This window comes from Euleptes europaea, chromosome 2 (genome assembly GCF_029931775.1).
Source record: "Euleptes europaea isolate rEulEur1 chromosome 2, rEulEur1.hap1, whole genome shotgun sequence".
NCBI lineage: Eukaryota > Metazoa > Chordata > Lepidosauria > Squamata > Sphaerodactylidae > Euleptes > Euleptes europaea.
The window spans coordinates 69,364,242-69,605,930 of record NC_079313.1 but is presented as its reverse complement, the minus strand read 5'-3'; the positions used below and the strand labels follow the sequence as shown (position 1 = coordinate 69,605,930).

The 241,689-nt window shown below is 43.2% G+C and overlaps 2 protein-coding genes across 3 annotated transcripts; one reads left to right on the top strand and one right to left on the bottom strand.

Moving 5' to 3' along the window:
- Positions 1-3,040: 3,040 nt before the first annotated feature.
- MRPL37 (mitochondrial ribosomal protein L37) lies at positions 3,041-198,371 on the top strand. Its single transcript, XM_056844770.1, is given in 8 exon segments — positions 3,041-3,644; positions 4,828-5,011; positions 5,786-5,901; positions 8,453-8,638; positions 8,856-9,007; positions 10,004-10,207; positions 10,828-10,963; positions 198,361-198,371. Coding segments are annotated over 7 exon segments (1,524 nt in total). The 3' UTR covers positions 10,906-10,963; positions 198,361-198,371.
- SSBP3 (single stranded DNA binding protein 3) lies at positions 17,673-217,831 on the bottom strand. 2 transcript variants are annotated; one of them, XM_056845567.1, is made up of 18 exons: positions 217,737-217,831; positions 216,861-216,933; positions 216,543-216,604; positions 214,577-214,661; positions 75,349-75,438; positions 43,835-43,915; positions 42,225-42,284; positions 36,066-36,132; positions 35,880-35,956; positions 29,600-29,688; positions 29,429-29,477; positions 28,960-28,995; positions 27,079-27,133; positions 25,423-25,493; positions 23,527-23,605; positions 22,269-22,297; positions 21,837-21,938; positions 17,673-19,583 (listed from the first exon to the last, which is right to left on the bottom strand). In XM_056845567.1, exons 1-18 carry the CDS (start codon positions 217,790-217,792, stop codon positions 19,554-19,556), a joined length of 1,191 nt encoding a protein of 396 aa, XP_056701545.1. In that variant the 5' UTR covers positions 217,793-217,831; the 3' UTR covers positions 17,673-19,553. The 2 variants fall into 2 exon arrangements, with proteins under 2 accessions (XP_056701545.1, XP_056701546.1); XM_056845568.1 differs by having other exon boundaries at positions 29,600-29,664; positions 217,737-217,809.
- Positions 217,832-241,689: the final 23,858 nt, after the last annotated feature.

Below are 241,689 nucleotides of genomic sequence, written 5' to 3'. Positions count from 1 at the left end.
CAAGTTTAGAACAGCCCTGGCTCAATAGACCAAAGGCAGTACGACACAAGGCGGTAATAGGTATACGCGTAGTGCGGGAGACACCAGAATGGTGGCCTGGACCACACATGCAGGACAACAGGGCCTGGGGTGGTAAAATGGAATGCCCCACATCGGACTGCTTTCGTTTGTGTTAAAAACCCCAGGCAAACGAAAAGGAGCACAGCAGGATCTATTGACATGCTTGGATTGCTGTGCTGGTTAATTTTTTTTAACCTAGGGCTGCATTCCAAAACGTGTATACCTACCTGCAGTCTGAAGTGATACACATCACTACAACCTCATTCTCCTCCTTGTGTGCCCCAATTTATGGCAATAGAGCATCCAAAACAACTTCCAGTCATATTTTGCTACATGGAATCAATTTCTGTTAGAGCCTACCCATCAAGAATTGCCAAAGGCAGGGATTTTTCAGGCCAACGTAAAGTAAATCCTACTTGCTTAATGTAAGGTACACATTACATAAGTGCCATGACATGAGGAAACAATTCTTCTGAGATGAAATTACTAATTTTGACCATCACAGTTGTACATGTTTAAAAGGTTATTACCATGCCCTGAATCCTCCTGTTCTTCACCCCCATCTCCTTTTATAGGAAATATTGAACCAGGTGAAGCGATGACTGTCACAGCCCAAAGAATCTCGGCACGAGTTAAGAGGTATTTTTTCCTTGGGTCCTGGCAGTTGTATGTTTGTGACTGAACGTGCAACAGTGGGATAAAAATCCTGCTGGTAGGTAAATATGTTGTGTGTGTTGTTTATTTTCAATGGTCAGCACAACAAAACAAGCCCGTTCATCTGAATATGAAACCAGTGTAGAAACACAATGATGGTCTGTTTTTCATGGAGTGTCTCACAAAAATTTCCTTGCTGTCAGAATATGCTTTCAATAGAAAATCTTGTATTGCAGATACAAAATGACAAAAACCACTCTATGTGGCAAGAAAGGAACAGATTTCCCCAAATGCTTTTTGTCTGGATTATTTTGTGCTTTACATGATTCTCCACTTATGCTGTCTCAAGTTGGGAGCAGAACTGCAAATACAGCAAATGGACTGTTTTTGCAACAAAATTGGAGAAGCATAATGTACAGCTGGGCATGTGCTCAGGAATATTACTTGGGGATTGCACAAAAGGCCAGGATACCTGAAATCCTTTTTCCTAGATGAATGGTGTCACAGCCAAAAGGCACTCTCCACATGCTCAGAGGCAGTTTCTTGGTCCAAAAATGAGGGAAGAGAGTTTAAATCACTATTTTGTTATACTGTTGTTGGTCATGTTAAAAAAAGTTGTCTTATCACACCCTGAACCACCCCTTTTTGTATTTAATATTTAGCCAGATGAAGTTAGTGCTGCTACAGCCAAAAGACAACCAGTAGTTTCATTTACACGTTGACAGCCAGTATGGGCATCTAAAGCCCTGACCTGGATAGCCCCAGGCTAGCCTGATCTCGCCAGATCTCAGAAGCTAAGCAGGGTCAGCCCTGGTTAGTATTTGGATGGGCAACCTTCAAGGAATACCAGGGTCCTGATGTGGAGGCAGGCAATGGCAAATGTCTCTTGCCTTGAAAACCCTACAGGGTCGCCATAAGTCAGCTATGACTTGACGACAAAAATAATTGAGCACCTAAGAGCAGTGGCTACAATGACAGAGACTGAGCATGCTCTATTCTCCCTAGTTCTGCAGGAATTTTACAGTAGTGCAGATTTTCCCAAAGAACTGTACTCTCCCCATGAACAGGTTTTGGCCTGTAAGAACTTTCCCCCCTAATTTAGACTTATTTTGGCCACATTCTCTGTGGTGTAGATAAATGTTGTAGCAATTGCAGAAAACAGAAGGGCAAAAGGCTTCAGTAGCTGCTACAGAACATGCTCTAGTGTACTTGAGATAGATTTCAGAAACGAAATACTTCCCTGGACAACACTGCATGCACCCAGAATCTCATTCAAACTGTCTTCAGCCACTACGCATGAAGTGTCAGCACAAAAGAAATCTGTAGCACGAGCTGGCACTGCACTATGCATGGCACACATAATAGTGGAAAGCCCCACTTAAACAAGCGGTTGAGTGCTTGCGCAGTCTCCCACAAATAAAGTTCTTGACCACCAATATTGTGTTTGAAGTGGACCTCAAACCAGGCCTCATACTTTTGTAGTGAAGAGGAAAGAGCACAGCCATCTTGGGTTAAAGGTTAAATTAGCACAACCTCAGCACTTTCTGTCTTTGTTCCTTGCTTGCTGGGAAAATATGTTGGCTGGCATGCTTATCTAAAATTGAGCAAGTTTAGAGAAAAACGCAGTGTGCTAGGACTGAGTTGGCTGAGGGGGGCAATAACACACAGTACATGGAAGAAGTTACAATTTACAATTGCTTATTGTTAGACCAAAATCATCCGGACAACGTACGATCACTGCCCAAATATGGACGTAAGGATGTGTGTGTGTGTGTGCTTATAATTAAATAACCAAATATGGCTAAAAGAAGGTAGACTTAGTAAAACATTAGTAGAAAAGGGCAAGAGTCCAGTAGCACCTTAAAGACTTAACAAAAATATTTTCTGGCAGGGTTTGAGCTTCCGTGAGCCACAGCTCCCTTCTTCAGATACAGCTCGAATGTGAATCCATCGGTCTTTGAGGAGAGTGAATGCAGACAAGCATGAGTATGTCAATGTTAACAGTATGTCAATGTGAATAGCAGGCGTGATGGGATGAGGTGTGGTCTGCAGAAGAGTCTGTGATGGCCAGGGGAGAGATGGGGGTGGAGAAATCAGCCTGGGTCATGAGCTCTGAGTGCAAGGTCTTTATTCAGCCCAGGTAAATGCATTGACTTTAGTTTGAATATCAACTGTAATTCAGCAGTTTCTCTTTCCAGTCTCCATGTTAGTAAAACATGTGATCCTTTTGTGAATGTTGTTTAGAAGACTTGAGAGGGTGTGCCCTGTCCCCGCCCCTCTTTTCAAACCTGTCTTCTGGGTGAGGGCCAGGCGCCTATCACCCAGAATGCAGCAGGGCCCTCGACGCCCCAGGGAAGGCCGGGGGGAATTTGCACCCGGCCCCTCATTTCGACGCGCGAAGGGAGAGGCGGCGCCAACCGCGCGGAGTCCGTCCCAAGCGCAGCACCGCCTCCCTACCCGGCATGCCTTTCGCGGGGGGGGGAGAAGGAAACATGGCCGCCGCCTTTAGCCGGCGGTGAGGCGGCTGCGGCGTGAAGGGGCGGCCGCGATGCTGCTGTGCCGCGAGTGGGCCCGGCGGGTGGCGCGCTGGGCCCCCTGCGGGCAACGCCGCACCAAGACGGGCTACGGGCCTCGGCGGCCCAAGGGCCCGCTGCCCCGCACCCCCTGGACGGTTCGCGGGCCGCCGCCCGGCGCGAAGCTGCCCTGGTACTTACGGAAGGTGCCGCCGGTGCGGGAGCAGGTGCCCGAGCTCGACGTGGTGACGTACGCGGGCAAGATGTACCGCGTGCCCTGGCTGGCCAAGCCCCGCCACGAGAAGTGGGAGCGGGGCTGGCACGACCGCCGCCACGACGGGCCCTGCCCGGACGCCCTGCCCGCCTACAAAGAGCGGCCTTGCTACGTCTGCCAGCAGCTGACGCGCATGCTGGAAGGTACCGACGGCCGGGGGGGAGGGAGGGGGAGCTGCCCCGGTGGGCGGGGCCCGCTCTGGCGGGCGGGGCCAGGTCTCTGCCCCAGCGCCGTCAAAGCTCGCAACTAGGGTTGCCAACCTCCAGGTGCTAGCTGGAGAGCTCCTGCTATTGCAACTGATCTCCAGCCGATAGAGATCAGCTCACCTGGAGAAAATGGCTGCTTTGCAATTGGACTCTGTGGCATTGAAGCCCCTCCCCAAACCCCGCCCTCCTCAGCCTCCACCCCAAAAACCTCCCGCCAGTGGCAAAGAGGGACCTGGCAACCCTACTCATAACCATTGTTTGTTTGTTTTTAAAAGGGTCTGGGGGTGAACTATCGCCATTTAAAACCCGCCTTTCCTTCAGGGAGCCCAAGGCAGTGTACATGACCCTGCCCTTCTCAATTTGATCCTTACAACAACACTGTGAGGTAGGCAGTGCTGGGTGAGAGCGCGTGAATGACTGGCTCGAGGTCACCCTGGCAGCTTCGTGACTGAGTGGGGATCGGCATCCTGGTCTCCCCGCCCTGACAGTGCAGTCCTACGTAGAGCTGAAATCAGTGGAGTTAGGCAAGATGGGAGTCGCTCAAGATTGCACTGTGGGTCTGACGTGCTTGACCGTAATATCACACTGACACATTGTAGTTATACCACCAAAATGATACTTGTTGGGGTTAAATCGACACTTGTGAAATTATATTAATCCAGTCAGACATATATTTGCTCCTGGCAAGAATTTTCAGCAGGCTAAATTTTTGTTGAGTTCTTTATGCATGGAAAATAATATTCTTGTGACAATGGTAACAGTATGAAAAAGACAAAACTCACATTAGTACCACTGTGTTTGCTAATGTGTGGTTGCCTAAGCTAATTCTATACAATTGGCCATGTGGCATCAATTTTATCCATACTTGTCCAGATAGTGAAAGTCAGTTGACGAAGATGGAAATTTCAGTTATTCCATGAAACAGACGGGCAGTTCTGTTTCGTTGTAATTTCTATGGCTCTTTAAGAGGCTTATTTACCTTTTTAAAACAAACTTTGCCTCTCTCCTCTTTAAAAATAGAGAATACATCATTAGTTATAGAACATTACTGTATAGCAAATGAAAGTATAAAATGCAATATGGAAAATATTTAACAGTGAAATATGCCTTTGATTCCAAGGAGTAAAGCAAGCATCATGGCTAACGAAGACAAAGGTGATAGATGGTTTACCTCAGCAAATACATACCATAATGACTGACACAGCTAATGAACTGGAGAATCAGGATGAAAGAGTCCAAAATGCAATCTCTCATGCACGCTTCTGGGTTAGCAGTGAGGAGGAGATCATGGAAGAAACTTATTGGTAAGTTTCTGACTTGTTTCCTTTTTTGTTGTTGTTTCAGCACTGCTGTTGGGACAGACGTCATCTTTTCTCAAAACAAATTGTGTTTTATGACAGCTGAGTAGGAAATTTTTCTGTATTGAATGCTGAGACACGTCAGTATACTGTAAGAAATAATGCCTGCTTTGAGTCCTAAGAGGCTGCCTGCTGTACCTCTGTATGGTTTACAACTCTGCTTTCCTTCTGGTCAGCAAGCAGTTGTGCTTCATCTTTATATGACTGGAGTATTACATAATCCTGCTCTGTATCAGGAGTTATTTGCCCTTGGACATTGCCAGTTGTCTCTGTCCAAGTTCCTTTGACTTTTTTTACTTGCTCCCTTCAAACAGGACAAAACAAATGATTTATACAGAATCGGGGGGTTGAGAATTCATAGACATACACATATTAAAAATAAGGTTTTGTAGGTATAGTTATGCCTTTGATTTTAATTTAGAAGAAAAGTGTCTCATCTATTGGATGATTTGGCAACACTTTACTGGATGATTGACCTATACCTAGCTGCTGTGTAGCACTAGCCACTATGTTTGTATTAAGGTAGGAGGCTGGGAATTTGGTTTTACAGCTTCCTTTTAGATGAGAAGTAGCAGACGGGCTTAAAGACAGGTTTGGTAAATCAGTGCAAAAAAAGTGTACATAACTAATGTTGTAGTTGATACAAACTGTCTCAAAAATCCTACTATACTGCAAGTTTTGATTTGGACCTATAGACCTAACTAACTTCTGTTTTTAAAGCCCCGTACTTCTGGAAGACTTGCTTAACTTGTGCAGGGCTATGGCTACCAAACATCCCTTGCTGGCCAAACGAATGGTGACTCAAGACTATAGAGTGTCAGCAACGTGGGAAAGAGGTGAGTTAAAGTCCCGAACGCTACTGGGTCATGCTCATTTGGTATGAGTATGGGAACCAGTTGCTCAGAAAGACCAGGTTTAAAGTGAGGTGAGACTCAGCTGCTGAGTTCTTTGGATTGGATGGGAAATCCTCCTCCTCCTCTCCCACTCCACCCTGGTTTATTTTCATTGTCAATGTGGATGTTAGGTGGTGGCATGAGACAGCTGAGAGAAGGGGGAAAGGCGTGCAACCACTGGGTCCATTTATCCCCTCTTTCCGTTTCCCCCCTGATTTCCAAAAGGTGTGGTTCCCAGATTGCCTGACATTACACTGCAATTTCCGGAAAGCAGTGTTTTCTCTTTCATCTGTGTCATCTCACTATCCCATTGTTCCTCACCAACAAGGCAGATAAGTTGGGGTAGAAGAAGAAGGGGTAATTTGGAGGGGACCTAGAAGTCCTGATGAAGTTTTGTGTACTGTGCTGATATTAACTCTAATAAAATTAGTGTTTTTGATTTAATCTTAAAAAACTGTGTGGAGAGAGTGGTGGTGCTGGGGTGTCGATCTTTCCAGTTGCGTAGATCTCTTGACCCCTGTAGAATTGCCGTAGTGGGATTGTTGCCTTCGAATAAAGAAGGTCGGAGCAGAACCAACAGGTTAAAATTAAATCAAAAGAGTTTCCATCTAGACATTAGGAAGAATTTTCTAAAGAGTGGTTCCACAGTGGAACAGGCTTCCTCAGGAGGTGGTAAGTTCTCCTTCCCTGGAGGTTTTTAAGCAGAGGCTAGATGGCCGTCTGTCTGCAATGCTGATTCTATGACCTTAGGCAGTTCATGAGAGGGAGGGCATCTTGGCCATCTTCTGGGCATGGAGTAGGGGTCGCTGGGTGTGTGTGGGGGAGGTAGTTGTGAAATTCCTGCATTGTACAGGGGGTTGGACTAGATGACCCTGGTGGTCTCTTCTAACGCTATGATTCTACATGACAACAAAGTCAGTCTGTGGCATGAAACAGAGGGCTTTATTCTCTGGAGGGTCCAAAAATTGGTAGACAAAAAGATAAAGGAAATCCCATAGATCAAAATAGGTAGAAAGTTCACTTTTCTCCTGAAAAACTATTGTGAACTATCGATAATGGTTATTCCGCTATTGTAACATTGCTAGGATTGTCCTTCACTGGCATGAATAAAACAAAAACTTGCATGCTTCATCTATTTACATATTTGGCAAACCATTAATATATGCATCAATAGTATACTTTCTGAAACATTCTGTGTATCTATGTATTGAAACTGACCTGGATAGCCCAATCTCATCAGATCTTGGAAGCTAAGCGGGGTCAGCACTGGTTAGTATTTGGATGTGAGACCACCAAGGAAATTCAGCACTGCTACCCAGAGGCAGGCAATGGCAAACCGCCTCTGAACGTCTTTTGACTTGAAAACCCTACAGGATCACCATAAGTCAGCTGTGACTTGACAATAAATATATTAAAACTCATTATTAAACCTTACTAAAAATAGTAGGTTCAGATGCTGCTCAGTTTTAATGATGTTCCTATGAGTGAGAAGTAAAGTACCTAGTGCAGCCAAAATTTGAGAAGTGCAGTTGCCCTGTTTTGGTTCATAATTTTGCCATTTTAACCATTTTAATAGCAAATCCATTTTGTTGTTGTGATGTGGGGTGTCAAGTGAGAAAACTTCATTAAAGACTGATTTCACTGGGCTTTTTTTGTTGAAGAGGAATGGGGACTAAGAGCAAATAAAGAACTGAGCCTAAGAGCAAATTGATTGAATGGAAATCATTTGTGCAGTAGCCTTCAAAGTAGTCATAGTGAGTCAGTTCAGTCTTCTCTCTGGATTTCTGTTGCAGAAATAGCCTTACGTCTAAGCATGCCTTTCAAGCTAGCCATGGCAATAATTTGATGACACTGGGCACCCTACTCCTACCTATTCTTCTACTAACTTGTCTCTTATTCTGTAAATAGCTCGAGATAAGACATGCAAGAATAAATTTGGGATAGTATTGTTTGGTCATGGAGATTGAGGCCAACAAAATGGAAGCTAAAGAATAATGGCGGGATATAAAGGAAAAACTAATAGTGCAGATGTTTTCACCTGTAGTTAGTTATGAAGCTGGGTGTTTAGAGACTTGTTGGAACACAGGTGAACATCTGCAGTAATTTGTCCTAGGCTAACCCCCCCTTTCAATCCAAGGACATACTCATGGGTTTTCTAGGAATTTGTGATGATGCCCCAAACCTACTGTTGCAATTCTGAAACTAAGAGTATGGGGGTGAATTGAGCAACACCATAATTGGGGGTCCTTTAATACATTCTGCCAAGCAATGTGTGTGTGGAAAATGGTGACAACTTCCTTCTACATAGGGAAGAGAGAAAGCCTGCTTAGAAGAATGCCAGCAGCTGATCTCTTGCCAAAGGAGATTGCCCCTGGTATTAGATCCAAGATCAGCCACCTGAACATGGTGTTTCACTGATCCACTAAGAGCTACAGTACAGTTTTAACTAAAATGGTGCCTAATTTATATTTGGCCCAATATTCTCCTTTTTCAGAATCACTTCTTCTTCAGGTTCGTGGTATCAACGGGAAACTTTTGAATGCTGTGAATCCTTTGGAACCTGTAGCATCTAAGGATGAAATATTAGCCACTGAAAATGATGTTTTAGAACCCTTATATCCTATTGCACCCACAATAGACCTTCAAGAAGTTAATAAATATGAAACAAGAAATGATACAGGTAAAATTTGTGCCTGATCAAATTTATTTTATTTTGGGTGAATGTTATTCTACCAGCTGACATCTGTGAAAAGAATAGGGGCTGATGTCTAGAGTGGTGAATTAATGCATAACCTTAAGCACTGATCTTCTTAAATGCAGTTCAGAAAAGCCCTGGTGATCTTCAGGGATGAGCTATGAAACGGCACTAAACCTTAACCTGATTATTTGTACCATAGGTTTCCAAGCGGGTTACCCTTATCCTCATCCTCACACTGTATATTTTGCTCATGGTGACAAATACCATAGAATGCGACCAGCACAGCTTCGGGCTAAAATGTTGATGTTTGCTTTTGGGAACGCTCTGGCTAAGGCTAGGACACTATATGGGGTAAGTGGCAATAAGATGCTGATTAAATAACTTGGCTTTTGTCGCTTCTTCCTCAAAATCTCTGCTGTTTATTTCTCTGTATTTTCTATGGGCATGTCCACATAGAAACTTCCTGTACCTCTGGATTTAGCACAAGAAGAAAGAGAAGGATGAAAAACAAGACCTAGAAAAAGTACTGTCATGGTGCATGAGTTGTTTTTATTTATTTATTGACTTATAGCCCACCCTCTATCCCGAAGCCAGGCTCAGGGTGGCTAACAACAGTTAAAATATCATAGAATACAATAACATTCAAAATTCAATCCAGTATTAATTAACCAACCAACAATTCTAACCTAAAAACAAATGGCACTCAATCTGGGCACACGGGACCACAGCCGCCCTGGGGAGGGGCTTAAGAGATCGGAGTCCCTGAGTTCCACTGGTACAGTCGTGTCCTCTCCCTTCCCCTGAGCCTCTCTTGGAGGGTGCCAGCTTCTGGCAAAGCTCTCCATTGGGTGTGCTTCTATTAAGATCAGATCAGAGTTGCACTCACAAAGCAATGACCAGCACCTTGTCTTGGGCTGAATGCAAGCAAGTGGCAGGGCCAGCAACTGTCAGTTCTGTGAACTGCCTTGCCTAGGAAGTTTTCCAGCTTGGTTATATACATGTACTAATGCTGGACCACCCCTGCCCCATTTTTTAAAATATGGATAGTGATATTTTTCTGTCTTGACTTGATGTGTACACATCCCGAGAAGTGAAAAAATGATCTGGCAAGTATGACAAAGCTCATTTGGGGCAACCATATAATTGAGCTACAGGGATATGGAGACATTTGTTTTCCATCTGTATTCTAGTCTCCAAATGGGGAAAATCATCTAATCTAGTTGAGCTCGCTGTTTTATCATGCTTAAAATGTGGTGGTCTGCATCTTGATATCAGGCTCGGGGGAAGTAACTGTGAATTAAGCTTGTCTCCTTTTTAATACTTGCTTCTTCCCTCGCTTGCTTTTAGGATGAACCCAGAGTCTTGGAGAAACCCATTGTTGTCCAAAGTGTTGGCACAGATGGCCAAGCGTTCCACTTCCTGGTGTTCCAGTTAAACACCACTGATTTAGATCCTAGCCATGGTGTTAAAAACTTGGCCTGGATAGATGCAGACCAACTTCTGTATGAAGATGCCAGGTATCAACCAGAAATCAAGAAGAAAGTGGTCACGGTACGTTGATCAACATAAAGTGATTTCTTGCCCAAGTTACTGCAAGTAGAACTGGAGCAATGGCTTTATAGTTAGGTCAAAAGCTGTTAGTTCTGGGATCCTTAAGGGCGAGCCTGAATTTTTAGCGGGTAGCTTCATTTTATTCACTTATGAGGAAGAGAGGATCTTTCAGAGTCACTGAGTTAGATTCCAGTACTTCCTATTCAGGGCTCAGAGATTCGTTCATAAAACTTTGGCTATAATACAGAACATGATACGCCACCAGAGTGCTCATAACACATACTCGTATTCCTTAAGGAAGAACACCAGGCTCTGTAATGCAGGTGTAGTGCAAGAACCTCTGATTACGTGATTCTTTAAAATAATCTTGTACTACATCCAGATATGAGACGAATGTGCTGGTAGTGTACTATCCTCAATAAGTAAATGGAGCGCCTATTACTTTAAATAGGCAGCTTTGTTTGCACTGATGGGAAATTTTATTTACATTCACAAGCCCCATTAATGTCTGTGGGACAATGGGGTGTTTTAAAATCTACTGTTACGATCATATTTGTGCATATGTTGCTCTGTATTAAACTGTATGCCAGACATTGAAGATCCAGATGTTCTCTCTACAGATTCCTGCTGGAATACATGGCTATCAGCCAGCTACATTCAAGAAGTTCCTGGCATTCTACTTGCACGGTGTTGTGTGAGGCTTCTCAAAAGTCTTTAAATAAACCTGCCTCTGTCGTGTTTCCTTTGATGTTGGGCGAGAGGCTATTTAATTTTTGCAAATAAAGTTTTTTTTAAAAAATGAGCGTGTAAATGATACTTCATCCTTGTACCTCAAATATGTATGTGTTACATGAGCTATTTTTGCTGATGAGAGGGACTTGAGATTTGCCTTTGTTACTAAAAAAGCAGAGTTAGCCTAACTGGAGTCCTATATTTCAGCCATATAGCACTAGGTCAAGTTCTGTGTTCATTGGGGCTTACTCCATGGTGGGTGTGATAGGATTACAGCTGTAAGAAGGTAAACTCTTCCTTTTCTTACCCCACCATCTGAACTACTAAGTCTAGCAGGGGAGTGGATAGTTATCAAGGAATACTATTTATAAATGCTCTTCCGTTGCATATGACCCATCTCTTACTCCTGGAATTTCAGGTAATGTTAAGTCTTGGCCTCAAGGCAGCTACATTTGGCAGCAGGGCACCAAGTTTCTTTTTTGGGGTATTAGTAACAACAGGAACTAACTACTGCTGGATCTTCTGGTAGCATATTGCCATTGATCAAGCAAAAGGAAAAACGAGCTACCAAAAACAATTCTCATAAAACTCAAAGGGACACATTTTTCCATTTGAAATACATGATGGACATCATCATCATAATTGCTTGAGGATGGATATAGGTTTTGCTGAGTTCTGTATAAAATGCACACCCTCACCTTTAGGTATCTCCTTCCATAAGGCCCTGTGCACCACCTATGGTGGTTGGGTGGCCTGTCGGGCATCGACCAGAGCCTGGGGCCTTTTCCATCGCGGCCCCGGCTCTGTGGAATGGGGTTCCTGAAGAGGCGAAGTGAGGAGGGCTGTCTCCTTGAAGATCTTCAGGAGGCACTGCTAGGCCTCCCTGATTGCCAAGGCCCTCGAGGGGCTTTAGACAGCAGGCATCTTTTAAACTGAAAATGTTTTTAACTATCATTGTAAGCCACCTTGAACCATGAGGAAACATGGGATATAAATGTTTTAGTAAATAAGTACTAGTTCTGACTAGGGCTACTAGTCTAACAAGGAGGCACTACGTGAGGCCACCACATCGCTTTAGTGTACCAAAGAGGCGTGTGGCCCAAAGGAACTGAGCGGATTTTGACGCACAGAAATGGCTTGAGAGACTGAGCTTGCATGTTGATAATGCTTTTGCCATCTCAACAGCCACAGCCAGAAAGCCAACAGACGATAGCAACACAAGTCCTGTGGCTATACAGGGGGACCTGGCTGAGCTGTTTGTGTCTTCCAGGAATGACAAGAGAATGCATCAACAAAACCACCAGGAACAATCTGTATTCTCAACATGCCTTTCCAGCCTCTCGTTTCCCTGTTTTGAGCACAGACAAATACTCTCCTACAGTTTCTATACTATGGTGACAATTCTAAGGCTGGGCCCCAGGGACCTGCCACAGTGTTTGTGATAGGCTTTTGAAGCTGCTCCCACTCATTGATCTCTTTGTCTGAACTGTTTCAACAGGTAAAACACATGGCATGATGAAGCCTGTATGCTGTTCAAGGGGAGAATTGTTTTTTAAACAGCATGTTCCCTTGATGTGAGCCTGGTAGGAAATCAAACTCTACAGGCTGTGCTAATAGCGCTGCCAGGGGTTTGCATGTGCCTACAGACAACTCAATCTTAGCCTCCAGTTGCACACATTTTTGCATTCAGTTTGAGAAAAAGGAAAATGAGAAACAATTACTCTAGATATTTACACATTATGACATTGGTTTTTTGTTACCATTTGATGCAAGACTGGCTTAGATCATGTAATTTAACACCTAGCATTTTTGTGCAGTTTAGGGCCAAAGTAGATAAAAGGATACTAATTTTCCAGGATAGCCTGGAATAAATTAGCATATGCCAACAGACCTCTATGAAAGGTAAGTAAATTACTTGGATTGACCAAATTTGCTGTTCAGGGCTGATTTTGTACAATGTTTAAACCTTGTCCCCATCTGAGAATCAATTTTTAATAGCAGTGAAGGAAGCTACAGCCACTATTGCAAGACAGTTGAGACTGGTTCTCTTTTGTATTCTAAAATGAACATAAGAGCAGCTTTAAAAAAATAGCAGCCTCCCATGGTTAAGTATTAACATCTTAATTCTAAAAGCATTTTTGATTTTGACTATTGATTTCTTATTTGGCATTTAAGGAATTCACAAATGTATCATACTTTCTAGGAAAAGTAGAATGAGATGAAAGCCATTCCCTCTTTGCTCATTAATATTCAGTGCTGGTAGAACAAAACCACTTTACTCAAAAATAATACAGAAGAAGGATGCAGAAGCTAGGAGTGAAGGATGCGTGCAAGCAGGATCAGCCACAGGGACTTTGCTGAACAGCTGGCCAGTGGAATTCCAACAGCTGTATGCTGGCTGGCATACAGGAGTTGTGTGCTGGTTTGCTTGTTCTGTGCGAGGAGAGTGCACTGCAGAACCAATGGCTCCAATGAGTGGCTCCCATAGGACTACTAAACTGGTGGTCTAGGATTAAAGGATTATGGGAAAGGAATCTGAGCGCTTCCTTGGGGGTTCAGAGAAAACACCTGCAACTGCATGCAGCCTCTACATGGTGACCAAGAACTGAGGTGGTGTTTAGGGGTTGTCAATAGCTTTAAGAATAAAAAATCCCTGTGAGTAGCAGCATTTCATGTCATTTATGCTGCTGCTGACTGGTTTGTTGCTGAATTTGATAGATGCCCAAATGAACTATTGTTGGGAAAATGTGGCACTTCAAAGCATAGGATATCAAGATTGGCTATTATATCCAGTACTAACTGCACAATAGCAGTTACTACCATAACTCATCTTTTGCAGGGGGTGGGGAGAATAATTGAAGTGTGGACCATTGTGGGTCAGTTGGAGAGAGAGTAAAATTGCATTATTAATAAAGAAATAATTGGAGCCTTTTACAGCAGATCAAGAAATATCCAGTGCATAGCCTATTCTGGATCACTCCCCTCTCTCCCATTACAAGCTCAACATACATTATTTGAACTCTCAGATATTGGAATGGGAACGATCTTCCTACAGAAGGTAGACCTTAGATTGTACTGTCACAAACACCAGAGTAATTCTCACCTTGTAAATGTATTTATCCTGTCCCCTTTGAAAACATACAATGTACATGTGTCTTTTAAAATAACAAAAAAATATGGCTTGCCCTCCTCAAGCAAAGCTGAGCACTCAAAGTGATGGTATGTTCATCTAGTCATGCAAATTCCAGAGTAGTAGCCAGGTTGGTCTGTTGGTGACATGAAGAGACAATGTAATACAGCATAAAAACCTGTTTTGAATAGAAACATCATACATCATCTCTCTTGCATTTCATTGTCTTCCAACCTGTTGACTACGTTTTTCTCTACACAATTAGGTATCCACTAAGACAATACTTTATGCACCCAATGAAGTGGCCTCTACTCTGCAAAAGCATCTCCCATAATAGACCCTTTAAGGTGCTACAAGGCTCTCTTTTGTGGACATACAAATTGTGAAGAGAGAGCAAGCTGGACTCAAAACAGCTAAAGAAGAGGCCACAGTGCCTTTCTCTTTTTCTTACCCTGGGATGGCCAACTGTGTGTCACTTTCACTGGCTGGCATCTCTGTAGCTAGCCTAGAAACACAATTTGAAAATAAAACCCATTTTGCCTCTCCACACAACACCAGCGGTGTGAATGTGTCCTCTCGCATTAAAGAATTGGGTTCTTAAGTCCGTTGATGGGCATGTGGGGAAGGTGGGTTTACAATCTCGTTTCAACTTTCCTGGGTTAGTTCTGTGTCACTTATGAACAGATGTGTTCAGTGAAGCATGCTTTTAGTTCCACATTCACACACGCTTCAACATTTCCAAAACCTTAACTTGTCCATTTCACCAGGCTTTTCTTATTTCACTATATTGGTACCTTTTCTTCCCAACTAGGGCCCAAAGCAGCTTACAGCATTGATCTCCATACCTCCATTTTATCGTCACAACCACCACCCTGTTTCTACCCCCGCCCTATGAAAGTAATGCGGCTTCACCCATGCCCGGAAAGCTTCATTCACCCATCCTTTTTCCTTGCCACCAATCTGCCACCACCACTACCACTGCAAGAAGTAGTCCTTCAAAAGGGCTGATGCATATATGTGATTTTACTTAAAAATTAATAAAATAGACAAAATGTCACTAAAACTCCTTATTCTGAGAATCCTTATACTGGAGAACCAAGGATCATATACCCCTATGAGAGTACCAGTTTGCCTAGAACAAGTAGCATGGCCATGCTTTGAGCATTAACTGGTATTGGCAGCCTCAAATACATTCTTAGGGACACTGATTGGTTTTCTATTATATGCATTTGGCAGCTTTCCCAATGACTCAGACCTATATTAGAAATGGAGATACCAACTACTACAATTAAAGTAAAATTACACGGTTGCATTTTTTTCCTCATAACAACCCTTCCTCGACTCACCCCCCCCCCTCCACCATTTGGAGCAGGTGCGTGGATCAACACAAACTCTCCGTTCACAACTGCACAGCTTGTGATGTGTGTGTACCTTCATACTCATGAAATCTTCTTACCTTGTGGTACCAAGAAGACTTGCTGCTGGGGGGAGGGGAAGACTACTCCATCACACAACCAACTTCATCATGGTAAAGATTTCTGCTGCATCATGAGGAAACAAGGCCATACTACAGGGGAATTGGCTAAAGCTGCTGTGGAGAAGCCATTGCTGTGGCAGCTCTTCAACACTGGATAAGCTGGATAATGTCCCCGAGGAGAAGCTATCGGCAGAGGTCTCCAGCCTATACAAAAGGGCTGGAAGGGATCTTCTCAAACATCAAGTATGCCACACACAGATGGTCATCTATGGCAGTGGTTCCCAAATTTTTGGTATGGTGACACAGAAGTCCAAATTTACTTTATATGGTGATCCATCCAGGACTGACTCCAGATTTGTTTTGGTGCCCTAGGCAAAATTTAACCTCGGTACCCATCTACTCCAGCATTCCATTTCCTATAGTGCCTAACCAGATGTTTTAGAGAACCCAACAAAACTCACACAAAGGGTATCTCTGCGTCCCTCCCAAATGAACCCCAAGCAAGTGGGAGTTCATCTCCCCCTCCGCCAGCTGGGGCAAAGCCAGAGTTTGAAGAGGTGCAGTTGGGGGTGCTGGGCTGAGGAGATATGTAAAGATGGCAGTGAAGAGGTTGGCAGCAAGGGGTTTGGTGTAGTACATCTCCCACAGTAGGCAGAGGTCAGTGAGGCACTGCATGGGTATGCGCAAGAGGTCGAGCTGCCAAAGCACCAAGACAGAGCCCATGAACACACACGGCTCTTTCTGCCCTCTGGTTTTCCCAAGGCATGCGGAACAGCTCCCACTTACTCTCCAATCCTTCCTTCCCTTCTTCCAGATATGGTGAAGTTACTAGTTTTCAGAAGGCTCCCCCTACCCCGAATACTGACACAAAGAGGGAGGGGGAAGATGAGTACGTGAGAAGTTGGTGAGGAGGAAAGAATGACAAGGATGCAAAGGGCAGAAGCTGCCATTAGAGAGGGCTGGCCTGTGACCCACTTTTGGGTCCCAACCCACAGGCTGGGAAGCACTGACCTATGCCACAATCACCTCCAACTGAGCAGAAAAGCAAGAAACTTTTGCAGTTTGGAATCTAATTTGTTCTTTCTCACACACAGACACACACCCCAGCTGTCCATAGGCCACAAGGAACCCAAGTTGGTGTGAGCCAGGCTCCAGGGAGCTACTCTAGGCAACTCACAGGGATATTCGACTCCCCCTCACCTTAAAAAAACAATCAAACCTATAGGCCATCCCAAGCCATCTCACAAACTACTTTTGAAGTTTTATGAGTGGGTTACCTTATGAGAAGAGGGGCATGCCATTCAAGAACAGAAGTCTCAAAGTACCCTTGTGGATGTAGAATTAGTTGTGTGGTTCTTTGAATCTTGGACCCCAGTTGACACAATTTGAAATACTTGAGGTCAGGGAATTACGGTACCCATGGCAGGAGCTTTCACAAGTATTAAGATGCCACCTTGATAATAAAACACATTAGAGCAATGTTGCTGTGAAGACAGCCAATGTGCAGATCCTTCTCAGGCAAGTTGTGTTAAACTTTACAGCACTGTGAGATTGATTTCTATTACTTTCAGCTTTGGAAAAAAGAGAGCTAAAAGGAAGGGCGCTGATCATTTTATGGCTTTTTTTAGTGGGTGTTCTGTCTGAAGATGCATGATGTAGTAATGTATGAATTATAACTCACTCTGAGAGACAATCTTAGGGGTGCTGTGGCAATCTTTCCCTACATAGACCCCCCATTGTTAAACATTGCATAATGCTCAAGTTGTTGTTTTTTTACACATCTTCAGACTTGATGGGGATTAGTTGCCTCAGCATTAACTGCTGTCTTTTAAAAAAGGAATGTGAAACCAGGCCCTAAAATCCAGCACACCTACAAACAGGTGGATCTTTGCACTAGGCAGTAGCTGAACTTTCAGAAGGCGAATACCGCCATTGATCAGATGCTACCCACACCGATGCTTCTGGAATCACCACACCCAGGTAAGGCAGAAAACAGGTGTTACGGCAAATCACCAGTAACCAACAGCAAGGGACTGAAATCAAATGTTTATATTTATTACAGCATGGGGAGAGAAGGGGGGAAGGGGTCTTGCTTCATCTTTTAAAAACCACCTTGAACCAGTGAAGACAATAATTTAGCTATCACTTTAATACAATGAAACCCGTCAGTTTTCAATTAAAAAAATTAGAAAGGGTGCATTTAGCAATGTGACAAATCTTGATTTGATGGTTTAAATTTTTCTTTAAATATTATCCTGACTGTGAGACAGACCATTTACCCACCCCTATCATCTTTCTACAAAGAAAACACAATTAAGATGCCCAAGAAAAAGGCAAACATTTAAAAAAATTCATATCGTAGTACTAAAAAAAGTTTTTATCAATCACATGGTTTGTGAAGTTTTGTTTTTTCTTTTGCTGTTTGCAGTCAGAATAATAAAAACAAGCCAATGGTTCCCCCCCCCAAAAAAATCATTTCATTAAGGGGTGCGGAAAAGACATCCCTTTAATAAAACATTATCAACAAATATCGTACACAAACTACAATGTATAATAATTACTTTTCCTTTCCCCTCGCTTAATTTTAGAACCAGACTACAAGGTAAGAAAAAACACTGAAACAAGATACAATGTTCTCAAGAATCCGCACAAAGATAGGTAAATCCAGGGGAAGATAATATTTTACATAATATGAAATACATAGATCAGAAGTGAAGTTTTTTTTTTCATTTTATATAAAACAAAGACCAGCTACAAGGGAGTGTAATGTACAGAGATCCCAAGACTTGCGAGTTTCACTATACATGGTATGCTTTTCTGTAGTCACCTCCACCTTGAGAAGGTAAGGTTTCTTTTTGTTTGTTTGTTTTTAATTACAGAGAGAAAGGGAGAGGGGGAGAGAGAAAGAGAGAGCCTACAGAATAGCAAGTATACATTTTAACAACAATAATTACTTAAAAATATCTCCATCCAGTTCCAGAGCATATACAGTGAAACCCTAATAAGATCACATCATTTCATTAAAAAACAAATCAAAAAGAAAAACAAACAAACAAAACAAAACATGTTAAGAAGTTTGCGCTCACAGTTTTCGAGTCCCAGGTCAAGTTTTAAACCCCGTTTCCTTTTCTTTCTGGCAGACCAATCCCTCCCCAACATAACATTTTTTAAAATCCCCAGTACCCTAACCCTCCACACCCCATCCCCAGGGATTTTGACACTTTTAAAGTTTCATAAAGGGGCAATTCATAACATTTCTGTGTAACTTGGGGGGGGAGGAGGGGGGGCTAATACAGTGCATGCCACAGTCACAGATATCAAGATCACAATTAAATTTTTGGAGGATGTGATCCTACGAGGGGATCAGCTGCATTAGAATGAGGTGGAGGAAATCCTTCCCACACAGATCTCTTCTTGCTGGAGAAGAAGGTGTTGTGCTGCAAAACACCAAACAGAAAAACAAAACAAAAAAGAAGGGGGGAGGGGGGAGAGAGTGGGCAGTGGGGAAAGGCCCTCTGAACAAAACCCACCAATTTATTTAAAAAAACTGTCCAGTTTTATTAATTTTTTTCCAATGGCTACAGAGACAACATGAGATTTCATACCTAGACTAGCTTCCTTGCGTAGCACAGCACAAACATACAACAGGTTTAAAAGAATAATCAAGCAAAGGGGGTTGAATTGGGTGCTAGAGGGTTTCGTTTGTTTCCAAAAAAAATCAACAACAAAAAAAGTGTCATGTACATAGAATAAATCCTTCTGCAGAAGAAGGATCTTGTCATGTCTTGAAATATTTTAAGATTTGTCCTTCATTGTTTTATGGAATAAAAAGTTCAGCCTTTTTATTGCATGAAACTAAAAATCAGGGGTGGGTCCCCAGCTCTGCATGTCTCCCTGCCAAACACACCTAGCTTCTCTTCTTGCATAATTTCTTGAGAATCCTCCAAACGGCAGCTGACTTTTTCTTTATCTTGGAGAAGAGGATGCGGGGTGAGGGAGGAGGAAAATCACACACTCATCGTCATGCTGGGAGAATACTGGGGAAGGGAAGACAAAGAGAGAGAGAGAGAAAGAGAATGAATATCACACAACCAGGCAAAAACAAGAGCCAAATGCGAAATGCTGCAGAAGCAGTGGACGTGGCATATGAAAGACATGAGGGCTTATGAAAACTATAAAGCAACATAATTGGCTCCAATAAATCAAAGAGATAGAGAATACGTTAGGAGCTAATTTACAGGCACATAATCCATTCCCATTCCATAACCACCTTTGGAGAGGGGTGCCCAACCAGTATGTGATAGAATGGACGTTTTAAAAAATTTAAAATTCACACGCGTAAGTAATGATGAAAAAAACTGGTGCACAGAATCCTCTAGCCTCATATATGTAAATACAAGTCTTTGTTAAGAAATACACCATGCTGATCTTCAAGCAGAGATATGTGCAACCAAGTATCACTTGAACATGTACATTCCTACTGGAAAAGATTCAAAGTTAAGACTCTCCATAGTACACCCCCAAAGGAAATAAGGTCTTCTGGTATAGAATTTTTTGAAAAAAGTTGCTATGTTGTCTTCCTTCCCACTCTGTCCTGCCTGCATCTAAAATTAGATGTATACACTCCTTAGGGGACAGACCTATCTTCTGCTCTGGAACATACCATTTATACCAATGGTACAATTGGTTATGGTTTTCCTATTAGGGATGTACGTGTGTGGGAACAGCATGGAAAAAAATCACATGTGGATTATCAGGCACAACAATATTACCTACACTCCAACTCCTTAGTTCGTTGTGTGTGCTTTGAAACCAAACATGCTTCTTTGCTGCATGCCTTCTGGTATAGTTCAACGTAGGAACCATATTTCATGGATTTCTTTTCTCTATTTCCATCATGTACAATCCTTAATTGGGAGGCCCTTGCTACCATCTTATCTTTAAAAAACAACAACGCTAAACCACATTTACTTGCTCTATGCTTTCCAGTTCTAGGAACTCCTTATAATAACATCCTAGTTAGAGCATAAAACAGCAATGTTATTTATTACAACTAGTTCATTGGTTCTTAGGTACAGCAATTTACAGTGCAGAGTTTAATCTTTAAGCTCTAAATCACTGGTTCCCAAACTTTTCGGGCCACCGCCCCCTTGGTTCCACAAACTCAACCCCAGCACCCCCTACCCTACCCTATAAAAAGCATTATTCAAAATAGGGGTTTGCATGACTCACTAAAGAAGATAATAACAATAAAATTTCAAATCAGTAACTATTAGTTACACATCTATTCAAAATCAAATTAAAAATTTTAGTTGAAATTTGTTCAACAAAACTGATGAACTTGATCCAGTGGTACCAGCTCTTCAAAGTCTGGAAAAAAATCTGATAGTTTCCACTAAATTTGCCAGCATGGTGCCATAGTTTGATCTATTGTAAATTAGTGAACAACACAGTTGAAGGGGTCCACCTCTAGCGTCCCCCAGCTGTTCTCTTGCCTCTTAGTGCCCCCCTAGGTAATCCCACCACTCCCCAGGGGGTGGTACTGCCCACTTTGGGAACCATTGCTCTAAATGGTTTGGACCGAGCATTACTTGAAGGACCACCTAATTCCAATATGAGCCTTTACTGCATCTTTCGATTCTCCTTGGAGGCCCTGATCGGAGTGTTCTGTTGTACAGTGGAGTGGCTAATTGGACAGGGCCCTTTTTTTGTGATGGCACCAAAAATGTGGAACATGTCCATAGGCAGGTGAACCCTGCTCCTGTTCTGGTTTTTAGGTGGTGGGCCAAAGTAGTTCTCTATTGGAGAACAGTTAGGGTGCTTTCAATGCACTTTAATGATATTTTGCAAGTGGATTTTGCCAATTCACACAGTAAAATCCATCTGCAAAGTGCATTGGAAGAGGGTTGAAAGTACATTATTTGGCATGTTTGAAAAGTGGCTTAGGGTGCCCTGACAAACTCTGCACTTGGGCACTGCTGCTCTGAGTTAAGTTTATTGCTGATTGGCTTTTACCGTTTTATTAGCTTTGTTGCTGCAGCTTTATTTTGAAGTGGTTTTAATTTGAATTTTGCTTTGCAGCTGACTTTTTAAATCAACTTGTCCTGAATAGTAGTTATCAAAAGGCAGGATGCAAATATTTCAATAAATGTATAAACAAACGCCCCGCCTCTCTTCCACATCACCACCATTCACCTCGACATTTCAACAATGCTTTGCCAGGAATAGATTAAACATGGCCTCTGAGATTAAACCCTTTAATACGAAGAGGCGGCATAAGAGTGACTTACGTTGTCATTTTGGAAGGAATGGAGGAAGTTGCCTCCCAGTTCGCCATCATCTCGTGGAGTGCCTGGAGGATTGCTAATGCCACTTATGTTGTTTGGAGAATTCTACGGTTGGAAAACACACAGACACACACACAAATGATGTGAGAAGGGGGTCCTTCTAGCATGCTATATGGTGCACCTGCAACAAAAAAACTATAACCCTGCAAGAAAATGGACAGCTGAATATGAGACTTGAGGATAGGAGAAAATGTCTGCATGTTATGTACAAAAGGTTTCCCAATAAAACCCTGACAACTTATATAGACGGCAGTAGTCTGCATGCTCCTCCCCGGTCCTGCCCAGTCTTGGATTATCACTGATATTCTGCCCATCAAAGCAACAACAAGAACAAATCACTGGAGGTTTCCTTTGGCTAGCAAAACGCACACTTACTTTTGGAAGTCCATCTATGTCTCCCGACCCTTGTGAAAAAAAAGAGAGAGAAATCGGTTGTCAGTTGGAAGAGTTAAACATTCATGCTCTGAACTGGTGCCTCTCAAGTAGCTGCTCCATTTTGTACAGAAATGGTTGTCCCTGCGCCATTATCCCAAAAGAAGATGCTGCTGCAGGAAGCGATTCCCGGGCCTTCCAGGAAGCAGCTGGCAGTACATTAGTGAGCTGCAGGTCACAGCTGGGCTAATGCAAACCTCTTAACATTTGCCTCCAGAAAGGGACATGCTGGGGGAAGCCTCAGCTGCCATTCCTTTGCACGCCGAACTCCCGGGAGCAGAGCCCGGCTCACCTTCCTGCACGGCGCTAGAGTAATAGCCTAATCGAGTTGCTACGGCCTCGGCTCCCTCCCGCATGCTCCGTGACACTGATCAAGATGGAGTACAGCACCTCTACTTCAGCAAGATGTATAAGGCAAGCAAAGGAGGTTAATGGGTCTTTCTGCTGCTTTAATTAAAACACACACACCATGATGAGGTCCACACTGCTTCTCCCCCCCCCCCCGCCCGCCCTTTATCCATCAACAGGAGTCTGGCAAGCCCGCAACTAGCAGTCCCCACTTCCCTGCTTACTCTTTCTGTGCTCTGATGGCCTGAAATGGAAAGGTCATCTCAAGGCTGGGAATCTGTAGATTATGGACCCAGAACAAACCCTCTGGAAGCAAACAGGGTCCAGACCACGAAAAACAAAACTACATGCTAATAGGTAAGACCTTGCAGATAAGGAGATCCAAGAGCATCTCTACAAAAATTTGCAACACGTCTGGTGCTGCCGCTAGTGCAAATGCCCAATAATTATCTCTGACCTCTGCAAATGTAACTACTAAGATCTGCAATCACATCATCTCTCCTCCACCTTGGCAGCATCACCCCCTTTCCAAGAGGCTATTAATTTTTCACCCAAAGAAAGCTCCTTGCGTGTAACTTATCTTCAACCCCCCAACCACTGCGCTGTGTGGATGGTTTCTACACTCAGAAATTCTTCATTCTACACCAGTGTAAAGCAACGGCTTCTGCAGAATCAGGCATTCGAAAACGTAAATTGGAACACCTATATTACTGCACACTATATGCAATAAAATCAGATACTGTGCAACTAGAATTCTTTTTTGTGCTCTGAAGGATTTAGGATCTTGTTGGTGTTCTATTACATATTATCACCTTCCCTGGATTTTATCTTACATGTTTTCTGTAAGCCTTACCTAATGAGCCATTCATGTGATGGGGCTCCATCCCGCCCATGCCTCCCATTGGACCATCTGATCCAGGCCCCATTGGGAACTAAGAAGAGAAGGGAAAATAACACCATCAGTTATGATGCATTGCTCAGGTTATACAATAACAACATTCATTATATTTGCTGGTACCCTGGCAGCTGCAGCTTCAGAAGTCTGACGGCAGGATCGCTCTGAAAACCACATTCTACTGCATGCAGATAGCGGAGTTCTATTTTTGGTGGGAGGAATTATTCATTCATTACATTTCTATCCTGCCCTTCCTACAATAAGCTCAGAACTTATGTTTCAAGATCCTTCCACCATCAGGAAGAAACCCAAGTCAGTAGTGAGGATCTACGACTGCTGTCCGAGCTGGTGTCCCTTAATCAAAAGTAGCTTGAAAAGTGAAAGGGGTATTGCAGCTTTAACCCTGATGAGAATGGCCAGAAACTCTGGTCTTCTGAGGAGGAGAAGAACAAGGAAGAGTAAAAAGGGTCACCCAAACGGAGCATCTCTTGACCAGTGTGAATGGTAGTACCTTTGCTTTCGACACTGTTAGAGGGCATATGGCAGGCCTGTATCCAGCCAGGATTACTTCTTATCCAAACATATTTCTCAGTTGTATTAATGGCTGCAACTTCAACCCCTTGGGTGCAACCTGCTGATCCCTACTGCCATCAATGGCTCCCACAAATACATTTAGGGCATATCCAGCTTGCTCAATGCTAACAGAAGAGTTGAAGTTCCAATAGCATTACAACAACAAGCCTACAAAATCCAATTTGTCAGAATGTTTCAATAACCAGTCAAGGTATCTTTATAGACCTTACTTCACTGAGTTATTACATCCCTGCCCTTCCTCCACAAACCTCACAGCAGTGTCCACTGGGATCCTAGGTAGGGTCTTTTATCCAAGTACTGGCCAGGTCCAGATTTATTTAGATCCCACAAGTGCCTTCAGATCCGTTTCTGGGCCCAAGTTATTATTCCCTGCAGTCATCTCCCTGCTACTCCTAACTTCCCCTGCACTGGCAACCTTTGAGGCTTCAGGGCTTTGCTACTAATCCACCCACTATGTGATCCAGTGTCTTTGGATGATGCCCTCTGAGAAATGGACAGAGCACTTTGTGGTAATCATTCAGCTTGTGGAGTTTACAATGGGTTCCAGTCTGACAATGCAGGTCTGACCAAATTATCATTGCTCAGGCTCCATATCAGATAGGGTTGCCAGGTCCCTCTTTGCCACTGGAGGGTTTTTTTGGGGGGAGCCTGAGGAGGGCGGAGTTTGGGGAGGGGAGGGACTTCAATGCCATAGAGTCCATTTGCCAAAGCGGCCATTTTCTCCAGGTGACCTGATCTCTATCAGCTGGAGATCAGTTGTAATAGCGGGAGATCTCCAGGCATCACCTGGAGGTTGGCAACCCTAATACTAGAGCATGTCAGAGACATTCAGCCATGTACAACGAGGACTTTCATGGCAAAGCAGCTGGAATTGTGCAGGTACCTCTGACAAACATATGCACAAGAATACACAGCAAACGCTTTGGCTTCTCCCATTTCCAAAATAACCGAGGAAGGCACCTTAGAGCCAGTTTCAATTAAAGGCATGAGAAGCACCAGGGTCTGTGTGTGTTCCCACTAAATACAATCACTAACCAGCAGTGCGCATGACAGTCTTGACCAGGGACTCGTGAATGCAGTTTTAATAAGCGTAAAAAATTAACAAAGTCGCTGAAGAGTTAATCACTTTTTGATGGTTTGTTTTATTTCTGTTTTGTAACAAATGGCTGAAATCAATTAAACTGCTTTACCCTCAACTGATGAAGTTAATTATGATTTGTTATGGTATCTGATATGTAAATTATTAGAAAGCAGACTTACATTCGACCGACTGCCTCCAGGCGGTACGGGATTAATCATTGTGTAGATGTTGTCACTTGAATTTGTCGAATCTGTAGAACAGTGAAACCCACTAAGTCAGGGTGATTAATTCATTTCTTAATTAAAACAAACTCATGCCACTTGAACTCATTCTTTTGTGTTTTATCACCTAAAACTCCCTCTAAGTACCACCATTTTCTGGCTAATTTGTATTTAATGAAGATTCACAAAGTTTTTAATCACAGAAATTCAACTGTGAAAAGAATTCTGCTAGTAACCAAGGGTATTGGGGATTGCTTGGCAGAAGAGGTGTAGAAAGATAATTTGCTGCCATGTGTCACTTAACACCTCAAAATTAGCCAGTGCAATTATCTTACTACAGTGCCATATTTTTTTTAAAAGAAGAAATTACACAGATATTTAGCCATTTATTTTAAGAGCAGAGACCTAGTTTTTTCTTCTTCTAATCACTACATCAGTAACAGACAGGCAGCATTTAATCAAGCTGCAGAATACACACACACACACACACACAAATTACAAGCAGGCCAGGGTGACAGAATTAAAAAAAAAGGCAAGTGCTGTGCCTACATTAACATATGGATTGTTTTATTATGACCTAGTCTGAAATGTAGGTCAGAGTTCTCATAAAAATGCAGGAGAAGGAAGGCCGTGGTAATATTCCATGGTAGCTCCACCCCTGCAGCTGTGGTATACCACAGTGACAGGCAGTATGGCTACTTCCCCAGAGCCTACCCCCTCCACCTCTGCTTTCTTCCTACCAGTGACACATACAATGTGTAGTAAATCACCCTTGCTGGCTTGTCAGGAATATTCGCCAGCCCAGACACAGCCTCTCTCTCTCGCTCTTTTTCCTCCTTTACTATGAAGGAAATAGGAGGGGGATTTTACTCAGCCGCTCGGCAGAGGTGCATAGACAGGAAAAGTGCTCACTTCAGTGAGCTTTTTAAACTAATTGGTATTCAGAAAACACTCTGCACATTCATTTTATTATTAAGCTGTCCCAGACAAGAGAGGTTTCTGTAATAGGGGCAAGAGTGGAACAGCCTTAAGTAGGTTGGATTTAGGGGAGAGGGCAGATGGGTTAAGAGATGCTTTTAAAATCTTATCATAATTTCTTTCAGGTACAGAGAGATGCAGGTTGGTTTCTACATATCCCTGCAAAAAGAAAAAAAAGGAATTTTCCTTGTCGACCTACGTAGAGTACCCCCTGTCCCAATATGTTGTTGCATAAGGATTATTCATTGACCGAAGAGCCAGCTCAATCATTAAACAGGATTCAAATTGCCTTCTGCCAATACAGAAAATGCTGATAGCATGGATGAGTCTTCCTCATGTGCTCCTGTTAGGAAGTTCTCCACATTTTAAGCCTTGTTAGAACTCAAGCCATCAGCCCATGACAGGGAGTGAGGGAAGAGCCTGAAGACAAAATTGCTTCCTTTCCAAAAATGTTATCTGATTATCGATCATGCACAGTAGGCTTTAAAAGCAAATCGTGACGGCTGCGTGAAAATTGTACCTTGCTGCCTTGTTTCAAACCCCACAAGAAAAGAAGCCAACTACCCCAATTTGGCAACTTATTATTTTTTTTACATGGGGGAAAATTAGTGTTGCTTCCCCACCCACCTCCCTTACCTGCAGGGCTAGGCATGATGGGTGTTCCAGGAGGACCTCCGCCACCAGGGGGCCCCTGTTGACAAGATTAAACACACATCAGGAACCACTGTGATAACACAGCCTGCAATAGGTCAGTCAGATCCTGCTGCTGTCAGCAACAATGTCTCACCTTGGTGTTCAGCCAAGCATTAATCTCCTGCTAAAACCTCTGATGCACTCCTGTGTAGCCAGAGTGCAATTTCTTTGTTTAAGCCTCGGGGAAAATAAAGGTTTTACTGAGTAGTGCCTATGTGTGTTTGTGGGGGGGGGGGCATGCATCTGTGTAAGATGCACAGGCCAAATTTATTTGCCAGCATAGTAACATAGGGCATTCTTTCTATAACCTCTCCATCTGCAGAAGATGCAGACAGAAATGGAAAATTCAGAGCCTTTAGGATGCTGCTTAGATTTGCTAATGAGGTTATGATCTCACTCCTGACCAATTACAAATGTACACCACCCCTAATTCTTTGCAGCCAATCCCTCATGTGAGTTAAAATTGCCACTCCAAAAGAATAGTTAAGTGAACAATGAACTGTCATTCACACAGCTGGAGCAGCTAAAGCATTTCTTTCTATCCTTCCAGTGCAATCTTGTGTCAATACAAATCTTCGCTTACGCTTTAAACAAACTTTGTTCACCCTATCGGATGGAGCAAAAAAAAAAAAAAGTACTTCTTTGGTCAAGTCAGATATTTTAGAAGTTTGGCATCACCCACAACTGCATACCCAGAACATGGGATAACGCTGCTTCATCTTTGGACCTCTGCACTAACTGTAGAGTCAAGAAAGGACTTCAGTTGGTCACTCCGTTTTTATGGATAATCCAGATGATGTCACTGTCAGCCCACTGCACTCCCGCATGTTCTGTGCTGTATTTCGGTTTCTTAAAAGACTGGATTTGTGGGTTGCTGGTTTTTTTTTTTTTTACTTTAAACACAATTACAACACCAGTTGTCTATGGCCATTTATGCACGGGAGGTTTTGCCTTGGTTCTGCCATTCTCTAGATGCACATTTCCCCCATCAAAATTCTCAGAACTGAAAAATAAGCCCCCATGCAGAGTTTTGAGAATTTGGATGGGGAAAATGGGCATCGAGAGAGCGGCAAACCCAAGGCAAAACCTCCCGTTCATAAGTGGCCCTTGCACAGATTGGCCCTTTACATTTTCTTCTCATTTTAAAGCAGCTTCCATTTCCCAGCCCAATTGCTTACCTCCTATAAGCTACCACATTCCTGAATGGATTCATAATCAGTGCTTGTTTAGCAGGGGATTTGTTTTCAGATTTCTCTCTTTGCAGCAAGAGAGACACAATTATCAAATTATGACTAAGAAAAATAAAATAGAGTTAGGATACTATCCACTTTGACCTGCAAAGGGGGAAAACACTAATTAAAGCTTCCTTGTCCCCCCCAGGAAATCAACTGCATCGAAAAAGGAATTGATTATGGATCCATTTAGGAATGCCATGGCCACCGAGTTAACAGGAAGTATTAATTAAATTGGAGGAGCACAAATGCTCATAACCCTGTAACAAGAGAGGAAAGAAAATTTAAAAGGGGTAGTTGTAGGAAGAAGCAGGACCTACACTGAACAGAACTTTTTTCCAATTAACATTCAGTAGAATTGGGATGGACACTGCTGGACTTTTGTAGAGTGTTCTTTTAAGTGCAGCATGGAACCCCAGTTGCAGTACCACTCACATCCTTCAATGACACAAAAAGGTCAATACATGGAAGCAACTTATGTGGAAGTGTACCCCAAGTCTAATCCAGGATGCATATTTGTATGTCATAATGCTGACATATCAAATCATTCCCTATATAGGCACATTATGAAAATAAAGAAACATGAACTTACCACATATGTACCAGGTGATGAAGAAGAATATGGAATCTGTAAATAGATTAGAATACAGCCATTATTTTTTGGGAAGACATATATTCATGAACACCCCCTCCCCCTCTGGTACAGGTTAAAACATTCTGTCCCAGAATTCATCAAACTAAATTCCAAATTACAATAATGAAAATAACAGTTATTTCTATCTGGTACAGCTATGAACATAATTCTTCATATTTAATTTACAGAACCTTCAAAGCAGCAGAAAAGGAGAACAGAGGGGCAATGGGACATATCCCAGCATGCCTTCTGCCTAGGGTGAGATCAACTAGGTAGGGAGCAGAGAGGAAGCAACTTGCTTAAGGGGAGACAGTTTGAGAAATTAAGTATGAGAGGAAATGCAGACATGAAGGTCAAGTGAAAGAAATCAAGCCATTCAAAATATTTCTGTAACTCTTTCCTACAAATATAGAAAATCAAAACTTACTGAGTTAGCGCTGTTGGGATTGGGCCATGGTCTACCAGCTCCTGGACCCCTAGAGTTTGAGAGAAGATAACCCTTCAGTGCTGGGACTGGACAGAAGTTAATATAATTGATTACACGTCTAGAATCAGCGAGAGCATCAATGAAAAGCCAACAGCGTGGTAGATGCCTTACATGTTAATCCCAGGCATGCCAGGCCCTAGAGAGTTGGGTGGAGGTCTCATTCCGCCGCCATAGTTCTGCAATGATAACCAAGGATCAGTCTACCATAACGAGAAGGGAAACCGGAGAAGAAAAGAGAAAGAAAAAAAACAAACAAAAACGAGAGGGTTAGTTTGTGAAAATGAACTTTGATTAAAAAAAAAGATGATGATAATGAACATACAGGCAAAAAATTAGCAACTTTAAAAAAGTAAAACAGGGTGGTGGCATCTCTCAATTTTCTCTCTGCCAGTAGGCATTTGTTTGTTTTTAAGTTTTAAGAAGCCACTAAGTTCCCATCTCGTGGTAGAAATATACTAGGGACACTCTAGTTGGCAAGGCTTCTGGCGGTGGCCAAGGCAGGTCCATAAGGGAGTAGTTGCACCTGGAGAGTATGCGGGGTGGTTATTATGAAGAAGAATATGAACAAACGAGCAAACAAAAAGGAGTTTTCTTCCTTGGTACATGAAGCCAAAATAGTGGTTGAAATGAAATAATGAGATTGCTTGTTTCAGGGTGGGAAAGAGTACAGGAAGAAGCAGGAGGGGAAATCTGGCAGGCAAGAAAAGCGAGAAAGAAATGTTTTGCTTGAAGGAATGCAAGCCTATGAGCAAGCGATTGGGTGCACGGAAGAGGGATGCTGACAGCGCGAAGGTTCATAACAGCTTCCTATAGGAAGAACATTTGTTTAATCCTCACAGAAATCTATCTTCAACAAAATAATACTAGTCAGAAAACTGCATAAATTTTATATTTTTAAAAAACAGACAGGAAAGAGGTAAACTGTTCAAGGCAGAAAAAAAACATTGCTCCCCCATTACCCTGGCTACCCAAAAACCATCCTTTTCTCAATGCAAAATTAGTAAAGCCGTATTCACTTCCATGTATTCAAACCTCTTTATCCAACTCCATCTTGGGTCCCCCTTCCCAATGATCCAATATAATTGACATATAGCACCAAGGCTCATTTGTCTACATAGAGGTTTTGCAAAGGTAGATTTAGAATGAAGTAAACTTCAGAAAGGGAGCCAGTCCTTTATATTTTATACATGTGAAGTCTACGTTAGATGGTCAAACAGTGAAAAAGGAGTTTACAGTGAAGGATTAAATGTGTGAGCGCTTATTGAGACAACTATGAAAGCTTTATTCCTTCTTCCAAGGCAGCAAATCTAGATCCACTGGCTACTGGCAGTTCCTGAAAAGACAACTGGGCCTTGGCTGGCTTGTGGGTGCTAAGTCAAACATGGCTGTGTTCTAAAGTCTGATTTAGATGGCACAAAGCAATGTTTCTATCCCAACCATTAATGCAACGCCAGCCCCTCTTTGAAAACAGTTTAGAATGACAGCAACTAGTTTAATGACTGTTTATAAAGGGTGGCCTGGATCCAATGACTGGCTCTTGCAGAACACAACTTTCCTGCTCCCCCTTCTTCTTCTGCAGCCCTGTGTAACCCCCCCTCCTCCAAAGCACCACTTAAAAGTTGGGGGACTCTCAGAAATGGCCTCAGAATAAAAGCAGGAAACCAGCAAAAGCGTACTGTTTGCACAAGGACAGGTTTGTATACAAACCAATCTGTTGGCTATTGGTGGCGGGAAGTGCTGTCAAGTCGCAGCCAGCTTATGGTGACCCTTGTTGAGTTTTCAAGGCAAGACAGCTAACAAAGGTGGTTTGCCACTGCCTGCCTCAGAGAGGCAACCCTGGATTTCCTTGGTGGTTTCCCATCCAAGTACTAACCAGCGCGTACCCTGCTTAGCTTCTGAGATCGGATGAGATTGGACTAGCCAGGGCCATCCAGGTCAGGGCTGTTGACTATTACGGAATATCTTTTCCCACTCTATACTGAAGAGAACTGAAGTGTGGCTTTGTTGTAAGGTTTCTTGGGAACCCTAACTATTGAATGGGATGCTTCTTCCCCTTGTTTTCCTGATTTAGAGCAGCAGGCACCAAATATGCTGACAATTAAGAAATAAGTAGAGCCCACTATCCTGACAAGCAAACACCCTCCTTTTGCTGAATGCTAGACATCCTAGATGGCCACAGCCTCAGTTAAAAGCAAGACCAGTCACAGATAGACTGTAGGTTAAGCCAACTGGATAGAAGTGCAGGGTAGATGACCCCTTGCTTGCCTCAGCCTTCCACGACCATGAGTTCACCCTGTGTCTTACTGGTGGGGAGTAGGGACCTACCCTGCTGGGAACGAGAAGCAACAATCCTCTCTCACAAATCCTTCCCTAAAACAAACCGGACAAGATTTGTTTTGTTGGAAAGCATACTGCATAGGGAAGGCTTGTCTTTATACAACTTTCAGAGGGCTTTATAAAGCAACCCATTCCGATCAGCATGTTCCTTGCTGTCTACAGCTCAAGCACTCTGAAATCCAACAGTAGATTTCTGCATATTAGCAGATTTTTAGGATGACAGGCACCTGGTTTGTCTAAGACTTAGAGAACAGTCAAAACTTCTGCAGTGTTCTTTGTTTGGCTGATGCCACCATAACAGATGCAAGCTGTTGTAATCATACATAAGGGACTGTTAAGAGCGTTGTGCCTATCACTAACAGTGCCAGCCCATTAAAGCAGATAACAAAGCTACTGGAATATAAACTTGCCTGGAACAATTATAAGGCAGGACAATTTTCTCTTTCCTAGAGGTGCGCAGCTTCAATAGTGCTTCCAGTGGCCAAGTTTTCCCACTTTGCACCAGTATCAAAAAGTTCAGTTAACTTTTTTTTTTCTTCACAGTAACTCACCAAGCTAGTCTCAAATGTTATACTATGATCATTAGGATTTACTTGTTTAAATATAATGCTGAACACTAATTTGAGTCCATGGTACACTTGTGCTAAACCTTTTCCTCCAGTTAACAATGAATTCTTAGCTTGGGAGTAAAATCAGTTGCAAACTTACTATTGACCTGGCCAGTTCCTTCTCTAGGTCTAGCCTGACTCTTGTAGCTTCCTAGACCTCCTGCCAGTTCTCTGTGCTGCCTGCCATCCCGCCAGCTGCTGCCCAGCCACCACTAGTCCATCGTCAAAACAGGGTCTGCCTGAGCCCCTGAGCCCCAAACTTGTTCACTCAGAGGTTTATTCCATAGTGGCAGCAGAGGTACAGGAGTAAAGCTGACAGTATCACAAGCAGCTATCCATTGATGTTCCTTGTAATGAGCAGCAGCAAGAAACTCCACAATTTTATTTGATGCAAAAAACAAAAAAACAAAACCAACCCCAGAGAGGCCTTTTACTGGGGCACTCACAGGATTTCAGAAGGAGTATGATTTTATGTTTGCAGGAATGGGCAATCTGAAGGCTAGGAAAGTGCAAAGGAAAAAAAACACAGCAAATGCCTTATCAGAAGCTTATTTCCCATGTTAATTCTTCACTCAATATGCTGACATATTCTGCCTTGCTTTGAGCAGTATAAAGAATGTTGGGGGGCATGCAGATCCCATGAATTTTTTAAAATATATGCATTCAAATCTGTCATTGGCTTTTTCACAGTGTTACTTCAAATCCTGAAGAAAGATCCAGGCAAGGTGAGCCACGGTGTGGTACTTTCTGAAGGGACCTCAGGCATTTCCTCCCTTCCTGGTTTGAAGCAAACCATGTCCTGCTACTACGTCCAGACTGGCAAACTATAGTTTAGGTTTGCCCTACAAACCAGAATTGAAAACTACAACCCAATTGTGGTTTGCAATTCTGGTTCAATGACCAGAGCAAACCATAGCTTGCCAGTTCATATGTAATGGCAAACTATGGTCTACTACACACCAGGGAGGGAAGGAGAGGACCTCAGCATGTGAGGGAAGTAAATGAATCAGAGGTCATGCATGCCCAGGTCTTATTCCAAGGTTTTTGTGTGCCATCAAGTCACAGCTGACTCATGGTGACCCCGTAGGTTTTTCAAGGCAAGAGATGTTTGGAGGTGGTTTGCCACATCACGACACTGGTGTTCCTTGGAGGTTGCCCATTCAAATACTAGCCAAGGCCAATTCTGCTTCGCTTCTGAGATCTGACAAGATCAGGCTAGACTGGCCTATCCAGGTCAGGGCAAGGTCCTTTACATAGTGCCAAAAGATGGCTTGGTGTTACAGCTGAACCAAGCCGTTGTCTTGTTCGTTTCCTGCTCATTCATTCATTTCCTTCTCCATTTCTGGCTTGCTCTAACCGGTTTTCCATGACATTCAGATTAAGTAAATTAGGTTTAACTCGAACCTTCACATTATGGTTTGAAAACCAACTTCAAACCACAGATCCAAACCATAGTTTGAAGATTAATGCTAAATGTAGTTTGCCCGTTTGAGATATTAGGGTAAGCTCTCATAAGATGCAATTTGAAACACAGAAGGGAATTGTCATGCGAATGGGAGAGGTGGGTGTGCCCACCCATGGCAAATCATGGTTTGGAATATCCTCTGAAGTGAGCCATTGCATAAAAAGCTGAACCCACAAGAAGAGGTACTGAAAGTTTGTCCAGGTGATTCTCACTAATGGTAGCCACAGAAGACCAATTGAAGCCCACAGATTTTTGCTGCAGCAGACATGTCATATGGGAAATCGGCTGTCTTTAGCACCCAGCCAAATGGTGAAGAGATTTCACCATGCTTCTTTTACTGGCTGGAAATGTCAGGGTTGTGGAATAATTTTTCCCATCACATAGTCGGATCAGCATTGCCATGTGCCTGAATGCTGCAGGTGACCAGCTTCCCATGTAGTTATGAAAGACTGTTACTCCCTACTACTGGTATTAGTTTTATGGGAACACTGTCTTATATTTTATATGTGGTCAGGATTTTAATGTTAGCCTATATGCTGCATGTGTGTGTAAAGTGCCTTCAAGTCGCAGCCGACTTATGGCCACCCAGTAGGGTTTTCAAGGCAAGAGACTAACAGAGGTGGTTTTCCAGTGCCTTCCTCTGCACAGCAACCTTGGTATTCCTTGGTGGTCTCCCCTCCAAATACTAACCAGGGCTGACCCTGCTTAGCTTCTGAGATCTGACGAGATCAGGCTAGCCTGGGCCATCCAGGTCAGGGCATACGTTGCAGAGGGTGTTAGTTTTAACCGTATATTTCAAATGTTGTTAGCTACCCTGAGCCGGACTTTGGTCAGGAAAAGTCGGGATAAAAATCAAATAAAAACACACACACACACACACTGCAGTTAAGTGCACACCACAGATAATAGCTGTAACTGCTCCCAGATAAGAAAAACCTTTCTGTGCCCCCCTAAAGTTTTAACATGATGAAAGAAGGGGTGGACTTTCAGCTGGCAGGTTTCTGGATGAAGCAAGCTCACAGAACAAGGACAGCGACAGATTGCAAGGGAAGGTCCACACAGAAGCAGCAAGCCTGCAAAAGAAGAGGGGTGCAATCCACTGCGCCTCAGCACCACGAATCAACACTGCAACCAAAACAGGTGGCCCTTAGGAACCTCTCCAGGAAGACTCCCAGGTCCATATTATCAGACAACTAGACATTGACTGTTAGGAGCTCTTAGGCATCTTACAAAGCTGTCCAGACTTTTGAGGTTTAAACACAGAATCACGTAAAACGGATACAGGCAATGACTGGCCAACAGAACAGATCTGGAAATATCTTAAGTATAACTTCAGTCCTCCTTTCTCCCCCTGTAGCATGTAAAAGACACTGGATAGAAATCAGATACGTTCCTCGGGGCAGGCTAGGGGGAAAAGCCTTGATGGGCCACTCAACAACTCTGTAGCCTACATGTCATCTGCCACTGGTATAAAGAATGAAGCAAACAGAAGCCAAATACATCATAACTAATTGAAATATTAAAAACTGGTCACAGAAACACAAACAATGCTCTACCTGCTATTTCCCCCCCTTAAGAGTTAGCAGTTTTAAATGGATGGCTCTTTCATGACATAACAATATCCCAGTTAAACAGGTCACTGTTCATTTAGACTAAAAAGCAAAAGGTGGAAGAGTGTGTGCATGGTGGGGAGTTGGTGGGTAGGTAAAGCACATGAAGTACGTGACATGAAGATATTTAGCTTTGAAACCATAGCTAGATATTGGAAGGTGGGATTTTTCCAGACACATATAAACACACTAATGTAAAATGCATTACCGCTAATGGTGGGGAGAAAAAGGTTTGGGTGGAATGGAAGTGCTCCCAGCTCTTCAAGCCCCTGGAGGCTGCTTTTATTATGTTTTGCTCACTAACTTTCATAAAGTAGAAAAGATGTTATTTGGCACTGGACAGGGTAGGAAATGCTCTGCCCAGTTTTTACCTGTGGACCTGGACCCATGGGTCCCATTCCTCGTGGAGGATTCATCCTTTGCATTGGCCCTCCCATGTTGGGATGCCCTAGTGGGAGAAGAGATGAGAAGGCATTATTATAAAAGAGTAATGCATGTGGGAACAGCAAAAGCCAAATGACGGGAACTGGCCACAGATAACCCCCCGGAGTATTTACCTTGTTGTCGTGTGGGGTCCATTGAGTTGGGCAGCAAGGGCTGTGTACCAGGAACACCACCTGGAGGCTGGAGGAAAGAGGAAATTAATGGTGTGTGTGTGTGAATGAAATACTTAAAAATGCACAAGTAAGACTATCATGATTGCTTTGTTATATCCATTACAGCAATTATTAGAGAACCCAAATGGGCAGAAAAGCTCTGTGTATACAGCCATTATATTCACATTCAAAATGTTAACATTCAAGACATGGAACATATTTCTGAAGGATGGACAAACACAGGATGCCAAATTCAGTGTTCATCCCATAATGCAAATGTGGGAACAACGATGAACTTGCAGGGGAGAACTGGTGGGCCACCCCCTTCTATGTCTATTTATCCCTCCCTGCAAATGCCCACAAAGCCATTCTTGGCCTGTTTTCTTTCCAAAGTCAGGATCTTTCAGGCAGATATTCAGGGGTGGGTGGAGTGGGCTACGGTATAATAAAAAATGGTGGAACGTTAATGGTGACGCTCTACAGATATCACATTACCAGTGGAATACCTATGATTTCCAATGAGCACCATTAGAAAGTTACATTAACTTCCAGGTGAAAGGCTTTATGGTTTGTCTCTACTAATTCATAACTCTCAACAGCTTTTAAAAAGATCATGAGAAACTGTCCAATGAAACCTTATTTTGTTGTTTATTGATAGCATGTCCACTTTACACCAAACGTACTGTTAAAAACTAGTTTAATGTTTTTAAAAGAGGCAGGCTATATAGAAGAAGTCTTTGCTCTTATTACATATGGAAAATACATTGTCTCGTTTAAGCAGATGTTCACTGTGAGATTAATAAATCTTAAAGGGACACAGAAAAGGATCATCTCATTGCTCATGTGAAAAGTGACACTCTGGGGCTTTGGGGGGAGAACTAAAGGTAGTATAACACTGCTATAAGGGACACACGTTTGTTTTTCTGTCCCGCCACGTCTTTAATAAAACAGGTTTTTCAGGTTATTAAACTACTCCAAAACTTGTTTGATCAGAGATGCACAGAGGGTCAGGAGAAACCAAACACATCTCTGATAACAGCTCTATCAACCTTCCTCTCTGAAAAAGTTAACATCTGTACATAGCCTGAGTCTCAAAATGTAGTTCCTTTAATGAAGCGCTACTGATGCCAGTGTTATTTTGAGGCACTCACTTGGCAAATATGCTATGTAAATATATTAAAGTTATTTATTTGGCACTGGAGAAGACATTTCATCAAAAAGGATTACAGGGTCTCCCCTTCATTTCTTACTGAACAGACATGAATAGATTATGAGGATGTGCTTGCAAGTATTAGGAACACATTCACTCATTTTGTAGAATCCACAGCACTGCATTTCTTTTCTTGCAAAGGCATGCTCTGCTTAGACAACAAATCTATTTCAAGTTTACAAGATGCCTTCCATGTACTGATAAAGCAGGAAGGAGAATATAGATACCATCACTCTCAAGGCAGCAAACCACTAGCAAGCTTTGCAATAGAGGTTAGTAGCCAACAAGATTTGCTTGTGGAGTGGACCGCATGGAGTGTGACGTTCCTGCTTCTCTCACCTACTGCCATTCACTAAGCTCCCTGGCCCTCAGGAACAACACAGAGAGCAAAGTCAAGGTCTGGAATGGGAGGGAGGAAATAGCCACCTCCCCTTCTGAAATTACTTTCAGTCTTTGGAATTGTGTGGTTGGATACAAGCCAAGACTGCTTTCTTAAAAATATGGGCAAAAAATGCTCAAGATAGAAGTTTGGAAGTTTTTTGTTTTTGCAGCCTGGACACTGACTAATAGTACACAAGCCAGACATTTGAGCCATTTTAAAAAAATATCAAATATTGTATGTGGTCATTTACCCTGGCTCATCACCATGTCACATTTTCACTTTGAATGTTATAGTGAAAGTTCAAGATCTCTCAACAAATTCTGCTACAAAGTTGCCTATACTTTCGTGAGCAATTCCTGTGCTTCCTGCCCCTCTTTTAAACACAGGTTTGTGTGTGGATATTTACAAAATGGAATGACAAGTTTTGTGGAATGGCAGTGTCTCCATTCATAAGACTGGCACAGTCTTACAATTTAAACCCAAACGAAAAATAATTATTTAAAATTAGTGCTTAAAACTATGTGATACTACAATGTTTCACCTAACATATATGGCAATGTAGCATCCATAAGAGGCATCCACATTTCCAAGAAGTCTTGAATGCCTTCCCAGGAGAGGACTGCCTGGACCCATGCTACATGCTGAAGGTAAACCTCTTTGAGAGGGCCTTTAGTTTGCAAGTACTGCTATTATGGCTAATGGTACTGGAATCTGAATGGTACTGGAATCATTGAATTTTAGCTGTTTTTCTTAATATATTTTTGGGTTTTGCATCATGAGTTGGATCCCGCTAGCTGCAATCCTTGTATGAGCAGATCTTCCACCACTTCCTCCCCCCACCCCAGTCCCTTCTAACCCCAGGAAAGTTGATTCCCAGGGTCATTGGACCTATGTGTTATAATAGCCAAAGGGTTGGAGAGGAGCGGAAGGGTGTGAAATTTGCCCTCTCCTCTTGCCTTTTGTCAGTGTAGTTCTACTGGCAGAACACGCAGAGACAATTTTACCCTGTTCCTCCTTCTCACTGTTAACTCACCAACCCACATGGCTTTTATGTGGGCTCTAGGACCCAGGGAATCAATTTTTGTGTGGTTAGAAGGGCCTGCTAAGGAAGATGAGGAAGATTGGCAACTGTCAGTGCCTCCCCACAGATGGATTTCTAGATCCAACCCTATTCTGTATATTTTAATGGATGTGTATTCTAATGTTTTAAATGAATGAGGATAGATGGAAGGGCAGGACCACATGCTTTTAATAAATAAATAAATGATAGGGTCATTCTGCATGTAAAAATTTTAAGAAGTGAATAAAACTACCCCCAATAATCTCTTTTTGTGTGTTTGTGCATGGTTTTATCAGACTTCGGCCTCAATTATTTGGCTGCGTGGTTTCTCTCTCAGTAACCTTACAGTTTAACGCTTAACTGGAAATTTCACTTGGACTGTCCATCCAGCATTGTAGATTAATGTTTCAAATAATAAAATTAGCAAATAATATGTATATGGTTAGTGATACTTTGAATGTCATTCAGGTACTTTATGCCATGGGCTTGCAGGCAGAGCAAAGAATCTAGCTTAGCTGTATGCATGCACACATTAAGAAAGACAAATGTCAGTCAGCTACTTTCAACCTAAAGGTGAGAGAGCCTATGCAGGGTGTCGGAAGCCACTTATCCAATTGTCCGTCTCTTCAAATCTGCTAAGCGACTTGACAGCTGCACGATCTGCATTCACTTCCAGAACGCTACGCTCTAGGTAAGCAACCGACGGTGTGATCATACTTGGACCCAAAACAATTTAGACAGTTCTGAAACATTACAAAGGATGGGCCTAACAAGCCTCCTGTTTTCTGAAAAGTGTCCACAATTCCCCTCGAAACAAGCAATCTCTAACCAGAGTTTGGCAGGCTGACTTGGCTTGAAATTTAGGAATGTGTGAAACTGGGGAATGGAACTTAGTCAAGTGCAATAGAGTGAGCCTGCTGACATACTTTCCAGCTTTCTGTTGTCCCCTGGCATAGGACCTTTCAAGACAATCGCTATATAGTGCAATAAATACAGTTATGATGCTCAGGACTTTCTTCAGCTTCCACTTGTGCTATGGCACATGCCCTAGTTTTCTCACATCAGTCTGACATGTTCAATTTCTTGGAAAATTAGCCTCACCTTTCCTCTACCAAACTAGGGTGCCCGTTTGTATAGTGAGTACAGTATGCAGGGTGGTTGTTAGAGTATCAGTTTCCTTTCGACAATGCTCCCCCCATTCCTGCATAATTTGATGGAAAAAAGTACTAAGAAGCACCACACTGTATAATTATACATCACCCATTGACGAAAATCTTTGAGACGGTGATATCAACAGAAATTATGATTATTAGAATACGTGCATTCAAGTGTGTTAAGCACATATTCAAAAAGCGTCCATCATACATAAGACAAGCATCCGCTATATTGTCCCGTTTCAAAATATATCACAAGAATGCAGCATGGAAAACCATCAAATGGATTTTCAAGCAGTAACTTTCCATTCCCAGACAAGAAGCAAAACAACTTTAAGAAGGTCAGGCTCTCTCCCATATTACCAAAGCCTAAATATTAAAGAGGATCTTCATTTTCCTTAACATTACTAAGTAACAAGAATTTTCTTCAACGGGTGACATATCCTGTCCAGTACAATTATACAGTGTGGTGTTTCTTAGTACTTTTTCATCCAGCTCTACACACTTTGTTCCTCTTCGCTTGTTGTATAATTCTGTGAACTTCAATTTATTTTTAGATGCTGAGCATTCCCTTGCTGTTATCATGCAAACACAGGAATGTTTGTGTAGCCCTTTAATTTTTTTTTTGAAGCAGTGAACACCAGTTAAGTTAACTCCTTACCATAAGCTGCAAAAATATTAAATATTAAAACTATTGTTCAGTTTGCTCTTTTCAGGCTGTGTGCTCCACTATAATTCCTCTTACATTGAGCACAATTTGTGTCCCACAGCAAGGTTAGTCTGTCTCTATTCCAAAGCGCCCTCCCCTCAGCAACAAAACTACCTGCCATATATTACATGATGATGGGTGGAATGAATGTAATGATAAAATGTGTGGGGGGAGAGATAATATCTGGAAAGAACCTGAGTCACAAAGAGGTTCACATATCTTGTCTACCCAGAATTCTTAATTAAGCAGCAGGCAAACATTGCGCTTTAATTTTCAGAGATTTGAATAAGGCAGAACCATCAGCATGTAAGCTTCAATAAATTCCACATCAGCAGATCAGTAAGCTAAAGCTTTAGCTGATTTAACTGGCTACAGATGGAATTTTTTTTATCATCATGGAAGCTGAGAGGTTATTGGTTATTCTTGGAAGCCATTTTGGTTTTGGTGCCTACTATGACAGGGAATTAAAAATAATTTGAGATGGCATATGGGCACATTGCATGTTTTTGTTTATTAAACTCTTGTGTTTCTTCAGCGACTTAAAAAAGTGCCTACATTAAGATTTTGGCAGCATGCAAAGTTGTTCAAATATAATAAACTGATCAATCAAAACCTTTTAACAATCAACTACCTTTTCTAATGAGTTGATGGCTCTGTATCAGGGTGCATTTGAAACTACCCTTTCAAAACTGTAGTAATTTGCTCCAGCAGTAAGTTCAGGAGTCAAGTACTTCATGTCGGTAGGTGCAGAGACACTGACGTGAACAGGGGTAGCTTTCGCCCCACTGAGTTAGCAGGAAGACAGTACAGAAGCGAGGTACCGTACTGCAAGAGTAGATTAAAGCTGTCTTCGCGAGTTGAGTGTAAACACAACTTCAGATGCACTTATCTGAAGCAGCAATCATGCTCAACTCCAAGATCCTTCACGAAGAAACATTCTTAGCCCTGCCTTCATTTTAACGGTTCTATTTATAAAGCCACAAATAGGATAATGGCATTAAACAAAACATACTATACATTTGTACTGGAGGAAACTAGCCACATACACATTGCAAACATAACACAGACTTTACATACACACACAAAGGAATAATAATAATATTCAAGGTTGTACAATTATTTAAAAGTTATGGCCGAGACAAAGACCAAGCATTAATGTTCTTTAAAAAGTGAATGAGGTTAGTTTCCTACAATAATAATATCGCAGATTCTATTATCCAGGGCCCTAACATATTCCTCCTAAAAAAGGCCGGCATGGCATGAAACACAATGGGGTTGGAAAGCTTTTGATTCAATATATCCTCTGTGCATTTCCAAAACCCAAACTTGCATGAATTTTACCTACATGCCAGAAGATTGTAGGTGGCAATATATTTTCTGCCCCTGAGCTCCTACTATTTGCAATGTTTGTGCAATCACATTCCTTCCTGTTAGCAAAAGGCTACCAGAGATAAAGAATGCTTAAACACACCTTGAGGAAAGAAAGTGAAAGTTGTGTCAAAAGTTATTACAACCTCAGTGTTAAAAAGTTTGTTTTGTTCATTCATATGCATCAATTGTGCTTCAGAAAACATCTCAGCACAAAGACGTGAGGAAATACAATACCTGGTTTCCCATTCTGATGGGAGGCCGGGGACCTCCTGCGTATCTTGGTGACATAAAAGGCTGTAAGCATATAAAATCAGTTCAGTGGCAGTGTACACAAAAGTAGAAGTAAACAATAGAGCTTCTTCCCAGAGCCACGCCTCAAATGACCTATCTGACCCTGCCTTGTTTCTTCCCCACTCAAATCCAAATCTGATTAGCAGAACCCTTTTGAGGTGCACTCCAGGCCAACCGAATGGAAGATTTGATGTACTGTGTTCCATACAACTTGTAAATTAGACTAGACACATTTACACAGAAGCAATTCTTTTCCCAAAAAACACAACACTGTTAGTAAACAAGAAACATTTAGACTTGTAAATCCCTGGTGTTTGTCACATTTCTTATTTTGTATTGTTAAGAAGGCTTAATATACTTTGACACAACTAGACACAGTGGCTAAAATTAGCACCAGAAGAATACTGACTTAACATTAAATACTTTTTCACAGATTAGTCAACAAAAATCAGGTTTGGGGAAGGGATTTAAAATATTCCAGTAACTAGTGAAAACAAGCACTTAAACCATATAAATGAATATCTAACATAGTTCAGAAAAAATAATCCACTCAAACAAACAAAAATTAATTAATTATATGTCAATGAGCAAGTTTGAAACTGAAAGCTAGATTCTAATTCAATGTCAGTGGAATAAACACACCCAAGAGAGAAAAGTTCCAAGTGGGATAACATGAAGTAAAATCAACATCAGAGACCCGCAAGTGGGGACCCACAAGAAACTTGCAGAGAGGGTTCATCCCTTCCTCCCACCCTTGAAGCTCTCCCCAATGACTGCCTACCCTCCAAGCTCTTCCCAACAACCCCGTCACCCTCAAGGCTCTCCTCATCCACCAATGACTGCTGGATTCCTCCTTCAGAGCAGCCACCTCCTCTCACCGTCCCAACTGGGGCCAGGGGTGTGCAGCCACCGCACTGCCAAGGGACAGAGGCAGCTGCTGTGGGCCCGGTTGGGCCAGCAGGGGACAGAGGCAGCACACCCAGGCTTGGAGTAGCTGCCTCTGTCCCCTGCCGGTGAACACGGGCCCACAGCAGCTGCCTCCATCCCTCATCACCTGGCTGGGCCTGGGAACAGAGGCAGCTGCTGTGGGCCCAGTGGGGGTGGAGGTGGAGCGCCCATGCCTGGAGTGGCCGTCTCTGTCCCCTGCCAGCACGCCCTGGCCCAGAGCAGTTGCCTCTGTCCCCTGCTGGCATGGTGGCATATGGCAGCTGCACATGCGCAGACAACACTTTTTTTTTAAGGGGAGAATTTTACCTCCCTCCCATTTTAAATAAGTGTTCAAGTTTTTCCACAGACCTAGGGGGTCCTCCAAGTCTGAAGAAACATGTTGGGGGTGAATGTGTCCCCCTATATGTGGATTTAAGAATCCACAGGCAGGGGACACATGTGGGAATCAGGCATATCGGTACCTTGAGGCTATGTAGGCCTGCCACACTTCAACCACATGGGAGCCACACATAGCTAAGTCAGCTGAAGAGTGTGGGCCCCACACGCTTAAAGAGATAAATAACACAGACCACAAATACCATACCAGTGCCCTGTAATGTCTTTACCTGACTGTGGGGTCCCATCATGCTGTTGGGGTTATGAGGTGGAGGCTGTGCGTGTGGCGAGGGCTGAGAGCCAGGCGGTCCCTGTAAGGTCAGACAACAGAATGTGGTCATTTGTCAGGCACATGAATATGCAAGAGCAGAGCTAACTTAAACAACATTTTGGTGAATCTTTGAAAAAAAACAACGTTGAATTTCAGTACATTGCTAACTTTAAAATGAGGAAAAAATACCTCTCAAAGAACAACAAACAGTTACTGTAAAGCAAGAAAGGAGAGGCTTGGCAATGTGTCTGGGGTACCTGGCCTGTTAAAATTCTCTGGAGTCTTCATCCTCCCAAATTTCTAGTTCCTATGCCTGCACAGTTAATTTTCAAAATGCTACAACTGTTCCTCCAGAAACATTGAAACCATGTAATATTTAGTATTCGGTCTCCCTCCCCCTAATTTTCAAACCCAAATTGGAATTCTGAATAGTGGACACGCCAGGGCATTCTGGTATCTGTGACCCACGGGCTTGAGATCACTAACTATCCCACCACTGCCAGACTTGAAAGTTGACTCAAAGCTAGATCCTCCACAGCTCTGTGGACAAACTAGAATAGGGGCAACGTGCGGCAGCGCATAATCTGTGAGCAAATGTTTTCATTGCTGAACCTTAATAAATGCAAACTGTGATCTCAATTAACATAATCATCTCCAAAATATCTGAAAAAAATGCCTCATCCAGTCTCACACTGGAAATTGCACACATGGCATCTCAGAAATGCAACATGTCCACCAACTGTGCCCTGGCATCTGCCTGCAGTAATGCACGTTTTATTCAAATCATGCTAATTAGGGATTTGGGGTAAAAAAAAATTGTTTTGTTTTGGCTGCATGGATCGTGATGGGGTTTGGCCACCACAGTGCCTGTATAAGCTAACAAAACAATACATTACAACCAGAGGAATTTTTCATATTCTGCAAGTCTGCATCATCTAATGAATTTGGATAAATGTATGAAGAACACATGCAAAACTTACTCCCGCACAACACATCCCTATTAATTAGCAAGATTTCGTGCAGTTTTCCCACTTGCCTTTTGGGTCAACAGTTTGGTACAAGAGAGAACTAACAGGACGTTTTATAAGATTAAATGCACATTTCTCTGCTTGGACTGGGGACCAGGAGATTCACCATAACAGAAAACAGATTGTCCCCATTTTAAAAATCTTTGTAAGTGAGACTACAGTATTATTTCCAGATCACTAGTATCATCCCTCACTAGGTTGACCTAATGAGGTAAATAAAGGTGCTTTTTGGAAAAAGAAACTAGATTCTACACGTGCCTGCCATGAAAAGACTGATTTACATTAGTGGTTCACAAACTTTCAGGATCCAGTTGCAGAATAACTTCACATTACTGGCCTCCTTCCCAACATAAAATGCAGGAATCTCACAGTTAATATTGTACAAAAGCGATCATTTATTTTTCATACTGTTTCCAAATATATAGCACAACTAAGCAACAGGCTACATTTCATCTGACCGTTTTGCATATTATGCGGAGTCAAACCCAAATTTGCCATTGAGCCTCCCAGATCCTCCTCTCCCAATTAATTCTTCCTCCTCCTCCCTGGCCTCCTGACCCACCTGCAAAAGAATCACAACCCTCTTTGCAGTCCTGGTACACAATTTGAGAAGCAACTGCTTATGTGTACTTTTAACCCTAAAAATGCAGCAATTCTATAATTATTGGATCAGACACTTGTTTAATTTCCTCCATTTCCAAAAGAGAAAGTTTATTTCAAAAAAGCAAGCCCCAGAATATGAATACCCCAATGCACCGTTTTATGTACATATGTCGTACACGGAATTTTTTTTCTCCTGAAAACAAAACCCAAACAAATTGTAATTGGCCTGGAAAGCAAACAAGACTTGTAAGTACATTATGAGAAGCAGCTCCACACTTCAGGAAAAGCAGATGAACAGATGTTCTATACCTGCCATGTTAGTAATTTCAACAAGTGTTCGCCTTCTAGCTGCTGCCAGCAATGGCACGGTTTGTTACCATGAGCAATTTTCTTAATTAACAGACATTAATTAGCCATTTAGCAATTTTGCAAGCATTTGTTTAGCAGCTTTCCTAAACATGAATACCACTGTGATAATGGTACTGATTAGAGGATCCCCTAATTAACAGTACAGGGAAGGAAAATTGAAATCACATAAATTTAAAAGGGGAGGGGAAGTTAATGAAGGCAGGACATATTTGCACCTGCAAATCTTTTGTACTAGCGAAACTTGAGTGCAATATAAATAGAAGAGAAAAAAATTGTTAAGAGTTAACACAGAAAGATGCAAACCCAACTCTACACAGGAACAGACACTCTGCTGATACTCCAGGTTATGTTTACATGATTGTAGAAACTGATTTTCCATTGCATTAGTAAGACCCATTGTATGCAAGGTGCTAATGTTCATTTGTTAATTTCCTTTAAATTGAGGATTAAGGGCTGCTTCTCGCAAAGTATTTCTGCTCTAGTACAGATACATACCCAAGTACAAAGCGCACGAGCATAAATGTTGCGTGCGAAGGGCACAAGAGCTTTTCAAACGTAACTTTTCCCATTTGACACACTTGCAAGATGCAGCTGAATAAGAATTACAGCGCTCTTGATGGACATGGGTGTCCTTCAAACCCAATACAGTGCACACATATTTCATAGTTTGGTGTCGATATTCATTCAAGGTATGTTGAGAAGCAACATGCATACACTAAGCAGACCTTACTCTTCCAAGGTTTATTATGTAATCTATTTCTGACAAAACTGGAAGACTGGCCTCTTCTCTAATTCCGGGAAAACACATACATGTTTTTAATAATACACAACAGAAAATGAGGTTGTTAGAAGGTTGTAGTCAGTAAAAAAAATCATCCTCTGGAAATGATTTTGCGGGTAATAAACTGATAGAACTGAGATAAAATTTAGAAATAAATTACACTGTAAAATAACAGGTTGGTATGGATGGCGCTGTGATGTTCTGAACAATTTGGCTAATAAAGCTTTCATTCAGAATGTGATTTTCATTTGAATATGCCCTCTTTTGAACTAAACAAGAGAGTCCAACTCTAAGCAAAACTTCTGATTCGTGGTTTCCTGTGCAGGCTGGCAGTGCCGCCCGACCTAACAGCCCCATGGAGTCACAATACAATGGATGTGGCTGCCAAGAAGCCCCAGTGTGGGCTGCAGCTGCTCCTACGGCTGCTCATGCTATTGACTCTGCTTTCAACCACGGAGGCTGCCTAAGCCTGCCTGGGCCATCTATTGGCAGCAACTGCAGACAAAACCCAAAGATTAACATTCCAGGGGGGTTACCACACTTTGTATTCCCAGCGATGTATTAACAGTTTGAAAATGTTGTAAAAAAAAACATCGCTTTTGGATACTACGGCTTATAAATGGTTGGAAGATGTCTTCACAGCTAAAGGGGCCAAACAAAGTGCGAACATAATTTTTTACAACGTTTTCAAACTCTTAATACATCGGTGGGAATACAAGTGCGGTAACAGCCCAGGTCTACTTGCAAATCAGAGTGCCCGGGTCTCTGTAGCTGCGGAATCCTTACCATCTATGCACGTGATTCCTCCCCCCCCCCCCCCGCCAATATAGTAGGACAGGACATCCTGTGATTCAAATATGACATCACAGGCAAGATGTAAACACACAGTACTGGTAGGTATGAACAACTATTCCAACATGACGAATGCTGGCTCAGCTTCAAAGTTGAGATAAAAAAAACCCAACCACATCCAGACACATTTCGCAAATGCTCCTCATGTAAGATATGATACTGTTATTTCTTTGCTTCTGCGACACACTGCTTTCAAACACAGCAACACTGAATTTGGCAGTGCTACCAAATGAGCCAATTCCAAAACAAATGTACAGTCTCTGAACAACGGAGCATGCATGGTGTGTGATGTCATCATTATTGGCAAGTTATTATATCTGGGCTTGCTTCGATCTCTTCACTGACATTACTAAAGCTTTGTGTAATAACAATAACAATAATAAATATTTGTATCCTGCCCTCCCCTGGCGAACCGGGCTCAGGGCAGCTAACAGCATATAAAATAGAACATAATCACGATTATATAAAAATGTAATACAATACAGCATAGCCAATTTAAAATTCAACCCCACCCCAACGGCACCTAGAAACTCCACATTTAAGGAGGATGTTATCTAGAGGTGGTTGTACCTCCATGTCCTTCTCTGACATCTTTCAATCCTGAGCGGGGGGAGGGGGGGGTCTGGAGATGGAAAAACCATAACAAGAAAGAATATCCCACAGGGAAGGGAAGGAACAATAAAGGGAAAAAATTAAGAGGAAAGGACCCAGGAAAAGGACCCACATTAATCGTTCCACAAAGTAGAAAAACTACTCCTGTGAAAATGTCAGAATAAGAAATACTTTCTACAAAAGAAAGGTAAAGAACTGGGTCATTACTGACCCATGGGGTGACGTCAATCACATGACGACGTTTACTAAGCGAACTATGTTTACTGGGTGGTTTGCCATTGCCTTCCCCAGTCGGCTACACTTTACCCCCAGCAAGCTGGGTACTCACTTTACCGACCTCGGAAGGATAGAAGGTTTAAATCAACCTTGAGCCGGCTACCTGAATCCGACTTCCATTGGGATCGAACTCAGGTTGTGAGCAGAGCTTTTGACTGCAGTACTGTAGCTTACCACTCTGCGCCACGGGGCTCCTACATTCAATGAAAGGCACAGACAAAAAGATTATATTACTTTGCTTCATTCATCACCCCAAGTGATAACTTCTCCAGTTTTCTGAGGCACACTGTAGTTTTCAGGCAGAAATAATCTGCTGTTAATTGAAAAGGGTAGTGAAAAGAAAATGACAAAACCATTATCTTTCCCAACTGCATCATTAGCTAACTACTACAGGAAACCCAGCAGTTCCAAACACGAACAGCTTTTGGAAAGCTCAAAGCAGCTATTGCACTATTCAGCTCCTTCTCATATATTCATTTGTGGAAACAATCAAATAAATCGATTCTAAAGATGAAACGTTCATAGAACTGAGAACTTAATAGACTACAACATCTCAATTCCAATAATAGTATTTAAGCTCATTTCCTACTACAAAGAAAAAAACAGTGGCCCACAAGCCTGACCCTCTCCTGCATGTGCAACGAAATAACAGATTCCAGCCACAACTTAGTCAAGAATTACTTAGAGCAGCAGGACACAGATGGGTGTGCTCTATCTATGCCAAAGCAGCGCATAGGAGGAGCAGAGGAGCATGCCTATTATTCTGGGTGCGGCCGAACACAGGCAGGACAATGCTGCTGCAGTCGTTTGTGGCTTCCTAGAGGCACCTGGTTGGCCACTGTGTGAACAGACTGCTGGACTTGATGGGCCTTGGTCTGATCCAGCAGGGCCTTTCTTATGTTCTTATATACAATGGAAGCACTCTCTCAACCGTGGTTAAGAGTACATCCAGGGCTACAGGACTGTATTCTCTAATCTGGAGAACCAGGTTTGATTCCCCATTCCTCCACATGAGCAGCAGACACTGTCCACCCCTTCGGCTTTTGGATGAGCATACCTTGATAGGAACCTCGTGGTCTGGTGATTGTGGTTCGAGGCAAACAGATCCATCACTGGCTGCCCGAACCCTGCTGCTATCTGTAGAAAGGTTTCTCACTTCAGAGACCACTCTCCCTCGTTCGCCTGTTGACTGCTGAGCCAGTCTGCCTAAGAGTTTAGAGTGCCCTAGACGTGCTGTGCCCTGACCTGGATGGCCCAGGTTAGCCTGATCTCGTCAGATCTCAGAAGCTAAGCAGGGTCAGCCCTGGTTAGTATTTGGATGGGAGACCACCAAGAAATACCAGGGTTGCTGTGCAGAGGAAGGCACTGGCAAACCACCTCTGTTAGTCTCTTGCCATGAAAACCCCAAAAGGGGTTGCCATAAGTCGGCTGCGACTTGACGACAGTTCACACACACAGATGTGCTCTGCTCTTAGGGATGCCAAGTACTTTTCTGCCCCGCTCAGGATGATCTTGACCTCTGCGTGGAGGCAGGAGGAACGAGACCCGCCTTGTATGTTTATATGTGCCTTTGCTGAGATGTAATCTGTTCTCAGTAAGACATGGTGGTTCTTGATCTTTGGCTTGAATACCAGGAGGGCTCTCCGGATGGCCCGCAATTCCAGAAGATTTATGTGTAGGCGTCGTTTCTGCGGACTCCACCGACCCTGTGTGATATATTGGTTCAGGGTTGCTCTCCAGCCGTCCAGACTGGCGTCGGTAAAGATCTGTGTTGAGGAGCACTGCAGGCAAATCTGACCCTAGGCAAAGTTGAGGAGTCTGGTCCACCACCGGATTCTGTCCCTCACCCGGGAAGGACGGCTTAGACGTGGATTCCTCTTTTGGATTATCTGAAGTTGATACGGTTTTAGGAACCACTGGAAGTCCCACGTGGGAAAATGCATCCAAGGAACCGTCCCTATACACGACACCATCAACCCCTGAAGTCCGACCAGGGTGGACAGTCCTGATGACTTGTATAGCATCGTAGACTGCGCCAGCCTTGAGGTGGTTGCAATCTTGTCTGGGGGAAGAAAAGTCATGCGCTGTACTGAAAGCCTTCCGAGGGGGCACTCACCGAGATATTGTCTAGGTAGGGGAAAATGTGGATCCCCCTCTTCCCTGAGGAGAGCTACTAGGGACACCAGAAACCTCGTAAAGACCCTCGGAGCTGAAGACAGGCCTATGGAGGTCAGGAACGAGTAAGGCCAGAGGGCTTTGACAATAGACCGCAGAGCCTCCATCCTGAAATGTCTGAGGCGTATAAAGTTGTTTACATGTCTCAGGTTCAAGATGGCCTGCCAATCCCCGTTCCTCTTTGGAACGGTAAAGAAGACAGAGTATACCACGGCGCACTGCTCTGTGTAGGGTACAGGCTCTATAGCTCTGATCTCCAAAAGGGGGTCTATGGCTGCCTGGGCGCGTGCCACAAGTCTTCCCCCCAGTGGACTGGACCTGCAGTCATTGCTTTCCAGACCTTTCGTTGAATCTGCTGGATTTGTCTGCGTTCTGCTGAAACTGAGATACCCTGTGGAATCTGGATCCTTTTCGGAAGGGGCCCCGGCTGGGTTCCAGCTATTATGCCTGCCATCAGATCTGGATTGGGCCAGGGCATGAGATGTACGAAAGGAACAAAAGGAAGAAGAGTAAGCTGCCTTACCTTCCTACCTGAAGAATTTTGGTAGAGCCTTTTTCTTACCCTTTGTCTCAATGAGGATGTTGTCCAGCTTAGACCCAAACAGACGTCCTCCTTCGAAGGGATAGCCCAGCAAAATGATCCCCACTGGGGCCGACATTACAGGAGTCTGATTCACCCTCGTAACCCGTGAGGGCCGAACGGGGGTGGTGGTGTTGCGGTGGCCATTTTGTTTTGGCAGGCTCTTTTCGCGCCATCCAGATCGCTTGCCAGCTGCAAGCTTTGCTTGAGAGTGGCAGCTTCTGAATCCGGCTGCTTGGGCTGTTTCTCCCCTTTGCGGCTTCGCTGTGCCGCCTGCATTGTTTGTCGGGAGGACAGAAGACCGTCCACTCGCTCCTCGTCCCCTGAAAGGAGCTCTTCAGAAGCTCTCTCTCCTTCTTCAGACATGTTCCCTCCGGACGGGGGGGGGGGGGGGAAGAACAGGACGGGGCAACAGGGGAGACTTGTGGAGCACAAAGAAAGGGGTAGGGCACCACAAAAGGCACAGTAATAGATTAGAATTCACAAAGAATGAACCAAGGAAAAGTAAAAGTGAAAGTAAAAAGGGAACCAGAGAAGTAGCTATGGAGCTAATTCCTAAACCTGCTTCTCCCATGGAGGCAGGAGGAGAACTGGAGATCAGAGGGCGGTCCTAGCCCAGGGGACAGGAAGTAAAGTTTTAGATCCTGCCTCTCCCTGAGCATAGGCAGGTAAACACCACTGAAGATGTCCTCCGAGCTCAGTGGGAGAATACATATTTATCCAAACTTCTGTTTAGCCTTGTGTTGTCCGGCACAGGATTCTGAGAGGCTTTTTAAAAGAATTAGTCCAGTTCTGCAGAGATTTTGTCCATGAATGGCTGTTAACCATAGTAATTTAGAACAGACCTCTATATTCAAAGCAACACATCTTTTTCTTCCAGGTTAAGCACATAGGGAAAAACAAGGATGGCCAACTGTACCATGCCAAGCTTGTGAATTTTCAGAAAAACCTGGCTGGCCTTGGTAGACTATCTGATACAGCCAGGTCATTCAAGATTTTTAAATATTTGACACCATGGCATTGGTTAACCATAACATTTGTTAACACAGGCACCTCTCAACTCATCTTTTGCCTATCCTGGTGAAGTGCTCTATAAAAATTACCTGAGAAAAAAGCAAAATAGAGATGGTGAATCTCCCTTCTGCGTTTTGACAGGTAAACAGGAGTTCTGGAAGAGGGATGTCCCCTTCTTCAGGCACTAAAAGAAGGAAGGCAAAAAAATCCTGACCCATGCAGAATGGAATTTAGTCATTTACTTAGAGCATTTGTATGCCATCTTTTTGCCTTGATAGCAGGCTTCCAAGGTGGCTCACAAAAAGAAACGACTAGGTTACAATAAACATAGGATTTCGGGCAGAGGGAGCAGGAGTGACTGTTATGGAATCCTCCTGCTCTGACTGCTGATCTTCAAAAGCTCCACAAGGGTCATGGCCCCAGCTACCTGCGCCACCTGGAATCAGGGCCAGATAGCACCAGATGTTTTTGTCCAGAGAGGGTGATGTTCACCCCAGTTTTTAGCTGTTACTGTTGTTTTCTTCTCTAACAGCTGCTCTCAGACATGCAAAGGCCTGGCGCTCTGCTCTTAAATTCTTGTTCTAACAGTGCAGAAGAATAATAAATCTTTCTAGAAATGGCTGACTGGATGGAATTAGATGAGGTGGGACAGAAAGGAACCTTGAACACTTACCAAGAAGGTCCTTTCCGCTCTGAGGTAGATGGGCACCTTGAAAGCTCAGGTGATTCTCGTCCATTGCTAGGGGAGGCAGCAACTAAATATTTGCACTTCCTGTCTCCTGACGTGAATCTCCTGCAGCTTCCAGTTTAACTTTAGACAAACTAACTAGAGACAGGAAAGCTAGGAAAAACCTAATAACATCAACATACAAACTATGAAACTCAACGCTAAGAAGATGAACCTTAATTTAGGAAGAACAGGCATAGAAGGATAATGCTTATATAGCAGTCAGAGTTAGAAGGGATTAAAAAAAAAACCTAACTGTGTGGAATTGAAGAACGATGACTAGGCTCTTAGGGAGGGCAAGATGCTCATCTACCTCAGAGCGGGAAGGACCTTCTCGGCAAGTGTTCAAGGTTCCATTCCCTCTTTGAGGAAGGGCATCTTGAAAGCTCGGGATGTCCAAAAGCCCTACTGAAGGGTGGGAATTAGCCCTCATCGTCCATCACCACCTGCTTTGGTCTGACCAAAACCTGGGCAGCGTGTGTGAGGATCAAAAGGAGTTAAAGGATTGAAGGTACCTGTGTCCCTTCTGTTGCTCCTGGGCATAGTCCTTTTCTTGTCCTTGGACTCTGTCAGCAAATGATCCAGCCTCTCCCCGAAGAGCTTGTCTCCGAGACAGGGGTAACCTAATAGAACCGACTTGGATCGGAAACTAGCCTGCCAGGATCTTAGCCACAGCACCCTCTGGACGATGGTGTTTGCAGAGAGAGCTGAACGGTTAAGGCATCTAAACAAGCATCAGCTAAAAAGGAAGAAGCTTTCAGAATTCTGGATAGATCCTCTGTCACCCTCTTGTCTGGGTTAGGAATTAATTGGGCTAGTTTCTTAATCCAAACTTTGGAAGCTCTGGCTATGATAGCAGAGGTAGCATTTGCCTGAATAGCAAGGGCAGAGACTTCATGTACTTTACATGATTGAAACTCTGCCTTCTTATCAAGTTGTTCACAGATGGAACCTACACCGTCCTCAGAAACCAGCTCATTGGATTGCAGACCAGCCACGGGGGCGTCTACCACTGGCAGCTTTAGCAACTCCATAGCATAAGGAGCCATCTCATACAGTTTCCTGGTAGGATTAGAAAACTGTCTATTAGAAGAGGGGTTATCCCACTCAGCTCTAATAACCCTCTCAAAGTGTTTAGGAGGAGGAATCCTCAGATTTTGGGGGTCGTATTGAAGGAAATATTCCTTCTTCCCTTTCCTATTGGACATAGGTTTGGAATTGCTAGGTTGGTCAGGATCATCTGAGAGATCCAGGGCAAAAAGAGCTTTAGCTAGAAGGGCCTGGAAATCATCAGGAAAAGACAGCCATGGGTGCTGCTCCTCCACAATGGGGGTCTCTTCATTAGAGATGAATTCCCCTTCTTCCCTATCCTCCTCACCAGACTCGTGGTTAAGAGAGGCACATTCAACAACACTCTGAACATCTGGCGCAATAAAGGTAGACTTCACTGCGGCTTTGGTGAGCCATGGTCTCCTCTCCTTGTGAGTAGGCGCCTTTTTACTCATGTTTTTTTCTGCGCGGGGAGAAACCTTGTCCTGAGGTGCCTTTTTAACTGAGCTGGCAAAGGAACGCTCCCCTATGGTCAGCTGAGCGGCACGGGAGCTGCCAGGGACTGAAGCACTTTTCTTAACATTCCGCTTTGGTTTCCAGCCTTTTTTGCCAGGCGCAGAGAGCCGTGGCTTTTTAGGCTCCTTTTCTCCCGATTCCTGCCGTTCCAGCTCCATCTGATTGCTGGAGCGGCCATCTGAAGGCTCTCCCTCATTATTTTGAGGGCAGGATCGTGATCACCATCAGAGAGGAAGCCAGTGTCTGCTCCCTTGGGAGTATTTGTGGCAGCCATTTTAGAATCATCTTTCCTCAAGGACAGCAAGATGGATCAGAGCAATCAGAAGAGGAGGAATTCGAAGAATGGGACAGTCAAGTATAAGTCAGAAGAATAGCAATAGAGATAGTGTAGATTAGTATAGAAAAATAGAAGAAATGAAAGAGAAAGTAATTTTGCAGCAGCTAGGCTACTAAGGTGCTCTCTCCAGCAAGGCAAGGAGGAAAACTGGAAGCTGCAGGAGATTCACGTCAGGAGACAGGAAGTGCAAATGTTTAGTTCCTGACTCCCCAGCAACGGACGAGAATCACCCGAGCTATCAAGATGCCCTCTCCTCAGAGTGGGAACTGCCCATCCGCCTGACTCTTACAGTAAGGGCATCACTTGTGGAATGCCACTTCCTAGCCTTAAGCACAAACCTACTGTGCTCCTTCCCTGCTCCTTGGGAAACAGTACAGGCCCGTGTTCCCAGGATTCCAGAAGTACTCTAGTTGAGGTCAGAATGCAGATCTAGCACAGAAGGCTGCAGACGCAAGGCAGAAATGAGGCGGCTGCCTCTGTGATAGAAGAAAGCTTCACTTCTATCCACTGAGTGCTTCCACAGGCAGAAGCTTCTCTGCCTACAGAGGGCAATCTCTTTCACCTCCCCTATCCCACTGCATCCCAAAATTCAGTACAGGATCCCCCATGCAGGGAGTAACAGGCGAGTGCCCACATTCACCCTTACTACTATCCTGCATGCCATGAACTAGTGAAGGAACTATTGCAATGGCTTATGCAGCTACTAGGGCACAGAGGAATTATGGAGGAAATATACATACTACTGTAGAAATTCTCCTGCACCAGAGAAGGAAGGGGAAAATGCTCTTCTCCCTGAGCTGGTGTCTTGGTGAATCAATTTAATAATAAAACTCATGCAAAGAAGGGAGAAGAAGAAGAGGCAGAGATCTTACCTTAGCATTTTTTTTATTGGGGAGCACTAAACACCAATGGAACAGACTAGGAGAATGGACTCCCCTTACTAAGGGTAAACTTACTTTCTACTTCTTGCCTCAAGTGTCCACTTCTGGAATGTTCCTCTGCCCATTTCCAGAGAATTATAGAAGAGATTTAATAAACATTTTACACCTAAGTATATCATCTCAAGTGTGGGGACCCTTTTCTTGTGGTCACAAAATGTTTTACAATCCCTCATGGAGAGACATTAAGAGTGATTCTACTCAAATTACAAGTTTTAATTAAAAAGGGGTAAAAAATCAATTTCTGCTTTTAAACTAAACTGATTAGAAAGTAGGTTATTGCAATTCACAGCAGCAGAGCATTTCCTAATTCCTTAAACGAAAGAGACGGGTGTTGGAAGAACATTCATCTAAGCATCAAGACACCCGTGGTCCTTTATACAACAAATGCCTGTTTTAACCACACAATTCTCCCCACTGGACATCAAAAGTAATGGTTTGGGGAGGAAACACCAGTGGTCAATTCAATCCACTTCCCAAATGCAGTTTGTGTGTATGAGAGGAGAGGGGAGAGCTGGAAGAATACACCAGTGCATGCTGCAAAAATGCGAGAAATTATAACACACTCCCAGGAAATTCAAGACTCTGTGAAGCATTTTGTTGGCAAGCGACACACAGCAGTAAATCGAATCCTCATGGTCACATTAGCTTGCAAGAGTAATGCTCATGGCAAGTACCTCTGGATATTATAGCTGCAGATGCACGGCAAAGGCACACTTCTCAGCAAAAGTGCTGCATGCTCTTTCTTTCAACTTGCTATGCAGCAGTGGGAGGAGCTGGTGGCTTCGGGTTGGGTGAGAAACGGCAACCAGGATCTTAAAACATTTGCTGCTTCCTGTCTGCTACCCTGGGGCCACTAAAACTGCCATGCCTAGATATAAAAAACGACAGTCCTCCTCCAGTCCACCCTCTTTTGGTGCCCCACAACCAAACTGCCCCCTTTCTAGCTTTTACTGCTCAGCTCAAGACTCGTTTTCTACCTTATCTTAAAAACAAAAGCAGGGAGAGAGAAAGAGAGAGAGACAGAGAGTACAAGAGCCAGACCTCTGGATATTGTTATCTCTGTAAATATTTGCAGATGTTGTACGACCAGGGAGAACTGCAATTCAGCAGAGTGAATGTGCGCACTCTCTCTCTCTCACACACACACACAACACACACACACAGTTATAAATCAAGCACCAACTGAACTGCCTGCTTATGTTGGTTTAAAGATATAAAAGACAAGCAGCCCATGGGGTTGTTTATCTATGGAAACCAAACCAAAACCTTTGTTGGAAACTTACACCCGGGGTCTATCCTCACTCAGATTATTACAAAATGAAATGTGAATAAGTTTGTTCTGCACAGCCTGCATTATATTCTTCACAACTGAACTCTATCTGCAGGGATGTTGCACATTCCTATCATTTAAGCCATAATTATTTTGTCCCTGGGAAAATGCAATTGCTCCTAAATGCATTTAATAACACTGATGGCGGACGCAAACCTATTGTTGCACAGTCCTCTACATACAACTCCAGCAAAGAAAGGCACATTTTTAAAAGCAGTGACTTTGGGCACAGCAAAATGATTCCTTTCTGCACCAGTACCGTCCATCTATTGAAAACCTCTAATTTAATTCATTTTTATATTTAACGCTGTACATGCTAGATCAGGGCAAGAGAAGTACACAAGGAATGAAGAGGAGAGTGGGAGAGGATAATACACCACAATACAGTATCATATAATGGCCAAGATGCGATTGAGACACATTTTAACCAACACGTAGAAAGATTTGCTCCACTGTACTGGGTAGGATTCAAACCTTGGATAAATAAAAAAATATTCTGCATGAATTCCAAATTTTCCACAGGGATTGGGGTAGACTGTTGTGTTACCCTAAGTAGGCAGTCTCCACTTTGTTTGGGGGAATTAGCTGGAGACGGAGAGCGACATGGGTAACTGAGATCTATAACCTATGTATACCAGGATAGTCCTGGGTGAAAACTTTCAAATGAGCAAATTAAAATTGGTTTTATTAAAGAATAAAAATAGTAAAACAAGAAATATATTTTAAGCAATGAACATATGCACACAAAGCATAAAAGAGCTGACTAAGAAAAGGGAGGAAGTTGGATAGGGTTTCAGGGATGGGTGATAGTTACCAGTCTTGAAGGAACGTCCAGGGAAAGCAGCACTGAGGAGGAAAATGACCAGTGTTTCCAGGAGCAATGGAAAGAGCTCACATGCCAAGTGGGGGTATGCGCACAGATCCAGAATGAACACACTATAAATGGCCAAAGGACCAATATTTATACTCCAAAATGGGTCCTGAGCCAGTATGAGGTAAGCTGGCAGGAAAGCTAGAGACAAAGAATTGATCGCTTTTCTGGGGTTCGAACAAAAAGATAGGAGAGGTTTGATGAGTCATCAGGACCCAAGAGAATGCCTGGACTATTCTCTTGAATACTGACTGATTGCTGGGATGGGAGCATTGATTAAATCACCTTAGGGTGACACAATGGGGATTAGCTGGCCCTACTGTCCAGCCAGACACATCTTAGGGCCATGGGAAAAGTTCAGCATACAACTGCCTTCCTGCCCAGGCTTGACACACAAGATGAATCCCTAAACTCTCTGAGAGATCCATTTTTGTGAGGAGCAGTGTCTTGCTCTTATGCCAGTCTTTGTCCCCCTGCCTTCATGGCACCCCTTAGTGGGAGGAGGGGTCCGACTGCTTACAGCTGTAAAGAAAGTTCCTGTACACAAAGTAATTCTTCCTTGACCCCCTCAATTCATTAGGAATAATATTGGATAGTAGCCCCAGGGTGCCTGCTGGACTCACAAACCGTACCACGTAAAAGCTTAAAATAAAGGGGCCCGCGATTAAAGCCAGCCTTGTTAGTGTATCTCAGAGACTACTCTGCATGGGATGGGGCAAAAACTTCCAACAGAAAATTATGAGTTCTCAGAAGCAAAATCAGAGGGTTTCCTGCGATACAACACAGTCATAGGAATACTGGATTTTTGTTCACAGCTGAGAAGCTGAACAATCATAACAGGGCAGAAGTAATTACTTTGAAACAACTTCATGCCTTAATTGTTCTCCTAATGTTCACTAAACTTTATTAAAAAGTAAAGCACTACATGAGAATGAAATGTAGCTTCCCTCGCCAAGGCGCTGCTACCTATTTCTAGACTTGTAAATCTTGTCAATCCCACATGATCAGATGTCAAGGGCATAGGGGTGTCCCAGTTTTTTAAACCATTGTTGCAACATAGTTAGCAAGGTTTTTTTTTGCTGACTTTGGGCTTAAAAAACAAATTTACAGTTCATTTCTGAAAAAGGAGGTATTTTATACGTAGTTACTGATGCTGGAACAGAATGTTGTGGCACTGCATGGATTAGAGAACTTCAGAATACCACTAAACTATGAAACCTTTATTATGCAGCTTCTAAAAACAAACTCCAGTTTGGAACAGCTTGGATCCAAACCTCATTTTCTACCAAAAAAAAGGGGGAACAAGGGTGATTTTGGCTTATTTCCCCCTCCCACTGTAAGCCCTCCATTCTACCCATGTGCTTCAGCATGAGGGCTAACTCCTCAGGTAGCACTGCAAGTAACGCAGTGGGCTACAGCAGGTAAGGGGTCCTAGGAATGTTCTGTTCCTCTCTCTGAATTCCTCCCCATGTTGTTTTGAAGCCAAGGCCAGGTCTTTTGTTGCATCTCATGAACTAGGAGTCAATACTTTAAAAAGAAACAGCTGGACTGCAGCGAGAGTTGAGAACCTGAGCTTCCTGCATGCATGCATGCATGCATGCATGCTGATCGAAGATCTTCAGAAGAAGTTCTGTTGAAGATACCATGGCAGCAGAGATGCAACAAACTGCAGCCAATAGCAAAGCCTTCTTGGTGGTTGCACCAACACTTTCGAATCCCCTGCCTATGGAGGCTTATCTTACTAGATCAGATGTTTAACTAGCGCAGTTATTGTAATAATATTTGTGACGTGCTTAAAAATTAAACAAAATACATAAAGAAAGCCTCTGCCCAGAGGTCTTACAATAAAACTTGATCACTTCTACAACTCCCTAAATGTAAAAACATACACTGATGGAAGAAAAAGGACAAGAACAATTGGATAAATGCATCTTGAGATTTTTTCTTATTAAAGAGGAAGATAATCAAATTACTACTGATGGGTAAGGAATCCCCAAAACTGGGAACAATAAGAAAAAAGCATGAAGATGTGAAATGGAGGGACTAACAATAATAATGAACCAGAAGAATGTGAAGGCCAAGAGGTAGTAGAGAAATCTGAGTATAAATTGTGAGGGAATGTGAAAAAGGAAAGATCATCAGTGAAAAGCAACCTAAAGTGGGGAACTATCATCATTTGCCTGCAGAAATAAGACTATGGCAGCAGCATTCAACACAGAAGCAAGAGGCACAAGGAAGACTGACTAAAGTAGCATTACAGTAATGCAATCAAAGTAAAGTCAGAAAAAGAATCAAAATATAGGAAGAAACAGCAGAAAGACAAAATAGAATATGTGCAATATTTGAAGACTGAAACTGGCAGTGCTAATATCTGAGAAGAAAGAGAAGGATAAAAAATCCCACCAAAATCTCCAGTTCAAGGAGGGACAGACACAGCAGAAAAAATAGAAAGTAGAGTCCAAAGGGGGAAAAAAAGTTTTGCATTCGATTTAGCTTCAGCAAATGAGCGGGCAGCCAAAATAGCAAGATGACAAAGATGAAAAATTAACAAAAGAAGAGAAGATGATGAAAAATCAGAAATAGAAAAGAACTGAATATCAACAGCAAAGATAGGATAATTAATACTGAAAGACTGAATAAGAGGGCCATGGCCAACTCTGGAGAAACCCACATCCTCCAGGTGATTCAAAGGAGGATCTGGGATATTGAACAACAAATAATAATTGCTGGAGCAAACAAGACCTGTTCACCATGTGCGTTTGGCATCACTTACACACAGATAGTCATGGCCCAGTATTTTTCAAATTTAGTTCTCCTCCAGCAGCGTAGGGCCTTCATATTGGCCAGTCTGAATATATTTCCTTCAGCTATGGTCAGTGGCAGATATAAGAAAGTACCATGCGAGAAAAGGTTTTGTAGTTGTCATCTTAAAGAACCTGACTCTGTCCATCATATCCTCTTGCGTTGTCCATTTTTTTCTCAACAGCGTTTACAATTAATTAACCCTCACCTCCAAGTTCCAAAAAATTCAGCAGACAAGAATATCAAATTGTTACTGATGGATAAATCCCCGGAAGTTACCGAGCATGTAACTGAATTTCTTGCAATTGTCATAAAGACAGAGACAGACAGACAGACAGACAGACAGACAGACAGACAGAGAGAGAGAGAGAGAGAGAGAGAGAGAGAGAGAGAGAGAGAGGGAGGGAGGGAGGGAGGGAGGGAGGGAGGGAGGGGGGGAGAGAGGGGGAGAGAGGGGGGAGAGGGAGAGGGAGAGAGAGAGAATATGAGAATGATGGTTTAGGACAAGAATGATGACCATAGAAATGTGGTAGTGCATTTGTTATTAATGGGTCCATATTAATGTGTTTTTTAGCTTGAAATATGAGATCTTTTTAAAATGTTAGTTATATACTGATTTTAACTGTCATTTTACGATGGAACATTTTTTCTTTTTCTTTTAAGGACCCTGTATAAATGCATCTGCCAGTATGGTTATTATGCCAATAAAGGTTCATGTATGTGTGTGACTGAATAAGAGAAACTGAAAATACAGAATAAAAACTAAAGGGCCCAACAGAACCTTCAGAAACCCTGACAGAATGAGGGGAATGCATGGCTATTGCTCACAGGTAGACATATGCTGGAGGTGGTATGGTTCAGCAGCAGAGGGCCTGCTTTGAATATGGAAGGTCCCAGGTTCAATCTGAGGCACCTCATGTTAAAAGATCTCAGGCAGCTTGAGTTGGGAAGGATTTTTCTCTGCCTGAGACCATGGAGAACAGCTGCGGGTTAGAATAGTCCATTCAACAGAAAAAGAAACATGAATGGAAACACTGTAAGTACCCTTGAAGCATGTTCAGAAGTTGCAGCTAGTGCAGAATGCGGTGACTAGACTGCTGGTTGGGACCAGCTACCAGGACCATGCGACCTAGGTATTACAGCAATTACACTGGCTACTGATCTACTCCCAAGTCCCAATACAAGGTGCTGGCTGTGTCCTTTAAAGCCCTACATGGCTTGGGCCCAGGGTGTCTGAAGGACAATCTTCTTCCATACATTCCTGCTTGGGAATTAAATTACAGGGAGAGGTCCTCCTGACTGTCGCACCAAAGAAGCTCATCTGCTGGGTTCATGAGAGAGGGCCTTTTCAGTGGCAGTCCCATGATTATGGAACAACCCCCGCCCAGGGAGGTGTGCCTCACCCACTCCAGCTGAAGACAGTTTTATTTAACACTGCATTTGACTACTTTAGTTTTTATTTGTTGGCAGTCCAAATTGAGATTTTAAATTGGGGCCTTTTAGGGGTTATTTTTTATGTATATAATTGTTGCTTTATTTACATTGTACACCATCTTGACTTCCGTAAGGCAGAAAGGTGACTAATAAATGTTTTAAACAAATAAATAAATAAGTACAGCAAGAAAAATAACAGGGAAACTGGAAGAAAAACAGAACAATGTAATCCAATATCACCATAAGGGAGAAAGAGAATGACCAGAAGTATTGATGGTGGTGGTAGCAGTAAAGGCAGGAGAAAGAAGATGGTTGTTCTGTTAAACAGTAGTTAAGGAAAGTAAAACAATTTGTTGAATAGTAAGCAGAGAACCCAGACTGCTAAGAAACAACCAAACAACAATAGAGGGTGAAAAATCCAAACACAGAAAGAAAAATTATGCTCAAGCAATTTACCAACCAAAGACAGACAAGATATGGATGAGATTTCGCCAACCCAAAGCATTTTTTGAAATTTGGAGAAACTAGTAAAGGGCCCTTTTCTTCTGTGTAGGTTGTTCTGGAGTTGAATATGTTTACTGATTTTATTATCTTCTGCTTATTTACATTAAGGTTTTATTGTTGTGATGGTTTTTATTAATTGTATTTTTGTTTGGGTTTTTAAAAAACATGCTTTAGGGGTGATTCTGAAAAATCAAGAAGAGAAATTCTAAACTTAAAACAGCAAGAGGAATATAATTTAAAACTTCAGTTTCAAACATTATGGAGATTATATTGACCTATCTTACTACTTTTTTTACTTTTAGTAACCAGTTTACAAATAAGCTGATTTATGCAAAAAAATTGATTTTTTTTCCAGATGTGTTGTCAAACTCAATTAGATTGTTTCAAGGTGTGAAGCCCAGATGCACTACTTGTGCAAAAGCAACAGTCACAGATCTTGGTGAGCATTTCATAGTGTCTACGTAACTAATAAGGTCAGCAACCAAGGCAACTATACCCTACTTTTGTGGTGTTTTTATTGGGTACGTTTACAATGGAACGCTTTACTTCTCCCCTAGGGTTGCCAGCTCTGGGCTGGGAAATACCTAGAGATTTTGAGGGTGGAGCCTGAGGAGGGTAAGGCTTAGGGAGAGGAGGTATAATGCCATAATATTCACCTTCCAAACCAGCCATTTTCTCCAGATGAACTGAGCTCTGTTATCTGGAGACCAGTTGTAATCCCAGGAGATCTCCAGCAACCATCTGGAGGCTGGCAACCCTATTCTCCCCCTAATATTTGTATGGGTTTAATCTGATATGGTAGAGTCCCTGCTTAGTTAGTACTAGACTGCATGAACACCCTCATTCTAAAACCAGTTACTCCCATCCTTGTATCTCCTTAATACATGGCTGTTGTTTTGAGCACAGCCATCTCTGCTGTATGAACCTAAGAGCAAGAACCTGAGTGACTACACTAATCCTGACCTATAAGCAAAATGGAATGCTACCATCATATCCTATTTAAGTTATTTGACTCCTTTGCCAAATATGAGAACAGTGATTTGAACTCTGGACAAGGATAAGTAAGCTATAAAAGCTAACTGCCATAATGTTAATATGTTTGTATTCCAGAGTGTTAGTTTCCAAATGTTTGTTTGTAATCATAGCAAAACCAAACAAAATTTCCAGTTAAATAATCTGGATTCCAGTCCTATCCTGCATCTTGTATGTAGTCCTGCAATAGTCAAAAAGCCAAGGAAGGCAACAATAGCAATATATTTTTCTCAAGAGATAATTCTGCAATAGGAATTTGAGAAGGATCTAGCAATGAATATGTCTAGTGCCACTAGTGCTAATATGTAAACCATGTTCCACTATTGGCATGGCCACCAACGGGATTGTTTTCAACTACATTTGGTTTTAAAACTACTAACAGTGTTATTAGGTCATATATCATTTGCTTACCAATATCTGTTCCTAGACTTTTTCTTTCAGCATGGCTGATTTCAGCAACCTTAATTAGAGGGAATATATATATATATAAAATTGCTCTTAACAAAAACCACAGACCTGCCTATTATTTGTTATTGTCACTTAACTAAATTAAAGTTTATCTTCTGTCATGCAGTTCAGCCTCTCAAAGCTATTGAAAAATATTCACCATTGGGGGGACACAAAAAAGAAGACACACAGGTCACAATCACGCCTGTGGCAAAATGTATGCGTTTCAGATGCAATTTTACCAAAGCAGAGCACGTTTTAGAGGCAATGGTGGGGTTTTCATAAAAATTTCAAGCATTACTGGGGAAGACTGAGAGAACAATAAAATGCAGCATAAAAAAACTCCCCAACAGGTAATGTATTGGACCCAAGGAGGTATCAGCAACATATACTTAGTGAGAGGAATGCATTCCACATTTTCATTTGTTACACATACCAGCCAGAGGGGGGAAAAGTAATTTGCTATGATTAAAACTGTCTGAAATTGCAGAACACTTCCCCTCTCTCTTTTAAAAAATGATATAATTTTAAGATGCTAACAGGGAAAATTATATCACCAATAAATTCTTTATTAGAGGAATTCTAGAATCCTTCATAAAAGAGCACAGGGCTGTACTGAAGAGACTTCTGTCATTGAGCAGCAAACACAGCCAAGATCCAAGAGGCATTTTCTGTAGCAGTAGATAGCATCGTCTCCCCCCTACTTAAGAACTCCACAGTTAATCATGACAACATTAGCAGTAGGTGAGATGCATATTAAAAGGCATCAGGCCCTGCCTGGCTTTCCAAAGGATTAATGTTCAACTTTTCACTCTCAAACCACACGCGCCAACACTCAGGAATGCAAGCACATTTTACAGTCCTAATGACAGGAAACTTCTGTCATGTCTTGCTTCTCAGGTTTAGGATATGAAGAGCAGAAATAAGCAGAAAACATAAGAAATGTGTAGGATTCAGCATATCGTACGTTAGTTGTTAGGCAACTTGTGTAACAGGTGCACAACAGACAAAAGAATGGGGAGAGCCCAATATGCTGACCACAGTCCAAGGGGCCCAGTGGAGGATTACAGACAGGTTGTTAGTTATTTGTGTGTGTGAAGTGCCATCAAGTCGCAGCTGACTTCTGGCAACCCCTATTGGGATTTTCATGGCAAGAGACTGACAGAGGTGGTTTGCCAGTGCCTTCTTCTGCACAGCAACCCTGGTATTCCTTGGTGGTCTCCCATCCAAATACTAACCAGGGCTGACCCTGCTTAACTTCTGAGATCTAATGAGATCAGGCTAGCCTGGGCCATCCAGGTCAGGGCTGTTAGTTATTTACAGGAATTGAATTCTTAAGGACTCAAATGTTTAATTACAAAGTTTCTTTGTGTATGTCAGGTAGCCGCAGCTTCTGAGATCTGACCAGATCAGGCTAGATCTCAGAATGAGGTCAGATCTCAGAAGCTAAGCAGGGTTGGCCCTGTTTAGAATTTGGATGGGGCCCCTTTCCAAGAACTACCGGGGTTGTGACACGGAGACAGGCAATGGCAAACCACCTCCCAACAACTCTTGCCTTGAAAACCCTACAGGATCACTGTAAGTCAACTGTGACTTGACGGCACACAGACACACAACTTTTGTTTGAATTAATGTTCAAGGTTAGCTGCCACGTCCACAAGAGAATAAGAAAGACTTAATTTTAGGTCATGGAGTTGGACTGACTGAATTCTATTGAACAATGATTCAATTCCAATGGTTAGTTCACTAAAAACAAACAAAAAGCTTGGGGGAATAGCCAGATTTGTTGTTATATGAGATTTTCCAACAGGTAAACTCTTCACAACAAGACTGAATCATTATTTTTTCTCATTAGGGATTTGTGACTTTTTTCTCCTTGTTCCAATGGAAGTAATTTTTCAGCCCCCTACTGCCCTGCTGAAGATTCCTAAGGGCAGCTCAGTTATTTTGCCTAGAACTGCTCCCTTTAAGACTCCAGGTGATGCAAAACTGGGTCTGTACAGCCTTGCTGAAAAGGTCTTTCAGAGCTAGCAGACAAACTCTAATTTAATGACAAACTTTCAAAAATCACACAGGACTAAAGCTATGAAACAAGGGGCCTCAGCATGACGTCCTTGTTATCTTTGAATGAATATGTCAGCAAGTTCTCCTACTTCATACTCTTACCTTCTAAAATGTTAAGTGGCAGATTGGAAATAATCTTGTCTAGAGAATAGTTTGAATTTATATATAATACCTTTCCTGTTTCTCTAAAGTAACTGCTGATGGTTTTGCTCAGTTTTCTTCCACAAGTGGCCCAAAGATCAAGGGGAATGTATACTGGCTCTGCCCCAGTATAATATCTTAAGATATATCAAATATACAAACACACAAAGTCTATGCGAGGTTATCTGACACACTGTCCAATAAATTCTTCTTTAAAGCAGTATACTCTAAGCATTAGCAAGAAATCTTAGTAGTTGCACAAATTAACAAATAATAATCACTGAGACAGACAACTGAGGAAGAACAGTCCTCCTTAGACAAGTCTCCCATTCAGCATAACGATATAACTTATACACACAGTTTCAGTAAAACATACACCATAAACACATAACTATAATCAGAGCAATAAATACAGTAAAGAGCTGTTGTAAAGTTAATGACTGTATATGATACTTTTTAAATACTTCTAAATCTGCTGCACTTCTAAGCATTTTCCTTTTACAATTATTATGCTTAAACAGTTTGATTTAAAAACAAACGTACAGCTATACAAGCAACAGGTAATATTGACAAACAGAGATCCAAGCCAGATTTTTGCATGGGAAAAAAAACTGTGCTAGCACATTATTTGATGGAAGTAACACGTGCAAATCCCAGATTTGCTGCTAGTACAGAACTTGAGACCACACCTGAGGGCTGACTGCAAAAGTCAGAGCTAACCCCAAACAACATGAATACTGCAGTGTGACAATAGAGAGGGTTATACATTCACATTTTTCTTGTAAGCAAGGATTGGGTTGAAGAGAAAAATATTTCTGCAGTTTATGAAACAGAAATTTGAATGTTCTGCAATGTAAGTCCTTTCTACTTTTTAAAAAGTCAACTAAGTTTAAAATGCAAAATTTAAAATTAATCTTTTATATTCTAATAACCATATAAATACATATGGAGAGTATTTCTTGCAATCCAAATATATTAAATTCAGTTACATTAATTTAACAATAACTTTTCTAACATCAGTGACAAAAAACAATTGCCAGCTTACATAATGATAAATTGAACTTTTTTGTTGCGTCATAAAGGCCTCAGGAACAACTGAAGTATCTGATTTGCTCAAAAATGTCAGGAACTAGGGGAACACTATGTTGTTTCTGATACACTAATCTATACTAGACTGGTTTATGATTAGATCTTTTCAACATGGTAGGTATTTCATGTCAGCTAGCTGGGTTCACTCAGGGGTTGCTAACTATGTAACTCTGTAGTTCATTTAAAGGTAAAAGTAAAGGTCCCCTGTGCAAGCACCGGGTCATTCCTGACCCATGGGGTGACGGGACATCCCGACATTTTCTAGGCAGACTTTGTTTATGGGGCAGTTTGCCAGTGCCTTCCCCAGTCATCTTCCCTTTACCCCCAGCAAGCTGGGTACTCATTTTACCGACCTCAGGAGGATGGAAGGCTGAGTTGACCTTGAGCTGGCTACCTGAAACCAACTTCAGTTGGGATCGAACTCAGGTCGTGAGCAGAACTTGGACTGCAGTACTGCAGCTTACCACTCTGAGCCTCGGGGCTCCTGTAGTTCATTTAGAGAAACAGAAATGGCTCCATGCCTTTTCCTTTTGAGTTTGCATCCACTGACAACCCATTCAAAATATCCCTTGAACAACGAAGGACTCAGAACGCAGAATTTCAAAACCCAATCAGCACAGAAGCTGGTGTTCAAGTCACAGCGATTTCAAAGAGGAATTTGTACTCTTATGCCAAAGGGCTAGTTCCCCAAACTACAATGTCCCTAGCAGCTCCTGTGCATGTCTCTGGTTGAGCTCTAATTCAACATTAATCACCAGCAGCAACCAGTGTAAGTCTGGGCTCATTAGCATTTTACATTAAGATATACCATTTTGTGTTAACATCCACGCAGCTGTAATTTCCCCTTGGTTCATCTCATTTGCCCAGAGAGCCATGTAGTACCTGCCAGGAACATGCATCTATAGACCAGGCAGTACTTCTCATACCAATACAGGGACTGACCCTGCTCCCAGCACTCCATTCCCAGTATTATAAGCAGTTTTGCATAAGCCAACAGGCCTGCAAGAACGTTCTCTGCAATCTTGCTGCATGCTTTTGGAAGTTCATTGCAGGGCTGCAGCAGCCACCTAACATCTGAGAAATGATCAATGTGTGACAATACAGCAAGGTCTGAAAGTCCCCAAAGACTAAATGGAAATAAATTGTTCTGGATGGTAAATTTAGAAAAAATATACTAGCATTTGGAAAATGTCTTTTCCCTAAACCAGCACTGGTAACTGCAGATTAATATGGGGCCACTCTGCTAAGAGAGAAAACAGAGTCACATGGGTACAGAAAGATCTGCCTGTCAAGCAGCACTGGCCCTGTCAACACACATCGTTTTCATTGGTTCTGCCCCTGAACTTCTTTGTATTTTTTTATTTCCTGCATGTGTTTCGTTACCTGTAGGGGTCGCTTTGGTTTTCACCACTTTTTTTCTGGGTTTTTTTGGGGGAGCACTTTTATGTCACTGTTTTTTCCAACCCAATTCTGAGTTGGTTTTAGTTCACTTGTGTAATGCTCCATTAACAAGTTGTGAGCAACTGAGGTTTATACGGAGAAGACTGGAAACAAACATCTAACATGCCACCACAGCAGTATGTCTTCATTCTTAAAAGCAGGCTGGTGTTTCCTTTCTCATGTTCTCCCCTCTTCCCTCCTCCGGCTGTACTCTCCAGTCCTTCATCCCACCTCCCCGAAGGTAGTACAACGAATTGCCAGATGTTAGTTAAATAGCTAGCGCTGGCATTTTATGTTTTATTACAGCGCGACCAGTGCGATACAGTCTCTCTGTGTGTGTAAGGACAAAATCTTACAGCTCCAAAACAAATTATTCTTTTCATATTGTATCCTTAATAAGCCACAATCAGTCATCACCATAACACTACATGCAAGAAACAATTTATAAAATCAAGGCTTTGGAAACATTAAGACACATAAACTTGTATCTACAGCCAAAAGGAACGTTTCAAGCAAGATTTCCAACGTAAATATCACTCTTATGTAAGAAACTGTGCCAAGATCATCAGGTATGACATACTTATAAATGTCCACTTTGCTGCATATACAACATGTGGCAAGTTTGAGGCAGGTACCATGTTGCAATCAGCATTTGTGCACTCATCGAATGCACTGGCTTGCAGATCTGTGTATATACAATTTCCTGCACGGAAGTGACGGCCACCTCTTGTGTGATTCCGCCCACAGTCTTTCCTCACAATTTAGTATTTGCTTAACCACAGGATTGGAAACTAGATACATATGCAGCTTGTTAGCTAGGAAAAAATGCAAGGAGCATAGTTTAAAAACAACAACAAAAACAAATGAAAACCAGTCGAGATCACAATAATCATTTGGCTTCACAGGTCTCAATGCATTAGGGGGCAGTGTAGGAACACAAACTTGCTAGTGCTTTGTTATGGTGCATCCCTCACTAACTGCTGATGCATAGCTAACACAGCAACAGACATTGATTTATGTTCAACTTTCCATTTCATCAGGGAGATTCTCAAAATGCTACTCACAGAGTTCAAAATTCAGTAGGAAAATGCATAACTACCAAATGTGTCTGGCAATTACTATACACACAGCATACAGACAAATGTACGCAGAAAGAGTCTATCACAGCTTATAGGATTACAGAACATTACAGTGTGATTCAGGCAGCAATCCTGAGCACACTTACTAGAGAGTAAGCACCATTGAGGTCAGTGGGTCTTACTGGTGAGCAAATATGTCTAGGATTGCCCTGCACAACACAAGGAATCTCTTAGTCTGAATTCCCTTCCCTCTCCCCTTCATCTCAACCCATACATAATACAAAAGACAGCATTTGTTCACATGAAATGAGGATATTTAGGAAACATAACTGCTAACTGACTAGGGTTGCCAGGTCCCTCTTCGCCACCGGTGGGAGGTTTTTGGGGCGGAGCCTAAGGAGGGCGGAGTTTGGGGGAGGAGAGGGACTTCAATGCCATAGAGTCCAACTGTCAAAGCGGCAATTTTCTCCAGGTGAACTGATCTCTATCGGCTGGAGATCAGTTGAAATAGCAGGATATCTCCAGCCATCACCTGGAGGTTGGTAACCCTATAACTGACTTATGTGACGGATCAGGGAGATGAAGGCATGAACTGGGGAAAGTGAAGAGCTTGGGAGCCCCCAGTGGGCATCAGAATCAAGGTGGACAAAATTTAACCAACATGTGGAATTCACTGCTGCAGGTTGTACTGATGGCCACTAGCCAAGATGGTAAAACAATTCATGGAGGATAGATTCCTCACACACCTACCTTCTCCTTATGGAAGAAAAAAAAGAGAGGAGAGGCCAGGTGAACAAATGCCAACCATAACTCACCACCAAACCACCGACTTGCTCTTCCCCTTTGGCAGGGGAGGAGGAGATACCACCACTACCACCAAGTGGAAGACCATCTTAGGGTGCTTTGTCTTTGGCCCCCCAGAAGCTACACTGCCACTCCCCGTTTGCCGTTTTGGGACTCTGGACAAGAAGGTGAAAAGCCAGCAAATTCACTTCCCCTGCATTCTATGCTTCTGTGTCCCTAGCTTGCTGGTATTTTGATTGATAATGCAGGAAGCCAATGGAACAGCTCTGGACTTTTCGTAATGTTTTTCACTTCCTTGTGGTTTCACCCTCAGCGACTGCAAAGAGAACCACAGACCAATATAGCTGTGTTCTCAGTCACTTGTCCGGAGACCTGCATGACCCAGGCCCCAAGACAAAAGCAGGCACTGCCAGATGAGCAATCAGTCTTGCCTTCCTTAGTTACTATAAGAGAACAAAAGTTTTTGTTTAAAAAAAAGAGATCCTGGAAAGGACCACATTGACAAACTGAGAAAGTTTGAGGTCCTCTTTTCTGCAGGATTATCGAATGCTGTAGGGGATGTAATCAAGTAGGCTGACATCCATCAAACTGGTAAATAGAGAATATTGAGATTTCAGCCATCATCATTTCTTCCTAGTAGTTCTCAAAGTAACCATAAAAGTGTGAAAGGGAGTGTCTAAAATGTTTATTGTGCTTGTCCCTCTCTACCTTTGTCTGGATATATCCTTTCTCCTGACTGTCATCTTTCCTACTCTACCACCCCGAGCAATGCAAATGTTTGCTGATGCCTTCAATGACTCTACCTACTCTCTCCTACTGTCCTTTATGCCTAAAATTCCATGATGTGACATCACCAGTCTATCTTCCTTCAAATCCTCCCATGACTGTCTTCCATGATTGTTTTCATCTTTGATCCTCTTCCCTACTGCAATTAAACCCAAGTTCATGTAACTGTTTATGTACAGCCCCTGTCATCTTTCGTCTTCTTCATTTTATCCTCATTCTGGCTTCTGAGGAGAAAGAAGAGAATGATGTAAAATGCTTTGTGTGTCCCCCTTCCGATTGGTGAGAAAGGTAGGGGTTAAATGAAGTAAAATAAAACAAAAATAATGTAGACAGTAAGCTCCTTGGGGGAAGTGACCTGCCTTTTGGCTTATGCTCCTTTGTGAAGCACCATGCACATTGAGTTCTGAATGCAGGAGGGTCACCTGGCATTTCCAGGGAAGGGGCCATAAAGTCTATCATCTACAGAACTTTCTCCATTACTAACTGTCCAGGGTCACTTTCTTGACTCCGTTGCACATGTACTGCTACCCAATTAACCTTTCAGTACCATCACATTTTGCAATCAGCATAAAGAAATTGTAACAATTGTTGATAGTTTATTCTGGTCACAAAGTCTAACTCCCCAGTTGCAAATCAAACACTACCTGCAATCTCTCTTCCAAGATCAGAGCTAAGAGTATTGTCTTGTGACTGTTGAGACATGGTGAAGTGTTCTCTAAGGTGGAGAAGAATTGCTGTATTCTATCTTTGTACGACCAAATAGGATACTCCTCCATAGTACATCCCCCGTTATTCACAGACCTGTCCGTGTGATCATTTCATTGAACAACAAATGTAAATGGTTATTCCTCAGTTAAAGAGAAACCAAACAGATGCTTCAAGATGCTACTGCTTTTGTAGGGATGTAACATTATCCTAGCACCCTAACAGCTGATATACAGGACTGGGTTTTTGGGGTGCACATGTTAGCCTCCTATGAAGAAAGGGTCTTTGACAAGCAGGAAGGATCCGAGTCATTTGAATATTGTAGAAGAAGAAGAGTTGGTTTTTATACATTGCTTTTCTCTACCTTTTAGGAGTCTCAAAGCGGCTTACAAATGCCTTCCCTTCCCCTCCCCACGTCAGACACCTTGTGAGGTAGGGGAGACTGAGTTTGGTGAGAACAGTGACTAGCCCAAGGTCACCCAGCAGGCTTCATGTGGAGGAGTGGGGAAACAAACCTGGTTCAGCAGATTAGAGCCCGTAGGTCATGTGGAGGAGTGGGGAATCAAACCCAGTTCTCCAGATTAGAGTCCTCCGTTCTTAATCACTATACCACTCTGGCTCTCATAGTCATTTATGGAATATTTTCTAAGTACTCAGCTCATCCCCCATTGATTGCCATTTCTCCTTGGGAATTATGATAACCATTGAATGTAGAGTGATAAAACAAGCAGCAGAAATGCTACAGAAATATGTTACCATTTTGACTACTTGTAGAAATGTATTAACATAGAGTCCCCCAAATAATTCTTAATAAAATGCAATATTTTGCCATGGAGAAAAAAAGCAATTTGCTAGTGCCCACTGCAATCTGGGGGTGCAGAGCACACACTGGGCACAAGTGTCCTAGGCACCTACCAGTCAGTGCCCCTGGCATCACTTGTGACAACCGACAGTTACCCCAACTTTGGAGAACTTCTAAAAAGATTTTTAAGTTCCTTATTTTCACAGCATTTATGGGCTAAGGGCTCCCCACTGTGTCAATGCAGTGCACTATTGCTCATGTAGGGTACAACAGATTTATTAGCCAACCATGACGGTATCTTCTCCGATGGCGAGAAGCTCCTCTTATAAAGAATTTCCCTAGTCTGCGGAGTATTTGAGGTGACACACTCCAATGCAAATCCAAGCAAGCATGTCTACTGCACCCAAGTGCAGAAGATTGCCCCTTATGGGCAGACCATAGTAGGCTGCAGTGGCATAACGCCAGACCTCTTTGCCTCTCAGTTGACAGAGAAAGAGGTTTTGGAAGACCACAGGGATGACATATTGGGTGAAAGTAGATGCGTGTGTGATGCTATTTGGACTGAAATCTGTTGGGAGTCCCTGTGCTAACTGGCTTGTGCTACAGCCAAAAGGTTTAACATACTTTCTGTTTAAACTGATTATTTAACTTCAGGAACTTTACTTAGATTTGTTAAAGATTCTGAAGTGTTCAAAGTTTGGAACCCATGCCTATTAAAAAATACATCTCAAAGAACACTGGCAAATGGAACTACTCCCTGTCAAAACAGAACTAAATTAATATCCTGGCAACACATATGTTGTACCCAAGGCATACAAAACTTGGTTTGCTGGCAGATGTTACAATCTCATATCACCATCCATTTATTTTTCTCAATATCAAAAATGCTCACTTAGCCTGTTTTTACTACCTCAAATCAATAGTTTCTTGTTTCCAAGCGCACACATGGCCTAGAAAAAGATTCTTCGTTTTCAAAGCACTATTCCTGCCAGATAACGAGACTTCCACAGAATAAGTAGTTTGAAGAATGCAGGCTGCATAAAGTTGGCCAAGCCAAGCTATCTCTTGTTTCATACATCCCAAAAACTTAAATAGACAAACTAAAGTAAGTGCAAGTTATTACTTATGAGAGTGAGTTCATACTGTGAAATAATTTTGTAAAAACAGTTGCCATGACTCCCAACAACCTAGCACTCCCCATGACAACTAACCTATAGTTTAATAGCCCCTTGTCCCCACCAACTACCATTTATATCCAACAACCGCTTGCTGGGCTGTTTGGTTTCCCAAGTTTCAAAGGAGGGACTCTGTCTCTCACGATCACACAGGCAAGTCCAAAGAAACATTCTGATGTGTGCCAGATTATGAAAAAGAAAATGGGAAGAGGCGAACCAAACTGTTTCTCAAATGTTACAATTTCTAAATCCACAGCTTTTTTTAAAAGTAGCTTTACATTACACACAGTGGAAGGTAGGAATTCTGGAATAAGGTTATATGGAAGCATCACACATCTGCATATAGTTGCAAGTTCTTTAGAACATGGACATTAATAGCATTCTTCCAAGCACATACTAGAGCAGAGTTGGGGGTTTCACCCCACACACACAGAAGCCAAGACAGGCGTTTAAGCAAGACCAAACACACTTCCCAGCACCTGGGGTCAACTGGAGTTTTCTTTACATTCGATTTTGCTTACAGTTCTATTACCAGGAATCCTCCAAGGCTTATGACAAACGTTCATGAGAAGTACAGGGGGAAATCAGCAAAAAGAAAGATCCACACTTCTGTGTATGTGTCTTCCTCATTGCCAATATGCCGCAGTTTTGGCTCAGGCAAGATGTGCGTCTGCTTGTGGCTAAGCTTAAACTGCTTTTGTTAAAAGATTTCAGTGATGGCAGTTGGAAAAAATTAAGTGGTTAACCAAAAGGGGAAAAGAAGAGCCCAAATCTTGAGCATTTTGAATTATATACAAGTCTGTCTTGGCTAATACTTATCTTTTTCTAGAGGACATTAGGAAAACTTTTTATGATAATAGTAGTAACAGCAACAACAGCAGTAGTAACAATAATAATCGCAGCAGAAATAGTAACTCTTGTATTCCAGACATGGGATCAAACAAATACCCAGCAGAATACTACAACTGTTTACAACTAATTGGATACTTCTGGCTGTTTTATTTTAAAAGTGTCTTCAAGACTATGATCCCTTGGTGAGCTGTTTAAGAATTCATTCACATGCATACCCATGCAGCAGACAACAAAGTCAAGAGATTCAACTCTTACCTGAAAGAAACCTGGAGGAATGGGTCCCCCTGGCATTCCATCATTTGGAGGAATGTTTCCAAGTACCGGACTTGGAGCTGCAGCTGCGCTCTGCACAAAACACAAAGATACAGATGAAATTGCACCAGATTCAGGGCAGCAGAAAAAGAAGCCAACCCACCACACAGCTCCTTCCATCAGCGAAGGGCCAATACCATCATCATCAGGGCAATCTAAAGAGAGCAGACTTTTACACTTGGGACTGTAGCAATCCCCTATTCAGACGTGTGGGATGCCAATGAAGCCACTTAGATCGATGTGCAACTGGGGGAGGAGGGTGGCCAGGAAGGCCCTTCGTTCTGCCATCCATTACATTTATGCAACTGCCCACTTTAAAAAAGACTGGTTGAGAAATCAGCACATATACAAAAGATTTTAAAACTAAGCTAGCATAACATAACTCCAAAGATGTACTCAATAGCAAGTTTGTTTTGTTTTTTTTAGCAGAAGTCTAGTGGGGAGCATGCAAAAGCACACTCTAATGTTTAATCTGTTAGTCTGGTCTCCAGCTCAGGATAACCATGACTTTCACATACCAGCTCTCCAGAGAGACAGCAAAGCTTCAACCGTCTCCTCCTCCTTTTTTAAAAAAAAAATAAACAGAGCAACCTACCATACTATGATGTCAGTAACTGATACTTAAATTTGTATGTCAAGAACATCAATTACACCTGAAAAACTGTACCAAGTTTCTAGCAGCTCTGATCAAGAAGCATAGTAGCATCTCAATCTGAAATGTCATCTAACACTCAGCCCCTAAGTGGTTAACCAATCGCCCTTCATCAGAATTTTGTGCTGCATCCAGCTCAAGGACTCTATATCTTCACTGCTTTCCCCTCCCCACAGCAGGCATTTCCACCCCTAAGAAAGTTTATTCCTTGGGCTGAAACCCCACTGTGGAATAAGAGCCCTGTGGGCTGGGAAGCTGCAGAGGGGAGGGGGCAGGCAGAATCACTCTCTTCTTCCTCTTGCATCAGTGGAAATAGGCTCACAGAAGAGGCAGGAGGGAGCCATTTCACCCTCTTCCTACTCCCCACTGCAGCCTCCCAACTCACGTGCCTATCATTCTACACAGGTTCTAACAATCTTAGAAATCAACTCTCCAGGGGCTGGAAATGCCTCCTGGGGGCAGGAAGGAAAGAGGAAAGATCCATGACTGTCAGTGTCTTCCACTGTCAGACCGCTGGATCCAACCCTATATCTGAACATTAAATGTTACACAAAGGGAAGTGTTTCTTACTTGTAAACAATGGATCATTCCTTTCCTCCAAAATGAGCACAGAACAGTCTTTTAGTTTCACAATGGGGGTTACCGCACTTTGTATTCCCAGCGATGTATTAAGAGTTTGAAAATGTTATAAAAAAACATCGCTTTAAAAGGGTTTTTGGATACCACGGCTTATAAATGGTTGGAAGACGTCTTCACAGCTAAAGGGGCCAAACAAAGTGTGAACAGTATTTTTTATAACGTTTTCAAACTCTTAATACATCGCTGGGAATACAAGTATGGTAACCCCCTATGACAATGTGAAACAGTCCCAAAACCACCCCGTTGAGTGTCACAGCGGAGTAGGGATACAAATTTAGGTTTCCTGTATCCAATGCCAAAGCATTTCCTTATCATCCCACAAAATCTGACCTTTTATCCAATTCCCTAGATTTTTAAAGTGATCAAATAGATCCAAAGCCTTTAGTTGTTGCGCTTGTTTGATGGTTGGAACTACTGTAGGAGGCTTATATGGGATTTGGGGGGAAGGGGCTTACTCATATATAGGCTTCAGTTTAATTGGTTCATCATGCCTGGAATAAGAAGTTAGCAAGAGACTAGGATGGTGTCTGAAGCCCCTACACTTTTGGCTCAAAGTAGGAACAGCAACTTAGAAAGCCCCCCTTCAAAATAAGGTAAGCCTCACAGCTGCTGAAGTCTTCTTCAGCTTGGACGGTAAAGCCAAGCCAGAGCATTATCCCTTCTCTCATTTCTACCCCACGCAACCAACTTATCTGTCCTCCTGATGGGAAATGATGTGGTGGTGGCCAAGAGTCAGATGAGGGGAGGGGGAAATCTTGCTCCCTCCCTCCTTCCTTCTTCTACCTCAGTGCAGAAGCAGAGCATTCATGGTTTCTAACACATGCTGCAAATTACACTTCCCAGAATGCACCGTGTGGCAGTGATTCAGAGTTCCCGGAATGCATCCTGGGCACCTTGTACTTTTTGGAGAAGTGTACTTCTCCACACGTCCGAGTAACCTGAGGAAGGGATTGGGAGGGAAGGCAAAGGGGGAGGGAAGGGGGAAGCAAGAATTTATCCTACTCTCAGTTGCCTGCAGCAGTCACCATATCACACTCTCGACCAGCAGGTCAGATATGCTGAAGTGAGGAGACGGGCACCTAGAACTCCATGGCATTCCGGGTGACATTATCAGCAGTGCCTGGATGTTCTGATCCCTCCGAGCACTCACAATCAAGTTCATGATAAAAAATATTCACTGATTTATCTGCAAATAGGTTGATTCTGAGGACAGCGAGGTGGAGGTTTACTCCTCTCTAGGCACAACACTAACAAAACCAGTGAAAGGTTTTCATTAAACTGTATCTTCTGACCAGCAATGTCTCTAGTTCGACATCTATCATGACAAATCTCTCTTTCTGGTTAACTTAGTTTTGCCTAAACAACAAGTTGGTATTTTCCACTTTCGCCAAACCTATCAAGTCCACACCCAAAAGAGTACAGATCATCCGTCACTACCATCAGGTTGTTCCTACTCCACAGAATGGTTAGCGTTTCACTTCTTTTTCTATTTGTCTAAATAACAGGGCAACATCTAGGGCATGAAGGAGAGGAATGAAACAAAAGCTGTAGTTGAAGAGGAAGAAAAAGTCATTTCTACAACTGCATCAGGAAGCACATAGTTCAACAGCAGCAAGACTAAGGAAATAAAAATCTCATTTCCATATCTACGCCACCACTTCACTTTGGCCTTTCACCTATGGAAATAAACAAGGTTTTTAAATTAAAAACTGCCATATTCTGCCTCTTTTGAGCATAGAGCTGTACACCCTTAACCAGCTCACAACTCACTGTGTTTGCCAGTTTTTGCTCAGAAAAGAGAAAACATTATATAAGCTAGCCAGCAGCAGGAAGACAAAGAATTATTTCCTTAAGATGCACCACTGTAGACAAAATATTCTTTGCAGTCAAGACAAGCAAGTTGTACTCCAATGGTTATATGGTAGACCAAGCAGAAGTATGCCTTAATGCTTCCAAGCTTCTTACTATCTATTTTAATGAGTCAAAGGCACAGCTGTGATGAAAATTATTCCAGGTGTACCCTAGCCTTACAGGAGGACAAGTCCCCATTATCTTTGTGTGGCTGTTTTACAGTTACAGAGAAGTTCTTCCTAAAATATTTTACCAGAAAGACTGCACCAATGGAACTGTCCCTCTTCCAACAGTTGATCTGGAGGTGATCTTCTACAAAGTCCAAGGCATGAGTGCCAACAGAGAAACAACTACAGGGATGAAGCAAGCAAGCCTTTTTATTAAGGAGCTTCTCCAAGGGGGCCTCTCCAACTGATTTGTCTTAAAAATGACTCCAAAAGTTAGCTAAACCATTGTGAAACCAATTGATTCTGTTGCATTCCATTTTGTGATGAATCCCTCCAGGGATTATACTCTGTATCTATATATCTAATTTCCAACTGTGTCCCCTATCCGCGGATACTTAAATCCACAGATAAGGGGCACACTTACCCAAACAGATGTTTCTTCAAACTTGGGGTTCCTCCCCAAGTTTGCAGAAAAATCTGAAAACTAAAAAATAAAAATAAATGGGGGTTTAGATTCCCCCCAAATAAAAAAGTGTTCTCTGCACACGCACAGATAACACACCTACCTTTCGCGCCTGCCTCTGTCCCCTGCTGGCCTGGCTGGGCATGGAGTGCCTGCCTCCATCCCCAACCGGCGACGGGGAGTACTTGGGTAGGGGAGGCAGAAAGAGAGAGAAAAAGAACTGGAGTAGGGTGGCACAAAGAGAGAGCTGGGGTAGGGGAGCAGAAAGTGACAGCAAAGGAAGAAAAAGGGTGCCAGGATGGAGAAAGAGTGAGAGGCAAAGAAGCAGGAGGGGAAGAAACAAATGCCTCCCCCCACAAGTTTCTTGTTGGTCCCCACTTGTTATCTATAAACTGCAAACTTAAATAATTAAGTTCTTGCATCTACTTCTCTCAGACAGGCTCCCTCACAAGGCTATCTACATCAGTGGGCTCCAACATACCACATTTCAAAACCAATACGACCACTATAAGAAACGGGTTTATATCAGCCCTGGATCAGGACTGTCAGGTGGGTCATGAAGCCTCTCTTGCTAGGTCATGAACCCTATGGAGCTGCCTTTTTTGCTGCCGTTCAGAAAGACCTGCAGCATAGAGAGCAAGGGTACCATGCCGCCTGCCTCTCTTTGCATGCATGCTGAGAAGAGCAGCAGGATGGCAAGGTGAGGCCACACACTGTGACAGCGAGGATTCCTTCCAAGTCTCTGACCCTTGGCGTCTTCTTCACTACATAACAACTCCTGATGCTTGGATGCCTTTTGGTCTGCTACTCTTAGCCCTGGCCTTGACACTGGGAGGTTATAACTCTGGCTGCTCCTCTTCCTTGTCATGTGACATTGACGTCATTTGCTTGCACCACAGCAGGCCTTGAATCTGGAAAGGTTGAAGATAGCTTGTTGAAGATCAATTATATAGGGGGAAATGCCAGTATAATGTGATATTTTGCTATATTGCTTCCATGACTGTTTTTACAGACATACCCTGATACTGAAATTTAAATACAGCCATGTGAAATTAACCAAATCAAACTTTCTATGTGGACACATCCCATATGATGTGAGGGGAGAGCGTTCTATAGGAATACATAACCACAACCATGGAAATATTTATTGTTGTTGTTATTATTATTATTATTATTATTTCAATTAGGAACAGATGACCTAGAGTCTCACATGTGTTGGAAGCCTGACCTTCCACAGATACATCAGAAGAGATTTCTGTCTACCAAGTAAGTACCTTCATCTTTGCATCAAATGCTGCCTTTCAGCAGATTAGTAGCTTTACTTTTATTAATGAACATATTTCCATTCCTAATCGCTGGGAAGGAAAAGCTTGAAACAAAGTTATATCCAAGACAGAAAACATATAATCTGCCTTGGTTTGGCAGAACTGCCATGAAAATGACTCTTCTCTCTGTTTTAGATTCTCCCCCGGTTTATAAATGAATGAACAGATTCAGAACTAGCAGGCACATGCACACCCATCCCTACATACAAATGGCACCATGGTTGGCTTATGAGTTTGAATTTTAATCCTCTATTAGGAAAGTTATCAACTTTGCTATATTGTCCAGACTTCTGACTGTAGTTGAGCATAAATGGAAAGTCTGGATGTAAAACAATTCCAACAAATATTATCTTCTTTCTGCCCATGGTCCTTTAAAATATTACCAAACCAGTGATCCTTATAAACTAGCACACTATGTAAGAAGAGATATCATTTATTTACCCATCCTGAGGTTCAGTGTAAAGATAAAGAGGCTAATTTCTTCCTTGGAAAAGTGTCTTCTACTTTGTAAATACAATTAATTTAGGTCACTGCCTTGCTCTTGAACAACTAGTGATTAAACTACATGTGAGTTAAAATGGATTGTTACAGGTCCAATCTTTTGTCAATAAAAACAATATTTTAATATCTTACTCATTTACTGGTTCTGGATAACTGGTTGTGTTAGCCTTCACGATAGAGACCTCCTGAGTACATGGGGATTGACATTGGTCATGCAACAGGAAAAAATCCATCTGCATGAAAGCTTTATAGTGGCCCTATGAAATCTGTTGGCACCAGCAAACATGTACCTTTGGCATATAATTGCCTAACCAGGTGGCATCTGACCCATACTACAATGGAAAAACATACAAAAATTGAGATCTCACAAACAGTGTTGAACATGAAACCTTCAGTGCCTAAGTAATGGTCATTTTCATGTGCTTGTGATATCTGGATACAGGGATTTAGAATTTAAATCCCATCCCAGGACAATTTCTTTAAAGGTATCCCAATGTATAATTACTGAGCATCTTCGTGGAGGAGCAATCAGAAGCATTGCATGAAACATTTCTCACATTTTGAAAGCTACAATACTGGAAACAGCTTTTACACTAGAAAGATCAATCCCAATCTAACGTTAAATCTTGCAGCAGAAGGATATGGGACAATCTCACTATGGAGAAACTGACCTGCCAAATGCAAGCTTCTAAAGAACCCAGCTAAATCAGACCATTTTTGCCACCTGAGATGCATCTGTGGAACATGCAGATGAATCACTTTCAGATACAGTTTTGCTCAATAAACACCAAATAATTTTGGCATATTGATTCTTCATAATCTGCTTTATACTATAATTGCATTTATTAACTGTGTTTTGGTTGTTCAAGCTGGTTTCTCGTATTATGTGCTTAGTGAATTGTCCTTCTATTTTTCCATTGTTCAGCATAGTTTTTAACACACTATTACTAAAGTCAGATTTTAAGCTTTCTCTTTCTTTCTTTCTTTCTTTCTTTCTTTCTTTCTTTCTTTCTTTCTTTCTTTCTTTCTTTCTTTCTTTCTTTCTTTCTTTCTTTCTTTCTTTCTTTCTTTCTTTCTTTCTTTTAATTGGCAGTTTCTGGCTCCTCTTCTCCTCCCACCAGGGTAGAACAGCAACAGAGAACCAACATGTGCCAAAGTGTCAAAGAAGTGTTCTCTCTTTCCATTCTTTCTACTATCAATTCACAGTAAAAAAAACAACAACTGGGATAAGGAGTAATGTCTCACTACTCACAACAGGACTTCAATACGTTTATTATAACAGTTACAGTCCAATTCAACATTTCATAGGTTAGTGAAACTCAGCAGCTACTATGCACCGTTACCATAAGCGTACACACCTATATGCCAATAAAGATATTGAATTGAAGTGTACACACAACTCATCCCTATAAACTATTATACACTGAAATATGCAAGTGGGAAAAATGACACCCTTTCCCCAGGTGTTATTTTTTACCTCTCTAGCCATTTGCAGCCACTTTAACAGTCTCCAGCACTGTGACATTCTTTGCAACTGGTTCCAAAGGAACAGGAAAGATTCATACAACCGTTGCAGCTTCCCAAGAAACAACCAGTCTCAAAATTCAGCATCATTCAAAGCTGCTGGCAGGTCCTATAAAGATGACTCTCTGAAACCTGGTTTTAACATAGACTGACAAACTGGGGATACGTTTGTCTCATGCCCTTCCAAGTCTCTACCAGGCATAACAAAACTTGGGGCAGGAGGGGAGAGGAGAATAAGCCTTCTGATTTTTAGAGCAATGTTATAAATTCAGGTTTTGCTTGCATGGAATATAGTGGATGGCAAGGAATATCATAAGAAACGAATCATGGATTATGAAGGGAAGGCTTTTAAAAAAAAATCAAGGTTGTTTGTAATCCTGTGTCTCAATATCCATTGAGTCACATGTGGCAGAAATGACACTCTTGGGCAGATGAGAAAGAGAAGCATGCACATAACCCCTACATTAAATTAAAGAAACTCTGAACAAATGTGAGCAAAAAATGTTGAAAAGGAAAAGCAGGGCAATTTTTAAGGCTATAAAATGACTGGGGGAAATAAATTAATAAAACAATTTCTGGCTCTTTTTATACATCATAAAGAAGAAAAACAGCAAAACAAGCACAATTTCTCTCTCCATTGCAGACATTTTACAGAGCAAGTGGGAATTTTAATCTAAGCCCATTAAACACATGGGCTGTGGAGCAGCATTCTGCTCATGGGATGGGGCCTTCCTTTCTATTGCAGCTCACCTAAGCTGTTACTGAGAGAAAGGGGGCATTGTGGAGGGGTGTGGGAAATGGCAAAGGGAAGGCCCTGCAGAATCCTCAAAAATCTTGGCCACTGCTCCCCAGTGAGAGTGGAAGTGTCTTCCACTCCCATAAGATGCCCTTTGGACCCCAGCCATCAGAACTTCTCTGCAAAGTAAATTAGCATCCTTAATGAAAGCACGAATAGGATCGAGCTACACACTGCAGTGCACCCAATTCAATTTTTTTTAAAAAAATTAAGCATTCTATCACACAAAGTGCTGCTCCTTCAAAGACAGCAGGCAGAGCGATAAAACTGCCAGCCGACAGTTTATTGTTTCAAGCGATCTCCAGCATACTATAATCCCTTACTAGTGAGCCTCCCAGAGTTCAACAGATCTCCAAAACAGCTTAGAATAAGCCAAATCAGATACTCTGGAGTTGCCCAGCAGATCTGCACACCAGAAAAAAATAATAACCGGGGTGTATTACAGTTAACAGTGTCTGTTTACATTGCAGAAGTTTATCAGCACAAGCTTGCAGAAAATGCAGTACTTTAACATACTTGTGGGTTTTTTTAAAAAAGAGCCAAGGGTAATGATGAATGTATATAGGTTTGCAGTCATTCATTCATATCGGCACGAAACTCACCATGGATGTACAGCCAAAGCTATGGCAAAGAACCGGCAGGTATCATGGTCCCTTTGTGCGGTGTGTACAATCTCTCAGCTTGGACATATTGCAGACGCAGCAAGGCATCTGTTACATTTCCTGGCTGGCCTGGAATGCCCTGCACAGCTGCCAGTTGGAATGCAGGGCACAATGCAAACCTCTTCTAGCACAGGCACACTTCCCATCAAGTCGTGGAGTTATTTTTCGCAGATACGCACATGTCAATTCAAAGCACACATCGTGACACTTGGGTGGAACTTTAATTATTAAGTGCCCACCAGTGCCCTGAACAGAATGCAAAGCAAGAATCGCATCTACCAGGCTTGATGAATAATTTAGAAGGCTGCAGCGTGGCACCGTCTCTCTCTTCGAGACCTCCTTGCTTCATCACCCAATGGCAGCTGAACAACGACAGAAAGAGCAAAGCCCCAAGCCCATGGGCTGTGGGAACTCTCGGCAGGACCAAAAGTGGCACACAAGGGAGTGACTAATCCCATAGTGTGCAACAACGGGACATCTTATACTTTGCATGGTGAAAAATCGGTCCATTACAAAAAAAATTCAGTTTTTTCTTCTATGTTACCACATGGAATCATCAGTTTATTGTTTCCTACATCACTTTTACACACACAGCTAAAGGCATAAACCAGTGATTCACAGACTTTTCGGGCCACCACTCCCTTGGTTCCACAAACTCAACTCCAGGGCCCCCTACCCTATCCTATAAAAAACATTATTCAAAATAGGGATTTGCATGTCTCACTAAAGAAGATAATAATAAAATTTCAAAACAGTAACAATTAATTGCACATGTATACACAATCAAATTAAAACTTCTAAGTTGAAATTTATTCAACAAAACTGATGAACTTGATCCAGCGGTACCAGCTCTTCAAGGTCTGGGAAAAAATTTCACCAAATTTGCCAGCATGGTGCCATAGCTTGATCGACTGTAAATTAGTGAACAACACAGTTGAAGAGGCCCACCTCTAGTGCCCCCTACTGCCCTCTTGCCTCTTAGTGCCCCCCTAGGTAATCCCACTGCCCTCCAGGGGGAGCACTGTCCACTTTGGGAACCATTGGAGTAAACGCACCAAGAGACCGATCCTTTCTACAAAGCAGGGCACTAGAACTTGGTTCCAGTTCCCAAACGGTATGCTCAACTCACCAATCAGACAGAGGGCACTCAAGGCTTTCTTCCTCCCTCTTGCCTTCTCACATAGGGAATTTTCTCTTCCTGTTGTTTGTACAAGAACCAGAGTGCCAAGACTGCCAGTGTATGTGGGGGCCCACTAGGTCTTAAAGGCCTTCCTAGTAAGGTTCAGAAGGTGGACGAGGTGATGCGTGGCCAGGCAGGTGCTTAGCCACCAAGTACAGGCAACCCAAAGCTGCAAGTCATTAGCTAGATGATCTAGAGCAGGGGTGTCAAACATACAGACCAGGGGCTGGATCTGGTCCCTGGAAAGCTCTTATCCGGCCTTAGAGCCAGCCAAGGGAGCCACACAGTCCCGATCTGGGGTGGCGAGGCATGGCCTAGCCCGACAAAGTGACATTTATGTCATATCCAGCTCTCATAATAAACTAGTTTGACACCCAGGATCTAAAGTAACAAAAGTCAGGAAGCAGCATAATGAGTGTCTCCTTCTGTAATTCTGCAAAACAAAGTTCACAAAAACTACGGCAACAATGGTGAGAAACAGCAAGCATGTAACACAGACTTTTTAAAAAAAAGAATGAACAGGATGAAGAGACAGCTGGATCACATTGAGAAAAAGCGGATTCAAAATGAGGATATCGCAATACTGAGTTTGGAAGAGGTATGAAGAATGCATTTGATGAGGTTAACAAAATGGCATCGTTTCCTACATTTTTTCCTTATAATAATTTATTCAATAGACATGAGACTCCAGACACGCCTCTCTATGGCATATTATATGCAAGACACAGATTGTTATGGGGTGCAACAGGTAAACAGCCAACCCACTCAGCAAGACTTCTGTGCTGCTTCAGTCATCGTAAGATTACAAACACATGCTGTTTTCACTCATCTAGTTACTTTGGAAGCTGTTTGCTAACTTTCTCAATCAACATGCAGCAAGCAGGAAATAATTTCCACACTTGGCTGGCTGAAAAGGGATTACCTGCATCTAGAACTCCCTTCAACATTTCTGCAGCACAATTTCCCCCCACCAGTGAAACGGGGGATATCCAAACAAACCTGGCCCCAAAAGACATTATGAAGATAGGTACACTTTGCATATCCCTTGAGGAAAGTCCTTTGCCAAGCCTCTACAGCAGACACAAAGGTCTAAGAGTGGCATTAAGCGTTACAGACCCCAGGGGAAAGCTGGTGGAAAACAAGATCTGGCAAGTTGGCTATCCATGATGCGAACTTAAAGCTCTTACTGCTTGAATTGGCCCAATCACACGCAGTCTCCAAGCTGTATATCCCTGTTGGCTGGTGCAGAGATGCTGCATGCAACTGAACAGATGAACCCAATGAACGATTTTAAAACATTATGGAAGCCACATGGCCCACTACCACACAGAAGGGCTTTCAAACAGCCTCCGTGTGAAGTCCTATCATTTAAATTGGGACATAGAGCAAGATCTCCCATTGTAAACATGTTAAGAGAGTTACTTAAGTTTTCAATCAAGTAAGAGGCTGCCGATCCCAAGAACATTAAACAAAATGCTGAAATCAGCTTCTGAGATTAAGATGTGGTTTATCTTCCACAGTCCTATGTTCAGTTAAGGCCCCAATCATCATTTTACTTCAAGTGAATCTTGGTGGCACACAAACCCTGACAAAAGTGAAGATGGGGGAGCTACACGTCAAGATTTATATGTTACGTTGCTCACAGAAAAAGTTTATACAAAAAGGGCTCAATAGGCCCAAATAAACAGACTCAAATCATTAACACTGTATTGTCGAAGGCTTTCATGGTCAGAGTTCATCGGTTCTTGTAGGTTATCCGGGCTGTGTGACCGTGGTCTTGGCATTTTCTTTCCTGACTTTTTGCCAGCAGCTGCCTCCACAGCTGCTGGCGAAACGTCAGGAAAGAAAATACCAAGACCATGGTCACACAGCCCGGATAACCTACAAGAACCCATTAACACTGTGTTTCTAAGAAATGCTCCACAATGGTTGCAATTGCTGGAGAAGCCACTCGATCCACAGGGGAGTCTTGTAACACTTCAGGGAAATACTGTTAGCTTGGGACAAGGCTTAACACCTGCACATGTGGAAGGTATGCAGAACAGAAAACACGGTTCAGAACTTTTACTTTGCTGCAAACGTATCATAAATTACTGGGCAGTTTCTGATGCCCATTAATTATACTTAAAAACCAAAGCAACACAGAAGACAATGAAAATCTGGATGGATGAGTTCTGCTTCCAAACTTAGACATTCAGTCAACACACCGGCTTGGTACACTCCAGCAGATGCCATCTAAGCCTTTAAATCGCACACTAATTGTGCTAATTGAGCTAACAGTCGCTGTTTCGTCTCCCAGCCCTGAGTCAACCAGCGTCTTCTGGTACTGCTACAGAGATCCAAGCTGTTGGCTTTAGTGTTATTTTGTCAGCCATTAAATGATTCATCAGAGTCATTAATTGATTTATTACTGCTGCCTGCAAGTATAGCTTTGCAAATAAAGAATGATGTAGGTCAGAATGCAAAAGAAATTGAACAAAACAACATAGCCAGAAACTGGATGCTTAGATTATCCGTAGGAGCCCAACACTGAGATTAAAGGGGGGGGAGCAAACGGAGAATAAAGGAAAATAGATATTATTTAACTGTATAAAAACTCCAACTTAGTGGAAGTAGCCCTGGTTCTAAACCACAACCATCTTGCAACAGAAAGCATTCCACCATAATCCTCACCATTTACCGTATATACTCGAGTATAAGCCAGCCCGAATATAAGCCGAGGCACCTAATTTTACCACAAAAAACTGGGAAAACTTATTGTCTCGAGTATAAACCTAGGGTGGGAAATGCAGCAGCTACTGGTAAATTTCAAAATAAAAAGATACCAATAAAATTACATTAATTGAGGCATCAGTAGGTTAAAAGAAGTGCTAACGCAACACATGCAGTAACACAGTGCGTACACAACACAGCGTGTATATTATGAGCCCTAACACGCGCTCCTCCGCCCCTAGCCACGCCCCCTCATCCTACGCCGTGCGCGCACTCCCCCTCGGCGTCGGGCGCCTCCATTCTCCCCCCTCCTCCTCTTCCATCCTCGCCGCTCTGTCTTTTTTTCCCCTCAGCGGCGGCGGCCGCAGGAACTCTCTGAGGAGGAGGAGGAGGGGTTCGGAGGCGCCCCTCCCCCCACACTGCTTTCCCGCCTCATAACTGCCGAAGCCCCTCCTCCCAGCCGCCCTCACTGAGGGGGGCCGCCAGTCCGCCCTCCTTCCCCCCGAGGGACCCTTCCGTGCCCCCTCGCTTCCCCCCCACCCGTGAGGCGGGCGCGCGGCGCATGCGCGAAAGATATCAGCAGTCATCGGACCACCTACAGAGGCTGCAGGCGCCCGCAGGTGAGCAGGAGAGACTGGAGAACACCCGCACTGCACCGGAGAACAGGTAAGTGGGACCCTCACTCAAGTATAAGCCGAGGAGGGCTTTTTCAGCATAAAAAATGTGCTGGAAAACTCTGCTTATACATGAGTATATACGGTACTTCCCCAACTGAGGGCTGAGCTGGAAACGATGAAGAGGATGCCACAACAGCTGAAAAATGCTTGATGGGATGGGGTAGGGGATTCAGCCACGGATGCAAATACAGATATTAACTAATAAAAACAAACCATAAATGCCCTATTTATTAATATTATAATAAACAGGAAATCGGCAATGGATGCACTGGGGAGAGGGAATCGCACAATTCCTACTCACCACATTGGATCCTGCTTCCTTCCTCCCAATGCCTTTTCTTCTCCCCCTAGCACCCCCATTGGTCCTCCTCCCCCATTGGTACCACCAGCTTCCCCCTAACCCTCCTGATGCCATTTTCTCCCCCTCCCCTTGGCTGCTCCCTAATTTTTGAAAATGCCCTGTTGTATAGTGTTTCCAGACAACCCCGTAACAACAGTGATCTTACATGACCTCAGTCAGCATTTTTCTTTTGGAATACATGAAATGTACTCAGACATGATCTCTATGTTTTGGGGGATTTTAAGCCCCATTTTTTAAAATTGTGGTTTTTCTGTAAACCTGAGGGTTCCCCCAAGTTTGCAGAAACATCTCCACTTTCTGTAGCCCAGCCCATCATATGGATTTTTTTTAAAAAATGACTCACATTCTGGGGCCAACTTGACAATGAGATATATGATAAGTGGGGGACCCACAACGACTTGCAGAGGGCATCTCCTTTCCTCTGTATCCCTTCCCCCATTACTTCTTTTTGTCCTTCCCTGGCAGCTCCCACGGTGGTGGAAAATGCTGTCATAGGTTTTCAAGGCAAGAGATGTTCAGAGGTGGCTTGCCATTGCCTGTCTCTACGTCACAACCCTGGTATTCCTTGGAGGTCTCCCATCCAATTATTAGCCAGAGCTGACCTTGCTTAGCTTCCGAGATCTGATGAGATTGGGCTAGCCTGGGCTATCCAGGTCAGGTCAGTAGCCCTCATAACCTCTCCTCTTTTCCTGCTGTCTCTTCTTCTTCCCACCCACTCACTGGCTATCCTTCCTTTATCCCTCCCTCCCCCAGTCTTGAGCTTTCCCTCCTTCCCTACCCCTGGCAACCTCTCCCCAGGAAAGTCCAGCTGAGCAGCATGGTGGCTTCCAGCATCTGGGCAGGCCCCCATTATGTGGCAGCTGCCAGCACCAGTTACTGTTCAGAAGCCGCTGCTAGCACTGGGCCAGCACAGGCCCAGTAGCCCCCATTGCTTAGGCTCGCTTCCTTCTCTGCTTCCCAGTGTGGTGTAGTGGTTAAAAGCAGTGGACTCTAATCTGGAGAACCAGGTTTGATCCCCCACTCCTTCACATGAGCAACAGACTTTAATCTGGTGAACAGGGTTGGCTTCCCCACTCCTACAGCCTGCTGGGTGACCTTGGGCCAGTCACAGTTCTCTCCAAACTCTCTCAGCCCCACCTTCATCACAAGGTGTCTGTTGTGGGGAGAGGAAGGCAAGGCAAGTGTAATCCGGGTTGAGACTCTTTAGAAGTAGAGAAAAACGGGGAATAAAAAACCAACTCTTCTTCTTCTACTACTAGACAACCTATCTTTATCTGCCTGTCCAACTTTCTCTTCTTTGCTGTTGCTGGGCCAGGCCAAGTTGTGTGGTCAGTGAGTTCCTGGTAGTCACCGCTAGGCCTGTCCACAATGAGTCCTCCTCCACCAGGGACATCACAGTGGGGGGAGGGGCTTTTCCAGGGCTGTTTGGACTTCTCCCCCCCCATGGCTTTGCTTTATAGAAACCAAGGTTGTGGTTGCTTAGCAACCCCAGGGTTCAAGGGGCATTCTTAAAGTTACAATAATTGTTTCTGTTATGTTTGGGAGTTTTAATCCTCCAGTGTGTGTGGGTGCATTTTAAGATTTTAGATTTTTCTGCCACCCTGGGACTTCCTTCAGAGGTTTGTAAAGAAATCCCACTAGTCTGTCCCTAGCTCCATTTTGCGGTTCTATCAATCATGTCCTGTATGGTCTGGTCTGAAAATAAACTGATAAATCTAAAATTAAAAATGGGAGTTAGTAATACTCTGGCACTTGATCAACTGGGAAATTAACTAATCAAAACATACAAAAATCACCTTCTTTGTTAATATCTGTCTGGGATCATCAGGGGGAAGAGTGAAGGAAAAGTGACTTCTTAAACATGTAGCTGTCAAGGGCATTTTCCAGTCAACAATGCTGCACAAAGATCTTGCCAATGAAAAAAAAAGTGTGCTGGCAGACCAACCTTCCCAAAGTGTTTAGCTTACACCAACACACTGTGGGGGGTTCTATATAAGCAATCATTCCTGATTTTCCTGCTATTATTTTGTTTCTGGTACCACATATGCTGGGCACAAGGGCAAATGTTTGGCTTGTGTACATTGGTAAATGGGCATGCAGCAACTGTAGTCTGGGGGGAAGGAACAGAGCTAAGCATTCCACTTGACACCCCATCCAGGCACCGTCTGCCATCTTTTTTAAATAAGATGTGTGCTTTGAAATCACAAATGCAGATAGACTGGAGGCCAAACTAGACAAGACCAAGAAAGCAGTGATAAGAATCGGAGATAATTAAAAGCAGCTGTAAGGGCCTTGATTGGGGCAGGGCTACAATGCTGGGTGCAGGTAGACAACTCTTCCCCCATGTCATTTCCCAATAAAAATGCCCCACGCCTAGTTAGTACGGGGAAGGACGGACAGGCAAGCGTTTTAATTCATTAATTAAACTAAGCGCAAATTAGACATAATGGTGCAGAAAAAGATTTGCACAAATCTGCCCATTCAGATGAAAATAAAAAATAAAATAAAACAAGGTGGGGGAGGTCTTTTAAGAGTGTGCAAAGAAAGCAAACATGTGCCTCTTCCTGAACCTTTGCTGCCTCCACTGCTTTTAGCATTATTTCCCTAGTACCAAGCATAGTAAGATAAAGCATGGGAAAGGAAAAGGATTTAACTTTCTTGGTGTTCCTTTTTTTGTTAAAATGTAGACTGTTCTACTCCATGAACAGACAGATCCTGGTATAAATACATGAGCATAGTGGACACTGTCCTTCAGTGTTACTCCTCTGAAGATGCCTGCCACAGCTGCTGGCGAAACGTCAGGAAACCAACCTGGTTCACCAGATTAGAGTCCCCTGCTGATGTGGAGGAGTGGGGAATCAAACCCGGTTCTCCAGATTAGAGTCCACCGCTCCAAACCACTGTTCTTAACCACTATACCACGCTGGCTCTATTATGAATAGGGACAAGAGCTTCTGCTAATCTTATTAAGGCCTGGTCCTCTCAAGTGCCTGCCTGCCTCTCCAAGTTCTACAAAGAGCTCTAGCTTAGACAAAGCTGGAAGAGTGTGTAGAGTTTCCCAACTAAGAATATTTTGAAAATTATTTAAAGGTATGTCATGCCGAATATTACACCAACTCCCCCGCACACACACTCCATTTATAGTAACTCTACTGAAAACTAATGATTTTAAACTTGTTAGTAAACAATTTATACAATATGTACATATACCTAAATATAGTGGCTGGATCACAGACTGAATTAAGTTTGGCCTTATTTGGGGGGGGGGAACCAACCACCACTCCCTCCCTTTTATCTCCTACTGTGAGCTCTTTGTAAAAGAGCATTAACAAATCCAGACCCCTCCCCAACACAGCGTAATGCGGTATGATCCACTCAACTGTTTCAACACCCTACGACCTGATTCCATTGCATGTATAGATCAGGCCTCAAAAGGCAACACAAGCGTGAGATAGAGGGGCATGAACAGGACTGAGCAGTTGGTATAAGCTTCACACTCTGGTTTGAATGATATATGTTAACAGAACAAAACTGGGAGGGAGAGGAAGCAGGAGGAGGTTCCACGCTGCTAAGCCTTTCTCTCAAAGACTTCCGGAAGGCCTCAATATAACACAACCATCCTCACCCAGCCCCGACAATGTTTTGGTAAAGTATCTGGAGTGTGTCATTCCACCAGAAGGTAGTGATGTAATCGCCACAGGAATAGTTATTCTGCTCTTTTATCTCACACCTCACTACTAGTGTGATTTACACATAGGCAGACTGGGGCCTGCTACATGGAAGACAAACAGCAGTTCACTCTCCAACTCCAGATTAGCTATGAAAACAATTTGCCTCTGCATACACAGAAGCCCCACTCACTGGAAACCAGCCAGGCGGAGGGGTGGTGGTGAAGCAAAGGCCCCTCTAAACTTGCCTCTAAACTGTGCTCTGTACTTCGACTGCAATGAACCATTCTTTAATGCAAATCAGACAGGAAAAATGCAGAACCTGATGACGAGTCCTCTGAGAAACAAAACAGTCAACTGAGTAAATAACATGGTTGCCCCTCTTGGACGAATCAAGGATCACCCAAAAACCAAATGCTGCCTCTAAAATGTTGCACCTCCAAGGTATTTATAATTCTGACAGCGCTTTTCAGAGAATGTGCTTTATGACACTAATTTCATTTAATCCTGGTAATCACTTCATGAAATAGTTTAAGCACAGAAATAGTGACTTGCCTAAAAGTCAGCAGGTGAGCTTTTTATGGCTGCACAGCCAGCTTCCTACAGAGATGTGAAGGCTTTCCCCCCCACCCACCGTAAAAAAAAAAACCTAGAAAAATAGGGAGGGGTGATTACAAGGACTTCTGTTCCTCTACTTTTCCAATTGAAAATTTTGAAAATTTCCCTCTGGTACAGACTTCAGACTCCTCCCCATGCAGCTGCTGAGGATCCGCTGTCCAGCCAGGAGCAGCGTGTTGGGGCTATTTTGGGCAGCAGCAGACAGGGGGAGGGCAAGGAAGTCACACTCAGGACAGAAATCCCTTCCATTTGCATAAATTACTGGTGGCCCCAAGCCCACTTCTGTTCAAATAATAAATTCTCTTTTGTTTACTACAAAAGGTGTAGTTCTCTGTTTTCAAGTTTTCCCTCTGCCTCTCATGGCAAAAACTAAAGATACAGGAGTTAAAGAAGGCTATGGTACAGCAGTTTGCAGCTATCTCTCAAGCAGTGGGTATATTCGCAGTTTTGATTGTAGAAAATTAGAGATATTTATACTTCTAAATTTCATAAATATGCCAAATAATACAATTTGTATGTTAAGTTATAAATTATTAATTTATGTTGTTAAAATAGTCAATAAGTTTAGATTTGATAAGCACTGTGAACTTTTCAGTTTCCCTACAATTTCCCCCTGAAAAAAAATGGAAATACATTTCTCTCCAATAGCCTCAACATTTCCAGAAACGTTCTCTCTACCTATCCACACACACAACCGAAACTTTCCACTCCACAGCTGACCCCCATACCATGTTTTCTGTGCCACTATCTAGATCCAACTATTGATAAAGGCCTATGCTTCCTTCAACACCTCTGTGGCAGGAAGAGCTTCCATATTAAGCAGAGGGATTTTTGAGGCTTTTCTTCCTGGCACTATACAATTGCAATCAATTTGCTCTCTTCTACTCTAGAAGTGTGAAGGATAAGTACTCAGACCAAGTTCCTTAGAAGATGCACAGCACGCATTGATACATATGTTAGGTCCTTCTGCTTGGTGTGGACTTAGGGTATACAGACTAGTAACCACAACGGATCTCAACTGCAGCATTCCCCAGGTATTCCACAGACACATACAGGACCACAACGACCCTACAATTTGTGCAAGACAGGAAATTGAACCGACAAACAAGGGGAAAAGAAGTTCTGTATTCTTCCATAAGCCTCCTAACAGAACACAGCATTAAAACATAGATCTGGAAGAAAACTATAACATGGTCTCCTGAATCCCCCCCTTATATAGAGGAGCACTGCAGCTGAAAGGACTGAAAATTTAGTGAATGGGTGGTAAAGTTGGTACTAACAAGATTACCACTTACTTGCATCTTTCACACATTATCTGGAAAAACATGACAATGCCTTCTCTTCAAAACTACGGCTGTTACCGCACTAGGTATTCCCAGCAATGTATTAAGAGTTTGAAAATGTTATAAAAAAACATCACTTTAAAAGGGTTTTTGGATGCCACATCTGTTGGAAGACGTCTTCACAGCTAAAGGGGCCAAACAAAGTGCGAACAGTATTTTTTATAACAGTTTCAAACTCTTAATACATCGCTGGGAATACCTAGTGCGGTAACAGCCTACAAGTGTCTTTTAATGACAGCCTCTTAACTATGGCTGTTACCACACTTGTATTTCCAGTGATGTATTAAGAGTTTGAAAACGTTATAAAAAATACTGTTCGCACTTTGTTTGGCCCCTTTAGCTGTGAAGACGTCTTCCAACCATTTATAAGCTGTGGTATCCAAAAACCCTTTTAAAGCGATGTTTTTTACAACATTTTCAAACTCTTAATACATCGCTGGGAATACAAAGTGCGGTAACCCCCTATATCAAGTACAAGTTTGGCTGAAACAGCACAGGACCCAACAACACTATGCTACCCTAGTGTATAAAACTTTAAACCTGACCCAAGGAACCAATCTGTACTTTGGTATCATGCTTTTCACATATCTGACATTATTGTGTGTCCCCTCAGAGGTCAACATTAGTAATGAAGACATACCAGGAAGAGAGACCTTTGCAAGGAGGGAGATCAGTGCTGGAATACCAGTGGCTTCTTTGTGAAACATGCTCAGTTTACAGGTTGAAAGAGAGTTTATCTCCCAGCCACCTGCTTTGCTCAACCTGAGATCAGATCCAATTCATGTGTCTTCTCATGTATCACCTCCAAGAATAAAAGGTTGTTCAAGCCACACTCTGGTCTTGGCTACACATATGGAACCACACTGGTGCCTTCAATTATGCTAACCTCGTTCAATGACTGGAGTCAGTGATACACAGGAAAGCAGGAAGATGCCCAGCAGTTATCTAAGCAGTGTTTCCTGTTCCAGGTATGAGTAGAAATGCAGCAGCATTTGATTTTTGCGACTTGCAAAGTCACAAGAAGGACCAAGGAAACATTCCTTGAGAGATGTGGTCAAGATACTTAGATGACAGACAATTAGGCTGACCTCAGACATCATGACAAGTCTGTTAGTCCACGACAGGTACTAACACATCTTATCGTCTGCCTGCATGCTCCTCTCCCGCTTCCCCTTACCTGCATGCAGAGCACATCTGAAAGCTTCTTCATTCGGGAAACTTTGAATGGAGCACTAATTTTCCACAACATGTGAATGCAGGAGCCTCAGAAAACTGGCGCTTGCATCCTTCCTGCAAACCAGTACTCTAAGTGGGGGTTAAAAAAAGGCTTAGAATGGAGGACGGGTTCAATCACACTTTGCGCATGAAGGGGGGCATGTGTCAGCACAAGAACAAGCTGTGTTCATTCCAGGCAATGACAAACAGAGGTTATTGTTATGTCTGAATGCGATCTTAGTTGAACTTCAGTAAGATGCCTGCCTCAAAGCCAACAAGCACAAAGAACACCAGAAACAATACATAAGAATTAAATCCAAGGATCAGAGCAGTGCAAAGACAGAAATATGCTCCTTGTTGGCAACATGAACTGATCTACACCACACCACTTAAAACAACAAGCTAACAATCCCAGAGAAAGTTTCAAAAACAGAAGGCATTATTCATGCTATTCAGCAATGAACTTCTGTAGCATCCATCCAGGAAGGAGACGGGAATAGATGCACGTTGCTAAAAGAATATTGCAATTCCATTTCTGGTTGTGCAATGTACTACGTAACCTTTGTCTTGTCACTTATTCACCTGTAAAATGGAGTTCACTACTGTGCTACTCCCCCAACACGCAGAAGGAAGTTTAATTCAGTTTCTAGCAGCACTATAACTAAATTTTCACATGTCTTTCTGCGTATGATCTGGCCGTTGTCTATCACCTTTGCCATAATGAAAAATAGCCAGATATTTGGATCTAAAATACTAATTGTAATCCAAGCTAACTCAAAGTAGTAAGACACGATCTATACTACAATTCTGAGTTGCTTTAATAACTCAGTGATTGGTTTGACAAAAACTATTTCAGATATATTTACAGGATTAAAGACTTCCAACTCCTGATTAACTGCCCCTCTATTTAAAACAGAGACACTGAAAGACATCTGCTTGCTATTTTGACAATATACTGAATTCATAAGTATCTGTCGTAAAGCTCACTGGATGACCTTGGGCCATCCATTGTTTCTCAACCTCTCCTACAGCACAGAGGGTCAAATGGAGGAGGGGAGACAGACGTACGCAGCTCTGAACTGCCTGTCGGAAGAGCGGGATAAAAAAGTTTGTCTCTTGAGGAGCCAACAAGGAGGATTCCCACCCTTAAATGCAGAAGTGCTGGCAAGAACTGCATGGGTGGGGGAGGTCGATTAAATTTATAGTACAATTTATTTACCCTTCATCTGATTACCATCTTACCTTGTGTTCACTGATTACACACAAATGAAAAGACAGGGCTGGCTGCATGACCCAGTCTTGTGGGACAAGACAGAAGAAAGGAATGGTCTTTTTCAGTCATTACAATCACACATACTGGAAGCCTGGCAACCGCGCACGTGGGGAGAGCATGCTACACTCTATCCTCGCAAAAAGTATGATCAAATGTAGCACTCTCTCCCCATACGTACAGTAAAATGTAATGACTGAAAAGCGCTATGGTGTTGCGCCTTCCTCCTATGAGGCCGAAGCGCATCTCCGGGTGCCAAGCATTGAGGAGGTCCAAACTGACCTCACTGACCAATTTTAGGATCAGTACCAGTAGAGTTGCCAACATCCAGGTGGGGCCTGGAGTTCTCCTGGAAATACAACTTACCTCCAAACTACATAAATCAGTTCCTCTGGAGAAAATGGCAGCTTTGGAGGGAGGCCTGTATGGCACTGGGATGCTGCTGCACTCCCTCGTCTCCCAAAACTCTGCCCTCCACAAACTCCACCCCCTAAATCTGCAGGAATTTCCCATGCTGGAGTTGGCAACCCTAAGCCACAGTTTCTTGCCGTTTCTGAGATTCGTGATGCTTGGAATTGCTTGCTCTCTCATGACAATGGCACAGTCCCTTGACTATCCCCACACTTAAAGCGAGTGACTTTTTTCGTGTTGTCTAGCCTTCCCACAGTTGTATGCTTTAAACAAGAACTGAGCTCTGTTTGTGACAACTGTATGGCAATCTAACCACATTAGTTGTGTCAGGTATGAGATGAGTGCTGACTGGATACTTTTTTCAATGAAACCTCGTGCTACTGATGGTGGTAGTAGAAAGTGCTGTCAAGTCGCAGTCAACTTATGGCGACTCTATAGGGTTTTCAAGACGAGATGTCCACAGGTGGTTTTCTATTGCCTGCCTGCATAGCAACCTTGGACTTCCTTTGTAGTTTCCCATCCAAGTACTAACCAGGACCGATCCTGCTTAGCGTCAGGCTAGCCTGGGCCATCTATGTCAGGGTTGCACTACTACCAGGTCAGAATTAATTCTGGGGTCATGCTTGCATCACTGAGAACCCATTGTCCTTGTCTGTCTAACATTATGCACTTGCAAAAGAATGCAACAAACCAGCTCTAAAAACCAAAACCCCTTAATCAATCAACAGATTATTCACACGTCTCAAGCAGCAATATGAGATTTCTTCTGCGGCACATCACCTCTGTTCTGGGAGGAGTACTGGGGGGGGGGGGGCGGGAGTAGTTCACTCTCTATGCTCCTTAACCCATGACCCTCCACAGCTGGGGTTGTTTGCTAGTGGTGGCAATGTTTGTGAGTGACAGGTACGCCTTAAATACCTCACGTACCAACTCAAACTCATAAAGCAGCCCATTTAAAACTGCTTCAGGAAGACAACCCACAGCTGAAGTCTTTAACTGGAGCCTCAGACCTTTCTCTGGACTTTCTCTCTTCCCATTTCCTTCTGTCAACACAGAACATTTCTTTTAAAAAATACTTTATTAAAACAAACCAAATACAAACAGAGGTCTAGAACACAAACCACTAAATACATCAACATCAAAATATATAAACTTAACTAATTGCACATTCTACACAAAAATACATTCAATTTTTCAAACTTTTCGGACTTTTGGCCATGTAAAAGACAAGTTAGCTTACTTGAAAAACCATTTCTTCTCACCTGACAGTTCCAAAAGAATTTCCACAGCTATGTCACATGCACAATTTAAACTTTGTTGCAAAATAGATGGCAAGGGAAAGCACAGCGCATGAGGAGCCCAATCCACCCATTTAAGGAATCAGAATCACTTAACATGGGAAGCCACCTGGTCTGCAAAGCTGCAGCAAAGACATTTGCACAGCTACAATACCAAACACTTCCTAACACAGATATTAATCTCTATGGAAAGAAAAAGAAACAATCATTCACTGCCCTTAGATACATCACTATGTCCACACTCACTGAACATACACCTATCAGTGTACAGGACCAATGCACAGCTTTATTCCTTCTCTATATGTGCTCACATCACATGGGTACAGTGCTCATGTGCATACAGACAATACACACTCAGGTTCTATCCTTGATATTTGGAATGCTTTGTTTTGAACATTCCCGATCATGGGGACAGCCTATGTACATAGATGTAACCATGTGGAACTGAATGAGTGAAGGTGGGGCAGGGATGGGAGGCCAGCACACTTGGTTGCAGCTCCCCTCTGTGCATGTTGGCCCTGCACACAGATCAGTTGTGCAATATAAGACTTTCTTCAGCGCCCACAAAGGCATGACAAGCAATAGTTAGTAGGTCCTCCTGGTAAGGATCAGTGGGGCTGTGTTCAGATATGTCTTCCTCACACCTCAGCTTGAGTCACCTGAAAAAGGGTTACTGCACATCATGGGTATAATTTACAGTGTGAAGAGTCTGCTTTACAACAGAGGCCCAAACTAGATTATCTTCAGATCATTTTTGTTAAGATTCACTGAGGCAACCAGCTTGATCCAGACTATAACCACCACATCCCCCCCGACAAAGTGACAAGCAAAGAAGACACAGCTATACCTTTATTATTTATTATGATGAACTTGAAACAAAATATGTGTTTCTGAAATTCACTAGAGAAAGCTGGACACAGTTAGCAAGATAATGGCATGTTACACATCTTGATGGTTGAAACTTTTTTAAAAATTGTGCAGCTGCTGACAAGATTTAAGAACAAGTACCTTAACAGCTCAGATAGCAGCTTTTTAAAATGAAATCAGTATGGGAATTTGCCCCTCTGGATCAAAATGCTGTACTCAAAGAGTCTCTCGTTCAGTTTGTCCCTATTTGAGACATTCTCCCATTTGAACAGGTGGGGCAAATGGTGCTTATTTCAGCACTCATATCCTTTTCATTCTACCCCCTTGTCAGGATAATCACAAACTGCCATCCCTGCTGCTTCTCTGCTATGTTACAAGTAGCATGAAGCAAAGCAAAGCAAATGGGTCACACTGCTGAAAAAGCAAAGCAAATGGGTCACACTGCTGAAAATTGAAGTTAACCTCATAAAGCACGTTGTATATATTCCCACTTGAATCACAGACATAATTTCTGGCCTTGGGGTTTTCCCTTCTCAACCTAGCAGAGAATTTGGACAAGCAAGATTCAGTGGACTTTTGCCTCACCCAACAGGAATACCTGCTTCATGTCTTGGATAGACTTGATAGGTTGAAAGAAAGCTCAATACCAACCTCACGGACAAATAATTAACTAATGACAGCAGCCTCCTAAATAAAGAAGTATGTCAGGCCTAAATTAGATGCTACACAGAGGTGTGTACAACCTTCTCCCAAATGCCTTTTTTTAAAAAAAAAAGGAAAACCAGCTTCATAAGGGGACAGCTGATAGTGGAGAAAAGACATGGACTTCCGAACCCCTTTCCAACTAGTCGTTTTCTACTCCATCCTCAAGAGGGCCAAGTCTCCTGAAGCTTACACTCCAAGATGAAGATAATAGAATTTGGAAGCCAAAGGGTGGTCATTTGCAGATGGAAACCTAGCTGGGTCAAAGGAAGAGTCTGTATCTCAAAGTGAAGCTTGATGAACATTGTGGGTGGAGCAAACAGCAAAACACCAAAGCGAAAAGCAAAACAAAAAGCAGCTTGCCATGTGGATTTTGGCCCCTCACCCTAGTTTTAAATCCTTCCCCAAGTGACCCTGACAAGAAGGGTCTGAGAACGGTGAAACTTCTAGACAAAACTGTGAAACCAAGCAATCCTAACATGTAGCATTCTGAACATGTGGTTTGTGAGGGCAAGTATACTTTCTCCTCAACAGAAGGGAAAGGCACTTGGGGAATCATCTGGAATGGGGAAAAGATTAAGTGCCTTCGTGCCCCCACTCCCACTTCCATACTCTTAATCACTTCCTCCTCCCAAAAAAGGGAAACATGTGTTCTGCTATACATATTTGCATGTAATATGTACTTCTCTTCATCTATATTTAAATTAAATGACTACCCAGGCTTCTACGTCTCCACATTACACTGAAACATACACCAAAAAAGCGGTATTACAACACAGGCTTCAGGCTCAGAACCCCAGCTCCACTGCGAAGAAGGCCATCAATTGTGCTGTTCCAAGATGGCAGCGTCTTGAGGCTTTAAACCACAACGGACAGTGCTGTTGAGCTATATCATTATTCACTGCTTCATAAAGGCCACTCCATGAGCCTTCGAGAGAACTCTGAATCAGGGACTGCTAGTACATCTCTTAGTTTTACAGGTCAGGGGCTTGTGACACAAGAAAGAAAAAGTAATCAACCCAATTCACAATATTGCAAGGAAAAGAACATGTCGGCATTGGCCTCAGAACAGACCAAATGATGTGCATGCATCAGAAACCACATTTTCTTCAGCTCACTGGCAGCTAAAACAAGGCAAACATAACGTCACGACTATCTATCTGCATCTACTTTTCCTTGGGGTGCATCCATACCATGCATAAACAAAGTATCAGGGCTTTTCCCCCCCTTTTTTTCTATCATATATTAAGCCCCCAAAGACTTGTTTATCCAAACAGGTTGTTTAACACCAAGCAATCTTCTCAGCCAAAAATAAAACCAGATTTAAACTGATGAATATACCGTATATACCCATGTATAAGCCGACCCGCGTATAAGCTGAGGTGCCTAATTTCTCCCCCAAAATTTCTCCCTCCCCCCCCCGCAGGCTTACCTTCAGGCCCGGCGAAGGCGGTGGCGGCGGCGGGCCCCCCGCAGGAGGCTTTCCCAGGCCCTTCCAGGGCGGGGGGAGCAGGGCGCGCCTGGCGGCGGCGGTTCCGCAGCCTTCCAGCGGCCGCAGGAGGCTTCCCCAGGCCCTTCCAGGGCGGGGGGAGCCGGGCGTGCCCGGCAGTGGCCGCAGGAGGCCCTCACAGGGCGCTCCTGGCCGGGGGAAGCCGCATGGGCCCGGCAGCGATGGCGGCGGCGGTAAGTTGCCCCCTCCCTCCTCCCTCCCTCCTCTACCGTATTGACCCGCGTATAAGCCGAGGCTGACTTTTTCAGCCCTTTTTTTGGGCTGAAAAACTCGGCTTATACGCGAGTATATACGGTATGTACATAACATTACCTGATTTTACCACTGGGTTGGCAACACAAGGCAAATGCAACATCTAAAGCCAGGCCAAGACAGAACAGCACAAGGGAGCAAGAGGAAGGACAACGGTGGCCAAAAAAGATCTGATAGCTGCTTTTTGGTTCATCAACATAAATTTGTCTCAGCCGTGGCTATTATCAAATTGGCTCTGTAGAAATACCAGAGGGTGCTTCGTTTCAAGAAACATACCCTAGGGGTAGCTGGCAGTGGTGCCCATCTCTAGCAGAGATGGCTGGGTCAGATTGGCAATCTGTTTATCCAGTTTTCTGCCCAGAGTCTAGACTATAAAAGCATAAAAGAAAAGAATTACAGTACAGGTCAGGATTTAAACAGACTACATAAACAGGTAAGACTTAATTTAAGTGGACTCCAGTTAAGCCTTTTCATCTCATTAAAGCTGCCTTCATCTTATATAGCAAGGTTTTAAATTTAATAATAGAACACTACCACACCTCACTGTAACCCGATTAACATTAGAGTGAAGCGGTCTCTTGACCATTTCATACAGATCTAAGCAGGAACTGGGTATGTTGTTTTACTTTTAGAAATCGTCCCATTGGGCTAATATCTCTGTGCATTTCTGACTAGAGTGTATTAGTTATATGACTGAATGGTTTTGTTTTTTTAAAGTTTAACATCTTGCAAACTTAAAGTACATTTATTATGCTGCAGGATATACATTTATTTCATTTCATTCATACTTTGCTTTTTTCTTCAAGGAGGACCCAAAGTGGCTTATGATGTTCTCTTCTCTAAAGGCCCAAGGTCATCCAGCAAACTTTCATAGCAGAGAAGAGATTTGAACCTGAGTCTCCCAGATCCTAGCCCAACACTCTAAACACTATACCAATTAAGAAATGACCTCCCCAGTACAGTAGGAGCCAATAATATTTTTCCCCTCAATATCCAAAGCAAGAGGAAAATCAAAAATCCCATCTAGCTTCCATTTCTAACTATCATCCTTTAGCTTCTAGAAAGTATGAAGGTTGTATACAAGCTGCACCTGCGTCTCTTTTTGTATTTTCACATTCTATTTCTTCTTCCAAGGGCTAAAGACAAAGCTTAGCTGTAGAATTAATGCTTAAGATAAAAGTCAGTAAGCAAAATCATCCAGCAACTCTATTGTTAACAACTAGTGCAGATCTCTACTGTGTCTATCTGAATTTGAAAACATGACTGGTAGGTTTATTCACCACTGTTAGTCTTAACTATAGTTTAGTGTGACATATGAACATGGACATTCCAGCCTTTTAACTTGGTGCTGTCTTTGCTATACCGTAGGCAGATACTAGCCAGGTCTCTACAAGGGAAAGAGTGAGGGCAGGGTTGCCAGGACTATCACTATGGTCAGAAACCACCCACCAGCAACTTGCTCGCCCACCTCTGTTCCTTTGGGTGGTAGGAGAAAAAAAAATCACTAGTATCACATGCAGCATGATATCACTTCCAAAATAACCTGGAGGTGATGTCACATCACTCTAGGAATTGTTGGAAACTATGGTAAAATTCATAGAGTTCCCAGTGGTTCCTAGAGTGATGCAATGTCATGTCCAGTTTTTCCCCAAAAGTGATGTCACCATGAGCGCGACATCAGTGCCCCCCCAAGCTCCGGCTGGCAACCCTAAGTGAAGATCATGTGACCAGTATTTGCCAAGGCAAATCAGGATTTGTATAATCATTTGCGATCCAAATGCCAGTTTCACAAACTATCTTAGGTTAATATAACCCATGGTTCTGTGTCACATTTGAACTGACACAGTCTTTCCCAATCTTTTAACCATGGTTAGGAAATGAGTGCAATCCCTCTCACTTTCAGCATTACTTATGGTATAATGCTGCACCTGTACCAAGGTCATAAATAACCACTGATAGCTTTACACCAGTCTGAAATTGGTTTGCAAACTCCAGCTTTTAACCAACTAAGATTAATGTTAGCCTCAATGCAAATAGTGACTGGTCCATTATGGTTAATGTACAAATAGGAAGGGATAAGGATTTGCTAAGGGAAGAAAAGATGGTAGGAAGGAAATACAGATAAGCCTGCACAAAGTTCCCAATCTTTTAAACATTTGAGAAGCCATTCCTCCTCCCTAATATTTCCGGCTAGAATTCTGCCCAGGGAATTCAGAATACCCTTTAGGCAGATCTGGATATGCTATGATATAAGGTATTAAGGGAATCATTTCCATTTTAACAGGAGTACTCCTTAGTCTCATAGATATGGTACTAATAGCCTATAAATAATTATAATAGGCTGCTACACTCTTTTCAACAAACATCTAAAAGCATGTGTAACAATAAATTATGAATTCCACACATATAAGTTTCTATTAACTCTGTCCTTGACAATTGTTTATATACAGTGCTTAATTCACTTTTTTTCCAAACCACTCTGGCACCGTATGACGAACAGCTGTGATGTAAAATGCAAAATTCTGTGGAGTCTAATGAATAATACCACCATTACTTTATTTTGTATTTACCACTTGATGAAATTTATCCTTATATGAATTAGATGACCAAAAACAGTTTTGCTAAGGCACTTAAAGGATAAGAACATTTAAAGGATAAGAACATGAAACATGCTTTCATTCAAATTTGGCCTTGATCTACAAATTATTTTATATATTTGTAGAAGAAGAGAGTTATTGCTCTTTGTTAGAGAAGAAGAAGAGTTGGTTTTTATACCCCAATTTTCTCTACCTTTTTACGGAGACTCAAACTGACTTACAATTGCCTTCCCTTCCTCTCCCCACAACAGACACCTTGTGAAGTAGGTGGGGCCGATAGAGTTCGGCAAGAGCTGTGACTAGCCCAAGGTCACACAGCAGGCTTCATGTGTAAGAGTGGGGAAACCAACCCGGTTCACCAGATTAGAGTTTGCTGCTCATGTGGAGGAGTGGGGGATCAAACCTGGTTCTCCAGATTAGAGTCTGCCTTTCTTAACCACTACACCATGCTGGATTGCAAAATAACTTTGCAGGACAATGGCTCCAGGTTAAATCTCTAACATCTCCAGTTAAAAGGAACTCAGTTAATAGGTCATTAAAAAGCCTCACCCTGAGATCTTAGGAACCCACTGCTAGTCAGAATAGATTTTACTGGACTAGGTAGACCAATGGACTGACTTATTATATGGATCCTATATTATTATGTTCAGATTATAGCCTTAGAAATAATTAAGTTAATATGACTTCTCAATAAGTGATCAGGAGTCCGGTAAAGTCTGTTAGTGCTGAACTATTAAGTCATGTTCTAATCTACGTGGCAAGGACTGAGGCCAAAAACAGGCAGTTAGTAGCAAAGTAACACCCAAAAGATTCTCAAAATTTTTTAGCAGGGGAGGCAACAGAGCCAATGCCCAGTTTTCACTTGCACCTTGCAATAATAGGAGATCCCATCACCACTGTACTATAGAATAAGGTCAATCATTTCATAAAGAAGGGTCTGTTTATTTACAGGGTACTGGAGAAACAGTTTCTTGCACATTATGCCTTCCAATACAACTCACTTATGAGTAAAACACACACATACCAGAATGAGCTAAACATCAGTTATTCACATACCTAAATCCTAATATAAATAAACCAGAAAAAGTCATGATTCAAAATGAAAATATTGGTGTTAACAAGGCAAGTGAGAAGCAGAGGTTTGCCGTTGCCTTCCTCTGCAGAGTTTTCCTTGGTGGTCTCCCATCCAAGTATCAACACTGCTTAGCATTTGAGATATGACAAAATTGGGCTAATATACCATGCTGCCTTCCCTCCCTGTTTAAAGATACTGAAATATATCTTTAGAAGGGAATTAGACAGATTCATGGAGCCATCAATGGCTTCTAGACACATCTATTCAAAATCAAATTAAAACTTTTTAGTTGAAATTTATTCAACAAAACTGATGAACTTGATCCAGTGGTACCAACAAAACTGATGAACTTGATCCAGTGGTCTGGGGGAAAAATCCACCAAATTTGCCAGCATGGTGCAATAGCTTGATCCATTGTAAATTAGTGAACAACACAGTTGAAGGGGCCCACCTCTAGTGCCCCCCTGCTGCCTTCTTGCCTTTTAGTGCCCCCCTAGGTAATCCCACTGCCCCCCAGGGGGTGGTACTGCCCACCTTGGGAACCACTGCATTAGATAGACTACTGCTTGTATACCTTTTAAAATATACTATAAATAAGAGAATCAATGGCTTTTTAGGAAATGGGCCTGAAATATCCCTGAAGGGTTTAGCATCCCTCCACCACCCAAACATACATGGGCCCTTCTATGACAACAGCCCTGAAAAGGAGAGAAGAGGATTTTTATGCACAAATGCTGTCAAGCAGAATTTACACTCCTGATCTGCAGGGGGGAAGGGGCTGCGAAGGAAGGGTTAAGAAGGTTTTATTGGAGCCGGGGAAGGGAAGAAGACTATTGATGAATACAAATTCAGCTTGTATTATTATGTTTCAGCTCCTGACATAATGAAGCCTTGGGATTCCAAACCCAGGAAGCCCTTCAAAAGAAAAGACAAAGGTTTGTCTCTAAAATAAGGAACAGCTGGGGTTTTATTCTGTTAAAAATATAAACCAACATTATGCAATACTAAAAAAAAAAAAACCACCACCACCATTTCAGGGTTTTGTTTTGTTTTGCTAATACCGAGCTCATTTCTCCTGTAAAGGGTAGTCTAATAAAGCAGCTACATCAGGACAACTTCAGCCTCAAAACAAGATTTTAATCTTTTAAGATATACATCTATCCCCTTTTACCAAAAGGAAACCTCTTCAGTCATTCACAACTTGTTAAGTGATTTTTTTGGTAATACACTCAACAAGCCTGGCAATGTTACTTGCTAACATTTACAAACATCCTTGTACAAACACCACACAGAGATTCTCTGCTGGTCTTGCTTTGTCTAAATATATCCCAAGGAAATAACTTGGCAGAGTTGTAAAACTTCACAGCAACCAAATTAAAAAGAGGATATGAACTGTTTCACAAACATCCATAGATTCAAAGGAGAAAAGTTGGGGGGGGGGGGGAACGAAGATAAGAACAAAACCATTCTAGCCCTGCAATGTGTGAAAGCGGTTTGTTTTATTGTACTTAATTTATACACTGCCTTTCTCTCCAGTAGGGACCCAAAGCAGCTTAAAATTGTCCTTTTTTCCTCACAACAGTCTTGTAATGTAGGTTAGGCTGAGAATGTAGGTCTCCCAAGCCTCCATGATAGAACGGGGATTCAAACCTGGGGCTCCCAGAGATTGACACTACACCACACTGGCTCTTTGACATGTTACATCTTGTTAGCTCAGGGCTCAACTGATTTCATTATGGGCACTTAGTAAATTTGCTCTCCCTGGTGGGGGAAGTTAGCCTGAGAGAAATCAAGCACCTGTGAGGCGAGGCTGAGAGGTTATGGTTGCCATAGTAATGGCAAAATCTCTGCTGGGTGCAGTAGGAAGCCTTAATATCTTGTGGGTTAAGCTCCCCTTCCTTGGAGACATCTAGGCCTCCCACTGGAGCCGACCAAGAGGCTGTAGTTTTGCCCTTGGATGGGAGAAAGTGATTTCTCCTTGGAATCACACCAGCTCTGGGCGGCGGGGGGGGGGGGGGGTAGAGAGCAGATTATAGGCAGCAGATGGAAAGAATGGAGGAAGCCAGACCCACAAATGTTCCTGTTGGACATTGCTACTGGTACTGGTTTGTGGGGTGGTGGCTTCCCCTAGGTGGGTATTGACATTCAGGAGGCTGGACTTTCCAAGGAAAGCTCCTGGTGCTGCTTGCTCCACCTGTGGTTGGATGGAGGCAGCTCTAGCCTCTCCCCCGCCCCCCCATGGAACAGTGAGACAGGTCGGGCGCATGACAAGGGCTACCAGGGCATGGAGATACAGGCAGTGGGGTTCACAGTGGCATTTGGTCTGAGTTGTTCCCATTCTTCATGGGATATAAAGGATCTTTTTTAATCCTTGGGTCTGATGGTCTACAACAGAACTTTGTGTGAGAGAAGGGGGCTTTTGGATGCCAAGCCATGGCCACATCAACCTTGGAAGCAGATTTAGGTATGAACTTTCCCCAGGATAATTATCCTGTGTATATGTTTATTCTATGAGTGTGTGTGTGTGTGTGTGTGTGTGTAAATTGCCACCAAGTTGCAGCCTAATGGCAATCCAATAGGGTTTTCAAGACAAGAGACTAACAAGTAGCTTGCCATTGCCTTCCTCCGCATAGCAACCCTGGTATTGCTTTGTGGTCTCCCATCTAAGTACTAGCCAAGGCCAACCCTTCTTAGCTTCTGAGGGCTGATGAGACTGAGCTAGCCTGGGCTATCCAGGTCAGGGCACTTATCCTCTGGGAAGGGGGAAATCAGGCTGAAGCTCTACCTGCAAGAAAACATATCCCCATGTCTTGAGCTTTTCCTTATTTCCTTGGAGTACATAAAATGTTCAGTTACTTAAACAAATTAAATCTGGCCAGTTTTCTCGTATTTGTGTCTCCCAAATTTGAGTTTTTAAGATCTTGCAAATTGATTGTGGGTTTCAGCTTCTGAAGAGATCAAACTCAGACTTTGCAGAGATAAGTGTTGGAGAGAAACTCAGTTTTCACCATGGAATTTCAATTTGGTGACTGAGAAACCAAAAACGGGGGGGGGGAGTGTTGTATTTTTTTATCATGACTATGTGGGGCAGGATGCTTGGATGATGTCACAGGCATGGTGATAAACTGGGTCTGCTAAAATTTTGGGCTGGCCCCTAGCTCCAATGAAAATTTGTCAACACCTGTCAATATCATTAGGAGAAACTTGGCTGCATCTTGGATTAAAAGGAACTGGAAACTTTGAAATGAGCAGAATGCTTTCCATTCAAGAGAGCTGTCAGATTCTGGAACAAGAAATACGGTAGCTTAGGTCTTTACCAGCATCTCTTGCAATATGTCTTCGTTTTGCATCACCTCCTGATGCTACTCTTAACTTGCCACCCACCCAAGATGGTAATCTATTTTCTAACTTCATTTAATTTAAAAATATATCAGGGACTCTCAATTAGATAACTCTGCATCTTACTACAATTTAGGTCAGTGATCCCCAACATGGTGCCCCCCAATGTGTTTACTGATACTCATTTACTTCTTTGTCAAACAAAATAGCCAGTTCTAGCTTTCCTCTACCTTAATTAGAATGGGAGGTGCTTCAGAACAATTATTTGGGTCTGCAGGGAGCAGCCCTTCAGAAACAGCCGCCGCCATCATAAGAGGATGCTTGGCTTCTAACTTCCCAACATTTTATGATTGGCCTCAACTTACAGTACCAGCCATTTTGTAGCGGTGCACACTCCGCATTCTCAAAACTTCAAAAGAACCTACATGCTCACTGTGAATGGGGATTCCTGATTTAGGTTTCATTTTGGAAAAGGAAAAAAAAAGAAAGCATTGCAAGCTGAAAATATTAAATAATATTAGATGCGTATTTCAGTGAAAATGCCTTAGAAATGGCACAGAATAGTATTTGTAATGGACACTATTTTAATGTACTAAGCTATTTTTATCATTATTCTTGTCTCATCCATTATTGTTAATACCCACAATATTTACTTGAAAGGAAGATGACACAATGCAGGATAACACCCTTAAAATGTTAGATACACATACACACGAAAATTATTACTGGGCCTAGCTGTAACTGGTACGTGAATGTAAGGAACACACACACACTTTTTTAATGGCATACCTTTGGGGGGGGAAAACTAGTCTTGGATTTGAGTAAATACTGTGTTTTAATTGCTCGTAGATTTATTTATTTATTTAAATCATGTTCATGTCACCTTTCTACCCGATCAGGGTCCCCAAGGGGGCACAAATAAAAACATTAAAAATTTAAACAATTAAAAACAATACTTAAAATTGTAAAATAATTCAAGGAAAACATATAAACAAACAACACCCGCTTTACACCACTATACACTTCTGACAGGTAGAATGTTGAATAAACAAGAATTTCACATCATTTTCAACTGTTCTGTTAACCTCTTCACAGGAAAATCCAACTCAAAAGTATTAAGCTGCTTAGCGCCTCTGTACTTGTAATAAAAGCTGGTGGTAGAGAAGTGAGAGATTATTCAAAGTTCGTAGTAGCTAGTTTCGCTTACTATCCCCAATGGATGGATACTGTTACTGCATTTAAGAGCATACACTGTATTCATTTGGCACAGGAAAACAGGTAAACTTCCTTTCGTTAAGTCAACAAGAATAGTATGACATGGAACAAATGATCAGACTCTTATCGGTGGCCATGGTGGGGTGGGAATGAAGATCCCTTCAAAATACATTTCTTCCTAAAATATACACCACATTTGCTGTTTCATAGTTGTGCATCCCTATTGTGCTAACTCTCACAATAGTTCTCTATTGTGATATCTCCCTCTCCAAAAAAACTTGCATTTCAGTATACACTGGCACAGTGCTTCCCAAACTTTTTGAGTCATGGAGCACTTTTCAGGAGAGAAATTCGTCACGGAGCACTAATTTTCACCTAGCACCTATATTCTAAACTGATTGACAGTAGTATTTTTCTTTCCAATCTCTTCACGGAGAACTAGGAAATGTTTCTCGGAGCTGCACTAGCAGCTAGCAGAAGATCCACTTTTTTTTCAGTACTGTGCCACACATATAAACAAATTCAGCACATGCCAATAAAGTGATGAACATGACAAGAAAGGGGAAATGGGTACAATTGTGGATTATGGGGATGTCAGATGTTACGATTTTTGAAAAGACAATGTAGTGACTACTACAGGAAGCAACAAATAATGCAATAGGTCAAGAATGGAAAATGCTATTTTAATTTTTCAAATGATTACCCCTTTTAAAGTTAACTTTTAAATTACAACGGTAGCCTGCCTCTTTTCCACCATGAAACTCAAGGCAGCATATGCAGATTCGCTGGAGGTTTCCCATTTGGGAACTGACTTGACCCTATGTGCTTAGCTTTCAGCAAGTCCACTATAATACATGTTTTGTAATCAATTCCCACACTAGGTTGTGGTAGGAAGAACATACCTGTCTTGGATGGTTATTTTTTCCCCAAACCATAGACAACTGCAAATGAGGAAAATCACCCATGTGCTGATTTGGTTTGCTGTTGAAGGGTTACAGGAATTTTGTTTTCTTCCATGTTTCTGGAAGAAAACGAAATTCCTGTAACTTTTCAACAGCAAACACGGAAGAAACACGGAAGAAATGGCAATGTTATTTTGAATATGTTAAATGGAAAGAATATTAAAATTTCATAAATAGCGATAATATAGATAATGATTAGGTTATATAGATACAGGATTTATTAAGTATATTGTGTAACACTGAAATAATCTTATAAGAGGTATTAGATGTAAGAAGAAATCTATTCCCCGAAGGAATAGAATCTATGTGATTGTAAATGTATTTATGTGTTTTTTTCTTGTTAAAAAATTAATAAAATATCTTGGGAATTTCGTTTTCAACTAAGCCAACACTCTAGCTCAACATCAATTTCCAAACTAAACATTTTTAAAACTTTATGAGCTCCCAGCCCTGCCAAAAGGACTCAAAATCATTTTCACTAAGGCACATGCAATTAGCAGGCTTGAAAATGATGCAAATACATAGGTATTAATTAGCTATAAATTCCCATCTAATAATTCCAGCAGCACCAAACACCAGGCTCCCATCCAACAATCAATACTAGCCATTTAAAAGTGCCACCTGCCAAAAAAGTTATATAAAATAAATATATAAAACTTTGATTAGATTCTGCAATGGCTTCAGAACAATTAAACTACTATTAATGTACGAAGTGGTATTGTTTGGTTTTATTGGCGTGACAATTGACACCATCAGTATTTCTTTTCACACCCTATTCATGCTAGTTTCACTCTAACACTAGTCCAAGAGAGGAATTATGCCTCATTTTACTGCTATATCGGCTCCCTCTGGGCCTATTTCTTCTGTGAGTTATACAAGCTTTAAAGGAAAAGCTTACAACTCAGTCTTCAGAGTTTTAAAACAAAAGAAAAAAGGCGAAGCAACAAAGCTGTTGGGAGAGGTAAACTGCCAGAGTTTTTGCAAAGTTGGGAGTACTAAAGCAGATGGGCGTTCACTCGCTGCAACACTTCTCACTTCATATGCTATTACCGCCATGTTGCAATTACCAAGGGTCACTCAGCCACATGGCTGATCAGCATACCTCCCGTCTGGACACACACATGTACTCGCATTTCATCTCTTTTTATGTTTAAACATAAAAGCTTCACGAGAGAAAGCTAGAAGATAGAGCTCTTCAAAATCCATTTTAAGAGATTTTTTAAAACAAAAAACAAAATGGGGAGGGGGAGTACCACTCCTCTGAATAAAACAACAAAGAGGGGGGAAGCAAATTCAGAAAAATAAAGTTTAAGAAAAATGAGTAATACACTCAACTGGAGGCATCCCTGCAAAAGAAAGCAGGCTTTCCCTATGGAGAACTATACACTGCATATAATAACACATTATAAAAGCAGAGTAATACTGGTCAAGACCTCAACCCTTACTCAACAAAAACCACCCCATACAAGAGCAGTTGAAGTCCAAGAACCCTCATCATTGAAGGCCCTGGTTAACGTTGACAAAACACTTAATAGCCTTGGTCCCACATACCTGCAAAACTGCCTCTCTTGCTATGCTCCACCACCAAGGCGTTGTTTACCTGTACAAAGCGTTCTGAACGTGCCATCCTGCAAGACTGACAACTGTCCGTTCACGCATATTTTCTGTGGTGGCTCCCACCTTGTGGAACAGGCCCACCTGACAAGGTTAGGAAGGCTTCCACGCTTCTGTCGCTCCACAGAATGTGCAAAACAGTAATTTTCAGGAGAGCCTTTTATAAAGGGATTAGAACTGTAGTACAATGAAACTGTCCAGGAGGGCACCCTTATAATGAAATAGGATTGTAGTCCACTGCAGTAATTATTCTAGGTATCATCTTGCTTTTGCTGCATTGTTTCTCCCTTTGCAGTTTTACTGTACCTAGGCAGTTTGCTGTTCACAGTATCTTCTAATTCTATCATCCTAGTCCAGTTGTATTGGACACTGGCTATCTTATGCTGAATGCCTGCATTTTTAAAATTCTATCATTTGCCTTGAGTCTCAGTGGAAAAGGTGGGCTATAAAACAAACAAATATTAAAATATTTAGTGAATGGGTTGATTCCACTTTTGACTGATTCAGGTTTCCACCAGAAGTTTCAAACTACTAGGCTGTAGGAATATAAGAGCCCCGTGGCGCAGAGTGGTAAACTGCAGTACTGCAGTCCAAGCTCTGCTCACGACCTGAGTTTGATCCCAACAGTAGCCGGCTCAAGGTTGACTCAGCCTTCCATCCTTCCGAGGTCGGTAAAATGAGTACCCAGCTTGCTGGGGTTAAAGGGAAGATGACTGGGGAAGGCACTGGCAAACCACCCCGCCAACAAAGTCTGCCTAGAACACATTGGGATGTGACGTCACTCCATGGGTCAGGAATGACCCAGTGCTTGCACAGGAGACCTTTACTTTTTTTTTAGGAATAAGATTCCCTTTGCAGGATTTCATCGTGTCTATAGGATTCACATAACCCATCATACCAAGCCTCATGGTAAAAGGCATGTATGTTTCACAGTTTCCAATTAGCATACAGCACAACCATTATCAAAACTTCAGTATGTCTTGCTGCCCCATCAGCACAGCTCGACAAAGGACAGCACATTTGTTCACCTAAACTTTTAAATTGTTCACATAATCAAATGTCTCAAGCAGTTTTGATAAATTATGGTGTACTGTATGTCCTCAGGGTAGAACTGGGGTATGAGGGATATGCTGAGGGGAAAGCGCGAAAGAGGAACCGCAATACAAAACCTGCAGCAGGAAGAACTGCCAGCATTAAAAATAAACCCCATCATTCTGAAAAGGGAATTCCCTGGGGGAAAGTGGAGAAGGCTAAAGAAAGAAAAAGTATGAATTAGATTTAGAAATATAAGCTTCACTGATATCTTTTACTGACTTTGTATTTAGCAAGATATCTTGTCTGATTTGTGAGCTAGTAGTAAATGCCACAGGGAAGGGGGAAAACTATAATTTTAAGGTCCTAACTCTGGAAGCATTCCAGAATATAAAGAAAAATCAGAGCATATTATATTTTGTCAAGAAGTCACGACTATATTTTTTTTTTCTGGGGAAAAGGCCAGGAGAGGGAACTATATGTACTAAAGACTTCTCCCATTCTCACTGAATACTTCCAAGCACTTGAATGCCAAAATATCACATTTGCTTAAGCCTATTTTACTGCTAGCAGCTGTCTGTTATATGGTGACTGCTGGAGAGCTTGCCCAAGAGCAGGTGAGCACCATCTGCCTGCCCCTGACAAGATGCCCATTTCATTTAGACAAAAAGCTGACAGCTACATGGCCCACCATCTTCGTGCAATAATATAAAAACCCTTTTCTCAAATGCTGCTATAACCTTCCACAGATATTCAAATAGGCATTGTATACCTAGAGAAGCTGTAACACGGTGCTCCCATCCGCCCCCTTCCCCCCCTGCCCTCCAGCATCTCCATGTTTAAATAAATCCCCTCTCAGGCACACTGGTGAGCATGCTTTCAGAAAGACCCATAATTGGCTTGCCTACTGATCTGTGAAGAGTACATTTTCCACAAAAGCTTTCTCCTCGCCACCTCTTTTTTGAGGGGAGGGGGGACCTCCCTGTCCTCGAACAAAAACGTGTGTCAGGTTAACATAAAATTACCATTTTTTGCAAGTGGTTTTTGTAATATAGTCTACAAACCACGACTGATAAGTATTAAATACACCAACAAGAGGGAAAGGCCTTAAATTGAGGTGAAAGAGGTCAAGATGGCCGCTGCATTAACTACTGGCTGCTCTCAGTCATTTTCTATTTATATTTCAAACTCACCCTTCCTTTGGAAGTTTACTAAAAAAAAGAAAGAAAAGAAAAGCTGGTCACCATGTGTCTTTCCCTCCTCAGCACCCAACAATCAATGCTCAACTCCCTCAAAAAAGATTCACAAGATTACTACGGTTGCCAACTTCCGGGGGGGGCGGGGGGCGGAGTTCTTCAGCAATTACAGTTAATCTCCTGGTGACAGAGATCAGCTCCCCTGGAGGAAATGGCAACTCTATGATATCACATCCCCACAGAGCTACGTCCACTCCCCAAACTCCACTTTTCCCAGGCACAAGCCCCAAATCTCCAAGGATTTCCCAAGGAGGAGCTGGCAACCCTGAAGACTATGTACCAAAACATACAGCATTACCTTTCTTCTTGATGACTAGAAAATGCTCTAATAGTCTGTGCTGCACTTCCAACGTTCATTTCCACATGACTGTCTTTAAAATACAGTGGCAGCCACGCATGTGGGGCTGTTCATAAACTACTTATGCAGATGGATCTATTCTACAACACTGCCTCACTTTTCTGGAGACCATTTACACTGCCATGGAAATGCTTGACACAACAGGCCTAATCCATGCAGATAGCAGTTACAAATAGAACAACCCCCCCCCCTTAACAGTGTTTTTATCAGTCTCCACTTTGGGACAGTAACATTTTTATCACTTCAGAAGGCAACAGGTTAACATATGGCATCCTCACCCCACACTGAAGGATTGGTTTGTTTATGTGTGTGCAGTTCTAAAGTACTGCTATGGTCTAGACAAGGTCCTTGGTACATCACAGGCTCATTCCAAAGTCAACATGCGTTTTCCCTGTATGTTCTTATGATTAAGGCAGGCAAATTAGTAGAACTGGTTCAATTCTCTTTGGACTCCTCCAAGGCAGCTGGGAAAATCTTACAGGACATGATGCTCTCAAGCCACAGAATGGACCTGCCTTAGGGCCTCACCTGTGCATATTCTATTTGCTCTTTTGGGAAGAAAGGAAATCTCCAAGGATTGTGCATCAGTACCCCGGGTTTGTGTGTACGTTTTGGAGACTTGCAACGTTTCCCATGTAGTAAGAACGTTGGGGTGTACTAAGTGCCAGTAAAAGCTTTAGGGCAATGGACAAACACAAGAACTCATACATTTGTATCTCACCGCAGACCTGGTGTCTATGGGTCTGGATGTGTGGTTCTGGATAGTAACCGGGAGTGGGGGGGGGGCGTTTCACAGTGGTCAACCGAATTGACTTTGAGAACTCTGATTTGACTTGCCTGCAGACCACACAGTAGGCAGAAAGCTTTGACACAACTTGATACTGAGCTCCTTGCTTAAATCTATCAGGTGAACACTACCAAAGAAGATGAAGACTGGCTGTCTCACACAGGCAGAACTGCCCATAAGACTAAGGGCAGTAGGCTTGTGATACAATCCATTCGTTCACCCACCAACTGCTGATGTTTTCTATTTCTGCCCAGGTCAGAGTACAAACCCTTCGAGTCAGCGCTCAGGTTAAATCCTGAGGTGTAGCAAGCCGGTCATGGGAGTGGGGGGGGACAGCACTGGGCAAGAAAGGGCAAGCAACAAAAGAACTTGCCTTTGAAGTGCTACTGTGAACCAAAGGCAAAAGGAATCTCTTTCAATATGGTAGGCTGAGTTTTCTCTTTGGTGGCCCTGGCCCTTAGTTCTTCAAAACGTAGACACTTTTAAAAGGTCCTACTGCCTTAGAAGTGGTGTTTTGAGAAAAGACCTACCGCTGTGTAAAGACCTGAGAACACCTTTGGAGAATAGAATGAGATGTTATGAAATAGCCATTTTTTTAAATATGAAAGCTCAGAGATTTATAAAGAAAATCAATTTGAATACCTTCCTGGAAAAAAAAAATCTTCATGAGCCCAAGGATCTTCAGCGGTTAGGAGTGAGAGAATCTACTAGTTGTGTAATCATCAAAAGAATAGGTGTAAATGTTAAACGGTGCACATGTGCATTGGTTTTATCATTTCCACGCCTAGAATACTCTCAGTGATTCTTATGGCATGAAGCTTTCACAGGAAGGGAGAATGCACATGAAGCTGCATTTTGTCAAATCAGACCACTGGTCCATCACGGTCACTACCACCCTATCGCTCACTGGCACCAGCTCTCCATGCCCTCAAGGTCTTGCATCACCTATTAAATGTTCGTTTACCTGGAGATGCCAGGGACCGCATCTGTTACCTTTTGCATGCAAAGCTTATTGGTTCTACCAACAAGCCACACCCTTAACCAGGCAAATTATGGCAGCAAGAAGAAAAAGCAAGCTCAACCATGAATATTGGGCTACTGTTTAAAACTGAGGTAGCCCCCTTTTCCCCACACCAAATGAATTCTCTGTTTAGCTGTCATGCTTTAAATAGTGCAGAGCACCAGGAACGAACCTGGTAAATATGACAGGAAGTTAGTAACTTGTGATTCTCAAAAACTATGTGCTGCAATAGTATGTCATTAAAAACACACCGTCATCTTAGATGCATCTACCATTCTATGTCCTGCAGAACAGGGAAGCCCTGTATAGCACCAATCCCTCCCCTTCTTTCACCACAACAGTATGTCCAGCAAGGCAGTAATACGTAGGATGAGCCCACACTACAATGGACAGGTCCAAGGGAATTCACCCCTGAAGCATCACAATTACCCAAGATATATACCGTTATGTTAAGCCTTTACTGACTGGGCAAGGGAGGGCTGGACAGACACGAGGCAGCAAAATAAACTGGGATACTCTTTAGCGACCAGGAAGGTGCCTCCCTGCCCATTGCTCAGGGAGCTGATGGTTGAGTATCTCTTATTCAAAATCCTTGGGACCAGAAAAGTTTAGGATTTTGGATTTTTTCAGATTTTGGAATATTTGCATATACATAATGAGATATCTTGGGGATGGGACCCAAGTCTAAACACAACATTCATTTATGTTTTATATACACACACATAGCCTGAAGGTAATTTGATACAATATTTTTAATAATTGTGTGCATGTGGAGCATCGTGGGGAACCTGCCGTTGACACAACTGGCCTGCACACATGCCATTTTATTACCCTTTGAGGGCGTTCAAAAAGTTTTGGATTTTGGAGTTTTCTGGATATCAGATTTCTGGATAAGGGATAGTCAACCTTTTGAGTGGAATAATGTTCTTCAAAATTTAATGCAGAAATTACATTGTGTGTCTTAGAAACCAAGCATTTGGGAAACACTACAGCAGTAAAAAACCAGCTGAAAAGAAAGGTACTAGGGAACATTAATAAACTAGCCACAGAAGTTATTCCTGTCTGTACACTTCATGTTTTCATATTTTGATATTAAGTGACTGTTGTGAAAGTCATTTCTGGCAAATATGTTCACTTGTGATATAACTTAGCTCAGAGGAGATGGGCTGTAGTTTCCTTCTCTTTCACCCTCACCAGGATTTCCAGCTTTCCTTCCACATACGGCTATATTGTCAGGTTTGTTGTTTCAATGAGGCTCTTAAACCAAGATTTCTAAATCTCCCTATCTTCTCAGCAACTTTCCCCTCCTTCCCCACCCCCTCCCCTCCCTCCAGCTAATCCTCAAGACCAGTCTTGACTAATCCCTTTGAGCCATATGGAGCTTGAGCCATTGAGATCTCAACTATGCCCTCAGAATATTTAGCTCTGCCTGAGGCAGTACCTTTTAAGTACTGCAGGAGCAGCTGGTGGAAAGCACTTCGGAATGCATCCAGACCTTGCAGTTCCAAGAGAAGAAAGAAAAGGGGATCCGAACAGGTTACCCCCCCAAAAATTACATGCTCTTTCTCCACATGGAAAACAGTCCAGAAGAGCACCAAAGCTACAATGACAGGAAGGGTCAAAGGACCAGAATGCTGACACGCATAAAGACGGCATACCATAGAAAGTGTGAGAGGGATCAAGCACATTGTGTTCTTCTCAGTACAGGCTAGCAGAGGCTAATTTGCCTTGTCCTACTTTCCCTGAACAATTTCACCACGTTCATCCAAATTTCAGAATAACCACCATGCCAATTTGATGGGAAAGAGCCGCAAGAAGTCCCTACTGTACATGCATCGCTACACTTCCAGGTTCATCCATGCCCCAAAGCTAACAGCGTTTACTGATCCACCACATGTAGCAATATTGGTCATTAGTCACCTAAGACTATGGCATCAACAACCACACACACAACTTTTGTAAACTTTCCTAGTTATCTACAGCATCAAGGTAGTAAAACAGTACATTCTCCATGAAGGAAGCAATAGTCTGCTGTCACCATTTGTCATGGCACCATGTTCAGCTAAGAACAAACTCATCGCTGACTGCCATCTTATAAATGTCACAGTGTTAGTGAATGAAGTCAATATACCTTCTACTAAGGACCTGCAGCAGCAGCATATACTGTGCCATGGAAACACACTAAGGTCACCAGATGGATCATTGTTAATATGCAGAACAGAAGACTAAATCAAGGGCCATTATAAGTTAACTTCAAACATACCACCACAGCCACATTTCCTAGGTAAAACTGAAGTCTTAAAACAGCAAAAGTGAAAAGGGCAAAGCGAAACAGACAAAATTTCAATTCATTGTCAGAAAAAGACAGCCATGTTTATGTGCTTACTTCAGCAGCCCAATCTCATTTCTGTCTGCAGGAAGAAACTTTAGTGCCAGTGACCAACAGCTCAAGACCTTTTGAAGTAGGTCAACCAGCGCAAAGGGCCAGGGGGGTAAATCTTATGTAAGCTACCATGTAATTCAGTGCTATCTGCAATAAACTGGAAGCTGTCTTCATGCTTGTGGAAAGCAAGAAACTAATTTGGCATGGAGGATGGGCAGATTTCAGACAACTGGTAGGAGGATATAGGTGCTTTCACAATAAGACAGACGAAATAGAGCAGTGCAGTTCACAAACTGGATTAACTCTTAGGCACACTTGAGGAGGATAGGGGGTATGTGCACTTGATGGGAAATGGGATGAATTTGTTATGGTAACAAAAGAGTGGGAAACGTCTGCACGGATTCATCTGTACATTGTGCACGTGCGCGCACACGCACACACACACTTCCAAGGACAAATAATTACATTTTTTCAGTGTGTGCTAGCCAAGGACGTCTCATCTCCTTTTTAAAAAGGGGTCTTCAAGGTTTCCACAACTATGTCAGCCAACTACTTATTCTAGCAATCCATGTACTGTATCAGAGAGGATGAGCAGATTTTTTATCTCCAGCTTGATCAGTAGGACAGAGTTCTCACATGCAACATGAACCATTTACCAGCAGCAAGAACATGATTTTTGTTTTATATAATTAATTGACACAAATTCAATGTGTATAAATACTGTGTTCAGGTGCAACTGTTTATGTGGGGAGACATTACAAAATTTGGAAGACTGCGACAAGGTCCCTGACGGTACAGAGAAAAGGAAATACTTTTGATCAAGGGGAGATGAGGATAAATACGGTAATCATATTTAAATTGTACAGATTTATCAATCAAGTGATCTCCAAAGTGGCTTATATACAGATCAACATAATACAATGTGCTTTCCTTCGTATCTGCAGCCCCAGAACCACCAGCAACTGGAGCAGAGTTGGGGTGGGGAGCCATCTCTCTGAAATTGCTCATGCTCTGGCCAGTCATTGCACTCCATATTCTTTAAAAACTATACTTCCTTTCAGCCACAATGGAGGGCAGGGCCCCACTAACGTAGCAGCCTTTACTCTAGGGGTATATAAACCCTTGGAGAAGGAATGACAGAGTACTCCGAAGTACTCCATTCCACTAAGTGAAGAGTCTTCTTCCAATGACGTAAGACTCCTCAGAAGGGAATCCTTAGATCGAACCCTTTGTACAGCAACAGAACTGCGCCTAGTATTGATCTGTGGATGGATGGAATACTACTACTAATTTTTACTTACTTCCATTAATACCCCAGTTTTCGCCCCAATGGGGTACCCAAAATGGCCTGCATTGGTCTCCTTTTCTCCATTTTATTCTCTCAACAGGTTATGCTGAGTGTGTGTGACTGGCCCATGGTAAACCCACAAGCTGGGTTCTCTCAGATCTAATGCTCTAACCATTACCCCTGGGTTTCCCCCAATCCTTGTCTCACTCTAACCATTATACCACACTGGCTCTCAATAGACACATCTATAGTAAGAATTATTGTAGCTACATAGATACAGAAAAACATTCCGTACATCTCTTCCTGTAGTCCTACAAGTTTGAAATTAAAAATTGTTAGATGCCTCTTAGTTCAGCTTCTCATGAAAGCCATAAAGCTAAGTGTCCAAGTTCCTAAACAGGCAAGGTACAGCAAACCTGAACAGAATCACTCCAGAATGAAGAAAACAAGCCTATATTTAAAAGTATAGAACACGCAGAATCTAAACTTCTATTATCCATTACAGTATATACTCGAGTATAAGCCGAGTTTTTTAGCCATGATTTTTGGCTTAAAAAACTCACCTCGGCTTATACTCGGGTCAATACGGTAATTCGCCTGCCGGGCCCTCTCCCAGCGCGCTCCCACCGGCCAGCTGATGGGCGGGCTGTCCCGCCTTCTATCTAGAAACTTTGTTTCTGGATGATCTGGAGGTGGAAAGTTTGTAGCACAACAAATATCAAAATGATGATACCATATTTCATCCACCAGGTCTAACATAGGGCGAAAACGCATGGTCGCTTTATCCTTCTTTAATCCCCGTTTTAGCCAGGATCGAACACACATTAGGCGAAACGCATGCATTCGATCCAGGCTGAAACAGGGATTAAAGGAGGATAAAGCGACCATGCGTTTTCGCCCATAGAATCTATCTAGCACACTTTATCAAGCAAATGTGAGGGAGGAATATCTCACTTCCCTTCTTCTTCTTTCTTTGCTTCCCCTGGCAGTGCCTGCAGCTTTCTTTCTCCCGTTCCCTACCAACCCCTTGTTCCCCTTCCATTTTCAGATTTCTGTTTTCTGACCCCGCAGCATTACATTTTCTTCCTCCTATTTTTGCCCTTTTCTTACCCATGCTGACACCAAGACTCCATCCAAACTGCCCTTATAATCCGTTTTAGCAGCTGGTCACTAACGGATTTTTTGGGTGTCATTTTAGACACAACTGTTTTTGGCTCTTGGTGCTAATGGATTTTGTTTTCAGGCAAACCCACTTGTGTCCTGTTTTTTATGAAAACTGATTTCTCCTGTTTTCAGTTTTTCCTTGCGCTTCTGAATCACTCCAGGGTGTTGTTTAAAATATCTGGAGTGCTTCTGAAAGGACCGAATGCTGCATTCGGATGCATTGGATTGCTATGGTGCTATGACTCGATAGTGCTATAGCGCAAATCTCAGAACGTTTAAAAAAGGGGTGGGAAAGAATGCATTGCAAGAAAAGACAGAGCACTTTAGAGATGGCTCATAGACGGATTGAAATGAGCTGTATGAAATGCCCATCTCTGTGTCGCTTTACTCAGAAACGGGCCAACAACGGATGACATCCAGTTTAGAGCAGTAATCTGAAAGCTTGGAATCCTTGGAAGCCAAACGGAAGCTTGGAATCCTCAGCAATACTGGTTGCAAGCTGCCTAGCAACCTCCAAAATGGTTGCCAAGACCCTATAACATAATACTTGTGGCATCCTAGTGGCACACTTCCCCATATCTTGTAGAAACCCTCCCCCTCTCTGGCCCAAACTCTATGGCCCAATTCAGAGTTAGATTAGACTTCCAGATGAAGCTCAGAAAGATAGAGAAGCCCTGGACAAGTAAAGGGTCCTTATGGCAACTCCTACTTTATGTACAAAGGTGAGAGTAGCCAGGCAACACAGAAATATACCAGCTACTCTGGGATCCAAGAAAGACTAATCCAAAATGACAACATTCTGAAGAGCAGAGGTAAAAAAAAAGCAAAATAAAGTTAACAAGAAGGAAATGGACAAGAAGTAGCAAACCAGCGTCCTTTTTGAGTGGCTTCAGATCTTGGTGAAAGAGTGCCAATGCCATTAAGGAAGGAAGGAACCCAACCAAGAAGGTAAGTTCTATTAGGATGGACTTCAGGTACCCATCCTATTGAACGAAGGCTGAACTTTCTCCACATTATCTGCCAATCATATAGGGGCCACAAGACAAGGGAAAATGGTGAAGTCTCTGCCTCTTCCAAACATGTCACCCATGCACACATTCTTACAGTCAAAACTAAAGTCAGGTTTGTAGAGAAATGGATCATTCCAGTCACTCTTTACAGGTGCACTCACGTGTTCCTCATGAAGGTGTGAAGTTAAAGGAACATGAACTGGATCTCTTGTGACGTAATCAGTGACCATCCCAACAACAACATACTGGAATACATTTCATAAACCATAACAAAGGCTTTCTGGAGAGAACACTTACACAGTGCAATCCCTAAACAAGCCTATTCATAATCCTTGTCAGGTCTATTCAATGGGGCTTACTCTCAAGAAAGTGTTCTGCGGTTGGCACTGATATCCTACAAATATGAGTATGCTTGCATGTCTCATTTAAAAAACAAAATCACAATCACACTTCAGTCATGGAGGGGGGTGAGAGACTGAAAAAGAGGTACCACAGATCTTTCAACATATGGAGAAGCATACTGCAGCAAAAGCCTACATGAAATCCCAGCAACTCCCATCATGGGAAAAAGTTTTTCACAGAGCAAAAGGAAGTGACATCAGAGTCTGAGGGCTTTTTCTTACTACAGCACCCTGCTAAGCTTTACAAAGGGGCAGTGAGAATTCTAAAGGCTCTCTTATTGCAGAGAAGAGCCCTTCAATCTTCCCTCAGGCTGCAGCTTTTGTATGGCCTCTACCACAACAGCCTTGCATGGATTCATTAATGATTATCTAAGCTCCAAAAAGGAATTACTACTGATTTTACCTTAAGGCAAGCCCTCCCCTCCACAAACCACAAATCACTCACTTATCTGGGGGGTAAATAGGAGTTGTACAGAAACAACTTGGGAAAACACTTGTCATATACTTTGTGTGACGAGTACATTTGTGACAATGTTTTGAGACTCAGCCAAACAGTGAAGTTCCAGAAGTCCCCACAATCCCAAAAAACCCACAGGACGGAAGGAAGAACAACGAAAGATCTTGCATAGTGATGATGGCTGGGTACCACCACCCCGAGTTCTGAAATTCAGATCATTTATTGAAGGCCAGTCTGTCCTCACTGAAGAATACAGACAAGATCCAACATTTGCAGGCTACACTTCTTGCTTTCTAACAGGCAATGATGTCCCTACAAGTAGAGAGATAAGTAAATGAATAGAAATCAAGAGTAACTGCATGTTGTGAACAACAGCAGCAACAATGAAAAAGTGTAGTAACTGCACAGAAATACAAATGTACATATTTGTTCTTCCTGGGAGTTGTACGGTAGCACAACACATTCAAAGGAGACTGACCAAACCAGAAGCCCTATTTCCAAAACACCTGATTATCAGAAACAACAGCATTATCTACAGCAGAGCCATACAACCATAGCTCTCTCAATGACAACTCTTTGACTGGTCAGTACATTTTTGAGAATCCAAACAATCTAGTCTATCGGAGTCCTTGCCATTCTGGTAGCCAAATACTAGAGTATCAACACAGTGTAGGGGTTGGACCGCTGGGCTCGGACCTGGAAGACCCACGCTTGAATCCCCACTCTGCCACGGAAGCTTACTGGGTAACTTTGGGCGGACCAGTCTAACCAACGTCACAGGGTTATTACTGTGAGGATAAAATGGGAGAGGGGAAACCATGTGGGAGGGGGAACGTGGGGTAAGATGCTTTGGGTCTCCGATGGGGATAAGGTAGAAGTATTGTGTTGTGGTTAGAGTGTCAGACTACAATCTGGGAAACCCAGGGTCAAATCTTAATTCTGCTTTGGAAGCTTGCTGAGTGAACCATGGGCCGGTCACACATTCTTAGCCTAACTTACCTCACAGGGTTATTGTGAAGATAAACTGGAGGAAGAGAAAAGAGTGATGTAAGCCACTTCAGATCTCCTCTTGGGAGAAAGGCTTGGAGTCTCTCCCCTCTTCATCACCTCCTGTCTTGCTTGTAATCTGGCCACATTCTCAAGGTCACCACATTTATTCCAGCCATGCAATCTGCCACTTACCTATCACAACTAACAACTGCTCCCCTACAAGCATCTAAGAGGCATACTACTCCTGCTGTGGCAATGTAATTGCATGCATAATGGAACTACATTTGGGACTTCGAGCCACAATATGAAGAAGAGTTGATTTTTATATGCCCACTTTCTCTACCACTTAAGGGAGAATCAAACCAGCTTACAATCATCTTCCCTTCCCCTCCCCACAACAGACACCCTGTGAGGTAGGTGGGGCTGAGAGAGCTCTAAGGGAGCTGTGACTAGCCCAAAGTCACCCAGCTGGCTTCATGTGTAGGAATGGGGAAACAAATCCAGTTCACCACATTAGTGTCCGCCACTCATGTGGAGGACTGTGGAATCAAACCCGGTTCTCCAGATCAGAATCCACCACTCCAAACCACTGCTCTTAACCACTACACCACGCTGAGGGCTTACATGGGTATATATGGCACTCTCTTGTCTAGCATCAGAGGTAGGAACTTCTCAACATTAGAGGAGAGTGAGCTGGCAGCAAGGGTCAGCACAAGGAGGACAGAGGCAGAAGAGTGGCTGGGGACAGCAATCCCTTGCCTGCTTTCACCAAGTTTAAAAATATATATATTTCTAGCAATCAAGATCAGCTTTGCAAGAACTGAGCTGCTAGTAACTCCCCAAGTTCAAATGTAACCTGGCAAGGGCTTGAAGTGGGTCTATTCAAGATCAGAAGTTTCCAGCAGGACAACCTTTTCAGACTTAAAATACGGTGACATAAAGTGTACAACATGTTCAGTTCTTGTGAAGGAATATTTAAAACATTTTTAAAAAATACATACAATACTGACTTTATTTTTTGCATAGACTCCCATACCAGGAAGGAATCTACCACAATTTGGATTTTTGCATATGATCTGAATGTCCTCAAGACATTCTGTAGATCAAGCTGAGCCATACGTAGAAAGCTGAGATGATTCAGTGATTTGGAAAATTAGTTCAAGTTCATTTAAAATCTAGCACATAACTTTAGAACCTTGGCTTCAAAGGGTTATTTTTTTAAGGAAAACGGTTGCTGTTAAATTGTTATGCATGGTGAATAAGTAAAAAGAATATGGACTGAACTCTCATAAACATGGTTGAACACCATTAATATCCTACCAACAGCCCCTTAATTTTAGGAAGGCAGTTTCAAACAGCTCTACTATTCCCAGATCATCTCTACTCAAGTCCCTAATGCTACTTCTACATTAACTCTTTCCACTCACAGCCTAGCAGCACCCTAATCAGTTAACCAAATCTCCAAAAGTAAGCTTAAACTGCATTACATTGCAATGCAAGATCTATTTTGAAGTTTACATAAATTAAGCTGATTTGCATACAATTACCACTACATTTACATCTTTGACACATGTAGGTTCTCTTTTATTGCAGAATTTAGAACTTGCAAGCGTTTGCTGTGATGCTGATATACAACTTGTAAACCATCTGCCCTGACAGTAAGAGTAATACCAATACTTAGCACTTAAATAGAGCTTCAAAGAGTAATCCTTACAAACAACCCTGCAAAGTAGGTCAGCAGTATGATTCCTATATTGCAGGCTGGAGAGAAGCTGAGGAAGCGGCTTACTTAAAGGCCACTGATAATGAACACATGACTGAGGCAAGATCTGAGCAAGGAACTTCTTAGCTAAGAACATCGGGTGCTGCCTCCTATATCACATCTGTTCCGCTATCTGGAAAGCTGGCTGACCATTTAAATAAAGAAAATAAACAATTTCATTCCAAGCAGGGGACATCACCACCCTGGAAAACCTGCAGGAGTGCTTCCAATAACACACAACATTTCTTCATTTCCCTTGATCAGTTGTGACTCTTATTTAACCTGATCTCTTTGTGCTTCATATACCAACAGCTGGTGGGAAACTTGGCACTATCTTAACATTTAGACTTTTTATCCCAAGAAGTCCTACTGATAACCAAGGAAGGTACTTCTAAGTATGTGCTTTTTAAGGTAAGCATAACTCTGCAACCCCACAAACTATGGTCTAGCACCAAAGCTATTTAGATGAAGTGCATTACCTACCACCTGCACACCACACACAGCCCCTGGTACTATTAGGTACACACCCGCACACAGAGCGGGTCAGGACACTTATACTAAGGACAGCCACTGCTGCTGGTTGCAGGGTCAAGTTAAACTGCCATACTCCACAGTAATAAGCAAGGAGCAGCATGTAGCATTGAGACACCATGCATAAATCAATGCCCATAATTAAATACTCCTAGTTTATAGATTAAGCCATCGTTTAATAGCAAACTCTACTGAAATTAAGAGCTGTTCCCCACGCTGAGAATATGTGTACGTATAGCAAGTTTCATTTTTTTAAATCCTCAATTTAAAATCTAAAATGGCGAGAAGCTGCATACATGCAACGTACTTAATTTACAGGGTTTACTCCACTTGCCAAATGAACATTGTTTTGTAGACCTGTTGCCCTTCCACAATATGATTCACAAAATATCTATCATTTCTTTGGAAGAAATGCACCAGCACGAAGTGGGGGGTGGGGTAGGAACAGTTCTATGTACAACACATATATTGCTGGCCCAGTTAGAATTCCAAAACTCTGTCCTCTGTCTTTGGACCACAACATGAAGAGTAAATAATGAGACTGAAAAGAGGCACACTCCAAGGCCCTATTTAGGTATCCTGTTCCAGGAAAATCCTCAGCCCAGTATATGGCTGGGTGCATGCACCAACCTCCCTTGCTGTGGGATGAAAGTCACAAACACTGTACCATGTTTATTTTTATGGGGTACTCCCTGCCAGATCTGCCACTTTTTCTATGGAACACTGTATCTCCTTTGCTACCCAAACAAACATGATTCAGTACAATTCATGTGTTACTTTCTCCCACAGTGAGGGAGGGAGAAGGATACACTGGCCCTTAGAACTCCTATTAGGCTGAGAGTTTCTCCCTGGAGTGTAATGCCCAAACAGGCCCACAAGCAGTCATTGAGAAGCAGAAATAACTGACAAAAAATGGTTTTGGTGCCAGAAACCAAAACGCAACTGTAAAAAAGTTAAGCAGCAAAGACATATTATAGGCTGCTTTCTGACTAAACAGGCACGGTACCAATATTTTTCATAAATTGCGATGGACATTGAGGGCACCAGGAAGCTTCCACAGTCAAAGTTGAACCACACAGCAGTGCACTTCTCTGCTGTATGTAAATATTGATGCAACCTGAATTTCTACCGAGGTTAGGGGATTTGCAAGAGTCACAGTTGATATAGCTGGCTGCATAGTAAGGAGCATTGGCCAGCAGGATGGATTCACTGGGCAAGCAAGCAGTGGGGAAGAAGAGAAACTTTGCACATCTGTAGTAGAAAACAGATCATCATAACCTTTCCTCTTCTTACCTTGATTGACTGAGAATATAAGCGCATGACACGATGTACTCCACTCGGCTACTGGACCTTGCTGACACCCCTCAGCAACTAGAATGCCATGGCCAGTGTTTTGCATACCTTTTGGCAGGTATCCTTTCAGCAGAAAAGAAACCTTTGTTATATATAGAAGAGCACCGCAAATTAAGACCATTACAGAATCACTGTAATTTAAATTGCATACACTGAGGGGGATTCAGACCATAGATGCAAGGGCTTGCACTCATGGACCGTAATTTTTCCCTCTCCACCAGCAGCAGGATTTTGGGAGTTGTTCTAGGCTGCTGTGGGAGAGGGGAAAACTGCACTCTATGGGCAGAAGTCCTCATGCTGGCAGAAACAGTAGTCTGGATCCAAGCCATTCCAGTCAGGGCTAGTGTTATGCAATGACTAGGAGACGGCTCTGTGTGTGCGCGCGCACATGCCATCAAGTCACAGCTGACTCATGGTGACCCAGTAGGGTTTTCAAGGCAAGAGACATTCAGAGGTGGTTTGCCATTGCCTGCTTCCACGTGGGCTGACAGAGTTCGGAGAGAACAGGGTATTTCCTTCTCTGCAATGAGAGAGTCAGTGGGGTGTAGTGGTTAAGAGCGGTGGACTCTAATCTGGAGAACCAGGTTCGATTCCCTACTCCTCCACATGAAGCCTGCTGGGTGACCTTGGGCCAGTCACAGTTTAAAATCTAATCTCTGTCATGGACTTACTAAAGGCATTGGGCAAGCCACTCAGCTGCAGCACTCCTCCCCCCAACTACAATATGCGGAGAATAATACTTACAACAGCCCTGTGAGGTAGGTAAAGACTGTAACAAGGTCAAGTACATGAAGTACCCTGAACACCTGACAATGCTATACACATGCAAAGTATAATTACCTTTGATACTTCCAATTTTTAAGACTTGCAGAAGCAATATATTTTTGGATGGGATGCAGCCAATGCATTGCAGCACATCCTTGGAAATTAGACTGGCATAAAAGGCAGATATGCCAGGTCTGCCCAGTTCAGAAGGAGTGGAAAAGACAGTGTGGATAATCAGTAATCGGGTTATTCTTTAAAAATATACAATTAGAAAACATATGAAATTGAAATCATCTTTCTTCCTGGTGCCTATATTCTTGGTGACCTGGGCTCAGGATATGAAATGTTCAAAATCTGGGTGAACCAGAGTTCAATGATTAAAGCAGAATATTCCTTCAAAGTGTATCTAATATGCTTCAGTTGGTTTAACAGCCTTTGCCTTGAAGTATACTAATGGCAATATGACAGAACACTATCCAGATGCCCTCCAAAGGACTGGAGTCTTGGAAGCAGAGACACACACACAGGCCATTACCACACCAAGTATTTACAATGTTTATAGAAATGTCTTATCTTTGTGTGTTTGCACCCAAAACCTACTGTTTGGACTGGGAAATGATTTAAAAGCGTCAAATGTCCATGTTTTCAAAAAACACTTATATGACAATGTATTTCCTTACCCCGTTTCAAAGACGATAATCCAAGTGGTGCGGACAAGTTGCAGATGCTATTCATTCATCCGCCCCTCTGTTGGCAACACCCACTGCAAAGCCTTTCTCCTCCCATTCCACTTTCCCCCTCCCCTCTCCATCTACCAATCATTTTCTTTGCTTAAATTTTGTTTTTCTTAACTGCATTTGGTTTACCAAAGGAACGTTGAAACGTAGGACTAACCACATTGATTTGTGTGGGGTCCTGATTAAACTTTCTTCTGATATATTATTTCCTTGAAGTGCATTCTGTAACTTGCTTGTGGGACTTGGGGGCAGCAGGAGAAAAGAGTTTCCCGCTTGTGAGAACTTGAAAAAAAATGGAAAATAAGCGGCAGGGAGAGGGGGCCAGCAACAGAGAGAGAGAGAGAGAGCAGTTGGAAGAGGCTGCAGGGCCCTTTTAATTGGCAGCTAGAGTGCTTCTGTCCCCTTCTGCAAGCGGGTGGGTGCCATGGATCACGTGCACCACGCCGCCTGGCAGGGCAGGGCACTGAGGGCCCTGAATACTAGTTCAGTATTCTCTGAAAGGGTTCCCACACCACACAGTTACACGTACATGATCCCAATCTCCCTCCCGTTCCTCCTGTTCTTAATTTGTTTATTAATTGTATTTGTACTAGTGAAGGAATGCTGGAACATTGGACTAACCCCCGAGAGGATGGCGGCTCTGTGTTTCGCACTGTGCTTAGAACAGATGTTGTTTGTTTGGGGGGGATGTGTCTGCATGGACATTGTGGTTAGGGTCTTCATATATGCCATGCAAATGAGGTGATTCTTAAAATGGCATACAAAAGCAAGGAAACCTAGCCAATCACAGTGCTCCTGCGCACCAACACCAGTGCGCATGTGTTAAAACAAAAAAAGGAGGGGGACATATACATGACACGGCACTCCCCTGTGCTCCTCCCCTGAACTTTTCGCACAAACATGCATATGGTGATTAAATATGAATTTTGCTGAATATACATGTGGCTGGACCACAGCTTTCCAATGCACATGCACATGGCACACACGCAACCAACACAGATGGTATCTGTACATTTTTTTCCATTTGGAAGCAACAGTCTTCAGCAGCCTGTGGTAAACACTCTCCCCCTTTATCACAATCTCCACTTTAATCCGTTTTTAAACCAGACCTAAACTCGTACTCAGATGAATGATATTGGTAACAAACACTATCTTTCTCATTCTGATCTGGGCCACAGAGTGTGGAACAAAAAAATCCACACAACAGAGCCAGAGTCAGGTAGGGAGCATTTGTTGTCCAATTTTTAAAATCGGGGGATTAAAACTTCCCCCAATAATAGAAATCTCTATGTCTTTAAGAAATGAATGCCCACTTGTGAGACTACATTCTGAGATCTTGGTAGCCATTTTAGGGGGGGCACTTGGCAACCACAACAATATTGTTGTCCCATCCAAGCCTTGGTTTTTGTAAAGCAAAGGTAGGGGCAGCTGGGATGGACAGGGAGACCAAATCAGCCCCGAAAAGGTCTCTTGCCCCCTCCCCTGCAATGCCCCTAGATATGGGGAGAACACACTGGCAGCAGCCACCTGGACTCAAAGGCGGCCACCACATGAGTCACTAAGGTGACTAACTACAGCGCAATGTGACTGCACCCCAGAGCCACCACCACACAGCCTGCCCGGGTGACTTGCAGCTGCACAACTGATATGATTAACAGAGGCCTAGAGGTAGCCACCACATAACACCCCCCCAAGCAACTTGCTACAGCATACATTTGCAACTTGGCTGGATTTTTTTACAGGACAGGCTACCAGGAGAGGAAAATAGAGGAAGCTGAAGACTTGCAGGGGGTTAGATGAAGGTAGGTTGGCTTGTGGGTGGGAAAAAAAGAAGGAAACAGGAAAGGGGGAGAGGCTATGGTGCTGGCCAGGGGAAAAGAAATAATCGTGGGGGAGAGGAAAATGTGATGGCCCCACAAGTCCTTGCAGGTCCCCCACTTGTCATATATAATTCCGAACAAGACCATAGAGTGTGGATCAGAAACTCCACACAATGGGACCAGGGACAGACAGGAGGGATTTTCCGGCAAGCATGGGTGGAAGAGAAAGAAAGGTAATAGGTTGCAGGCATTGTTGGGGGGGGGGAAGAGGAAGAGTGAGGAGAGAGGGACTGAGGAAATGACATTCCTTCCATTTGTATGTATACACACACAATATTTTTTATTTGGATGATGAATCTTGTATAGGCTGGGGTGATGACGGCAAAGGGGGAAACAGAAGATTTAAAGGAATGGAAGTAAGGTCTTGGGGATATCAAATCCCATAAGAAGTTCCACAGAGCGCACATGATTTTTGCCCACCTGACATCCCCTGTTTTAGAGCCTTCAGTATTCATTGGCTTTTCTTTCCCACTCTGAGGGCTAGAATGTTTCTTTTAAAGAAGCCACAAGATTCCAAAAGTGTATGCTACATATGCAAAGTTAAAATAACATGGAACTGTATCCAAGCAAACTGTACTCCTCCTGTTTATACACAGACAGCCCCCCTGGAAACTAACGGCTTCAAACTCCAACTATTCATCATGCCATGGTCCCATAATTTTGCATACTATAGGGATGGAAGGGTTCAGGTCCACAGCTGCTGGGCACGTCAGATTTATGGAGTGAAAGCACCTGAGCTCTCTCTCTCCCAGTCCTTTGGGGAAACTCCAGTTTTTAAGGACTGATTAATGATACAACGCTAATGTAGCTGCCATATATTCTGCTTCATAGTTTGAAAAGTTCTGCATTGAGCAGATGATGAAGTCCATGGATTTGCCGTGATTTAGCACTTTCAGCTCCTGAGAACTAATGTCTCCAATATGTCAGTAAATCTACTAAATGAGGCAGTTTCTTGATGGCGATTTCTATGATGGATGCTCTGATATGGTGCCAAATTTTATCACTTAGCCCAAATATGAAGAGACTCGACAGACAAGGGTATATAGGAGGCTCTGATCTTGAAACTTATTTCACACACACACCCCATCTATTAACCAACATTCTTCTGCATCATTCAACACTCTAGTGCGACCAACATAACCCAGGGTTGGGGTATGCAAATAAAGAGCTGGCTTGCTTCTCAATAGTTCCGATTAAGTTCTGTAACTACACAGTCTGCCCTGTTTACCAGGGGATACTTCCCATTTTGTGGAATCTGCCCCGATAAGTCATGGTTGTCAATTTGTTCCCCAACTTTTGCCTTGGAGGAGATGCCTCATTAAAATGTCGGAAGTGTGAAGTGCTAGTGCTGCTATTCTTTATGGATCAGTGCTCTTGGACAAAGAATACCTTACTTTCTCTTGAATTAGTAAATTAGCTGTTACTCATTCCTATGGGGTAAGTAAAGCAATTCAGTTGGGGACAGTATTCCAGTGAGGCAAAGCTGGTCTATGCCATTACTGGAAGGCCCATCAACATGGATCCCACAGACAAGCCATTCCTTCACTGTAACGCAGTACAATAAGTACAGTAAGTTGGAAGAGTTAGTCATTGTCCTTCAGCAGGAGACAAACAGAGGCTGCAGTGGCAGACAAAAATGTACATCTTGCAACCAAAAGGGGAAAGTATAATCCTGCTATAGTAATAACAAGTTGCTAAGAAAAAACACTGGCAACAGAAAGGTGGTCTCTTTCAAAATGGTGTTAGGCTGCACCTTGTATTGGTATGCGGCATCAGCAACATGGATTGTGCAGAAGTGTATGCAAAAAATGTCTGGCTTTTGACATGGGAAAGCTATCTGCCTGAGTGACAGCAGTGAATGCCATCTGGGTTTAAGATGTCTATCCAAAAGCTCCTGTTCTTTCAAACCTGAGGTCTTTGGGAAGCTACAGAGCATCTCTAAGTTCACCACTACAGCTTCGTGAAGATGTGCTGCTTACCACCCCCTCCCCCTTTTCAAGGAAGTCTTGGGAGGTCATGTTTAGTTTGACGGACTGGCTTTGCCATCACAATGTCCTCCATAAGGAACAGAAGGGTAGGGAATGAATCTAGTAAATGGTGATGGGTAATGTGTCTGCAGAAAGGACTGGAATTCACCATTCTCTCTGCCCATACTGAACTCGAAATGTCTTTAGTGGGTGCATGGGCATGTCTAAATTATTTTTTTGCCGTCAAGTCACAGATTACTTATGATGACCACGTAGAGTTTTCAAGGCAACAGACGTTTGGAGGTGGTTTGCCATTGCCTGACTCCGCGTCATGGCCCTGGTATTCCTTGAAGGTCTCCTATCCAAATACTTGCCACGGTTGAGGCTGAGTGTGTGTAACTGGCCCAAGGTCACCCAGCAAGTTTCCATGGCAGAATGGGAATTCAAACCTGGGTTTCCCGGATCCTAGTCCCACATCTTAACCACTACACCACGCTGGCTCTCTGAATCTGAATAGCCTGGATAAATATGTCTAGGAGCAAAGTTTATTTTTCCTTCTTGCTGGATTTGCCAGTGAATTGAAATAATCTGAGAAAGAGAGAGAAAGAGATGGGTAATTATTGTATTTCAAGGACAGGAGCTGTGGATGTCACTGAAAAAGAACTGGGGTTGTAAGATGACCATTATGTCACAGAATGCCATAATTATGAGAGTCAAAACTGTCTTCTTCTTTTTGCTTTGTAAATGTAAAAATGAAAACCACAATTTGCAGAATTTCATTGCCTTACCTGAATTGGATTATGCTCAGAAATCCTGTATAATGGGAGTGTCCCAACTGGACTCTACATCAGAGGCGCTAAACTTGCCCACAATGACAGGGCGATACATGTACCAGCTAGATAGTTCATAGTGAAGAAATCTCAAAACTGGAATTTATGGACAGTAAAAGCAGTATTTGGCTCATTGGTTCTAACCAAACCTAAATCATTCTGACCTGACAAGACTATGTGCAGGTTCTGCTGATGACTGCTACTGAAAGTATCAATGTCTTAGGCTTGCTTTAGTTTATCTTTAGTTTATCAAAAACCCTTCTGCTATGGCAAACAGCTACTTAGGCAGAGTTCATGAGATAAAACCAAGTGCAGTGGGTAACAAAGTTTTAACAAGTAGCAGAAGTTCCACGGCTGCAGTAATAGATCAGTTTGTGATAACTTGCAAGAGCTAGCGCTACGGGTTCTGCAGAAAATGCTGACTCATATGATGACGGCACTGTTTTAAACTATACACACTAATGATTCATGTCCCCAAGAATAGCAATGAAAATTCAATTCTCCAAAGTGGAAACGGGATATCAGACATGATGAAACATTGCAAAATAGATCTCCTGTATGAAAAGCCCTTGCTTGAAGAACAGGGTCTTGCTTGCATGCCCAAGATATACCTGGGGTTGGGAAGTCAGCCCTCTTTGCTCTTTTTAAATACAGCTCCTAGCACACGCTGGAAAATATTATGTAGTTAGACACAAACTAACAAAAAAAAAAACCCCAAAAAAACCCCACAGCACGAACGAGTTTCATTGATCTACTGCAGGCATGGAAAAGGAAAGTTGAACGGGGAAAAACTGAAGCAACAGATGTATATGTATGGCTGGTTAAAAACTATCGAGGGAATATGCTAGTAGAAAATTGCTGTTCATTGAATAATACAGAAATGAATGTTTCCTGCACTGCTGTACTAAATCAAATACTAGCTAGTGAACAGATTTGATATATACAAACAGATTCTGGTTCGCCGCACAGATTTGGCCATTTACTGGCACAGGATGCTCAGAGTTAATACATTGTCTGAATGTGACAGTGAAATTACATGATAGCCTTATGTCATACACCGTTTTACAGCCTGAACGCAACCAATGATTAAGAGACAGGGTTACCAACCTCCAGGTGGGGCCTGGAGTTCTCCTGGATTTATAACTGATCACCAGTCTACGAAAGTCAGCCCCCCTGGAGAAAATGGCATCTTTGGAAAGCAGACTCTTTGGCATCGCATCCCTGCTGAACCCCCTCCCCAATCTCCCTTCCCGACACACTGCCCCCAGATCTCCAGAAATTCCCCAAGCCAGTGTTGACAACTGTATTAAAAGACCAGGAATGTTACATCTGCATTGGCCCAACAGGAGAAATAAGATGGCATCCATGACAGAGATAAAATCTATCCAAGGGTCATAAGAAGTCTCCCACATGATTGAGTAGTTACATTGTAATATCTCTATCTGTATTTGAATTCAAGCAAAGAACACAGTGGCAGTCCCATCATGATCAACCTATTATCTACATACTCATGAAGGTGCCTCATACAGAATCAGGAACAAGGTACACAAGTACAGGAGGGTATACAAAAAATAGGGGTGTATTGTAGCCTACAAATCGAAAACACCATCTGAATCAGCAATACGAAAAACTGGAACAGGCATACAATTATGAACAATATTCAATGTACCAATAACAAGTGTGTAAATACACTGAAAAATACAGTGTAAATGTTATTAGGTGTCAACAGTGCCCTCCCATCTGCTTCCCCCTTCCCCCAGATGTGGTCTCAAGTCTTGGGTGACACTCAGCCCCTAAAGTCAATGAGCATCTGTTCTCCTCCACCCTCTGCAATCTGCCCAAAACTGCCAGTTCGACAGCCATCAATCAAGCAATAATATGCTGACCACAGGACCCGATGGGACATCATTTTCCAAGTCAAATGCAGCAGTTAGCATAAATAACACACAGCTCTGCGGTGGGTTCCCCCCTCTTCCTTTTTCCTAATGATTCTGCAGCTGCTGCTAAGAACTCTGCATGCAATAAAAGTGAGAAAAATAGGCAGGACAGAATGGCAATTCTGCTCTTCTGAGTCATAACAATTATGACGTTGTGATAAGAACGGTTTTCCATGCATTTTAAAGTACCAGTAATCCTGTGCTGAGACCATCCCCAGGGAAAGAGGTGACAGATTGAGCCGGATTGACAGCTATTTCGCCCTGACAGCCAACCACAACTCAGCTCCCCTGAAGGCCAGTTCACCCCTGCACTGGTTACTTGGGAGTTCTACTCTGGGCTCATTAAACAATAGCACTTTCTTCATAAACCAGGAATTGTTAAAAAAAAAAAACCCACATAAACTACAGTTCATTTTTAAGCATGGTGAACAGGAATCTGGATAATTACACTCTAGTTAGGCGGATACTGAATCTCTCCCTCTCCCTGCCAGATCAAATGCTTTCTAGCAAACACGGTAACTCTGTACTACCAAGCCTTTCTACTCAAGTTAGGTTTTTCACAGCCATGTTTGCGGAGAACCAGTATTTTGTTTCCTGAAGCCAACCACTGTCACACATACACACACACACTTTAACAATCAAGTCACTAATACATGTGAGGCAAACTAGTAACAATGGCTTGGATCCTGTGCTTTCCTTCTGCTAGAACAGCTCTTGACTCATGGCTGACACTGCCCTGCACTGGGGCAGGCATTTCCTCTGAAGTAAGGCACTTTCTGCTCATTGAAAGACTGGCATTTCATGAGCAGAAAGCATCCAGTCTAGTGCACTCTGCGATGGAGAACAGCACTGCACAAACAGGAGCAAAGCATAGGGTCCAAGCCAGTAGCCATTTATTAACTGGTGTTACCATTAAATTCTCCTAGGCTAGGCATCATGTCACCGACCCAAAATCAGTTGCATGCAACCATATATTCTATGCAACCAGTGAATGAGAACAAAATATCCCCATTCAGTATACACTGGAATAATGTTAGACAAATACCGGTACCTAGATGTGTGTCCATATCTGCATGCATGGCTCCCAGATGGATAACCTAAGCGTACTTCCACATGGTAGCCTCCCTTGCTAGATTATAAAGATGCTATCTAAAGAAACTTAGACCTATCCAATTAATTTCCATGGAACTTGGGCTCACCTAACTTCCTGCTCAAGTTCTGCGAAGATGGTGTGATTGTATCAAGCTATGATGGGAGAATATGCTACAAAACATAAAGGCACTTTCACAAATCTCTTGCACATGTCTGGGCTTTGAATTGCCACATTCCAGTTATGCTGTTATTATTTAATGAAGGCCATAAATCAGCTTGGTTCTTCAAAACTTTCTCAGGTACATAATAGAGAGTACTTCGATTTTTTAAAAAATAAGAAGAATGAACCGCTGCCATATCCACACTTCCTCAAAGTGTAACATTTTTATTCAATACCTGCAGTCCCAGCAACACACACACACAAGTTTGTTTCCAATTTTCATTTCTGGCAGATTCACATAATAATAATGTTACGGTTAGCCATTAGACTACATGTAAATAATTTGTAGTTCAGCCCTTGTATCCATTTTCAAGGAGGGACACACAAAACAGACAGTAAAATGCAATGCCTGAAACAAGACATCTTCAATAATGTGTTTTACTATGTCTTTGTTGCATTCAGCACCCCAGTCACCTTGCTAAACAAAATCAGACTGATGGCTGAGCCAAGATTTGAACCCACCTCTTCCAAGCCCTAGTCAAACACAATATAGTAGACCATAACCACTCAAAACGAAGAGTAGCTAATAAAAGATGCAAACTTTATACTTTGCATGACACAGAAAGGAACGCTTATCTCATATCACTGTGCCCACAGGCCTAAATGCTCTTTGTTCCATAAATATTACGTATATTAACACCACGCACAGCAACTATCTGTTTGTCCTCAGACAAGCACGGACTGTGTGCTCTTAATTGCAGACTTAAATAAATGACATTCTATCAAAATTCGGCATATTCTGGTTAGTTTTATTATGTGCCCTAGCCGCAAAACAGAGGCAACTCCAATGCAGTTTGCGGGGACAATAGTATAATAAAAGACTTTTTAAAGGCTTGCAGATTATTCCAGTAAAAAGAGCTGCAGAACTATAAAAGAAATGCCACAATATCAGCAAAAGAGATGTGAATTTCCATATTCACATCTTGCCCAATTTGTTGTCAAATAGCTGGATGTTGCTCTATGTCAGGAATAGAACCCAGGTTAGCATACCAAAATCTCAAATTTCTGAATGCAAATTAAAGGTCAGTGAAGTCCTTGGTAGAATATCTCTCTCTATAACTGCAGTTAGTCAGCTAAATCTCTAACATAACACAGTTCCTCTATACTACTGAAAACCCCAGAATTTTCATTCTAAAGCAGAGAGGACATTTCTGGCCTTCAAGTTTGGGGAGAAAATTAAACTCTATAGACGCTTTCTTCTCAAACCTTCTGCATGACCAGTCTAATGGTACCCCAACCCCAATTTAACACTTGTCTAAGGCTCTTTGCAGTACAAGTAGTAGTGCAGAGAAGAAGAGCCTTCTTGCGCACATGAGTCTGCAAAAGTTCTGTTAGGTTGGCTACCATTCTGGCCACAACTGTGCTTCAGTGCGAGACCAAGGCACACAGAACCTCCAAAAATTTATGCAACACCATAAAGCAGAACACTATGGCTTTGATATAAGAAACATGTATGTGAAGCCATGCACGGACAGTGTCCTTTCTTGCTCTCTCCTTTTCCCTAATAATCCCCCCAAGACCTCCACAAACTGATGCTGGAGGTTGTAGGACTCACACGAATAAAAGCCATGCAGTCCAGGGCTGCACTGAGGAGGGGGAAGAAGGCTGGCTTCTCTCCTGAGGCTCTAACGAAGGGTTGGGGGGCAGCATCGCGTGAGAACTTTTTAAAAAATGTAGCCTCAAGTGCTTAACAGAAGTGACAAAGGGTATTTCCAGTAAGTACCTGAGGCGCCACCTTTGGATATGTTATGTCAAAGCTCAATTTTTATTCCTCTGGAACCAACCCTTCAAATTAACCCAGTGAGTGCTAATCCTGATCCTTCATTTTGCAAAGTAATCTCACAGAGCCTGCAGTATCCTCTAAATGACTGGCTCCGACTACTGGAATAAAAAAATCTATCCTGGAACATCACAGGTTGGAATACTAGACTTAGGGACCCGGGAGTCAAAGCTTATCCTAGAAACTTGGGTTAAGTAAACTATCCACCTACCTGGTTTTGTTGCCTTTGTGGTAGACACCGACCATGATTCTTCCGAAGGTCGCTCAGGTTTAGCGTGTCTAGTTTTGATGCCACACTGCTGTATTCAACTAGCTTCCGCATAGACTGCGCTTGTCGTTCTACTTCAGTTTCCATCACTCTCTTTCACTAAACTGCATTGTAGGGCAATGCTGCTTTTAGCTGGATACTTTTAATGCCTGTATCGGATTTTCTGTTCAAGCACTCTTATTCTAAGCGCTGGATGACTTTTTGAATCAGGTGGCATGTCTATATCTATATATATATATATATATATATATATATGATAGGACATCTAAAGATGCTAAGATTAATTTTGCTGGGAAGCAGCTGTACAGTTGTCCAATAAACAGAGGACAGGTGATTTTAAATGGTTATAGAGAAATAGACGCAGTTGAGGACTACACTTGTGTGGCACACAAAGGCACTAGTCTAACTGACTAGCTTTGCAAGTTTTGCTTTCCCAGAGTCACAGCTTAGGTTAGGCAATTATTTGGGGGGGGGGTGATCATCTCCCTTCACAGTTTGTCATCTCACTCCCTTAAGACCGTGTGTTGCTACCTGGGTGTTCCCGCAATCTTCTGCAAGGAGAGGAAAAACTTCAGGCCACTTAGATGGTTCCCAATGCTGATCCTGGCTGCAATGCAGAGATTTGCTTCTGGAATTTTCAAATGGTAAGTACATGAGGCACTATTGCTTGGAGCAATGGCATCTGGGGGTGAGGGATCCCCCGCCTCCAATTGGGGTCTGACAGCCCTACTCTAGCATCAGCATTTTGGAGGTCCCAAGGCACTGCTGGAGTAGAGGAGTAAGAATGATACCATGAACGTCCCTAATCATGTACTCTATAGGCCTCTAGCCTCTGCTTTTCCTTATCCCAAGCTTCCACCATTTTGTGAATAGCTCCCTTTAAAAAGAGGTCTTGGTTTCTTTTAATTCATTTGAGATGTATGTTTCTTTGGCCAGCTCTACATATGCTTTTCAGAGTGTTAAGCCACACACCTTCTCACTGGAATTATTTTGCCATTCTTTTGACATATATCCAATATTGCAATGCATACCTATATTCCGTACAGTTGTAATGAATAGAGAAGATATCCTGCTCCTAAGGGTTGGGGTACCATTGGTAATAGTGTGGGATAATCGGTTTTCTGGTGTGTGTCTATGCTCCTTTCTGTTTTATAGGATCCAAGTCACTAATGCATACAAAACTGCAACATCCTTAAAACAGAATCTTGGATGAAGATGTGTGGACTGTGCTCAACAAAATTGATTTATTACATACATGAAATGGTGTGGAAAGGCCCTTCAAAACCAGTACTGGTCAAAGAATGGGAACTATGAACTCATCCCAGCCTCCTTCTCCAAAGATCAGACTCCTAGTTTCCATTCCAGATCTATCATACAGTCATATTCCATAAACTTACATTATCTTCTCTAGCTCCTGACAAAATCTCTCCAAATTACAACATTCTGAGAGGAATACCAACATTGATAATTGGAACAGAGCATGTAATTTAGCTCATCTGCAGAACTCTAACTGTTGATTTTGAATTTTCAGGTCACTGAAACTGATTTTGGGTGCAAAGCTGTAAACTTCCTGATCAGGGCAGTTTAAAAATATTCTCCCTTACATAGTGAAATCATGTTTCTAAACAGTAACGATAAGCTAACCTGTCACGTTTCTATAACTTTGGGGAAAACAAAAGTGAAAAATCTACTCTTCCTTATTAAATCACTGACACAACAAAACATAGAAAAAGAGTGCTAATCAAAATTAGCCAATTCCACATGGAGAAAACTACAATGAAGGAACTTGCTTTATTAAATATATTATGGGATGCCCTAACACTAATGACACTACGCCAAGCACAAAATACATTTTGAAAGAATGGTTTTAAACATTATTTTAGGAGCTTTGCTGTAAAGACAACAGGCAGTATCCTACCACTCAGTGCACGGAACAGGGCTATACTATGAGATGACAACTCTTCCTAGACCACATTGTTCTAATTAGCTACAGAAAAGGCCCACTCTGCAAGCAGTGTGTAAATCTTAACTACTAACCATTTGGATGGTCAACCTTTCATGAGTAAAAAAAAAACACCACTGTTTACAGGTGAGTCTTTATGACAGAAAACTGTCCCAACCGCTCTTTCTTTCTGAGCCACAAAAGCTGAAAAGGCGAGTATGTTTGAATGTATGTAGTACACCCTACTTCTACTGACAATGGGTAAAGTGTAACCCACACAACAATGGACACTCTGTATTTTTGTTAGGCATTTCAGTATCTGTATTCCTAGAGAACCTCTCATCTGAACCTTGGTTACAAGGTCTCCAATTTTCTGAATTCTGTGCCTATACTGCATCCAGCCCCACGGTCAATGAAATGCTTTATAAACACACAAATTGATGCCGTTTAGATGAAAAGATTTCTACCATCTGTATGATCATACAGCACATATTCATAATTGACAACAGTGGTTGCTAGACAGTTTTTCACACCAAGCTACACATTCCTCCTACCAACAATATTGCTGCCCTTATTTCCTCACATAGAGATAATCCATTTGACATTGTTAGCAAAAGGACTTCCATCTCCTCTGCATCTGCCTGTTCTCGGGAATGCCCAAGGCCAAGCCTCCAGTAACTCATTTTAATTTCTGCATCTTCAATTGAAGAGAGAGAAAAAAAGCATATCCTTTGGGCACTGGCAAATACCCTTTCACAAGGAGTGTGTTGTGTATCCAGGAGCAGAAGACTAATTCAATTGACAGGAAAGGTCCTTCCAGCTAAGCATCTGACCATATGGGTGAAGAAACATCACACTGGGATCTAACTATTGCTACAGATACATACACACTTAGTCTCTCACTACTGGAACATGAGGGGCTTAATTTCGCACTGTGCTTTTTAAAAAGGTCTTTTGTTTTAATGCTTTAGGACCAGGAAAATGATTAGATGTCTCTTGGCTCAGTTAGATTCCAAGTCCCCAAGCTTGTCTTCTGTAGCCTACTTCCAGGAAAAAAATGATGTTTAAACACATATGACATGTATAAAAGGTTATCTTTTCCCTGACATTAGCCATAGGACTTCCTTTTATCCCCCCTCCCCACAACAGACATTCAGCATAAATACAGGAAAGGTCACACAAAACATTACTATTAGCAAAAGGGAGAATTTAAGGTTTAACACCCAACATTAACTCTGCCCTCTTGGACGGCCCATTACATGAGAAGTACAAACTCTCTGCCTCCCCCGCAGATAGAAATTAACAATTTAAAGAGGAAAGATGGCCACCTTAAAGATTAGGGGAGTACCTGTTATAAAAGACGATCAAAGTAAGACTGAAGGAGTCCTTGGGGAGCAGAGTACGGTATTCAGAAGATACACCTATCAGATACTTTGTACAGCACAACATTCTCCTTTGCAAAAATAGGTAACAACATTTTGACTCAAAAGCCATCCAGGAAATGCTTCAATAATGGGTATGAAGGTGTGTGTAGCTGACTAACTTTGCTATTGCCACTACTGTTAAAGAAGAGGACAGGCAGTACAGTGTAGTGGATAGAGAGTTGGGCTAGGGACTGGGAAACCGAGGTTCAAATCCACACTCTGCTACAGAAGCTTTCTTCTATGGGTCAGACCCACACTCTCAGCTTAATCTACCTCAAGGTGTTGTTTTGAAGAAAAATGGAGGAGGAGAATGATGTGGGCTGCTTTGGGTCCTCAAAGGGAGAAGGCAGGGCGTAAATGAAGTAAGTCAATCAACAGGATTCCTTAAATAATTATCCAGTAGCATTTTCTGGAATGAATTTCAGTTACTTCCATCTGTTTGTTCATACGGAATACCTGGGGGGAAGTGGGAATGGGGAGAGAGAGAATGACTACTTGGGTTCAGGAGATAAATGCCTTTGCTAACATAACATTCCTGACCCATGGGGTGAGGTCACATCCTGACGTTTACTAGGTAGACTTTGTTTACGGGGTGGTTTGCCAGTGTCTTCCCCAGTCATCTTCCCTTTACCCCCAGCAAGCTGGGTACTCATTTTACTGACCTCGGAAGGATGGAAGGCTGAGTCGACCTTGAGCCAGCTACCTGAAACCAACTTCTGTTGGGATCAAACTCAGGTTGTGCGCAGAGCTTGGACTGCAGTACTGCAGCTTACCACTCTGCGCCACAGGGCTCTAGATGAGGGTTAATCAACAGACTCAAGCTACAAAGGAGAAAGTTGTGTTGGTAGGTAGTTCAACGACAAGATGTAGTGTTTGGTCTGTGCTGCTGGATGGAATGGCAGGCATGCTGCTTTGGGGTTTTGTAACATTCAACCCCAACTATGGAAGTCCAGGTAGCTTTCACAGCACAAGGCATCGTTCTCCACTTTAACCTCGGTGTACCAGCTATATGTACACCCTGGTCAGAGACAGATGGCCCACAGACACCGATAAAATATAGGCTAGATTACTGCCATGCACTGACTACTCTTAAGGCCACTCAAAACCTTCAGATGATTTAGAATTCAGTAGCCTAGCTATAAAGCACACTGATTTAACTACATTATGGTAGAATTAAAACATCTTCACTAGTCGCTAGCATGTTTCTAGGAAATTTTAGGTGTTTGCTTTGGCCATTAAATTCCTAAATGGTTCAAGGACATAGTACTTGAAAGATCACTTCTCCCATATGAATTTGCCAGGCTCTTGAGACAGGGCCTCTTTTGCGGTGGCACTTGTCTATAAAATGCCCTTCCCAAACAGATCCAAGGGATGCCTATATTATCATTTAGGTGTCCAATCAAGCCTTCAAAAATGCCCAGAGCTGATATGGACATCCTTCATCCTTGTTTTACTGACATTTTAATTTATCTGTAATCCTCTGCTTTTATTATTGTGATCTGCTCTGTAACTTCTGTTTGTTATTTTGTAGTTTTGGTCAGCATTTGTTTTAACTTTGATTTCATTATTCATTGTTTCCTGGCCTTCAAAACTGAAAGGTTCCCTAGAACTTAAAAAAGTGGAATAAAAATAGACTACCCCTCCATGAATTAGTTTTAACCCAGTTACAGTGTTTTCAAAAACAGCTTCCTGGTAGTCAATGTCTGCTCGGCCTTCTAAACACATGTCATCTTGCCCAAGGTACTAATAAAATAATTTTCTCTGTAATGATTCAGCAAGGCACATTGTCCAGTTGTAGCCCATGTCAACCTACTCTGTGCTACTAATACAACTTTTTGCCCATTTGTTACTTCTACCAAAACATCTTTTGTTAATAGGAAGAATGTATATAAACATTTACTTCAGTTCTCAGTTTTTTTACTGGTAACATCCCACAAAAATGTTCTCAGGGTATGTATACTCCTCAACCAAAGGATCCTTCTGCCTGCCAATTTCAAACAGATAGGGAAAACTCTTCAAATGATTCTTATCACACAGAGAGATCTCAGATCCTTCCTTATTCTAGATCTCTCATGTTTTATCTAATTTAACCTCAAAAGAAAACAATTTACTGCCTTGCTTTAGGGGGATGCATTTTTCTCCCTGGCCTGTAGAAACACTGCCTGCTTTCCAGAGTGTACAAGCACAATGGTTGCCTCAATCTCCTGAAGGTATACTGCCTCCTGGTAGGGAAAAGAAAAGCAAGGTAGCGTCTAATTATTCCCCTGCCCAAAGTCTGCAGCATTGCTTACCACAGAATACAAACAAAAACTCTGGTTGTGTACCTAGAGAAGTAAAATTTTCAGAATTGTTGAAGCCTTGGGGGGGTATTGCTTTTCGGGGGCGAGACCCAGAAATGTTGGGGGGGGGGGATTTTTACATTTAAACACACACAAAAATTGACAATGTTGCTTGTGTCTACAGTATACATAAGAACCATCATTAGTTAATGCTGTAGTCTCCCATTAAAATTTTCATAGTACACGTTTTGAATAAAACCTGTTATTAAAAACATTTTAATGCCGCCTTTCCACCCATCTTAGGGCCCTCAAGGTGGTGAACAATCAAAACATTTAAAAAACCATTAAAACAAGCTTTAAACCATGCATGTACACACACCCCAATTAAAAACAACAATTAACTAGACGTATCAATGTAAGGAGAGTCAGTGAGGGAATGCAAAACCAAATAGAAAACCTGAAAATTAATTTCAGTCATTCAAAAATAAATAAATCAGGAGATATTTTTTTAAGTGTTCCCTCAAATTTCCCATGGGAAAAACTGAACGCCCACAGACATTTCATGCTATATATTTGGAATGAGTGAAATGCTTTTAAAGACAAGGTTTTTCTGACACAGGAGCCCCGTGGCGCAGAGTGGTAAGCTGCAGTACTGAAGTCCAAGCTCTGCTCACAACCTGAGTTTGATCCCGACGGAAGTGGGTTTCAGGTAGCTGGCTCAAGGCTGACTCAGCCTTCCATACTTTTGAGGTCGGTAAAATGAGTACCCAGCTTGTGGGGTAAAGGAAAGATGGCTGGGGAAGGCACTGGCAAACCACCCCGTAAACAAAGTCTGCCTAGTAAATGTAGGGATGTGACGTCACGCCATCGGTCAGGAATGACCCGGTGCTTGCACAGGGGACCTTTACCTTACTTTTCTGACACTAACTAAAAATATTTCAGAGGAGCTTTTTTTTTTAGTGCTCCCCAACATTTTCCATTTTTTCCCATGGAAAAATTGAAAGAAGTCCTTGAGAAAAAACATTTTCCCCTCACGTTTTTTTGTCCCACCCCACCCCTAGCCTTCATATCTGTAGCTGTGTCTAGTAGGCACACCACCAGAGCTGACAGCAGTATAGCTGCTCCTTACACATACTGAAGAAAAGCCCTCCGAGCCACTAATACAGTGAAATGGACAGGCAGAATGTCAGAACCTTGTACTGAAATACCTATTGAGGTATTGCTATTATACAGGAAGATCCACTAACTCTTCCGGTTAGAAGACAATCCTATCAGATATCTGCTGTAACTCTCCTCCCTCACTGCCTCTTCTGCTGCCCCCTGACTGTTAATTTATTAATATTTCTCCCCAATGGGAACCTGAAGCAGCTTACTTCATTCTCCTCTCTATCTTATCCTCACAACAACCCTGTGAGGTAGGCTAGGCCAAGAGAGCGTGACTCCCAAGGTCGCCCAGCAAGCTTCCATGGCATGAGTGGGGGATTCAAATCTGGGTCTTCCAGATACTAGTTTGATACTTAATAACTACACCACACTGGCTCTTGCACTGTAGAAAGCAGGCAGTGAAGCACCACAGCAACGGCATTTCTGAAGATTACACATAAGGGTGCCATAAAGGAAAAACAGAATATCTGACCAATCCTGCCGCAAGCACACCCACACAGAATAGTTTGGGCTGTTCTCAAACTAGAGCTTTAGTATACTTCAGTTCCTTTAAAGCACAACATCAAAGCTACCTCAGAGCAATTTTTTGTCTTACCTTAACTATGAATAAGGAACAGGGAACCACACATACACTTGTAATGGAAAGGCAAAAACTTCTCATTGGTGAACAGTCGAAGCTAAATGACTGCTTCTGTTTCAAAACTGGACAGAGACATAAGAATATTATCACTTTTAACTCTACGGATTAGAAGAAGGGTCCACTTGAAAATATGACTGATGTAAGAAATGTGCATAGGTACTGAGCTAATAAATCTTACTAAGGTGCTAGAAAGTATGGTGAGAAACGCCTGCTATACAAGGTACTTATAAAATCTTGCATCCCAGTGACAAGAATGCATAAATTATCTTAAATTGACGGGGAGGGGGAAGAAGTACCACAAGAAGACTCTGGGGGTTACCGAACTTTGTATTCCCAGCGATGTATTAAGAGTTTGAAAATGTTATAAAAAACACCGCTTTAAAAGGGTTTTTGAATATCACGGCTTATAAATGGTTGGAAGATGTCTTCACAGCTAAAGGGGCCAAACAAAGTGCGAACAGTATTTTTTATAACATTTTCAAACTCTTAATACATTGCTGGGAATACAAGTGCGGTAACAGCCAAAGAATGGATAGAGTCAAGTGCAGGGGTAGGAATGAAAACAATTGAGATCCATCCCTAAGCACCTTGGGCTGCAAAGGCATATGAAGTACATTGCAGGAAATCACTACACAGCAGCTTAACAACTCCTCCTATCAAGCAGGCCTGCTGATTTTGCTAGCATCGTGAAGCATGGATTAATACACTTTTCACAACTCATGAATGTATTGAATGACTCAAAGGGTCAAAAGGGCAATACAAGAATGCCACCATGTTATTTGCAGTACAAGACTGAGCCTCATCTCATGGCGGCCATTAACTGGATCTGGCTAGAGCACTGACCTGGATAGCCCAGGCTTAGCTCGACCTCATCAGATCTCGGAAGCTAAGCAGGGTCATCCCTGGTTAGTATTTGGATAGGAGACCAAGGAATACCAGGATTGCTATGCAGAGGCAGGCATTGGCAAGCCACCTCTGAATGTCTCTTGCCTTGAAAACCCTATGGGGTCACTATAAGTCAGCTGCGACTTAACAGCAAAACAACAACACCACAACAGAGCCCGATGGGGCTGCTGCCTGCCGAAGGTCAGTCACCACTGGGCCAAAAAGCCACCCCTTTCCCTTGGGGAAAAAATACGGTGTTAGTCTTTATGCCCGGTTAAATTGTATGATCTACTGTCTCTTAATAAACTAGAAGGGCAATCTTACACACGTAATTTTCAACTGTCGAGATTCTCAGAAAAATCCCCAACACTTATAAACAGCAAAGTTTTCACGCAAGGAAACAAAAGGATAACTAAAAGTCTTATGCTATGGTTCTGCAGATATTGACCTACAAAAGAAAAAGAAAAACACTTCAATCTCATCAGTAGTTTCCTCAGTATCAAGTTCTCTGTAACCACGGTAGCTTTATATCTTGAACACAAGCAGGGAAAGAAGAAGAGCTTGGTTCTTCTCAGTCTCCATTATGATGCTCATGAACATTACCACCGAAATACTCAAGTTACAACAGAAGCATAGACATCAGCAGTGTATCTTTTCCTATTTCTGCGTGAACTGGCTCCAAGGCAAGCTATTTCACTTGCTTACTCTTGAGTAGGGACACTCTCTAGCAGGCGACAATACACAGCAGAAGGCTACATCCTATTATAAAGGAATCTATTCCTCTTGATAGCTATAATTATGCCGTCTCACACAGACACAGTTTTATGGTACAAACTGCTGAATCCAAAGAGGGCACCAAATGGACAGAGAGTGTGGTGTACTGGTTAGTGTGTCAGACTAGGATTTTGGAGACCCAGAATCAAATTCCCACTCTGCATGAACGAAGTGGCCTTACAATATTTGCCAGAAGTCTGAATTTCCTTGCATAGCTGCTCTGGACCTCTTTTTAAAGCCATCCCTATGCATCTACCCCTTGATACACATGGACAGCCGTTACCCAAATAGGTAGCTTTCCTAAGCCGTTAAAAAGTCATAACAAAAAAAAACCTGTTAGAGAAGATGAACAGAAACTTCTATGTAAAGAAATTTAAAGTAATCTGAATGTACTTATTAGATGCCGTTTCAGGACAACTGCCCATCGACTGCTTCATCTTGCCAAGTGTTCACTGCATTTAGTAATGAAACTATTTCCCTGCTAATGCGTTTCTGGTGTATTCTTGCAATTTGTGGTTTAAACATACTCACACACCCCTAAAGATATGCCTCTGTCTCCAGAAAGGTCCGGCATGAGTACGAATCCCACACTGCATGGGTTTGCTGAGCCCTTTCTTCAGGTTCACTTGTCTTAAGTTCAGGCCTGACACTTCCAAATGAACACATATTCAGACCTCATCTATTTGCATTTTTTAAACCTCAAGAGGTTCTCAAGTCCCTACATAGATTTAAAAATGCAAACATAACTGTGGCACATGAAATGGCCTACCTATATGTCCCGGTAGATCGTTTAGGAGGTTCTGGCACAAGGCTAGCAAGACCATATTACACAAACAGTGAAGCATGTCTAGCTGTAGCACTGTACTCAGCAGATTTCATGATCATTCAGTTGATTGGTAAAGGATTTACTTTATAATTTAAGGGGGAAAGGCTGAAGTGCTCATATTTACAAAATTTGTTTAGTGAATCTCCCCTGCCCCAACTCTCCTAGTGGATATTATTTCAAATCAAGATCTTCTATGTTTTCATTGTTGCTACCATTCATCCTTTCCAGAAGGTAGGAATAAAACAGAACAGCTCACGGTTGTGTCTCTAGTCTAGATGGCCAGAACTCAAAACTGGAATTAGTAAGTACCCTAACAAGCTAGGTAGTATTGTGGCTTAACAATGCTCTACCTTTCCCCTTTCGGGGACAGAGGTTGCAGCGAAAACAAGCACAGTGGTCTCAGATAGAGTCCCAGGAGGGCATTTGTCCTGAATTACTGCCACTCCTGCAAATAGCCAGAGACAAAGCATGTCACCGAATGGCACTTTGAGCCTGATATGCAACACCTAACATCTAACACTGACAGCTCAGCGTTATTTGACCTACCTGAACTGTTATAGCCAGTTAAGAGACACCTGGTAAATAACCGTTACTTAGAATAGAGTGGTATAAAAGAGGGCAAAGTTTATTTTTCTCTCCCCAAAATGGTTGCAGTTAAATCTTTTCCTTTTCAAGTAACTTTCATAAGGAAAGCAGAAAGCTGTTCTTGCTCTTGAATCATATATATATATATTGCCACAACACCAGTGACTGTCTCAGTAAGAAGGCTGTTTACTGAACTGTAATTGGTAAAAACAAACAGGCCCTTCTTCACAAAATGTGTGTCGTGTATTTCATTTGGATGATCTGTCAACAGGTTCCCCATCCTCTACACAAAACCTAACTCCATCCACAAAAAGGCACATCTATTGAGCTTTGCTTCACATGTGACCTCCCATTAAGTCTCAGCACTTCAGGCTAATGCACTGTTAAATATTTCATACTAAAGCCATACAGGAGGCAGGTTGATTAAACCAAAAATCAGATACCTTGTACTACCAAACAACAGAAGGCACTAGAGGTTTTATTCCTCTGCAAAGGATTACCCTTCAAAGAGCTTTCAGATAACCCAAACATTCTCTGCATCTTTCTTGAACTGAGGCCATCACTAATAGCCACTTGGCTATTATATAAATGATTTTTCAAATGCTTCATATACATTACCTTTGTAATCCTTTCAACTGTCCAACATTGTAGGCCTGGATTTCTGACCAAGAGAGGGATAGAGGCTGACACAGCAGTTAAGACAATAAGCCTACCATGAACTTGGTAGATGGCCTCAGACAAGCCACACTCTCTCAGCCTCAGCTCCCCCACAACTACATGAGAATAATTACACTGGCTTACTTTACAGGGCTGTCACAAGGATTACAAGTAGATGGATGTTGTGGAGAAATGCCCTCTACCCAAGTATCCGCCCAAATATTTCACTGCCCTCTCTTTGTCCATGAACAGGACCCCAGCTGCTGGCTAGTAGCTGGCAGAGAAAAGCAAGTTGAAGGAAGGAGCCATTAGGCTCCAAGGACAGAAGCTCTTGGTTATGTTAATGAGTCTGGCCAAAGCAGGACAATGGCTTACTACCTCAAATTGGGCTGGCGTGTCACACCCAAAATGGGACTACTAAGAGCCAAATGGTTAGAAAATAAGTTGTTTCTTTTGGGGCAGGAAGTTCCAAATGACCCCCATGTATGACATACTCTCCCAAGGTACACTTTAACTTCTCAGGATATGAGGAAAAATCTCTGCTATTCTTCTATTTTGGGGTAGCCCAGGAAGGACTTAGCTTTTACCTAGGGACTCCATCTTGTCCACATCACAGGAACAATGGAAAGAAGCCCTAACCATGAAAACTAAAGAAATGCTGAACTTTAATTTACTGCAACTTCAAAGTCAAAAAACCTTTAATGGCATTAAAAAAAGCATAGAAAAAGCATGTTAAGATAGTACAATACTTATCAAGTTCAATATAATACAATAATAGAGTTCCACTATAGGCACCAAAGAACACAAGCAATTGGCATAGCTATTACTTGTCAGTACTAAAATCAATAGCTAAAATTTTTGCCAAATATTCAGCAACTGCTTCTGTAGAGTTGGGGGACTTATCCGCTAGTAAAAGTTGGGTTGTTCTATTCGCTGGGCCAGGGAGATTCGTGATGATTGGATCTATGAAACGATTTCTTAAACCAGAGAAAAAAGGGCAAATCAGTAAGATGTGAGTTATGGAATCGGGTTCGAGGTGGCAAAATTTACACACCGTATTTTTCGCTCCATAGGACGCACTTGACCATAAGACACACCTAGTTTTTAGAGGAGGAAAACAAAAAAAATCTCTAAAAACTTGTCTTATGGAGTGAATGCCGGCTGGGCGAATACGGCGCGAGCTGGCGTTCCCCGCCCCGATGGCCAGCTGGGAGGCGGGCGGGGCCGCCCAGAGATGGCTGGGCGCGTACGTGTCGGCGCGAGCCGGCACATGCGCCCAGCTGGCTCTGTGCACCCCGCCCGCCTCCTAGCTGGCCATCGGGGCGGGAAACGCCGGCTCGCGCCATCCCGACGCACACGCGCCCAGCCGGCATTCACACAGACACACAGACATTTCCCCTCACTTTTGAGGAGGAAAAAAGTGTGTCTTATGGAGCGGAAAATACGGTAATCTGTTTCTGAACTGGATATTGTGGAATCTCCCGGAGAGAACTGCTGAGGGAAAGATGTTAAATCTGGCGAGCATAAAAGCCGGCCGATGAAGGGGTTAATGACGCTTTGTATGTAGGGGGCACCTCCGGGCATATAGGTCATCAGTCCATGGAAACAGGGGGAACATGTCATAGTGGGACCTGCATTTATGATCTGTTTTTCAATGTCCCTAATTCTTTGCCGGATGGTAAAGAAAATATGAGACTCACCACAATTATTTAGTGAATCTAAATTAATTCCTAAGGAGTTAATTTTTTGCCGAATGAATTGATACCATGAGGAGACGTAGGAATCTCTTAGCATGTCATGAACTGCAACTTCAAGTAAAGCTAGCCTGTCCTATTTCACCGCTGTTAGGATACTGAGTGTTGTATAGGGAAAGGGAACTGCACGTTTTCAAAATTTCTTTGTTCCTTTGCTCAACGTGAAATGCTTGAACAGAACACGAGCAATCTTTTTATTCATTTATTAAACTTTCTTAGATTTTAAATGCTCTAAATCTAACCTCTGAAGAAGCACCACACCTATTCCGTCTTAAAATGTGGTGACAGGGAGGGACAGCAGGTCAGCTCGTTATCCTTGGAGAGCAATGGTGTGAATTAGTAAAGGCGGGACAGACCGACCCCATCCTAACTGGTGGAAAACACAGGCAGGTGCGGCAAGTTGGCAGAACCCTGTAAAAAGCAACACAGGTACGGAGAGCGAGACACACAACTCCATTTAACAGGAGACATTGTCAGGGTTGTTCGTGGCAGCGGGTGGTTACCAGTTTGTTTTTGGCACTCCTGGGGAGCAAAGGGAAGGGGTTAGTGTCACCTGGAAACTTCGAATGGCCGCAAGGCCTTCCCACCTCTCCAAGGCCAACCAGAGGAAGCAGAAGATTTCATGTCTGTTCCTTCACATAGGTGCACTACTTTGTAAGCTGAAAGAGTACTGCCTACTATTACTACTACTATTCCAATGCCACGTTCTGAGCTCACAGCTGAGAAAGACAAATAATGACAGAGAATTTAGGTAGGCTTTGGGGCACATCGCTGTCCTGCTGCCAGCCCAATATTTGGTCCCATCTCATCCCTAACTCACAAGTTCGCTCCTACACAAGTGCATGAGAGCATAATTACGACTCAGCCTTCACCAAGAGACAGCCAGGTGAAGTCAACAATCAAGCGGCTCATTTGCAGAACAGAGCAGATGTTTCCAGGGCCCCAGGAACAGCAGCAACTCTCTCCCTCTTTCATCTTTCTTACTAACAAGACTCAACCATGGCAGAACTTGATTTTTTTTTTTTACCAACTTATGTACTTTACTACTAATGTGTATGTTAACATTTTAGGGATTTCTATTTTCAATAATTAAAAATTTTCAGAGTTTTGGGAAATAAATTGGTTTAAGGACAGCAGGTGTTGAGGTAACACATACAGAACAGAAACACACTCTGAAATATTTTTAAACACAAAACATTCCAACTGTAACCTAATTCCTAAGAAGAGTTTCCATTTTCTGGGCAAACTTGCCATTGGTACAAATATTTCAGAAGTACTTGTTTGGTTGGTAGGACTCCTGATATCTTCTTTTGGAACAGGATCCAACTTTCCAGTGTTAAGCTGTTTGAGAGTCTGAAAATTACAGTACCTGGAAAGTAGATTTTTGTACTAAAAATGTTTATTTTCTACCTACAAGAAAGCATATTTTGAAGCTAAGGTTGAAGGGGTACAACACCCATGGTCAAAACTAATTCATGCTCTTTTCCCTTTACGTCGTTAAAAGGAGTTGCATACAACACTACCTAGTTTCTCATGACAAATATCACTGACTGTATAACACCATATGGTACAACTTGTATATGGTGCTGTACTAGTGATGTGTGTCTTGTAAAAATAGCCACTATAATGGATCATCCCATGCATGTTTCCTGCAGCTTTCACTTACTTTACCTAGCTTTATATATATCCTGAGTTTATACCGGCATTTTATACTTGGAAAGAATAGGCTTTAGAGCAACATGTACTATATTATAAGAGCGTAGTATATTTCTGTTGTGCTCTTTGATATTTTTATTTTTAACTAGATCTTGTGAGTGCACGCACATGCATGATAAAGCAAGGTTTACTCATAAAATTTTAATCCTTTCAGGGCATAATATAACAGATAACACTAGGAGGGGAAAAGGCTTGTAGGAAGGACATCAATTTGATGGTGACTGACCCTGCAAGCAGAGGGACTCATACATTTGCCTGCTTGGTAAAAAAAAAACCCAGCATATAAGATGGAAGGCAAAATGAAAAGAACCAGGAGCTCGTGTCTGGGGAAAGAGGTTTCTGAATAAACACAAGGGTTGCTTTAATCTCTAACACAGAAGCAGAGGTACTTGGTTGAGGTAAAATACTAGAAGCAACTTATAGCCCATCCCTGAGCTTTCGGCGGCCGGAGGCGGCGTGGCTGATGTGCCACCGCAGCGCCTCTAAAGACGTTTCCCGGCAGCCAAAAGACCCCAAAAAAAGCCTTTTAGTGCCTTTTTTGAAGAATGGGCCTTTTTGCCCCATAGAGAAGAGCAATGCAGCGCCATTCTCAAAGCGGGCATTCCAGGATGAACAAGGACAGGAAGCATGCCCTTGGCATGCTGGGATGCCCCTTGGGACGCCGACGTCCAGGCCTCCCCACCGGCATTGGGACCACTCACGACAGCCAGCACAGGGGGGGGGGCAACGCTGGCGCAGCCCCTTCCTAGCCTCCTGAGGACTTTCATCCTCAGAAGTCAGGAATGGGCTGTTAAACTATTTACCAGCATGGTAAGTGGTCAACTTGCAATACAGGTGCCGTGTGTGGTACAGGCAGCATGAGCTTATGGTGTACCTGGACAAGAGTGGAGAGGCCACTTGGCCCAGATATGGCATAAAACCAGAACTACATGCCTGCGACTTGACTCAGGCGACTAGAGGCAAAGCACCACTAAGTTGCAGCCTCTGCACCCTAACAAATGCTCTCTCGTGCTTTGCACTGGAACAGGTGTTCATTTGCCAGAAACACTGGTCACTACTGGGATACAATATGGCAAATTCCTGTTTGAATTCTTACTCAACTGTGAACCCCAATATTTGGCCACCTCTCAGTCTTCCCTACCACAAAGAGCTGCTGTGAATTTAACATGCTGTTCCAAGCTTCTTTGGGGAAGGAACAAAATGTGATCCAGTACACAGAGAGCCAGCATGGTGCAGTGGTTAAAGAGACGGACTAGGATCTGGCAAATCAAAGGTTCAAATCCCCACTTGTGCCAGGGAAATTTTCTGGGTGACCTTGGGCCAGTCATACATCCTCAGCCTAACCTACCTCACAGGGTTGTTGTGAGGATAAAATGGAGAAGAGAGGAGAATTATGTAAGCTGCTTTGGGTCCCCAGTGGGGGTGAAAGGCGGGATATAAATAAAGTAAATAAAAATAACTCAGATTACATATGATGCCACAAAGAATAACTAGTATGTGCTTGCTAGTAGGCTAGCCCAAAAGCAAGGAAGTTGTGCCACATGCACAACTAGGTAAAATAATTATGTCAGGGACCATTTGACTGGACTGGGGAAAGGGAGGAAGAATCTCTCAGTTTAAACTTTTCTGCTTCTCATTTTTCAAAGTAGGAAAGAAGAGTTACCTTTGATCTGTTTCAGTTGATGCATACCGTATTTTTCGCTCCATAACACGCACCTGACCATAACACGCACCTGGGCAGGCAGCGCAGAGGAGTTTAAACACCCTCCCCCCTGCGCTTCCCGGGACCGGGAAGCATGGGGGGGGAGGTTAAACTAGACCCACCGCCCCCTTCACAGGAGTCCCGGGAAGGGGGGCGGTGGGTCTTTAAACTCCTCTGCGCTGCCTGCCCAGGCAGTGCAGAGGAGTTTAAAGACCCCCCCTCCCGCACTTTAAAGCCACCAGCCAGCTGGGAGGCCCCTCCCTTCCCCCAGCGCAGAAGCGGCGTCCTAGCCGGCTCCCGGGGTGGCCCTGCTCTGCGCCCCGCTGCCGCTGCGCTGGGCAGCTGGGAGGGACCTCCCAAAGCCCAGCTGGCCGGCGGCTTTAAAGCCGGCTCTTGGGGCGTCCGGGCTCCGCGCCCCGCTGCTGCTGCGCTGGAGCTCGACCGCACAGCTTCTGGCTGCAATGCCAGAGCCAGGCCATCCCGGGAGCCAGCTTTAAAGTCGCCAGCCAGCTGGGCTGCGGGAGGTTCCTCCCAGCCGCCCAGCGCAGCGGGGCACAGAGCCGGGCCGCCCCGGGAGCCGGGCTGGCGGCTTTAAAGGCGGCTCTTGGGGCAGCCCGGTTCCGTGCCCCGCTGCTGCTGCGCTGGGAGGGACATTCGCTCCATAACACGCACCGACATTTCCCCTCACTTTTCAGGAGGAAAAAAGTGCGTGTTATGGAGCGAAAAATACGGCACCTTGTTTGACTGCAAAAATATCTGCAGTAGATGACTATTATTTGACCACACTTATCTAACTTTGCCAATGCTACACGAAGGGCCTGCTTACTGTTATACATCTGCACTGCCCACAACACTTGGCCTTAGTGGTAGCCAACAAGTCACTTATTTATCAATAAAATTGGATCACATACAGGTGAGAGGGGAAAGAGACTGCTCCAACTCACCAACCAAGTTCTCCAATCTTTCCTGCTCTCAGCCACTTAAAGCAGAGGCAGCATGCGTGTGTGCACACCCATCCCCCCCCCCTAGAACTCACACACTCAGCAGCAGGTCACCAACGCTCAACTGGGAGTCTTAGTGGCAAAGCCTGGCAGGCACAGCTCTGCCCCCTTGTCCAGAACATATGTACACAACTTTAAAACCAGCTGTGGGCTCACCCAGCAATCACACCATGGGAAAACAAGACTTTATTTAGATTAAATGGAGGAGGAGGAGGAAGAGAAGAGTTGGTTTTTATATGCTGACTTTACCACTTAAGGAAGACTCAAACTGGCTTACAATCACCGTCCCTTCCCCTCCCCCAACAGACATCCTGTGAGGTAGGTGGGGCCGAGAGAGCTCTAAGAGAGCTGTGACTAGCCCAAGGTCACCCAGCTGGCTTCATGTGCAGGCGTGGGGAAACCAACCCGGTTCACCAGATTAGCCTCCACCACTCATGTGGAAGAGTGGGGAATCAAACCCGGTTCTCCAGATTAGAGTCCACCGTTCCAAACCACTGCTGTTAACCACACCACCACTTTGGCTTCCCTTTGGGGAGAAAGTTGGGATACACGACGTAAATAAATACATACTTTTATTTATTTAGGAAATTTCCTCAAGGAATAGTTACTGATCATCATATGCGACAATGAGTAACTTACTGTGTTAGTAGTCAAGATAAGAAACCGCACCAGTTATGCTTTCTTGAGGTAGAACAGCATGGTGTAGTGGTTAAGAGCAGCGGACTCTAATCTGGAGGACCAGGTTTGATTCCCCACTTCTCCACATGAAGCCTGCTGGGTGACCTTGGGCCAGTCACACTTCTCTCAGAATTCTCTCAGCCCCACCTACCTCACAAGGTGCCTGTTGTAGGGAGAGGAAAGGAAGGAGATTGTATGCCAGTTTCAGACTCCTTAAAGGTAGAGAAAATAGGGTATAAAAACCAACTCTTCATCATCATCTTCATCTCCACAAGTGCTGAGAATCTCTATTCACTGGCTTGAGGCAAGGCTAACCCACAGGGGACCAAGGTCTAGATCCAGTCTACATTGTGTAGATTGCAGCCGGGCTTGCTGAGTCTGACCCTGCAACATGAACTGGCCTCCAGGAAGCCTTGTAGGCAGAGAACACGACTTATGCATTCAGATTTAGGTACTCAGCATGGGAAAAATGCAATGCCTGTTTATTCACTAGATTTATTAATTACTTCCATGCGCTGGATGCCAAAAAGTACACACAGAGAGGGTCTGATGTCCCAAGAAGATCAGCATTAGTGTGCGTATATCATAGATAAGAGGCTGAATATAGGGGGGGGGGGAGTCTGCATCACCAGCGCTCTGTTTGTTGTTGCTTTGTTGACATGATTTACAAATCTATTCCAAACTTAAATATGCTTAATCCTTTGGGGCATGTGCTTTACGAGGGATATTCTTGTCACTCTCTGGAGACTTTCCAGATGTCTTCAAAGGGAATTCACAGCTTCCAAGACTAAAGAGGAAGGTGAACACTCTCATGCATAAAGCCAGTCCTAAGCCACAAAGGTAGTTTTTCCTCCCTTGATTTCTTTGAAATGTTACTGAACAAGGCAATTTATACCTTGCAGCTTTCACCTCAAAAGGGTTCAAAAGACCAGCCACCATTCAGTCTCAGTCATCACAGGGGTTCCTCAGCGGGCTGAGTGCTTCTCACACATTAGCCAAGTCTCATTTCCACTAACATTTCACCAGTGAGTGAAGAAGGAATGGCCATAGCCTTCCAAAACCAAGTGTCAGCCCCATTGGCTCACAAGGTCTCCATGCCTAGCTGCCCTCTCTTCTCAGACTCTCATTTAACTTGATAGTAATGAGTCATGTAGAGATGGCCACAAATGAAAGAAAGGATGTGTGTTGAAGACATTCAAGATCACAGCTACTGTGTTTTTAGGACTCTTTACAGACAAAATTAGTCCCTTTCTATTGCTCAGGATTAGTTTCTCCACAAAAAATCTTTATGAGATTGCCCTCATACCTTCCCTCAATGTAGGTACCATTAGAGTTGCTATTTAAATAGGGGAAAGATCATGGAAAAACCAAGGAGCAATGTAACATATATGCAGGAATCTCTTGTGACATAAGATAAGAACATTGCGGCTAGGCTTCCCCCCTTTGCTTCTACTTGATAGGTAAGCTAGCGCTTTGTTTAACAAAACCTACTGGTTGTTTAACAAAACCCACTGGTGTTTTATAAGCAGAAAAGAAATTTCAGTTTGTGTTAAGAGTATAATCTATAATTGTGACCCGGACTTATTTCTTACTTCTGTTACAATTTACCAGATTTTCTGACATTGACTTGGGCTGTTACCGCACTAGGTATTCCCAGCGATGTATCAAGAGTTTGGAAATGTTATAAAAAACATCGCTTTAAAAGGGTTTTTGGATACTACGGCTAAAATATGGTTGGAAGACGTCTTCACAGCTAAAGGGGCCAAACAAAGTGCGAACAGTATTTTTTATAACGTTTTCAAACTCTTAATACATCGGTGGGAATACATAGAAAATGTGAACAGCATTTTTTATAACATTTTCAAACTGTTAATACATCGCTGGGAACACAAGTCATCCTTGGCACATCCAAGTCTCCTTTGCCAGAAACATAATAAATCAGTGAGTGACAAAGCTTAAGCCGTCAGGCAACATAGCCCCACCTTTTCCTCTCCCTTAGACAGGAACACCACTTGTCCTCGCGGGGAATAAGAGCTGGAAGCCTAAAGTGAGAAATGGTTTTCCACTGTCACAGGCTGCATGCACACACTGCCTTGCTACCCTCCCCACCCAAATCTTAGCCAGTAGAAGCACAGGAAAAAGGGAGGCTTGGGATCCCTCATCATCATCATGCTTGCTGGATTGTGCTACCACAAAAGGCTAACATGGATACTATTTTGAGAGAGACGTCGTACACCTCTACTAGCTCTATGGTGGGTCCTACATGTATGCAGTATTGGAGTATCCTTGTGTATCACTCCAGTCTTAGAATCGTAGAATTGGAAGAGACCAAGGTAATCTAGTCCAACCCCCTGCACAATGCAGGAAATTCACAACTACTCCCCCCCCCGCCACATACACCCCAGTGACTCCTACTCCATGCCCAGAAGATGGCCAAAAAAAAAAAAAAAAAACCTCCAGGTCCCCTGGCCAATCTGGTCAGCACCCTCCCTTGAAAATCCTGACTATTTAAGGCATGTGCATAAGAAAATTAACTGACTCCACAACTGTGAAAACACAAAGGGAGGAAGAGGTGCAGAAAAAGTGTGCCAAAACTAGTTCCAGTGCTTGTGCATCAACTGCCAAGGAAATCAGGAGTAAGTTGGGCATATGGAAAAGCCCCAAGTGAAGACTTTTTTGTTTGTTTCATCTGGCATTCTCTCAGTTGCCCATCCTTCCTACCTTACATTTTAAATGATTTTTTCATATATGCATTTTAATTTTGGTTTTAATTATAGCCGACTTGGAAATCCTGACAGGACAGAAAGGCAGTAAATAATTTTTAAATAAAATAAAACAGTACATCAATATACTTTGGCACAGTGGTATCATTCCCAGAGTTTCTCAGCCCTTGCTACATATAATATCATACTATTAAGATTTACATCCATGTGAAACTTTTATTACTACACATATGCCATACAATCTTGGCAAAGGTATTCAGAAAGTAGTTTGTCTAACACATTCATTATCATTCAGCCACCTAAAAAGTCCAGAAAAGACATTGATAGATAAAGCAACAATAAATAGAGCCCTCATGATACTTTATTCTTAAGGCAAGATTACTACACATTTTTGCACATAAATGCTTTGGCAATGAATGGCATGATGCAGTTCAGATTCAATGCAGGTTTTCTAAATCCTCAACCACATTACAGTAAATCTTGACTTAAATTTAATGGAACTGCTAACCTTAATTTGAAAATTTACCATAATCCTGCTAACCAAGTAGCCAGAGTCTACAGTCTGATATAAGCACTTGATTCACAGGCCTGGTACTGGGTATAGAATGTTAATTCCTGAAAATCTCAGTTCAAAGAAGCACAAATTTCTAGACTTAATTTTTGTTGAAATGACACTGTAATACATACTGGTAGTTCTCATAAAATGTTTCTAGTGTTTCAGATTTCCATGCCCCCAAATGGCTTCCAGTTCTTCATACATGGGCTCTAGTAATCTCTGTATCTATTAATGTATTACCACTTTCTCCTATAACACAGTACCCAACCAAAAGATTTAAATTCCAGGGTATTTAATGCAAGCCAAAAGGACTATGCAGTTATACTCTGATCACACCATGTAAGATGCACTTTCAAATATGTGGGGATGCAAATGTTTGTGGGAGGGGGTAGGAAAAATTAAAAATCTATCAGAGGTACCCAGCTCCAGCTCTGTGTGACTTTCACAAGTCCATATTAGCTTAATTTATTTTAAAATATGCTTAATTTGCAAAATTTACATGGATACAACCTATCAGTTCCTAGAGATCAACCATACCAAAATCTACTACCACAGTGAAGCCACTGACAGCCCGCAGTCTGCTCTAAGGAGCTGCAACTCCAGGCTCTGCCAAGACTAAGACAAGAGAAGACAGCACCATTCCCAGAACGTACTGCCCCAAATTCTTGCCAGTAACAGCTCCTATCTAAGCATTAGAACTAAGAGCTCAAGCTCTTCTGATTACAAAAACACTCTCCTCACAATTGCAACAAAGGTGCCAAGAGCAGCAATACAGGGTTTCTTAGGTCCTGAAGCCATTCAAAATCACAAATAATATCCAAATGGGAACCAACAAGGATTCTTGCAAACTTGGTACAAAGTTCTCAAGGTTAAGAGAATTACTTTGGTGCGCACACCAAGAGAGAGGAGAGTTGTTGTTTTTATATGCCGACTTTCTCTACCACTTAAGGGAGAATCAAACCGGCTTACAATCACCTTCCCTTCCTCTCCCCACAACAGACACCCTGTGAGGTAAGTGGGGCTGAGAGAGTGTGACTAGCTCAAGGTCACCCAGCTGGCTTCGTGTGTAGGAGTGGGGAAACAAATCTAGTTCACCAGGATCAGCCTCTGCCGCTCATGTGGAGGAGTGGGGAATCAAACCCGGTTCTCCAGATCAGACTTCACTGCTCTAAACTACCACTTTTAACCACTACACCACGCAGCATGGTATAGTGGCTAAGAGTGGTGGTTTGGAGTGGTGGAGTCTGATCTGGAGAACCGGGTTTGATTCCCCACTCCTCCACATGAGCGGTGGAGGCTAATCTGGTGAACTGGATTTGTTTCCCCTGGATCAGCCAATGCTCACTAGAAGTACAAGGCTCAAAGTTGCAGAAGACTCTTCTCTAGGTGTAATTGTTCAAAGCAAGCAGGCCTCTGTAGTTTAGGCATGAGTGATCCCAAGGTATGGCCACTCATCAAACTTGCCTAGCTGCCTTGTTAAAACAAGAAGCAAAGATCTACTGACAAGCTGCCCAGGCTGTGTTTTGCTTCTGTGGAAACAAAGTTAGAAGAGCAGAGCAACCTAAGGACCAGAGAGCAGACTTGTAGGTAAATTATTACTAATGGTACCTTCTAGAAAGCAGCCTCTTAACTTTCAACTATCCTGCCAGTTGTCATGATGTAAAAGATGATTTATAGCATTAGACACGTGAAACCAGACAACACATCAGGAACGTTCTTCATACAATGGCCTTCAATCGCCTTGGAGTTGCAATGTAACTTCTAAGTTACAGAAGAAGGGGCAACCACCAACAAAAGGAAGATCTGACTTTGAAAATAAGAAATAGCTTGATGTGTAGTCAAAAGTTTTAAAAGGCAGCCCTGTTCTATTCCACATACTCATTCACTATGGATTGAAGACTTGTCACCAGATGCTTTCAGCCACCTGAAGCAGCTGAAAGCCTGAACGGTCTTTCTGCCTTTCCATCCAAGAAGCCACCCAGGGACCAGAGGCATACCAGATTCACTTAATTGCCATTTAAGAGAAATGGTGAACAACAGGACGCTCTCTACGGTTGCTAGCCAATTAGGGCTAACTCCCAAGATTTTTACTCTATGGAAAAACACAAGTATAAATAACATAAGTAAATACTAACTGGTTAGCCACTGTGTGAACACACTGCTGGATTTGATGGGCCTTGGTCTGATCCAGCATGGTTTCTCTTATGCTCTTAAATGAATGAAAAATATAGCAAAGTAGCCTTACAGGCAATTTTTCTCACTTGTGATCTACTGCCCTCCCTCACGGAATCGTAACAACAAACACACTTTGGAAATTTGCCAAGAGATTATTCCAGTTTACTAAATAACCCAGAAAGTTTTATAACAGCATTGCACCAAACTACATAGGAAAGGTGAAAGCCTGCCACAGGTGAGACAGACTGGCAAACAAGGTCACCGGTCAACGTATTTTGTAAGGAAATTCCTTCCTCAACAAACAATGCCTTGACTCAGGCCAGAGCATGGCATCTCACAGGTATTATTTGCTGCAGGGTTCAATTACAACAGCACATTTGAGCAGAATTTCTGCTATCCAATATGTGTGGGAGGAGCTTAACCATTCTGAGTTACCCCAAGTTGCCTTCTAGTTAGGAGGAATGTACAAGGGTCCCATTTCCTGATTTATCTAGGGACCAAGGTTTCTCTTATTCTCTCCTTCCCCTTTTTTGCTTTCCCCAGATTTCTTATTTCAGATTAACACAATGGGGGAAACATAGCTGAAGACTGTGACATAACGAACACACATGCTCTGATCCCCCTTCGAGCGATCCCTCTCAGTTCACGGGCATGACCATCCGCTAGGAAGTCCCAGCATCATGCAGGCAGTCTACGTATCAAGACTGGCATTTCAACAGTTAACTTTTCATTTAAAAGCAAAAAAAAAAAAAAAAAGGTGAATAAAGAAAAAGAACACCCTAAAAAGAGAGAGAGAGAGAAACCTTCTCCAGACTGTCACTTTGTGATAGTAAGAAGGAAATCTGTGACAGAAATGAGTAAACTCACACCTTTTATTGTGGAAGGGGGGAAATGCAGTGTATATACACACAAGGATGGTGGCCTGAGTCACAAGGCTAACTGGACCTTCTTCACATTGGTCTGTGAAAACCAGACAGGCTCCCCCCCCCTTTGGAAGATTTTGTTTTGGAATGCCAGTAATTCTAGTGGCAAGAACAGCAGCTTTATGTTCAGAAATGAGCCAGCTGGAGAGCTGCAGCCCTCATGAAATAATGAAATGCCAAACCAACCCCTGCATCTTCCACAGTCTCTCAGGTCACCTACCAGATTAGAAGGCCTGTTGCTAAGGCAACCATATCTTGCAAGTGCTAGCTGAACTTCCCCATAATTTTAACCCTTTAACTAGCTCGAGAAGGTAATGATAATAACGCAGCCTGAGAAACTTGGGATTTATTGTCTTCTTGACAAAAAAAACAAAACCCTTCTTCTCCACGTTCGATCTAAAACACTCTGGCTGCCTTCCTAGAAATTAACAGAAAATTATTAACAAATAAGGGGGGGAGGTACAGTCCACAAACTTTTACATGCACCTGCCAAGGTATATATACCAAAAAAGAAAGAATCAAGCTGTGAAATGGTAAGAATCAAAGCAAAATGGAGTTTTACTATTCCTTGTGGTCAGAATTTAGCAGGAGTGTATTATAGAACATGGGTAAGCCCTTCTGTGATAAACAGAAGGCAGAGTAAAGCTACAATGAGGGGGACAGATGGTCAGCAGCACACTAACACCTTCCAGTTGTCTAAAAGGAAACTACTGCCAAGTGAGAAGTCCCCCCCCCATTCCTTTCTCTCCCTCCTTCCCTTTCCTTCAAATATCTTCATGCAAGGCAGCTCAGCGGTTCAGCACATTTGTGTACCCTTGCAGAGTTACTTTCATACATGAGAAGAACCATACCATTTCCATATACATTCAGCCTGCACACTCAGGAAACATAACATATTAAAAGGAAAAACAACAACATGCAGGCTGTTATCAAAAAGACCTGCAACTGTCGAACTCAAGTAGGTGTCTTTCTATGATCCACCACCACACCAATATGAGTGGTCAACAGGTTTCAACATTTTAGTGATGCACATCTATGCACAAAACTGAATCAAACCACTCCTGTCTCAAGGTCAGTAGCAGCAGCAGCTCTCCAGGTTTCAAGTGGGGGGGGGGTCATTTAACATCACGGGCTACCTGATCCTTTTAACTAGAGATTGCCGGGGATTGAACCTGGGATCTTTTACATGCAAAGCAGATGCTCTACCACTAGGGTTGCCAACCTCCAGGTACTAGAAGGAGATCTCCTGCTATTACAACTGATCTCCAGCCAACAGAGATCAGTTCCCCTGGAGAAAATGGCTGCTTCGGCAATTGGACTCTATGGCATTGGAAGTCCCTCCCCTCCCCAAACCCTCCCCTCCTCAGGCTCCACCCAAAAAACCTCCTGCTGGTTGCGAAGAGGGACCTGGCAACCCTATCTACCAATGAGCCACTGTCCTTCCAACAATTGCTTGCTGTGATGAACAAGGAAAAAGCAGCAAGACGCACATCCCAGTGCAAGCAGCATTATGTCAACGGTAGGACAAGTGTCCCAAACACGGATCTTCCATGTTGTATCCCTAAGTGCTAGAAGAAAAAAATTAAAGCATAAATGTATAAAAGTGAGCTCCAAATGGTACTCTGAATTAGGAAAAACGTGCCTGAGGAGCCAGGCTTTCCCCACCTATCTAAAAGCCACAAAAGAGTGAGTTCAGTACATTTCTCTAGAAAGCAGTGTTCACAATGAGTGCAACCACCCTATCTTTTGTGGCCTCTCAGTTTATGTCAGAGGACAGGGCACCCTAAGCAGGACCTCCTAGTATGAATTGAAGCAAACACGTATGTCTATGGGAGGAGATCATGCGTATGGTACTCTGGTTCCAAACTATGTTGGTTGCTATGTGCAAGAAAACCCCTGTGGGCTAGGGGTTAATTACATGGGAAACTAAAAGGATTTGAGAGAAAGCTTCTTACTTTCTTCTATATGGAACCTAGCCTAAGCAAAGTCTAAGCAACCATTCACAGCTCAAGGAAGAAAATCTCATAATGGACACAGTGTCAGGGAATTTTACTATGCCTATATCCTGGAAGGGGAGGAGGACAAGGAGGGATGATTCATGTCATGGGGCACATGAGTGGCGCCTGTTAGGTCTCCTGTTCTTGCTGTTCATTAAGGAATTTAGAAAATGAAAGAGCAGTGGAGCCGCACCTTATTTTTCGTCACTAATGATTTGCAATGCAAAATTCATCATTAATAGATACATGAGTAATTCATGGTTAAGAATTAAGCAAGGAGACCCTGTATACATCAAATTAGTGAGAGCTACATATGAGTAAATAGGAGAATCTTTGGACTAAATAAATAAAGTTTACTGAATGTCAAGTATTAAGAGAAAACTGGTATAAAATGTTTTTTTAGATGTAACATCACACCTAAAGATATAGCAAAAGCCAACAAAAACTATAATGGGACATGTTGGAAATGTGATAATAGAGATGCAACATTTTATCAAATGCGGTGGACAAGGCATATTAGCTAATGATACATGCTGAAATGCAAAATTTTAAAAATTAAGTTTGTGATGGACTTGAAAAGTATGTTAGTAAATATTTTACCAAGAATATTTCAAAAACACATAATGAACTATTTAAATATATGGTGATGGTGGCAAGAGTGGCATATGCAGCAAAATGGAAAGCAGAGAAATGCCCAGATTTAGATGAATGGATTAATAGAATATGCAACTGTGGCAAAACTGACATCTTCTATACATGATAGGCCGATCTCAAAATTACAGGGAAAATGGCATGTTTATTTCAGTTATATAGCTAGAAATCTGGAACAGAACTAATCAAACTTAGATAAAATAAGAGAGCTTTCAGCAATAAGTAATAAATGTGCTAACAGATATGGAAGAGTATGTGATAAAGAGCAATGTAATTCAATGAGATTGACAACAGAATTGTAATTTTGAATGGCAAGCTTCACATATATTGTTATATCGAGTCTATGTTTTAATGTTTCTATGGTTCGTGGTTGTGTTTGTTAAAATAAAATTGTGTTTAAAAAAACTAGTGCATTAAATATCCTGACTGATAGTGGCACAGATGGTTTCAGGTGGACACAATACCCAGACAATAAGTTTCTTTGACACAAACATACAGGATGCATTATTCAATCTGAGTTGGCACTATGATTGTACTTAGTCAACATCAGTTGACAATTTTTTTTGACTGGGTAAACAGGAAAGGCTTTTTTTGTGACTATTGATAATGAAAGCTTGGGGGTCATTTATGATATGGGAACTGGAGTTTGTCCACATGAATCACAGTTTTGCCATAGTTGTGTATTCTATTAATTTATTTCATTCTTTTAATTTATACCATTCTGCTTATTCTTGGCAGCGCATTACGAGAAAATGGTAAATAAAGGCTCACCCTTTTCTCCCTTACGCTTGTTCATTCTGCTTTCCACACTTGAACCACTCCAGAGGTATCAACTCAAGATTCCTTCTGGTCTCTTCTAATATTCCATGTGTAATATGAAAACTTGGACTCTTTTGCACGACCAGGTTTTCTGAAACTTTGGTCTTTACTTTAGGTGATTTGCTTCAGATTAAGTCTCAAAGTAATGATACTTGTCAATATCTGTGATCTAATTTTCAGATAGCCTATGAGGATTTTCCTGCGGATATGGTCAGTGCCCCTGTCGATGCCCTGGCTGACCTCTGGAATGGGGAAATAACACAATCGCTTCTAGGTACCCTCTCTCAGGTCTAATAGCCTGCGAAGCCCCTTCATTTACTGAGGGGCTGTGGATGATGAAAAGACAAGGGAGATGACTAGAGCAACAGTGGAGACTCAGGATGAATCCAACTAGGCACATGCTAGCTAGAGCTCATTTTAAAGCCTACTACATGGCAGTGAAGTAACAATATTTCACCGCCACCATTGCATCTGCACAGCGTAGACCTGCAGAACTCTTCTGCGTAGTCAGGAGCCTATTGGGTCCCAGCCTCCAGGAGGAGGAGGAGAAGGATTGCTCTGCAGTCTACTGCAATAATTTAGACTCTACACTAGCAGTGAAACAGATAGTTCCAGGGTAACTTTTTGTCCAGTTGTGTGGAATGTCTTTCTTCTTCAAAATGTACAACACAACTTTCACCTCACTGCCTTCTCACATACCCCAGAAGGCTTCCTGAATCAAAAATGGTATCTGAAGATCATTCATCTTTGGACAGCAAGATAATATTGCAGCTGAGTATTACAAAGGAACTTCTAACATTATTAAGTTAAATAAGAAGGCCATGAAGTCTATTTTAAAAAATGCAGGGATTTAGTATTAATGGTAGCGGTGTGGGGGATTTGCCATTGCAGTCTCTGTTTTCTGGGGTTTTATTACTGAACTGCAAACTTAACCTGAATCTGGTCATCTGCCAACTCATATTAATATAAGGGATATGGATACAGGATGTTTGAAAAATTGCCCAACAGATTTTAACGGTGAATTCTCCCACCACAGGTCAGTGAAAAGCATCTCCTAAAGTTGAATACACTTATATACTTTGCGGGGGTGTTTAAGGGGTATGAGGCACAACATCCTCCTACTCCCATTTGCTAATTTGACATTGGCATTTGAACAGCACTTGGTCTGAAGACCAGGCAATTCAATTTGACTTCCAGAGTCAAACATCTTTAAGAAAGAATGGAGAGCATATATGGGGGGGGGGGGAGGCTTCAGCTGGCAGCTACACAGACACGCATCATGCAAGTTAACCATGTAATTGCCAGATTTTACATAATTTGACAGAAGCTTTCTACTACTCAATAAATATTAGTCCATAGACTAAGCAACTGCACAGAAAGTCTAGCTATATTTCAAACATTGCATTGCTCCCTTGTTGCTCTCTTAAACATTTCCAATCTCTTCCTCTCCTACTTACTAACTGCAGCACAAAACGAGGAAAAAAGGAAAGCCTCAAATAAGAATTTATTCTACTGAAAAATCACATTAAGTGTCCCACTGAATGCAGTGCTCACCTCCAAGTAAATCTGCATAGGATTGCAGTGTACGAGCATTAAAAATATCCAGTACAGATGTAAATATCCACGTGCCCAAAGGTAAAGCCAAGCCTGTAGCCCATTCTGGCCTTGGCACTCCTATTAGGAGGCACAGTGCATTTATTGTTATAGTCACAGCTATTGCCTATATGAATGAGGACAGGGTTACCCACACACTTTGACCCATATACTCTTAAAATACCACCTCAATCAATCATTTAGTCTGTTAGTTTACAAGCAATACTATTAAAAGTTCAATGCTTCTTCTTTTTTGCCGTCAAGTCACATCTGACTTATGGCGACTCCTAGTGGGGTTTTCAAGGCAAGAGACGTTCACAGGTGGGTTGCCACTGCCTGCCTCCACATCACAACCCCAGTATTCCTTGGAGGTCTCCCATCCAAATACTTGCCAGGTTCGACCCTCTTTAGCTTCTGAGATCTGACAAGTTGTATTTACAGATTACTTTACAACAGTTTACAGGATCATTTGACAAAGTATGCTAGTGATTTGTCCTGGGCCACACAAATGAGTGGCAGAAGTTGGAACTGACCCTAGGACTCTATCTAAGATTATTCAAAGAGCTGCACTGGTTCTTGATTCTTGCGCTTCTCGTGTAATGTCTCAATCAGAGGTGTGAAGATACTCACACCATCAAGCTATTATCCCAAAGGGATTGTCAGCATTGGCGTTCTTCCACCTCAACGTGAGGCCCAAGCAGATGTCATTCAAGCCTAGAAAACTTACAACTCATCAGATAAGGAAGAGTCCTAATTTTAAAATGCTTATCTTTCTTTTGAAGTATCAGTACACACAAGTCCTGTGTTTGCTTGCAAAAAAAAAACAGCCCAAGGGCCAAAGAACCAGAAAGGCATGACGCAATCAGTAGCAGATTCAGTGGCACAGTTCCTTCAGTGGAGGAGTCTGTAATACTGCGCTTTCATGGAAAAGCGCCCACATCATTGTGAAGGCAGCCAAACCTTGTTCCCCTGGGAGTTCAGGGGCCTTTGCAAGACTTATATTCTTCTGCTTTGAGAAGAAACGTATTGCATCAGTTAATGCAAGTTTCCAGAACTGTTACCTTAGCATAATATAGTCCAAACGTAGAATTTGATGTGGTTTGGAATCTGGTGGGGATATGTCATTAATAGAATGACATATCCCCACCCCACCGTATTAAAACACACTTCAAATTCCACATTCAGACTATAGTATGCTACAGTAACAGTTCTGGAAACTTGCATAAACTGACACAATTGTGGCCGGACAGATTGCCCAAATCCGTCATAAAATCTGGAATTTGATATGTGTTTATTTTTGGCTAGGATGGGGAAGCAAGTGTCAAAAAGCACACAGGAAGAGGTGGCAAAGAGCATTAACTTTTGGTGAATACCAAATCCTAGTACTCAATATCACTAGGAATTCAGGGGAAGGGTTGTTAGAAAAATTAAATCACCCAGCAGATTTTGACATAAAAGCATATGTTTTGGAATTTCATAGGCTGGCCCTACAAATGTGTATAATGACAAAGTATAACAAGTATAAGACTGCACATTCAAGGGGGAAGAGGGTATATATCAAGATCCATTCTTTCTTCTGAAGTGTCCTTTTTTCTAAATTGTTTTCCACTATATTGTATTTGTTCACTATTGACAATTTCATTCCTAAGCAAGCTTCAATATTGGCACCTGACCTTCCTTCATGCACCATTTTCTCATATATAATATTAGCACATTTTCTCATATATAATATTTGCTGTTATGGCTGCAGACATTTACTAGGCAGACTTTGTTTACGAGGTGGCTTGCCAGTGCCTTCCCCGGTCATCTTCCCTTTACCCCCAGTAAGCTGGGTACTCGTTTTACCGACCTCGGAAGAATGGAAGGCTGAGTCAGCTTTGCACTAGCTACCTAAAACCAACTTCCATTGGGATAGAACTCAGGTCGCGAGCAGAGATTGGACTGCAGTACTGCAGTTTACCACTCTGCACCACGCCCTGACCTGGATGACCCAGGCTAGCCTGATCTCGTCAGATCTCAGAAGCTAAGCAGAGTCAGCCCTGGTTAGTATTTGGATGGGAGACCACCAAGGAATACCAGGGCTGCCGTGCAGAGGAAGGCACTGGCAAACCACCTCTGTTAGTCTCTTGCCATGAAACCCCCCAAAAGGGGTCGCCATAAGTCGGCTGCGACTTGATGGCACTATACACACACACATAAATAAAGCGGCAGAAGTTTGGAGTCACCTTCCACTGTAGTCCCATGCAAAGTTGCATGGGGGCAAGAGTGGCTAAGGAAATCAGCAGGAATTATACCCCCTTGTATATATAAGTGTAAGATTAGATCCACTTGCATAAGAAGGGGTCAGGGTTGGATCCCAGCCCTCTACGTATGAGCTAGTTATCCAAAGATATTCATAGCATCCTAAGTACCTATTGTATAATTCAAAAACAGTGCCAGGTGTACAAAGAAAGGGCAGCTCCATGCAAGGCCGAAGTGTTCGCTGTACATACACCAATGGATACACTACAGCAAACACAAAGTGCCGACATATCAGGAGGGGGGTTGGGGGATCTTACCAGGCTTAAAATGAGGCCTAGGCCTCAATGTCACCTGCATGATGATGTCACTACCGGAACTTATGTCATCACGCAGGCAACCACAGGGGAATACTGTGGTATTTGGGCAAAAACTCTATGGTAGAAGCTGTTTGGGATCCCCCGCCAGGGGTCTGGTAACCCCATGACATATACATATCTAAATATGTGCACAAGAGGCTGGGGACTCTGTCCCAATAGCTGTGCTCAGTATATAAATGTTGTCCACATATTGTAGGTTTAGGGTTAAGAGAGGGAGCGTGACCAGCATCATCTACACGATGACATCAGCCACTGTATAAGAGGAAGTGCCAGAGTGAGGCTTTTCCTGCCCCCTCCTGTTCCTCAGCATCCAGGCAGTTAGTTTCGCCTCCCCCGACTGCTCAGCTGTTTGGCGGGGTGCGGGCTTTCTCTTTCATTCTGCTGCATCTCCGCGGCTTCCCTGGCCGCCCCAGCGGTGCAAGCCTTCTCTGCCGCTATGCCCGACATCCCTGGTTTCCCAAGCAACTTTTCCCAGCAGGAAAGGCAGAGAAGGCTTACACCGTTCGGGTGGCCAAGGAAGCCGCAGAGATGCAGCAGAACTAAAGAGAAAGCCCATACCCCCACCAAACAGCTGAGCAGTGGCAGCAGCGGGGGGAACCAGCTGCCTGGAGGCTGAGGAACAGGAGGGGGCAGGAGAAGCCTCACGCCGGCACTTCCACTTAAATGGTGAGTGACGACATAATGTAGATGACACTGGCCGCCGCCCTCAACCCCACCTCCCTAAATCTCCCGCTGGTTGCGAGGTGGGACCTGGTAACCCTATGTAGGTTTGCAGCAGGAAACACTGGTGTTGCACTGGTGCATGGACACCACATTGGCCTTGTGAAGTGTGGCACTGCCCATTTTAACCAATACAACAGAGTAATTAGAGGAGGGAAAGTCCCACAATATAGGGATGCCTAAGATCCCAACTGAAGTAACTCCTCCCTCCCCCCTCACTCACATACACTCTTTGGAAATATAGAGAATTCTGGGGAAAGTAAATATTTCGTGTTCACAGGTGGTTAAAAAAATTAAAGACAGAAGACAAAAAAACCACTTAAAGCTTAACTGATCTCCCACTCTCCCTTAGCAATATACATATTACCTCAAAGGCAGACAAGAAAACTCTCCTTGCACCACCACAAAAAAACGCATCATCAGAAACAATGCACATTAGGTGGTTAGATGCAGATGTCATCCAGTGTTGTTGTTTTTTTAAGCAAGACATGCCTTAAAATGCTTAATAAGGCCACAAAGGTCTTGGAGAAGACTAATAATTAGGTATAGCATGCCCCTAAAAGATGATGTTATAGTTGCCCCTTCTCTTCATTCAGAGACACTCACCTCTGAATCCAGCCAAGTGGCTTTAGAACTTGATTAGCTATGTATATCAACCCCAAACATCTGTAACTGGCAAAATTTACAACTAAGAATAAAGAAGAGTGACCTTCGCTACATTGACAGACATTTAGGTTCTTGTATTACAACCATGTGGACAGGCAAAATTCATTATCTGTAACAGCTTCCCCTTGTAACCTGATTAAAACACAAAAGGCATCAATTCTGTATCCCTTTGACCTGCCAACTATTTTCAACTTAAGCCAATGAGGGTAATTCTTTTACAGCAACATTGCTCCTCGTCCTACCAGTACTGAGGAGACAACACCAATACGCTCTCAGTTTTGAAAACTAGTATTTACTCTTGGGCTACAATTAAAAACTGATGATCTGTTAACACATACCTAAGAAAATAATCCCAAGCTACTGTCCATGCTTCAGCGGTAGCTGTTTATTTGCCAGTTCCGGTTGGATGCATTCCTGGAAGTTTCACAACAGAATGCAAAGGCTTTACTAATGGAAAGCCTATCTGGAAACTCACCTTCACAACCGGCAGAAGAAGATAAATTTGCATTCAAAGTAGATTCCGGCCCCCCAGGTTTGCATAGATTTTAAGTATGTTAAAGAACTTAGATATGTTGCATAACATTTTTGGCCATAAATTCTCCAAACAGCACCTTGAGCCAAGCAAACTGCTTGGAAACTGCACAAAGTTTGTGAACATGGTACCACTGAGTTTTCTCAGAACATAACTGTTCTAAGAATAATGAGAAATCATGTTGCATATGTGCAATCTTAGCTCTTCGAATGTTAGTTGCCTGTGGGAACATAAAATGGTCATTTTAAACTGGTGATGATGGGATTAGCAATTCTAGTTCTTTATGAATAAATTCCAGGCTAGCATCCATAATCAACATATAAGATAAACTAATTTTTAAACCAGCCCTACCAAAGGCACAGAATGAACAACTCACTCAACAAATACTACATACAAATCTATATGCTGTCGACAATTCAATTATTTTTAAACTTAATGGGGCTTTTAATTAATAACATTAAAATGTATTTGCATACTATAAAATGTGCAACAGATAAATCTTCAGTGTTGAAAGGAGTGTGTGAAACCCAAGGAGCAACCTCCAAGAATCACTGTCTGCATGGCCTTTCTAAGCTATTCAAACCTGGCGCACAGATCATGTGCTTAAGAATGTGCTTGTGGCTGAGGACATAGAATGACCAGGGGAGTTAATGCATATGAGGTTAAAGCGATGACATGGCTGAATTTAGCTGCTTCCTCTTCATTTCCAAAAGCTACACATCAGTAAAACTGGGAGGACATTTGTTTATTGATACTTTTCACATATCTAAAGGGTTCTGGGAGCAGAAAGGAAGCATGGTTCAGGGTGGTTAGACTTCAGGTCTGCTTTGATGCAGATTTATCGCACAACTTTGAATACCAAATGTAGCACTCTCTGTGCTTTTAGGTCCAACATCTGCAAACAAGACACCAAGACATGCCTTAATCCAGAGAAGCACATACAATTAATGTGATGGAACATTAAATATGAGAAGTATGCCATGAAACTATACTGCAAAGCATATAGTTCTTCCTATGATGAAATTAGAAAAATCAAACTCTCATTGAAAAAGAATACAGTAGTGAGAAGGTCCAATACAAACCTGGATTTTAATTATATTAACACATAACTGCAATTGGCAATTTGCCCTAAACAGCAAGGACCAAGGTTAAATGCTTATAACCCAGACACAATGGCCACAATTGAGCATCACCAACCAAAAATGCAGAGCTAGGGCGCTTTTCAATCTTCCCGTGCAGACTGCACCTGAAACCGAACACTACCTCTACCTGTATTACATGACCCCTGTGTACATTTCTTCAACAGATTCTCTCCATTCAAATGTAGATTTAGAAAGTGCTGGGGCAGAGGGGTGCAAATGCTATATTCGCAAGTCTGCCAACAAATCATGCCAGCAACTAACAAAAATCCATACCACCCCATTTTATAGGAATTTATTCAGCCTTCTCCCCCACCACCCAATCTTCAAACTTCATTGTGCTGAGATTAAAACCATGTGTTGTTTTCAAAAATAACGCTAGGAATACTACGTTAACTAAAATCCCTATCTTAAAATATTACACAGCAGAAAGAGAACAGAATACTTATGCTTCCAGAAGTGTTAATTAATGTATCATGCCCTTCCACCAAAAACAAGCCTAAAATGCATTTACATCCCCATTGTATGTTCTTCACAAGAATGATGAATGAGCACTTTTGCAGTGAAGAGCCAAACAATATGGTTTTCACCTCCCCAATCATTTTCTACAAGGCACGTACAGCGCAAATCAGCAAACTGAGAAATGATAGCCTGTTATTTCCATCAGATGATGCTAAGTGCACGCTTCACCTCGACCCTTCACCATTCTGCAGCCAAATACTAGCTCACCCTGCGTACTCGGAGGTGAACTAACTTTCTGAACAGAGTGCTCCCGTTGTCATTTACTTCTAACCAACTGCCCTTTCGATTTTTTTTTTTTAAAGCTTTTGAGAATGGGCAGGGGATTGACTTATGTAACAGGTTGCTGGGAGAGGTGGAGGTTGTCTGAAAGGGGGTAGTGTGGAATCCATTACTTCAGAGACAATGGAAGCTAAGAAACACACAAATACTAAAAATGGACAGTGCAGACAGCATGCTGAGATGAAGCAACATTAAAAGTTAAAATTAATTAGCTGGCACACTGACAGAGAATCCATTGTGCGGTACAATGAAGCAATCGAAAGTTCAGATCCTTATATAAGTAATGTTGAAAAACTCCTTGATGGCTGCAGGTAAGGACAGACGCAATGTTGGGACATGCCATGACACCAACCTGGCTCCAGCAAAAGGTTGTGTAATACAGCTCATAAAACCTGAGCCCCAAAATGCTTTGAGGAATGCCGCCCACAATTGAAGACAAAAAAGGGCAATATGGATGGGCACGGGCTAAAATATTTGCCACCGTCTTACATTCCAGATTATTTCAAGCAATCTATTTTAATACAGAGTGCAAAAAAGAAGCAGGGACCTTCGAAGCTTCGCAACACATCACCATAGCTATAAACATCAAATTTAGTTGCACTCTTCTCTCTGTAAGATGCAGGCATGCACCACAATACTACAGATGCAGTCCTACCCATTCCGTAAACCATGCGTCCCAAGACTTATTAAGGAGAGGCATACGTTTAGATAGGAGCATGAGATATTCTGCCAAGAATATTTCGTATTCAGCCTGGAGTGCAAAGAAAACTGGAGCAGAAACTTTGCAAGCCACTACACAGCACTAATTATTTTCACAACCCAACCCAAGCACCTGGATGGACATAGGATTCATTTAAAATGCATGCCTAGGATCTCCATGTAGGCTCCATTTAGATGAAATACTAAGGCATGGCCAGTCATTTAGGAGTGAGCCGTGGGCTCTCAATACTCCCTCCTCCCCCATCTTGTCCAATTCCAATTCCCTCCGTTTTTGTGATATGCTGAGAAACAGGAAAGTTGGGACCAGCTCATAGTATGCAGGGTGAGGGGAGAGGAGGGTCTTTGCAAGTCTGAGGCTTCTTTGCATAGCACCAAACCATGGTGATACACCTGAATCAAACTTGGATCTCAGAGTGAGTGGTATCTGATACACCTGAGGGGAAGTGTGATTTCAATTATTATTATTAACCTGACCATAATATAGAAGGTTACCGCACTTTGTATTCCTAGCAATGTATTAAGAGTTTGAAAATGTTATTAAAAACATCGTTTTAAAAGGATTTTTGGATACCACGGCTTATAAATGGTTGGAAAACATCTTCACAGCTAAAGGGGCCAAACAAAGTGCGAACAGTATTTTTTATAATTTTTCAAACTCTTAATATATCGCTGGGAATACAAGTGTGGTAACCCCCTTTGACTACTCAATCATCTGCAGGCTTATACACACATACAGTTGTGGTTTAGAAAATGGTTATTCAGATACCTTAGCCTATGACTGTTGCATGCTAGTCTTCCACTAGATTTGTCAGGGCCAGCCTTACCCTGAAGTCAACAATAAGCCCCCATGCAGAGTTCTGAGAATTCGGATGGGGGAAATGTGCATCTAGAGAGCGGTAAACCCAAGGCAAAACCTCTGTGCATAAATGGCCAATGTGAAGCAGCCAGTATGGATGGTAGACTCCAGAGAGGGCATTATTTTGCTAATGCCAGTCTCCACTGACATCTCATTTTTACAGAGTGACCTCATTCAAGGTGTGGGACAAAAAGGGACGCTTGGATAAGAGACACTGACTTTTCACTTCGGGTGTGAAAATGTCTAAGCCCAGCACAGTCTGTAGTACACACAAGGTAGTAAATATTTTTGCAGAATATTCTTTTGAGCACTGTTCTCCATCAGAACAGCAGCATGAATGAGATACACCAGTGCACAGTTATTTATGTATGTGTAACCAAAAAGGACACAAGTTTTTTGGCATCCGCCATCAAAACAGAACTAACACAAGAACAGATGAATCATCTCCCCATGGTGGTGGAGCAGTTCTTCTGTCTGCAGCTTAATATCCTAGCTCACACAGCGCAACCCACTATGTCTCCTTGCACATTATGTGTAAATTTAAACAACTGAATCCCATTGTGGCCCAGGTGCCACAATACAGAATTGTGCTGGAATTAGCCCAGTGGCTCACTCAGAAGCTCCATATATTTCCCCTGAAATGCACCTTACAAGCAGACACTACACAAGTCCTTAGCAAACCTGGAAGAGGTAGGCAGACATGCTTTACTTGAGTTGAGAATTATGTGGCTAGAAATCTCATCTAGTGCTTTGTTACCTGGGGTGAGAGAAAATAAAAAAAGGAAAGCATGTAAGTAAAAAATGGATTGGGAGGAAGAACACAGAAGGAAAAAGGAAGGACTGCTTTTGTTCCAGCAACCTCATCTAGCAGCACTCAAGAGACCTTGGCTGCCTCCTCAAAGAGCTCTGGCTGGCCCCTCAGCTGCTGAAAAGAGCACCAGGAAGCAAGTGGAAAAAGAAACCTGCAAAACAAAGCCTCATTTTAGGTCTGCTTTATCATGTGTTAAGAGCCAAGCAGAAGGTTTCTCCCAATTTAAGGAGGTGACTCAGTCACAGTTCAGGGTCTGGGATGAAAACACTCTGTTTCACCTTGTGATCCTTAAGCCAGATGGAGCAGGGTGCCACAAATTCCAGGCCATGAGCTTTTGGCCTGATTTATGTGTGTCTGCCAAATACATCACCTATTTAAGTTGAGAAGAAGGAAGGGAGACAGAGGAAACAAGATAGAAGCTTCTTATAAAGACAAGGTGTAACACCGTTGTACTTTCAGACATAAACAATCCCATATCAATGTAAAGTCTTCCCTCATTCTTTATATCTGGATAGTAAGAAAACAAAGTGAAAAAGAAGAAAATAATCAAAAGCACTCACCAACATGCATCACCATTTTGGTGTGCGATTAGTGAACATGGCAGAACATGATCTCAGCCATGTGACAATACCTTAGACTATAGATATCCATTCAAAAAACACCATGTACAAATGAAGGAAGACATGCATTGTTTCATACTGAGAAGGGTTAGCAATTTAATGACCACTGCAAGTAAGTGATCAGAAAGTACACTTACAGCCCATTCCTGAAAGGGAGGTAGATAGGTGGCCAGGAGCGGCACAGCTGTGCTGCCACCCACATAGGTTTCCTGGGCAAAAGATAGATATTTAAAATGCATTTAAAAAAAACACCATGAAACTCCTCCATGGAGTTATATGGGGCTACGCCAGCTATTTTGGTGATGTAGCAACACTGCAGCACAGAGGGGCATTCCCAGGCCAAAAGGGGTTCGGAAGCTGACTAATGTCAGCTCCGCCTCTGGGAATGCCCCCCTGAAGCTGGTGTGGGCACCCACTTTTTTACTGCCCACACAGCAGCACCGGAAGCCAAGACCTGTGCTGCTGCACAGCAGCAGCTCCACAGCACCTGTGTAAGTGCTCCCGCACTGGCATCAGTGCCATTTTATCATGGCGCAAAGTGGCACAGAAACCAGCGTGGGGTTACACCGGCTCCTATGGCACTTTGGGGGGGCCCTTCAGGATTGCATGGCTATCCAGCGCAAGTTAACTGGCTAATTTCCTATTGAATACTATTTTTACATCTCTTGGCTGGCTGGCCTACCTTGCAATGACTGCCTGCAGTTCCAGCTCAGGGCAACTTTTCAGAAAAATTGGCAGCTTCCTGATTCATAATACCCCTCAGTTTCCTTTAACTAATCACATGTATACCACATTTGTGGCATAGACTGTGTACAACTTAACATTTTCTCTACCACATGATACAAAAGGGTAAGTGTCCTTTAGTGTACCTCAACTAGCTTTAAGCAGTTAAAGCAGCAGCGGAAATAAGAAGCCTGTTTTGCCTTGAACATATTTTACATAAAGGGGCAGCAGTCCAGACAGAGGATTTCTCTTGTTTCAGAAAGTCTGGGGAGAAAGGTACATTGTTTACTCACCGAGAAGGTCCTTTCCGCTCTGAAGTAGAAGGTCATCTTGAGCTTTGGGTGTTTCTCGTCCCATTGCTTGGAGAGGCAGGACTAAAAAACTACTTCCTGTCTCGTGGGCGGGGAACGCCTGAACTTCCAGTTTTCTTCAACAAGCTCATAAGAGACAGGGACATATTAACAACATTTATAAAACGGGAACACAACTAACTGGTTTAACAATTAATGGTAACAACGGTTCTGTGCATCAATAACGGTTCTGTGCATCAGGAATTATTTGGCTGAGAATCGTTGAGCAGCCACCCTTGGAAGATGGATTTCTTCTGCGGAAGCTTGCTTTAAAAAGGTGGCTGAAGTAGCGGCGCTTTGCAATGAATGGGCCGTGATGCCGGATGGTACTTGGAGGCTGCTGGCCAGATATGCTTCCCTGATGCAACTGCGAATGGTCGAACTTATCGCTTGGCGGGACATACATATGCCCTTTTTGGGGGCTGTTATTGAGATAAACAGGAACTCTATCTTCCTGATAGTAACCGTCCGTGAAATGTAGATACTCAGTGCCCAACGGAGATCCAAAGTATGCCAGCTGCGTTCTTTGGGGTTAGTTGGATTGGGACAGAACGAGGGGAGATGGATCTCCTGCTCTTGGTGGTATTGTGTGTTTATTTTGGGAATGAAGGAGGGGTCGGTTCGAAGGACCACCTTGTCCTTGTGTAATATGCATAAGTCCTTATGTATGGAAAGCACTCTCAATTCTGACATGCGTCTGGCAAAGGCAATGGTCGTTAAGAACAATGTCTTCATCCTAAGGAGATGGAGAGGAACCTCCCTCATTGGTTCGAATGGTTTCTTGGTGAGGGCTGATAGAACCGTGTTAAGTCTCCAAGTGGGAAAATGATTCACAACGGGAGGTGTGGATTGAGCCACTCCTTTGATAAAGGCTTTCACCTGCGGATGTGAGGACAACGGAAAGCCGTCAAGTTCTGGGCACACGGAGGCAATTGCTGAGATCTGCTTTCAGAGAGTGGAGGCTCTGAGATGTTGGCGTACCCCGTCCTGTAAGGAGGCCAAAAGCTGTGGCAAAGATGGTGACCTGGGGTTGGCTGACTTCCGCCCATCGGGAGAAGGTCTTCCAGGTATATTCATATATCCTTTTGGTAGAAGGGCGCCTGGCCTGTAAAATGGTTGAGACTACATCTTGGGACAGGCCCAGGTCTAGAAGCCCAGTCCTCTCAACCGCCACACGTTCAACTGGAACCATCCTGGGTCCGGGTGGATCAATGGTCCTTGACGGAGGAGATCCTGGGTTATCGGCAACTGCCATGGAGGACAAATTGACATTTCCATCAGAGCTGCAAACCAAGGCCGGCGTGGCCAGTTTGGGACTATCAGAATAATTTCTCTCTCTGACTGTATCTTTCGGATGACCTTCGGAAGAATCGGCAGAGGAGGGAACCCGAACATCAGACCCTGTGGTCAAGGAGACAAGAGGGTATCTACTTGTTCCGCATTCGGATGGAAGAACCAGGAGAAGAATCTGTGGACTTGTCGATTTTGCACCGAGGCGAAAAGGTCCACTTCCAGAGTCCCGAATCGGTTGATTATTGAGAGGAAGATCTGAGGGTCCAACGCCCATTCCCCTTCCTGGATGGACTGGCAGCTGAGCCAATCTGCGTCTAGGTTGTGTATGCCTCTGACATGTTCCGCTCTCAAGACCTTTGAGAATATACATGGGGCGGACGCAAGTCCGAAGGGCAAGGATCTGAATTGCATGTGGAGGTTCATGTAATTGAACTGGAGGAAGCGCCGATGGGCAGCATGAATGGGGATATGCAAATAGGCTTCTGTTATATCTATGGAAGTCATGCAGGTGGCAGGGCGTAGGGCTTTGACAATTGATCTCAGTGTCTCCATGCTGAAATGTTTTGGCTGGACGAAGCGATTGACAAATTTGAGATCTAAAATTTCCCTCCAGTCCCCGTTCTTTTTTTGGGACTGTAAAAAATATGGAGTAGACTCCGGTTGAGCGCTCCTGAGGAGGGACTTCCTCTACGGCTCCTATTTCGAGAAGATGCAAAATGGCTTCCATGGTTCTTTTGTGCTTGTCTGTGGTCCGATATTGTGGAGACGTCACAAATCGATCTGGTGGCTTTCTGCGAAATTCTACTGCATAACCCTGCTGAATTAATTGCAGGACCCAGGAGTTCGCATGGACTCTGCGCCACTGTGGAAGGAACATTTGTAGTCTTCCTCCCACCACTGTGCCCTTGGTGTCACTGTTTGTTCCCCTTTGGGAACTTATCTGACTTGTTTCCTCTGAAGGGTTGGGACTGGGGAAGGCGATTGAATCTATTAAACCTTCGAAAGGAACCTCTCTGGGAGGGCCAGGAGGGACGCCTTTGATCCTGTCTAAATCGAGAAAGCGTGTGGGAGGAGCAAAAGGACTGTGGGTACTGACTATACCTATATTCCTTCCTATGGTTCTTCATCATGTACCTATTTTTATCCTTAGTGTCGGACAACTTCTTGTCTAATCTCTCTCCAAAGAGTTTGCCCGCCTTAAAGGGGTGAGCCAGAAGAATAGATATGGACCTATAGTCAACTTGCCAGGGTCTTAACCACAAGGCTCTCCTAATCGCTGTGTTGGAAGCTACAGCTCTAGAGGCGAACACTAGGGCATCGAGCGATGCATCCGCCATAAAGGAAGACGCCTGTAAAACTCTAGAAAGGCCCTCAGCCACCCCTTTATCAGCTGTGGGTTTGATAAGCTTCTTGATAAGTTTGATAAGCTTCTTGATAAGCTTCTTGGTCCAAGCATTAGTGGCTCTGGCTATAAGGGCTTCTTTGTCTGCTGCGGCTTTGGAGGGCAGGGAAACTTCCTCGGTCTCCTTCCCTGAAAGTCCGCCAGGGCAGCTAACAGGAGGAGCCCGTTTATTATGGCCGCTAAATGCTGCGTCGTGATCTGTATCGGAGAGCAGCAGCGGTGGCCATTTTAACTGCGTCTGTTTTTTTCCTCAAGTCCAATGCTAGCTGGCTATGCCGCTGCAGAGTGGACCGGGAAAACAGGGACACGAAAAAATGACACGGAACAATGAGGAGGGAAGGAAGGGAACAAATGGATTAAGACAAAAGGATTGAAGAATTCACCTAGCTAATCTCCTAAGGTCTAAATTCCAGCTATGGCTGGAACGTCCTCTCTCCAGCAAGGCAGGAGAATAACTGGAAGTTCAGGCATTCCCTGCCCACGAGACAGGAAGTAGCTTTTTAGTCCTGCCTCTCCAAGCAATGGGGCGAGAAACACCCAAAGCTCAAGATGACCTTTCTTCAGAGCGGGAAATAGAAATCAAGCCACTTATTGCAAAACACATCCACACACTGAGCTCCACAGCTGCCCATCCAGCACACTGTATCTTGAAACTTTGTCCTGACAGTCCTTTCTTTAGAACAAATGCCACTTCTGACATTTACAAAATTATGGGCTCTAATTTACTCTCCCTCTGCCAAAACAAGAGTGTCCTCCAAAGGGGCTGCAATCAGCAGAATTGTTAGGGTGCGGACAAAACCAGCCTAGATCCAGATCACTGCTAGGGTGAGGGAAAAGTTTGTTTCTACCTTAACAAGGTCACTGACAGCAACCCTATAACTTTTTCCCTAGACATATATGCAAGTCAGTCACTCCAATAAAAGAAGCTGGAGAACTAGCAAAGAGGAGAACACACACGCAAATCTTTTCCAGCTGGACTTCTGAAGTAGGTGCTCCCCTACACAAAAGAGGGAGCCATGCCACCATGGCAGATGGGTGTGACGGAGGGTCAATTCACACGAAGCACGGACATTCAGTCTCCTTCAGCTTCTATTGGACTCTGGAACAGTCGACCTGCTCCATTCCCAGGTGGCCAACCACACCTCTCCTCTCCTCATCTTGTCTAGTGCTTCAGGCACCAAAGCAAGCCCTTGCTCACTTTGCATCACTAACTTCCCATTTCCACTAACTTCCCATTTCCGACAGCAGCTGTTCCCAAATATATGGGTTGCCATTAGACAGCTTGCAAGAAACTGCAACTGCCAGAGGGTCAAAGATCGGCCTTTTAAGATTCAATGTTTTTGCAGTAGAAGTGGTGCTTCGCTTAGGACTGGGGTAGCAGAACAGGTGGCGAGACTCGGTGAATGCTGATAATCTATTAGAAAACTATGATTGGCTACACCAAAGTTTTTGTGTGGGTTTTTTTTGCCATCAAGTCACAGCTCACTTATGGTGACCACCATAGGGTTTTCAAGGCAAGAGACCTGCGGAGTTGTGTCACGACCCTGGTATCCCTTGGAGGTCTCCCATCCACATACTAGCCAGGGTCAGGGCTGAGAACGTGTGACTGGCTTCCATGGCACAAGCTGGGATTTGAACCTGAGTTTCCCAGGCCCCAGTCCTACACCTCAACCACTACACCACCTTCACAAAAAAGTATTACAGAAACTTCTCTTGCAAGGGGTTGCATCTGAGCTACCCCGTTCCCTACAAACACACCTGTTTCTAGCCTTCAACCACACTACTCAGCTTCAGATGCTGCTAGTGCATGTCTGTTAGAAACTGGGTACTGGACTGGTGTGTCCGGTGTGTGTGTGTGTGTGTGTGTGTGTGTGTGTGTGTGACAATATTGGCCATTCTACAGAATACAGTAGCTGCTGTCTGACACACTACAGACCCAGTCACCATAACTACCTTCATGTGGAGTAAAAGTAACTCTTGGTATATAGCCTCTGCTTTGATTTACAGGAAAAGTGAAGTATAAAGAAATAAATGATCTACAACTGCACTTTACAACATCCATACAATGTAGAAACTACTGAACTACTCACAGACCCATTGCCCCACAGCAGGACATGGAAACTCTGTTCTCACCCATGGTTTGGAAAAAGGCTGCCAGCTTGCAAACTCGCCACCTGCAAGCATGGAAACTTTCTGCCTTCTCAATGTTTAGCATCATGAAGCATGACAACTGTACCAATGGATAACTATGTCTCTCAACACCACTGCAATTCACAGCTGATTTCCAAACTCTTGTTCAGGTGATCTCCAATTAATATTAACCCTCCTTAGCAGAAAGGCAGGCCCACCTCCACAATTTTACCCCCCCCCCACACACACACGCGCGCACTATGGTATTTCACAAGCAGTACATCGAACTCTTTTCTTTCAGGATGCCATACAAATTATTCATATAATTCTGGAGTCACTCTTTATGAGGGGATATACACAACAAACCAGGAGACTGATATCCTCTTCATTTCAGACTATAAGCTATGCCAAGAACAACAACCTCCTGTTCCTGTTTGAAAAAACTGCACTAAAAGGAAAGAACTCTGTTCTCATGATAATTATATTTTGGTTCCCAGTATCAAAAAACTAACCAACAATCCCAACCTACAGCAATAAACCTCTTCCTCTTTTTTCTCACTATATGTGAGAAGAGAGGTCCAGAAATGAACCCCCCCCCCCAATTGTAGGCTCACCCAGAGACTCCCAAAGGAAAGGGATACCGAGACACAGGGCAGATGGTAAAGGATGTGAAGGGTGCACAGCAGATTATTCCTTTCACTGATCTAATTCCACCTGGCCTGAAGTCTCTGCACAAAACAAATACAGGGGCTTCCTTTTGTTCTGGTCTGGAATCTATCTTTCTGTCACACCCCTAATGTCAGGTGGGAATTTTGAGGGATCTGTTCATTGTTTTCATTCCCCATTCTGGTCTGCACAAAGCAGAGTCCAGCTTGGCCTAAGCATTTCCTCTGTGGCAGAAGTTCTGTCCCTCCAAGCCAAACAGACACAGCCTAGTTCTCCCCTCCTCCATGTGGTCATGGATAGCCTTGTGAATGAACCCCCCACCTGTCCATCTTCTCCTTGCTCAATCCTGTGCTAGAGCTCCAGAATGCACACACTGACTAGAGCTTTTTGGATCCGGACACTGCTCCAGACACAAGAGACGTTTTAAAGCAATTAGGCACTTTCCACTTGGCCGGCAAGGTCCCTTACCAAGTGTACGTAGTGGAGCAGCTAGGAGTTGGAGGGGGAGAGCCTCTGATGTACAGGAGGAAGTACCTGATCAAATCAAGTGCCAGGGAAAAGGAATGGCCAGAAAGCCAGATAAATAAAAAGCCTACCTGAGGTCATAACATGGGTGAAGATGATTTAAGACGAGAAGAGAAGACATGGTGAAGAGATCCAGGCAGGGGGCGGGAGTTGTGGGAGCCTGAAGGCAAAATCATGCCTACTCTGAGCTTTTTAAAGTAGCTACGAGCCAGCATGATATGACAGCCAGCTTAGTATAGTGGTTAAGAGTTGCAGACTCTAATCTGGAGAACCAGGTTTGATTCCCCACTCCTCCACATGAAGCCTGCTGGATGACCTTGGGCCAGTCACAGTTCTCTCAGAACTCTTTCAGCCAACAAAGAGGCAGGCAATGGCGAACCACCTCTGAATGTCTCTTGTCTTGAAAACCCTACCGGGTCACCATAAGTCAACTGTGACTTGAAAGCACACACACACAAGAGGCAGGGGGCCAGAACCCACCTGAACTGGTGTAGACCTGATGTTACACTGCTGTGGAAGGAAACAAAGGGAAGGAGGAAGGAAGAGAAGCAAGAGAGCACATGAGCTCTATTACCATCTCTCTCCTCGAATGCAAGGTAAAGAGACTGGCAGTGTGCATGGTTGATACAGAGAATCATACAGGGGGGAAAAACAACACACTGTCATTCCCAGGTAGAGCACCAGGCCATTTTTCCTCTAATGCAATTGGTGTCAATCTCACCAATTCAGCAAGAATCCATACCCTCCAACTGCCAAGGACATACACATCACTAGCCAACTAGAATACTTTAGGTCACAACACTTCATTTGTGGCTGAAAGAAATGACTTCCAACCATGGTTAACCCTTTCTGAAGATCTAGAAAGACAAATCCTTTGCGTAAGCATGATTTGGTTTTTAGAGACATAAACTAAGCACTGGCTTGTTCCCCCTGTCCTGAGGTCCTTAAGGTACCTGGAAAATAATACTCTGATGACCCACTATGATTATAAGCAAAGATTGATTTGACAAGCGTCGATGACAATAAATCAGATTACAGAGCTTTATTACAGCTTAACCTGTTGTGAACGAGGTATGTAGCCATCATACGGCATAACACCCTACTAGTACAATATGTCAAAACCCACCAACAAGTTAAGAGAACCTTATAGGTATTAGAACACACCAATAGCAATGGTTGGACATTATAACATTCGGAACAAAGGGTACTTCATTTTCAGATTGGAGTTGAGGTTAACTAGGCTGGTCCTCAGCAAATGTAAATTTAAAAGTTCAGTGGTACACCCTCTTTCCGAAAGCTTAAAAGCATACTGATATATGTACTGCAGAGACTATCATGCTGTGTAAAGCAAGCGGCCAAGTATGAACTGGCCCAAAGGGGAGCAAGTCTGGACAAAAGCTGGCAAGAACAAAAGGCATGAAGCACCCAGGTAAAGTCTGAATGACTACTCCAAGCAGATCCTCCACCAGCTCCCACTGAAATGGGCCAGACAAGGGCTTCAACAGCGCTTGTTAACAGGAGAGTTTGGCAAAAGTGGCCTACTCAAAATTCTAAATAGAAAAAGGGGTTGAGAGACTGGACTGGGTTTCTCCTGCTTATTTTCAACAGTCCCTACAATATATTTGTCCCACTGGCAACAAGTTCTCGATGCAGAAACCACCATACTGGTTTGCTCTACAGCAGCAAACATTTTCAGATCTTGTGCCACTCTTTAACTCCCATCTTTTGCATATGAATCTCCATTTCATTTTGTTTATTGCCCATGTCCATTTTGCCATGTCTGTTCCTCCCCCTAAAAAAACCTCTTTTCTTGCTCTCCCCAGCCTTTCTCCACTTTCCCATTCTCTTTAAAAGGATTTTTTTTAAAACGCACAGAGACAACAATCATGGTTTTGCCCAGCTTATGCCATGATCAAAGTTTTCTGTTCTGATCAACAGGTGAAGACCAGTGTTCTAGACAGTCTCACATTCTTGCTAATAGTAGCAATAGAAAGAAAAGTTGAACAATATTGTCCCATATTGCCTCTGAGCTGCACTACGGGCCTCAGATTCAAGAAATATCTGTGGCAACTTGAACTAGCATTTTTACCTCACCCTATTTCTGTTAATTCTATTTATACAGTTTTTATATACAAAATAATCCTGTAAACATATTTATATAAAATCTGGCAAGGAAATGCTTTGACAAGGTTAGTCAAATGTGTTAGTATACAGAAATGTTTCATGAGGTTGTAGAATGTGTGTGTCGAACAAACACCTGAAGGAAAAAAAATACCTTTTTAAAAACAGAATTTTGATGTAAAATAGGGGTTAGCACCCTGTTTGTTGGTCCTAAACTACAAAAGGAATCAATCACCTAACTCCACAGTTGCCAACACAAGAAACAAGAGGGGTGTGTAGAGAATGGCATATGGTTTATGTTATGAATTTCCAAGAATATATTACACTGTAGCCAGTGTGAACATGCCCTACAAAGTGACCTTCAGTCTTTGAAGGCACAGGAGACACCTTTAACCCCAATTTGCAAGCTGGGTTTCACTTTTAATTTTTCACTTTTCCCCTCCTCAGACTCTCCCAGCCCTCCAGTACAGGTATAACCTGCGATAGCCCATGTTGTGATCCAGTCATTGCACAGTTGAAGACTTTACCTGCACAGTTGAAGACTGATGTCCTAAAAAGCAACATCACCAACCCCAAGCCTAGGTCTGCACATGCGGTGTTCACTGGAGAGTTTTGTTGGGTTAAGAGGCAGCTGTTGCTAATAGCATTCAGTGAGGTCACCACCAAAACCTTTTTCACCTTTGCAAGCTGACCAACATCAGAACAGATTAAAACAGGCAAACAAACAATCACAACAAAAATTAAAATTAACCACAACATTCCAGCTACAAGTACAGTGATTTGTCTTTCCATACCAACAATGTCACGACCGAGACTCATGGGACCAACCTCTGCTGGGGACCTTGTGAGAATGTGGCATACATACCTATAGCCAGCATCAGTACCTGAATGCAAATTACCCTGGATTTCTTGGTTAATCTCCATCTGAAAGTACCACCAGTGACCAACACCCAAGCCTGGGAAACAGCAAATGGGCAACAAGGACAATGCTGGGATAATGGAAAAATAAGAACAGACAAGCCACTTGAAAAACCTCTTGCAAAATGAAAGACTCTCCCTGCTCCACAACACCAAACCATCACAAATACATACTGGCTACTACAAAAATACAAACTAAGGGAGGTCTGAGTACACAGACAGAATCCTTTCTATTCTTATTCTGACTGTTCCACCTGGGACCTTCTAGAGAGATTCATTTCACTCTCGATTACTCTGTGCTTTGCAGATAATGTCTCAAATATGCTTACATATTCGACTGAACAAGCGCAGGTGCTTAAACTCCACTCCTTTGGCGTCCTTCCATTCGCAAGGATCACGGAATCAAGCAACTGCATTCTGGGCCTATTCAAACAAGGTTTTCATCAAATGCCCACAAATCTGAAGTGGCAGTAAATTATGGATACTGGCAAACATGTCAATAAAGAGGTCTTCTCCAGGCATGACAGAATGGTGTGCCCTGGACACAATGGTGTGTGCCCACAAAAGGCACCAAATGCCACTGACGATGGCCTGTTGCAGTCATTCTGCACACAGTCCTCATGCAAGAAATTCAGAAGTGTAAAGGGGCATGATGCTTACAAGCCCAGCACCGCATACACAAAAGGCACCAATTGTGAGAAGCGATGATTTTACACTGGGTGGTCTTTGGGACTACCATGATTGCACAATTGCAGCATTTCCCTCCCCATAATTACATAAGAAAGGCCATGCTGGATCAGACCAAGGCCCATCAAGTCCAGCAGTCTGTTCACGTAGTGGCCAACCAGGTGCCTCTAGGAAGCCCCCAAACAAGATGACTGCAGCAGCACCATCCTGCCTGTGTTCCACAGCACTTAATATGATAGGCATGCTCCTCTGATCCTGGATAGAATAGGTATGCATCATGACTAGTATCCATTCTTACTAGCAGCCATGAATAGCCTTCTCCTCCATGAACATGTCCACTCCCCTCTTAAAGCCTTCCAAGTTGGCAGCCACCACCACATCCTGGGGCAGGGAGTTCCACAATTTAACTATGTGCCATGTGAAGAAAGACTTCCTTTTATCTGTTTTGAATCTCTCACCCTCCAGCTTCAGCAGATGACCCCACATTCTAGTATTATTAGAGAGGGAGAAAAGCTTCTCCCTGTCCACTCTCTCCATACCATGCATAATTTTATGGACCTCTATCATGTCTCCCCTTAACCGCCTTCTTTCCAAGCTAAACAGCCCTAAGGGTCTTAACCGCTCCTCATAGGGCAGTTGCTCTAGTCCCCTGATCATTTTGGTTGCTCTTTTCTGGATCTTCTCAAGCTCTGCAATATCCTCTTTTAGGTGTGGTGACCAGAACTGTACACAGTATTCCAAGTGTAGTCTCACCATAGATTTGTACACAAAGATTTGTACAAAAACACATTCCTTGCCCTGCCACCCCTTTGCTTCCCTGGCTGCTTGTGGGGGCAAGTAAACACATGAAGCTGCCTTATACTGAATCAGACCCTTAGTCCACCAAAGTCAGTATATTGTCTACTCAGACTGGCAGCAGCTCTCCAGGGTCTCACTTGGAGGTCTTTTTAACTGGAGATGCCAGGGATTGAACTTGGGACCTTCTGCATGCCAAGCAGATGCTCCATCACTGAGCCACAGCACCTTGTGAAACTTGCAGAGTTATGGTGTTGGGATGAGCAAAAGACTGAAGTTTTGGGCAGCAGCCCTTCCTTTGCTCTTAGATACAGTTCTACCCTAAAGTCAGAGTACCAGCTAATGAAAATGCCCTTCAATACCCTGTTCAAACTTTGCACCAAGCAGATGCCAGCTGGACCCACAGCAAATGGTGCTCAGATTTTCATGTGAAAATGTACCACCTGTATGCAGCCTGAAGTATACTAGACATTTTGTAGAACTGCTAGCAGAAATCCTGGCACTTTTCTTATTTTAAAAAAACTTTTCCTGACAGGTAGTAAACAGACTCTCGAGTGTCAAAGTTCCGTTGGCTGCAACTTTCTCATGAGCCAACAAGCTACCAAGTGACTGTTCAGAAGCATCTTTTGGAATAAGCACAAAAAGCTGCAAATCAGGATGTGACAAAGCTAAGCAGCACAGTTCATCCACTTTGCACTGTGCTGACAGCTTGACTTAGCCTTTAAGTTTCAAAAAAGAGCAGGGCGCTGCTGTACCCCCACGCATACACACACAAGGCAGAATGCACTTAGAAGCGGAGCAGGTGAAACAGCGGTAGCTTTATGATGGGGGGCAGAGAACCGGACAAACTGTTAGAAACATCTACATTCACCCTTCTTGAATCAACTCCCAAGACACACACAGAAAATTACAAACTAAAAATGCATAGCAACAAACTGGGGGTGGTGGAGGATTGGAAGCCGATTTTTTCACTACTCGAGATCAAATACGTAAGGGTGTAAAGAAAGTTGCATGCGACACAGCCAGAGATCTTCCTTTGGACTTATCTTAACGGTCCAGGCTGCCGAGTCACTGCGTTTACAGCAGGCATCAGGAGCTGTTAAAAAACCCAATCCCTTGGTGACGGGGGCCGGTGCCTCTGCCTCGTGGGCCTCCCCCCTTCTGCCTCTTGGGGGGGGGAAGCCAAAAAACCCAAACCAGACTACAACCCTAGTGAGGCACCCAGGAGAAGTGTTTGTCAGCAGGATGGCATGAGTGAACTGCGTGGGCTGCAGCAGCAACAGCCAGCACCCAACAGGAGAAATGACAGAGAGCATGGGGGAGGGGAGAGAGGGAGAGAAGAGGCGAGAGACATTCTTCATCTTCCGTATTTTTCTTTGTACTCCCACTGCCTCCCTTCCCCCCCTGCTTAATCCCCAGGGCAACAATCAGTTATGCAAATACGCCCTCCCCCACCTCCTTCCACATCCTAGCCTGGCTGCTCGGCATCTGCTCTAGGTCCTTCACTCCCCAAGCCGCAGCAACCTCGCTATTGTTCAGCCCATGCAACACGCCGCTGTCACAAATGGTCCTCTCTTTTGCACTTTCTAATCTTTATGCATATGGAGCATTTTCCTTACCCATAACCCCCCAAGCCCCTTTCATGCATTTAAAACAACAACGAGGCTCTCATTTAAAGGAGGGGGGAAATGGCCATATATGGTTACAGCAAACCCTACTTAAAATTACAGTTCATGGCATTTTCACATTAAAGAGGATACCACTAGCCATATACAAATATACATAAATACAGTTACATAAATATATATAAATGAATATACATATTTATATAATTTTATATATATATATAATTTTAAAGAGAGAGGTGGAAAAAGCAGGAAGCTGACTGCATAAAGAAATGATCTCTGGCCTCTACCAAAAGAGAAGATGCTTACAGTAGGGGCTGCTTTTCTCTCTCACACACACTCACACAAAGCTGTCTTTTCCATTTGGGACAAAAGCTTAGTGTCAATACAAAAAAAAAACTCAGTACAGTGAATTTCACATAATGAAGGCAGTCAGTGTTTGTTTACGACACCTTTCTCCCCATAGGACACCAACACCTAACATCATGTCCAAAAGGGCTGCTAAACCACCTTTTAAAATTATCTCCTTCAGCCTTAAGGAATGCACCTCTAAAACACAGGAAAATTTCTACAAGCAGCTATGAAGTTCACAAGGGATCCACGCCTGCTTTGCAAAAGTTAAGAGGGGTTTTCATTTAAACTGAGGAGCTAGACAACCCGTGATGTTATCAGAGTGCTGAATTGTAGATAAGAGCCCAAAGACACCACAGGCAGAAGTCACTACATTAAACCTTTGCCTGAATCAAGACATGACCATTGTTTACCCAAAATGAAAGTGGGAGGAGGCTCAGACTTAAAAAGGCTTCTTTTAAAATTAAGTCTCTCTTACACACACAAAATCATGGCAAAAATATACTGCTCTCATTTCATACATCAAAGGACATCCTTTGAAGTGCATTTAAAAAGTTACCTTCCACAAGAGACTTAAGATCCTACAGTCAACTGCTTTTGGTGAATGCTATCGCTTCCCCAGCCACACAACTGCTATTTGCGAAGGGAAATGCAAATGTGAACACCGTATGCGCAGACAAACCCAATAGGTCACTCAGACATTCTGCTTCAGAGCAAACTGTATATAGATGTAAATTCGGTAACCTGTGTCTGGACGGAATCATCAATATGCCAAAAAGAAAATCTACCAATATAAAAAGATGGAAGACTTATAGAGTCAGTAACCTACAACTACAGCTTCCATCGCCGCTGCCTATAACCAGCTGAGGCCGCTCTCCAGAAGGGAAATGAAGCCCTAAAGATAAAGCAGAGACAGAAGTCAACTTTTGGAAACCATCTGTCTTTTCATGGCAATTTCCATGAATTAGGAAGAGTAACGAAGACAGACAGCCGTGCAGGTCAGATGAGGGTTTGCTGCCTCAGTACTAAATGCTCCCCTCCCCATCAGTTACTCTCTTTGCCCCCCCTTCCCCACCCCCAAAATCAGAAAATCAACCCAAGCCTTTATTTTTTTAACCAGAATTGAGCCTAAGCTTTAAAAAAAACAACCCAGCTGAACCCAAATTAGAACAACACCACAAAAAAAACAAGGTTCCTGGTTCAAATTTAAAGTTTAATTGTGAAAACTCACTGGCTCCAGGAAAAAGGATCCACAGTTAACCCATGACAACAAGCGCAGGTATTACCTTTTTCCCTTGGGTTGGTCCAGGTTTTTGTCTCCCGCAGTTTTCCAGGCCTGGGAAGCAGTTTGAAGGCCTCAATCCACTCCAGCAGAAAGACTACCAACACGCATTCTGTTGGAGGGGACAGCAGCATTTCTGTGCAGAGGAAAGTGTTCCCAAATGCTGCTGTGTCCAAAACATCCTCTGCAGTTGTTCATGAGACCCTTTAGTTGTAACCTTTGCCTGAAGGGTCAGTCTCTGCATAGCTTTTCCTCTAAAAGCGTTCCCCCTTCAGCTGCTTCTGTGACTATTAGGTCTTTAGGGTCCCATGCAGGGCAGAGTCTAGCAGACTCCTGATAGCCCTGCCTTTGAGACAAGGGAGAAAAAACAGTCTAAACCAGGCCTGCACAAGCAACCTGTGACTCTCCAAAACATGTGCAAGCAATATATGGTAACCTGCCAGGTGTTTTTGGCAGTCTCAGGCAGGCAGCAAAAACAGGAAGCTTCCCCCAAGCCCAGAGTGAGCTCTCTTCAGCCTGATGGCGTCACAATTGGTGCAGGCATGGTCTGAGATTAAGTTAGACCTATTAATTTTCTCCATTTTACAAGTCAACATCATAATATGAATATTATTTAGGTTTTCCTAAGTCAACTTAAACAATTCAAGTGGTGCCAGACAAATCGCTTAACCTTTATTGGAACTACACTGTCAGCGACATCTGAATTTGTGCAGAGGTTTGACTCCTTTGCCTATTTCAAGGGGGGGGGGGTGGATTCTGAACTCAATCACAACATACAGGAAGCATATTCCTCTCTCTCACTTTCCCTTTTACTCTGATTTCCCCAGATCTCCCTATTCTTAAACAGAGGAGTGACTCTGTCAACAAATAACATCCAGCACACAATACATGTTAATACAAGATTGTGACAAAATACCAGTTTTTCATCCTCATCCTCTCCCACCTAGCATCGTCCACTTAACACAAAAACATGTGATACCATAAACACAGACACATGGGCACACAGAGAGTTACAACTGCAATCACTAAAAGATATCATTAAAAGTCTTTAGAGAGAGGGTCTATATTGAACTTGAGCCCCGACTTTAAATATCTCATATATTCTGTACGCTGCCCATTAACTGCAGTTGCAGCAACTCCAAGCTAAAGCAGCATCTATGCAAATATGTGGGGAGGAAAGAGGGACTTCAGTCCTCTCTCATCTGGCAGTTTTTCCTGCTGGACAATATCCCCTTCCCAGCCACTTTTCCCCATCTCACGGGGTGGGGGGGAGGGGGAGATGATAAAGCTATGAGGAAGGAGAACAGTTACAGGGGTTGTCAGCAGAAAAACCATCTCCAGCTGAATTTTGTTTAAAGAGAGGGAAGACACACTCACGGCCCTTAGAGAAAACATATGCACACATGTGCACTCACAGCATCATGTGTCATATGGCTCTCACTGGCCCTTGGAAAGAAATGCAGCCAATCAAACCAAAGCACATTTCGCTCACCACAATTCCCAAGCCTATACAGCATGCTGTAGAGAGCACAAGCTCTGCTGAATTTCTAAAACAACAAGTGCCAGGGCTTCAGCCTTCTTGGAAGCGGACACTCAGGCCTGAAAATCCACTCCTCCAGTCCCAAGCTGTATGAAAATTACTTGTGGTTAATCTATACTGAGAAAAAGGCACTTCACACATGCTAAGAGGGTGTCTGTGTTTTGATCTAGGACTAATACAGTTGCCAGCTCCGGGCTGGGCAATACCTGAAGATTTTTGAGGCGGACCCTGAGGAGGGCAGGATTTGGGAGGGGAGGGACTTCAATGCCATAGAGTCCAATTGCCAAAGCGGCCATTTTCTCCAAGTGAACTGATCTCTATCGGCTGGAGATCAGTTGTAATCCCAGGAGATTTCCAGCTAGTACCTGAAGGTTGGCATCCATAAGGACTAGTCTCTCAAACTCAGCTTCCAAAAGGCCCACAAAATGCTTTCCCCCCTCCCAATCCTTGCATAGCAATCCATTGATTTACCCTTTCAACAAACGCTACAATGAAACAGACTGCCATTTCCAATTTGCTAATGGACCAACAAGACAAGCAGAAATTGGCCCATCACAGGCCAGAAAATCTCAGGCCAGGGTCTGAACCTTATTTTTCCAGTAATGTCAATTCCACCTTAAAAGCAGTCCAAAGCACAGAGAGGTAAATTTCTGCAGTTTTCCTGATGCCTGCTGAGGGACTTGGAAAAAAATAGCACAAATCCTTAGGTCGATGCATACATGACTTCCTTTGAATCATGTCAGGCATAGAAGAAATATGAATTACAAAGAATGGCGCATAGTCAGATGTAACCAGTATAAAAGAACCATTCTATTAATGCACATGTGTGATGACTAAAGTCAACTTTACACCCCACCTCCTCTTGAAACATACAAAAATTGCTCCAACATGTAACATGACGCACACACACCCAACCCAATCAGTATGAATTTTGCTTTGGAGGTAAGGCAGAGAGATAACAAGGAAAAGAGACATAGTTTACAACTGCATCTAGCCAGCCTCTTGCAATGAGTGCAAGGATGCAGCAACTTTTATCTGGTGATTTTAACAGCCTAACTCAGTTTAACAGCCAAAACACAGACCCTTCCTCAACCTCTAGTCATGCACCCCCAAGTCTACTAGAAAAAGGGGCATCACCAAAAATGAGCTGCCATAGCCTAGCACTGCATAATAAGCAGCAGTGGAAAACCTTCAACTACAGGGACCTCTGGGACAGTCTGAAAGCCACACACCCCACCCCGTTATGCCCACAGTATTAAAGACAGTCAATGACACCCCCTCTCCCAGGCCAGTACACAGGGGAGGCCCTCTGAAAGGCAGCAGCAGAGTCAGAGAACCAGACACTGCCTGCGTTGCTTATGGCTCTCTTCAGTGATCTCTGTGCTCTGCCCGTCCCACAAGGCGCCCCATCTGCAATGAGCAGGAAGATACCAGAACAGGGCAACGTGGAGGGGAAGGGGGAGAAACGTGTTACATGGCTTCCTTGTGTTCAGGGAGTCACGCTCCCTTCACTCGCGCTCCCGAGCCCTGCTTGCAACCTGCAAATGACATTTCTACAGGGCTGCTTTTCCCCCCTCCGATCCGCAAGGGCACGTCTTTGACTTTCGAGGCCGAGAAAATATTCAAGTGCTCCCAACAAAAGCCGAGGCCGCCTCCAACGGCAAAGCGTGCCGAATGGTCAGGGCAGCGGCTACTTCCCTTCCTCACTCCTCCCACCCTGCTGTGTCAGGGCTTAAGGGGGAGAGCTTGCGACGGACCTCCCCATCATCCCGTCGCCAGGGTATAGCGCGCCTCCCCTCCCCCACAGCGAGCCGTAAACCAACAGCCATTTCAGTTTAAAGAGACAGGACCCCTCCTATGCCTCCAGCCGATTCGTCTCTGGTTGCAGCCATAAAATTCCTTCTGTCTCCTCCGCCCCGACATCCTGACTCTTACAGCCTGTCATCCCCACGCTATCGTGATGCAGATTCCAGAAGAGGCAGCCTCGCCATCCTGCGAGGCAAGTTGCAACAACCTCTTCGCTTTCAAAAACTGTTCTCAGAAACGTACAAACCCGGCCGTTTTTGTTTCGGTCTTTTTTTACACTGACTTGACCAGTTTCGGCCCAATTAGAAAGCCAGCTCCTGATCGTGGAAATACTGTCTGGTGGCAGTATTTGTATGTGCTTGTTGCCTGTTTACTCAGAACCTGAGGAGCAAGTTTCGCAGCCAGCTCTGATAAAAGGAGCCAGCAGCGGCAGATGCTATCCGAATCTCACCCCAATCATGGCTGTGGACAGACTTGCTGACTCATGGGAAAGAAACATGGCTGCCTTCAAATTTAGTAAACTATATCTTGAGTGAACAAGACCTGTTTTCATAAGCTCTTAAAAGGGAATCAATAGTCCGTCCCTAATTTCAGGAGCCAATCCTTCCAAATATTAAGCAGAAAGGTAACATTACAGATCGCTCCATGTCTGCGTTCTACATACCAAAGAAACGTGTTCGTACATGAAAAGAAAATGGAGCCAATTGCCATAAGTGGCAACAGCTACTTAGTTATACCCTCTGCCTCTCAAAACCAAGTTTAGTGAGTTTATCTTTAAAATGTTGGGAGTTCATTCCCTTTCCTCCCTGAACATGCAAGAACCTGACATAAAGTTTTACATTCTTTTATTCTAATATTTTTAATCATATCAAATATCATAAGGATTTACATTCTTTTATTCTAATATTTTTAATCATATCAAATATCATAAGGATCTATATTTGAATGGAAGAGCAGGATATAAATATTTTTAATACAAATACACAGATATCATTTGCATACAGGGCATACACCTATTAGTTTAGATTAAGTTCATGGTTTTAATTGTATATTTTAACTTTATACTATATGTGTCCATATTATACGTTATTAGCCGCCCTGAGCATGGCTTTGCTGGGAAAGGGCAGGGTATAAATCAAATAAATAAATCATTGCAGTGATGATCCAGCATCCATGCACCTACTTTGAAGAGATTGTAGTCTTCTTTAAATGGGAAAATTATGTCCTGTCTCCAACCACACAGTTAAGAAATGGCCCCAATTTTGTTTCCTGTGGTCAGCAGCCCCTCAGTGGTAGCTGCTATGGGAGAGGGGAACTCCATGGAAATCATCACTTAGTCCAAGAAAACTTATGATGCTCTTAAAATGGTGGGATGCTGTCCATTAACTTTTCGATTTTGATCAACTGATTTATTTACATAATTTTTGTATCCCATATTTCTGCCCTCGCAATGCTCTTAAAATGGTGGGATACTGTTCATTTACTTTTTGCTTTTTATTAGTTGATTTATTTATGATTTTTGCATCCCACATTTCTGCCCTCATAAGGGCCCCCGAGGTGGCTAACAATTTAAAACATACACGATAAAATTACATTTTAAAACCATTAAAATCAACCCTCCTGCCAAACACATATCTTTAAAACAATTTAAAAAACAGAGTTAAAAGACACATAAAACAGAGTTAAATTACATTGATTAGGATAGAGGGGTTATTGAGAGAATGCCAAACAAAACAAGAAAATATTGTCGAAGGCTTTCACGGTCAGAGTTCATTGGTTCTTGTAGGTTATCCGGGCTGGTGACCGTGGTCTTGGTATTTTCTTTCCTGACATTTCGCCAGCAGCTGTGGCAGGCATCTTCAGAGGAGTAACACTGAAGGACAGTGTCTCTCCTTCAGTGTTACTCCTCTGAAGATGCCTGGCACAGCTGCTGGCGAAACGTCAGGAAAGAAAATACCAAGACCACGGTCACACAGCCCGGATAACCTACAAGAACCAAAAAACAAGAAAAAGTCTTCACCCAAATCAAATCACACCTTAATTTGGCATAAAAAGGTACATAGTAAGGTTAAAGGATATTTATAAACTTTTGACAAAGATCTTCCGTACAACATTAAAAGTTAAAACTGTAATATAAATCCCAGGAAGCTAGCAGCCCCTGCAGTAACCTGGGGATAAATATCACTTAAAAGAAATCGAACTAGCTCCTTATCAGTGCCACCAGGGCAACCTGTCAGTAGGGGTTCGATGACCTGTTCCCGTAAGTCTTCACCCACTGGCGGAAGACAACAGCAAAGGGGGACAGATAAATCTCCCTGGGAAGAGCATTCTAGAGCTTTGGTGCCATGACTGAGAAGGTCCTCACCCAGGTTGCCACCCATTTAATCTCAGAAGGCAGGGGCACCTGATGTAGGGCCTTCAAAGATTACTACAGGGGTCAGGCAGGATCGGCAGTCCTTCAGGTATATTGGTCCCAAACAATTTAGGACTCTGAAGGTCAACACCAGCACCTTGAATTGTGCCCTGAATCAAACTGAGAGTCAGCGTAGATGGGCCAAGACTGGACTGATATGGTCATTGCAACCCACTCCAGTCAATAGCCTGGTTGCAGCATTCTACACCAACCGAACTTTTCAAACTCTTCTCAAGGGCAGCCCCACATAGAGCTCATTGCAGTAATCTAATCTAGATGCAACATATCACCTGTACGGCTGCAGTCAACAGATCAGTTACATTAATCGATTGCGCTCAAATTGTTAAAGTCTTATCTATTTAGTGTACAAAAGATATTTAGAAATCATTACTTTTTAAATACTTCCAAAACTATGTTGGATCAAATTGTTGAAGTCTTATCTATTTAGTGTGCAAAAGATATTTAGAAATTATACGTTGGATGGGCACCATCTTAGAACAGCACAAACTGTCTAGACTCAGCAGCCAACTTTGATTTTCTACTAGCCAGCCGCAAAATCCTATCTCACTACAATATTACTTGTAACAATAAGCTCTTCCTTGTATTAACTGTATTATATGAAAGGGAAGCAATGTTTTTAAAGTATCAGAATTACTATGTTCAACCGTTCTTAAAAGTGTGAAAATGTATTTATTTTTCAGTTGTGATTAATTTATTAACTTTGATCGGTTTTCCCTTTCAAATTCCTAATTTTTTTGTCAGAAGTTTCATAATTTATACCCAGGCTCAAATACTGTCTAATGTGTACACTAATTCACAAATGCATACAAGCCAGTTACTTGGGAATAAGCGCAAACTCTTTCTATAATATTATTGTTCGAGTTATGTCAGAATATATACAATATAACACACAAAGCAGAGAGAGTCTGTATGGAAGGCAGGACTTATATTAGGCCTAGGTTCGAATCCTATTTCAGCCAATATATCCAGGAGGTAGCTTCGCCCAATCATTTGCAGAAGGCTCATTTGCAACCCCCCCCCCACAAACCCCCAACAATTGTAGTTTGTTGTAGATACCTTCTTTGGAGCATTAAGCATGTTATATGCCTGCTTTCCCTACTCAGATCCAGATATCTCCACCTGTTATACTACAAGTGCATATCAAGTGCAGACAGAATGGAGCTGTTGCAGTTAGCTGATGGAGACACACACCCTGATCCCACTTTTGCTTCTGGTAAATAGGTGTGGTGTAGAGGTTAAGGTGTAGGAGTAGAACCAGGTTCAAAACTCCCCTTGCACCATGGAATCTTGCTGGGTGACCTTGGGCTATTCACACACTCTCAGCCCGGACCTTGGCTAGTATTTAGATGGGAGATCTCCAAGGAATACCAGGGTTGTGACGTGGAGGTAGGCAATGGCAAACCACTTCCCAACGTCTCTTGCCTTGAAAACCCTACATGGTCACCATAAATCATCTGTGACTTGATGGCAAAAAGAAAAAAAAAGCTCTGTGCACCATTTCCAAAACATGCAAATGCCAATTCTGAGCGCAGCGAGAAACAGCTACACCATGAGAAGCAATGGCTTTTCAAACCACCCTCAACTTTCATTAAAACACTAGCCATTTTCAGCCCTCTATCTTGCTTATGCTTAGGCATGCCTTAAGACTACAGGCATTTCTTCGGGTCCTTATTACCGTTACCCCAACAGTGCTACTGTTTTTGTATGAGACAGCAGAGAGGCTTTCAGAGTAGAAAGGGAGTACAGAAACATACTGCAGAAATTCTCAAGGTCACGGGGTAGTAAGTAGCAGAACTGCTAAGTTTTCCACACTACAGCTCTCCCCATTTATCTCTGTCACTTCAGAGAACCACACTCAACTCAACAGAGCAATCATATTTTTTTGCGCTTGTGCACGCCCCCAGCAAGGTGTGGGATAGGGATCAAATTTTTAGAACGAAAGAAATGACCGCTTGAGGGGAAGAAGAGTCAGTCCTCCCCCATCATCTGTTTCTGCCAGCAAATAATACACACATCTTGTAAAGGATCACAATGGATAGCCGTGTTAGTCTGTCAATAGCATGTTGCTTATGAAAGCTCATACCCTGCCAGAAATTTGGTTAGTCTTTAAGGTGCTACTGGACTCTTGCTCTTATCTACTTCTTGTAAAAGAATCAGACACAGAGTGCGGGGATGGGGGGCTAGCATCAGCATACCCCAAAGTGAGGCAGCTAGCTAGACCCACGGTTGCTGTCCCCACCAACACTTGCCTGCTTGCTCTTTCCTTCCTGCTTGCTCGGAAGCCCACCCGCGCTCACAGCTACTTGTGCTGGCCAGAGCAGTTGCGAGAAGGGAATGAGAGTTTGAATGTGTACAAACATTGCCTTTCATTCCACTTATATGTTTCCCACCATCATTACAAAACAGGCAAATGAATGTACAGAACCAGTAAATAGTCAAGCTTCCTAGGACCCAGTAATGAATATTCTTAGATCAAGAGATTGTGTTTAAAAGAGATGCAGAAAATGTGTTATAAAAGGTAGGAGAAAATCCAAGCTTCCAAGGTAAGGAAGGAAATGATCAACAGAACAGGAAAGTCCTAGTCACATTCGCACATGTTGCACCATCTTAAGACAATCTTTAATTGCCAGCTGCAGGAATTGGAGGGACTGGTTTCGCCTGAATTCTGTTCCTTATTAAGGAACATTTCTCATTGCTGCAAGGCCTTGGGACAAAACCCTTGTTTCGATAGTTTTAGTCCCACAGCAGTGGGAGAAGTCTTCCCTAGCTTTGTGTGTGAATTGCTTGAGTTTCTTTGTTTCCCTAAAGGGACCACAGAAAGGAAATGAAGGAAGGTTTACAAGGTTTGTATTTACCTAGTGCTACAAATCTGTCAGCCCCTTAAAGAGACACACACACACACATCCTTTCACAGACAAACTGGGGGAGGGCAAGGAAAGGGGATCAGCACAGAGGCACAAAACACATCATGCACTGAGAGGCCGAGAGACACTAGACCGTCTCAAAGCCAATCCAGACCAAGTGCCTGATTTTGCATGCTGCCCTGAAGCAAAATAAGGGGGAGGAGGGAATTAAGGGGGGTGCCCATGACTTGTACAAAAATAAGCAGGCTTTTATGTAGACAGCAACATGGTTCCCTAACTGGCTTTGTTTCTCAAGCCAGAGACTCATCCCCTTCTAATGATGATCAAAGCCTGCACAAAAAGGAGCCACAGAGGCAGGGAATTGGGGAGGGGGGGGGAAATGACTCACTTCTATGTCACTAGCATCTCAGCACTACACATCCGTTAGCTAAGACTATTCAGAAACATCTTTAAGCGGCGAAAGCTGGAGATAAAGAACTGCACAGCTGTCCCCTCCCCATGCCCTCTCTAACAAGCAATCCAAGCCAACAGCAGATTACAAGTGATCTCCAGCAAGTCAGAGTACAAAGTGAGGAAAGGGAAAATATCCAGGCCAGATCTCTGAACAAGTGGTTTAGTCACTATGCCAGGAAGGCCAGCTTGTAACACCCACAGGATCACAGGCAAAATGATCTGCCATACAAAGAGCTGCAAACACATGCATACCCTAGCCCCCCGCCCCCATTCTCCTGTCCCCAGACAGGCTATGCCTTTACTAAAAGAGCATGTTATTACTAGACACTAGAGTCTGCTCTACAAAGGTTAAGCACCCATCCTCCTTCAAGAAGACAGATATGTAACACCACCTCACAAAGTGAGGGCTACCTCCTCTTGTACATATCACAAAAACATTCTATGACTGACAGAGGGGAAAACTAAGCAGTCCAAAATTCACCACAACCCCTCCCCCAAAGATCTGCCTGATGGAAACCCCTTCCAGATTTAAAGAGAAAAACTTCAGATCTTTTGTGGAGAAGCTACATTTTGCTGCCTTCTTTCACAAAGAGAAAGTGTTGTGGGGTAGGGGAACAGTGTGTGTGTGTGTGTGTGTGTGTGTGTGTGTGTGTGTGTGTGTGTGTGTGTGTGTGAGGGGGGTGAAACGTCTGTTTCCATTTGAAACTGTCAAAATTAGCATTCAGTAATTAAAAATCACACCCTTTCTCTTAATAACCTAACCAGCATGATACAATCAGGTTGTGCCAACTCTTTAATCTAATTGACTAATTACAGATTTTAATTTAGTCAGTTACTGAACAACTGTTGACAATTTGTTTTCATTAGGGACAGACCAGGATAAATATTTAGGCTCCCCAATCACAGAGACTACAGCGTAAGCGCTTTGCCATGACCTCTGGTTTAATGCTTTCAGGGCTTAGTCAATATCAACTAAAAAAAGGAAGAACTGCTTCCCAACCACCACACATTCTTGCAGCTCCTGTGCAACCCTCGAATGCCAAAATAACTCCTGCTTTAAGGACACTAGTTCATTCAAACGACAAATAGGTGCTTGCCTCTGAAGCTACAAGGAAAGCTTTTAAAGCAGGCCAACCTTCGACAAAGAATTTAGATGAATGAGGGTGTTTTAATGATGCATTTTTTCACTTCTACATAGCAAAGTCATTACCTTGCCACCGGTTTATCTGCTACGGATTATTATTAACAAAGAGAGAGTCAACAGAAGCTCCTTTTTGAAAACCAAATTAAATACACTTAAGTGCCCACCTTGGAATAAAGAGGATCGTGTGGGTTTTTCCGAAGTACAAGAGATAATTCTCACATGCAGTTCCATGCACTTCTTATGGAGTGCTAGGGTTTGTGATTAGGCACACTTCACCAGTGTATGTACACATTTGAAAAACAAATACACACATACACACCTAAGCATGCACAGTCACTTCAAACCTCCTAGCGCAGGAAGTACATGCTGTACATCTATTACTGCCTGTCATTAAATTGTAAGATATTAAGTATTCCCAAATATGCAGGTTTGAGCAAAACCCAAGCAACATTCTAGATATAGGTTTTCCTTGCCGCTCCTGTCTCTTCCCAGGAAACAGATAAGATTCTTCGCTGGTAATAAAACTAAGCCAGGACTCTACAATTTACTTACTGTGGAGGAGGGAGCAATGAACCATGAGTAATTTTGGGATTACACAGCATACTACTGCTGCTCCTCCCCTTGAGTAAATTTAAAAGGAGATGTAGCTGTCATAGACCAACAACTGGATTCAGCGAACTGTATTTCAGGCTTGTCTTCCATCAGAAACTTCTCATTTTTGCCTATTCCACCCTCCCATGGCTGACCACATCCCACCTGGAGTTGTTCCTGGGGATCAAAACCCAAACGCAGTGTTTTGAGGAACACAGGAAGTGGCATCAGGAGGCAGGAAAGTTGCATTCTCCATGTGAGTTTGCTAGACAACTTCGTATACATCAGTCCGACATGGATTACACTCATTAGCAGTAACTCTCCCAGGCATCATACAGTGGTCCCTTTTGGTCCAGCTACCAGATATGCTTTTCGGCAGAGACTTAATCTCAAATTATGCGTGAGCAAAACATGTGCTTTACCATGGAGCAAAAACCCAGTCAAACACATGAAGCTGTCTTATACTAAATCAGACCCTTGGTCCATCAAAGTCAGTATTGTCTATGAGTAGATAATGAGTAGACTGGAAACAACTCTCCAGGGTCTCAAGCAGAGGTCTTCACATCACCTAATGCCTGATCCTTTAACTGGAAATGCTGGGGATTGAAACTGGGACATTCTGTATGCCAAGCAGATGCTCTACCACTAAGCCACAGTCGTGCCTGCTATCAAATAAATTATCTTCAGAGATACAACGGTGTATCTTTAGAAGAACTGTAGCAGGAGGGAGATAAACCCCCTACCCCTTGCTTCAGTCTTTACCCACCTCCCATATGCCTGAGTGTGAAATATACTCCCAAGGAGTAAGTGGGAATTCAACCTATAAATAAGCTGTTCAGACATTTTGCATGCACAGTTTACTCCTCTCCATGTAGTGTAAAAAGAATATTGTTCAGTTTGCACTTGAATCACCAGAAATTTAAACAGTGCTTTATACAGAAGAATGACCCCACACCTACATATAAATATTTAATGTACCCTGTGTTCCTATAGCTTAAGGATCTATGTGCCCTATGCACTCAAGGTGTCATCCCACAATCCACTGACAGGAACAGCCAAACTTTACATAGGTGCTCACAATTTTCTTTACTAGAAGCTTTCTACAGATGAATTAACCCCTTCATCACAAATACATCTGTAAAACACATTCTACTGCCCACAAGTATTGATGATAAAGGAGTTCATGATTGTAAACCATTTTGCACATTGTTCGTATTAAAAGGAGCTGGAAAGATGATACTAAAAAAACTGGAGCTGAAAAGGGCTTAAATATTCATTAAACTAAACACACAGCAATGTTGTGAGTTGAACTCAACATTTCTCCTACCATTACTTCATAAGCCTTCCTTCAGTAATTTGCTTCATCGTCCAGCTGCTCTTGAAATTAGAAAATATTTTTCATACACTTAACCTGTTCTGTGCATTGATACAGAACATGCAGTAAACTCCCTTCTGGCTCCTTGGACAAACATACCAACTTGCGCTGAAAAACATTCCTTTCTCAAAAATTCTTTTTCCTATTCTGGCATCTCAGTGTTCAGAAGATGCTTGTCCCCCTCCCCCCAAGATATAATACTCTAGCCCTGTTCCGAATAACCAAAGCCTTTCTGTTCCATTTGTTCATTTGTTCCATTTGTCCAAAGGTCTATGCACTTGCACCAGATGCTTCAGAAAACCGTAAACTGTCCCAGGGCTTTCATGGGTCAAAAATGTACCTTCTTTGTTTTCTGAAGTTCCCAGAAGTTAGGCTTCAGGGACATTCCAAGCATATCCTTCAGCCTGCTGAGAAGACACCAGTTGCTTGATCTGGACTTCTGCAACAAAGCAATGCAGGCACTTTCTTTGCTTTAAACTGTGACCTGTTAATTTAATTGGTTGCACCAACTCTTTCAGTCATTACCACCACCAAATTCCTGTTCACTTATTACATATACACTTTTGTTCAGTACACTTTCTAGGTTTACTAATCCAGTAATTCCCAGTCAGTCACTTCATGTGTTACTTCTCCCCATAGAAACTGTTTTTCCCCATGGGAAACAACGTGGGGACTGTCTTTCAGAAGGCCAGGCAGAAATGTTCAAGAACTGCCAAACAGGATTGTGAGAGAAACAGCACAACATGTTGAAGGGGTGGCCTTGAGGTTCAGAGATTCATGCCACAACCCCCAAAAAAACATAATTTGGTTGCTGTTTGCTCGCTCAAAACATGTTTAGGTACCACTCTTCTAACTTTCTCATTAAGTCACATAGCGAACGTAGACACACCCAGCAAAAATAAGTTTAAACACTCAAAAGTAGATGCACTGGGGGGTAGGAAAGCTGACAAGAATCTCTCACATTACAGATACTATCCAGTAAGTACTGCTGATATTCATACAACCTCACTATACTGCTAATAATAGCATCACTATCTGGTGGGAGAATTGCATTTTGCTAGAGACAAGACACTGCTGCTTGAGTGCTGGGGAGGAACACATGAAGCTGCCTTATACTGAATCAGACCCTTGGTCCATCGAAGTCAGTATTGTCTACTCAGACTGGCAGCGGCTCTCCAGGGTCTCAGGCAGGGGTCTTTCACATCACCTACTTGCCTAGTCCCTTTAACTGGAGATGCCAGGGATTGAACCTGGGGCCTTCCGCATGCCAAGCAGATGCTCTTCCACTAAGTCACGGCCCCTCACCGAATGCGGAGTTCCACCTACAGACATGCTACTTTGGTAAAGACACTTGGTTCGCCTCAAACAAATGAATGACAAGTAGCTCTTCTATTACTTTCCTAAACCCTCATCTGTACAAGCTGTTGGAAACACATGGCAAAAGCAAAATCTAGACACTTGAGCATCCTCAAAAGATGAACCAACTTTGTATCTTTGAAAAGTACCAGCATATCCAATAAACGAATGACAAAGTATGTAAATTTGGGTTACAAAAGAATTATAAGAACTATTAGCAGAGTGAAGCTGGAAAGCGATCCTGATATGCTGTGCTGAGCTCATACCCCAGAAAAGGTAGTATCTACCTCAGAGATCTGGGTTCTGAATGAATACCTGCTAGTGGTCACGATTTCAAAGGCACTCTCTATTGGATTAGATCTCCCACAGTCAGACCACTATAGGAGGCTGAAATGCATATGAGCTTCATTTTAGCAACAAGGAGGACCCATTGTGAAGAAATGGATTCTTGTCACATTCTCCTAGCAATTATGGTTAAGTCATGTAGAAAAAAATATTTATGTCACACCCACTGCTTCTGCATAAGTGAGCAACTAAATCATTCTTTTTTTGGAAGATTATAATTAACTATTTGACACAAAACAATGTTTGGAGATTTTTTTTAAAGGAAAGTTTAGATTGTATTAAAGAAGTTTTTAGTTTTAGTTTTTTGTTTTGGTGAAGCAAGCAGACAGGCTGTGGCAGTGTCTGGGAAATAGAATCTTTCTGGCACTGCCCACCAAATCTCTCAAAAAATTCTTTGGCTGGACCTTAAAATTCTAAAATGCATATTTTTCAATAATAATAATAATAATAATAAAATTTTAAATATTTATTCCGTTCTTCCGAAAGACTAAGATTACCAAGAGGTCAGTCACATTTTGTAATCTCCATGTGTACTTTTAAAAATATTTCTTAAAAAACCTCCTGGGTTGGAAGCAATTCTGAGTTTTTGCACCGTCTCTCAAAGTTACACTCAGAGGAGGCTGTGCAAACAGAATAATGCCACAAAAAGTATGTAGCGACAGTCAACTAGATTTAAGTTCATTTTCTGTAGCTGGAGGCCAAAATCGACTAAATTGGTTCTAGTGATCAAGTTTTCTGCAATTCCCCATTCTGTGTATTAGCTATTTGACAGAAATTCACTGCGGTATTTAAACTGGCAGTCATCACAGCTAACTCAAATTGTATTGGCTTTCACAGTGTTGAAACGCTGAACTGCAATCATCAATCGGCCAATTCCAAGATAACGCGGTGGTTGAAATTCCCTGTCATGCTGTACAATCCCTTTGTAGTTCACCAGCTCAGAAGATGCACAATAAAACCGGCAACAAGAGCGTCTGGCAACACCGCCACAATGTAATACGAGCATGCTTACCGAGGGGCTTTGCCTAGAAGCAAGATAAGGGCAGCCGTGCCAACAGAGCTAACCCTCTAGAGAGAGTGTAACATTTTCTTTTGGAAATGCACAGAAATGCTGAAATTGGAAGCACATTTTGGATCTCTCCCCTCTCTCTCCACCACCTGATGTTTTCACCAATCTAAAACCACTGAAATGCTGCATTAAAAACATGAAGATCGACTGCATTTCTTCTCTATCCAAAGACACTGGGAGAACTGAAACCAACTCTATAAAACTCAAGCTTTTAAAAAGAACTTTATTCAGGTGTTCAAATTAGCCTAGGTTTTTAACTAACTTTAATATGTGCTTCTAATGCAATTCTAGTGCAGACAGAAGATGAATTAGGTGCCTCCACACATCACAAAAGTCAGTCTAGAAATACAAGAGGCTGGGACTTAAGCTTGAAACATACTAAGGCAGCAGAAATGGGATGTTGACACACACTGGGCATTAAGTAGTCCCCTTTCCTCATGCTATAAAGCAAAAAAAAAAGTCTCAGAACACAGATAACTGTCCTCAGTTTCACGTTCCCAGGGTTAGCTGTTTTCTGGCACAAATTTGGTCTTCAATTCCCCTGCAGCGGGCAGATTTTAAGTTTTTTTTTTAACCGGCACTTGGGGGTATTTAGTGTTTAGCTCACAGTGAAAAAAGCACCAGTTTGTGTGGTCACCAAACATTATACACCCATCCCCCTTCGCTACAAGGTTCCTTTTTCTCATTATACGGCGGCTCGCAATTCAGCACCCGGCGTCCCAACATCTAGAACTCCTATCAAAGTTGTCCAGTACGGCTCAACCATCTCAGTACTCTCCTGAATCAATTAAGACGCCAAAAGCCAAGGAGAGTGAAAGCTTTTCGTTGGGGTTGGTATATTAAAAATGATCTTTGGGAAATCTCCTTGCCACTCCTGCTGCTTCCATTTATCGTATAACTGTATCGGAAAATGAAATGGAAATACTGCCTCATGGGCTGCTAATGTAACCTGGTTGCCCATTCTTTGAAGCAAGTACTCCCCCCAGCCTACTGATCTGGAGAGATTTGCTTCTTACACGTCCAAGTAGCCACACCTCAACCACAAACAATGGGAAAGGAGCATGCAAAGGAAACAGTGCCAGGTTTTAAATGCACTCACCATGAACAGAATGTCAGTGTCTGTCTTTCATACACCATGGGCCAGGCACTTTCAATGTTAATATTTTCACAAAGTAAAGAAAACACCCTGACTCTAATCTTTATCGTTATCAAGAAAAAAGGAATTCACAAATGCATATAATCCATATCTTTAAATCAGAGAAGTCACCCAAGAGCTAGTAAAAACTCAAACAAGATTTTTTACCAATCATTCTGGCAACACGTAATAGCAGTTTATTTTTACCCCATCTGCCACATTAGTCATCTGTCCACTCTGATCACAATTTGCGTAGGTCTCCAAGTGAAAAATCTTTTTTAGACTGTAAACAGCAGTGGCCATTAACATGTTCTCACAATCCTGCATGGTCCTCCTGGAGTCTCCATTTAAGTCTCCACACTGTGTCATTCCAAATCACACAGCCAACTTTCCTCGGGTCTGGTTGGGAGCCTTTTCTGAATGAGTCACCGTTCATTCATCAGCAGTTCAGAAGGCTGACCATTTAAACTACATGCAGGGGGATCTTCGACCACCAGCCTCCACTGGGGCCCTTAGATAGAAGGAAAGCAAGAGCAAACAGATCCCTCTCCTATGTCAGGCCAACAACAATTGCTCTTTAAGCCCAGGCTCCGCTTAGTAAGATTTTTATGTAAAGTGTTCCTCTGTTTGACACTTGGTCCAACTTCAGCACTAGGCATTCTGTGCAGGGAAAGCAAGTTAAATATCAGGAAAAGTGGGAAGGCTCTATATTTAGTCCGATGTTCTTTAATAGCCTCAGTATAACGAAGCCTCGTTCCTCCACCACCCAACACACCCTCCTATACAAATTGTATTTTCGTCACATCAAGATACATATGGAAAGATCAGGCAGCAACACCTCCCTTGGCAGCAGAACTGTACTCAAAACACACACACACAACTTCACAGTGGGTCAGAGCTAAGACATCTGCATTTTATCAGTATGCGCTTAGCAATTATGAACCATGTACCGTGTTTCAAAAAAACAAACTTCTATCCACACACAATACAGTCATATAACATACTATAACTCGATTGCTTCCTGGTCTCATTAATGAAAATACAAGACATACGGCTGTTAGAAAAAGCATTGATTCTGCACGGGGAAAACCCCATCTTTAAAGACTGGTGAATATATATAAATAAAATAACACTGTCATGGTTATATATTGCTAACTACTTTCAGGCCGACAGTCCTTTACAAATAAACAGTATAATGAATTGGGGGGGGGGGAACAGGGTGAACAGAAAATCTTCTTATCAGTCTTCATAATAAAACTAAAAAGGTAAAGTACTTAGGGCGGTTATGAAACTGTATTACACTGAGAATTTTTTAAAAAACACAATCAGGATTGTGTCTATTTGCTGTAAGCTTAAAGCAACATGTATTAAAGAAGTTTATGCGCATCATCTAATGCACTCATGCCTATTATTAGAATTATTACCAAGCTAAAAAAGATTAATTTCTCTAAATACATCAAATCCTCAAAAACTATTACAAGGCTACTGCTAATGTAACATGAATGTATCCTGGATGCCAGAGCTGCCCCTTCACACATGTGTTGCTCTGCATCCCTACCAAGGCTATGCCAAACTCTTCCACCAGCTCTCACGTCACCACATAAAACTGAGAGGTTTTACAAAGGCCACTGTAAGTCAGAAGCAGTTAGGGTACAAAAGAAAAATGAAGATACCCAACACACAGTGGGAAATTAATTATACCGTATAAAGCTGAAGTCCCTAATCCTAAACACATCTATGGGTATGTTGGCCCCACTTCTGTCAGAGGAAGCCATAAGCGTGTGCTATCAGGTTTTGAAGCCATAAATACCCTTTCAAGAATCGCCTCAGACTGACACTTGCAGGGACCTAGATGCAAGTGGAGCAATTTGTGGGCCATGTGACTATCAGGGCTTGAGGGAAGCAAGGGGAGGCTTGCTCCCACTAGGTTTCAGTCTCCCTTGCTGCCATCTCCTTGCTGCCATCTCCTCAGTGGCAATACTATTTGAGAGCTGCCAATTAGGAGCAAGCAGAGGAAGAGAGTACAGGGGGTGGAGGCTCCTCACTGTGGCATAACCCAGCCTCTTCAACGTAAGTCTTTTCTGCCTTGGAATTAAGCCAAGCCAGAAGTGCCATAGCAGAACGCAAACTCATGCTATTCTGATAGGGGAAGGACCAGAATCAGGAGTGAAGCCACATTCTGTTCCCACTCAAACAATATTCCTGAAAGCAGCAGATTGCCTTCCCATTCAAGTGAATGGCAGCCATTCACTGTGGAGAGAAAACACTAGTCCTTAAGGACATTATTCGGGTTGGGTCAAAACCCTGCCTCTCACCCCTGGCACTTACTTTCTCCTCTATAAGACAAACGCTACCCATGAGTTCTATGGAGAACATAGGTTGAAAACCAAAGCACACTTGCAAAGGAACAAAAGCAGACCCATACGTAGGAGCAAACAACAACTTGCACTTAAATCTGAGTGCTACAGTCCCTTTTTTCAGCTGTGAAGCTTCCTGCTAACAAATGGAGTAACAGCATACACTTCGCTGTAAAAGCGAGTGTTTACGTCCACAAGTCAGAAAAGTAACTTACAAGTCTGTCCACCAAGGGTAAAAGAATCTCCTTAGGGACAGGATCACACTGAAAATACAAAATCAGATCAATGCCTGACCCTCTGCCAACTTTCTGGGAAAATACGGTCCCAGATTCTGGATGCAGTGGCATCAGCAGGGGATAAAATTCAACTCCAGTTAGTTATAATGGAAGAATTTACTTTATAAAGAAAATTTCACATCTCAGAAGGATTTAACACAACCACCATAAACACTGAACGGCCACACACGTTTCATGGATCCTTCCATGTTTTGGAACACTAGGAAACCATATTACAAGAGAACATTTTACTGCCTCAGGGACTAAGGGTTGAGAACTACAGCCCCCACGGTCGGGATCCTAAGTATGCTTGCTCAGAAGCAACAACCAATTCACATGCTACTCGAGCAGCTGTGAAGCCACCATCCTCTTGCCAAGTCTTACACTACTCCTGCTAACAAAAAGCCATGGGAGTTGGGCAAGTGATGCAGCTCCTTCCACTAAATGATTACTCTTTCAGTGAGTGGTAGAAGTGTCAACGTGGGGAAAAACCGCATAATTCAAGCAAGCAACCAATGTGGTTCCTCCTGACAGATGCTATTGGAGAGGCCTGAAGCCAGAGCAAAGGAGGTACAGTAGTTCCCACGGTATTTGTAATTTATGAATATGGCCTAAGATTTACTGAATTGACTAGGACTTCCTTCCAAGCAAATGTGCTTTGAACCAGGCAGCCCAACTCATGCCCAACTCCTAATATCTCAATTTCTATCCTGCATGCTATTTTGAGGCTCAATCCAATAGTAATTTGTAGAAGAACCAGCAACTCACTTTTCATCCACTGTAATCCAGTTTTTGTTACAATTTCTGCAGTATGCTTGGGCACTGGAAGACAAAGTCAATCCAAGGGGCACTGGTGAGACAGAATTCCTTACCAGCAAACCTTACTTTAAGCAGCCATGAAGTATGTCATCAGAACACTATACCTCCTAAAATCTACCTGCTCCTGGGAATCGGCTCTATGCCATCACAGGTAAGCCAGAATTTATATATCAAAGCAGCCGACAAGTCAAAGTTTATCCAGAACTGTAGAGCAGAATTAGCTCGGGGCAATGTCCCCTCTAACAGGATAGGGTCAATGAAAAATCTTCTAGCATAATCCTCCTTGGGATCTGTAGTTCTGTGGTTATTCTGAAAACATTTTGTTCTGTCTAAAAAAGCAAACTCCTGATGCTTGTACCACGTACCTGCTGTGTAACCTCAGGGCCCCAAGTGTTAATTTGGAGAATAAATCATTTACTGTTTTAGATCGCAAAGAGAAATGCAAGATTTGTGCACCTGAAGTAAAACACTGGACGCAACACCCAAGATCCTCTACAAACCATTTTGCAGTGCTTTCCCCATCAAAATGAAAGAAAAGACAAGATGAATGAAGAAAAATTAAAAAACCTTTATACTGATATTTTGAACCAAGGCTATTTGTCTCTGTCTCTCTCAAGCAACCTTCGATTCTCTCTCTCTCTCTCAAGCAACCTTCTGCCTCTTAAGTACAAGCAGGTCTTAAAGAGCTTTTAGATTACACTCTCCTTTGGGGGGAAAAATAGATGATTAAACATTCAAATACAGCTATTTACCCATGCCAGAAAGTTTGCAAATGAGATTTCAACACCATAAGTATCACCACTTCGTCACCTTCATTTTCCTCACTATGAACCAGCAGGAGGATGCACAACCACGTAACCGGACCAACACGCGCTGCCTTCTAGTACTCAAGGTAAACGTCTGAACCACAATGCCATAGCTGTGACTTCATGCAATACTACTCAGCCAAATCTGGATGGCCGTGATAACACCATTCTTCCCCCTATCTAACTCCATTTGCTTTGGTGTGTTGTAGCAGTTGAAATTTAGGGCGAGAGGATTAAAAATTTGTTACTCACATAATCATGAAAGGCTTTTGCTTCACTTGAGTGTTCACAAGTATCTCGCCTTTCAGGAGCTGCACAGTAAAGGTCCCAAAATACACTGTATAGTAAAAGGAGAGAGAAGCCAATAACTATTATTTGTACAACATACAGTGAATGTACAATAGGCTTAATACAAACACTCTAACCATTCCAACAATTCAATAACAAGCAACACTCCTTTGCCTTATTCAATTGTTAGCTGAGGAGCATTAAACATGTTCTGTAAGAGGAACCCCCCTACACACAGCTAAAGATAGAAAAACATGGAAGTTACAGGCATTGAGTATGCTTTACACACTGTTTAGTGTGTCTAATAACTAATACTTTCAAAGCCACTCAACACTCATCTTTTTCTAAAAAGAGAGAGAAAGATCTTTGCCCTTGGTCATTAGAAGATGTTCCTCATGTTAAAATTCTACCATATTTTATCTTTGTTGTCAAACAGAACCTCATGTTTGGATTCCCGAGACACTACTGTGCATACAATTGTGCTTTTATTCACCCTCATTGTCACAAAATGTGTCTGACTGAAGCTGTTGTGTTGCTCTCTCAAACCTGAACACATCCCCTCCATACTTGGTCCTGTCTTCTAAACCAGAGCACAATCCATCAGAGCCATTTCTGACATGAAATGCCAAGTTGTCAATACAACATTGATTTCATCCTCAGCCTTGGCCATTACAAATATATAAGCGTCACCATTACTTAAGTTCACAATATCCAAATTCATGGTACACCCACCATGTAAATAGCTCTCATTACTCTGAACTCTGAGTTAAATACTGATTCAACCTTCCCATTAATAAGTAAGATAATTTAGAGGGGAGTTAGAGTGTCAGAAATGACAGGGGGAGAGTATTTGATATACATGGCATATGCAGGAGCTGTAAATATGTTAAAGACGAGTAACAATTCAAACAGCGTTAACGTTACTTGTAAGTTGCATTTTCCTCTAAAAGTCTGTAGCAAACTACAGACTCAACAGCAAAAACTTCACGAACTTTCCTTCTCAGAACAAAGAAGCTCTCTCGGTTCAGTTTAATCGCCAACCTCTTCTTACTCAGTTAACTATTACCCAAACAGCAAATGGTACTACCTGCTTAAGCAACATGTGTTCCTCCGCTCTCCACCTCAGCACACTTGATCTTTCAAACCAAGCCTGATATCAGGTATTTCATGCTGAAAGCATCCTGTACTGTATCGAACTACACTGGCACACTATCAATGGAACCCAAAAGTAACTCTTCTTTAAATCAATGGGATTTACTTTCAAGAAACATGTTCAGGGCCAGATTATAAGAAACACTCCTGTCGTCTATTATCAACTTTCCAATCCTAAAAGCGTGTGAGCTTAAGAAAAACAACCAGCTGCACTTTCAAACTTTAAGTGAACCCAGAAATCCATTCAAAAGATTAATAATTATCTTCCCAAAATGGGATTTTTTAATAACCCAGGAAAATTCTACAAAATACAAAAGTGTACAACTCTTCCTCCAGGCTGCCACAAATTCCTACCTTTTCCTGACAACAGCCTACTTGGGGGGGGGTGCAGTTTACACCTATCAGCAGCACCCCATGAGCCACTCTCATCCACCCCTTGTTGACCCTCCTTAGGGCTAAAGCCACCCTGCACTACCATCTTCAAGGAACTAAGGACAACCTTGTGCCTTTGTATAGGATGGTAAGAAGAGAACGAGAAGCATTTACTCTGGACAACATAGGCTCAGCTCCAAAACATTTCATTTCAAGACATTTCCCTCCTTCCCTCCACGCCAACTAAATACTACCTAGGATGACGAGACTGCAACTGTATCTATTTCTCAACATAGAAACATAAGATCAAGCCAAAACTTTTGCCTAGGACATTCTTTCCCACTTACAGACAGTTAAGCAGTGAAGTTTCTATTTTGGGGAAGAGAAATAAGCAGCATGCTCTTACCACCACCATGAATGTAAAAACCCTGGAGGTTCTCCTAGCGTGATGTTTTTTTCCCATCGGATCTGCAAACAGCAAAGCATGCCAATAGGTTAGGGGCAATACCAAGTGGGGGGAGGGAAGATGTTTCTGCCCCCCCCCGCCCCCTCCACCGCTCACCTCCCCTGTCCCCAAGGCGGCTGGGAGGCCAACTAGCAATAAATGGCAAAAGGTGATAAAAAATTCAAAATGGAGACCAGGGAGCCTGCTTCTGAAAACAAAGGCTATCTCAAGGGGGGGGGGTGAGGGGAAAGGGGTCAAAAGTAAACAAGAGTCACTCACCTCTGATAAAAAGGTCTGTGCTGATTTCTGTGCTCCTACATGCAGCAAGTACTCGTAGACATACAAAGCTAACCTGCAAAAGGGCAGAAGAAGAGTGGGAGGAAGAAAGCCGCCGCCGCTGCCTGGAGCAGGACTTGGTGGAATTGTCCCCCCTTCCACACCGAGCCCCCCTCGAGCGAGGGGACCAACCCGGTTCAACCCCAGGAAGCCGGGAACTCTGGCTTCCTTCCTGTCTGGGCCCGGAGCGAAGCCAGCCCTCGCCCCCCACGCCCCCATCCCACCTCGGAGAGAAGTTGCTCCTAGTTGGGCGCAGGAAACCCAACCAACTTCTGCAGGCACCGCGGCCGGCGCGGCCACCAGCATCCCCGGCCACGCACCCAAGCCTCCTGCAACCCAAGGAGCCCTGGCTGCCGCAAGGGGCTTCCCCTAACGGTGCCTGGCTGGGTCGGGGATGCACGGCGCCTGGAAGGGAGCTGCCCTCCCCCCCCCCAAAAAACCCCTCTGTTGCCCACGCTTCCGTGCCCCCCCTCCCAAACTTGAAGGCTGTCGAGGTGAGGAAGACTACGAAGGCGGTTACCCGTTGCCCGGACAAAGCCCTTCGCCCCTTCTGCTCGCACCGACGGACAGGCGCTCCAGACAAAAGGACATGATGCGGGCTTCCATGCTTCCCTCCACCTTCGCGTGGAGCCCCGCTCCCCAGCAGCCTGCTCGAGGGGGGCTCTGCTCCCTTCCCCCCCCCGCCGCCCAGCCCCAGATCGCAGCCTCCCGAGTCCCCCCAAGACAATGAAGGGGACGCGGGGGGGGGGGGAGAGGACGCCTGCCGGAGGAAGCCGCGCTCATCTCCCCGGGGTCCCCCTCCGCCGCCCCGGCGCTTACTTTTCCCGAGCCTGCCCGTCCGAGGGCACCGCCGAGCCTTTGCCTTTGGCGAACATGGTCCGCAGCGAGGACGAGGCGACGAGCGGAGCTGCTGCTGCTGCTGCTGCCTGCACGGCTCCGACGCGCTCCCGAGCCCCGCTCCTTCGCCCAGCCGCGGCTCGCCCAGGCTCTGCCGCCGCCGCCCGCTGCTGCTGCTGCTGCCACCGCTGCCCCCGAGCCGCACTGGTCGCAGCTGTCAAAGCCCCGGCCGCGACCCCATCGCCCTGCCCCTCGCCTCGGCTCCGGCTCCGCTCCCAGCTGCTCCTGCCGCCGCCGCGGCTGCCCCCGGCTCAACCGAACGTGGCTACACTAGGGGAAGGAACGCGGCGGGCGTCAACGTTCCACAATGGATACATCCCCCGGCCAATCGGCGGCCGGCCCCGCCCCCCAGCAGCTCCCTTAAGGTGGCGCCGAGGGAGAGGGGGCCGCGCCGCGGCGGAGGCGAGGGCGGCCGCTCCGGCGGCTTCCTAAAGGGCCCGGCTCGCCTCCCCGAGACGGGAGCTCCACCTCCCGCCGCCTGGGGCAGAGCTGGGACGCTCGCTTTCTTGCTCGCCCGGCGCCCTGCTCCGGCCAGGTACCCTCCCCTCGACCCCGCCGCCTCCCGCACCTCCTCCCGGTTCTCCAGCGCGGCTGGGGGTCCCGTCCCCACGATACGCTCGCGTGCAGTTTCTGGGGGCCGGCGTCCCGCCCGTGCCTACCCCTGCCTGTTCTCCCTCCGCGCCTCTCCTCTTCCCGGCCGCATCCTCGCGGTCCTCTTTCGGGTCCGCCGCCTCGGTTCCCCGTGGGCGCCTCACCTGCCCCCGAGCTCACCTGCTGCGAGCCTCCGAAGAGTGCACAACACACCCGCGTTTGGCCATAGCCTCAGGATCGCAGCGTTGCGGAGTACAAGTTCCAGAGGAGGATTTGCCTACGTATTTTGAAGGCACGCCTGCCGGGCGAGTGGCTTACTTAAAAGCCGGTCCTATTCGACTCGAGGAGGGGCTTACTCCCGAGTAGGGGTGCCCCTCGGGTTTCAGCCGAAGCATCACCGTGGTGCGGAGGGATCTGACCTTTGGCAGCGGGTCGGCTTAAATTTGGGCCTCTTTGGTAGCTGGGTCACGGCTCAACTTTCCCAGCCTAATCCTAAACACACGTTACGAGGAAGTAATGCTGACTGGGTTCAGAGGGGCTTACGTCCAAGGAAACACCATTTAAGATCACGCTGTAAGACCTCTTCTTGGTCCTCTGAATTCTCCATCCCTCTCACCACGCTGCTCACTTCGTCCCCTTGAGGCTATTTTGGCTTCACCTTGAAGGGGAGGGGGGCACAAGGCCTCCTCCCCGCTTTAGAGAAGTTGGAGTGGGTGGTGTTGGTGGTTTTGCTAAAGTCGTTGAGAATAAATGTTTCCTTGTGTTCGCATCCCCATAACACGAGGACCTATGCAAACGGCCAGGGGAGAAAAATACAAGAGATGGGGGTTTTGAGGCAGTTTTTCCTTAAAAAGAAAAGGGTAAACTGTATAGGAGCCGAAGGCTTTCACGGTCAGAGTTCATTGGTTCTTGTAGGTTATCCGGGCTGTGTAATTCCAAGACCACGGTTACACAGCCCGGATAACCTACAAGAACCAATGTATAGGAGCCCTTCCCAAAACACCGGCTTTAAACTATACAAACCCAGAGATGAAACTGAACAGCGCCGTGCGTGACCCACGAAAAGTGCCTCGTTTCCTTCGAGCAACAATAACTCCCCACCTCCCCATCCCTGTTAAATAGTTAAAGACCGACATTTGCGGCTCATGTCTTTCCTGAAGCCTAAAGTTAAAATCGCTTGAGCTCCTGGAATGATCCCCCCCCCCCGGTTTAAAATAAAAAGCCTATTGGTGCTTTTCTCTTTAAATGTGCTGTAACCCGTTTGCTACTGTCCCTTTAAAAAAGGCAAGCTGGAAAAAAAGCTGTGTGAGTGCTGATTGGCTGCCTGTTTGGATACATCCTTAGGGGGGACTAGAAACTGTTCGCCTGGGTTGGTTTTTTTTTTACTGTGCTGTTCCAATAAACAAGTACCGCCCCTCCCCCTTACATGCCTATCACAAAACAATTAAAGGCTAGGTCAGTGTCCTGGAGAAAAAAACAGTGGAAGAAGGAAAACTCAACCCCAGAGTTAATATAAACTACAAGCGCGCACACGCCTATTAAAGTTCGGCGATATTCAAAGGTGCATATTTAAAAGGCGGGCGGGGAAGCGCGGTCTTCAGCGTGCAGCAAAAGTCCTGTATGCATCTGTAGAGAGGAGTCTCCTGTGCATTTTGGGAGTAATATCCTTTTCGTCCTTTCTCTCTCTCCCCCCACCCCCCAAAAAAAAACTCCCAGGAAAATGATACAACCCGGAGCTTTGTACTCGCCTTGATTTAATCTGTGCTATGCGGGGTTACTGAAGCTTCCTGGGAAGGTAACGTTCAAAGAGGGCTGCAGAGCAGTTAGTCTGCTGTGGAAACTCGCAAGTTTTAAATAAGACCCCACCCCCCCAGCCGTAGGAGGTATGGAATACATAGAAGGGAAAAGGCCATCTCTATTGAATTTTTCAAAAGTGTTTCCAGCCATATTTGTAGCATAGGCTATGTGTGAGCCAGCAATAATTCAATTAGTTTGTTGGAGTGGTTGGGGTTGAATTTCCTTACAGCACTCTCCCACTCCTTTGGTTAAAAACAAGGGACTCCCCCTTGCTTTCCTGTCATTTAGTTGGAGCATTATTAGTTTAGAGGCTAGTTTAGGAGGGGGTGACCTTTGAGATACAGGGTGTGGATGGAGAACATTCAAATACAGACCTGAAGGCCAGTATTTCTTCTTAGTTGCATGTTCAGTGCCTGTATTGTTTTTAAAACACACACACCTTGGGATGAGTTCATCCCTATAAACAATACAACTGTTTGCCACCTTTTCCCTTCCCAAAATTAAACTTGGTAGTGGGGAATAAAGTAGCGGCATTGCTGTATAGGTTGGCTTGGTGGAGACAAGGCTCTTCATAACTATCAAAAAGGGCAGTGCAAACTTCTGTGGATTAAGGCCACTTTACCGGCGACATGAAGCAGATGGTGAAGATAATGGACATATTTATTATTCATATTGAGAGCCAGTGTTGAGTGCCAGAACAGGATCTGGGAGACCCAGGTTCAAATCCCCACTCTGCCATGGAAGCTTGCTGGTGACATTGGGCCAATCCCATACGGTCAGACCACCAAACTTGACTGGCAGTAGAAAGAGCAAGGGGCCTGTAGCACCTTAAAGACTAACAAAATTTCTGGCAGGGTATGAGCTTTCGTGAGCCACAGCTCGCTTCTTCAGATTTATAGTCACCTGACTGGGTCACTATAAAAATAAAATGGAAAAGGAGAATGATATAAGCCACTTTGTGTCCTCATTGAGGAGAGGGCTGTGGCTCAGTGGTAGAGCATCTGCTTTGCATGCAGAAGATCCCAGATTCAATCCCCGGCATCTCCAGTTAAAGGGACGAGGCAAGTAGGTGATGTGAAAGACCTCAGCCTGAGACCCTGGAGAGCCGCTGCCGGTCAGAGTAGACAATACTGATTTTGATGGACCAAGTGGGGTCTGGTTCAGTTTAAAGCAGCTTCATGTGTTCAAATGTTGGTTCTAAATAAAGATAAATAAATACTAGGGTTGTGCATATCGATATACCTGAGTCGAAAATAAACCCAAAATTAGCCGTTTCAGTAATATTTGGGTTTTGGGTTGATCGAATGCTGAAACCCGGGAATCTGCCTGAAGCCAAATAGGTGATTCTTGAAAAATTACTCAGGTTTTGGCTATTCACCTTCTGCAGAGTCTCCGTTTTGTGGCCCTTGTTGTGTTTAAAGGAGAGCTATCTCCTTTCTTTGTTATCCTGCCCCCTGCCTGGTTTCCAGGGCAGCAGGAGGGAGGGGGTGATTTGATTGTTTTGGAGGGGGGGCTTCTTCCATTTCTCTACTGCTTGCTGTTTTACAGTTCCACTGTTTGAATTTTGGGGGTTTCTCTACCTCATTGCTGGCTTTCACCTGAAAGAAGGGGGTGATTTGATTGATTGGGGGAAGGACCTGCTTTGTTATTGTCATCATTCTCATTGTTGCCTTTAAAGAGAGTTTTTTTGTGGCAGTTTGGTATCTTCTTGTGTTCTCTAGTCTGCATAAGGTTTTGGTGGGTTTATTGAGTCTAGCACACTCTCTTGGAAGGTTTGTTGTTCAGCCATTTTAGAGAAACCACTGGCTTTAATAAGTGCCCATTATGAATGTGTTGGGTTACTTTTTCCTCAAATTTAAACCATAGCAGTAAGACTGTAGTTTCTTACCAATTAGGCTTCTGTTAGGCCTTAAAAAGAGCGAAGGACATCAGTTTTCAAATACTTAAATAAATAGCTTAAAAATTAATTGGTAGGCTCTCCTGGCTCTATTGAGGCCAGCTGAGGTTAGAGTTACAGTTCCACGGTTAGGGATAGGGTTGCCAACCTCCAGGTAATAGTTGGAGATCTCCTGCTATTACAACTGATCTCCAGGCGATAGAGATCAGTTCCCCTGAGGAAAATGGCTGCATTGGCAAATGGACTCTATGGCACTGAAGCCCCTCCCCTCCCCAAACCCCGCCCTCCTCAGGCTCCGCCCCAAAAACCTTCCGCCAGTGGCAAAGAAGGGCCTGGCAACCCTAGGTCTAGCCCAGGAACTCATAACCAGGCAGATGTTTAAAAAAATAAAGTATTAACTCAAGGTTAGGTTAGCCCCCCCCCTTTTTTTTTCCAAACAAGACCTTAGTTTTCTTGGGGGAGGGTTCATAAAATGTTTTCAGGGCAGGGACTGATCATAGTACAGAAAAAGTAGCTGGGGCCTTAATTTCCCTGCTTTATAGATTGCCAGAGTTCGGCCAAGGGGAACAATTAGTGGCAGGGGTGTAGCTCAGAAGGGCCCCAGGGGCAAAGTGAAGGAGAAGACGGAGGGGGGAGAGCTGTGGCTCTCCCCCAACCTGCGCAGAGACCAGCCTCTGGCTGGAGTGGTGCAATGAAGAATCCACGCAGGACTCTCTTTGTCAAGGGGGCCTCTGGAGCTGCCCCACCCACACAGATGACTGCAGGTGCTGGCACTGGGCGGGGGTTTGCTGCTCAGGCTGTCCCTCCTCCTATTGTTGACCCTTCCCAGCAGCAGGAGGCGGTGGAGTAGCCTGGGCTGTCTCTTGGGCTGAGCTTCATGGATGTGAGTCTTTTGGAGCTCATCCCATTCCCCATAGGAAAACGTTGTAAACGTAACCATGCATTTTATGGAGGGGGGATGACCCGGACCACATAAAATTGGAACCCCTGACCCAATCTTCACCAAACTTTGGGGTTCATGCAAGGAGAGTCCCTTGAAGCTACCCTGAAAATCTGGGGACTCTACCTTCAAAAATGCCCCCTCAGGAGCTTTGAATTCCCCCCATAGACTATAATGGGCCCAAATGTTTTTGGTAAACCCAGAAATAAGCTGAATACTAATATTTACTGGTATGGGTATTCGGCTTATTTTGGGTTTACCAAAAAAATCGGGCCCAATAAACCCGAAATTTACCTTTTTTTTTTTTTTACAACCCTAATAAAAACTGGTCATCATTTGGTACTAAACTCCTTCCTGAAGGTCATTCGTAGAGAAATGGCACTGGTACGGAATAAAGCTGGAATTGAGCAGGGAAGGGTCTAGCCAAGCTGTACATGACAGAGGTGACACAAATAAATGGTTCTGGTTTTGTGTGGACTTTGGTTTGAAGCAGGGATAGGGAACCTTTTTGGCCCAGGTGCCAAAACCCTGACTGTGCCTACCTGTGAAAATGTTAGTGTGCCCACTATGAGTGAGGAGACAAGGGTTGTGTTTGGTTGGATGCACTGGGAGCAGTGCCTTGGGCAGACAACTTGAACACCAAGCAAAAGAGTCAGACATATCACTGTTTGGCATGATGTGTGCTAGGAGGTAGCCTGCCCTTGGCCTATGCTGAGCTGGTGGCAACGGCGGTTGCTGAAAGGCTTATGAGCGCAAGAAGAATCATAGAGCTCTGGAGCTTTAAAGCACCCTGAAATTAAAGTAGACCACCCTTCTGCATGTTGAGGTGCAGGTTTATGTCCCCTCATATTGAAAAGTTGCTTTCATAGGAACTGCTCCCTGGTCCCAGAATCCTTTCCTTTGGAGAGTTTCCAGAGTACAAAATCCAAACAAACAGGTATTTTCCATAAGGAACACATTTTAATCAGATGTTAAGTCGCCAGTGTTAAATCTTAGTTTGTGTGTTTCTATTACAGTGCCATCCTAAGCTAAGCCCATTGATCTCAATAGGCTCAGAAGAAGAGTAGGATGGCACAGTTAGTCTTTCGAAACTGACCTAAACGTAAGGGATGTGATGTGTTATGCTCAGTTCTAGCACATTGGGGCCATTCAAATTCTTCCACCCTTCCAAAATGGTTAGCCCAACAAAAGGTATCTTCTTGAACATTTTGCATCTTTTCTGCCTTCTCTTGAGACTGGTCCTGCCATCACTGTGGTAACCATCCTTTTCTGTAGTGCTCTTAAGACCTGAGTAAGGTTTTGAGGAATGCTGTATGTCTGTTGTATTATCTTATTTCAGAATGCCTATTTTTGCTCCATAGTAAAGGCACAACCACTCAGCAACATCCCTTCATTCTGATATTTCGATCTTTCACATCAGCTCTGAGTACCACAAAAAAAGAGTCTGCTGGTGCACTCCTAAGCAGTGACACCCTTCAAAGTCAGTGGGTTTAGCATAATGTACCTAGCATAAGAAGGAACTGCTGAGGCAGAATAGTGGTCCATCTAGTCCAGCATATTGTTTCATAGAGAGGGCAAGCAGGTGCCCTGGAGGGCCAAACAAGATGCCAAGGCCTTCCCCTGCTGCTGCCTCCCAGCATTGGTATTCAGAGGTTTGCTGCTTCTGTAGATGGAGGCTTCCTTTAATCACTATGGCAAGCAGCCATTGATGGACCTCTCCTCCATTAATCCGTCTAACCCCATTTTAAAGCTCTTGGCCATCACTATCTCCACTAGCAGTGAATTCTATGGTATAATTACTTGTTGAGTAAAGAATTATTCCCTTTGGTCTGCCCTGAAACTGTTTCTCAACAACTTCATTGGGTGCCTGCAAGTTCTAGGAAGAGGGAGAAAAAAACTCCCTGTACCCACTTTCTCCAGCCCATGAATAATTTTATAAGCCTCTGCCATGTTCCCCTTTACCCATCTTTTTTCTAGACTGAAAAGGCCCAGACTCTCCAGCCTTTCCTCATACGAAAGGTGCTCCAACCCCCTGATTATCTTGGTTGCCCTCTTCTGTATGTTTTCCACCTCTGCAATATCCTTTTTGAGATACAGTAACCAGAACTGTACACAGCATTCCAAATGAGGCTGCACCATAGCTTTATACAAAGGCATTACAATATTGGCCATTGTATTTTCAGTCCCTTTCCTATTAATTCCTAACATGGAGTTTGCCTTTTTCACCATTGTCATGCACTGGGTTGACAATTTCATTGAGCTTTTTGCTGCAACCGCAAGATCTCTTTCAGTCTCACCCAGTTCAGACCCTATCAGCATATATTTAAATTTATGATTTTTTTGTTCCAATGTGCATCACCTTACACTTACCCACATGAAACTTTGTTAGCCATGTTGTGGCCCACTTGCTCATTGTAGAGAGAGATCCTCCTGTAGCTTTTCGTACTCTGCCTTGGCTTTCACACCATCTTGAATAATTTGATATCATCTGCAAACTTGGCTACTATACTGCTTGCCCCTAATTCCAAATCATTTATAAACAAATTAAATCGCTATGGTTCCAAAACTGATCCTTGTAAGACACCATTGCTCACTTCCCTCCAGTGCAAGAACCATCCATTTATTTCTGCTCCCTGCCTCCTTTAACCAACTTTTAATCCATAAGAGAACCTGTCTACTTATTTATTTATTACTTTAGACTTCTATCCTGCCCTTCCCAGCTGAAGCCAAGCTCAGGGCAGGTAACAACATTAAAACCATAATACAAAAGCTATAATATATATACATCAGTAAATATAAACCATGGCTGTTACCGCACTTGTATTCCCAGCGATGTATTAAGAGTTTGAAAATGTTATAAAAAATACTGTTCGCACTTTCTGTGTATTCCCACCGATGTATTAAGAGTTTGAAACTGTTATAAAAAACACTGTTCGCACTTTGTTTGGCCCCTTTAGCTGTGAAGACGTCTTCCAACCATTTTTTAGCCGTGGCATCCAAAAACCCTTTTAAAGCGATGTTTTTTATAACATTTTCAAACTCTTAATACATCGCTGGGAATACCTAGTGCGGCAACAGCCCATGTTAAACAGCATAACCATAATAAAACAACAGATGGCGCTTGATTAGAGTAGCAACCACTGAGAAGCACTGCAGACAGACAGCCCCCCAAGTTCCTAAGATGAACAGAATGGCAGAGGGGGAGATGGGGGGGGCAGCACAGATGACATCCACGGCTGCCCTCAGTTGTAGGCCTGGTGGAATAACTTCTTCTTACTGGCCCTGCGGAACTCTTTAAGGTCCCGCAGGGCCCTGATGTTACTAGGAAGGGAGTTCCACCAGGCCAGAGGCAGGGCCAAAAAAGCTCTGTCTCTCATTGAGGACAGCTGCAGACTCCTAGGGCCGGGGACCACCGACAAGTTATTATCCATAGAACGTAATGTCTTTTGGGGGTGTATCAGGAGAGGCGGTCCCGAAGGTGCAAGGGTCCCAGACCATGTAAGGCTTTAAAGGTCAAAACCAGCACCTTGAACCTGATCCAATACTCCAACTGGAGCCACTGCAGTCGGCGTACTGGCTGTATGTGTTCCCAAAGGATATTCCATGACTTTTAGGCTTATGCAGGTGTCTTTAGATAGGTACCAAGTCAAAAGTCCAAATATATGATGTCTGCCAGGTTACTCTTATCCATATGCTTCTTAAGCTGCTCAAAGAACTCCAAGAGGTTGATGAGGCAAGACTTTCCTTTGCAGAAGCCATGCTGATTTCCCTCAGCAGACTTTGTTCCTCAGTGTGCCTAATAATGCTCTCTCTAATAACCGTTTCTACAAAATTACCCAGGACAGATGTTAGACTAACTGGTCTGTAATGTCCTGGATTCCCTTTGGACCCTTTTTTAAAAAATTGGGGCAACATTTGCTATTTTCCAGTCATCTGGCAAGAGCCGATTTTACTGACAATTTACATACATTTGCTAGTCGATCAACAGTTTCACATTTGAGTTTTTTTTTTAAGCCTTGGGTAGATGCCATATGGACCTGCTGCAGACTTCTTAGTTTTCAGTTTGTCTAGTAGTATTCATCTCTCATCACTTCAGTTTGACTCGGAGTTTTAGACACTCTTCCTAAAAACAGCGGCTCTGGTATGGGTCCATGTTCTACATTTTTCCACAGTGAAAACATCTGCAAAGAATGTATTTCTCTGCCATCTCGCCATCTTTCTTAAGCGATCCTTTTATTCTGTTGTCACCCAAAGTCCCAACCACCTCCCTGGCTGGTTTCCTTCTCCTGATACATTTGAAGAAATGCTTACTGTTTGTCTTAAAGTTTTTGGCCACCCGCCCCTCAAATTCTCTTTTTGCTCGCCTTATTGTCAGCTTCCTTGACTTGAGTCATTAACCTCTGCACTAGCAGGCTGCATGGTTACTTGAGGATGAGCATCATGGAATGAAGTAGGAGTTCCACATAGATGAAAATATGATTCTGCTGCAAGATGGTGCCCTTTTTATGTTCTCCCTGTTTTAGCTGCTTGTAGCGCAGCTGCAGGGGGGAAAGAACAGGAAACACATGTGATACTTCTAAACCCAGGACAGGGACTCTGCTTCTTTACAAAGAAAGCTTGGGTTCTGCCTTTCAAACGCCCCAGCTACAAACACGAGTTGTTCTCATACATGTGCCTTTCTTTAGAGATCATTTCACTCCAGCCTTGTAAGAGTATAACCTATCAGGCTGCCTTACAGCATCAGAGCAATGGTCCATCTAGCCAAAGGCCGCCAGTTGGGACTAGGGTTGTCAACAACCAGAAGAAAAAGATGCCCTGACCATTTAACAGAGGCTTAATATGTGGAGGGAAGGCAGCAGCTCATCAGATCTTGGAAGCTAAGCAGAGTCGGTACTTGGATGGGAGACCACCAAGGAAGACTCTGCAGAGGAAGGCAATGGCAGGCTGCCTTTGCTTCTCACTTGCCTTGAAAGCCCCTTTCTGTGGTTGCCATGTCGGTTGCCACCTAATGACACTTACGTATGTACATACTATGTGGAAATGGGCAGGTGAAGCTTTTTATGACACAAGTAAATAGCATCACCTAATAAATAACATCCCATTCAACCAATATTTAGGGGCAGGAGATTTTCTTTCCATCCAGGTTGCTGGCAATCCTAGCTGTGACTGGCAACAGTTGTCCAGGATGTTTTTGTTTTTGCTCAATCCTGCTACCTCAAAACCTTTGCCGACACTTGAACCTGGGATTTACATCTACGTGCAATATTTGTGCAGTTCCACTGTGGTTTGTTCCTTGCAGGTTATAAAAGTGCCTGAAGAACAAGCCTGGTTTGGTGCAAGAGGCTTGGAAGTGATGGGCTTGGGTGCTGCTTTTAGGCAAAATAAAAATAGAAATGTAGAGGCTGTGCTTTGTGGGAGACCAGAGCAGTGTATCTGTGATGCAACTGCCGAATCTTTCCATATACTGTCAGCAGCTATTCCAGAGGTCTGCATGCAGAAATAGTTTAGGCAGTGCAGCATCCCTTAATGTTTTTTGCCCAAGGCATTAAAATGTCCAAGATTGGTCTTGCTGAAGGGCAAACACATACAATACTTGTAGGCTATCCGGACTGTGTGACCGTGGTCTTGGTATCTTCTTTCCTGACGTTTCGCCAGCAGCTGTGGCGAAACGTCAGGAAAGAAAATACCAAGACCACGGTCACACAGCCCGGATAGCCTACAAGAACTGATGAACTCTGACCGTGAAAGCCTTCAACAATACATACAATACTGTGTGGAATGAAAGAGATGTAGAATCGGTTGTATCAATCTGTTCCTTTGCCAAATGTTTGAATGAAAGTGAAAAAGAATGGAGTTTGTGTAGCACCACAATTTAGAGGGAGGGCTAATTGTTCTCCCCGGGTTAGCACAACAGAAAGAGAACTGTTTGGAGCAGATTTTTTGAGCCCCTCCCTCGGCTGATAACATGCATAAACTGACCACTTTCCCCTCCCTGTCCTGGAAATGCCAATCAATATCATGACCAAGCAAATAAAAAAAATGAAAACAACAAACAGCAACTGCAGGCAGAGAGAATTAAGCTCACTCCAATCTTATCCTTCAGTGTGATCCCTGATCATGTTTTTCCGTCTCCCAAAAGCTGTCTTTTTAAATGCAAAGAAAAGCTTTTAGAAAATAAAAATGGATGACTATGTATCTGGAAGCAATATTTTTAATCCTCTCTCCTCTCTATTCAGTTTGCTTTGCTTCCAGGTATTTGTATTGCAAGACAGGATGCCTTTCTCTGGGCCCAGTTTCCTTTATGGTTGGGTGCTGCAGTGAAGGGGGTGGGGAGGAGGGAGCTCTTATTGGTGACATCAGCCTCCACCAAAAGGATTAAAAGACTGTGCCAAATTCTGCTTTGTGAGCTCACTGTGAGGAGAACCAAGTGGACGTACACATGATGGGGCTGGGAAGGAGCCAACCTTCCCTTTCAACATAAACAGCTTCCCAAAGTGGAAAGAGGGGCCAGAGATGACAGGCGAAAGACAGGAATGTCTGTGTGGAGCTGTGATATTTACAGGCATGACCCCAGCTTTCTGCAGATTCTTCTAATTAAATGCGGCTAAATATGATGGACGTTTTTCAAGTCGATCTGAAACCTGATCTTGCCCTGCCTTGTTCCGTTTAAAATCCCCCTAAAGAGATGCTGCCTGACTCCAGCTCCACTATAAAACACCAGGGGTAGAATAACATGGAGCCAAGTGAGTTGGGTACTTGCAAAATAGGGATTCAGATTCCTGTGGTGGTAACTGGATTCTTGGCAGCAACTTGACAAGCCACTGGGGTGCCTCCATTTTATTCCTGTAACGTGCGGGGGTAGGGTGGGGGGTATTTCTACTCTGTGAAATGGTTACAACAGTTACCCCCACCCATAGAGTCAGATTGACCCAGTGAAGTGGGAAACGCTAATCAAACTTCTGGCTTTTACCATACTGCTTAACCAGGTCAATCAGTTTGTGATGTTTTATACCCTCTCCTTATAATTTGTTGTAAACTACAGTGATGAAGTTGAGGTCATTTTTAACCCAAATGCACAAATTAGATGGAATAGACAGTATATCAGGCGGTACTGGCAACATGCTTAAAAAAAATTCTAATCAATTTTGGTTTCTGTTCTATTCCTGTACTGCCAATGAGAAATAAATAAAAGATTGTTGTTTTTTTCTTTAGCAGCTGGTGGCATCCTTGATGCCACCTCCAAGCATTTTTTAAAATCACTATGACTTACGTGGGGGCTGCTTGACCCTCTCAGTGGATTAGTATAGAATATTTGTTGCTCGTGCAAGGCAGAGGGGTGCATGCACATCACTGTGTTATAAAAGCAAAATTGGGAACCACCCAGACTAGGAAGCAATTCTGTGTCTGTTTCTCTGGGAGAAAGTGCCAATCGACTCGGAGGGTTTGGTGTGCATAGCATTAGGCTTTTGGAGTCGTGTGGTGACTTTGTGTGATTTAGAAATGGGGAAGAGGCACATTAAGTTAGGATCTGGGACACTCGGGCTCAGATCCCCACCCTGCCATAAAGCTGATTGAGTGATCTTGGGCCAGTCACTCTTTCTCAGCCTCATCTACCCCACACGGTTGCTGAGGATATACAAAACTAAACTGTTGGAAATGGGCCTGTGGTGGTATTGAGACAACTATGTTCCTGTTAGTATTTTCAACCCTGGCAAAATCAGTGTTCCCCGGATTTAGCAAATAGCCTTTTTTTTAAAACACATCAAAACCATCAAGAGAGGCAGTGTGGATAGTGGCTGTAACACTATTTTTTTGTTTTGGCTTCAATGTGCTGTCACTCTGGAAGCTACGAAGTGAGCATTCCAAAGTGTAAAAAAATGATGAGAAACTAAATTAATTCAATTTTTGGCCTCTATTTCCCTTGTAAAAGATAATGGTACCAACAAACTAATTCCACCTTTCCCCCAGTATGGCAGAAGAACCATGTAAATTAAAGCTGTTGGAGTAATAGTCTGAAGAATAACAGATTAAATATTAACAGGTAAACGGGACCAGATTGTATTAACCTGAGTTTTTAAATAAATGAAATAAAAATTTTTGGGCAGTAACCATACTGTGTCTGACTATGGCAAACAGTTGTGAACCAATCACCTGTTCAGTTTGGCACAGAACAGTGCAAACACCCACTGAACGGGTTTGTGTTGGAGTTTGCAAGGCCAAAAACTCAAACAGATCGACAGCTATTAACAGCTCTAAGGACTACTTAAATAAACACCAAACAGTAGGATTTATTTATGACTGATATATAATTCGTGGTGAACAGGATACAAGCTGTACTGATGGGTGTTCAAGCATCCCCAATCAAAATATGAAATTGTATGAACAAGTTATGTGATTGACATGCAGCATCAAATTCCTGGGTGAGTGAAAGTTGAATAATGTAACTGGGGGTGGTCCTAATGATTCTGGGGCCCTGGCCAAAGTCAAAGATGGGGACCCAGAATCACTGCCACCTTATCCCCACCACCCCCACTAGTATGAACCAAAAGACAGCCCTCACTCCCTGAGAGGCTGGAGAGAGACATCGTTGGAAACTAGCTGCCAGAGCCCCAGATGTAGCAGGCACAAGCAGGGCCACCGAGAGAGGGGGACTAGGAGGACAAGATTCCTGGGGCCAAGTCCGCTGGAGGGCCCCTGAAGCCAGCGTCATGCTTCATTCAGAACGTATCTAGATTTATTTTACTTCTAATGCAGTTTCCCACGGCAGCCATTAGGGGCGCAGGAAAGGCACAGCACAGTAAAGAATAGCAGCTCTGCTTTCTGCTTGTCATGTCTTTTGGCAAAGTTTACTACAAAGAGGCAAACTCTTGTGTATTCTGCTAAACCCATTAACCAAGCCAGCAGTGGAGCAAGGCAAGATCAACCAACACAGCTCATGGCTGTTAAGAGTCATTGTCAGGCTGCAACTTCCTAACAAGGCCGTTTTTTTCCAGCAGTCTTCTTCCTTCCCTTCTGTCCAGTTCCATAGTTTTGTCTGCTCATCCAAATCTTCCCTGTTAGTGTGTTGAAGAAAATAAACCTTTCCTCTTTTTTTCATCTTTTTCTCACTTTTCTGCTCCTTTATTTTGCTCTCTTCCTTTCATGATATGCCTTCATTTCTCTCTCTCCCCTTCTAATTCCCCACACCTTTATTTATCAGTCTAGGTCTCAACTCCTTCTCATCCCTGGTTGGCAACTTAAAGGTAAAGGTAAAGGTCCCCTGTGCAAGCACCGGGTCATTACTGACCCATGGGGTGACGTCACATCCCGACGTTTTCTAGGCAGACTTTGTTTGCGGGGTGGTTTGCCAGTGCCTTCCCCAGTCATCTTCCCTTTACCCCCAGTAAGCTGGGTACTCATTTCACCGACCTCGGAAGGATGGAAGGCTGAGTCAACCTTGAGCCGACTACCTGAAACCAACTTCCGTTGGGATCGAACTCAGGTCGTGAGCAGAGCTTTTGACTGCAGTACTGCAGCTTAACTCTCTGCGCCACGGGGCTCATCGTTGGCAACTTAGAACATATTTAATAGTAGTACAGCAGCAAACACCTTGTTAATATTATGAACAGAATTAATATTTCCCCATGATCTATCAAAGTATTACAACGCTGCTGCTCCCCTTTTCATGCATGTGATGGAATATTAATCTGTTTTAGTGGTTACACATGTGGAACAGAAGTCAGAACTCCCCCCCCCTCAAAATTAGGTTTAATTACATTTTAAACTCTGTTCAGGCTGTAGGTTGTTGTTATTGTATTGGTGGGACATCTAATATCCCTCTGTAAATGCTACTTTGCTGCTGTAGACATGAAACTTCATGTTATAAGATAAATGACATAATCGTTTTAGAAAATATGTCAGCAAAATCAGTCCCAATGATCCAGCACCAGTACATAATGAATTTGTCCCTGCTTTTGTGCTAGGTAAAAGTACAAGGGTAAACTGAAACAGATTTCTTACTGATTTACTTACTAAAGATTTATCGTGAGAGAATTTTTTGTGAACTAGAACCCACTTCATCAGATGTAAGAAGTGTATCTTATATTGGTAGACATATATACGTTGTGCAGTCCAGGGGCCCATGGTGGCTCCTGGCAGCCCTGGGCACAAGCTGCTACTGCCAAGCTGGCTGCCCAACCTCCAGCCAGGGTGGGCATGTGTGGCTGTCACTGTAAGATGGCAGGCAGCTCAAGCCCTGGACAGGACAGATGCTTGTAGTGGCGGAGGGAACCTGCTCTTTTTCTCCCCCCCCACCTCCATCGTGTGGGCAGGGCTGTGGATAGTCAGGCCCCCTCCAGCATGAGGCCCAGGGCAACGGCCCATTGCGCATTGGCTAAGACCATCCCTGAATGCAATTGCTGTTTTCAAATGCAAGGATCCAGGAGAGATTTAGGGAGCCACAGGCCTTTGAGTCTTAAGTTTGTCCCAGGTAAACTTATTAAACACAATGAGGAAGTTAACTTGGCTCGTGTTAGGCAAGACATGCGCCATCTACCCATTATGATTCCCTGAGGATGTCAACAAGTAACCAGAAAGGGTGATCGTGTACTTGTATTTTAAAAAATTCATTTATACCTTGCCTTTCTCCCCAATGGGGACCCAAGCGGCTTACACCATTCTCCTCTCCTCCATTTTATCCTCACAACAACCTTGTGATGTAGGTTAGGCTGAGAGTGTGTGACTGGTCCAAGGTCACTCAGTGAGCTTCCGTGGCATGAGCGGGGATTCGAACCTGGGTCTTCCAGATACTAGTCCAACACCCTTAACCACTATACCACATGGCTTGCTATTTTTTAAAACAAACCCTCACCAACAGCTCTTAAACAAATTAAGCAGCCATGGGATAAAATGAAAGATCCCTTTATGAACATACCAAGCTGCCTTGTACCAAGTCACTCCATTAGCGTATCTAGTCCATCTGCTCTGACTGGCAGGGACTCTCCAGGGTCTGAACGTCTTTCTCAACACCAGCTGCCTGAGATTGAACCTGGAACCTCCTGTCTGCAAAGGTAGAGCCACACCCCCTCTCCCTGGGAAAACAGAAGATGGGAAACAGGAGATAAGATCCAGTGGAAACTTTGCACAATGGAAAGAGAGAAGCTGCGGGCTCCAGCACAATCCAGTTATCTAGAGGCAAGGATGAATAGTGAAGTGGCCATTTTGAAGACAGTTGGATAAAAATGGACTGACGAGCCCTGAAAGGATTTCTCCCAACTGGCTAACTAGGCAAGGGAATAACAGATGAGACAATCTGTTAATAAATGCAAAGTAATGTACATTGATGGAGTCAAAGGAGGGACCAAATTGCAGGGAGAACTGATCCGTCTTAACTCGGCTGTACTTGGGGGAGGGGGAAACACCCTAAGCTTTACATATGTCCTTAATTTGATTTTGGAGCGATTTCTTCACAGTTCAGGGCTGACTCGAGAACAAACAAAAATTCAATTTCTCACTCTCTCTAAACTTGAACAGCCTTCTCCACAAAACCCAAAGCATTGCATGTATACTATGCCTCTAGGCATCAACCACGTTTTGCATTGCTTGCATTATTTGCGAAGGGCCAAAGATTCAAGCAGGTTACAAGGCTTGGACCGATTACAAAGACAACTCCTGGAATCTCTCTTCCCTGCACCACCTCGGTAGGGTTTTCCAGGCAGGTCTGGAGAGCAGACTATCAACCCGGCACTGCACTCCCTGCCCCTTGCCATTCTGACATTCATTTCTATGGAAACGGGAGCATAAGGAGGAACTGAGCGCCTGCAACCGAAACTAACAAGAACTCCTGATCACAGCTATTGCCTTTTAGTTACAGTTTCCATGAGAACAGATGTTTGGTCAGCATAAGCTGTGGGGGGGGAGTCACTTCTGAACCTTTTTGTCACTTCATACATATCTCGTTTTTGTTGCTCAGTTTTCACCCTCTGGAAAACTCATAAGTAGGCCTACACTAGCCTTTCCCCCTCCCATCCCTACATTAAGAAACTTGTTTCACTTTGTTAGCTGGTCTTGATGCTACCATTTGTGCATTAAAAAAAACTTGTATGTCAGCTGGTGTAGCCTGGAATAATTAAATGGCTTCTTGGGTCTCCTTGATCCTGTCAACATCTAGGTGAGAGGGCTAAACCTTTTCCTTTGCCATCTGGTCAATGGGCCAGTTGCCAGATTTTGATGCAGGACAGGATTCCTGTCCCTTGATCAGTTGTGCAGATGGGGAAATCTCGACAGGGGAAACTTCTCTTATCCCTGCAGCACCAAGGCAGGAGAAGGAGTAACTGTCAAACCTCTCTTGAGACTGTGCATATTTTTGTGTGTATTCCGAAATGCAACTTAAACAAGACCAGAAATAAATAAGGTGCAGAAAAGAGCAACCAAAATGATCAGGGGACTCCTCTATGAGGAGCGATTAAAACACTTAGGGCTGTTTAGCTTGGAAAGAAGGCAGTTAAGGGGAGACATGATAGAGGTCTATAAAATTATACTAGAATGATGGGTCAGCTGCTGAAGCTGAAGGGTGAGAGATGCAAAACAAATAAAAGGAAGTCTTTCTTCACACAACGCATAGTTAAATTGCGGAACTCCCTGCGGTGATGGCTGCCAACTTGAAAGGCTTTAAGAGAGGAGTGGACATGTTCATGGAGGAGAGGGCTATTCATGGCTACTAGTCAAAATGAATACTAGTCATGATGTATACCTACTCTCTCCAGGAACAGAGGAACATGCCTATTGTATTAGTTGCTTTGGAACACAGGGAGGACAATGCTGCTGCAGTTGTCTTGTTTGTGGGTTTCCTAGAGGTACCTGGTTGGCCACTGTGTGAACAGACTGCTGTACTTGATGGACCTTGGTCTGATCCAGCATGGCCTTATGTTCTTATGACCAACAGAACAGAAGAATTGTTCTAGCTGCACTGAATATGGTTCTTCCCTCCTCCACTTTATCCTTACAACAACCCTGTGAGGTAGATTGGGATGAAATAATTCATGGTGCAATATCACCCAGAGCTTTGAACCCAGGTCTCCTCAGCCCTAATCCAAGCCCAAACCACACGGGTTCTCATAGATTTGTAGAGTTCAGAATAAGTTCACATGCATTTTAGGGCCAGGATTAATTTCGGGCCTGAATTTTCGGGCCAGGATTAATTTCTTAAGATCTTTCTTCATTCAGAAATCATGGTTGTTTTCTTGAATGGTTATAAGACTAATTAACAAATTGAAGATTAACAAGTCACTGGGTCCCAATGACACACCCCTGAGATTTCTTTAAGCACTCAAATACAAAATTGCTGATTTAATTACATAAATATGCAGTGTTGCTAAAATCAGCTTTCTTACTGGAAAATTAGAAAATAACACATATTGTAAAAACAGATCCCAGGAGAACTAGGAAATATATACTTTTAAAAACACATCTAGGGGGAGTCAGGAAATTCCAGGCAGTTTAGCCTACTGCAGAAATTGATTGGAAATATTATTAAAGCCAAAATGATTAAGCATCTAGAAGAACACACTTTGTTGTGGAAGAATGAGCATGGCTTTTGTGAAACGAAGTCTTGTCTCATCATCCTTTTAGCATGTGGAGGAGGAAGATCCAGTAGACAGTATATACTTGGATTCCCAAGAAGCTTTTGACCAACTCTTACACCAAAAACTCCTGAGTAAGCTTGGCAGTTGTGGGATAAGAGGCTGGGTCCTCTGCATGGATTGGTAAATGGCTGTAGAACAGAAAACAGATGTCAGGTGTAAATGGACAGCTCTTACAACGAGAGGGAAGGAAGTTGTTGGGTTCCTCCAGGATCTGTATCAGGACCAATGCTATTTACACACACCCTCCTATGTTGTCCAGACTGCCAATTAAGGTCTGTCTCAGGAGCCCTTCTCTCTGTGCCTCTGAGGCGAGGCAGGTGACAACCAGAGACAGGGCTTTTCCAGTTGCGGCACCTCAATTGTGGAATGCCCTTCCTCTTGAGGCTCCCCTGTTGCATATGTTGTTATTGTTTTTTAGGTTCCTGTCCAAATGTTTTGGTTTACCCAGGCTTTTAGTCAAGGGGTTGACATTGTAAAATCCTTTAATAGTATGTTTTTGTCTAAAATAATTTTAATTTTAAACTGCTCAACAATATTTTTAGTCTTTGGCTTTTGGGGTTTTTAAATGTGTAACTTTCAATGTTTGTTTTTTATTATGTCATTGGTAAGCCTCCTGAGGCTGGGTCCCTAATCGAGGAGGCATAAACATCCCCTAAATAAATAAATTTAACTTGTTCATAAATTATCTGGATTCATGAATGAGGCGCTCAAGTTTGCAAATGATACCAAAATATTCAGGTTGGTGAAAATCCAAAGGGACTGCAAAGAACTCTATGCTGACTGAGTGGACAACAGATCGGTAAATGAGGTTCAGTGTCATTAAGTATGAAATTATGCACATTGGGGAGAAGAATCCTAATTTCACATGTGCGTCAATGGGATCTGAACTGGAGCTTACCCCATGAAAGAGACCGGAAGCTAGCGCAATGAAAATATCCACTCAGTTACGTGGCAGCAATGCAAATGGCAAATTCCATGTTAGGCATTGTACAAATGTACTTTGTCACTAGGTTTTACTGTGTGAAATGGCAAAGCCCACTTACAAATATCCGTGAAGTGCCCTGAAAGTGGACTGCAAGAGTGTGTGAAAGAGCCGTCTATAGAGCTGCTGCATTTGGATTACTGTGTGCTGACGTTCACCTCCATCTCAAAAAGGGTATGATGGACCTTTAAACAGTGAAAAAGGGAACAAACTAAATGATTAAGGGTGCACCTTTGTATGGAAAGGCTAGAACATTGTGGTTGTGTTTATTTTAGAAGAAAGCTGTGGGGGGAGGCATGAGAGAGGTTTACAAAATTATGCATGATGTAAAGAAAGTTAACCCAGAGAACGTTTTGTCTCTCATAAGAATTCAGAGTTGCCTTAAAAAACTACAACAGGTAGGAGAATTGGGGAAGAAACAAGACAAGACTTCTTTACACAATGCATAATGAATGTATGGAATTTGCTGCTACAACTTATGATGGCCACTCATTTAGATGGCTTTAGATAACCATAAGGGCTAAAATGGAATCTGCATATTTAGAGGTAGTATGCCTCAGAATAGCAATAGCCAGGGAAAGCTATTGACTTCTTGACTTGCTTTTAGGTTTCTTGGGGGCGGGGGGATCTGTTATGCTAGGATGCTGAAGTCAATGGCTCTTTTGCCTGATCCAGCAGGGGTCTTATATTCCGATCAACCACTCCTGTTCACAAGTTCTCCATTCTCTTGTTGGCCTTGGGTGTGTGTGTTCTGAACTGACAATCAAGAATCATTTATATCTGAGTCTAAAATAACTTTAATTTCTTGAATGGGGTCCTATTAAACTTGTTAGTAAACTGCCCTGCAGTAGTTTGATTAGCTGACAAAGACCATATGTAACTTATTCCTAAAGTTCCGCCCCTTGACCAAACAGCCTAATCCTATGCATATTTGCTCAGAAGAAAGTACATCTTCCGCTGAATTCATTCTCTCTCTCTCTCTCTCTCTCTCTCTCTCTCTCTCTCTCTCTCTCTCTCTCTCTCTCTCTCTCTCTCTCTCTCTCTCTCTCTCTCTCTCTCTCTCTCTCTCTATATATATATATATATATATATATCATCAAGTCACAGCCAATGAATGGTGACCCTGTAGGGGTTTCCAGGCAAGAGACATTCAGAGGTGATTTACCATTGCATGCCTCTGCATAGTAAGCATGGTATTGCTAGTGGTCTCCCATCCAAATACTAATCAGGGCCAATCTTGCTCAGTTTCCAAGATCTGACTACCCTGGGCTATCCAATTCAGGGCAAGAAACATTTAGGCTGTGAGATTATCTTCTGTGTGTGTCAAGTACATACAGTGTAATCCTAAAAAGATTTTCCTGAGAATAAACTCCACTGAATAGACCGGAGTAATTTTCTGAGTAGCCCTGCTTAGAAATGCTCTCATAGTGGTGTTCTTAGTAGCTTAGTACCAGAATTGAGTCTTCTTCAGGACATAGGATTGGGTATATTGCAAATTTCTCAAGCTGTTTCTGGAAAGAAAGGGTCCAACAAAATTATATGCCAACTAAATTTGGGATTTGCCAAGAAAGTGATTAGTTCTCACTTCTCAGGATGTATGATAAAAGATTAACTAGCTTACTATAATGTTTCTAAGATCAAGGGATAGCCAATACAAGATCTTTGTGGCATGCCTATGAATTCCAATGAGAATGGTAGTGGCCACTTTGGTCTCATGGCTCAATCAATATCAGAGCTACGATTGCCAGTCCTCTATTGTTTCCTACCACACCTCCAAGAAATTTTGTTTTAAAAAATGGTCAGTGGTGTAACCCCATCTCTCTCTAGGAATTGCAAGAAACCCTATGGTAAAACGAAAAGTTTTTGGTGATTCATAGACAGAACTGGTGTCACTTCTGGGAGGAAACCTGGAAGTGACATCAGTCCTCTCTAGGACTTGTCAAGAACTTGTCAAGAACTCTATGGCTTTATCATATTGTTTCTGATGATTCCTAGAGAGGACTGATGTCACTTCTGGTGTTTCCCCCCTGAAGTGACACCTTGCTGTTGGCAATGGTGCCGCCCCATGTCTTCTACTAGGATCAGAGCTAAACTAGTTCCAGATTATTTTAAACCGAAAGCCCATTTTGTTTACCATGTGCATACAAGACTGCTAGAGTTGCTCACAGCCGTGTCTTCTGCAGCCTGACAGACCCAAAATTAGCACATTAGACTTTCCCCAATGTGATAAGAAACTGTTAAAGGCTTAGGAGCCAATAGAATTTAAAATGTTTTTTAAAAAACTGGCAACCATACACAGAATACAGAGGGCAATTGTAAAACACAGAGCTGGAAGCAGCTTGGCTTAGCTTACTTCTGTTTGAAAGGTCACCACATGACACACACCACACCATCTTGATCTTCTGAATCTAATAAATCTTGCTGCTAAATAAGGAAAGTAAAAAATTAAAATGTCTTCATCATCTGGAGGGAAAACATAGTTCTACATCTAGGCAACACCAAACCTATGTATGTTTTTTCAGTGTTGTCAAAGGAATCTAGCTTCTAAATACTGAAAAATTTAGAACTTATGACTTTACTATCAAAGTTGTTAGATCTTGTACCCAAGTATATAAGCAGAACTGGTAATTTGGAGAAGAAACCCAGTAACATTTAAGTACAAATGTTATATAGAATAAGAAAAGACATACTGTTCCTATTAAACTGGTAGAATCTATGAAATATGCTTTGCAAACAAATTTAAATGTATATTTTAGTAGTGGCTCTATTGCAACAAAACACTAGTAGAGCTTTAGTTACATCTGGAAGTTCCAGAATCGTTCTAGTCAGCATTTGCTGTACCGTCTCTATTTCTCTGTGGAAGTTTTTCCTGTCCCTACAAGCAAATATGCCACAAAAGCCAAATGTAGTCTCAAAAGCTTTCTATAAAGCAGGGATGGGGAACCTCAGGCCCGGGGCCGTATGCGGCCCCCGAGGACATTTTTTGTGGCCCTCGGGAGCTCTGGGGCCCTGCCACAGAGGCAAGGCACAGGGCAGTCCTCCCTGAGGGTGTTCCTGGGGCTGCGGCTTACAGGGGCGCTGCAGTGCCCTTTGGACCTCCTCTCGCCGACTGTCGGCTGTTGGTCGGCGAGAGGGGAGGGGGAGGGATGCTTCCCCTAAGGCTGCCCCCTACAGCCGCGGAGTGCAGGAACGCCACGGCACATTGTAAGCCCCTCTCGCTGCCTGTCGGCTGTTGAGCAGGGGGGGGAGAGAGGCCGGCGGCTCCCAGCGGCAGAGCATGCATGTGGGAGCCGATCGGGCTTCAGGGGGGTCTTTTATGGACTCTGGGGGGGGGGAGGGCATGGAGACTGGGACCTAATCGCTCGGGGCTCCGTGTGCCACGGTGTGTGTGTGTGTGTGTGTGTGTGTGTGTGGGCGGGAGAGGTGGGGAGGCTGGGGCCCGGTTACGTGGGCTGGCGTGCGCGGGTGTGTGTGCGTGGAGGGGGGAGGCTTTTCTCTCTTTTCTTCCTCTTTTTCTGTCACTCTTTCTCCTTTCTCTCCCTCTCTCCCTCTTTTTCTGTCTCTTTGTTTGTCTCCCTCCGTCCTTTTCTTTTTTCCCCTCTGTCCTTTTTTTTCTTTCTTTCTCCCCCTCTCTCAATTTCTTTCTCCCTTTCTCTCTCTTTCTCCCTCCCTCCCTTTTCCTCTTTCTCTGTTTTCCTGCCTCCCTTGCCGATCGACTGCGGGCTGCGCCCCCCTGGCGCCTTGTTTGCTGGGGCCCACTGCTGGCTGCCCTCCCACCTGAGAGGGGGGAGTGGGGGCGCCCTGCAGGCCTTCTCTGTGTGGCCTCCCCTGGGGTTGCCAACCTCCAGGTGGTGGCTGGAGACCTGGCAACCCTAGTCTCTTCCCCCCCCCACCGGGAGATCTACACCTGGTATGGCCCCCGAATGATTTTATAAATGTGCAAATGGCCCTTGGCAGGAAAAAGGTTCCCCACCCCTGCTATAAAGTATTTGAAATAATTTTGCTGTTGCTAGAGCTCAATAACTCTAGTTACACAGGCCAGATTC

Excerpts from the sequence above, each read along its gene's own strand:
- SSBP3 (XM_056845567.1), bottom strand. The coding sequence starts at position 217,792 with ATGTTCGCCAAAGGCAAAGGCTCGGCGGTGCCCTCGGACGGGCAGGCT. Across the intron at positions 36,133-42,224 it reads CCATCAGAATGGGAAACCAG|CCTCCAGGTGGTGTTCCTGG; the intron begins GTATTGTATTTC and ends TCTTTCCTCCAG. Across the intron at positions 27,134-28,959 it reads CATCACCTGGTACATATGTG|GGGCCCCCTGGTGGCGGAGG; the intron begins GTAAGTTCATGT and ends TCTTGTCAACAG.